Source organism: Musca autumnalis, unplaced genomic scaffold (genome assembly GCF_047663935.1).
Source record: "Musca autumnalis isolate F117 unplaced genomic scaffold, ASM4766393v1 scaffold_1, whole genome shotgun sequence".
In the NCBI taxonomy this organism is placed as follows: Eukaryota; Metazoa; Arthropoda; class Insecta; order Diptera; family Muscidae; genus Musca; species Musca autumnalis.
In genome coordinates this window covers 2,894,553-3,179,579 of record NW_027411644.1, presented here as the reverse complement: position 1 = coordinate 3,179,579, position 285,027 = coordinate 2,894,553, and the positions used below count along the sequence as shown (strand labels likewise).

Here is a 285,027-nt window from a genome sequence, read left to right as displayed (position 1 = left end):
GCCCAAAGAAAGACTCAAAGAATACTTCATGGGCAATATGATACTAGTGTATCAGTTTTCGATATATCCACTGCATCCACCTAAAATTGATGCTGACATTTTGAAGCCGGAATTTCGGGGTTTTTTGAATTGATTTAATAATTCGGACGCGCAACAAGATAATATTCAAAACTCACATTAGGATTATAAAACTCGTGATTCTACGTCGTTTAATGCATATCTCATGAGTGTGCTCCTTACAGCATCCTAGTAATTGGAGTCTAAAGGCCAATATTTGATGCGTGATTTTTTTTTAAAAACCTATTTTTTTGCTTTTAAAATTTACAAGTGCCATTCACTTTCCTTTGTACCCCGCGTGAATTTAGTTTTTTTACGCGACGGATTTAATGAGACCTTCCGCGATCGAATCCATCCACTAAAACCGCGGATATAGATACCCTGAAAATAGGAAAAGCAGCAAAAAATTATTTCGACAAATCCGCGTACTAAACCGCGATTTTCTTGAAATTTTTTTAAGTAAATGGAATCCTTTATACGCGATTATAATATTTGCGAAAACGCGTGTCATAAATTACAGAGATTCGCGTGTAATATGGGTTTTTCACCAAAAATAGAATGTGGAGGCACATCCGCGGTTCTTGAAGAATCTAATTAAAATTGGTATATTTGGACGTATTTTTGATAGGCGCTGACGAAACCGGATGCACATCAAAATCGTATGCACATTGCGCGACTTTTATCAACTTTAAGGTTTTTTGCAGTGTATGATGCAACTGGTGGCACACAATGGCCCCTGAGTGAAACATCAAAATATGCATAAATTTTGACAGAGATTGATTCGCTGTATCCAAAAACGGATGCGCTTAATTTCCTACCCTTATAAGTTATCACAGTAATCAGTTAAACTCTCGCGATGGTAAACCATATGTTTTGATGAAGTTTTAACTGTATACATTCATTATTCTATGGGATTTTAGCAAAATAGTTGGAGAACTCCCAAATATTTTTTTCTAATTTTTAGAATCCAACCAAAAAGATATTTGCAACAATATTTTCCAACAATAAGTTTTTCTCTTTTGTTGTTGCTATAATATGCAATTTATGTACCCAATCTCTATAAATTTGGTATCATATTTTTCTACACATTGTCTAGATTCCGCATATATTCTTTAATTTATTTTTTGAGGGTTTGTACGGTTCTGGGACAGGATAATTTGGATTTACTTCAAAATTGTTTAATTATTTGTTGTCTTTCCGCGAAAATAATAATAAATTTAATAACTATTTAAACATCTACGAATAGATATGGACTGCTGTTAACGATTTATGTACACATTTTCTCATAACAACAAAAAAGATATTTTAAAATATTTTTTCTTTATATGAGAATAAAAACCGCTATAACTTTTGCGCGCATTGGCCAATTTCGTGAACGCGAGCAGATTTGAAACCGGATTTTTTTCCTTTACCTCTGTACTAAAAATCGTAGATGTGCTCGTAAAAAAAATTTTTAATTTTTTTCAAATGGAATTGTAAAGGAATTTTGTTATTCGCCATATACATATTTTATTCACGTAAAATAAATGCCTACAATATAGCAATTTGGCAAACATTGTATATTAAACCCATGCCAATTGTCCGATATTGAAGATTATATTAAAGTTCAATAAAAATAGTTTATTTAAGAACAATTTTCAGCCGAAATAGAAAAATAAGGAAATAAGTGCAGGAACTTTTTTGGCGGTAGGGGAAAAGTGACACCGGTTTTTTTATGTTCTATACGGCTATTTGATGGTATTTTGCAAAAAAGTTATAACCCCAGTGTACACATTTGCATTTCTTAATTGCACGCTAAAGATTGCAACGCCAAAGCCACGTCATGTTTTTTTTTTTTAATTTTGAATATATAGAAATATTTTACTATTTATTTCTTTGTTCTACAAGTAACATCTTGGTAAAATATTTGCATTAAACATTATGAAAAATAAACATCAATACGTCGTCTGTCTGGAAAGTTGTTTATTGAAACCTTACGTACACTTTTTATACCCTCAGCATTTATGCTAACGAGGGTATATACACTTTCATACGGGCAAATGTGCCTCATCGAAATAATGGTTTTAGACCCCATGTTTGTTTGGACGAAATCCGTCCGTCTGTCTGGCTAGAGCGCACGATAACACTACGATACACCGATTAGTTTAGTTTAAGTTCGAAGATGGGTTATATTGGTCCACTCCTTTCGGTACCTCCCCCACCAAAATTCGAAAATGTTCGGAAATTTTGGTGCGCACTACAACTCTTGAAGGGAGTAACCGATTTCGTCCATACTTTGCACATCGTGAAATTTCTACCAGACTTAGATGTGGTTCCAATATGGAATCAATCTGTCCACTCCTTCGGGTACCTCCTACACACAATTTCGGAAAAGTTCAGTTTAGGATCTGCTCTCGAATCGCTTTGATTTTTGTTTTAACAACTTGTATTCACTGCCCCCCATACGACGGTGCTAGTTTCATCAGGGGCAGGTCCATACTTCCTGAGAAAATAGCCTGAAAGTTGCCAAAAATCTATATGACACCGTGTGGCGTGGTTGGAGCGCAAGATAACTCTCAAACGGATCTGCCGATTTGGTCTAAAATTTGACATTCGTTATATTTTGTCCAAACTTAGTTTAAGTTCGAAGATGGGTTATATTGGTCCACTCCTTTCGGTACCTCCCCCACCAAAATTCGAAAATGTTCAGAAAATTTGTGCGCACTACAACTCTTGAAGGGAGTTTCGGATTTGGTCCATACTTTACACAACCTAATATATCTACCAGATATATATCAGGTTCGAATATGGACTATATTTGTCTATTACTTCTGGTACCTCCCACACAAAATTTCGGATAAGTTCCCTTTAAGACCTGCTCGAATCACTTTGATTTTTGTTGAAGCAACGTGCTTTCGCTTTTGAAGTTCATTCCTAATCCACATTTTTGTCGGCAAGTTCAAATGACCAAAAAAGGCCCACAAAATTCTGAAAATACCCTAAATACATTCGATCTTTCCGTAGATGAACGTTTCAATTCACATAGGCTGAGGGTACATCTCTGATCATTCTAACATCAAGTACTCAAGCATTTGGGGCATGGTAGAACAAACCAGGTAAAGTAAATACTACAACAAATACAACTCAACAACAACCACATAGAAATTTGTTTTTGTTTGTTAACGTTACCCCCCGTTTACACATGCAAGTGGCAGTTCGAAAAACACAAATACACTCATACATATTCATTGCCACACCAACTAACCCCCCGTTTACACATGCAAGTGGCAGTTCGAAAAATACCAATACACTCACACATATTCACTGCCACACCAACTAACAACCTCACTGCCGACAAAATTTCCTTGCCAGTAATCAATGTAAGTGCTTTGAAAGTAACTTCAATTTTTTACCGAACGTTTACACATGCAAGTGTCAGTTCGAAAAAATTGAAGTTTCGACTATAATATGTATACACAACTCTCTGCAAGTTACTTGCATGTGTAATCCTTTGGTTACGACCTCACTGCCGACAAAATTTTCTTGTCAGTAATCAATGTAAGTGCTTTGAAAGTAACTTCAATTTTTTTCCGAACGTCTACACATGCAAGTGTCAGTTCGAAAAAATTGAAGTTTCGACTATAATATGTATACACAACTGTCTGTAAGTTACTTGCATGTGTAATCATTGGGTAAGTGTCATCGTAAATGTAAACAAAATATAATAAATTATTGGAATTTAAAAAACTAATCATTTTTCACATTTGATTGAATATTTTGAAAAACATGAATGAAAATTCGTTATATTTTCAATTTGAATGTTTCCATATCATTCCACTAAATGCATAATTTCTCGCAGAAAGTAGAATTCTTGCAAAAATGTTTGGGGTCGCTGGTAATTCATTGAAAAAAGAAGCTGTTGCTTTTGAAAACAAAAAAGCACATGTTTATTAGGGCTTTATTCTTTTCAAGTTTAACAAAATACCACACATATTTACAAACATTGTACCGCCTCTATAAGCGGTGTTTTCGTGTGAGGCATGTCGTTCGGACATGGAGGAGGTTACATGTCAATGATATGAAGGTGTCTATGGGAAATAGTTTTTTTCCTGATGAATATATTTTTCTTCAAAAAATATATATCCCTAATATACAACGAACATAGAAATAAATATATAAAATGTCGTATGGTATTTGACGCTAACATTACACCCCAGTTCAGTCAGCTGATGGATCATAACCTCGAAAGTGAAAGTGATGGAACAAAATTTGTTTGACACAAACCGGGTTTTCTAAAATTACATCAAATTTCAAGAAGCTCTATACTCACCAAACTGAACATTTTCGCTTAAGTGCAGTTTAAGGGCTGCTTGAAGATCGTCTAACGGTTAATGGTTTACCGCGATTAATAATCAATAATAATAGTCGAATCAATTTTTCGAAAGCCGATTAAGAATAATCGATTATACGGTTTTCGCACTATTTTGACATTTTATGACTAATAATCGATTAATCGGTTAACCAAAAGCTCTGAAAATCCTACAGAGACCAACAGAAATTCGCGGTGGATACGATAACTATCGAAAGGAGTTATTGAAATTTGCCAATTGAAAAATTTCGGGTGCCTCCCACAAAACATTTAAAAAAATTTTCAGGACGGTTGGGGATTTATATTTGGGATGACGACTTTTATTTTGCTTTTCAAAATAGTCAGGCTTATTAGAACAGCTTTAATTTATTGGTTGAAAAAAGTGGCGATGTTTACCAAGGTGTAAAGCAGGGAAGACTATAGTTTCGGAAATTTTCAGAGAAGGTAGCCCTCGCGACTGATATTACGACTGTATAGTTATTTTGAGGTAAGACCATATTTCCTGAAATAATTAACCTGTAAAAAACTAGACCACGACTGGCGACTTACACTAATTTTAAGGAAATTTTACGATTTTGCACAGAAAACATTTAAAAATCCCCAATTTCCCACCATCGTTGTAGATAAGAAAATACTTATGAAAATTCAGTCCTACGATTCCCATGATAAATTAGTTAGCTAAAAATCGCTAATCACATTTAACGAATGGAAAGAAAGAATGTTGTAGCATTGTGTAATTTACATATAAAATATCGCTTTTACATTTGTTGATGTAAATAATGCAAACAACATCATGTTTGGGGTATTCAAACATTCACATTTGCGATAACACAAACAAATCTTAATGTTTGTATGTGTTTCAATAAAATAGAGTTCAGTTCATTGTTTGAAAATCATTTGTTTTTATTGCATTTTCCCTTTTCATTTGTCACAATGCCGCAAATGCTTTGTTTTTATGGTTTTGTTTGGTTTAAATGACAAATAATTATGAGCTTAGGTGTTGTGAAGGTAAATAAAAAAGTCCTTTTTCATTTGGGACAGCGCTGCTTTAGAATGTTAGTGTTTAAAAAAAGGTTTAAGATTTTCAGTAATTATCAATACAAGTTTCCAGTATTTATTCGAGATACATATGTAATTGTTTGTAGTTTTAAGTTCTTAAAGTCACTTTACAAATATATTTCGACACATTATTGTTGTATTTCTTATCTTGGCTCTCTACCACCCTGGCATGCTTTTTTCCGAAATGGGCTAAGTGAAAAAAGTGCCTGGCCACTTATAGGATTCACTTAAAGGATTCACGCATCATGTCCCATGAATTTCGATAACTGACAAGAGGTCGAATCGTAAAAAAGGGTTTACGACCAGAAGTGGCGTTGCGTGTCATCTCTGAACATAAAGGAGTTTGGTCAAACTTTATTAGACACTTTTGTGGTGGTTCACTTATTTCTACACACAAAAACACACACACGCACACATGAAGTATTCAATTGTTTATGGGGTGTGTGTTTGTGTGGGTATCGTGTGCCCATTTGCCTTGGGGCATTATAAATTTTGAACGTTGAACACTTACAACAGAGGAGAAAAAAAAGGAATAGAAGAAACCACAAGACAGTACAGGACAAAGATATAAATACAAAAGGGCTAAAACAATTCGGGGTCATTTGATTTATTGCGCCACCGGGTATTGTGTCTAGAAATTAATTTATATTTAATAAACGCCCGGTTATTATTGCAATTTCCATCTATCTTTCACTTTGGAATTTACGACTTTCACCAATGTGTTGATGTCCACTCACATAACGCTGCCAGCTATGGACATGGAGTGATGTCAAGAAATTTAAATTACATTTTCCTATTACACGCTTACAGCTGACAAAGATGGCAGTAAAACAACACACGAACACACAGACACAAGGCGGGACATTGAATCAAATGTAACGACCTTCGTGTTCTCAATGTAAGGGCAGTGCAACAGCAAAAAATTGGAAACAATAGAAAGCTTCAAGTGTTGCAAATGAGATATGCATCACTTGATCGCAATTTCCTCCAACAGTGGTATCTAAAGCAAATAAATAAATTAATCCGAAAACAAGCATCATCTCCAGATGTATTATTATTACATACATTACACATATGTATGTATATATATGTCTATTACTTTCCATGAACATGTCCGAAGATAGATTTTATATTTTAGTTTATTTGTATGCTAATGGCACAATGACCTTTACAAAGAAGCTGTGCCTAGCATGTTGTCTCCGCCGAATAATGTAATATTTTCGTTGGGGATTGGACCACAGACCTTCTTGGCGTAAGGCGCCATAGTGGCTCTTACAAAAATGTGGGAAAACTTGGGTGGGGGCTATATCAAAATGTCGCTCTATACCGACAAATTTCTGGCATAAAGTTTTTAGACTTAAAGAAAACTAAATACTAAATTTCCGATATTTCAGTAAGATAATTTCAGTAAGTTAAAACCTAAAAAATACCGTAAATCAAGAGGTACGCTTCTATGGGGGATATAGGAAGACGTGAACCTTTACTGATAATTCTTTTCTGGAAAATTTTATAACCCCATGAAAGACTAAATAACAAATTTCAGTCATTTCGGTGGGATATTGACGTCACATCTTTCACAATGGCGAAAATCGGTAGGTACCGTTCTATGGGGGCTATATCGAAAAGTGGACCTATACGGACGAAATACAATCGGAAAGCGTTTTACTTCCATCGTAGACTAAATACCAAATCTCAGCCATTTCGGTGGGTTGTTGTGGCCACAACCTTAAAAATAGCGAAAATCGGGAGGTACCGTTCTATGGGGGCTATATCAAAATGTCGCTCCATACCGACAAATTTCTGGCGTAAAGTTTTTAGACTTAAAGAAGACTAAATACTAAATTTCCGATATTTCAGTAAGATAATGTAGTAAAACCTAAAAAATACCGTAAATCAAGAGGTACGCTTCTATGGGGGCTATATGAAGGCTTAGACCCATAACAACAAAAAAAATTCTGGGGGGAATTTTATACCCCCAACGAAGGCTAAGTACCAAATTTCAGCTATTTCTGTGTGATAATGAAGCTAAATCCTTCAAAATACCGAAAATCGGGTGGTACCGTTTTATGGGAGCTCTATTAAGGCGTGGTCCTGTACCAACAAATTTCTGGGAGAAGTATTATACCCCAATGAAGACTAAATACCAAATTTCAGCCGTTTCGAAGGAATATCGTGGCCATAACCTTCAGAATACCGAAAATCGGGAGGTACCGTTCTATGGGGGCTATATGAAGGCGTGGACCTATAACGACAATTTTAAAGCGGAAAGTTGAATACCCCCAACGAAGACTAAATACCAAGTTTCAGCCATTTCAATGGATTATTGTGGACATAACCTTCAGAATACCGAAAATCGGAAGGTACCGTTCTATGGGGGCTATGTGAAGGCCTGGACCTGTACCTACAAATTTGATACAGACACAACAAGGAAGTTGGACATCGGTAAGCTGCAAACACAACAGATATCCACAGCATATTCCACTCAACTGGCCCAATTGCTCCACCAAGGAACCCATGGTATGACCAGGAGTGTCGTGCTGCTACAGAAGAGAAAAATGCGGCATATAGGGCTACTCTACACTCTGTAGCAACGCGTAGCGCACGAGAGATACAGGGAGAAAAGGAGAGAGGAGACACGCCTTTTCCGCAGGAAAAAGAGATAAATGGAGAAGCGGGAGGTTGAAAAAATTGAGATGTACAAGAGTCAGAATGAAGTCCGAAAATTCTACCAAAGTCTGAAGCATCAAACTGATGGCTTTGGAACAGGCACATCCTCCTGTAGAGACCAGCAAGGTAATTTGATAACTGATACAGATAGTGTGCTCGGGATATGGAAAGAACATTTTTCCAAATTGCTGGTATCCAATACTAACGAAGACAACGAAGATACCACAGATCCAATCCCAGAAGATGGAATTGAATGTATACCGTCCGGCCAATATGAGGTAAGAACAGCAATAAACCGGCAACAGGAGCCGATGGCCTCCCAGCCGAGCTGTTCAAATCCGGAGGCGACACGCTGAAAAGGTGTATGCATCAGCTAGTTAGCACCATCTGGCATAAAGAACGCGTACCTGACGATTGGAACGTGAGTATGCTCCCTATTGCATATAAGATAGTATCTGGTATATTATGTGAGTGACTAAAGCCTATGGTTAATGAAATAATTGGACCCTATCAGTGCGGCTTTAGACAGGATAAATCCACCATTGACCAAATATTTACCTTGAGACAAATCGTGGAAAAGACCCGAGAAATGCAGATCGACACCTTCCATCTTTTTGTTGATTATAAAGCAGCCTTCGACAGCCCTATACGTTCAAAGGTGTTCCAAGCCATGTCTGATTTTGTTATTCCCGCAAAGCTCATTAGGCTTTGTATGATAACATTAACTGATATTCGGTCCTCAGTTTAAATAGAAAATAACATCTCCGAAGAGTTTAATACCAAAAGAGGTTTCAGACAAGGGGAGGGCCTGTCGTGTGATATCTTCAACATCATGCTGGAAAAGGTCATATGAGACGCGAAGGTCAAAAGAAGTGGAACAATATACACAAACAGCCATATGTTAGATCAGTATACCGACGACATTGACATCATGGGTTGATCAGTAAAGGAAATGAGTGACACCTTTGCAAAAGTCGAAAGGGAATCTGCTAAAGGCGGTCTGGCAGTAAACGGCGATAAAACCAAGTTAATGGTATCGACGCGTAATACGCCCACAGATCTCGCACCAGCTGTGAATGTTGGTACCTACAATTTTGAGGTTGTAAAGGACTTCGTCTACCTCGGCACCGCCATAAACACAACAAACAACATCAGTTGTGAAATACGAAGAAGAATAGTAGAATAGAATGGCTAACAGATGCTACTTTGGGCTGAGTAAGCAGCTTAGGAATAAAGTCACATCTCGTCAAACAAAAATAATACTTTACAAAACACTGATACTGCCCGTGCTAATGTATGGCTCTGAAGCATGGGTATTTGCACAAGTAGTACCGAAAGATCTCCGGGCCAATCTGCGTTGACGGCGAATATCGACGTCGTATGCGCAACGAGCTGTATCAACTATGCAACGACATCAATATAGTTGAATCGAGACACAACGACTGCGATGGCTATGCCATGTCATAAAAATGAGTGATGGTGAACCCGCTAAAAAGACCTATAAATACGGGTCGCATGGAGGTTCACGCAGATCTGGAAGGCCAAAGCTTCGTTGGAGCGAACAAGTTAAACGAGACACCAGAAAGCTACATATCCCAGATTGGGAAAATACAGCAGCAAGCAGAGACGATTGGAGATCTTTTCTTAGTTCGGCTTATGGAACAAATGTTCTGTAAAAATCCAGCTAAATAATAATAGTGTTAGAAATGGTAATTATAGCCAAAACTTCTCCTGGGCAAATTTTAAGACCAGAAAAGATTTGAAAATTTGCATTCTTCACCTTTTAACACCTACTGTAGTCAAGTAGTATGTGCAGAAAACACACACAGTCACATCTACAAGTACAATTGCAATTTTCAAATGAAGGAAGAAGGAATAAAAGTAATAATAAAAACTCATTAGAGATTGAATTAATTTCAATTTGGTTGTTGAAAAGCAAACAGCATGAAGCTCAACACAACATTGACTGAGTTCACTGCCTGCTTGCCTCTCATGTCACAGTGCCGAGTTTTGAATGAAAGTTGGTGACAGCTTGGTGTTAACCTAGAGGTCGAGGTAAAGAATGCACGCGGCAAACGACATAAAACAATTAAAAGTTTCTGCATTATTCTCAGCTTAATTGGAAAGTTACAAATTGTGTATTTTTAAATTTCATACATGGAAATCAAATTAACTAAGCCAACTAAGAGATTGGTCAGTCAGTCAGTCAGGCAGATTTGTCACTCCATTAACATTTGAAAGTAAAAGCATGTTCATATCATTAGTGTCATTCTGTAACTAGTTAACGACAAAATTACCGACAATAGTTGTTAATTGGTAATTTTGTTTGTATATAATTTTGGTAATTAAAGAAAAAAAAAAAAAAAAACAGAAATGTAGATGGTCCTAATAAATATTCAAATTTTATAATTGCTTTTTCGTTTTTCTTCGACCTTTCTCTATTTTATGGATGAATAAAATTGTTCAAGCTTGAGGTCAGTAAAATATGTTTATTTATTTATATAATTTCTCCGATATTTCGAAATTCCATGAATTTTATCTAGTGTGACTAAAAACATTCGACGGTAGTAGTCATACTACACTAGTTTTAAGTCAGGTTATTATTATTATTATTTACGTGTAAGCGATCGTCTCCTTTTTTATGTGTTTTATTTATTTATTATTTAACAATGCTGTGATATAGATTTTAATACGTACTTTTATTTTTCTTGTAGATTAAAAAGAACTCACTGAAGATGAAATTCACGGAATTTCGAAATATCGGAGAAATTATATAAATAAATAAACATATTTTACTGACCTCTAGCTCGAACAATTATATTCATCCATATTCAAATTTTGTATATTTTGCATCACATATTATTCTACATTACTGTCAAATGTACATATCAGGAAAAATGTCTAAAATTGTCTTTTCCATTTCAAAAAAATTAAAAAATTTTTTTGATACTACATCAATGATTTTTGGTACATAGATTAAGAAAAAAATCAGCATTCCAAATCTGTTTTCGTTATTAACTTTGATCGTTGCGCGCAAAAGATATGACCGTTTTAATTATCTTAATTAGAAAAAATTCTAAAAAAAAAACCCAGCTTAATATAGTTAACTTGTTTATCCTATTATCGTTAACTGAATTCATAACCTTTGCGATGATGCAAAAAATAATTGCAAAGTCTCAATGGATTCGCGAAAAATCAAATTTGTTAAATAATTTCACGTATTTACAAACATATTTTTGAAAAAATAGCGCTCATACTTACGAAAAATATATAAAAAAATTATAACAGCATCCAGACATTTTGAGGAATAAAATGAAACCTAAGTTGTGAAGGTTGGAGCTATAGTATTTAAGTTATTTGCAAAAATACGAAGAAAATATTACGAAAAAATTAAAATCATATTATTCTAATTTTATTTTTTTATGGTTTTATAGGAAAAGTTGGAGAACAAATGTTTGAGTTCTACGGCATTTTCGTCAAAATTTCACGCAATAATGAAGATATTCCGTTGTAACAAATAGTTCGCTTATAGTTTTCTTATTGGATAATATCATTAGAACCTTATGTTAAATCACAATCCGATTTTCCAATCAATCCCTCTTTTTTAATGTACAGTCTGTGAAATTCTATTTGGCGGCCACGATGTAGCATCTGCTGCATATTAGGGTGCATAATACAGTAAAATGGTCATAATTTCCGCGAAGTTCATTTACATTTTATGCGCATCCGATTTTAATAATCACCATTAAAACATACATCATTCTATGCCGTTTCAATGCGATCCATCAAGAACCGTGGATGTAGCATCGCACTCGATTTTTAGAAAAAATCTATTATATCTCTGGATTTACGAGAGTTTTTAAATATCTGTTTTCGCGCAGTTTAAACACGCGTATCGATCTATTTATTTAAGTAGAACTGACACATCCAAAACGCGTATTAATATGCGATATTTTCAAAATAATTTTTTGCAAATTTTCGAAATTTGAGGGGTATCATATCCGCCGATCTAGTGGGTGGATTTTTACGCGTCGTGGCTTGTTAGATTCAGAACGTAAAAAACTAAATTTACGCGGGTTTCCACGGAAATCGAATGACGTTTGTTAATTTTAAACCAAAAAAATAGGTTTTTGAGAAAAATTTACGCACAAAAATTTCGTGTTTGGGCGCAGATTACTGTGATCCTGTGAGGCAAATTCCGCCCATTTTTAATTTCTTCGAAATATTCGAATTAAGATATCTTGGAATACTTGCATTTCAGGTATATAGTGTCTTTGGCAACTTTACTAAGAAGGGTGTGGGGAATATTTTTGTTAAAAATTTTAACCCTCATGCGGTTCATCAAAGGGGTCGTTTTGTCCCTTTTTCGAAAATCTTTCAAAAATTCCTTAAAATTGTGATCGTATCAAATCCATATATACTACAAATTTGTTCGCCATAAAATTTTACTATAGCTCTCAGAATACACCAAATCTGTAACTCTTGTCTAATCGCCAGGAATCTCTAAAAATGAAAAACACTTTTTAGGGTTAAAGTCGTACTGTATCTGAGTTTATTCAAAACTGTCCCAAAAACATAAATTTAGAGAGATGATGTCAGAGACAAAAATATTCTCCGTCAATGAAATGTCTATTTACATTCTATAGCATGAAAATATCAGTGCAATTTGCTGAAAACCATGAAAATATTTCCCAATTTTTTTATGAAATGTTTTTTCCTTCCTTTATCTAGTAATAAATTTGGTTATAGGTGAAAAGTGTCAAAGGATGAAAAATTCTACACAAAATTTCAATATGAGTTTCAAACTAAACCATAAATCTATGTACACTATTTCCTTAAAAAAATTAGATTACAAATTTATTATATTAGGATGAAATTATATGTTTTAATTTTTGGACTGTTAATTTTACACAATTCCATACTGGATCAAAATATAGCAAAATCCTTTACTTTTTGGGAATATTGTTAAAGAAAGAAATGTTCCAAAAGAAATTTCATTGTGAGTCTCTGAATAAATGCAATCTGTAACCATAACGTATAACATTTTTAGCAGCCCTTGTTTTTGGTGTAGGGTTTAGGGCCGTATTTTACAAGTTTCAACCAGATTGTCGTTGTGATTAAAAAATATAAATATCTTATTTATGGTTTTTCGTTATAAACTCATACAAAATATGTTGTGTGTTCAACTTAAATAGCTTTAAAAACATTTGTGGTGAATATATATTTAAACAAGTGAAAACGTATCAGTCGGCTTTGCCGACAGAGATATACCCGCAGCCTGTGTATATTGAAACAATTTTTTCCCAAAAAACGTATGTATTTAGGTGGTTTTAAAACTTTTGGGCGTTTGAACCGACATAAATGTTGATTAGGATTAAAGATCAAAAGTTTTGCGGAGGATATACTAAAAGGAATGGATCGACATTGACCGTTATGGAAGTGGATCTCCAGCCACAACATATGGTGCCATAGAGTGTTTTTACACTATTCGGGCTGTTTGCTCAAGAAGTATGGACTTGCCCCTAAAAAAACTTTTACCATCGTAATTGAGGCAGCGAATGCAAGTTGTTTCAACAAAAATCAAAGTGATTCGAGAGCAGGTCTTAAAGTGAACTTATCCGAAATTTTGTGTGGGAGGTACCGGATGGAGTTGACAAATATAATCCATATTTGAACCTGATCTATATCTGGTAGATATATTAGGATGTGTAAAGTGTAGACCAATTCGGCCACTCCCTTCAAGAGTTACCGTACGAACAATTTTTCCGAACATTTTTGAACTTTTGTGGGGGAGGTACCTGAAGGTGTGGACCGATATGGCTTATCTTCAAACTTAAACTATGTTTGGACAAAATATTACTAAGGTCATATTTTGGACCGAATCGGCAGATCCGTTCAGGAGTTATCTTGCGCTCCAACCACCTCACACGGTGTCATAGGGGTTTTTTGCAACTTTCGTGCTATTTTCTCAGGAAGTACGAACTTGCCCTTGATGAAACTTGTACCTTTGTATAGAGGGCAGTGAATACAAGTTGTTAAAACAAAAATCAAAGCGATTCGAGAGATGGCCCTAAACTGAACTTCTGCGAAATTTTGTGTGGCAGGTACCCGACGGAGTGGACCTATTGAGACCATATTGGAACCTCATATTACTCTGGTAGAAAGTTTACGCTATACAATGTATGGACCAAATCGGTCACTCACTTCAAGAGTAATCGTGCGCACAAACTTTCCGAACATTTTCGAACTTTTGTGGGGGAGGTACCGGAAGGAGTGGACCGATGTAGCTCATCTTCGAACTTAAACTAAGTTTGGGCAAAATATTACGAAAGCCAAAATTTGAACCGAATCGGTTCATCCGTTCGAGAGTTATCGTGCGCTCCAGCCAGCAGGACAGACAGACAGACAGACAGACAGACAGACGGACGGACATGGCTAGATCGACTCCAAATTGTCTGAAACACATTTCGTCCAAACATACTTGGGGTCTAAAACCATTATTTCGATGAGGCACATTTTCGTCGTATCAAAGTGTATATACCCTTCATAGCCTAAAGGCTGAGGGTATAAAAATATAGAAAACCCAGATCGGACCTGCCAAAATTGCGTATTTTTAATAATTTTAACTTAAATTACGTATTTAGGATAAGCCATTGGTTGCTTATATTGTATGTAAAAATACATTAGAGGTCTACGGCTATGGTCCAGTGAAAATATAGGTGTAATATGGGCTCTCACATGTACAATTTGGTGTGGTCCAAAAAACTACAATGATGGGACTCACTCCTACTTTGGTGGCATTTACGTAATTAACTATAGCAATTGACATAAATGAATATATCCTAACTGAGTTCGTTATGTTCATTCTTGATACATCCATTTACGTCAATTGCTAGGGTTAATTCCGTAAATGCCACCAAAGTAGGAGTGAGTCCCATCATTGTAGTTTTTTCATTGGATTTGATACGATCACAATTTTAAGGAGTTTTTGAAAGATTTTCGAAAAAGGGACGAAAAAGACCCCATTGATGAACCGCATGAGGGTTAAAATTTTTAACAAAAATATTCCCCACACCCTTCTTAGTAAAGTTGCCAAAGACACTATATACCTGAAATGCATGTATTCCAAGATATCTTAATTCGAATATTTCGAAGAAATTAAAAATGGGCGGAATTTGGCCCGCCTATTTTGGTTACTTTCCGACGTAAACTTTAAAAACGCAGACACGTCTCATATTTTTAGCTCTACTTTCATAATCTACTCGATTTTCCTTGTCATTTTTTTGTTGTCGCACAGTGTAATGAAACTCGTTTGCTTCAACGATTTTTTCCGATTTTGTTACATTAGTACGACCACAGCTTCCGCTCAAATTATTATTTTAAGAAACCCCTCGGTGAATGGGGCTAAAACAGTTTATTTTGCCGAAATGCGGTCAAAAGTTATGGTATATAGTAAAACTAATTGCGAGTTGCAATTCCCCATACCTCAGTTTCAACATAAGTTAATTTTCTACAAAAAGCTTGATATGTACACTCTGTTTCATGTCAATAGCACATTTCAAATTGCTTTTTGTTACTTCAGTTTAGTCGATATCCGTGGAATAACCTCGGGAAAGTTTATATATCTTGGTTTGTAATTTTATGAAGTATTTTTCAACTGAAAGTTTGGCTTCGATAACGTACCGTTATAATTTTGTTTAATTTTCTTTCAAAAATCCCAAAAGTTGTACGGTTTAAATCGTTTCATCGGAATAGCACATTTTTAATAACATGAGTAAAAATGTAAATTTTGAATGCTACTGTTACGATTCTTTAAAATTGGAATAAATAAAAGCTATTTCAAGTTTAAAACGCTAAAATTGGTCGAACAATGACTTTAATCCCTGGGAAATAAGACCTTATGAAAGCTGTGGACTTTAATTGTCTATAATACGTTAACAATTTGGCATAAATTGACAGTTTCTTCTTAGTTTTATAAAAAACTAAAGAAAAACGAAGGAATGAAGAGAGATGGTGCAAAATAAACTTAAAATTCTACTGAAAATTGGGTATTTTTGATCGAGAAACTTCAAATTCCTACGACTTCTATTCCATAATACGGGTCAATGATGGCATTGAGATAAGTTAATCATTTAAATATCAGGTGATTGTTATTGCTCTGAGTCTGAACCAACCTACTATCAAGAAAAAACGAAGTCCTTCCTATACACAGAAAGAAACAAGGTGGAATTTCTGTAACAGGTATAATGAATATTATAAGGAAAAACCAGAAGACATTTCCCGAGGCAAAATAATCATTATTTGCAGGTTCTCGATGGCAGAAACTTTCACTTCTTGATTCTCCTGGAAGAGAAGAACTTAATAGACCATCTGCATTGCCGACGAGACCGCCTCATGGAATCGGAAAGTACAATATATTGCGGTACAAAATTTAAGGTTATCTACAGTTTATGTCTGTGTAAGAAATCTAACCTATTTTCTTTCGGTGTATGGGAAGGATCTCGTTTTTTATCGATAGTATGTTGGCTCAGACTCAGAGCAATAACAATCACCTGATATTTTAATGATTAACTTATATTAATGCCATCATTGACCCGTATTATGGTATAGAAGTCGTAGGAATTTGAAGTTTCTCGATCAAAAATACCCAATTTTCAGTAGAATTTCAAGTTTATTTTGCACCATCTCTCTTCATTCCTTCGTTTTTCTTTAGTTTTTTATAAAACTAAGAAGAAACTGTCAATCTATGCCAAATTTTTAACGTATAATAGACAATAAAAGTCCACAGCTTTCATAAGGTCTTATTTCCCCCGGTATTAAAGTCATATTTTGACCAATTTTAGCGTTTTAAACATGAAAAAGCTTTTATTTATTCCAATTTTAAAGAATCGTAACAGTAGCATTTAAAATTTAGATTTTTACTCACGTTATTAAAAAATGTGCTATTCCGACGAAACAATTTAAACCGTACAAATTTGGGATTTTTGAAATAAATAAAAAAAATAATAACGGTACGTTATCGAAGCCAAACTTTCTGTTGAAAGCTTCTTCATAAAATTACAAACCAAGATATATAAGCTTTCCCGAGGTTATTCCACGGATATCGACAAAACTGATGAAACAAATAGCAATTTGAAATGTGCTATTGACATGAAACAGAGTGTATGTATGAACAATTGTATAAGTATGCGAAGACCAACACAAGACCTCCAATATAGCTGTGAGTATCGATTTGCAAGTACTTTGTGGAGGGCAATGTTTACATATTTAGTTAACTGTAAATTTCTTAGCGTACCGTAGCGGAGAATTCAAATTCCGATAAAAATTCAATACCAAATCGTAAAAGTTAAATGTATGTTTGATCCCAATGACGGATACATTCGGTTATCTTTCTATTTGATTTCATTATTTTAAGCGTAGTTGCCAGGATTTATTTTTGTGGTACAATTCCAAAAGTAAAAGTTTGTTTCTTTATGGCATAGTTTTGCAGTTTACTGAATAATGATTACTGCCAACATAACATTAAGTATATAAACAAATAGACATACATACATACATACAGCATTTTTGTTTTGGTTTTGTTGTGTGCTACGACGATGAAAACCATCATCAACTCTTTGCTATTCAAGGAAACTCTCTGAAAATAAGTTTTTTTGTCGTTTGTCGTAACTTACGAGTATGTACATGTTCGTTCGTGTGTTTATGTATTCGTCTGTGGAAGTACATCGCATGAACCCAATAGAAAGTGTCTGTAAGACAACATTGATGAATCGTGCACGACATTTCCAATTCGTTCACGACTCTTTGCAGACAGCCCTTTGGGATCGTTGACGACTTTTTCACACAAGTGTCCCAGTATTCATACACGACAACATGGGCGACAATGTAAGCGAAGCTGTCGTCGACGACGACTTCGAAGACAAAAAACCCGTTATTTCGTTGACGACTGCCTTGGAGACACTGTCTTGCTATTTGTCATTGACGACCTTACTGAAGACAATTTGTTTTGTTGTCGTGTGTCAAATTTTATTTTTATTACATTATAAAAATACATAATTTTACAAATTTTATCTTACATTACCAATTAGTTGTTGAATATTCTCTGATCAACCTTTTTTGAACTTATCCGCGCCTCATTTTCTCCTCACAACCTATAGAGGGGGGGGGGCGACCTCCCTAATTTATGGATTCTGTAAAAAAACATAATGAATAAATACAATAACCACTAATATAATCTATAATCTTACCATATATCACTGACGCATCTGTTAAAACCGCTGGAATTTACAGCATTCTCCATAACATCAACCTACATATGTATATGTATTAAAAGAATAACTTAAATTATTTTTAAAGTTCCTTAATATAATTATTCTTACTTTACTTACCGTTTTTTGGTAAAAGCAAAATCTTTAATCATTGACGCGATTTCAGAATATGATGATTTTATTATCTTACATTTATTACAAAATAAAATTTTGTATTCGAATCAAAATGTGAACAATCATTTCATAGCACGCTTTTTTGAAATTTTTTTGGGTTTGTTGGCACGACACATTGCAAGACATGGTCATGCTCCTTGTCGTGCATGATAATTTATAATATTTCGACAATGATTCGTCGACGAAAATGTCATCAACGATTCCATTTTCTATTGGGTATGTATGTATGTATGTATGTTTGTATGTATGTATCCAATAGAAAGTGTCTTTAAGACAACATTGATGAATCGTACACGACATTCCCAATCCGTTGACGACTATTTGCAGACAGCCCTTTGGGATCGTTTTAACACAAGTGTCCCAGTATTCATGCACGACAACTTGTGCGACAGGGTAAGCGAAGTAGTCGTCGACGACGATCTAGATGACTAAAATCCCCGTATTTCGTCGACGACTGTTTCACCGATCCTGCTTGCTACTAGTCACCAATGACCCAATTAAAGACAATTTCGTTTATATTGTCGTGTGTCAAATTTTTATTTTTATTTAATTATAAAATATATAACTTTTACAAAATAAATTAGTTAAACAAGTAATAATACTTAGCTCCCGTATGTCATGCAATCCACCATTTTCTTCCAGCTTTACCACGCCTTACACTTCTTGCCCAAGCCGACCGAAAGGCGACTTCATTTTATTTTTGGATTCTGCAAAAAGAAATGATTTTAAATGAATATTGTGAATTTCTCCTAAATATTCTAAAATCTTACCATATACAACAGGCGTTGTATTTTATAGTCGCTGGAATTTTCAATGTTCTTCAACCTAAATGCACCTATTAAAAAATAACTACAATTAATTTTTATTTTTTGAAATTTTGCCTTTTAGGGCGAAGATCATTTTAACTTTTTTAATTCTATTTATTCTAACTTACCGTTCTCTACATAATTCAGGTTGTATAAATAAAAATTGTTTAATCAGTAACGCGGTTTCCGACATGTGTGACTTTACTTTACATTTATTACAAATCAAAAATTGTATATCTGAATAAATATGTATATATACAATTGTTTCAAAGCAGACTTTAGAACATTTTTAGGATTTTTGCCAAGACAAAATGCAAGACATGGTCATGCAAGTTGTCGTACATGACAATTTCGGAACATTCCTCAACGAATCGTCGACGAAAATGTCATTGAAGACTCGATTTTCTATTGGGAAGTTGCCAACCAATCAATGTCCCCGTAATGTCTTTGTGGTGTGACTTTGGTAACAGTTACGAGTTTTACAAGTTCTCTCTGCTTTCCTGCTCCTCCACCTCCTTCAACTGCTGCTAATAAAGCCGCTTGAAAAGTCCTTTTCAAAGAGATATGAAGGTAGAGCACCTCAGATGGAATAGTAAGTGATGCTGTCTCTAATTACTTGGAACTGCCAAACGTTTAAAGGAAATGGGTTCCTAGCAAAGTTTTTTGCTGTTTCGAAGCCAACATCTACTTACGGCATCGCCATTTGGATTATAGCTTCGAATAACAACTATTTTCAAGGTAAGCCAAGGGCCATAATGAGAAACACACTTTGCCTGCTAATGATGGGAAAAAACTTTATTTTAATTCCTGCTCGTAAGACTTTTCGAGGTTTTCACACTCCGCCGTTTAGTCAGATGTGTTGGAGTGTGGGCGGCAATGAAGAATGCTGTCAGTGAATTACAACAGCATAAACATTTCAAAACACCTATAAAATATCACAATCAAATATTTAAAATTTGGTGGTTGAAATTATGATTGTTCTGTACTGCATTTTACGTTAGATTGGAAAATGTTTAATCAAAAGTAGAATAACACTGTGCAACATTTTTAAGGTGATCTTGTGCAAACAATTCGAACTGAGGATTTTTTGAAAGTACAGACCCAAACGACAAGAAACCGTAGTTGGGTTTTGTTGTGTCAGATCCAGCTCGGATTTTATGGCCCCATCTAAACATGTTTAAATATTGAGTTTTCAAAGAAAATCGGGGCTATATCTCGAAACTAATGCGAATCTTCTTTTGACCTCTGAAGCAAATTTGTAGATAAGGCCAAGAATAAAATATTTGGAGAAATAATGAACTCAAAAAACTACATTTTTTGCCTCGAATTTCAAAATATATGCAAAAATGACACAATTTTTATACATTTTGCACCGTATCTCCAAAACCGTTAATTTTTTCTGAATATTTTCTTTTGGAAAAATATTCCCTGGAATGGAATACACAACTCTTCAGAACTCTTCATTGTTGTAAAATGCCTCTATCACGTCGTTAGGTTACTTGGTTCAACTCCCAATAGTTTAGCCGATACTGACCAGAATTTCAGCAATTATGTACCATTTTCTATATTTTATAGATTTTGATGCCCTAGATGGAGTTTTTCTTATGTGGTTTTTTCAAAAGATAAGTTCTACTAGTTTTGGGCTACAATATTGCTAAAGACAGCAAGGCCATTTCCTATTCGTTTATGAGATAAAGGCCTGATAAATGCAAAAAAGTGTAAATTTAGCCCGGTTTAGATGATGCCATAAAATCCGAACTGGATCTGACAGGCAAAACCCTACTAGGGTTTTTGTAGTCTAACTATGTACTTTCAAAAAATGCATACTAGAAGTTGTTTGCATTTTCAGTGTTGCATAGTGTAATACACCATGTGTACTTATTGAAGTTGAAAGCTTAAGAGGAAGCTTGTTGATATGCCAAAGGACGCACTAGGCAGATTCGAATTGTATCCATTAATTAAAGACATCTTAAAAAATAAGATGTAATGATAATTAATGAAGGTCTTTGGCTGTAATCTTTAATTTAGCAACACATGTCCGTTGACATTACGAATGAATTCGAAATAGGTAGATATTTAAGAGATAACTCTAACATTTTCAGGTATATTTTCCATTTATGCATGATAGACTAAATTGTTCACTTTATAGTAATTGCTTATAATTACAATGGCAAACACTCCGGGTTCGATTTCCAGGGCTGGTAACAACACCCTTTCACCGGTGGAAAAATACCGCTCAGCGTAACGTTTGCGACATTTCCTTAGTATTTTAGCCATAAAAAAACTTCATTGCAAGTGGTGTCTTAAAAAATCCCCTTCAGTATAACATAAAGATAGCGTGATATTTGGCGTAAACACGAGCTAAGCACTGTAAACATTTGGATTTTTATACCCTCAGCATTTATGCTAACAAGGGTATATACACGTTCATACGGGCAAAATGTGCCTCATCGAAATAATGGTTTTAGACCCCAAGTATGTCTGGACGAAATGTGTTTCAGACAATTTGGAGTCGATTTAGCCGTCTGTCTGGCTGGTGCGCACGATAACTCTCGAACGGATGAACCGATTTGGTCCAAAATTTGACTTTCGCAATATTTTGTCCAAACTTCGGGTACCTCCACCACAAAAGTTCGAAAATGGTTCGGAAAATTTGTGCGCACGATTACTCTTGAAGGGAGTAATCAATTTAGTCCATACTTTGCACATCGTGAAATTTCTACCAGACTTAGATGAGGATCCAATAAGCACTTAATCGGTCCACTCCTTGGGTACCTCCCACATAAAATTTCTGAAAAGTTCAGTTTAGGACCAGCTCACGAACTGCTTTGATTTTTGTTGTAGCAACTTGTATTCACCGCCCCATACGACGGTACAAGTTTCATCAGGGGCAAGCCCATACTTCCTGTCAAAATAGTCTGAAAATTACAAAACAACCCCTATGACACCAGTGTAGTTGTTGGAGCGCAAATAACCCTCAAACGGATCTGCCGATTCGGTCCAACATTTGGCCTTCGTAATATTTTGTTCAAACTTTGTTTAAGTTGGAAGATAAGCCATATTGGTCCACTCCTTCAGGTACCTCCCTCACAAAAGTTCAAAAATGTTCGGAAAAATTATGCGGACACCCACACAAAATTTCGGATAAGTTCACTTTAAGACCTGCTCGCGAGTCGCTTTGATTTTTGTGGAAGCAAATTGCATTCGCTGACTCCCTTTACGATGGAACAAGTTTTTTCAGGGGCAAGTAAAGACTTTTTGATGAAATAGCCCGAAAGTTGTAAAAATCCTTATGTCACTGAAACGGCATGCACGATACATTTTCTTTAACAGGTTAACCAATTTGGTCCAAATTTTGAATTTTCAAATATTTTGTCCAAATTTAGTTTAACTTCAACATTTTTGTTTAAGTGCAGTTTGGGGTCTGTTCGAGGATCCTTTGGAAATGTATACCGATGCTATTGGCTGTAGTCCTGTTTACAGTGATATTATGTTTTCCGTGGACAAGTCATGCTTCCTGGCATACTGGTCCAAATGTTATACGATGACCCACTGAAATGACTATCGAAAAGATACGAATCCTAAAATAAGATCCACTTTCATAATGGACTATGTCGGTCCATTCCTTCAAGTACAACCTAATCCACATTTTTGTCTGTAAGTTCAAATGTTCAAAACGGGCGACAAAATTCTGGAAAGATCCTAAATACAGTTGATCTGCCCGTATATGAAAGTTTCAATTCACATAGGCTGAGGGTATATCTCTGTCGGCAAAGCCGACTGATACTTTTTTACTTGTTATTATTTCATTGCATTTTAATTATGTTCTACATTCCGAACTGGGCACACATATTTTATGCTGCTTTTCCAGAGTTTATGATTTAATCTCAAAGCGCGGTATATCATATTTCACTTGGTCCCTCCTTCTTTCGGAGATTCGGGCTTTTGGCTTCATTGTTAGTGTTAGTTTTCTGTCTTCTTTGGTTTCTCTATATCCTGGGACTACAAGTTTTTGATATATTATATACTTCCATTCGAGATAGTAAACTGATCGGTAGTAACCCTGTAGCCTCCTCTTACTTTCGAGCTGAGTTCTTAATTGACAATCCTTGCAATTTCAAATGTTCCCTTTGGGGAATACAATTCAACAGCTCAAGTCTGTATAAGTTTCACATGTTCTTAGAAAGTATTTGTTCTTCCAGTTTGGTATTATCTTACATACCTGTACACACCTACCTACCTACCTACATATGCATATGTCTGTTTGTATACATGTTGATTGCGGTTTACAGCTAAATTCAGTTTATAAACCATGTGTGTTTGTCTGTCGGCGAAAATATATCCGGCTGAAGTATCGTTTAACGCTAAGTGACAATTTACATAAATATGTGAGTGTTTCTTCAGAGAGAAAAAAGTAATTTTTCTGTTTTTTATGGTGGTAGTTAGGGGAAAGGATGATGGGAAAAATAAAACGATTTAATCGTTATCTAAATGTGAGCCTATTAAGCTGGAAGAGACGTTGTCATCAACGAGTAGAAACATCGAAATTGTTACAACACTCTGCCAGACGGCACTGAAAGGAAAGTCGTATTTCGTCTCTCATGTCTCTAGAGGGCGTTGGTGGATGTCTCTGATAATCTTCAATTAATTTAATAGAATGCCTAGGAAGGCCTAAAACAAGTCAATTTTTAAAAGTTGTTTCCTTTATTTGCCTACAAACAAAAGAAATTACCAGCTGCCCATTTCTCTTTCGAACACACACAGCATGAACAACGCCACAAACATACACGCACACACAAACATACCAGAAGGAAGGAAGTTCATTATGGGAACGTTTTGTATTGTTTCATTTCTCATTGTGTGCGTTTTTCTTCTTCTTATTTTCTGCGGAGGAAATCCCATTCTCCATAATTTACTTAAGATGTCTTGTGTTTATGCGGAATACTAAACCACCGTGACCATAACCAAGTTTATTTCCTGAGGCTTATAATAGGGAAGACGAATTTTTAATAAAAAAATTATGCTGTAAATGGTGTGACTTTTCTTTTTGAGAATTTAAAGGGTGAAAATACACCAAAAATTTAATGGAAATTTTCGACTAATTAGACATGGTGTTCATGCCCCAACCTAATATTCCATGGCTGTGTTAAATTTTACGTTACCAGAAACTGTCATTTGTAATAGAATTTTTATGAAGCCACTTTGAAATCACAACTAAATCCTTATTGTGAACAGCGGCATTGAATAGGGAAACGAGAAAAATGTTTGCTGCTGCCATTTGGAGGAAAGAATGTCGGTGACTGTCTGCTGTCATTGTGCCATAAGTCCGCTTTATGCAAGTACCACGTACATGGACCATTAATAACAATAAATTGCCCTATATTCCTTATTTTTGAGTATAACATATTCCAGTGGTTCTCATAACTGACAGATAGACCCAAACACAGAGGGGACTTGGATAAATAAACAACAACTATCGCAAATACAACAACACAACACTGGGACACTCACACACACTCTCGATAACATAGCCAAATGGGTTCCATCCAATGCTTGCTGCAAATAATGCGCGCATCATTTATTTTGTTTGTATTTTTTGTTTCTTTAGTTTACTTGAGAATTTGTTTCGGCATTAACATCCACGTAAAGTCAGTTCTTAAATATTAGAAATGGATTACTAATTTTATGTTTAAGGTTATTGGTTGCGCCACGTTTAGGCCAGCTGTTGTAAATGTTAATTGAAAAGGATCGTCCATTGGTTAGTGACCATAACCTACATCGTCACTAAGAATGCCTTATAATGTGTACAACAAATATCAAAGCAAAGCATGGAGTTGACTTTGAATCAAAGCTTGATTTGTTCTATTTACTATATTTATTACGCACCGTACACATTACGTGTACGAAAATTATTATTTATTTAACAACAATAAAATCCCCATCTAAATAAGCAACGGCTGACTTTTTCCATACCCCAAATTCATCTTTCGATTCGGAAGGTTGCAAACAAATTATTTATCGTAGTCGTACATCTCCAAATTATAGGTATTAACCAGACTAAGTATCTCTATTAAAAGTTATAAATGTCCCACATTTATTTTTTCAATTCAAATGTTTCATATCTCGAGGATGAGGAAAGGATAAATACATGTGTGCCCACCCGTCTGTCCATTATAAATTTGCGGAATGATCCGGTAATATTTAGCGACTGAAATGTATATATTTTTATACCATTAATGAGGGTATATACACCTTTTTAGAGAACACATATTTTTGGACGAAATCCGTTTCAGACAATTTGAAGTCGATTCAGCCATTTCTGTTCGTCAGCCTGTCTGGGTTCCGAACGGAACAATCAATTCAGTACAAAATTTTGTCTCTGTAGTATAGTACGTTGATATATAACGAGATTTAACAAAACCACTGGGTTTCAAATGTCAATTCCAGCTTATATTTCAAATAAATCCTCATAAAGAAGGTTAACCCTGCAAAATACTGTAATAGATCGGCTACCAAACCCATAAAGTTCTAAATGTTTCGCTAAAATTGCGCACACGATAACTCTCTAACGTATCAACCTATTTGGTCCAACATGTGGTTCTCTTATTACACTGTGAACACAAATTTTGGGGCAGAGATAATTCCTTTTGGAGATGAAAGTCCTTGGTGAGTATATTAAGACTCCCGAAGGACAGATCTGCCGTGAGTCGAACTTCCGCGTATGGCGTGATGTAGTTTTTGCTAGAGACCCTGTAAGCCATCAGAATTAGCGTTATATCTTTGTTTTTTGTTGCTTTAGTTGTCAATCAGAGCCGTACCTAACATTTTCTGAGCGACATTTTTGCAGAACATTTTGAAGCTGAAAAACGTCATCATGTGGTACTTTTATAGCGGTTCTTAAAATAAAGGGCGCAAAGGACATTGAAGGAAGTGAGTTAGAAGGTCGAAGTGCTCTACGAAAATAATCCTCATTCGATTTGATTGCAGATATGTCATCTCAAAAATAAGCTAAAACAACGGTGAACAAAGATATAACGCAAATTCCTGATGGTTTACAGGGTCTCTAGCAAAAACTTCACCACGCCATAATGCGGAAGTTCGACTCACGGCGGCAGGGACGTACGCAGGGGGGGGGGGGGGGTATCAGATGTAGCTTTTTCGATTTAACATATTTTGCCAGGACTTTGCTAAAATTTTTTGCAAATCCCAAATAGGGATTTCGTAGTCTCAAACAGTACTGTGAGTAGGATTCGGAGGCTATGAGTCGAAGTTTCAATCTCCAGACTCCTGATGAAAATGTTTTCTTTTTTGTTTTTTTTTAATGTCATTTTCAGATTTTTAGTTGGCTTAAACGGACTCTACCACTCCAGGCAAAGTAGTAAAGTTTTGGTGTTTTTATATTTTTCTTACAATAGCTGGATATACAATCAATTTGGAAAAAAGGCGCCGTGGAGAATTTTTGATTGGAAATATACGATAAAAGTCTAATCAGCAGTCGCTTATTCGAGGTATTCTTCTTTTTGGATTTTTTTTTTCAATTTAATTATGTTCGGGCCGAACTGTTTATATCCTCAAACATTGTCTCTATCTCTATTCGATATATTCGCGAATGCAATCCCCGCATTCAAACGTGGATCTATTTTAACCACTTTCTGCATGGAGGTTCTCCCACCAAAAGGATTTCCAAAATTCATATTACAGACAGATAGATATTTTTAAAAGTTAGGATAATAGGTTCAAAATATCGATCATCTTTCGATAGCAAAAAGTAGACCTATATTAGCAAATCTGGAAGAATTGGAACCCAAATTGCCAAATAAGAGCTAATGTGCTTGAAAATTCTGGGATATACCAAACCGTAACCATGTATGGGTAGTATTCATTTGATAGATTTTTTTGTTGTTGTTGGAGAATTTCAATGCTTTTGGGGAATTTGGTTTAAATCTTGAAAATACTGGGCGGAACCTTTGTATACCGAACCTATATACGGAACCTATATACGGAACCTATACCGAACGTTGTTTGATATGGTTCATTTTCAATTCTAAACATCAAAGGACTAATATAGTACACTCTGTTCCAAATTTCAAACTTGTATCTAAAATATTGTAAACTCTCTCTATTGAATTTATATAATTTGTGTCAATATTGCATATAAAATTACCTAAAAACCTTTTAAATAGCTTTACGTAACGATACACAACGTTTTTAAATTTCACGATTGTTGGTCAAGGTGGCCCCTCCCCCCCGAAATGAAATCCTGCGTACGTCCCTGCACGGCGGATCTGTCCCTAGGGGTTCTCAATATACTCACAAAGGCCTTTCTTCCCCAAGAGGAATTTACCGTGCCCCAGACTTTCACCTCCCTTTTGTTGCATAGTGTTATTACTTCCAGGTATAGACCCGGTTCGAATATGGACTATTTCGGGGAAGACCATTTCTCGGATTGCTTCGGATACCTGATACCATAGTGGGATTATGTTCGATTATTTTGAAAAAAAAAGTAAGAAAGTATCAGTCAGCTGTGCCGACATCAGGCTTGGACCTAAAGAAAGGAAGTAAACACAATACTTTTGGCGTATTTGAGTTGTTGGACCAATTTCTCAGGAAGTATGGGCTTGCCCCCGAAAAAAAATTGTACCGTTGTAACTTGAGTCGCATAAACAACATGACCCAAAAAAATTGCGCCAATGTAACAGAGTTCGCAAGAAGAAATTTTTGCAAAAAAGTTCAAAACGATTCAAGACGAGCTGAATGAGTATATCGATTTATTCCATATTCACACCTGATCTATGCATATGCAAAATTATGATCAATACGGTTACTGTCTTAGAGAGTTATCGTGCGCACCATTTTAGAGAACATTGTTTAAACTTTTGTGGAAAGGTACCGGAAAGAGTGGACGGGTATGGCATATCTTCGGACTTTATCTAATGTTCCGTTTTTCTAAGACGATTCGAATTCAATTTCGTTCGAATTACTACCAAACATCTGTTGTTGTAGACAATTTTTGTTCGATTGAAAACAAAAAAGTATCAAATATTTTTCAAAAAACAGAAGTTTGGTAGTAGTTCGAGCGAATTTGTATTCGAACAGCCTTATAGCCCGTTTCCACGGTACGTCGTTCGTTCTCTATTCGTTGTTCGACCCATAACTACGAATAAATTACTTATTTCCCCACACAAAATTCTATGATCGAACGACGATTTTTCTACGTTGTTCTATTAGAAATACTCTCTGAACGACGAATAAGTATGTCCCATCCCTAAAGTATAGTACACATTGACAAGCAAAACTGACAGTCATCGAGGTCTATTTCGTGAATATCAAATCTCTAAATAATACCGTATATATTGTATTTCAAAAGTTTTTAGCTAAATAAAAGTTGTTATTTGCAGGAAAATTGTCCTAAAAGTACGTTGACTGTCAGTTTTGAATTATTAAGGCTCCCACTCATTAGTCAGTCTGACTGCCAGCATTTATGGTAGTATGTGTAAATTTTTGAAATTTTGAGAATGTATGTGTGAGTTTTCCAAGACTGATGAAAATCAAAATAGTTTTGATTTCAAAATGAACCCCCATCAGTCTGGGTGAATTGTGTTTATTTTCAAATTGTCAATAAATAATTTTGAAAAACAGAAAATAATGTTGGTGTTGGAACACAAAAAACGTAGAATTCATTCATTTTTGGAGGAGAAATTCAAGATTTTTAGACTTGACTGATGGTTCGTGCTACACACTTGTCAGTCACACATACAGAAAAGGTTCATCGGACTGACGGCACAGACTGATAAATGAGTGGGGGCCTTTAGTCAGTCTGACTGCCAGCATTTATGGTAGTATGTGTACATTTTTGAAATTTTGAGAATGTATGTGTGAGTTTTCCAAGACTGATGAAAATCAAAATAGTTTTGATTTCAAAATGAAACCCCATCAGTCTGGGTGAATTGTGTTTATTTTCAAATTGTCAATAAACAATTTTAAAAACAGAAAATAATGTTGGTGTAGGAACACAAAAAAGTAGAATTCATTCATTTTTGGAGGAGAAATTATAGATTTTTAGACTTGACGTATGGTTCGTGCTACACACTTGTCAGTCACACATACAGAAAGGGTTCATCGGACTGACGGCACAGACTGATAAATGAGTGGGGGCCTTAATGTGTACTCCCCTTAACAAATGAGAGAATTTATCGAAAAAATAATTATGACATGTCTAAATTCAAAATTGAAAAATTTGTTGAAAACACAAACATTTTTAGAAAAAAGGAAAAATATGAATGAAAATTAATGAACTAAACATTTTATACAGATGCAGAAGGAAGATGGTTGTGTTTCCTTCTTAATTCCACACACATTTCTTGTCCATTAGTTCAAAATCGCGTAAAAAATCAGAAACAAAAGGAAACAAATAACTGAAAGTCTGTATACAAACATTGTTTTGACATGTATCCATCTCTTTAATTTTGAAAATAGAAACATATAAAAATATATTGAAAATACAAAATTATTCAGAATTTATGGAAAAAATGAATGAAATGTGTGTTGTTAAATATAGAGGATACATTTGAAGGAAAGTCCATTGCTTTTCCTATTCATTTAATGTATATTTTATGTGTTTTCGGTTCAAATTTTCGTGAAAGCAAGGAAACAAAAATGAATGAAATTTTATTTATGTTTCTGTTAATTACGAATGGTGTCGTGGGAACGGGTTAATTCGTGTACGTCGTTCGACAGGCGAACAACGTAATTGAAACACTCGTGTGAACATGACATTAGTGAAAAAGACTCTAACCTTCAATTTTTGTAACTAATTTTTGTTCGTTCGTCTATATTCGTAATAATTTAGGCATCCATAGCTCTGCCCCCACATGACATACCAACCTAATTTTTCGTAGACACGTTTCATATTTAGTAAAGAATTCCTCATTTAAAAATCAGCGCTCTACATTTGCGCTTAGGCGAGCAAATCGATCTACAAAATTTGACAATTCGTGTGAGAAGAAAACATTTTTTTAGAAAACCAGGGGGGTAAGTTTCGACGAAATATTACGATACCCAACATTTGAACCAAATTGGTTGATCCCTTCGAGAGTTATCGTACGTACCAGACAGCCAGCCAGACAGACAAACAGATGACGGCTAAATACATTCTAAATTGTCTGAAACGGATTTTGTCCAAACATACTTATAGTACGTTTATATATAACCGGATTTAACAAACCCACTGGATTTCAAATGTCAATTCCATTGCGTTTACTTCAAATAAATCCTCATAAGGAAGGTTAACCCGACAAAAATCTGTAATATAAACAGCCTATTAGGATATAAAACCAAATTAAAACCATTTAAACATACATACATATATTTTAATTTTAAAATATTAAAACACCAGAAATGTGAAATGCGTGTTCTGGTCAATTTTGGTTGGATATCCCATTGCTCACAAGAATGTCTGATGTGGGGATCTAGAATACCTTAGTTTCAAGGACATTTTCATGATACCATGGGTTAGTCAATAACTTCCAAAGAATTTCACAATCAACAGACCTATGTCATTGGTTTTGCTTTAATGTCTTTGTGAATTATTTTCACAGCACAATGATGAAGCTATAGAGCGTATACGTACATATGTATGTATGTATCTACAGCCTAACTTCTCTACATCATACCTATTGGGAACAAACAATTAATATCTTATATAAAATAGACGTTATAAAGAGACAATTTTGAGTTGTGGGGACGTTCGCTGTTGAGATGTTCGACTGTACATGCATATTTGTACTTGGTTTCAAGTCTATCAATATTTGTTCTATTTCTATGTCTCATTTTCTGTGTGTTTGTGTGTGTGGACATTCACAAAGCTTTCTAAACGATGCTGTTAAAGCGGTAATGGTGTACAAATAATCACAGCGTTTAGACGAGTGAATGCTGCAGCTTCCAAATACGTATAATTATATGTCTACCAATTATTCTTTTGGACAAACCCTCGTATATTTGCCGTGTATTATTGAATGAAGTCCTTGTTAAATTCCTTCCACACTCACCCGTATTTATGTAAATGCAGCCATGAAACCGCCTAAAGATATGCAACAAAAAGTTTGGTTTCCACTACGGCCGTGCATATGCAATGAATCACTTGAATCCGATTTATTATTATTGTCGCCACCATGAATCTTTGACAACAACAAAAATGTGAAAATCTTGAATGTGTATCGGTGTGAGACAAATGGGAATGTCCTTATCGCTGTACTGAAGGACATATTCATGAGGCAAGACAATTAAAGACCGCATGTTTTGGGTGGGAGCGATAAATCTTTAACCACGCCATAAAGAAAAGTGCTTCGTGTGACGGCTGAGAACGATATTTAAAGGAGTTGCAATTCATTCGTTCGTTCGCTCGCTGGTTCATTCGGCCCATGTAGAAAATGTTATTTTAATTACTGAAATCAATTGGCATGTTATGTGGCATTTTTATGGGACTTTTAAAGTACTGCTTTTATGGTTTAATGGAGGGATATGACGGATGATTTATTTACGAGAAAAAGAATTAAAAAATCTGATTGCAATTGTTGAAGAATGAATAAATGTTTATTATGTTGTGCTGCAACAAGGGGTTTGGGTTTTCCCGGTTTTTATCATTGGCGGGAAACGGGAATCATAAAATCGTCATTCCCGGGAATCCCGGGAAATTTTTAAATACGAAGGTAGGTCAATATTTCCGTGATTTTTCCATTTTTCCATAGTTACGTATATGAAATACAATACCGGTTCCATTTGTTAGAGACCCAGAGCAAATTTTCCAGAGAGTTCCTTTCCGAAAAATGGCTGGCAAGTTTTGGCTCTATCGAGTAAAAATGAAAAAATTATGGACAAAATGCATGGATTGGAATGTATTAGGAATTTGCGCCTCAGCCACCATGTTGTCCGGATTTTGCCCATACTGACCATTTCAAAACTAAGAAAATCGCTCGAAGGGAACAGATTGGGCCCAAACAATGAAATTAGTGATCAGAAATTCCTATTTTATGGACCTCGAGAATCGTATGTTTAGGAAAATATGTTCTAATGCTTTAAAAAAATGGGACTTTAAAATAGAAAATATTCTGTTCCACTTATATGGACCAAATGCGTCGTTGCAGCCTATGTTTCTGGTGCGGCTTTTATAACTTTAAACCTGAAAAAAAAAAACTTTCGTGAATTAAAATTATGTCCAAATGTTTTGTAATTCTCTAATTCTGTAAAACCTAATCCAATTCTGATTCTATTGCATAAAAGGGACCGGCATATAATTCCTCATCATAGGTTCTTAACTTATTACATAGTTTATACATTCATTCAATATCAAATGTGCTAAATAGATTTCCCGGGAAATATGATTTTGTTTCCCGGGAAAATCCCGGAAATTTCCGGTGCGGGATTTCCCTACCCAAAACCCTAGTTGTAACTCTGAATAAATGAATATACCTGTTTCCCTTTAAATACCTACGAAGATCAAACTGAAACCTCTACCATGCGGCTACAAATATTAACTGATATGATACCTCGAAGCTATGCACCCAGTAGAGGGTGTTTCTTTAGCCAATTGAATTGTAAATTCACTCATATGAGTTGACAGACTTTACACAAATGTGTATCGGGAATTCTCGCTTTCGCTGTTTGACTGGAGCCTTTCCTTAATTAGTTCGGTCACATATCAGTCGGTCTGTGTATTCTCTCTATGTTAATGATATCAGTCAAACTGATTTATTTTTAACGACTCGCATAACCTTAACCGACATTCTTTTACAAACTATGCATTCACATTTGTCGCACATTTGAATGTAGGTATGTATGTGTTTGTACTGATTATGGTGGTAAAATGGTGTATGTGCCTCGTGCTGCAGTTCATCAGCATTGTAAAAACACCATAAAGCAGATAAGAAGACTTTTGGCTTTGAATGACAAACAAAAAGACAAACATGTCGCACTTTGTAACCAGGTCTCATATGAAGTTAACATCAGAGAGAAACACTGTCATACACGCAAAACATATGCATGTATGTTGGTATGTATGAATACATACAAATTGAGGCAGAACTGAGTGTGGGGCCGACTGACTAGTTGTGTCAGTATAAACAATTATACTTTGATACAGCATAGCGTTGAAAAATAGGTCATTGGAGGTACCAAATGAATTTTGTAATTTTTACTTTGTAAAAGTACTTCTCATAAATGTGGAAGTGGTATCGATCAAGTGTCACATCAGCATGTTACATACACTCGACATAATGGAAGTAATAATTTTATTGGAATAATTGGTTGTAGTTGCTCGAAGGACACATGCACCACCAAATTTAGTTTTCTGTGAAAACCACAGTTGTATTGAACTTATATTAGTGATATTTTATAGAATGCTACTTAACATAATGTTGACAAATTAACTATTAATAACTTTAGAAACTTCGAAGTCACCATCTTATTATGTGCGAATTCCTCTACTTGTCTCCAATAATAATTTGTCACTGAAAGTCAGTTATCTTGAGTTGCTGCCCACAGTGAAACGTACATACATATGTATGTCTCCATATATAGAAAACACTCCCATTCCACACTGGCATAATCATATATATGATTGACAAGTCATCTTTTCGACAAATTTTCTTGGATTCAATTGATGGTAGAAACAAAAAATTGTGCAAATTTAATTTCGACATTTAATAAGAAATGAGCTCTTTCAGCACCATCTCAAATTTACAGCTTGAATCTACAAAAAGAAAGGACTTACATACATATGATGCCTACAATGGCAAGGATAGAAGAACATCAGTAGTTTCTAGAAAAAATCATCCTTCGTATCCAAGTAGTGAATAGTCTTGTCAATATTGTCCCCTGGGCATTGTTGTTAGAGGAATATTTAAATTTTTACTCGGCTCGGTATAAGAACGACAACACTAAGGTTAGATTTTTTCCTTGATTTGTTTGCCTAAGCCTAGTACACAAAGGCATTGTCATGCAAGTTGGCTGCAAATGTTGTAAAATATTTAACATTGCGAAAAATATGTACGTATATGTGTGAGTGTGCTTCTTGATATTATTAAACTATGTACAGCCATGCCGTAATGAATTGTCTCGATTTCTGAGCTTTTCTTTATTGTGTATCATAGAGTTCTCCCAAACCTGAGGCTGTCAAAACTTTTGTTCCATAGAGTGCTAAGAATGAGGGTGGAAAATAGTATTTATTTGTTGTTGTTTTTGTTAAAAACTTGTTGTTTGCTTTGTTGTGTATTTTTAAATTTGAACTACCAACCTGCCTACGAACATGCCGAGCCATTTACATCCACACATATGTATATATTTGCATGTTCATAGAAACAGTTACCAGTCTATTGCCATAGAGTAGCAAGTGAAGAACGCCATCGGCTCATAGAGCGTAAGCAGAACTTCATTTTGGTTGACGTTCGCCGCTCTCCAAGTTCACAAGTTCTGCTGCGAAATTTTCTTATGATTAACTACGGTAGTCGCCACAATGACATTCACTCAACCGCTCACTGCATAAGCGAGGAAGAGTTTCTCCAAGGAAATGCTTCTTCTTTAACAAAGTGGACGTTAAATGAAAATTGTGTAACGAGGGAAAAACGATGCCATTGAAGTGTTAATTTAATTGGCATAAAATGTAAAAGGACTTCAAGGTCTACAATTAACTCGTATCTATTTGACAAGAAAGTATGTAACAACAACATTTTCAGCAGTAAATCAGAAAATACCATTTGTAATTCAGAAATTCCTTTTGAAATTCAGATAAGGATAACTAAAAAAATCGGAATATTTACTTCAAGTTTAGATGTTCCATTTCAAATACCGAAATTATGTCGTTAAATAAAATTTAGATGTTTCAGAATTCCCAGTCGATTTTCGTTTTTTTTTTTTAAAACTTGTAAGAAAGTATCAAAAGGAATGCATCCTTTATTTTAAAAAGCAAGACATTTTGAAAAATTTGAGAGTTATCTACGATAGCTATTTTGGTATAGGGTGGCGCATTATCTCAGAAGTTATGGACTTACTCTGGAAAAAATTTGTATTGTTGTAATAGGGACCTTGTAAACAAACAACAAAAATTCTTAAATAGATACGAGACGAATCCTTAAACTGCACCTTTACAAATTTTGTGTGGGTGATACCCGAAGGACCTAACTGCGGTAGAAAATGCGATGTTATCTGGCGTGGAAACCCGGTCATCCAGTTGAAAACAAGACGGAAATTTTTAGAAGAAAACTTAAATTTTATTCAATTGTCTCATAATAATTCTATTTAATATCTTCACATAAATAAATACTTCATTTACATTACACAAGGATCCTTTAATAGGGAATTTGCTGATATATTTCTCCAGCTGCTGCGAATCTTTACTTTCATAGGCGGACGTTGTCTTTCTTTAGGTAAAACCGATTGAAATTAACCTGATTTGTTGACTATATGTAAAATCTTCCACCGAAAATTTAAATACACACATTTATTTTTTATTATATACTAGCAGACCCGGGTCCGCGTTGCTGACCCGTCGTATTGCGTTTTAATGATAACTTTTTATGGAGTTTATGCTTTACAACTAATAGATATTTTCTACCTCATTTCTTCGGATGCATTGTCAAACATATTTATTCATTGAGGATTTTGAATTTATCAACATATTTTATCTGCAACCTTTCTTTTCTCTTACGGACTTTGGTGGATTTTTTCGCCCATGTAAAGCACATTGAAATGTATGCTCAGTTGTTCTCAATAAGCGCTTACTGGATATCTCTAACATATACACACATTTATAAATAATGGTGGTTGTTTATTGAAACGCATGGAAATAAGCAACAACACACACATAGGTACATAAACAATTCCAAAGAAATATATAACAGACTTTAATAAAAGAAAAACGGAATGAAATAATTTTTAAAAAGTTACACTTTTAAAAAGAAATAAATATATAGAAACATCGATGAACGCTTCTCCTTAGCTTGCGAAATAAAACACATTTTCTTCAAAGAAGAAATCATCAGCGGGAAATCGGCATCTGGAATTAAATGATTACACTGTCCGACAGCCAAAATTACACTTGAAACGGACTATATAGGTTTGAAAATATAGGCAAAATGGAGTAAAATGGCATTTTTAATTTTTTGTTTTCTCATCGTTTTGACCTTTTAGAGGTCAAACAAATTTCAAAGGTCAACATTTTTAAAAAAAAAATATTTTAAATACTTGTAATCGTCATACGATGCTGGTATTGGTGTCATATTAAAGAGGAGAGCATAGACTTTATATAATAATTATAAATAATTATTTTCCAGGATAAAAAGGACATCAAAAATATCCTTGAAAAAATAAGTCAAAAGTGAGCATTTTGCCAGGCGCATATCTTCTAAACCGCGAAGAATTTTAATTTGTTCATGGAGGCAAAGTTGTAGCTCTTGTTATAAATAATATCTTCATCTTCATCATTTTCTATAACTTTTTCTAGGGGTTTGACCTTGGCGATTTTGACCTTGGAAATGACGTTTGGTGGATTTCATTTGTCCAGAATTGATGTTCTTTATGACAAGAGCTACAACTTTGCTTCCATGATCAAATTAAAATTCTTCGCGGTTTAGGAGATATGCGTCTGGCAAAATGCTCACTTTTGATTTAATTTTTCAAGGATATTTTTGATGTCCTTTTTATCCTTGAATACAATAATTTATAATTATTATATAAAGCCTATAATCTCCTCTTTAATATGACACCAATACAAGCATCGTACGACGATTACAAGTATTTAACATATTTTTATAAAAAATGTTGACCTTTGACATTTGTTTGACCTCTAAAAGGTCAAAACGATGAGAAAACGAAAAATTAAAAATACCATTATACTCCATTTTGCCTATATTTTCAAACGTATTTAGTCCGGTTCAAGTGTAATTTCAAGTGTATAATTTCAAGTATAACAAAATTTTTTGAAAATTGTCGGATGGTGTTATATAATGTAATAAATAGGTAAATCCATATTTCAAACGTACATATGTATGTATGTAAATGAAAAATGTGTTGATGTAATTACCAATATTAAATGCGATTTCTTCCTTGTCCAATAAAATATTTCCATTCACCTTTTTGATTCAATTATAAAATGTATTGGGCATTTAATTTACTAAAAAGCACCATTTCTTTAAGAAAACACAAAACAGTGATTTATTCACTCAATTTACCGTCTTTACTGAACGATTTTATTTTGACAACTGGAAAAAAGAACAACATAATTAATTTTTTTCTTTTCCTCTTCGCTTGCTACATTGGTTAACAACAACAAAGCACGAAACACACGTGTTTGGCCAGAGCTTCTGCGTCTTCTATTACACCATATACACAGCTCTTTGTTACTCTCTTTGACAAAAATCCTCTCCCCACCCATAAAAAATATGTTCTAACATAAAAAATATGTTGGTACCCAAACAAATAAAATTGAGATATGTTACAAAATGTCACAAACATATATTTGTTTGGACACAAACAAATTATGTTTGGATCCAAACATATATTTGTTTGCAAACAGTCCCAAACAAATGTTTGTTTGGATCCAAACATATTTCTAACATATATTTTTCTGCGTGTATGTTTTAAGTTTGTCATGGTGATGGACCGTTGAACTTCACCATTTAAGGAAATTTGTAAATATGTAGTTTTTATACCCTCAGCATTTATGCTAACGAGGGTATATACACTTTCATACGGGCAATATGTGCCTCATCGAAATAATGGTTTTAGATCCCAAGTATGTTTGGACGAAATGTGTTTCAGACAATTTGGAGTCGATTGAGCAATGTCCGTCCGTCTGTCTGTCCGTCTGTCTGGCTGGTGCGCACGATAACTCTCGAACGGATGAACCGATTCGATGCAAAATTTGGTTTTCGTAATATTTTGTCAAAACTTAGTTTAAGTTCGAAGATGGGTTATATCGGTCCACTCCTTCCGGTACCTCCCCCACAAAAGTTCGAAAATGTTCGGAAAATATGTGCGCCCGATAACTCTTGAAGGGAGTAATCGATTTGGTCCATACTTTGCCCATCGTAAAATGTGTACCAGACTTAGATAATGTTTCAATACATACTCAATCGGCGGGAAAAGTTCAGTTTAGGGTCATCACTCGAAAAGGTCTGATTTTTGTTTAAGCAACTTGTATTCACTGCCCTCCATACGACGGTACCAGTTTCGCTAGGGGCAAGTCCATACTTCCTGAGAAAATAGACTGAAAGTTGCAAAAAAACACCTATGACACCGTGTGAGGTGGTTGGAGCGCAAGATAACTCTAGAACGGATCTGCCGATTCGGTCCAAAATTTGACGTTAGTAATATTTTGTATAAACATAGTTGACATTTGAAGATAAGCCATATCGGTCCACTCCTTCAGGTACCTCCCTCACAAAAGTTCAAAAATGTTCAGAAAATTTATTCATACGGTAACTCTTGAAGAGAGTGGCCGAATTGGTTCATGCTTTACACATCCTAATATATCTACTAGATATAGACCAGGTTCAAATATGGACTATATTTGTCCACTCCATCCTGTACCACCCACACAAAATTTCGGATAAGTTCACTTTAAGACCTGCTATCACTTTTGATTTTTGTTGAAGCAACTTGCATTCGCTGCCTCAATTACGATGGTAAACGTTTTTTCAGGGGCAAGTCCATACTTCTTGAGCAAACATCCCGAAGGGTTTAAAAACTCCCTATGGCACCATATGTAGTGGCTGGAGATTCACTTAATGGTCAATGTAAATCCATTCCTTTTAGTATCTCCTCCGCAAAAACTTTTGATCTCTAATCCCAATGAAGATTTTTGCCGGTTCAAATTCCCAAAATTTTTAAAACCCCCTAAATACATAGGTTTTTTGGTAAAAAATATTTCAATATATACAGGCTGAGGGTATATCTCTGTCGGCAAAGCCGACTGATACTTTTTACTTGTTCTTAATATGGAATATACCGTGCCACCTTCGAAATTCATGCCAAATTTCGTGAAAATCGGATATAACATACTTAAAAACTGGCCGTGGTCGGGACTTCGGGCACCAAGAAAGAACATTTGATCGGGGTCGCAACCACCGTTGTCTCGAAAATTAATTTGCAAGCCGATGCATTCATAAGTTTAGCAAATATAGCGATTATAAAACAACAGGCCCCCAAAATTCATCAACAAATATATAGCATTTTGAACCACAGGCCATTCCTGAACATTTTCTGAAAATTTCATGAAATTATGTTCAATAGTTTTGAAAAAATGTTTTGAAAAGAATGGGCGTGGTCATCAGTTTTCAGTTTTATTTTGGCTCCAAATATGTATCTAAGGTCGGAGACACAACCCCATTGTCTGCCAAAATTAATGCTGTAACCGATATAATCATAAGTTTGGTACAGTACACCTTGCCACGGCGGACCTTGAGCATTTGCTGCATATTTCATGGAAATCGGTTCAGGATTTTGGAGATATAACATATTTGAAAAAGTAGACGTGGTCGTGTCTTTAGGCTCAAAAGAAGTACATAGATTTTAGATTATTTCGTAAATTTTCAAATCGATACATTCGTTATTATTTAAAATTAAGCGTTTTTTAATATCAAAGCCTATTCAACATTTTTAAAGAAATAGGGTGTAAGGGAAGTACCCCGCCCCTTCCGAAATTCAACTAAACTTGTAGCCTATTTTAACCGGGGCCATCCCTGTACATTCCATGGCAATTTCAGACAAATCGGTTCAGTAGTTTTTGTAGAAAAGATAAAAATTTAAAATTGAAAAAGGTGGGCGTAAAAGTGGGTGTGGTAAAATTTTCTTTGCCTATGTCGGGTTATGGCGAACATTTTACAGAAAGAGTTCTCCAAATCGGTGCCATTACCAACGAACGACATTTGATTTTTATTTATATAGATATATCATTTTTAAAGAAATAGGGTATAGGGGAAGTACCCCGTCCCCTCCGAAATTCATCAAAATTTGTACCCCCTTTTTTCCGGGGGCCATCTACGTACATTCCCAGACAATTTCAGAAAAATCGGTTCAGTAGTCTTTGTAGTAAAGATAAAAATTGAAAATTGAAATAAGTGGGCGTGGTCAATTTTTTCCAATCTGTCCAGCCGTTCATAACTGATGTCATTACCAACGAACGACATTTGTTTTTTATTTGTAAAGATTTTATTCAGTTTTTATTATTATTAAAACAACATTAACATTTTCAATAGTAGGGATAGTAAGGATTGTAACCATAGGGACTGTAGGCATAGGGATTATAGGCATACGGATTGTAATAGTAGTTATATCCATAGGGATAATAGGGTGTAGCTGCGTAATAATAGGCGGGAGCTGGGGCTGCCACAGTTATATTACCTGCCGTGCTGCCAGATCCAATGGTCAAATTGTAAGACAGTGAATAATTGCTGCCCAGCAATCCGAATAAACGTGATTTCCTGAAATTTATGAATTGTTTTGTTGGTTGTTTCGTTTCCTCGTGACTGTTGTGAATGCCGTTGTCCTCTGGTTGTGGCAGCAGAAAAACAATTTGTTGTAGTATCTTATTATTTTGATTCACTGCGTTCTTGTTGTCGTTTTCGCTATTCATTAGGATGGCGGCGCGACTTGTGGTACTGGCACTGTCGCTTACGCTCTCGCCTTTGCCACCTATGTTGTTAAAGTTGATATTCGTAGTCGACACTCCATTCACACCGACTGGCCCAGCTGACATCTGTTCGGTGTTTACACCATAACTTACAATTAGCAGAGTCATGCCAACGAACATAATTAAGCTGTGACGTCGACTACAAAAACACAAATTTCCGTTTGTCTTTGCAATTCTTATTACAGTCGTACCTCCCCCTCTTTCCCCTTCTCCTCCTCCTCCTCCGGCTGTGGCTGAAATGGTTAGAGTTCTTTCAACAACCAGAATGAAATTGCAATAATTACAACAACTTTACTTGGACTTTTAAATAAATGAGCGTGAGATGAACGTTGTTTACCCACTTGTATTCGAAGACCCAGCATTGTTGACAAATGCAGCTGATATTTCCACTTTCCGTGCAGTGCTGGTTTTCTTTACGAAGAATTGGCTCGTCGCTGTGTATATACTGGCCAATTTATAGCAAACTTTTTGTTTTTCAAGGAATGCAGCTAAAGTTTTGCCTTATCTCTTCGGATGGGAGGGGCAGTGCGAAAGGCCAACACGCAAAGACATCAATCATATTTCAAATACGTTTGAATGGAGAGACCTTGAAGGGCTGTTCAACAAAATTACTCAAGTGTCATTAGGTTTTTGTGATGCTTTTAATTAGACAAATTCAAACTTACTCCGCTCCATTCGTTTGGTGGTGTCGCTGCCAGTGCCAGTCACTAACAAGTGGCGTTGTTAATAAAGAAAAACAATTTCATTTTAACTGGCGAAATGAAATCTCAAAAGGCTAGGACCTGCTGCTAATAATTTCAAAAGTAATGATGTCCTTTAGCGAATAGATACAGACACATCAGACATTTGTCTGTCCATGTATGTTTGGGCGTGTGACTGTGTATGTGTGGTAGGGTGATTTATTTCTGTGTCATTCTAAGATAAGACGTTGTCCATGATTTGCCATAATCATTATCCATTGGGATGTGATTAATGGGACACAATGTTGACAAAGCACCTTTGAGAATCGAAGACAATGTCGTGGCTGGTGTGAAATATTGTAATTGTTGATAACAACTCGTAAATCGTTCATTTGGTTTTTATCGATGACAATCTTTAAATTTGCAAATATAGGATACGGAGGGAAAGAAGTTTGTTTAATTGATACATATTAACATGGGGGCAAAGGAAGTGGGGATACAATTGCAGGATATGACCACTTACTCTTGCTTCCTGCATATGAGTCTGTTGTTTTTTAAATGTTACATTGAGTTGTTTTCTTTTATATTTAGGGCTACTCTGCTGTCAGGAGCATCACGTATTGCATGGGAGATATATCGGGGGAAATGCGGAGGAAAATGATTATGGGTACTAGAGTATCCTACTATACGTCCACAATAAATGATAATGATATTGTAAACGACTGAAGCCTGTCAATCAATTAAACGTTGGAAGATTAGCAAATCCTATCTTTTATACGATCAAATTTGTTCATTGACAAATTCTTTGACATACACTTACCAAAACCGTTAGAATTTCAAAAATTAAATTTAAAACATTGTTCTCTCAGACAGGGAGAAGATCCAAAAGAATCTAATGGACACATTCGTCTTTTTGTCGACTATAAGGTTGCCGTCTACAACTGTCTTCTACGTTCAAAGGCATTCCAAGTCCTGCCAGAATTAAGTATTCACGTAAATCTCTGGCCAACAAATGCGATTGTGGACCAAGTAAGCAGTTTAAAAACAAAGCGGCATTTATAGTTTGTTTTTGTTCACGTACACCTTAGATGAGCAAAAAATGCAAATGCAAAAACAACTCAGTGGGATCGCTCAAAATGCTGTCTTTGTAAAGAAGAGCTTCCCTGATCTATGGACTAATCTGCGTTGACATCCACATCGGTGCCGTAAGAACCACGAATTACTACTATTAAGAGAGAACGGATGTATACGACCTTTATGTTGACTGTGCATACAAAGCGGTATGATGGGGAATATACTCTTGATCGATGAATATAAATGAAGTTTTAGTTTTCTATAAGAGATTTAAAGTTTTTAAAATATAAATAGGGGCCATATACATGGTCATGGTATACGGATATGAAGACTTAAAATTTAAATATAACATAAGAATAAATATATAGTAAGATAGGACATTTATAGAAGCCCGGTCATAACTCCCAAAATGATTTTGGGAAGAAAAGCGGACAGGACTCGAAGAAAAACCGGACATAACTCCCAACGATTTTTTTTCTTAATTTTACTTTTTGCTTAATTATGAAATTTTTAATTAATTTATATTGTTCTGGCTAAGAATGGTTATAAATTGTAGAGAAGAAGTTATAATTTAAGCGGATTTGTACATTTGAGAACGCTTAAGCACCAAACAATGCCGAAACATTCACAAAATTCTCCTGATATCATAAAATTAATTAAGTCCGAATTTGTCAGTAGCAGTTTTGAGAAGTTCTATCAGACTATGGTATTCGACGAAGACTTTTCGTATACATACTAATTGTTTAAATTTCTCAATAGAGAAATGTAAATATATATTTGGGTATGTGCATTTGTTGAAAAATCAACGACACATACGAGTGGAAGAAGGTTTGCTTTGTTTCGTAAACACTTTCGTCGGAGTTGTGTTAGGTTACCAAAGAAAAACTTCTCATTGAAGGGTTTTCTTTGTTTACGTTTATACTTCGAGCTGACGATTGATGTTTGGGTATAAAAAGTTCCTTGTTGAAGAAGTTATTGAAAAATAACTTCGGTGGAGAATATCCACAAACAAGAAACAAAGGGAACTGATGAGATCCAGTGGCGTGGATCGAAACTAGTCTTCCTTGCCTTACCCCCTGGCGAACAATGCCAAACCTTCTCCACTAATAAACTTGTTGTTTTAAATATTAAAACAACAAACGGGATTAAGCCAGACTATTTTGAAAAATCAAAATTGTAACAGCTATCCCAATTAAATAAACGCCACCAATGTTCTATATATTTTTTTCTTAATTAATAAAAATCGTTTTTTAAACGAGTGATTTTTAAAGTATTTTTACAAAAATGTTGTATTTTCTTAAATAGTGAACATATTTTTTGTAAAAATTCTCGTGATTTTTTTAACATATTTTCGCCTGCGGCGTTTTTTCGATTTTCACAAAGGGTTTGCATATTTTTACAAAAACTTTTTATTTCCTTAAATAGTGAAAATATTTTTGTAAAAAATCGAACGATTTTTTGGTATTTTTATATCTTTTTATGTCATTTTAATCTAGTGTGCGTATACTTTGTGTAATTTCTGCAAATATTGTTACTCATACCCAACGATGGTCATCGATGGTGTGTGGGGGTAAATTGACGTTGGCGACAACACCATCAATGATAAATTAAATGTTAATTTTTGTCTCTCGAATGTCAACCGAATATGACCCATTCAATGCTAATACTGTTATCGCATTCTACCAAAAGGAACCCTTCTTCATATCCGAAGCATAAAATGACAAGACCACTAACACAGACACACTGCTGCTGCTATGCTCTGTGTGTTTGCTGAGAATTTGCCAAGAGACAAACATGTATCTTGACCATACAAACATTTGTGTGCGGAAATTATTGTGGTTGCCGTAGGACATGACAGACCCTCACATTCAAAACATACCTTGAGTCTTGTCTTTATGCTAGACCAAAAATAGCAAGTCAAGTTTAAGCACTTCGGCCACAACATTTTCCGATTTTGGTACGAAAGGCATTCACACAGTCAGTCTTTGTGATCAACCCCATTTGTACATGGAAATATTTGATGAAGGCCAAGTCTTACCTTATAGAGTCATTTAGATATGTATGTCCACCCTGAATGTGTGTGTGTGTGTAGATTCGAGTGCAAATGAATATTTCTCTTAATGGTTTAACCACATCGATGGTCTGCATGCATTAACACACACACTGAATACATGTGTATGATGGTCTGCATGCGGAAACACACACACACCATCAAAGTGCCTGGTATCAGCAGACGACAAATAGCCTAAGGAGAGCGAATCCTTTATGTTTGGGTCAACTGAATATCATCAACATCAGCAACGGCATCTTCATTATCGTGATGCTACTTAATGTCATTATAGCTCATATGTTGTTGGCATGTTGCTGTTGTTGGTGTCAGACGTATTTGTCACTGTCCCAATAAAGTTGATAATTCTGATAATTCATATAATCTATGAATGCAATAATGTCGGGAATTTGAATGCTCTGAAAACGGCCATCCATCCATCATCCATCCATCCCAAGATATACATACACTTTTATGATGAGGGGAATGCCTTGCCTATAAGTTAAGAAACTTTTAGGTTATGTTGTTTCTTTTTTATTCCTCTCTTTTTTTAAGAAGACAAGAATCAAAACATATTCTTCAATTATTTTTTTGGAATTGATTTATTTATTTAATTTATTTTATTTTATGAAAACATATTTTTTAATTTTTTTTGAAATTGAATTATTTTCTTTATTGTTGTTGCATTAGGCCTTAAACTAAAAAATATCGCATTAATACTAACATTAATATTATTGATTTAGTCAAAGCATTTAGTTAGATTTGACGTGGTTAACATTCGAGGTTGATTTTGTGTTGGAATTGTAGTTTTTCGGGTACATAAGGTGTGGGAGTATCCAACTTCAGTGCCATTAGGTTTAACTTTTTTCGGTGTTGTGAGGGAGTGCGGTTTCTTACGACTTCTTTTCTGTCAGGTTGTAAATTTGCTGAGCAATTACAGACAGTTCCACATCGATGGGCTTTGTATCGTCATACAGCGATGGGGCTTCGCCCAAAATCATGAATGTTCCCACCAGCGAAGCAATTGCAAAGATCCATAAAAATAAACGATCCAACACCATGGCCACAAAGCCCCAATCTTGATCTTCCTGAAATGTGTTAAGAACAGAAAAAGGACAAGATGGAAATGTTGGGGAGGATGGGGAGGTTAAAATGCATGTGTTAATATTGATGTAGCTATAAAGAGTAAACATTGTGCTAAACTTTAATTCAATTTAAAGTTGATCCCCGAAAATTTCAGCAGCAGCTTCTTAAAAGAACTTAAAATTGAAATTGAACAAATCAAATAACAGCATCCGTTCGATGTTTACATATCCGACGGTGTAATGAAATTATGCTTTAAATGTATTCTAGTGAAGAAAACCGAAATGGACTTTCAGGCCAACCACCCGCTCGCTACCCACGATTTGAACATTTCTATTTATTCAATTCGAGGTTATGTTTTTTGTTTGTCGAATGGCATGTTTAAGGCTTAAATTGAATTGGCCATGAGAGATCAAAGCGAAACGAACTGCTAGTCAACCGGTCAGTCCTGTTCACTCAATTGAGAATGCTGCTGCATTTGCATGAATCGATGATTGACACATGGCTTTCAATGTCGTCCACATTCATATAGGCCAAATCGTGTGTATTTAACGCTTGTGCTTGGCTAGGCTAAATACTTGCAAGGGGGCGGTACGGAGGGGGTGGACATTGTTGCTGTGGGTGTGTGTGTAATTGTTGCTTGGACACACATGAAATACGCCCTCCCTATTGCACCCTGTTAGTGCGGTTATGTGCCAGAATGCAAACAAATTGTTGACCAGTCAAGCGAAACAAAAGCAATTAAAAGCGAATTTTTGCAAGGACGCAATGTTGAGAGTGGCCAGCATATTGTCGGGAAATGTCTTGTGTTTCCACTGTGAAGATGGTGGCCATCATCATATCATAGGACCATTAAGTGGAATTGCCTAACCATCAGTATAGACATATGGCTGCCACATGGCTGACCGAAAATGTGTACTTTAAGACGTACAAAAGTTCAGAGCAAATCGCAACTAATCGTTAATAGTTTGACGTAAATATGCAAATAGTTGACAGATGACATTTATTTTAATTTAATGAAAGGTTATGGATTTTTTACTTTGTCACAAAAACATGTAAAACGCTAACATTTTAGAGAACAATGTGAAAATAGTGGATTCCTGCAGGTTTTGGAACACAGCAAGTAGTGTCGGTTCCCTCAATTGAACTTTAATAACTCCCAACTCCCAATTATGACTTTCCCATTTCTGTTGTGCAGCATAACTGTAGTGCCGCCACTCATTGACAATGCCTGTCTGCGTCAGTTTTAAAATTTCGTTTTGGTATCGTTGTTGTTGTTGGTTCTATTGTCGTGTTAAAGTTAACAAATACGGTGGTCTAGCTTTACTAACGAACTTGTGTCTAAACAACATATTTTTGGAACGGAGTTTACTTACGGCATTGAATTCGTCCTGACGCTGCATGTGGTTTTGTATGAACATGACATTGTGAATGGCCTTTTCCAATTCGAAAGGATATTTTTTACGTGGTGCCACATCACTCAGTGAATCGTCCAACCCAGAGAGTACAGATGGTAAGCCATTGTAGCCGCTTAAGGTGCTGAGACCGCCGCCCAAAACCCCCATCATGCCACTAAATCTGTAAGAAATTCAAAAAGAAGAAGAAGAAAAGTATATAAATACGTGAACGTCAAACCAGAGAATGCTTTATTGTGGACTATTGGTATGTTGTTGATATACTAACCTATTTGTGGCCGAGGCACTGTGTAAACCATTACCCACACGACCCTGCATACGGCGTATGGAGTCGGGACTGGAATCACCCGAACTTATGTTCATTTCATCCATCAATGCCTTGCCGAACTTAGTCTTGTTAAAGTTCATGTTATAGTTCACTTTATTGGCAGCCAAATCCCTCAACAGATCCTTTGGCACTCTCATCAGCAGTAGTTTGGGCAGCCGTTTTATGAAGAATGATCTCACCCAAGGCGCCATGCGATGGGTGCTCGGTTTGCGATAATGAATATTCAATATGATGATGGTAATGACAACACTTAGCCCGACCAGCAACATAGTAAAGAGCAAGTATTTGCCCAACAGCGGCAGGGCCAGTGAGGTGGAGGGTATAATTTCTGATATGAGCAAAAAGAACATGGTTTGCGACAAGAGAATACTAATGCAAAGGGCGATTTTTTCGCCTGAATCAGCAGGCAAATAGAAAACCAGTACCGACAGATACGATATGCCGACTGTGGGAATGATTAGATTGACGGTGTAAAAGAGGGTTTTGCGGCGCAAGGTTATATTGAAGAAAATATCTGTAATAAAAATGAAAATTGGCTTTGTCTGGTTTTACACGGCGTGTTATTCCCTCCTCTTCTTACCTGGATATGGTTCAGCGCAACAAGGATAATATTTTTCGTGGCGTTCTGCAGGCACTCCCAAAATATCCCATTCCACACTGGGATAATATTCTCGTAAATCAATGCCAATTTCAACCTTATTATCCTTGTCATTCTTCTGGTTAATGTGCTTCAGGTCAATCTGAGCCGAAGGGAAAATAAAAGTCACTGATCAAAGTCAGAAGTTTGTAAGAATATTACCTGATCTCCGTCATAGGTCCAAGATCCGAATTTCATAAAGCATGTCTGTTGATCGAATGGAAAATAGCGGACGTCAATTTCACACGAGGACTTGAAAATAGCCGGTGGTGTCCACACCACTTTTCCTGTGTAGTGTAGGATGGCTTTGGTCATTGTTGTCACCACGTATTCACCATCAGCACTGAAAGAAATCGTGGAGAGTAGGTAAATCGTGGATCATTCATTATCATTTAGCCTTGGACAAATATTTACTTGTTGTAGAGCACTATGTCGGGTAGCCAAATGTGTTCTGAAGGTACGTAGAGTTCGGTAACGCCACCATATTCCGACGGATCCCATTTAAATTTGTGATCCTGCCACTCATGTTCCAACCATACATTAGTAGTCAAAATTTGATCCTTTAAATTCTGCAAAAATAGTGGAAATGGGGATATATGTTTTTTTCGAAAGAACAAAAAATAATTTCATGGCTTGGGGTACAAATTGCTTTCCGAGAGTAATAGTACGTTTATATATAACCGGATTTAGCAAACCCACTGGGTTTTAAATGTCAATTACATTGGTTATATGTCAAATAAATCCTCGCAAAGAAGGTTAACCCGGCAAAAAGGCTCTAATGTGTACGGCGTTTAAGGGTAAATAGAAATGCCTATTTATGAATAACTTCTAAATTCACAAAATATTGTTGGCCAAAAAAAAATTTAATTGTTGCCAATTTTGCTCATCACTACAGTTTCTTAATTCTCCACAATGTTATGACGCAAACTACTCGATCTCTCAGTGTTTACTCTGTTAAAGTGATGACGTCTTCAGATTTGAAGGGTTGTGCGCCTGTGCAAATCCATTCAACAATTTTCATTTCAACAAATTTAAAAAATAAAATAAACCTAGAATTTTTAAGTGTTTTATGTTAAGGATATTCAGAATAACCCAGCCATCACAACAGGATATATCTTTTTCGCCCTGCTTTCCGTTCTCTACAAAAGAATTAAATTGGATTTCAATTTCCACATGAATTTGAGTGTTTCAATTGAGAAACCACTACGTCTCCGCCCTTAACTACCTACCTACAAATGCCATTTGTTATTTTGTCCTAATGTAATTGCAGTTACGGAAAAGGGTCTAGATTTCTACTGAGCCCTCAAGTCTGACTGATGTCGCCTTCTGTTTTCCTATGTGCCATGCTTCTTAAATGGAATTTGCAATTTTCAGTTTAATAGCAATATAATCAGCGCCATGACTTTGTTGGTTTTTGGATTGTCAGGCTTTTACTGTTGACAGGGCCCGGTGGCTGAGTGACTGGTAGGAGGAGGGCAAACAACATCACAAAGCCATTACGAATATGGTGAAGAAGTGAAAATGTATGCGACTTGTTCAAATATTAGTAGAGTGGGGTTGGTGGCGAGTGAATGCGTGCTGTTGCTAGAATTGATGACTCTTTGACTGACACCCTGGCTGCTGCCTGTGTTGGAGGGACACATAAAACCAATCCACAACTCTTGTGACTCACTTAAAACAAATTGAATTCACAATACTTCGATTTTACAATTTGTCGTTGTTTGGCAAATCGATTTTCATTTTGTTGTGCTTCCCCAACTTCCCTCCCCTTCTCCCGCCAACACGATACATAAGAACAAACAAGCCAATAAAAAAGTCGAGCAATAAAATATCAGCGATTGAACAGCACGACAAATTCATTTCTACTTCCTCAAAACTTTGTTTTACGAAACAGATGTGTTTTGCAAATGGTCCTGTTTATGAACAAAACTATATTGGCCTGGCTGGCATGTTTCTATTTCTATTCCACACATTTCCATTTATGCTGACTTTGTTTTGTTTTGCAGACCATTCACTATTCGGAAATGTGTCCTGGTGCGTGTTGTTTGTAAATAAGAAGTGCCGATGTTATAGACGATAACCAAGTAAGAGAACGGCTATAATAAATATTTATATCTTATAATGGTGACAGCGGTCTGCTTCAACTTTGATCGAGAAAATTAATTTGTGTTGGATTTTGATAAGTTTCAGTTCGAACCTGATAAATAAAATTGTCGCTTACAATTATAATCCTCAGTAGATGAAAAATTCGAATTGACTTTCAAACCTCTCCACGCAATTTTAAATTAGATACATATTTAAAAGGTTATTTGTGGATCTCGACTAAATTTTTTATCTACGACTACATGTTTATACCCTCAGCATTTATGCTAACTAGGGTATATAAACTTTCATACGGGCAAAATGTGCCTCATCGAAATAATGATTTTAGACCCCAAGTATGTTTGGACGAAATGTGTTTCAGACAATTTGCAGTTGATTTTGCCATGTCCGTCCGTCTGTCTGTCTGGCTGGTGCGCACGATAACTCTCGAACGGAGCAACCGATTCTGTTCAAAATTTGGCTTTCGTAATATTTTGCCCAAACTTAGTTTAAGTTCGAAGATGCGTTATATTGGTCCACTCCTTCCGGTACATCCCCCACAAAAGTTCGAAAATGTTCGGAAAATTTGTGCGTACGATAACTCTTGAAGGGAGTAACCGATGAGACTTAGATGAGGTTCCAATATGGACTCAATCGGTCCATTCATTCGGGTATTTCCCACACAAAATTTCGGAAAAGTTCAGTTTAGGACCTGTTCACGAAATCGCTTTGATTTTTGTTGTAGCAACTTGCATTCACTGTCCCCCATATAAAGGTATAAGCTTCATCAGGGACAAGTCCATACTTCCTAAGAAAATAGTCTGAAAGGTACAAAAAAGCCCTATGACACCTTGTGTAGTGGTTGGAGTGCAAGATAACTCTCGAACGGATCTGCCGATTCGGTCCACAATTTGGTCTTTGTAATATTTTGTGCAAAGTTAATTAAAGTTGGAAGATAAGTCATATCGGTCCACCCCTTCAGGTACCTGCTCCACAAAAGTTAAAAAATGTTCGGAAAAATTGTGCACACGATATCTCTTGATGGGAGTGACCGATTTGGTCCATACTTTACACATACTAAAATATCTACCAGATATAGATCAGGTTCGAATATGGACAATATTTGTCCACTCCTTTGGGTACCTCCCACACAAAATGTTGGATAAATTCACTTAGAGACCTGCTCTCGAATCACTTTGATTTTTGTTGAAGCAACTTGCATTCGCTGCAGCAACTTGCATTTACGGCAGTAAAAGTCTTTTCAGAGGCAAGTCCATACTTCTTAAGAAAACAGCCCAAAAGTTGTAAAAAACCCATATGTAGTGGCTGGAGATCTCGAACCGAATATAGCTACATTATGTTTTTCGCAGGATAGTGTGATAAAAAAGCCCTATCTATCGATATCCCCGCAAATAGTTGAGCTTTAATGCTATCTATACTTTTGTCGGTGCATACTTCCAAAATTTTGAAAACCCCCTAAATACATAAGTTTTTTTTTTTTTTTTGGAAAAAAAATATTTCATTCCACACAGGCTGAGGGTATATCTCTGTCGGCATAGCCGACTGATACTTTTTTACTTGTTTATTTATTATTATACCCTCAGCCTATAGGCTAACTAGCGTATATTCTCTTTGATACGACCAAAATGTGCCTCATCTAAATAACGGTTTTAGACCCAAGTATGATTGGTCGAAATCTTTTAGACAGTTTGGAGTCGACTTTGCTATGCTCGTCCGTCTGTCTGGCTGGTGCGCACGATAACTCTCGAATGGAACAGCCGATTCGATCCAAAATTTGGCCTTCGCAATATTTTGTCCAAACTTAGTTTATGTTCGAAGATGGTACTACCGGTGCGCACCTTTTATTCACACATGCTGAGGGTGTATCTCTGTCGACAAAGCTGACTGATACTTTTACACCTGTTTTTTTTTGTAATTTAATTTAAATTATAAATGAGTAGTGATGGGTGACTGCTTGACATATCAAACAACGTCCATGCGATGCGCCTGAAGCTATATTTTTTTAAAATTAGCTTGAAGTGTACTAAGAGGTACTCAAAGTTGTAATAGTATATGGCCAACCAGCTGAGGAAGAATTCTGATATTTTGTATGAAGGTCACTGGTAGAGAGTAGTTGACATGAAGCAAATGGTAGTAACAGTGATAGAATTTTAAAATTTGTATAACGATTCCGGGGTATTAGGATCTTTGTTGGTGGTTTCGGAAGTTCTCTGTTTACTAAAAGAATTTGATTTGCATATTGAGAATAATCACCTCATATCCCTGACTTATACGTCTTACATATAAGGTGATTCCATAAAAAACCTCACCACAAAAAGATTTTAATTTTTTTTTATTTATCAACATTTTGGGGAATTTTTGAAGTCACTGTTAGCAGATATCTAATTGAACATAACCTTTAAGTTCAAAAGAAAGTTACATATTCAATGAATATCAGTGAGACCTGTTCCGCGTTTCAGGCATCAAAATAAACGCAAGAAAACCCATAGTGGCACGAGAGTTTCAGCGTACATTGCAAATTTTTGGGATCAGGTCAAACTTTACAAAATATTTCTATCCACTCTCAGTGAAATGACGAAATAAAAACTTCACGTCGTCTCTGCAGTTGAAGACTGCTTTCAATTGAGCATAATTCCTCATAATTTCGCAACGGATGAACTTGACTGTATGTTAACATTTCTCAACGAACATTTGCTGCAGTCGAACTATACCGGGAATTATTTAGCTGGTATTCACGCTAGCTGTATCGGCAAATTTATCACAATTGATTCTCACAGGTTGAACACATGTAACACATTGTGGAGTCTTTCTCCGATTGTTAGAGCTTCCCCATCGTTCAATTTGAGCGCAGCCAATTTAATTTCTATACATTCATTCTTGAGAACCTTCAGCGGTACTACTAATACTGTCACTCTAATTGTAAATATAAGCAATAAACTCACATAAACGAAGAGGATGTGTGAGGTCCCGTTTTCCCCCAAGTAATTAAATTGGCCATGACACGCATTAAAAGAATTGTTCTGACGTTTTCGACAGAACATCTCTGATCTCAGCAATCTAATCTTTAGAATAATAAATGTTTCAACTTACCAAATCGATTAGCTGCGATAATCGCAGACCCAATTTTACCAAGACGGTATCGGTATTATTGCTAACCGGTCGGATTAGACGATTGTAGTTACTGAGCAAGTCGTCGTAGAGTCGTTTGGCATCTGGATTAGCTTGGACGCTTTGACACAGCAATATTAGTAGCCATAGAAGGCACAACCATTTGAAGTGTGACCATAGCGTACATTTGTAATGTAGTGCAGACATGACGTTGCCCCTTTTGCTAACGGTGGAAGGGTGCAACACTGCTTTCGTTGACGATTGATGTTGATGCGTTTATTCGAATGTTAATAACCGTGGGCACATTTCATATGTTGACGTCAGAACGACCATCCTCCGAAGGATGATGGATAGGTGAGTGCGGGTGTGTGTGCGTAACCGTTTCTTGTTATGATGTGACGTCGTAACTGATTTGAAATCACTTGAAGGCGTGGCGGACGTAAATAGTTTTTGGATTGACGATTGGGCGACAGTTCGTAACTATTTTGACCTTGTCTTAGCCGGGTTTATTTACAAACAAACATAGTTTACGCGAATCTTCTTCTTCTTCTTCCTCGTTGAGGTCCCATCTTAAAAGCGATGGCAATGACGTCTATAAAAATTTAGTACCAGCATTGTTTTTAGTACACACTGAAGTTGACGCTGATGTTTGCTATTCACAACAAACAAACAAAGTCTCCACACTCTGGCGAAATGTCAAATGTTGCAACTGTCAAAGGCAATCTGACATTTCCACCCCTTTTGCTTGTTGTATGAATAAGGACATATGGATGCTAGTGTGTGTGTGCAGTTAACGTAACTAGGAATATTTATTTACCAACAAAAGTAATTTAAAACCAACCACAAAAAGAACACAAATTACAAAACAATTACAAAATTAACGTTCACTTGGATATTTTTTATTATTTTTTTTCTCATCCAACTTTATCACATTCAACAATTTACACAACACACCATCGAGAAGATTTCACCGATTTTCCGTTTGATTTGCTACATAGGATATCCGTGACGTTGTTTTCAGGCTCTCCGCTGTCCTGTGCACAAAATCACAAGAGCAATACTGATTTGGTCCAAAGGCTTCTGTCTATTCCGTAAAAATGTTACTACCCACAGAATTGTGTGGAGAGTTTCTGTAATGAAATGAGTTCACATCTCTCACGGTGTCCATAGAATGTAGTTTTGTAGCGCCCAGCATCCGATTCTGGAGCAAAGCATGCGCACTTATTACTTCTGTTCTCTACGAGATAAGAGAGACGTATACCAAAGCATTACTGAGCATTACAAGAAGAGAAGTCAATTCCATGGAGTTTGTTAGGACTAACCGAATCCGAGTTTGTTATGGATTATTTTTCTTTCTTGTTTTTTTTTTTTTTTTCAAAAATTGTATTCATTTCAATTCGATTTCCTGTCAGTATTAGATTTCCTTTTCTTTTGCTGGCTTATTACACACACAACAATTTCATTATTCCAATATGACTATTATTTGAGTAGTCTGTCTTCTGATATCCTTTGTAAAGAGGCACTACCGGACTCATCAAAACATATCCCTAGATGTGACAGCCAAAAAAAAAAAAACTACTCTACTCTCGGGCCACAGCCCAAATTTTTTCAGTCGATTGTTAAATAAATGTGTACATCCTTGGTGTATCTCCCATGTCGCCTGCTTAACAGCTGAAAAGTATTTTTATGTATGTACTATATGTACTCAGCAGTATATTGTTAACTTCTTGTTTTCTCGTCGTAACAACAATAACAAAAACAATATAGAAAACGAGGAGAGGAGCGAAATAGAGAAGTGCATAGGGAAAGAAAAACGGGGAACCTCTGTCATCACCAGTTTGTGTCTCAGGTGACACTTTTCAACTTCATTTAATATTTTGCACGAAACAGCAATAATAACAACAATCTATGTTTTTGTAAGAGCAACAACAATTGTATTAGTAAACACCCTTACATACATAAGTACATACATACATACATCAGGCCGTTTGCTGGATGATGATAGTTTGGACATCATTCATCAGATATCATTTTCAAAATTATGCCTTAAATTTAGTCACAGCACTCATTACCAGACAATGCCAGTAACTGTCAAATATTTTTTCCACCTTTCGCGCGGTTAACGGCATTCAACATGTTGACTATTCGCCATGGCTAGTATGGCTTGGCTATGTAGAAGGCCTACTAAAAACATTAGGAAGGTTATTGCTTCTACTCGCCATTGTTCGTTCACAAATTCATTTTTCTGTGTGCGGTCGATTTTAATGTTGGTGGTCGTTTTGCCGCCATCTGGATGAATTGTCATTCCCACCTGTCAACATGTTGCAACCGTCAGGGGTTCTTGGGAGAATGAATCCCACCAGGTTTTTCATTGTCCCAGTAATATTTGCACAAAATGTTAACCAGACGAACAGACTGCTATACGAGTATAGACGAACCGACAACAATTCAAACAAATGTACACAGTCGTACACATACATGCGTGTGTCTGTGTGTATCTACATATTTATATGTTGTCCTGGCCTGGCATGGCTCGCTGATTTGGTTTTTCATTACTACTGACAAATAAACGCAATTTGGTTTGTGTCTTGTTGTTGTCCAGACATTTCTGTCTGTTATGTTTTTGTTTACAAATCAGTTGACTTGATTGGTGTGACACATCAATTGTTCGACAAAATGTGGAACGGAAATACTTTGCAAAGATTCATTCAGAAGAAGTTCTGAAAAGAAGAATGGAAAAATGTAGCATCTTAAAAATATTTAACTTTGTGTAAAGTAAATTATCAATTGATTGCAATAAATGCCTTTAAATAATAAATAAAAAATAAGGCGTTTTGAATTTATCTGTTATAAATGTTGAAACTTAAAAGCGAAATAGCAATGCTGGGCGTATATGTATGCACGTTTTAAAAGTAAAATGTATATTTTAGTAACTTAGCCGTATAGTAACGTTTCTGAGGTGAGCGTATATATTGCTGATAATTAAAATTTCCTGGGTCTAGAGCGACTAAATGTAACTTCTTTAGCCAGTAATATATAAAGCCGTCCGTTTAAACGGACGCTTTTATTTCTTACGTCAATTCTTTATTTTGTCGATGCATTGTATAAAACTGTTTGGGATGATTGACAACATATCACAATTTATAATTATGAAGTGATTTCCTTCAAATTTCAAGTCTATAATGTTTGTTTATTGCAAAAAATGAGAAATATATTAAAAAATCGAACCAATTAGTTGACAGGTTAGTTGAAGTACATTACATTTTATAAAAGTCATAACATTTTTGTTTTGCGCACGTTATTATTTCGTATCCTCCCCAAGTTAAAGATTTCTGCTTTTGTTTGATACGGACGCTATGAAGCCAGGTTACTCAATCTATTCTTTAACTTTTACATTGACTGTATCAATAATGTTAGACGATCTTGCATAGAATGGTAATATAAACACGACCAATATTTTTGTGATTCCTCCCATTGCACTATAGGTAATTTGGCCTATTTTTGAGGCAAAAACTAATAGCGGTGGACTTATGGGCTTTTTATAGATTTTTAATGCTTTATATGCAAAAGTAAACTAAAACAAAGAATTACACAGTAGAATTCGGATATAGCGAAAATCGGTTATAAGAAACTACGTTTATAACGAACAAAGTTTTGTGTTCCCAAAGATTTTTTCTTAACATTTGTACAGACATTCAGCTTCTTAAAATGACCACGATTATAACGAACAAAAATTGTCACCCCGCGAGTAGAATTTTTTACAATTTGTTAGGAGTTACAGCCCAGTTTTTAAGTACAAGCGGATAGCGACGAATTTAGGCACCGTTTTAAATATTTTAATATATAATATTTAAAAGTAAGCTTTAATAAGAATATTACAGACGAAAACGGTTTTAGCGAACGGCGGATATAACGAACAAATTTTGTTGCTCCTACCCCCTATTTTAATTTTACCTATTTTATTTATTCCAACCCAATGAACGCGGTTAAAACCATAAAAAGTTTATAATGAACTAAAATATTGATCCGCCAAAACATTTTTATAAACATTGATATGTTTAAAATGTTGATTCGCGGATAGATCTTTATAAATATTATTTCTTTAAAAGGACCAGATAAACCGCGCAATCATGATTTCTACGTAGAACGTATTACAGATATAATTAACAAAAATGTTGACCACGACACCTCTGTACATTTTTCCAACACATGGTGAATATATCTTTAAAGAAAATGTATTTTTAGTTCAAATCGGATGCTTTTTTGTGTTTAATATTTTCTTCACCAAATCAAAAATTAAAAAAAAAAAATATTTTTTCTGCCAGGAAGGCACCTTCAAAAAAGTCATATAACTCAAAAAACGCAAAAATCGCACCTTGGTATATTATGTAGTTGATTCAGAACCCTTTTCTGAAGACATAAGTCTATAATAAAAAAACTATAATTTTGTTTTCTTAGGTTGTATCCTATATAACGTTTTTTTTCCGCTGTAACAAACATTTTGAAGAAAATTATTTTATAAAACAGAAAGTACACACCGCCACCATTCCACTGAATATCATATCTATGTATTTGATTAATATCAAGCTCTTAGAAATTGCGTTTAAATTCTGCTCTGAGTTTTAATATTTTTTTTTTTGTTTTCGTAATTTTGATTTTAACTTCGAATAACATCGCGAGTTTTGCATATTTTTGAAAACAAATTGCACATCCATATAATTTGACATTTTCTTTCTTCGAATCAAATTAGAAAACTCGCGTTGTTAAAAGTGCACAAATCGACTTTTTGCCTAAAAACCTGTCTAAATTACCTATAGTGCATTGAGGGGAATGAAACTGACGCAGATTCCGATGCCAGTGAATATGAACATGAAGCCACTTCTCTGCTGAACTATAGCTGAGTAGTTCCGGAATTAACTAGTTCCAAGGAAATATTCCGGACGAGGAACTATTGGAACTATATCCAGCTCTTGCGTTTATATAGCTCCTTTAGTTCATATAGTTCCTTTCGTTCTTCTCGTTCCTTTAATTTAAAACCTATGATATTTCTTCTTTGCTGTTTATACACTGCAAACTATTTTTCTTTATGTCAATTCATCCAACAAACCATGAAAACATTTCGGTCTCGGAACTATTTGGACTTTGTTCTAAAGAAATATCCGTTGAACTATATCAATCTCGGAACTATTTGGAACTATGTAACTATATTAAGGAACTAGTTCCTTTTGGGAAAAGGAACTAGAAATATCGAGCCGCTCCGGGAACTAGATTGCCCAACTCTATGCTGAAAACAGATATAGAAGTCGAATATAAAGATGATATGTTGTATATAGATGACAGTGAACCTGCTTCAAAACGTTTACGGAATAATAAAGCGAATACTGAAAGTCGAAGAGAAAACAATTGACGTAGAGTATATCCATGTTACCGAATTTAAAGAGGATGGAAATTGGCCCCAACTAGTAAGCGCAGTCGACAAAAAACCAACAACATTCTTTGAACTATTTTTACGGAAATGTCGTATTATTGTAAAGTCGAATGTATATGCTCTTCAGAAATATGATGAATTAAAGGTGTGGGCGTGGCGTGACATTCATATCTTGATGCAAAATATGAAAAGAACCTTGAATTCCTCTGCAATTACTAGACCGAATTCGAATATTTTTAGTGCATCGGAAAGCTGATTTTGTTCGTCAGATAGAACAAAAAAAGGAAAAAACGATTCTGAACCACTGTGCGACGAATTGTTAATGAGGAGATTGACGGTCGGGTTTTGCGATGATCGGGAACAAAGAAGCTTATTGACAATCGGATTCTATGATTTAACGGTGCTGGGGAACATGTTGATTGAAGATAACACGGTTGAAAACGATATGGTGAAGTTCGGGCACTCGACCGATGGATATCGATAACTCCGCTGTTGATGATCTGGAACGACGATATGATTCATAAGGTTGAATGAGGTGGAAAATACATATTTTTAAATTGTAAAACATAAAGTCCATAAAAAGTTGTCATTAAAACTCAATACGACGTGTCAGCAACGGGGACCCGGGTCTGGTGTTGTGAATAAAAACGATCGTTGTGCTTCAAACGACGTTTATAAGATCGTCACAGACGACGAATTTTGGATCTATGCTTAGGAGCCCAAAACAAAGCAGGAATCGACCGTTTAGGTCTTCGGAAGCGAGCCAAATCCAACGAAAATTGCCCATGTTAGAAGCATTTCGAAGCAAATGGGTGCCTGTTTCTTCGGCAAATCTGACCATGTAGTACTTGTACGTCTTCAGAAATGTAAGACAGTTAATTCTGAGTGGTACACTACGATTTGTTTGCCTGAAGTCACCTGAGAAATTCGAAAAACAAACAAGAAAAGACGAATCATTCTGCATCACGACAATGCGAGCTCTCACACATCGATTCAAACCAGGGTCTGTTGAACGGACAAAACGTGGAACTAATGGGTCATCCGCTGTACCGCCGCGACAGTGGATCCAATGACTTCATTTGATTCCAGCATTCCAAGAAAAAAGGCGTAGTTCAACGATTTTCATCGCTAGAAAATGCTGTTGAAGAGTTCAAAAACCATGTCTGGAGGTGTCTAAATTGGAGTGGAAAAAGTGATTCAACAATTGGTTTGAGCGCATGAAAAAGGGTATAAATTTTGCAGGATAATACTTAAGAAGACAATAAAACTATTTTTGATACTAAATATTCGCGTTTTCATTGCTAGGCCAGATAGTTATCGTGTGGCCCTAATATTATTTCAGGATAGCCGAATCTTTATAGACTTTCTACGAGTTGTTCTGCTAAGGTAGACACGTTAGAAGTCGTTTTGAAATGGAATATAAATACTATAAGGCATTCGTTTAGCTATGGGTTGTAAGGGTGAAAAACAGTTTCCAACAATCGATGATCCTAAATAAATGAATTGGTCCGTTAAACCGATAAGTATTGCATTAAATCATTTAAGACCCTATTTTTTCGTCATATAGGAGCTGACAATATTCGTTCAACTTCGTAAAATAGTAAAGGATCTTCTTGATAGTTCCTTAGCTCCGATACCGACTGAAATCGGTATTAAGTTTATATGTTGACATTAAGTAGATTATATGTTGACATAAAATTTCAGAGCATTCACCACTCTTAGGCCTAAACTAATGTAGGTGAATGTATGTATGTATATATCTTGAATTATATTTATGTATTAAGTGCAATAAGTCATTTCAACATATCTATCTATAGCAACAGGGCACACTTCCTTCCCCTCACTTTGTAGTTCTTCGGCGATTTTGTCACATTATCTACAACACGACGTTGATTAGTTTTTCACTGCATTTGTCCACTTCGTCAAAATTTCAAAGATTTTGATTTCTGGGTTTGCTTGTAAAGGTCTAACGGAGCCATATAATTGATTGCCACATTGAAAATTAATTTCAACATACATATGTATGTACAATGTACATACATAAGTACAGGCATCTGTGGCATCGTTGGCATTTAGCTCAGCGTTGAATGTAAATGAATGGATGCTGCATGATGAAGCTCATTATTCATGATTTCAAATATCATCTAATCAGCAACGTGGTGACCAATTTATACAATAGGGTTTGCGCTTAAGAATAACAAAAAATATGTACTTCGGCGTATGGCTCACTAGAACTGTAGGAAAAATTTCAAGTATAAAGGAAGATGTTTTGGCATAAAGCTCAAAGTATTTCTATGCGAATTGTAATATGCATATGCATGTATGCAAACAAAAACCTGAACCCTTTTAAATCTTGATGCTATGAATTAATTTTCGTTTTGAAAAATGTTTACATTTCTAATTTGCGAAAGGAAAAATGTAAAAGTAATAAGACGGTCCTTCGCTTCGCCTATCAGAAAAGACGGGGATGGGGGTGTTTGAATGCACATTAACAGGAAATTCAATTTGATGAATTGTAAAGTAACCTTTCCTTTCCTTTTTCATCAGATCCATGTTAGTTCAACGTCAGCTGTGGAGGGCGCTGAGGATGGCATAGAGATTTGAAAGATTTTATTTCGATTATAATGTGATTTCCGTTTCCTCTTTAACAAAAAAATAACCATTCTACATATGTATGTTTGTGTGTGTGTGTTATTCTGTTTGCTTTATTGATAGGGGCGGATATATGTATGCATGCATGGTTGTGTGTATTTTAGTTTGAATAAAATCAGCGAACTCTTGATAAATGAATGGCTTGCTATGAGTAGATTTTGGTTTCACTTCTATTTGATTTGCCGTCATGTTTGTATTTAATTTAATTTGGAAATATTGAAGACAGTGTAGAGAAATTACCATTCAGGCAATATCATTAAACGGTACGAAGTGGTGAAGACGGTTATTGCATTTAGAAATATTTGGAAATATGTTATAAATGTATTGTTTCGTTTTTCGATGTTGGTTTATCTGCACAAAGTGATTAATAACTGAGTTTTGTTCGATTGGAGAACATTTTCTAATTTATTTCTTATATATAATTTTTTTTTATAAATATTGCTTATTGAGAACGGGTCCGTCTATTGCCTTTGTAAAAAAGAAAATTAGCTGAACTTTAGAATCTGAGGACTTTATTGACAATTCTTCTCTGGAATGTTTTATACCCCCGTCGAAGAGTAAATACCAAATGTCTTTTTTTCCGTTTGATAGTGACGTTGAAACCTTAAAATACCCAAAATCGGTTGGTACCATTCTATGGGGGCTGTATCAATACGTGGACCGATAAAACTCATTTTCATTACAAAACATCATTGGAACAAGTAAAAAAGTATCAGTCGGCTTTGCCGATAGAGATATACCCTCAGCCTGTGCAAATTGAAACTCTTTTTTTCACAAAAAACTTATGTATTTAGGGGGTTTCAAAATGTTGGTCTCGTATGAACCGACAAAAATATTGATTAGGATTAAAGTTCAAAAATTTTGCTGAAAAGGTACTTAAAGGAATGAACCGACATAGACCATGGGAGTGCCATAGGGGGTTTTTACACCCTTCGGGCTGTTTTCTCAAGAAGTATGGACTTTCCCCCTGAAACAACTTTTACCATCGTAATTGAGGCAGCGAATGTAAGTTGCTTCAACAAGTGATCTTATCCAACATTTTGTGTGGGAGGTACGGGATGGAGTGGACAAATATAGTCCATATTCGAACCTGATCTATATCTGGTAGATATTATGAGAATGTGAAAAGTATGGACCAAATCGGTCACTGCCATCAAGAGTTATCGTGCCCACAATTTTTCCGAATATTTTTGAACTTTTGTGGGGTAGGTACCTGAAGGAGTGGACCGATATGGTTTATCTACGAACTTAAACTAAGTTTGGACACAATATTACGAAGGCCAAATTTTGGCCGGAACCGGCATTTCCGTTCGAGAATTATCTTGCGCTTCCACCCATAAACGTGGTGTCATAGGGTTTGTTTTTCAACTTTCAGGCTATTTTTTCAGGAAGTATGGACTTGCCCCTGAGGAAGCTTGTACCTTCGTATAGGGGACAGTGAATACAAGATGGTACAACAAAAACCAAGGCGATTCGAGAGCAGGTCCTAAACTGAACTATTCCGAAATTTTTTGTGGGAGGTACTCGAAGGAGTTTACCGATTGAGTCCATATTGCAACCTCATCTAAGTCTGGTAGAAATTTCATAATGTGCAAAGTATGGACCAAATCGGTTACTCCCTTCAAGAGTTATCGTACGCACAAATTTTCCGAACATTTTCGAACTTCGGTGGGGGAGGTACCGGAAGGAGTGGACCGATATAATCCATCTTTGAACTTGAACTAAGTTTGGACAAAATATTACGAAAGCCAAATTTTGGACCGAATCGGCAGATCCGTTCGAGAGTTATCTTGCGCTCCAACCACTACGCACGGTGTCATAGGGTTATTTGTAACTTTCAGGCTATTTTCTCAGCAAGTATGGACTTGCTCCTAATGAAACTTACAGCGTCGTATAGAGGACAGCGAATACAACTTGCGTAAACAAAAATCAAAGCGATTCGAGACCTGGTCCTAAACTGAACTTTTCCGAAATTTTGTGTGGGAGGTACCCGAAGGAGTTGACCGATTGAGTCCATATTGGAACCTAATCTAAGTTTGGTAGAAATTACACGACATGCAAAGTATGGACCAAATCGGTTATTCCCTACAAGAGTTATCGCGCGCACAAGTTTTGCGACAATTTTTGAACATTTGTGGGAGAGGTACCTGAAGGAGTGGACCTATATGGCCCATCTTCGAACTTAAATCGAATCTGGACAAAATATTTCGATACCCAAAATTTGAACCGAATCGATTGATCCGTTCGAGAGTTATCGTGCGCACCAGCCAGCCAGACAGACCGACAGACAGACAGACAGACAGACAGACGGACGGACATTGCTAGATCTACTCAAAATTGTCTGAAACGGATATCGTACAAACATACTTGGGGTCTAAAACCATTATTTCGATGAGGCACATTTTTGGTCGTATCAAAGTGTAAATACCCTCTTTAGCCTAAAGGCTGAGGGTATAATAAAAGAGTCTTCTATACTAAACGATAGAGCTCAATCTCAAATATTGCGAGCTGTATCTTGATTTCAACAGACAGATTTGTGAGGATTAACGGGGTGGTATTCAACCCCGGACGGAAACAATGCGTCCATCAGCGCTCCCAATATCGAAGTGTAAGTACCAATTTGTTAATACGCATTTTGGCATATTCAACCCCTTGGTTTCGGGTGAAACCTATCTAACAACCCTGCCTGTCTGTGGTTCAATGCAACTTCACATTCGAGACGAAACTCTACCCACGATTTGTGTTTAAATCACAGCCACAGCTCCCAACAGGGGCCTGCACCAAATTGCCAGGCCAGATCTTACGGACCTGGGAGCTCCTGACAGACTCCGTTGCATAAAAACTACTACAATTTTAACTCCAAATAGTTTGGGACTGTTAACCCACGATTTCAACGGACGGACGGATAAACAAATATGGTAATGTCGACTTTAGAGAATCTCCGACGAATATTTGGATGTGTTACAAACGGAATGACAAATTTAATTATACCCTCCATATTATGGCGGAGAGTATAAAAATATCCACATTAACCTCTGGTTAGTACAACTGTCAACAAATTAGAGTAAAAAGACAACATCCAGTAAAATTTTTGGAAAAATTATTACAAAATATCGAATACTGAGGAACATTTACTGTGTGTTCCCGCACATTCACGTAAATTTGTAAAAATTGTAAATATGTATTTCTAAAATAGTAGATTTATTTATTTATTTATTCTTATTTGATGTTAAGAGATACCTTAAATTTTAATCATAATTATGAACATTTAAAAAAAGAAAACGAAGTGTGATATTCTGCTTTATTTCGTTCTTTGATAATAAAATAACGTATATTCAATTACGTTCTTTATTTGACTACAGTTTTGACTACTGCTTCAACAATGAGTGGCAGCGAGTTGCAGATAACAGGCAATTGTCATTTGAAATAGCTTGGCCTTTTTAGCACTCTGAATAGTATTGCTTTGGTGTATTTGTTGTATTGTTACTTAAGCGTAATAAATGCAAATTTATTTGAAGCTCAAGTAAGGCTGCTGTTTTTTGTGTGTTGATTCTGAATGGGAATTTGTTTTGTGTTTATTTTGAGTGATATTCTTTGGCTGTCCTTTGGATCTGTTTCTCTGCCTCAATGGGTGTGTGTGCAGGATTGTGTGCGGATGATTTAAAAAAAGTGCTTAGTGAAATCTAAGGGATTCTTAACGTAATTATATGATAAAGAACAATAATAAATGTAATTTCTAATTGAATAAGGCCAATTTTAGAGAAAGAAATAGAAAGAGAAGTATAATAAAATGAACTGAATTTGGATAATATATCTTGGCGTAATTGATAATAATAAATCAATGGCATTTGAACTGCTTTAACAAAAAGTAAAAGGTAATATGTTCATTGCCAGGAGATCGTTTCGTTTCATTTTTTTCTACTGCAGGAAAATGCAAAGTAGCAACCCTTGGCGAGACAAACATAGAAAGCCCCACATGTTGGGATATTCCCCATTAAAGGGTAACAACCTCTTTAAGGAATTTCGAAAAACATTTAATTAGTTCCTTAGGTTAGTAGTTCCTTAGGAAGTACTTCTAGATTCTATAGTGTACAATTTTATATTATCAATTTTCTTGGCATTTTGAGTTTTTAGTTACTTCCTAGTTTTTATATGTTTCCATTTACTTTACGAGATATAACCCATCTCTTTAATTGAAAAAAATTGTCCAATAGATATTTTGGAAGAACTAATATTGTTAACGTAAAATGACAAATAAAAATTACGTGACCACTTATTGATGATTCGATATTGAGAATTAAACAAGTAAAAAAAGTATCAGTAGGCTTTGCAGACAGAGATATACCCTCAGCCTGTGTATATTGAAACAATGTTTTCCCACAAAAAAGGTATGTATTTAGGGGGTTTTAACAATTTTGGGCGTTTGAACCGACAAAAGTGTTGATTAGGATTAAATATCAAACGTTTTGCGGAGGAGATACTAAAAGGAATGGATCGACATTTACCGTTATCGAAGTGGATCTCCAGCCACAACATATGGTGCCATAGGGGGTTTTTACATTCTTCGGGTTGTTTGCTCAAGAAGTATGGACTTGCCCCTAAAAAAACTTTTACCATCGTAGTTGAGGCAGCGAATGCAAGTTGCTTCAACAAAAATCAAAGTGATTCGATATCAGGTCTTAAAGTGAAATTTGTGTAGGAGGTACCAGATGGAGTGAACAAATATAGTCCATATTTGAACCCGATCTATATCTAGTGGATATCTTAGGATGTGTAAAGTATGGACCAATTCGGCCACTCCCTTCAAGAGTTACCGTATGAACAAATTTTCCGAACATTTTTGAACTTTTGTGGGGGAGGTACATGAAGGAGTGGACCGACATGGCTTATCTTCAAACTTAAACTATGTTTGGACCAAATATTACTAAGGCCAAATTTTGGGCCGAAACGGCAGATCCGTTCGAGAGTTATCTTGCGCTCCAACCACCTCACACGGTGTCATAGGGGTTTTCGCAACTTTCCGGCTATTTTCTCAGGAAGTATTTACTTGCCCCTGATGAAACTTATACCGTCGTATGGAGGGCAGTGAATATATGTTGCTAAAACAAAAATCAAAGTGATTCGAGTGATGGCCCTAAACTGAACTTTTCCGAAATTTTGTGTGGGAGGTACCCGAAGGAGTAGACCGATTGAGTCCATATTGAAACCATATTTAAGTCTGGTACACATTTCACGATGGGCAAAGTATGGACCACATCGGTTACTCCCTTCAAGAGTTATCGTGCGCACAAATTTTTCGAACATTTTCGAACTTTTGTGGGGGAGGTAACGGAAGGAGTGGACCGATTTAGCCCATCTTCGAACTTAAACTAAGTTTGGGCAAAATATTACGAAAGCCAAAATTTGAACCGAATTGGTTTATCTGTTCGAGAGTTATCCTGCGCTCCAGCCAGCCAGACGGACGGACATTGCTCAATCGACTCCAAATTGTCTGAAACACATTTCGTCCAAACATACTTGGGGTCTAAAACCATTATTTCGATGAGCCACATTTTGCCCGTATGAAAGTGTATATACCCTCGTTAGCATAAATGCTGAGGGTATAAAAAATAATAAAATTAAAAAACGCTTATTTTTTCTAAAATATGGACTGACCAAAAACAACCGTAAGCTTAGTGGAAATTTAAAATTAAATTTATAATATATTTTATTAAATAACGTTTAAGATATAATTCAACTTTTGCTTCAATTCCAAGCTTCTAGGATGTCGCAAAATAATATAAAACATTTAAATAATAATATTTTTTTAATCTCGTACAGTACCATTGCACGAGCTAAGGTGAAGTGAATTATTATGAACGTTTTTTTTTTTTTGTAATAACACAACGATAGTAATTCTTACTCGTAAAATTAATTTGAGTAAATGCTCCTTTGCTTTGTAAAAACTGTTACAGCTCTTTAAGTTTTTGATTTAAATACCTTGAAATGAAGGTTTGAACTGTAATTTCAATGTTTTATTCCTTCCCCAATCAACTTTAGCTAGAAGGAAAAACTCATAAACACACTTCTAAACGCCTGCACTTGCAACAACTGCCACAGCTCCCTGCATACATATCGTACATACCTACATACATATATCCACTTTAACCAGTCTTAACGAAGCTTCGGCATACACATTTATTTTACATGAAGCAATTCGAACAAACACAACTATTTTTCACCCGCATCCCGGTTCGCAACTAAAAGCTGAGCGTTTGCATGAATGTGTTAACTAACAACATCACTACTATCTCTCTCTTCTATCCGTTTTCCAGATCTGTTTTGCTCATTCGTTGTTAAAAATGCAAAAGACTTTCTATTTCACAGTCGGTATTGGTGGCAGTGGTGGTGATGGCATTGGGATGGCCTCTCGTAAAACCTCCGAAAATGTTTTGGTTGAATAGTTTTCAACTAAATTGAATGTGGGCATCAAACTAATTGATGGTGAAAACGGAGCTTCTTCATACGCTGGAGCTGGGTTGTTTATGTGAATGAAAGAATTGGAGAGTTAGTGAGCGAACGAATGGAGGCATGCAATCATTTTATGCATGCTGTCGAATTGCCGAATCCAATATGTATTTCGTTAATATAAATGCGGTTTCAGTAAATGTTGTTTTTATTGTAATAGAGCGCACAATTACCGCTATGCATATACGGTGGCATTGGCATACATATGTATATTGATATTGAGAAGGGAACGTAATGTGGTCAACACAAATCCTGTTGCCACAATCGGAAAAAATTAGGAATGGTTAGCCTTTATTATTTGCAAATGATTTTATTTGTGTTTTTTGTTTAGGCAAGTATTGGGTATTGGACTTGTGTTTATATACATATGGCATTTCCAGATTAAATTACACCTTTGTTTTTATTAAAAGTAACATGAAACAAATATTGTTTCTTGTTGTTATAAATTAAAATGTTAAATCTTAGTTATGTAATGGTAGCAAACATAGTTATATGATAAAAACCAAATTTCCTTTATAATTCCATTTGAAAAAAAATTAAAAAACAAAATTGTTGGGAGCACATCCGTGCAAACCTCTACAAAATAAAATAAAAATACGTACAGAATCTAGACAACGCGTAGAAAATATGAAAACAAAATTATAAACATGCAGGCTTTATAAATTACATATTATAGCAACAACAAAAGAGAAAAAAAAACTTATTGTTAAAATATTATTTCAAATATATATTTTGGTTCAATTAGAAAAATTAGAAAAAAATATTTGGGAGTTCTCCGACTATTTCGCTAAAATCCCATACAATAATTAATTTATACTGCTAAAACTTCATCAAGAAATATGGTTTACCATCGAGAAAGCTTATTTGCTTACTGTGATAACTTATAACGATATGAAATTAAGAGTAATATTGAAATTACAATCATTCGAAAAATATGTAAATTAAAAAGCCTGTCATTCGCGAATTAGTCAAAATCAGTTATTGCGCATCCTAGTTTGGATACAGCGAATCAATCTCTGTCAATATCTATGCATAGTTCGATGTTTCACTCAGCCATCAGTTGCATCTCACAATGCCAAAAACCTTAAAGTGGGTAAAAGTCGCGCAATCCGGTTTCATTAGCGCACTTAAAAAATACGTCAATATACACTTATTTCAAATAGATTTTTCAAGGACCGCGTATGTGCCTCAACATTCTATTTTGCGTAAAAGACCCATATTACTCGCGTATCTCTGTAATTTTTGACACGCTTTTTCACAAATATTATAATCGCCTATAAAGGATTCCATCTGAAAGTTTTAAAGAAAATCGTGGTTTAATACGCGGATTTGTCAAAATATATTTTTGCTGATTTTCCTATTTCCAAGGTATCTATATCCGCGGTTTTAGTGGATGGATTCGATCGCTGAAGGGCTCATTAGATCAGTCACATAAAAAACCCAAATCCACGCGGGGTTCAAAGGAAATTGGATGACACTTATAAATTTTAAACGCAAAAAATAGGTTTTTTAAGAAAATTCACGAATCAAATTTTGGCCTTTAGACTCCAATTACAAGGATGCTGTAAGAAGCACACTCATGTGATATACATTCAACGATGTAAAATCACGAGATCCATAATCCTATTATTTGGAATATTATATTGTTTGAAATGTTATCTCGTTGCGCTTCCGAATTATTAAAAAATTCAAAAAAAAAACCCGAAATTCCGGCTTCAAAATGTCAGAATCAATTTTAGGTGGGTGCAGTGGATATATCGAAAAATCATACACTAACATCATGTTGCCCATGAAGTATTCTTTGACTCTTTTTTTGGGCATAGGTCTATAAAATGTGAGGTTAAGCCAGAAATCGGAAGGGAACATATAAAAACTTATTGGCTTCAACCCATTTTTACCCATTTTTCTACATTGATGCCAACACAGCTTCCACGAAAAATAATTTTAATGGTCGACATTATGGGATCCCTCCTAAAACACTTCATTTTAAAGACTTTCAGTCATACTATATGGAGTATGTTAACAGTTCGCCAATTCTGGCGAGGCGAATTTACAATCGATTCGGTTGAAAAACTTAAATTATTCAAATACCTTAAACCGGGCTGTATCGTTATATGAAGGCTATACAAATATATTAGCGTATAATGGCATATTTTCATACTCAACACCCTCATCATGGGCTTTTTGGCTATTACGATCTATCTGAGAAAGCCTCAATTTGCCCTAACTAGGCGTTTACACTAGAAAATTTTTCTTAAAATACAACCCTGATTTACCAACCAATACATACATTTGTCGTTTATCTCCCAGCTGTCCATCATTATTTTTACAGAGAGTAGGGGTAAAAAATGTTTGAAATTTTTGTAAAAATAAGTGAAATAATAATAACAACTGTTCTGTCATGTGTAACCGTAGAGTAAAAGTCAATATTTAGCCATGTTTACATGGGACCAAAAAATTCAAACCCGATCTGAAAAAACAAAAGCAACCAAGGTTTTTTTTATCAATGGGGTCGATATTTTGATAAAATTTTCAGTAAAAGTAGTTTACACACCAAATGTTGCACATTGTTATTTGTGTTGTATTAGGTATTGGACTTGTGATAATATATAAAGGTGATGTCTATTTAAGAACCTGCAAGAATCTAAAAATGTTTATAACGATAATAATTTTCCACTTATTATATCAAAATAAATAAATAACAATATTGAAGATCATTATAGGGATGTAATTAAAAAATAACTCTCTATAATAAAACAACACTATAGTTGAAATTAAACAAGTAAAAAAGCATTAAGTTCGGCCGGGCCGAACTTTTCATACCATCCACCATAAAATATTCATTCCTGTCCCCAACTTTAAGTGAGTACGTTAAAATTTCAGATAATGTACATAAAATGCTTCATTCGGGAGGCCCTTTTATATGGTGCCTATATCTAACTGTTGACAATTTTTGGTGGGCTAGAAATTGGGAGGTACTGTTATATAGTGGTTATAATAAAACATGGGCCTATGTTGACAGTTTTTGATGGGAGCCTTTAATGTCAAATAACTCCTAATTCGGTTAAAAATCCTCAAAATATCGAAAATCGGTACATAACGTGGGAACTTCATATGTCATTAACAGCTAGTTCGGAGGTATCTGGGCTATACGAAAATATGAACTTAAATGAACAATTTTTGTTGCAGAATTTTTGTTGACTTTTAAATTTCAAATTACAGAAAGTTCGTCCAAAAAATAAAGCTAAGGTACGGAAAATCGGGAGGTTTGTTTTGGGGCTATACAAAAACATGGACCTACGTTCGGTTAAACATTTTAAGAAAAATCCTCAAAGTACCGAAAATTGGGAAGTATCGTTATATTGGGGCTATGTTGAAAATTGTTGATGCAGATGTGTGGTGACCACTACAACCTTCAAATGTCAAATTACAGTTAGTTCTGTTAAAAATTGTAGCTAAAATTGACAAATTACTGAAAATTGGGAGGCACCGTTACATGGGAGCTATATCCGAACATGGACCTATGTTGACAATTTTTGATGGAGAGGTGTTGTGACCACTAAGAACTTCAAATGTCAAATTACTGCTACTTCGGTTTAATATTGAAGCTAAAATCATCAAATTACTGAAAATCAGGAGGTACCGTTATATGGGGGCTTTCTTGACAATTTTTGGTGGAGAGGTGTGGTGACCACTAAGAATTTCAAATGTCAAATGTTCAAATTACAGATAATTCGGTTAAAACTTGTTGGTAAAATTCTCAAAATACCTGAAATCGGGCGGTAACTTTATATGGGGGCTATTTCAAAACATGGACCTATGTCCACTAGTTATATAAGTTTAATAACATTTAAGAACCCTAAATGTCAATTGATAGCTAAATCGGTCTGAAAATGTAGATAAAAACGTCAAAATGCCGTAAATCGGGGCTACCGTTATATGGGGGCTGTACCAAAACGTGGACCTAGGTCCACAACTTTTGTTATATAAGTTTAGTTACACTTAAGAACCCTAAATGTCAAATTATAGCTAAATCGGTCTGAGAACGTAGCTAAAACCGTCAAAATACCGTAAATCGGGGGGTACCGTTATATGGGGCTATACCAAACCGTGCACCTATGTCCACAACTTTTCTTATATATGTTTATTAACACTTAAGAACCCTAAATGTCAAATTATAGCTACATCGGTCTGAAAATGTAGCTAAAAACGTCAAAATACCGCAAATCGGAGGGTACCGTTATATGGGGGCTATACCAAAACGTGGACCTATGTCCACAACTTTTGTTATATATGTTTATTGACACTTAGGAACCCTAAATGTCAAATTATAGCTAAATCGGTCTAAAAATTTAGCTAAAAACGTCAAAATACCGCAAATCGGGGGGTACCGTTATATGGGGGCTACACTAAAACGTGAACCGATATGGCCCATCATCGAACTTGACCTGCCTGCAAACAAAAGACGCATTTTCCCAAAATTTTAGCGTCCTATCTCCATTTTTGTGGATGCTAGAGTGATTACCACAGACGGACGGACGGACGGACGGACGTGCTCAGATCGACTTAGAATTTTACCCTGATCAAGAATATATATACTTTATAGGGTCGCAAATGAGTATTTCAATGCGTTACAAACGGAAAAACAAACTTAATATACCCTCCATACTATGGTGGAGGGTATAAAAAAAATTGATTAATTTTTGAGAAGCGGGTAATGAGCATTTCTACCATAAACTATTATTTTGCGATCACATTTTTCATAATATGATAAGAAACATTTAATGTGTGCTTGTGATATTTTTTTTTGTTATTTTTGTTGAAGAATTTAAATAAAAAGCCTCTCCAAATTATCAAATATGATACGAATCTACTGTGCCCTAATTACTCTTTAATGCAATAATAACTACTTATTATAAAATACAATATATCAATTGGATATACAAAACTATGTTCTAAGTCAGTTTTGGTTTCTTTCTGATCTGTTGGTATCTGGAAATCCTTTTAAACTAAGAAGATAATATAAGCCAAGCCCATAATATTTTAAAAGTCACTATAGTTTTTTTCTTCTTGTTTATTTTGAAATATTCTCTTGTTTAATTTTTGTAGGAATATTTATGATATATATGTATGTATATGTTTATGTAGTTGTGCGCATTTTATAGTAATACAAACCTACATACATTAGCCATAGCAGTACATGCATGTGTACTGTAATGGTATGTGAATGTTAGTAAGAGTTTATCAAACGACAAAAAAGAAAACACTGTGGAAAGTCAAAGTTACTTGAAACATTCCGTACATACAATGTTCCTGGAAATTATGTCCTTGCTTAAGAGTTTCTTTGTAGAGTGTGTCTGTGTAATGCGTATAATGAATTTTAACTTGCAGTGTAGTTGTGGTTGTTCGTACAACGCTTGGTGTTCATGTGAATGTGCCACACTTTCGGTAGCATTAATAATAGTGTGTGCGTGTGTGTGTGTGTGAATGCTAGCTAACTGAGGACCAGGGGAGTGACACGTTGTGCTTGAGAAGGAGCTCTGTTATAAATAAAAACGAAAGAAAATACAAATAAATGGCGGCATAAGACTGATGACACTTAACAGATAAAATCCGGCAAAAGTGTACTTGAGAAAAGGCGTTTGTAGCAAGATTTACTTGGGAATTCCTTTCATGCTTCTCAAAGCGCACCAACGTAAGGGGGTGGTCGCACTGTATACAATTCGCGTAGCGCTTGTCTGGGTCTATGTGTGTTTTTATAGATTGTGTCTGTATGTGTGTGTGTATTCGTGTAAGTTTTATATATGTTTACAGGGAAAATATTTTTGGAAAATATGACAGAGTCAAGAAATTGAATTTTCCGTTGTTTTCGTTCTCATTTTTATGTAACAACACCAGCATCCACAACAACCAACATCAAGTACATACATACAACAAACAGAATAAAAAAGAAGCATCGAGTGACAGAGACAATAACAAAAGCAACTACGACTACAACAACAACAAAGAATAAAACCACCAAAGTGACAGTAGTATCGCAAGTATAAACACTTTCTTTTATGACACCCAGAAAATCTTTTAACTGAAAAATCTTGGCATAACAATTTCAGGAATGTGATATTTTTAGATGGCAAGAAAAGAAGAGGACCAAAAGAAGAAAAAAAATAATAATGAAATATGACTATGCGAATGAATACCAAAGATCCATGGGAAATAAAAAACATCATATGGTTGAGGAGGCAGAAAGTTGAGGTGTGTGTGTGTTTATGGGAAAATGTCAATTATAATATGGTGAAGTTGAGCTAAGCAGAGGGTCACTTAGTATTATCTTTTGAAATACCCTAACGCGAAATCAAAGAAATACATGTTTATCTTTAAAAGGTGGGGGATTATCCTTCCTTTTGCACCAGTCTGTTCAATACAGACCTATCTCGCTTGAGCCTACCTCTAATGACCCGTACATGGAATGTATGGGGGTAGCAGTCAGGTGTGGAACTGCCAAGGTAGAGTTGCTGAACGTATACATCCCGACGAGAAATAGCTGTATCTCAGATTATAAGCCTGACATTAGCCTGCTTTTGGAAGGTCATAATCGTCTGGTCCTGGGGGACTTTAATGTGCATCATGAGATGTGGCATTCGGCCCTCGGAAACGACCAGAGAGGCTGAGAGGCACAGGCTGAGCAGATTGATAGCTCTACGTTTTGCTCGGTCAATGAGGATGCCCCTACCAGAATTAGAGGAGCGTGTCACAGTTCGCAAGACATAACCATCGTGTCACCTGGTCTGACAAATGACGTCACCTGGCAACCCGTCATTTCCCTTGGATCAGACCATCTCCCCATAAATGTCTCCATCAGCAGACCACCCGATTTCATCACCTCTGAACGCCGTCAATCATGGGAAAGCTGATTGGCCGAGTTTCAGAGAGCTCACCAATCCTTCTGATGTTCGGGTAGCGGAAAGAACGTTCCGAGACATCATCAATGCTACAGCCGCTCGCCTTATATCTGCTGGTCGAATAACCGAGATAATACCAAATTTCCCAGCAGAGGCGACGGGATTAGCAAATGAGCGTTATGAGCTTCGTCGAACCAAACCCGACGACCCCAGAGTCAGGGAGCTGACACTGGCAGTTAACAGGCTGGTCGGCGAACATAAGCGGAACAAGTGGTTAAATCATCTGAAGAGTTGCAACATTGGGCGAAGAGAAGAGTGTTACGTCGCATTAGATCTCTTCCTGCAGAGGATGAACCACGTTGGGCGTTGGGCCCTGACGGAATTTCCATAGTAATGTTGAAACAGCTGGATGAGCCGGGAGTGGAGTATTTCACTAAAGTTCTCAACCTGTCGTTAGCCACCCTTATTGTTCCCGAAGTCTAGAAAATGGGCCGGGTGGTTCCGCTACTGAAGCCAGGCAAGGATGCCAGCAAAGGTGAATCGTACAGGCCGATTTCGCTTTTGTCACCTGTAGCGAAGACCCTTGAGCCCTTAGTCCTCCCCAGCATTAGAAATAGCTATCAAGTTGCCGATCATCAGCATGGATTCCGTAAGCAGCACAACACGACAACAGCGCTGCACGCCATCTCCACACATATCTGTCGAGGACTCAACCAGGAGCGGCCGTGTGATAGAACAGTGATGGTGGCGCTTGACTTATCAAAAGCCTTTGATACTGTCAAGCACTCCACGCTGTTCGTGGACATCGAGCAGACAACCCTCCGGCCAAGTCTGAAACGTTGGATAATCAACTATATGTGTGGTCGCCAGTCTTATGTGGAATTCAGGAACAAGAAATCGAAGCCCGGTAGAGTGAAACAGGGAGTTCCCCAAGGAGGGGTGATATCTCCGGAACTGTTTAACCTCTATCCTTCCTGTATTCCGTCCCCTCCAGACGCCATTGAGATCGTAACGTATGCGGATGATTGCACGATCCTGGTGTCTGGTACCTACCCTGATGACATCTGTGAGAGACTGAACTCCTATTTAACCGATCTTACCACCTTTTTCCACGCAGATATCCGCCACTAAATCGACGGCCACTCTGTTCACCACATGGACGGCGCAGTATAGAAGAGAGTTGAATATCAGGGTCGATGGTAGCAGAATTCCGACCACAAACTGCCCCAAAATTCTAGGGGTCACATTCGACACCACTTTCACGCCGTCCGCGCATGCCACAGCTATCTGCGATAAACTGAAATGTAGGAACAAGGTCCTCAAGTCCCTAGCCGGCAGCACTTGGGGTGCAGATAAAGAAACCTTGTTGACCACGTATAAAGCGATAGGTCGGTCTGTGGTAAGCTATGCGTCGCCAGTTTGGTCGCCGAATTTATGTGACACGCAGTGGGATAAGATTCAAATTTGTCAGAACGCCGCCCTAAGAAGAGCAACAGGGTGCCTCCTCAAATCTACAGTGCACCATCTACATGAGGAGCAAAGATTCTTCCAGTACGACAACATAATCGGATGCTATCGTTGCAGTACTTGCTCGGGTGTTAACGTGAGAGCCAACCCAATCACCATCTGCTGCCACCGATACACCCAGGCATATCAAGAAGGATATTCATGCTCTAGAGACGACGGTCCAACAATATAGGAGAGAACCTCTAGATCAACAGGCATATCAGGCAGGTTTGAACAGCATTCACACGGACACAGTTGCTAAGACCACAAGCAACTATTGTGTGAATGCAGTCATCGGAGCACATCCCCCATCTATCGCAGCTGAAGAGCGTCAGGTGCCACGACAAATCAGAGTAGTTTTGGCTCAATTACGCTCGGGATATTGCAGTCGCCTAAATTCCTATTGGGCGGGAATCGATCGCACCGTGCAAGACATGTGCCCAGTATGCGGCATGGGCCCGCACGATACTAAGCACCTATTCAACCGCCCCGCCAAGCCTACTCATCTGACTCCAGTGGATCTGTGGTTACATCCCATCGAAGTAGCCAACTTCCTGGAACTGGAGATAGGCCTAGAGCCAGATTGAACAGGAGAACGAACGTACAAACATAATAATAAAATACTGTTACAACAACAACAACCGGTATCCACTGAACTATATAGTGAACTAGGTCGTTCAAACGAAATAGATTTTAACAACTCCAATGTTTAGAGGAGGCAATAAAAAAACCAAACTGAGGCTCAATGATTAACAATCATACGCCACCGTAATGCAGTATGAACCCAGCAAAGGGTTTGTTGCGAAGGAAGTAGTAGTAGAAATCACATTTCTACAATGGGGATTTTAATTTGTTGGAGTTATTATTCTTAATTCTAAATTAGTTCAATTTTATTTTGCTGGGAAAGTGTTAGAAATTGCTCTGCATTAGATATGGGTTATATAAGTAATACTTGTAAAGAGCAATAAGAAAAATGTACCGAGATTTTAATGTTTTCTAAATACACTTTTATTTATATACATATATGTATGTATATGTTACATTGAGTTATATATATGTGTGTGTATAGTTTCACTAGCAGGTTTGTTTTTATGGATTTCATTCATTTGTAACTGGTCGACCGAACAGCTTTTAAGCTGGTCTCTGATGAGTTGATAACAATTTTGATCAGACCATCAGTGCCACTACAAGTTTATTTCAATGTGTCTTCATTTGGGTAGATGTGTGTGTTAAATGGATTTTCTATCACGTGAAGGGAGTTTCCATTAAATCGTCCTTCACTCTCATTTTCAAGTTCGTTTCGGTGTTATGTCAAATGGGATATTTTGTTAAAGTATTTTCTGAAGATCTATTCGATGGGAATCATACACACACAGATAGCGTTTTTCTTTTTGTTTATTGAGACGAAATAAACACACACATACAAATATACACATGTACGTGTGTCTGTTGGTATTCATCTATAGCAAGCCATGTATGACCTCCTTGTATTGCATAATGTCCCTTAGATTGGTTTATTTTTCATAGTCGAGTTGAGGGAGAAAAGGTCGTTGCGCTTGGCATCATCTGATTTGATGTTAATTTTTGCAAATGTTTTTTGTTATATCTTGGAGGCCCCGATAAATATTAATAGAAAACTTGCCACAACAAACAAACACAAACACTTATATAAGTTTGTATAAACTAGGTACATATAATGCAATGGAGATTTTGTTTGAAGGACATTTACTACCCAATTTAAACGCTCCATATTTAAAACAATGGAAATCATTTCATTGAAGAATTTCCAATTTTGTTTTCTTTCAGACTCTTCCCTTAATACATGTGTAGTAGCAATTATTAATAGATGTTGTTGTAGAATAGATAAGTTTTGCTTCGACTTACTTCAAAAGCAAACGGCCAGTGAGTGTAATTGGAATCGATTAATATAATGGCATCACATTTGTTTTCGAAATTGCCGTTTCGACCCACACTGACGTGTGGGCCATTCTTATCAAGCTATTTGTTGACTCTGGGAATCCACTACAAAATAAATTTAGAAGAGAAGAGAAAAAAAACTCTGAAAGAGGAAATGACTCCTTTCGTTTGTATTCAACTTTCAACTAATTCTTGCTTCAATGTTATTAGCTGCGGAGAATTTAGATGTTACGTGATGCTGTCACAAAACGCCCTCTGGCATTTGTCACACTCGCAAACAAACACATGCTTCGTTTGCTTTTAAACACACACGCACACACATACATATGTACGAGTATATACATTCGCTGATATGCGTTATATTGTGAATAGATACGTGAGTTGTAAGTGAGCGCTTATATGCCATTCACACACACACACACACAGATAGATACAATCACATGAACGTGGACTCATGTGCAAGCAAATGCGTGTTACGAGTATTACTGGTGATCATTTACTACTAGCCATTAGGCAAGACCATCTCGAAACATACCGTAATGCGTCGCATAAAAGCCTACAACAAGAATTGGCACTTTTTATGTCTTGCCTGTTTTCCCTCCTCATAGAAATTGCAAAGTGTTATTATAGTTCCTCGAAAGGAAGCCAAGAATATATTACTATACATTTCATCATAGTTGACATATGGAAGACGTTAGTGCTAAATCATAATACACAAATACATACACACATTCAATGATGCACATATGAAAACATTTTTGAAATTTTTTTGAAAATCTGAATATTACTTTGCGACATCCGATTAATTGGATATAAGGGCTTCCGGAGATAATTTGAGCATATTTATTTCTTTCATTACTTTATTAATTATTAATAGATAGGTGAGTGTGAAGCATGTCGGGGTTTACCTCTTATAATATCGTTGTATCTTTAATATGTTAAAATCAGAATATTGTGATTTCCAAAAATAATGACATTATAAATCGTTATTTTGTTTTGAATTTTAATTTGATCTCTCTAATAATGCATCACTTAGCGTAGTTTTGATTTTGGACAGTTCTTATTTTAGGAATAACAAGAGAGAATCGAACTCAGCATAGGTTGTTTTTCCAAAACATTATTTTTATAATGAGTACTGCGAGAACTATCCGAAATAAAGTTGAAGAAGTGGACAGAAAAGTCCATCTTCAAATTTGACATATATTTGGAGGAACGATTTCGATGTGCAAAGATTGGACGAAATCCATTTTATCCATTTAACCAAAATCATCCCGAGACAGATTTTTTATTTATTTTTTAAGAAAAAATACTTTTTAGGGTTATTTCCGATTTTCCGGGAAAACGCATGGTAGAACAAATACAAGGTAAAGTTAATACTACAACAAATACAACTCGAACAACAACCACAAAGGAATTTGTTTTTGTTTGTAAACCTTAGTGTCAACGTAAATGTAAACAAAACAAGGAAATGTCTATAAATTATTGGAATTTAAAAAACTAATATTTTTTCACATTTGATTGAATATTTTGGAAAACATGAATGAAAACTCGTTAGATTTTCAATTTGAATGTTTCCATATCATTCCACTAAATGCATAATTTCTCGCAGAAAGTAGAATACTTGCAAAAATGTTTCGGGTCGCTGGTAATTCATTGAAAAAAGAGAAGATGTTTCAATCATTTGCTTTTGAAAACAAAAAAGCACATGTTTATTAGGGCTTTATTCTTTGCAAGTTTAACAAAATACCACACATATTAACAAATATTGTACCGCCTCTATAAGCGATGTTTTAGTGTGCGGCATGTCGTTCGGACTTGGAGGAGGTTACATGTCAATGATATGAAGCCGTCTTTATGGGAAATAGTTTTTTTTTTCTGATGAATAAATTTGTTCTTCAAAAAATATATATCCCTAATACACATCGAACATAGAAATAAATACATAAAATGTCGAATGGAATTTGACACTAACACTACAACCCAGTTCAGTCAGCTGGGTATTGCTGCTACCTTTTCTTGTTCTACCATGGGGAAAACGTATATATATGTATTATACGTATAGAAGTAAAAAATTGATTTATTTGCTGTTTTATTGATTTATTTTTATCATTTTTGAATGAAAAAATGGTTGAAGATTGGTATTGAGTCTTCTTTGGGCCTACAAAACTTTTCTCTGAAATGTGTCAGTGCTCCTCCACGTTTTGGATTACCCTCCATAGAATAGTACCGCCCGATTTTCGGTTTTTTTTTAGGGATTTAGCTGCATCAGTCTTATTTGTCTTATTTGTTACTAAACTTTCCTCCGGAAATTTGTCTGTACAATTCCACGTTTCATATATCCTCCGCAGTAGAATGATATCCCAGCAAAATAAATTGGAAGTAGTGCAATGTAGACTACTTCTTTCACGGCATGTTTTTATGCAGTTCAAACGGAGTCGTGAAAATGGCACTCCATTCCTCACATTTTAACCGCATTTGGATGCAATCCAAAGAATCACATCCATTTGTCACATTTTAACAACATCCGGAGGCATTTCAACGGAGTCGTGAAAAAGGCACTCCAATTCCTCACAATTTAACAGCATCCGGATGCAGTGCAAACGGAGTCGTGAAAAAGGCACTCCATTCACTACATTTTATTAGCAGTTGTTAGAGATCCCTACATGTACATAAATCAGTTTGTACATCTCTACATTTCCAAAAAGAGATAATCGTGTTAACATTTCCAAACATTTGTTAATACAAACTAAATAATATTTAATTTGTGAACATTTTTCCGGTAACTCACGAGAAGAAAATTTCCCAATGGAGTGCTGTTGGAGTACATGTCGAAATCTTAACTAGTGATGGGAAGACAATATCAAACCCATTTAGCAGATGAAGCAAAAGCAATTAAGCTTGGATTTAATGAAGAGCGGAGGAAACACACATGTTTGCGATTGAATTCAATAGAGAATTCTCATAATTTGTGTGAATTTACGTAATAAAGTTATTAATATGTTTGTTTTACACAAATAATAAATGCATTTGATTTTGTTATTCGAAACACGTGCTCTGGACTGCCTCCTATTCTACCCCAAAGGGTCAGTTAAAATGCAATGCCAAAGGGTCAATTAAAATGCAGTGCCAAAGGGTCAGTTAAAATGCAATGCCAAAGGGTCAGTTAAAATGCAGTGCCAAAGGTTCAGTTAAAATGCAATGCCAAAGGGTCAGTTAAAATGCGGTGCAATGGAGTGCCTCTTTCCGGGGTCACTCCCTTGTAAAAATCATGAGTGAAAATGCATAATTTGATGCACTTCCAGATCACTTGTACATATCATTTAACTGCCTCTTTGGAGGCAAACTTTTTGCTGGGATACGAACGATATAATCTATGTTCGAACATTCCTGTAGGAAATGTCAATAGAGAATCTATACTGACTTAACAAAGTGTAGACAAATCATGCAAATTCCTGCAGACATTTTGTATGAACGTGTCATTCGAAAGTCACTAGTGGCATTGGAACTAGTACGTCAGTAGTTGCCGAAGGACCATGATTTGACATTGGAGGTAGTAAGTCAGTATAGACAATAGAAACATTTAATGTAGTCAGTCAATAGTTCATGAAGGGCCATATGGAGACATTGGTACCCGAGTTTCACTAGTACATTTTTTAGTCTATTTTAAACTTTTTGGTAGATTTAAAAGCTAGATGCATAATAGTACATTTAGATTACCGAAAACCACTGAATTCCAAATGTCAGTTCCATAGCGCATACGTCAAATAAAGTTCACTGGATTTATTTCGAGTATATGTACGTAATAAAATTGACTTTAGAAATTCAGTGGATTTCGTAAATCTAAACGTACTATAATATAATGAACTTTGTTCAAACACTACACTTGTATTTAAATTGTATATTTTATTAAGTAAAGATTGTTGACAAAATGTGGACAAAGTCACCAAATAGTAGACAAAGGGGGGACATGTCGACACTTGACCCCAGGCTTCCTACAGGGATGATTTAAATATGAATGAAATAATACGATGTGCAAGGGTTAAAGCAACGTCAATTACTCCTTTCGATAGTTATGAAGCTGATCAGGCACTTTGGATAGTTTTAACGCTTTTTGGAATTATGGACTTGCCCACCAAAAACTTTATGTCGCCGTAAACAGACCGTAAGAAGTATTTTAAAGGAAGATGCAGGCACAATATATTGCAAAAAAATCATTAAAATTCTAGAAGTGTTCCTAAACTGTACTTGTGCCAAAAGTTTTGAAATATTGTCTAGGAGGTACCCAAAGGAGTCTATCTAGATATCCATATTCGAAGCTCATCTATGCGTGGAAGATATATAATGATGTTGAAATCGGGTTCTCCCTTTTAACTTTTGTGGGGAAGATATCCTGTGTATACGTATTTTCTAATTTTTAATATCTTATCGAAAATCAATATGTAGGTGCAGTTGATTTATACTTTAATTTTGTTTTCATACATTTGTCCGATAGTCTTATTGTTTCTCCTTCATTACACATAACATTTAGCCGTATCTAAAAAAACAACAAATCGCTGCCATCACTTGGAATGCAGTAATAGATGACACTAAAGACAATTCAATTTTTTTGTTTTAAATTTTACTTTTGTACCTAAAATTGTTTTTTTTCGCTAGTGATTCCAATTTGGCACTTCTTAAAATTATTCAGGATAAGTGTTCTTATTCAGGATACGTGTTCTTTTGATTCCGTCTGTTTACAGATGATGAGACACGCAGTGTCTTTAATTTAATAACATTTCACATTTCAAACGATACATTTTGGAGGTACATAAATTAAATATGGCTACACATTTATCCCTTTTTAATGTACATATTTATTTATTCCTACAATCAAATGCACTTAGAAGTTCATAATTGTTGTTGTCTTCCATCCCTTCAATTGCTACAATTTTTTTTTAATTTGAATTACAAGAGCTTTCTATTTCTTTAGTGCAGCGTTTAAAGTGTTCCTTCATGTTTGATTTGCCTACAGTGGTGGCCTTATTCGAACTGGGACTACGGTGAAAAATCCCCGCCGAGTGTTTTTGTTCCACCCAAAGAATCTTATGTTTCACATAAATCACAACATCTTTCTTTCAGTTTGAATTTCTTCGTTGTCTTGCTGCATTAACTAGCCGTAAAGGACCCGCTGGCACAAGAGACAGTTTGTTCTTTTTTAAATGCCCCCAAAATGGGGCCGGCAAATGGTACTAGTTGGGCTGCCATGTTTATCGTCCGTAATGACGGAGAACAAAAAAAAAAAAAAAATATTTGAATAAATTCCTCTAAAGCTATGCAAGGCACCGTAAATGTGAGACAGACAAATGACACACAATTCTACATTTACTTTTCTTCGGATATTCGATATTCAGCTAAAATTGAACATAACAACGAAGACACGGGCAAGGGCTGACTAGTCAAAAAAAAGCACAAACAATGACAATAATGGGTGCGATGATAAAAAATAGAGAAGAATAAATATTTCATGTCCGTTCAACAATTCAGGGTGAGTGTCTACAGTTCATAATTGAAAATGGTATAAAAGTGCCCAAAAAGTTCCAAAAGGACAATGCGTAAAATGTTATGGATGCAATCACCAAAAAAGAAGACGACAAAAACTATACGATGGACTAATGGTGAATATGTTTTTCTATACGAACATTCATTCACACACGCTCAACAAATCCATACCCGATAATGTCTGTTGCACATACAAAACACGATGGGTCCAAATGAAGTCACGTTTGGGTGATTTTTCTTTTGGCTCTATATTAAAGAACGTGTATCATGCCAACTACATATTTGCTGACGTACCGTTCGACATACGGCCTCACACTTGCACATACATGTGTACAAAGTACATTTTGCTCATTTACTCAAAAAGTATCCTAACTCAAAAATGCTTGCAGCGGATTTAACAGCTTATCTTCATGCTGTGTGAAAGTTTCAAGTTGATATTCTATTTTTCGAATTTTATGATTTCGAGCTCATTTACATGAAGTTTCGCATAATTCAACAATCTTTCTTTGGTATTCTTAATATTGCAATAAGTTTAGCACTGATATCTGATAGGATTTAAGGAAAATATGGCCTGTGCAGTTTCTTGTGTACAAGTCTTTTCCATAGTCAATAGTGAAGTTAAAAATTCGCCATCAAAGTAGTGGTCAAAAAGTGGAATATTTGTATGTAGTATGTTTATGGATAGTTTAAAATGTATATTGCCTTTTACATATTTTTTGAGAAAATTACATTTTTGTTACAAGCTAAAGATTTGTTGGAGATTATCACATTTTACAACCGTTTCGGCACCAATTTCACCATCTTGCGACATGTTTTCGAGGATTTTTTCTCTAATTTTCCTACATAAATTTCTTCGACAATATGTTACGTTAATTTCGGTCATTACCGACATTAATCTCGAAGAAAATCAGTGAAAAATGATTCGCCGCTACATTCAAATCATAACAAATGCGTAAAAATAAATAAAAAGCTAAGATGCATCGCAACTAGTGAAAGAAATTACAGTTTGGAACTATGAAAATCAAGAACAGAGGCATACAATTATTTAAAAAATTGCGAATATCCGTCCTGTATGCCTATTCTGTAACTTTTATCGATTGAAAAGTTGTTAAAATTTCTTTTGTTTTTGTAACAACTACAAAACAAACAAATGAAATTGTTGTAAAATAAACAATGAGTAAAGTTGTTAAAAAGTTACTGAATAGGGGGGCTGGCCGCTTCCAAAAATTAATCGGGTCTTCAATATAAATCTCGGAACTAATGTCTTGGATGAAGTGTCCACAAGGTTCCAAAATAGTTTATGTTGTTATATATTTGTTTCAATATCTAGAAGACCATTAAGCAATTCGCAGCGGTCCTTGCATATTAAACTATCCACAAACATACTATATTCAAATATTCGACTTTTTGACCACTAATTTGATGGTTTAAAATGAATTTATTGACATTTTTTCAATTTTCTAAAGAGGCAAAATACTTAAATGACTCACTGTATTTTAGTTAGGTCACTCTTTAAGTAAATTAGCAATACTGTAGCAAATAATGAATATGAAAATTTACAAAACGTCCCTACAACTTATTCACATACAAACAAGCAATCACTCTTGTTTTCGTCCTTAACATAAAATACTTTCGGTTTGAATGCACGGCAATAATGACCAACAAATAAAAAAGGAATAAGCCTACAAAGATAAGTAAGAGAAGCTTCCAATGTGGACATTTTGTTTATTTTTCCACCGGAAATGATTGTATAATTCATTTTCATTCATTCAATTGATCCCAACTTCTCTCCCATTGTACTTCGTTCTGTTTTCGCAGTAAAGCAACTACAAAGCGAGGAAGCTAATCGGGAGAACGATGCATTGTGTTTCTTACCTTTAGAAGCAAATGCGTTTGCATATGTATTTCTATGTTCGAATGAAAACTTTTATTGCGGTTAGTGTCACCTCGTTAAGTATTTCTCATACTTTGGAATAATGCCAATATTTTCAAGTCATTTGCATTTAACCAACGGTCACCGCAGGGAATGAGTCCGGCACATTGTTTTTTTTCGAAAGATCGCAACCTTTTTAAAGAAAGAGAAGAAAATCATATGGTAAAAAATATGCAATTATTAACCAACATTGGCAATATTTATTTTGTTTGTACTTTATTTTGACCTACAAAGTAAAGGTAAGAGGTCATGAAGTGTAAGACAGATGCAGGTGGAACACACATATGTAAGTATATGGGGATTTCTGAGTGAAATCGGACACGTTTTCACAATGAGGTTTTTGATTTCCAGATTAACTTTGGCAGTTTTGTTGAGATAACGGAAATATCGCAGTAGTCGGTATTTTGAAATCACGCTTCAGGTCGCAATTTTGATCGGATCGTCACGAAATGTTGGTGGTTAATGGGGGTCCCGGAGGGGAAGAAGACTACTGATATTGGTGATTGGCGGATACTATTCAGGGGTCGGAATGGGCAAAATACTTATGTGGAGAACATCCAACGGTCTATTCATATGCGAATATCTCCATTTCTAGTAGGCGTATTCCAAAAGGAAGGCCTGTCAATGGAAGATATTCTTTACGTTGGCGTAATGGATCTCATTTTTAAATTTTTTGCAATCACGTTACAGGTTGCAATTTTGATAAGATCGACACGACACGAAATTTTGGTTAATAGGGCTCCCAAAACTGTCAGAATGGGCAAAAAACTTGTGTGGACGAAAATTCAAAGTTTTATTCTTATGCGAAGATCTCCGCTTTTAGTAGTCGTATTCCAAAAAGAAAACCCGTCAATGGATGAGGAAAATATCACCTATATTATGATGCAAAATAGGTTGGCGCACATCCCACTTTCACATTGTTTTTTTTTGAATTGTACTGACGAGCATATCAGCTTCGGGTGGATGCCTTTAAACAATGAAGAAATTCTGAGCTTTAACATCTTCCCAATTGCGTTACCAAAATTGTTGAAATGCTTGTTATGTTGAAAAAGACGCTGGGATATCCCAATTTCCAATTTATGGAAATTGATTTTCGTGTCAGATATTGCTGCTTCTGTTGGACATATTCCACGGAGAGAGAGCTTAATAATTAAACTAAATCATCTGAGCTTTAAGTTAATACAAAATGTGTCATTTATGGTAAATATCAGAGTTATTGCAAAAGGCGCTAAGCTATCATTATTTTAATATTTTGAAGTTTTTACTTTAATGACAAATACCTCTGTATCTATTTAGTGTATTAAAGATATGTAAAATGCTAATTAAGAAGACCAGCAAAGCTTTCAATCAGTACCAAGTAGATGTGGACAGTGGTCAAATATTATTAATTAATTATTTTGCTTCAGTTCGCCCTAAGTCATTTGGTATAAAATATAGGTGAAAACGGGCTAATGTGTAAAATAAGCCTTTAAGAGAGAAATCGATTTAGCTCAAACTTTGTAAATTGAAAAGTAAAATTGTAATATATTTAAATTCAGAAAATTAAGTACAACATTTTAATTATATAGTCTGTAACGAAATATCCATAGACTAATAAAGAAAAAAAATATTTCCTACAGATTTGTATTAGGCCAGAATATGTACTACATCGGATCACTCCTACGGGTACACCCTACCCAAAGTTTGGAAAAAATGCACTCGTCTTGGATCATTCTGAATTTTGTTGCAACATGTAGTTTCTCGCGGCCCTTTCCATCCTGGAAAATTTTCCCAACAGCTAAAAAACCCACAGAAGTATTATGTTAATTTTTTCTTCGGGTACATGGCTGAGGGTATATCTCTGTCGGCTCAGCTGACTGATACTTTCTTACTTGTTATACCCTCAGCCTTTAGGCTAAAGAGGGTATTTACACTTTGATACGACCAAAAATGTGCCTCATCGAAATAATGGTTTTAGACCCCAAGTATGTTTGTACGATATCCGTTTCAGACAATTTTGAGTAGATCTAGCAATGTCCGTCCGTCTGTCTGTCTGTCTGGCAGGCTGGTGCGCACGATAACTCTCGAACGGATCAATCGATTCGGTTCAAATTTTGGGTATCGAAATATTCGATTTAAGTTCGAAGATGGGCCATATAGGTCCACTCCTTCAGGTACCTCCCCCACAAATGTTCAAAAATTGTCGCAAAACTTGTGCGCACGATAGCTCTTGTAGGGAATAACCAATTTGGTCCATACTTCGCACATCGTGTAATTTCTACCAAACTTAGATGAGGTTCCAATATGGACTCAATCGGTCCACTCCTTCGGGTACCTCCCACACAAAATGTCGGAAAAGTTCAGTTTAGGACCTGGTCTCGAATGGCTTTGATTTTTGTTTACGCAGGTTGTATTCGCTGTCCTCTATACGACGCTGTAAGTTTCATTAGGGGCAAGTCCATACTTCCTGAGAAAATAGCCTGAAAGTTACAAAAACCCTATACGGTGTCATAGGGTTTTTGTAACTTTCAGGCTATTTTGTACTGGTTGGAGCGCAAGATAACTCTCGAACGGATCTGCCGATTCGGTCCAAAATTTGGCTTTCGTAATATTTTGTCCAAACTTACTTTAAGTTCGTAGATAAGCCATATCGGTCCACTCCTTCAGGTACCTACGCCACAAAAGTTCAAAAATATTCGGAAAAATTGTGCTCACGATAACTATTGATGGGAGTGACCGATTTGGTCCATACTTTACACATTCTCATAATATCTACCAGACATAGATCAGGTTCGAATATGGACTATATTTGTCCACTCCATGCCGTACCTCCCACACAAAATTTTGGATAAGTTCACTTTAAGACCTGCTATTGAGTCACTTTGATTTTTGTTGGAGCAACTTACAATGCCTCAATTACGATGGTAAATGTTGTTTCAGGGGCAAGTCCATACTTCTTGAAAAAAAAACAGCCCGAAGGGTGTAAAAACCCCCTATGGCACCCCCATGGTCTATGTCGGTCCATTCCTTTAAGTACCTTTTCCGCAAAATTTTTGAACTTTAATCCTAATCAACATTTTTGTCGGTTCATACGACCAAAATTTTGAAACCCCCTAAATACATAAGTTTTTTGTGAAAAAAGTGTTTCAATTTGCACAGGCTGAGGGTATATCTCTGTCGGCAAAGCCGACTGATACTTTTTTACTTGTTTTATTTGAATTGTACTAACGAGTATCTCAGCTTTGGTTGCTTTGGTTGGATGCGCTTCAACAATGAAGACATTCTGAGCTTTAAAATTTGCCCAATTGCGTTACCAAAATTGTTCAAATGCTTGTGATGTTGAAAAAGACGCTGGTATATCCCAATCTCCAATTTATGGAATTTCATGACCATGTCATTTCGACTACTAAAAGCGGAGATATTCGCATAAGAATAAAACTTTGAATTTTTGTCCACATAAGTTTTTTTGGCCATTCCGACACCTTTTTATTATCCGAACTTCGCCAAAATCAATAGGCTTCCTCCTCTATGAGACCCCCAATAACCCTCAAAATTTCGACGATCCGATAAAAGTTGCGACCTGTAGCGTGATTTCAATAAAATGGAAAAATGGGATGTATTGCGATATCTCCGTTATTTGGTCATTTACTCCAACCTACTTCGCATCATTGTAAAGATGGGAGTTTCTATTTTCATAGACAGTCTTTGCTTTTGAAAGGTACCGAACCAAAGCTCTGATACATTACATCGTTAGAGAGGTGATATTTTCTACTTTCATTGTTTTTGATTTTGGTATACCCCTTATAGATGCTGAGATATTTGCTTTGGAATAAAACGTTTTTTACTCATTCCGGCCCCTGAATATTATCCGACCATCACCAAAATTTCTTGACGATCCGATCAAAATTGCGACCAGTAGCGTGATTAAAAAAATTTTTGAAAAATGGGATGTATTACCGACTATTGTGATATTTGCGATAATTTTTCATCTACGCGAAACTGCTTTTCATCATTGTAAAGATGGTATTTTATACTTTCATAGTCAGACTTTGCTTTGAGGGAAAGTCCCCAACCAAAGCTGTGATATTCGTCATTATAATTAAAGTAAATTAAATATTATCCGACCATCACCAAAACCAATAGGCTTCTTCCCCTCCGCGACCCTCATCAACACCCAAAATTTGGTATATAAGTATGGATCTACGACCATTATTTCGATGCGTTTCAAACTTTTTGGCCAAAACCAACTTATAATACCCTCCCCACATAGTGGTGTAAGGTATATAAATGGAATTTACTTGTGAAAATTTTTGTCCGATCATTTTCCACAACTTTCGACGTGGATAATCACAGCAAGAGTGCATCGGTTAAATTAAATCTTTATATTTCGATAAAGGACCATCCCTTAGGACTATAAAAAACTGGTTTATGAAGTCATTTAATCGTAGCCGACACTCGCTAAAAAAGAAGGTCGTGAGGGTCCTCCAAAAACGGCCGTTGTGAAAAACAATAAATAATAAATAAGCCGTGCGAGAACGGATAATGCAAGATCGACATGTTATATACCGTCGGATAGAGGCGTCCTTGGGCATTTATCCCACCAACTAACATTTGATATTGGCAAAGAAAATTTGGGTTTTCTCGTTGGATCCCGTGTCGATCGGTGCAAGAAATTTCGAAAAAACCGACCGCGATGTTTTAAAGACTTTTATAAAATGGATCCAGGTGAAGAATCATGAAACTATGCGTATGAGCACGAAAAATACCAGCAATCACCAGAAGATTCTGTAAAAGTGTTTAGAAACCATGTATTGTCTCAATCGGAGTGAAAAAAGTGATTCAACACTTGGTTCGAGCACATGGAAACTTATTTATATCACGCTGGAGACTACTTAAGAAAACAATAAAACTATTTTTGATGGTATATATCTGCGTTTTCATTATTGAGTCGCAAACTTATTAAGTCCATCTCCTATATTGGCCATTTTTTACAAGGAAATCGTTTGGAAAATGTGGCTAAAACTATTGGGGTTTTGGAATTGTCGACACCCAGACCTGAATTTCTTTTGCTCCGTGTTGTTAGTTGGCGTAGAGGCTAAATACGGCTTTGTTGTACAGAGTACAAAATTTTTAATTTTCAATGGAACGTGAGAAAATAAAATTACTGATTGTTGAGCAGAATCGATATTATTCAAGTAACACCTTACAATTCAAGAACCAAAATAAAGGAGAAAAAAACAACTACTTTTAGTCAATGCCATTGAAAGTTAGGTGGTTACTGACACATGAACTCAAGGACTAAGGTGAATCTGTAAGTAGTCTGCTACAAATGTTATACGTAGTGTTAGATTTCTTTATGGGGAGCTAAATGTGTACAAAAGTTTCTATCACATCAATTCACCGAAATATCCTACTAAACCAACAAACAACGCTCCCGGGTTAATTATCAGAAATATGATTGTTTTTATTTTTATTTCCTTTCGTTGGTGTATTTTTATGGCGTTACTAACCCCATTTTGTGTGGCAGGTTGGATAAGCTAAGGTAACTTAGCATAACAAAATAGGGAACCACGACTGAATATGGTGTATTTTCTGTGTGAGTATGTATGTATGTGTCTTTTTTGTTAGATGTCTCTATCAATCCTTTGTGTTGTTGCGGTTGTTAAAAATTTGTAGTCGTTGCTCTCAGTCATCGTCGTAAATATAAAAATTTAAAGTAGCGCATTATCGTAAAGTAACACCTTTTGTTTTTTGTCTTTGGTTCACTTCCTTCCCGGCTGTTTTGAGAAAATGAGCAAACAATGCAGATGCAAAGCTATAAGCATTAAGCTCAATATCTATCCTGTGGTATGTTTTAGATTTTATTGTTTCTATTCAAATCTTTACCTGGAGCGACACATAGCACACATTAACACATATATACATACATATGTATATACGTACATATGTGCGTGCTTGCCAATGTTTTTAGGTAATTTGTAATCATGGAACAATACATAACAAAACGTTTACTTGAAATGCAATCAACAATAGTAAAAAGGGAAAAAATATCGCACCAAGAGACAAGTTGAGAGAGCCAGCCTCCAATAACGAAAGAAACTATCCAAGTAGCTCCGAACACACATCCCTTAAAGTTGAAGATTCGATAACTATATAAAAAGAAGTCCATGCAGAATTGCCAAAAACTACAGGGCAACCCTGGTAAAGACTTAAATGTACATATGTATGCGCGACTACCAAAGTAGAATAACAAATACGTATGTAGGTAGGTATTATCTCCTACAATCAAACACAATCACACACATACACAGTCATACCCCTGCTGCTAGATATTCGCATAGGTTTGGGTTCCTGTATTCTGTAGATGTTGAAAAGATAAGCCGCCACAATAAAAGGGAAAATATGCGTGTTGTATGTATGTGCATGAGTGTGTGTTATTGCCTGCGGGTATGTACAAATGTATGTTTGATTACAAATTCCGCAACTTTTTTGTTGTTCGTGTTATTTGAATTTTATTTATTTTCCTGCTTTCCTTTCTAACCAGAGACTGCAGAAGGCATCAACAAAAAGCTTCTCGTCATCTTGATAAGTCGACGTTTAAACGAGTGCTAACATTTATTTATCATTCACCCATGGTAGACATGCCCTGCCCGTCATGATGGCAGAGGAAAGGGGAAAAGGCTAACGAATGCAATTAATTTGATAAACTTTATTATTTGTCTATTTGAGTTTGCTGAATATCAAAGAGTATTAATCTGCATCTTACCTGGCGACTGAGGGAATACGACGACAAACACAAGAGGAAACATTAGTTGAAGAATGCAGAGGAAGGGGGCGATTGGTGTGGTAAAAGATAAAGGTAAATTGAATGTAGTAGTGCGTACACACGATGATAACACACTTTGTCTCTGTCACCTCAGTCAGTGTCATAGTCTTCTGGTCAGAGTAATTCACTTTCTACTGATGCTGGATTCCTTTATTCGATAACATTGCCGCGATTAAACTTTCTAATGCTTTATTTGTATATTGCTGTTGTTGTTGTTTAAGAGCTATTGTTTGCCAAAGGTCTTGTCTATTTGTAAGAATTCTGCGCGTTTTTTCCCAACATTGAAAAATTACATTCAACACTCAAGGTATAACCAAAAAAAACGACAAAGTAACAAACGCCATTAATCGCCGCAGCGTGACGCAATGTAAACAAGTGTGTAAATGATTGAAGTTGTTGTTGCATAAAGAGTTTTGTAAAATTTGTGAGCATACCTAAATTATGGGATACAACAGGGCAGCTGCTACTTTCTCCAACTGTAGATATCAATGGGGGCTTCCTTTGAATGGTACGATATATACCACGATACAATGGGGACGCTGTGAGCGTGTAGCTTTGAGTATGAAGAGTCAAAAATCATTGTTAATTACAAACGAAAAGTATTTTTTGTCATCACCGTGTCATTAGTTTTGAATCGAGTCGTCTATGTGCATTAGTCGTGTATTATTTTGGATTGAATATTCATCAATAGATTTTAATAAAATTCACGGGCTTTGAAATAATTTTGCCATTTAGTCATTATATGTACTTTAGGGTTATAGCTTTTTTGCCTGAACAAATTAGGAAACAAATTTTAGTTTTTTTCCCTCCCTCTAAAAAAGTTTCTCTTATATTTTCATTACGATAGAAAATGTTTCTCAATTGGTAACACCGACTTGTAAATTTCAGAAAATCGAAAAAGGTTTTATTGACGTATTTCCAAGTATAAATAAATTTTCAAGTTAGTCGGAATAATATTGACTGGGATATGAACGATGGAAAGGAAAAATGTATAGTGTTTTGTATGTAGCACAGAAACTAAAAGCGTGTTTTTCTCTAAATTACATTTTGAAATCTAGCGTGAAAACTAATGAACCATATATTTTTGTGGGCTTATCGAGGAAATTAAAATCTAGTCCAAAAATTTAATTTTTTAATTTTTTTTCAATCGGTTGATGAAGTACTAGATCTTTATGTTCTAAATAAGCTCAAAGGAAAAATTACATTAGTTACATTAGAGTCGGTGTATTATTTTTCGAGCTAGAGTTGGCACCGCAAAACGCTTTAATAAAATAAATAAATAAAAATAAATAAAAAAAACTACTAATATTTTTTTAAAATAAAACTTCGGAAAGTAGATTAAGATATGCTCTTTCAAATGAAAAAATCTAGCAAAAAAGCATCGTACCCTAAAAATAGATTATTATTTTTATTGAAATTCAATATAATCTTCAATATCGGACCATTCAACAGAAGTCTAATACACAATTTTAACAAACTCGCAACAGCTTAACTTAAATAAAGCTTATGTGTACCATAAATATGACTACTAAAAGTGGAGATATTCGCATAAGTATAAAACTTTGAATTTTTGTCCACATAGGTTTTTTTCCCATTCCGACTCTTGAATATTATCCGACCATCACCAAACTCAATATGCTTCTTCCTCTCTGTGAGCCCTATATCAAAATTGCGACCCGTAGCGTTATTACAACAAATGGAAATATGGAATGCATTACCGTCTTTTGCGATGTATCCGTTGTTTAATATTTGTTCATTGTGACACGCAGATTCGTCTTAAACTAAACAGTACGTTCAATAGTATTATTCGGTATGTCTATGGACTGAGTAGAACACGGCATATAACTCATCTCACCAATTCTCAATATCGGACCATTCAACAGAAGTCTAATACACAATTTTAACAAACTCGCAACAGCTTAACTTAAATAAAGCTTATGTGTACGAGGGCTACAATATAAGTTTGTGGTCTAGGCAACACTACCATTTGACATTTCCATTGAAAAGTATGACAGTTTATAGCATAAACGTGCTCAGTATGGTTTGACGTAGTACCATGTGTTGCGTTCTTTACAATGACTTGAAAAAAATCAATTTGGCAAAAAATGGAAATGTGAACATTTTTGTCCGATTATTTTTCACAACTTTTGATGTGGATTATCACGGCAAGAGTGCACCGATGAACTTCAATCTTTATATGGCGACGGAACATACTGTCATATACATATGTATGCTGATGACGTACAACTGTTTTTGAGTAGTCATATTAATAATATCAACCACTGTGTCGAAAAAAAATCAACGACGACCTACGTCAGGTACACGAGTGGGCCGAAACTAATGTAATTTTCCTCAATCCCAATAAGGCTATGTGATACCCCACATCACTACCACAATGCATAAGCACATTTTACTAAAGTTTTCACCTATCTGGCTTTTATACCAAATGACTTAAGGCGAACTGAACCAAAATAATTAATATTTAATTATACCCTCAGCCTTTAGGCTAAAGAGGGTATTTTCACTTTGATACGACCAAAAATGTGCCTCATCGAAATAATGGTTTTAGACCCAAAGTATGTTTGTACGATATCCGTTTCAGACAAGTTTGAGTAGATCTAGCAATGTCCGTCCGTCTGTCTGTCTGGCAGGCTGGTGCGCACGATAACTCTCGAATGCATCAAGCGATTTGGTTCAAATTTTGGGTATCGAAATATGATATTGTCCAGATACGATTTAAGTTCGAAGATGGGCCATATAGGTCCACTCCTTCAGGTACCTCCCCCACAAATGTTCAAAAATTGTCGCAAAATTTGTGCGCACGATAAATCTTGTAGGGAATAACCGATTTGGTCCATACTTTGCACATCGTGTAATTTCTACCAAACTTAGATGAGGTTCCAATATGGACTCAATCGGTCCACTCCTTTGGGTACCTCCCACACAAAATTTCGGAAAAGTTCAGTTTAGGACCTGGTCTCGAATCGCCTTGGTTTTTGTTGTAGCATCTTGTGTTCACTGTCCCCTATACGATGGTATAAGTTTCCATACTTCCTGAAAAAATAGCCTGAAAGTTGAAAAACAAACCCTATGTTTATGGGTGCAAGCGCAAGATAATTCTCGAACGGAAATGCCGATTCCGGCCAAAATTTGGCCTTCGTAATATTGTTTCCAAACTTACTTTAAGTTCATAGATAAGCCATATCGGTCCACTCCTTCAGGTACCTACCCCACAAAAGTTCAAAAATATTCGGAAAAATTGTGCGCACGATAACTCTTGATGGGAGTGACCGATTTGGTCCATACTTTACACATTCTCATTATATCTACCAGATATAGATCAGGTTCGAATATGGACTATATTTGTCCACTCCATCCCGTACCTCCCACACAAAGTTTTGGATAAGTTCACTTTAAGACCTGCTATTGAATCACTTTGATTTTTGTTGAAGCAACTTACATTCGCTGCCACAATTATGATGGTAAAAGTTGTTTCCGGGGCAAGTCCATACTTCTTGAGAAAACAGCCCGAAGGGTGTAAAAACCCCCTATGGCACCCCCATGGTCTATGTCGGCCCATTCCCTTAAGTACCTTTTCCGCAAACATTTTGAACGATAATCCTAATCAACATTTTTGTCGGTTCATACGACCAAAATTTTGAAACCCCCTAAATACATAAGTTTTTTTGTAAAAAAGTGTTTCAATTTGCACAGGCTGAGGGTGTATCTCTGTCGGCAAAGCCGACTGATACTTTTTTACTTGTTTTATATTTGTCGACATTTACTTGGTACAGATTGAAAGCTTTGATGTTCTTCTTGATTAGCATTTAACATGTCTTTAATACACCAAATAGAAGCAGAGGCATTTGTCATTAAAGTAACAACTTCAAAATATTAAAATTGTGATAGCTTAGCGCCTTTTGCAATAGCTCTGATATTTTACCATAAATATGACTACTAAAAGCGGAGATATTCGCATAAGTATAAAACTTTGAATTTTTGTCCACATAGGTTTTTTTCCCATTCCGACTCTTGAATATTATCCGACCATCACCAAACTCAATATGCTTCTTCCTCTCTGTGAGCCCTATATCAAAATTGCGACCCGTAGCGTTATTACAAAAAATGGAAATATGGAATGCATTACCGTCTTTTGCGATGTATCCGTTGTTTAATATTTGTTCATTGTGACTCGCAGATTCGTCTTAATCTAAACAGTACTTTCAATATATATATCTCATACGCATATACCTCATCTCACCAATTCTCTTGACGGAATCAGTTTCAACACTATCCTTAACATAAAAGCTTTGCATTTTCTGCACAAGATTATTATTACCAACAACCCAAACCATATATCAAAAAATTACTTTTGCTAGATCCAGTAGAGGAAGGAAGATCAAACCTTTTCGCCGTAGAAGCCTCGTATCAGAATGGCAATGGCAATTTTTCATTGGCACAATTCGATTTTGGAATACCACACCACCTACAATATATCAACAACGCATCCCACTTTAAACGTAAACGCGCAAAAAAAAGCGTTTGTCATGAAGAAATACAATTTAACGGCCAAATATCCGTGAATGTATAAAAACACATTTGCATTTGAAAAACCAAAATTTCTAGGACAGAGAAGCCATCCCACAGTCGATACGTCTGAAGAGCTGCTCAACTAATAGCGAAACCAGGTCACGTAATTTGGTGACTGTGTGGGTTCGAGTCCTTGGCTTTTCTTTTTCACATGCAAAAAATTTTTGATCATCAAGCTTAACTCTAATCGAGAAAATTAATAAAAAATCAAAATTGTTATGAAGACAAATTTGTCAAAAGGCCTTTAGAAACCAATTTCGGGGCGGGAACTTTTGTCGACCAATAAAACGCGTTTTCTTATTAAGAAGAGGGTCATTATTTATGAGAGTTTTTAATTAATTGAAGTATTACCTAAGGACTTTGTATTAAAAAAAAAAAACAAAGAGTACTAGCGAAGTCCCACATACCCAACCACTACGCTTCGAACGTTTCACTGGGAGTTAGTCAGCTCATCAGACATATCAGATGTGAATAATGGCTAGAAGACAAAGGTAGAGTTTTGAGAAATTCTGTTTATACCGACATTATTGCAAATTAGCAGATATGAAGTATTATTGAAACCTTTTTCTATCAAAGTTCGCCTTATGTCTTGTCTACAGTCAGTTTTCGTTATCAGAACAATATTCCCCATACAGTACTGGAGTGGTATTTTTTTGTTCTTGCCCTAATGTATATATTCTGCTCGTCATGTATACCTTGGTGGAATAGGCAAGGTATCTATAGTGGCAACAAAGACCTTTAAGGATGGCAAAATGCTACCTCATGTGTTAGGCGACAGTCACATTCTACAAAGCCTTCGATGAAACTAGGCTATCGATAAAACACCTTCGAAAGACAGTGACTGACTAATAAAGAAATGTTCCGTTAGTGGCTGTTACACTCAACACATACTCATACACTACGATTTGTTTTTTTTTATGTGTCACACTCACCTTGAATATGAACAATCCCTCTGATTATGGCCCAAGATTTTTGCAGTTTTAAATACTTCAACGGAAATTGCTTTCAAAGAAGCTGTGGGTTCCAATGTTTGCACCAAAGGGTATAAAACAAAAGGAGAACAACAACTAAAGAAATGAACTGAGCTGAGCTAAAAAGAAGACGTGCGTATGACGGTTGATAGTGGTACAAAACGCATACATACAAACACAAGTTTTTAATGGAAATTTATGTAAGCGTAACGGGCTCATGAACAACCAACCAACCTACCAACAACCATTCACGACGACGACACATTTATCCACTTGAATCTGACGTCTGTTGTTTGTGTTGGCATTGCGGACAAGTGGTAAATGTTTCATAATTGTCGTTGTGGTTGAAGTTCTTCGGATAAAGTTGAAAGAGAATAAGCGACTAAAAAGAGTGTTAGACCTTAACCATTTAACTGGCCTACAAAACTATTTCGTCCTGAAAACATATGTACATAGAAAATTATCACCCAATGATGCAAATATTTTAAAGTAATCTGAGATTCTGAATATGGAAATATGGAATAAATTATATCCATCAGGGATTGGAACAGTTGATACGCGTGGCAATGCCAAACTCTGCAACTTGATGTCATATTGCCAAAGGTAAAGGAAATACTTCGGTTCATCTGGGAATTGATGTGAAGTTGATCTAAGCTTTCCTTTATTAACATTGGCCGGTGAATGCTTGTCCTGGTATGAAATGGTTGATGACAGAAATGTAATTCATATTATCAATTATTTTGAAAGTCGTTTATTGTGTATTAAAATGTTACTCCTTCATTGTGACCTATTACAGCAGGGAGCAAACTTAAGCTCAAGGTCTGTTGTGAAAAATTATTGTTGGGTATGAAAGATATAGATCAAACTTATGACTTATAAGGCTATTAGTATCAAGTTTTCTCGTAGAACAATTTGACATTCCAACTTGATTCCTTAAATATTCTTCTCGGCTTTAGTCTCTTGATTCAAAATAAAAGTACCACAAGATGAGATTGACATTCAAATATTAAAAATATGCACCTCAGACGATTTTCAACAGTTCAAATACAAGATATCGATATTGTCAGGTTTAATAGTGCTTTTCACTTTTACCTGGTTCTTGCTCCGAAATCACTTAGCCTATATTTTTCATTATTTTCCGTATCAGAAAGTTACTAAGTATAAATCTCGGGATATTGGTGAATTACGTTTTTCGTAGACTAGTGTGATAAAAAATCCTATCTATCGATATCCCCGCAAATTTTTGAGCTTTAATCCTATCCATACTTTTGTCGGTTCATACGTCCAACATACTTGGATACCAGAGATCTCCACCAAGGAATGCATTGTATGATCAGGAGTGTCGTGCTGCCACCGAAGAGAAGGCATATAGGGCTACTTTACAATCCGTAGCAACGCGTAGCGCACGAGAGAGATACAGGGAGAAAAGGAGAGAGGAGAAACGTCTTTTCCGCAGGAAAAAGAGAGAGATGGAAAAGCGGGAGTGTGAAAAAATCGAGATGTACAGGAGCACGAATGAAGTCAGAAAATTCTACCAAAGAGTCAAGCATCAAACTGATGGCTTTGGTACGGGCACATCCTCCTGTAGAGACCAGCAAAGTAATCTGGTAACTGATACAGATTGTGTACTCAGGATATGGAAAGAACACACCACAGATCCAATCCTAGAAGATGGTATAGAATGTATACCGCCCGACTAAGATGAGGTAAAAACAGCAATCAACCGGTTGAAGAATAATAAAGCAGCAGGAGCCGATGGCTTACCAGCCGAGCTGTTTAAAACCGGAGGCGACGCGCTGATAAGGTGTATGCATCAGCTAGTTAGCACCATCTTGCAGGAAGAACGCGTAACCGACGATTGGAACCTGAGCATCCTATGTCCCGTCCACAAGAAAGGAGATAAGACTGTATGCTCCAACTATAGGGGCATAAGTCTTCTCCCTATTGCCTACAAGATCGTGTCAGGGATATTGTGCGAACGACTAAAGCCTATGGTCAACGATATAATTGGACCATACCAATGCGGCTTTAGACCTGACAAGTCCACCATTGACCAGATATTTACCCTGCGGCAAATCCTGGAGAAGACATCATGGGCCGTTCAGTAAAAGAAGTAACTGATACCTTTATAAAGGTCGAAGGAGAATCTGCTAAAGTGGGTCTGGCGGCAAACGGTGAGAAGACCAAGTTCATGGTGTCGATGCGCAATGCGTCCATTTAGCTCGGACCGACTGTGGAAGTTGCTTCCTATAATATTGAGGTAGTAAAAGACTTTGTCTACCTCGGCACCTCCGTAAACACAACAAAAGACATCAGTTGTGAAATAAAAACAAGAATTGTATTGGCTAACAGATGCTACTTTGGTTTAAGTAGGCAGTTCAAAAACAAAGCCACATCTCGTCAAACAAAAATAACGCTCTACAAAACACTGATACTACCCGTGCTGATGTATGGCTCCGAAGCCTGGGTACTTGCGCAAGCAGACATGGCTTTGCTTGGTGTGTTTGAGAGAAAAATTCTTCGAAAGATCTACGGACCAATTTGCGTTGACGGTGAATATCGACGTCGCATGAATCACGAACTGTATCTGCTATACAACGGCATCAATATTGCTAAACGTATCGAGATGCATCGATTGCGTTGGCTAGGCCATATCATAAGAATGGGCGATGATGAACCCGCTAAAAAGGCGTATAAATACGGACCGCTTGGCGGTGCAGGCAGAATTGGCAGGCCAAGGAATAGATGGCTCAAACAAGTGGATGATGAGATGAAAAGGCGCGGTATTCCAGAGTGCGAAGCAACAAATAGAGAGAAATGGAGATCTTTTCTTAGTTCGGCTTATGGAATAAATATTCTGTAATGGGCCAGCTAAGTAAGTAAGTAAGTACAGCTCTATTAAATCCACGGTAAATAAATCTCAATTTTGACAACTTCTCGTTTAACGATAACTGCAAATTTAGTACGAACAAACCATGTTTTTGCTGGTTTGGAGTGTTTACTATCTTATTATGAAAAAAACGCAAAAAAGGAGAATGTCAAAAAATTGACTTTTTGCCAAAGAATTTGCATTTCGAACCAAAGTGCATTAGTTGGCTGAGGCATGTACAAGGAAGGGATGGGAGAATGGTTCCAAAATTTTGCAAAACAATTTGCATTAGTAGCACCGTAGCAGTGATCCCACTTAATCCTTCTTTGTACATAATCCTAATTTAGAAGAAATATTACAAAATCAAAGCTTGGACTATGTGCTTTACTCAATTAAATTACTGGCAGTAGGATTTTGTGATCTCTCGAACCAATACTTTAGGATGTATACGATTCCCCAAGTTAGCCATTATATTGTTTTTGTTTCTACCACAAGGACTATATGCTAAAACTTCAGAATGATTCGCAAAAAGACATTAAACTGCATTCAAATTCCAAGGGAGAGGTACACGAAAAAGTTGCCATCTTCGAACATGATCTAATATTACGATATGCAAAGTTTGGACGAACAGAGTGTTCGGTTCGAAAGCGGTCGTTCCACTACACTTGATGTCGGCAGGGGTTTTTACAGCTTTAGGGACATTTTCTCAGGATGTTTGGATTTGTAACGCCGTAGTAGCGAACGCGAGGACAAACTCTTACAAAAAAATCAAAACTGTTCGAGATATGGTCTTAAACTGCACTTTTCTTAAAAATTAAAAAAAGTTATGCGGGAGTTATCCGAAGGATCGGACTGATATAGTCCATATCTATTTAAGTCGAAGGTCACACTAGAGTGGTTTCATTGAAACTTTTAGGTATTTATAGATCGAGTTCCCCACTACAGCAACTTTATGATATCACTCTACTGTGAAACTCGACCTAGGAACCCTTGTTTTCATGAAATTGTTTCAATGAAACACTCTAGTGTGACCTTCGACTTACATAGCATCTGATATACATATGTCTGGTAGAAATATTATGATGTGCGAAATATGGATCACTTTAGTAAACATATCTGAACTTTTGTTGGGAAAGTACCCGAAGGAGTGGACCTATAATTGCCATATTGATGAACACTTCAAACTTGTTCAAAAATTAGCCGTCGTACTTTAATACTTCAGTTACACGTATGTAGTTACGTGCTTTAGAATTGCCATTATATCACATACAAAAACTGAAGTTTCTGGTCAAAGATGAAGTGTAAATCGTTTAGTGAGTTAATTTCACCCAATACCACCTCCTAGTCATCTATGAACAACAGAAATTGCAACAAAAATAACGAAAATTACATCAACAACAAACAATGGCTCCCACTATCGTACATTGCGAAGGTGTTAAATGTTTTTCTGCTGTCCTAAGCTTGTGCCAGGCAGGCAAAGTCAAGCCAAGTGCTTTAAGCATTTTGGGTCAGCTCCTGGGGGAGCCATACATTAAAATCAGTGTCATCACACTGAGATAGAGTAGAAGGATAAGAACAGTAGCAGGAACAACGACAACGACAACAACTCTCAAATAAAGGACATCTTAAATAATTAATGCTTTCTCCGATCCGTTTGTTTTTCGTTGTGTGTCTGTGTGAGTGTTTGTATGTGTGTGTGTCGTACTAAAAGTGTTTCGAATTTTTAATGGCCTCCACAGTAATAGAGAGGGACACTGAAAGTTTTCCCAACTCCCAGAGATGTAAGCCCGAGTTAAGGCGCAATTAAATAATGTATATATGTATGTAAGCTAGTTGGTGTGTATGTGTTCTAGTACCCACATATACACACATATCTGTTTCTTCATCTTCTGTTTTAATCTGAATTACATCATCTTGTCTTTCTTTTAACCAGGAAAGCGAAAGAGTGCCATAAAATAAGAAACTTTCTGTTGAGGAAATACCGTTGAATGAGATGCAGCTGAAAAAAATTTGTAAGCTGTTCCATCCGTTGATGTGTCATTTCGGTTGCTGATAGTTGTCATTGGGTTTGCGAATGGTCCTGAAGCCTTTGATGTTAGTGGTGGTGTGTGGTGATGTTAGCACACATGAAACCTGCCCTCTTTCATGGCAACATTTTGAGACCCATTCCCCATTCCGTGCCAGTCACTTCTCCTTCCTCCAACAAATTTTTCTAAATGGAAGCCTAGTGGTGCTGTAAAAATTATGGTCTGCTTTAATGCAAGTTGCCTAAATATGGGATTACTTGTGTAAGGATGTTGGCATAGGTTCCTGTACCAGCATTAACTGGTGACAAGCGACAAACGACTCATTCTTGATGTCATTGTGACGCTGAATTTAATGCAAGGCGATGCCAACATTACATATTCGTTTATGAGTAGAATTTTACGTCGTAAAAAATGACTCGGGTGAATTTTTAAGCTTTCGGTGCTGTCACAAAATATATGCATTTATAAATGTATCTACATTCAGTATGGGTATATTACTATATGTAAACATATATGTATCACTAGAATATCCCTATTCTTTCTAGGCATTAAAATACTAAGCTTTTTGAACAGCTTAACGTTTTTTTTTTTGTATTTCATAGAAACACTATTTCAAAGAGAAGAACACCAAGTGAGTGCAAGGCGATAATAACATAAGAAATGAGGATTATATGTAGAGGTGGTTTCGTTTATTCTTCCTTCATGAGTGTTGTTTGTAGAACAATCTTAACATTTTAACGAAAAATATGATTATTCGTTCACCTTATTGTTAAGATGCAGTTTCAAATAGAAACCTCAAAATACCAATGATATTCCCAATGGAACAATGTAAAAACGCCAGAGAGGTGTATGTATGTGTGTATGAAAGTCAACATATACAGAATGATACCACGTTTGATTTGTGTTAATTATTCAGGTTGTGAAACGATTTATGATTTGTTACTACTTTTTATGACGCACACCGACACCAACATACGGATGTTCAGTTCTTTTTTTGGGAAACAGCCACTCTACATCTGGTGTTACATACAAATTCCACAAAAACAAGAACCTGTGTAACACATTTTAACATTTCCGGAAAACTTTATTCAGCTTCGAGTGTGTGTGGGTGTGTTCGTTTGTCTGTTGATGTTTCTATCTGTTTTAAAACGTGATTCAGGAGAAATAAACAAAACTTTATTCCGGGCTATGTTTCTTTGTCTTTCATTTTGGCCAAAAGGAGATCAGAATAAGAACAGAGAAAACGTAAACGAGCTGTTGTTAGAAGATACAAAAAACAAACGCTTTGTATTCGAATAGATGTGCTCGTGTCCATGGCATTGCCATGGTTTTATTCAGTGTTTGTGTGAGTGTGCCGCATGAAAAGTTTGTTTGTGCTATAGAATACCTGAGGCAGGAATGATATGGATTTTTGTTCGACAAACAGTACCCTGAATGAGATGCCGTTGATATAAACAAAAGGAACAGCATTTCTCAGTATGACGCGTACAAAACAACGACAACAATAACACTTCACCTTACCTGCATCTTAATTCCGGATTTAATCATTTCAAGGTAAATTTCATGTCATTTTCGTCATAAGTCTTTGAATCGTGCCCTACTCGCCATTTGAATAGGGTAAATTGTTTATGTGAAAAAAAAACTTTGGCATTTTTTGCATTGCATAAGTTCAATCTCGGATTTAATCCATTGTTATGAATTTGTATTTCTTTCGATTTTTGTGAATATTCATATGAAGGGTTTTAGTCCTGCATTGTATCTTTGTAATTCTTGAAATGAAATGATACGAATATTTTTGTTCCGAAAACGAGAGAATTCATTTGGCCATTTAGAGGAATGGAACTTTCATGTCTGTTCTCGGACTTAAAATGGCCACAACATAGATTTTCGAAATTTTAATATGATTCCGATTATATTTGTACGAATTTCTATGATTTCTTGTAAATTCCCGTTTTTCTTCTGCGTTTAGAAATTTCTTCTTACTTACATAGCTGGCCCATTACAGAACATTTGTTCCATAGGCCGAACTAAGAAAAGATCTCCATTTTTCTCTATTTGTTGCTTTGCCCTCTGGAATACCGCGCCTTTTCATCTTATCATCCACTTGTTTGCGCCATCTATTCCTTGGCCTGCCAATTCTGCGTTCACCGCCAAGCGGTCCGTATTTATACGCCTTTTTAGCGGGTTCATAATCGCTCATTCTTATGATATGGCCTAGCCAACGCTCGATACGTTTAACAATATTGATGTCGTTGTATAGCAGATACAGCTCGTGGTTCCTACGACGTCGATATTCACCGTCAACGCAGATTGGTCCGTAGATCTTTCGATTAATTTTTCTCTCAAACACACCAAGCACTGCCATGTCTGCTTGCGCAAGTACCCAGGCTTCGGAGCCATACATCAGCACGGGTAGTATCAGTGTTTTGTAGAGCGTTATTTTTGTTTGACGAGATGTGGTTTTGTTTTTAAACTGCTTACTTAAACCAAAGTAGCATCTGTTGGCCAATACAATTCTTCTTTTTATTTCACAACTGATGTCGTTTGTTGTGTTTACGGAGGTGCCGAGGTAGACGAAGTCTTTTACTACCTCAATATTATAGGAACCAACTTCCACAGTCGGTCCGAGCTCAATGGACGCATTGTGCGTCGACACCATCAACTTGGTCTTCTCACCGTTTACCGCCAGACCCACTTTAGCATATTCTCTTTCGACCTTCATAAAGGTATCAGTTACTTCTTTTACTGATCGGCCCATGATGTCTATATCATCAGCATAAGCAAATAACATGTGACTATTGGTGTAGATTGTGCTACTTCTTTTGACGTTTGCCTCTCGTATAACCTTTTCCAGCAGGATGTTAAAGAGATCAGACGAAAGGCTGTCTCCTTGTCTGAAACCTCTTTTGGTACCAAACTCTTCGGAGAGGTTCTTTCCTATTTTAACTGAGGACCTCGTGTCAGTTAAAGTCATTTTGCAAAGCCGGATGAGCTTTGCGGGGATACCAAATTCAGACATGGCTTGGAATACCTTTGATCGCAGCGGGCTGTCGAAGGCTGCTTTATAATCGACAAAAGGTGGTAGGTGTCGATCTGCATCTCTTGGGTCTTCTCCAGGATTTGCCGCAGGGTAAATATCTGGTCAATGGTGGACTTGCCAGGTCTAAAGCCGCATTGGTATGGTTCAATTATCTCGTTGACCATAGGCTTTAGTCGTTCGCACAATATCCCTGACACGATCTTGTAGGCAATAGGGAGTAGACTTATGCCCCTATAGTTAGAGCATACAGTCTTATCTCCCTTCTTGTGGACGGGGCACAGGATACTCAGGTTCCAATCGTCGGGTACTCGTTCTTCATGCCAGGTGCTAACTAGCTGATGAATACACCTTATCAGCGTGTCGCCTCCGGTTTTGAACAGCTCGGCTGGTAGGCCATCAGCTCCTGCTGCCTTATTATTATTCAGCCGATTTATTGCTGTCTTTACCTCATCTTGGCTGGGCGGTATGCATTCAATACGATCTTCTGGGATTGGGACTGAGGTATCTTCGTCGTCTTCGCTGCTATTGGATACCAACAGTTTTGAAAAATGTTCTTTCCATATCCTGAGTACACTACCTGTATCAGTTACCAAGTTACCTTGCTGGTCTCTCCAGGAGGATGTGCCTGTACCAAAGCAATCAGTTTGATGCTTGACTCTTTGGTAGAATTTTCGGACTTGATTCTGGCTCCTGTACATCTCGATTTTTTCACACACCATGTGATGTGGCTGGAGATCCACTTCCATAACCGTCAATGTTGATCCACTCCTTTTAGTATCTCCTCCGCAAAACTTTTGATCTTTAATCCTAATCAACATACTTGTCGGTTCAAAGTCCAACATTTTTAAAACCCCCTAAATACATACGTATTTTGGGAAAAAAATTGTTCAGTATACACAGCCTGAGGGTATATCTCTGTCGGCAAAGCCAACTGATACTTTTTTACTCGTTTTATTATTTTTTTTTTTTTTGTATTTTTTATCAAACTCAGAATTTAATAAAAAACTTAAAATTCAAAGACCATTTTAGGTCGCAAATATAAGCGGGCAAACCCCGATTTAATGTACCCAAAAAATTGTTGAAATCAATATTTCGTTATGTATCATTCATTCTAGATAACACACGCACATCTTGTACGTAAAGAGGATATTAAATTATTAATTATTTCCTGAGATATTCCATGACAATCTATTTTTTGTGGCTTCAAATAAATCTTCTTTGGTTTTGAATTTCATCGGTTGATTTTTATACCCTCCACCATAGTATGGGGGTATATTAAGTTTGTCACTACGTTTGTAACTACTCGAAATAATCATTGTAGGCCCCACAAAGTATATATATTCTTGATCAGCGTGCAATTCTACATCGATATAGCCATGTCCGTCCGTCTGTCCGTCTGTGGAAATCACTCTAGCGTCCGAACGGATTGCCGTAGGTTGATTAAATTTTGGAAAAATATGTTATTTTTACGTAGGACTTTTGGTATTGAAAGCGGGCTATGTAGGTCCACGCTTTCGTATAGCCCCCATACAAAATGACGCGTGACGCGTCGTCGTTTTAAGGAATTTTTAAGATATTTGGCCCATTTTACCACCGAATTGGTTGTAATTTGGTACTTTGTGTCTCCAGAGGCCAAAAAATATTCCTACCAAAGTTGGGTTATATAGGTCCACGTTTTGGTATAGCCCCCATATAAGGCCTCATATAAAGTACGCGTCATTTTAATATATTTTGAATGTATTAGACCCATTTGACCACAGAATTGGTTGTAATTTGGTATTTTGTGTCTTCAGAGGCCAGAAAACATTCCTACCAAAGTTGGGTTATATAGGTCCACGTTTTGGTATAGCCCCCACATAAGGCCCCTTATAAAGTACGCGTCATTTGAATATATTTTGAATGTATTAGACCCATTTGACCGAAGAATCGGTTGTAACTTTGTATTTTGTGTTTCCAGAGGCTAAGAAACATTTCTACCATAAAATATTTATATAGGTCCACGTGTTGATATAGCCCCCCATAATACAATATCTCCCGATTTTCGATATTTTGAAAGTTTTAGCATCACTATCACACCGAGATGGCTGAAATTTGATATTTAGTCTTCTTTAGGCGTATAAAACTTTCCCCCAGAAATTTTTAGGTATAGGTCCACGCCATCATATAGCCCCATAGAACGGTACCTTCCGCATTTCGGTATTTTGAAGGTTGTGGCCACATTAATCCACCGAAATGGCTGAAATTTGTGGTGGAGGGTATAAAAAGTTCGGCACGACCGAACTTAACGCTTTTCTTACTTGTTTGAGTTAACGATGTCTCAGAAGTTCTCGATTGGTTTAAGATCACCGATTGAGTGCAAAATATTCGATCAACATATAAATTATTTTTATTTATAAATAAATACATATAATGAAAAATAAAAAATAAATTTATAATTTGGTTTTCTTAAAAACATTGTCATTAAAAAAGAATGTACTAAGGTGTGCTTGGGTATTGGCCGATACTGCAAATATGATCTATTCGATTTGAGCACAGTGTATATTAACAAAGCGTAACTTGCATATTATTTCAATACGCTTGGAAGAAGAACGGTTACCAAGGAATTAAGAGTAATACATAGTATCATTACTTAAACACGTTTTCGATTATACAGTCATTAGTTAAGAACCGAACAGGTGTTTAAATTATGTCAAATGTTGTCGGTCAAATATGACCGACAGGTAATAAAAATGCAAAGAGGCAAAGAATTTGTTAAATATAAATTGTATTTTTATATCCTCTGCCTTATGGGCAAAATGTGTCCCATAAAAATTATGGTGTATAACCTCTACACATGATTGGACAAAATATATTTCAGGCAATTTAATATCGATTTGCCTTAGTTTCATAGGTGAGTCCGATTTGCTCTAAACTTGATGCCACCACTTCATTTTTGTTATAAATGAGAAATCCAAATTCGCAGGTAACAGACCGAAACTACCGAAAACGCCAATTAAACTTTTATACCTTTTTTAATGTATCGAAAAGGGAGGTTTTTATTACTGCTATTGCATGAGTGCGTGGGATATTTACATAGGTCCACTCCTTCCCTCCTTAAGGTTGTTAAACTAAGGATTTTTTAAAAAAATAATTTTGTAGATACTCGAAGCAATTATTTTGCCAAATAAATAAAGTATATTTGGGACATAACTAACTGTTTACTTCACCGTTAAATATTCTTAGTTTTGACAGGAATATTTTCCAGTAATTCCTAATGGCCAAATCGCTGTAACAAAATTTGAAATTCTAATTCACATAACCAATTATCCTGGATCAGTAGTGATGTGAAGGGTAATGAAATATCCCAACACAAACACTCGTGCCCACCACACGTATATCTGGTTGATAGTTAGGCGTGGCCATTACCACCAAACGTTTGATGCGGCAAGTGTTCACATGTGGGTTGTGTAATGTTCCTGTAACACATTTCAGTTGTATTTGACTACGGCCGTTGTCATTACCAGTGCCTTTGGCATTGTTAACCTCTAAATCATGTGTTAATATTTGCTGAAACTCACGTACCTAATGTTTAGAACTTGGCTTAAATACGTGAGATTTGGACACACACTGGCACATCCGATACACAGCGAAGTGGAATAAAATGAAAGTGACTTGGTGCGTACGCCCATCTAGCAAATGTGTCACACACATTTTTTACCATCATTATTATCTTTGTTGCTGTTGTTGTTGTCGCTATATTCCTAAGTTAAGGAAAAGACAAAAGTGCTCAGCAACGTTACCAGGCGAAGGAGGAAATTTGGTTGAACCCCTAAACCGCAGTATCTGAATCTCAAGGGCAGAAATTTAATGATAATTCGCTTCTAATAGAGTTTTTGTTTTTCTTTGTGGCACTGCTAGACCGACTGTTGTTGGCTTGTTTTTATTTGTCGTTGGCTTGTCGGCGTGTCGTATTGTGACTCGCGCGCTCATAGGCACAACATTAACTTAATCCATCATTAATTTAGAAAGTCATTAATTTTAAAATAGAACACACCACCGTACAATATTTTAAGAACAAACACAGGCTGACTACCACATTTCCATTGGAGGGACATCCTTTACCACTGGGAGGAATGTTGGGCAAATGTTGTTTACTTGAAATGTTTGTCCCAAGGAAACAGATCAATAAATGGCTAACAACTGGAACAATTCCAACAACAAAAAATTGATTTCCTAATGGTATTCCAAGTGTCACAAGTGGACACTTGAAAGGCGACATCGACGACGACGACGATGCTCAACAGCATTAATAACATTAGTCCAAATCGGCTCTAAGCCTTGGGAATTATAAGGATAACTTGTAAGGCAATGAAATCAAATTTGTATTTGAATTGGCGCATAGATATGACCATTTCAAAGCTTATCACCTAATTTTTGAAACGAGCACAAATTTCATCTGTGCTAATTTATGGCGTCAAAAGCAAAAACAGATACAAACTGATTATGAAGTCAATCAACAGACCATTAGAAGGATTTCCGTTTGTTCTTGCTCCAATTCGTGGGGGGATATTTTAAAGGTTCATTGTTCATGTGCAAACTGTACATTTGGTTTATAACCGAGAAAATGTCTATGAAAAACAAAACGATTTCTAAATCTCTTTTGAAAAATTACTTTAATTTGTTTGATTTGAATTTTAGGTTAAAATATCACGATTTGGTGAATATTATGTATTGAATGAATACACAATGCATGGCACAATAATAGAGGTAGAGTCATGTAAACATACGATAAGTTTTTTTTAGCCTAAAGGATGGCAGCTGGTCCTTTAGTACCTTTGGCGGGCAGAAGCTGTATCAGCTGGTATGGCCACCACTGGAGATCGGCCGGCGTGACAGAAATTGAAAACGGCGTCTGAACAGCGGAGAGCGGATGACGGTCTTGTAGCAAGCGGTTCGCTATACAAACGTGTCTTTAAACCTAGACGGGATGGCGTCTAAAAGCTGGCAGCCCCAGCACCATCATAGGATACGGCAGGCCAATCACTTGCTTATCCGAAACCACAACCGATTAACGAAACATCTACAAGAAATCAAAATAACAACAATATCCCCACGTTGACGACTATTGGCACACGAAATCGGATTAGAATTGGACAATGGAACGTAAGAACGCTTAGGGAGACAACGCGCCTGGCACAACTTGAATCTCAAATAGAAAGGTTTAATATAACCATTCTAGGCATTAGCGAGATGAAATGGTGCAATAGTAATAAGACAATATCCTCAAAGTGTAATACTATTCTACATAGCGGCAAGGAGAATCGCAGTGAAAGTGGTGTAGGGTTCTTGATATCAAAAAAGGTGGCCAATTCGCTTAAATCATGGACTCCTGTCTTGGATCGCATCATAACCGCTCGTTTCCATACAACAATAAAAAAATGCGTCACTATAGTACAATGCTACTCACCAACCGAAGAAGCTGACGATGTAGTCAAAGACGAGTTCTACAATCAACTTACGGCAACACTACATAGTATTCCGAAGAGGGATATACCTATCCTTATGGGGGATCTAAATGCCAAAATAGGTAACAACAACGACGGTTTGAGCCATATAATGGGCAAACATGCAATGGGGTCAAAAAACAACAACGGTGAACGCTTTATTGAAGTCTGTCAAACCTTCGACTTGGTCATCGGTGGCTCATTGTTTCCCCATAAGAACATACACAAATATACATGGACATCGCCAAATCGCACAACCAGGAACCAAATAGACCATATATGCATTGGCCGAAAATGGAGAAGCTCATTGCAAGACGTTCGCTCCAAACGAGGAGCTGACATCGATAGCGACCATGAGCTTGTTGTCGCCTCAATAAAAATCAAATTAAAAACCATAAAATACAAAAACATGACAAAAATGAATAAACGCTTTAATACAACTAGGCTAAAATGCGATGAAGTAAAGGAAGAAATAGGAAACACGTTAAGAAATTGCCTACCAGTAACCGACGACACGTGGGAGCACACATGCAACATGCTACGGGAGATAGGAAACAATAAAATTGGATACAGGCAACATGAACAGAGAAAACAATGGATATCAGATACAACATGGGACCTAATATTAAAAAGGAACCGTTTAAAGAGTTTACAAAATAACAACTCGGACTTCAGATCCCAATACAAAGAGACTGCGAAAGCTGTAAAGAGCTCAGCAAGAGCTGATAAAAGAAGGTATCTACGTAACTTGGCAAACGACGCGGAGACTGCAGCAGGAGCGAATAATATGAGAGAGCTCCACAAAATAATTGGTCAAATAGCAAACCAAAATATATACAAAAACCAGCTTATCAAAGACGAACAGGGGAGACTGTTAACAACAACAGAAGAGCAAACCCGCAGGTGGAGACAACACTTCGAAGCGATAAGCAACGTAAACGATGTTGAAGACGAAAACATAACTACGAACAGCTACGGAAGTGAATCAATAAACCACAACAACATAAACGTTGAAGAGCCCAGCATAACTGAAATAAAAAGCGCAATCGACAAATTAAAAGCAAACAAAGCTCCTGGAGAAGACGGCATTCCACCTGAACTCTTACAAACAAACACTCAAGCATCGGCAGAAATTCTAGCGCCGCATATACAAAAAGCATGGTTATTAGAGCAACTACCAGAAGCGTGGACAAAAGGGACCATAGTAAAACTCCCAAAGAAAAACGACCTCAAGGACTGCAATAACTGGAGAGGTATAACTCTTCTAAACACAATATACAAAATACTGGCTATAATAATCAATAATAGGTTACAGTGTATTGAGCAATCACTTCAAGAAGAGCAAGCAGGCTTCAGACCACATAGAAGCTGTTTAGACCAGACCAACACTCTCCGCATTGTAATCGAACAATCCATTGAATGGCGATCACCACTTTACCTCGTCTTTATTGACTTTAAAAAAGCTTTTGATTCCATAAAAAGAGGCGCTATATGGAAAGCTTTGAAAAACAAAGGAACGCCGATGAAGCTTATCCGCTTAATAAAAGCAATGTACGACAACACAGCCCTATACGTACTACACAACGGAACCATAAGTGACCCCTTTTACACCAATGTTGGGGTAAAACAGGGTTGCCCTCTTTCACCACTACTCTTCGCCGTAGTACTAGATGATATCATGTTGAAGCTGTCCCACAGGAAAAGGGGAATGATATGGGGCATGCATAAACACCTAGAATACCTAGCATATGCAGATGATATTTGCTTATTATCTCACAAATTTTCTGATATGCAACTAAAATTAAACGACTTAGCTGTAATGGCAAAACAAGCAGGGCTGGATATTACCATCCCATCGAGTTTGTCAAAAATTTTTGTTATCTGGGTAGCATGATGTCGACTGACAACGGTGTTGACGACGATATTGACAACCGGCTGAAAAAAGCCAGGTCAGCATTTGGCCGCTTAAACAAAATCTGGAGAGCATCACAAATATCCCAGAATACTAAATTAAAAATCTTCAACTCATGCGTGAAGTCAACACTTCTTTATGGCAGTGAAACATGGCTCATGTCAAAAACGTTAGCCCAAAAACTGCAAACCTTCATCAACAAATGTCTCCGAATAATCTGTGGCATATTTTGGCCAAACACTATTTCAAACACAGATTTACATACCAGGATGAGAGAAGAATCTATTACAAAGCAAATCGCTAGACGGAAGTGGAGATGGATTGGGCACACTTTAAGAAAGCCGGTCACCTGTATTTCTCGTGCGGCTCTTGAATGGAACCCTCAAGGATCTCGACGTCCAGGACGTCCCAAAAATACATGGCGCAGAACAATCCAAAATGAATTATCGAGAATTAATATATCAATCAATGACTTAAAAACAATATGTATCGATAAAATAAGATATAATTTTCTTGTAGAAGCCCTATGCTCCCAAGAGGAACAATAAAGGAAAAAAAAAAAAGTTTTTTTTATAAATTTACCATTGACAAAACTCAATTTTGAAAATTTAAAATGAAATTAAATTATTTTATTTGTACGTACTATTTGTGACAAAAATACAATATTTATATATTTTTGAATACAGTAAAATTGCGGAAATTATAGCGCCGATAAATCAAAAGCCTCAATAATTCGTAATAAATTGTCGCTCATAGAAGATGTTTCCTTCACATTTTAACCTTGTAGTGGAATTCTGTAATTTGTCACCGCCTCAAGTCCGTGAAATTAACACGTAAAATTATGAATGAAAAGTTAAAAATACTGTTGCTATCGGTAGGACTTTGCGACAATTGTATTCTGGTCGCTAACTTAGCAACATACTTCGTTAATTAACGAAATTATAATCATTTTTATTTTAACGATTTTAGTCTGTATCATAATAGATGAACATGAAAAAATGCGAATCCCACAACTGATAAATTGAAGTACCGAAAAGATATTCCCAGGTCAGACAACATTATTTTTTTTTTCAACGGTGATAACAATACACTTCCAAGGAAAGATTGGCGAAATTTCCTGAGTATTAATTAGTCCCGGTCCACACTAAGAGTAATTTCACTAAAATTTTTGACATGAAATTTTGCGTTTTTTGGGGAAAACAAGAAACTAGTGTACACGGTCTAATTGTTCGTCAATTTTGCTTTGTTCCAATATTCGTATAAAACAAACGGTCCGTTTTTTACATTTTCTTTTACTTTCGTGTCAAAATTTCAGTGAAATTACACATCCAGAATCGTTGAATTAATATGAATCTGGCACAATCTGTAATATGACAAAAGGCCCCTTGCCTTCCTTCAATCAACATTTGTAGGTGTACAGATGTTTCCCTAAAAACTTTTTTGCATTTTTTATCAGCTATCTAATAAAAAATAGAAACAAAATTAGGAGAAAATGTAATTATTCGAATCCCACTACCAAATTCGACTTAAAATGTTTGTAATTAAGCGTGGTTTAATTTGAAAAAATTCAAGAAAATCGAAGAGCACAATCGTCGATAAAAATTGATTTTAAATATTAAATCACGAAAATTGCATCCAAGTCCACTGTGCAAATTTGTTTCTATTTTTTATTAGATAGATAATAAAAAACAAGTAAAAAAGTATCAGTCGGCTTAGCCGACAGAGATATACCCTCAGCCAGTTTAATTTGAAACACTTTATTCCAAAAAATAATTCATACGCACAAAAATGTGGATTAGGATTAAAGTTCAAAAGGATTGCGGAGTAGGTACTTAAAGGAATGGACCGACATAGTCCATTATGGAAGTGGATCTTATTTTGGGAGTCATATCTTTTCGATAGATATCGCGCCTACTAGTCATTTCATTTGGTCATCGTATAACTTTTGCACCAGTATTCCAGAAAGCATGGACTAGACAAACTATTGGGATATTCAATTTGGTGCGTCGTTCATGAGATATCGTTCATACCGTTTTAGTGGCATTCTTAAAATATTGGGGGAAAGTACTGGAAGTTGTGGACCGGTATTTCCCATCCTCAAACTGAAACTAAGTTTGTACAAAATATGACAAAGGCCAAATTTTGGACCAACTTGGTTGATCAGTTCGAGAGTTATCGTGCTCTCCAGCCACTACTAATGGTGCAATAGGGGTTTTTTTACACCTTTCGGGCTGTTTTCTCAAGAACTATGGGCTTGTTCCTGAAAAAACTTTTACCGTCGTTATTGAGGCAGCGAATGCAAGTTGCTTCAACAAAAACCAAAGTGATTCGAGAGCAGGTCTTAAAGTGAACTTATCCGAAATTTTGTGTGGGAGGTACCCGAAGGAATGGACAAATACAGTCCATATTCGAACCTTATCTATATCTGGTAGATACATATATTAGGTTGTGTGTAATATCTGAAACTACAATGTTTATAGATGAGAAAAATCAAAAACAAAAAAAAAAACAAAAAAATCGCCGTAGCGCTTTTTAAATAAATCGCGATTTAAGTTGACATTTTTAGAGGTTGTTTAGGTTTTCACGAGTTTGCTTAGAAACCGCAAGCCCTATCAAAATGGGACTAAAGATAATGTTGTAGCTATGAAAATTCTCTACAAGAGTGACCTTTATGGTATTCTCGTCGGTTTTACCGTTTTTGAGATATAGAAGTTCAAATTGGGACAATTCAATTCTGTATCGCCCCCTTATAAAACAATGTCATGACTGCAAATTCCCAACTTAAACTTATATATCTAAAAAAATGTTACAACTTAGGATAGGTTAATTAAACCAGTCTTGTAGAGAATTTTCACAGCTTTAAGATTTTCTCAGGTGCTATAACAATAAGACTTACAGTATTCAAGCAAAATCGCGAAACCCTAACAAAAAAACCTAAAAATGTAAACTGAGCTTCTTTATCTCAAAAATGGTACAAGCTGGGAGCAAATGATAAACGTCAATCCTCTAGAGAATTTTCACTGCTACAACATTTTCTTTAGTCCCATTTTGATAGGACTTGCGGTTTCTAAGCAAACTCGTGAAAACCTAAAAACACCTAAAAAATGTGAATTTTGGCCGCGATTTATTCCAATTTCAATTTATTTCCATTTTATAATGCCCAGTCTTTCAACCTTAGGGCTGTATACTACATTTGAGTTTAAAATAACAAATTGCATGACTTAATATTGTAGCTTAAAATGAATAAGGAAAGGCTGTTAAACTACTCCAATCAAAACAAAATACTCATCATAATAAAGGGTAAAAAAACGTATAAATTTGCATCTCCTTACAGAAAACTTTTGATTTAAATGCATGAATTGAAACTACTCCAGGAAGGAGTGGGAGGGATGTTCAACTACTACAAACAAAACATAAACAAACACTGAAAAGTTATAACAATAATGTGGAGTCTTATACCACTATTTCTATGAGGCATTTTTTGATCGGATCAATATGAATATGTACAATATATTCCATTGAGATGAAACAACCTTTACTCTTGCTGGCGTATACATAACGACAGAAAGTATACGAGCTGTGACCAAAATAAAATACAACTTTTATTAATTTCTCGTGTGGAGTTGAGCTGAATTATCGAAGATGTTTTCGCAAATAAAAAAGGAAAGCCTAAACAATCAGCAATTTATGCGACCGGATTCGCTTTTAGTTACGCAGCACATCAGGCATATCGATCATGGGAGTGCCTTCTCTGGTAATGCTTCATCTTAATGGCAATATCACAATAACTTCGCTATAAGTATAAGATTCGAAGCATTGCCAGAGAAGCTACATAAGTTTTGTGTTTAAAAGATGTCGATTTTCAGGGGTAGTGCTTATTTGATTGAGAGAGAAAGGTGATGTTTACAAAGACATACCATTAAAAACATCAGAAAATTTAACAATTCTTAAGAAATATTTTTTTTCTATTGAAGGGCGATAGTGTGTGGGTCACAAGCACAACGATTTCTACTGAACTTCATATTTAATATTCTGAAGAAAAAAAACTGGATATTAGAAATCCAACAACAAATGGGGAAATAGTATCTTCATGTAACCCAATCATATTCTAATACTTGTTATTTTAATCAGCTTAAAATTCTATACAACCCATGAACTATGGCTTAAGCATGTATTACCTTTGGAGGGCAGTAATTCTAACTAAGGGCTGCATACAAGGAAGATCTATGTATCACTATTCTATTAAAAGTGATAAATTATTTGACAAACACTCTCGGCAGCGGTGACCGTAGCATTAGCAATGCCAAATCCTTACCTGCAGTCATCGTCATGGTCAAACATAGTTATTTTTAATAACTATGAAAATATAATAAAAAAGGCAGGTCTGGCTACTTTTCATGGTAAATGGAAAGCTATTCGAACGATGTCGCTTACATGCCAACCATTGTATGAAGAGGTGTGCGGAGTGTCGAGTGAGCGACAAGTACACAACCAGCTTGTGTATGCTGAGTGAGTGGTGCAGATGCTTTGTACAGCTCAGCAGGTAGTTGGTTTTCGTGTTAGTTGTAAGTTTAACTAAGAATTTTGCTTCGGGCCCAGTTTTTAGCCACGAACTTCATTGAAAAACCTAACCAGCCATGTAACCATTCAGTGGCGAGCGCCACCAACAACGGAAATACTGAAAATCCAAGGAGAAGCCCGGTTTGTTCAGGCAGTGGCGTTTTAAGGATAATTCATGTGGAAAACTGCATTTATGTGGCATTTTTTTCTATCCTCAGCAGCAATACAATATAAACCTACGTACGTTTGTATGTATATATGTCTGACGTACATTCCAACTACCAACATTGTTTCTTAGTTTCATTCTTGTTTTTTTGTGTACATTATTTTCTTGTGCATTTCACAAAGAATGAAAAGGATTTTACTGGGCCAAAAAGAAGCAGAATTGCTTGCAACAGCAGAAGTGAGGAGAAAATGTTGCAACCTTGAATAGTTTAGTGAATATTTCTTAAACTATTTTTCCAAAAAAAAACAGTATTCTACTCCAAGTATTCAAACACCTACAAGCACACATGTACACATTCCCATACACTTGCACTTGTAGAAATGCATTTGACAAAGTTGTTGCGAATAAATACAAAATAAATAACACTCAGGCTTTCCAAACAACGACAACACACATCGGGAATCAAAGTACCTTTGCCTGTGTTTGATTCATTACTATATAGTATATGTATATATGTATGTTCTTATGTATAAATATAAATATGTGTATATTTGTATAAGTTCTTATCTATATATAAATCCACTTTTATACTCGGGAATAGTGTTGCCGTATTGATTTGTTTAAAGTTTTCCGTTTAAAATGCTCAATATACATCTGAAGGTAGGTTTTACATGATTTGGTGGGAAAACCGGTTAATTAGGTATACATATGTATGTATGTATGTATGTATGTATGTACATATGTTTATACTTTTCCACTATTGTACAAATCTGAAACAAAGATTCAGTTTTCAGTGAATCTGATAAAATCAAATCTGAACTAAATTGTTGGATCATTTTTGGCCACAAAATGTCCAAATGCTGCATTGATCCATAGCCGTTTTTATACTACAGTAGAATCTCGAAAATTCATAATAGAAGGGACTACCTTCCCATTTTTACGAATTTTCGTGGCTGAAAGCGAAGATAACCACTTCAAGGAACTGTCAGTTTATAACGATTTATTGGGGTTTTCAATTTATGGAGAAGTACGAATTAATGCGTTACTACTGTATATGCGTAGAACAAACAAATCGTATTCGGCGTGTGTATGTTTGCATGTAAGTGTGAGTGAGTATTTGCAGTCACTTGTTATTATTTATGCTTAATGTTTTATTACCTATTTAACAATTGACACGTTAAGCCAACATCACGGCATGCACTTGTTCAGCATGATACTGGTGCAGCTGAAGCAAATGATGTTATTGTTGTTGCACTACTGCTGGTGTTGCCGTTGTCAATGTAAGTCGCTCCACTCTCGCTAGTGTAGTGAATATTTATGCACAAACTGAACAAAGTGAACAAGAGAGGCATATAGTACCTGGCTCAGAGAGAAATAGGAGTGAGTGCATCATAATATGTGTCAAAAACGCGCGAGAGGTTGAAAGTGGCAAGGGGTAAGTAAGGTGGAGGAATATTTTTTCGTTGTTTTGTTTTTGACTGGCCTTAACATATAAAAATATTAGTTGTAAAAGAACACGGTTGCTTTGTTTATATTCACCTACCTATACACAGTCTTACATATGTTTGCACTTATACATACAATGTACATATATGTACACACACATGCATACAATTAAAATAATGTTAAGTGTTGCTGCGGGCAATGCAAACCATATTTGAAAGCAACCGAATATATGGCATTCGCGTACTTTTTGAAGTAGAACAGCAGTAGCAGCAGTTGCCAGCCCTTGCCTCCTGCACCATCAGTTGCATTTAAAGTGCTGGTGTATATGAACTAATACAAATACATTTGTGACCCAAACAAAAACCATTCTCTATTATCGTCATAGTCACAAGACCAGCCTTATTCGAGTACGAGTGAGTATTACTTTTCATTTTGGCACCAAAGTCTAAATATTAGTGTTCTGTCATACATCCTAAGTTTGATGTTTCGTGGTGTCAACGTACGGCTGCAATTTGGAACCCAACAACAAAATCATAATAATGTATTTTTGATTTGCGGCCACTCAAATCCTTTGTTGAGAATTCATTACGTTGAATTTAATGGAAAGAAGACATTATTTTTCAGATAAATGGGAAAAGACCAAACGTATTTTTCACAACACAGAATGGAACAGGAAGCTGGTGGCTGGCTACCTCCGATAACGAATTATGATTAAATACGCTTCTATTTAAATGATAAGTCTTATAAAAATACTGATAATGCGCTGCATATTAAATTGTAATAATTTTCGAAGAATGACCGGGTATTAAACGATAGAACAAAGTTGGTGGTATCAACTGTTGTTTTAATGCATTTTGAAATAAGACGATGCTACTTTAATATATCGTCGGTGTCATGCTTTAGTGTTCCGTACGCCATTTTTTACTTTTTGAGATACAGGTGTTTTCTATGGTTTCCGGTAGCTCGTTCTGAGTTTTTGGTCGACTTTCTCCTATCTGCTGTAGTTTCCGAGATATCCACGCTTCGACACGAAATCGTATATTTTTTTCAGTAATGAAATTAATATTTTAAAAACTTACAAGTTTAAAAACACATTTAAAAATCAGAACTATAATATTTGATTTAAAAGCTTTTAAAATATAATGATACCCCCCGACAAGTAGATATAATCAAAAATATGTAAAATTGAGTTTACCATAAAAAAATTTTGATACTACAATGATGAATGAATGGATGAATATTCATGTTTAGCATTTCTTATCCAAGAAGTGCGTGGTCGTGCCGGTCTGCGGTGGCCTTGTGGATTCCATTGCTATGCAGATTTGGTAATGTCATCATCAGGCCTTGTTGTTGTTGTAACAGTGTTTGTTATTATGTTTGTAAGTTCGTTCTTTTGTTCAATCTGGCTCTGGGTCTATCTCCAGTTCCAGGAAAGTGGCTGCTTCGATGGGATGTAACCACAGATCCACTGGAGTTAGATGAGTATGGTTGGCTGGGCAGTTGAAAAGGTGTTTTGGTCGTGCGGGCCCATGCCACATACTGGGCAGATGTCTTGCACGGCGCGGTCGATTTCCGCCCAATAAGAATTTAGGCGACTGCAATATCCCGAGCGTAGTTGAGCCAAAACTACTCTAGTTTGTCGTGGCAGCTGACGCTCCTCAGCTACAATAGATGGGGGATGTATTTCGAGGACTTCATTCACACTATAACTGCCTAAGGCCTTGCATACGTGTGAATACTATTTAAACCTGCTTGATACGCTTGTTGATCTGGGGGTTCTCTCCTGTATCGTTTGACCTCTCCCTCTAGAGCATGGATATCCTTCCTGATCTGCCTGTATGTCCCGGGCCCACCCCCAAGATGGTGATTGGGATGGCTGTCACGGTAACATCCAAGCAGGTACTGCAACGAAAGCATCTCATTGTGTTGCTTTACTGGTAGAATCTTTCCCTCCTCATGTAGATGGTCCACTGAAGAATTGAGGAGGCACCCTGTTGTTGTTCTCAGGGCGGCATTCTGCCAAGTTTGAATCTTTTTCCAATTTGTATCACATAATCTCGGGGACAAGGCTGGCGCCGCATGGCTTACCACAGACCGACCTATCGCGTTATATGTGGTCAACAAGGTTTCTTTATCTGCACCCCAAGTGCTGCCGGCTAGGGACTTGAGGACCTTGTTTCTACTTTTCAGTTTGTCGCAGATAGCTGTGGCGTGCGCGCCCCACGTGAAAGTAGTCTCGACTGTGACCCCTAAAATGTTGGGGCAGTTTGTGGTCGGAATTCTGCTACCGTCGATCACGACATTCAATTCTCTTCCAAACTGCGCTGTCCATGTGGTGAACAGAGTGGCTGTTGATTTTGTGGCGGAAATCTGCATATTCCTCGAATGGAAAATGGCGGTAAGATTGGTTAAATAGTTGTTCAGTCTCTCACAGATGACATCAGGATAGGTACCCGACGCCAGGATCGTGCCATCATCCGCATACGTTACGATTTCGATGCCGTCTGGAGGGGGCGGAATACAGGAGAGGTAGAGGTTAAACGGTTCCTGAGATATCACCCCACCTTGGGGAACTCCCTGTTTCACTCTACGGGGGTTGGACTTCTTGTTCCTGAATTCCACGTACGACTGGCGTCCACACATATAATTGACTATCCAACGTTTCAAGCTTGGCCGGAGGTTTGTCTGCTCAATGTCCTCAAACAGCGTGGAGTGCCTGATTGTATCAATGGCGTTTGATAAGTCAAGCGCCACCATCACTGTTTTATCGCACGGCCGTCTCTGGTTGAGTCCTTGACAAATATGTGTGGTAATGGCGTGCAGAGCAGTTGCCGTGCTGTGCTGCTTACGGAATCCATGCTGATGATCGGCAACTTGATAGCTATTTCTGACACTGGGGAGGACTAAGGCCTCAAGGGTCTTTGCTACGGGCTACGGGAAATCGGCCTGTACGATTCACTTTTGCTGGCATCCTTGCCGGGCTTCCGTAGTGGGGGTCACCCTGCCCATTTTCCAGTCTTCGGGAACAATGAGGGTGGATAGCGACAAGTTGAGAGCTTTAGTGAGATACTCCACTCCCAGCTCATCCAGCTGCTTCAGCATTATCATGGAGATTCCATCAGGGTCCAATTATGGATGATTTAGCGTTCCTGATGGCATTGGCAACATCATCCATTGTAAACTGTGGTGGTTCCTCCTCGGCAGGCAGAGATCTGATGCGACGTAATACTCTTCTCTTCGCCCTGTCACTCTCGGGGTGCTCGACAAACTGTCGATTGAAATAACTTACCCACCTCTTCGGGTCAGTCAACGTCACGTCGCCAAACGTGACTGAGGTCTTATCTTCCCTTCTTCCAGGGTTCGAGAGTGACTTAACCGTTGCCCGCAATTCACCTATACCTGCTCCAGTGTTGCAACTCTTCAGATGATTTAACCACTTGTTCCGTTTTTGCTCGCCGACCAGCCTGTTAACTTCCAGTGTCAGCTCCCTGACTCTGGGGTCATTGGGGTTGGTTCGGCGAAGCTCATCACGCTCATTTGCTAATCCCGTCGCCTCTGCTGTGAAGTCTGGTCTTACTGCGGGTATTCGACCAGCAGGGATACGGCGAGCGGCTGCAGCAGGGATGATGTCTCGGAACGTCCTATCCGGTACCAGAACATCAGAAGGATTGGGCAGTTCTCTGAAGCGGTGATGGTTGAACTCTCTGAAACTCGGCCAATCAGCTTTCTTATGATTGACGTAATGAAATTGGGTGGTCTGCTAATGGAGCCATAATTGTCTCCATGATGGTCTGATCCAAGGGAAATGACGGGTTGCCACGTCATTTGTCAGACCAGGTGACACGATGGTTACGTCTGGCGAGCTGTGACACTCTACTCTAATTCTGGTAGAGGCGTCCTCATTGACCGTGCAAAACGTAGAGCTATCAATCTGCTCAGCCAGCGCTGTACCTCTCTGGTCGTTTCCGAGGGCCGAATGCCACGTCTCATGATGCGCATAAAAGTCCCCCAGGACCAGACGATTATGACCTTCCAAAAGCGGGCTAATGTTAGGCACGTAATCTGAGATACAGCTATTTCTCGGCGAGATGTATACGTTCAGCAACTCTATCTCGGCAGTTCCACACCTGACTGCTACCCCCATACATTCCATGTACGGGTCATTAGAGAAAGGCTCAAGCGAGATAGGTATGTATTGGACAGACTGGTGCAATCGGAAAGCTAATCCCCCACCTCCACTTCTGGTGCTATCTTTCCTTAGCACATTGTAACCATCACAATGTTGTAAGCTACAGTTGATGTTGAGCTTGGTTTCTTGCACCGCAGCGACCTTGATGTTCTTCCGACTCATGAAATCTACTATTTCCTCGATCTTACCTCGGAGTCCATTGCAATTAAATTGCAAAAAGCTAAAGGTGTCGACGTTTCAATGACAATGTCGTTTACAGTCAAAGGCGTCGTTACATTACTGCCAATTCGCACCATTTTTATCTTCCTGTTATTTATTTTAAGACCTATGTGTAATGCATTCACTACAGTCCTGTTTAAAATTGCTTGAATGTCCACAAAGCGGTGTGCCATTAGGCAGATGTCATCTGCGTAATCAATGTCATTTAGGCGGTTGTTGAGTTTCCATTGGATGCCACATGGTGCTTCGTTGTTTGTTTGGTGCACAACGTAGTAAAGCATTATGAGGAATAACTTTGGTGAGAGTATACATCCTTGTTTTACACCCGAAGTTGTTGCGTAGCTGGTTGCGTTACTGTATAACTCGCGGATCAGTTGGATAATTTTGTGGGGGATTGCATTTAGAGAGAGAATATCCCACAGTGCCTCACGGGTTACCGTGTCAAAAGCTCGTTCAAAATCGACGAACAATAAATATAGCGGTGAGTTATATTCTTTAGCCTGCCCAATAATGATTCGCAAAGTGTTAATATGTTCTGCACATGATCTGCCAGGACGGAAACCAGCTTCGAGCTTTCTCGCTTCGTAGCATTATCTCAAGGTGGCCATGAGTTTTACAACCGTTTAGTAAGGTAATGTCTCTCCAATTTTTGCACCCCTTCAAGTCGCCTTTTTTGGGGATCATTATTATGACACATTTTTTCCATGAATTTGGTATTTGTTCTGAGACCCATGCATTGCGTACTACAAGTGTTAGGGCTTCTGCTAATTTTTAAGAAGTTCAACCGGTACCGGAACCGTTGGTGGTTGCGTTGAAATGTCGCGTCTTTAGTTTCGTCTTGAAAGTGTTGAGCGTACAGTATGTTCGCTTTAGGGGAGTGTCGCTTGATTTTCCACAAAGAATTCGCGCCATCGATTTAGCTGCTCGGTTGGTGTAGTAAGCTCAGCTCCATTTTTGTCTTTGATTGTTGTTGTGCTCGTAATGTGATATCTACGTAGACTTGGCGCATGCTACCAACATTTGATGCATGCTCTGCTTCATCTGCGATGTTGTTGTAGTAAATTTTTCTGTCGATACGAGTGAGATACTTAAAGTTTGCTGCTGATCTTCTGTATTCCGCGTTCACTGCAGCCTTTTCAGTGGGAGTGCGAGCGACTTCCATTCTATTCTTCAGAATTTTGAGGTTTGTTATTTCTGACCATGTTGACTCTCTTATCCATGGTTTCCTGCGTTCTACACCTTGTCCAAGGATGGTTTGAGCACTTTGTTTACATGATTGTGCAATGGAATCCCATGATGTCGCTACGCTATTTACATCACCAATGTTTAATCTCATGGCTGAGTTGTATGCTTCCGGCCTGGCTTGGTTCTGCAATCTGACTATATTGTATTTGGAAGTTGCCTTTTTCCTTTTAATTGCAGCGGGTCGTAGTCTGAAAGTTCCAACTAGTAGCTGATGGTCGCTATCAATGTCAGCACCTCGCTTTGCCTTACCATCTATTAAGGAGCCCACGATGAGTTTACTGGTTATGATGTGATCAATTTGGTTTCGGGTTCTACCGTCCGGGGAATGCCACGTATATTTGTGTATATCTTTGTGAATAAAGCTTGTGCCTCCAATGAATAGACTATGTCTTGCACAGAAGTCATCGAGCCGGTCTCCGTTCTCGTTTCTGATGTTGCCTAGGCCATTTTGTCCCATGTCCGCTTCAATGTTGGTGTTATTGTTTCCAACCTTTGCATTGTAATCGCCAATGTAAATGTAATATATCTCCGTATTCGCGATAGTTTTTAAATCCCTGTTTTCGCACATTTTAAACAGGCGTATCGCTCTATTTTTTTTTTTTTTTGAAGATTTTCGATTTTTGAGGGGTATCATATCCGCCGATCTAGTGGATGGATTTATATACGCCGTGGCTTACTAGATTCGGAATGCAAAAACTAAATTCACGAGGGTTTCCACGGAAATCGTATGACAGTTGTAAAGTTTGAACCAAAAAATAGGCTTTTTTGAAAAATGTACGCACAAAATTTTCTACTTTGGGAGTGGATTGCGGCGATCCTACGAAGGTTACAGTCTCGAGCTATACATGCAAAAATGCTTAGTCGCAAGTACTACAATCACATATAAAGCTTTTATATAAATCCGGATGCGCGTCCCGATTAGAGCAACAATTCAAAAACCCAATTTTTCAGTCTTCAAAATGTCACCATCCGTTTGAGGTAGATACAGTGAATATATTAAAAAATAATACATTAGAAACCTCATATCTGAAGGGTATTCTTTAACTTCTTCTTTGAGCATTAAGTCCTACATTATGTTGTAAAGCCACTAATTGGAAATTAACACAGCAAAAATCGTTTTCCATATCCCACTCTAGTACAGTTAAATGTGACTACATGTGGGAAACAATTGCAGCTGTGTGGAAATAAAGTCCGACCTGAAAAAAAAAAAATCGTAAATGAATGCGATTGTTAGAGTTGGCATTGCCAACTAAAAAATCCGTTGCATTGAATTCCTAATTGCAATTTCGCAATAAATTCAGTATATATGGAACGGAAAATTTAGGGTAGAGACATAGTCAGATTGCCACACAAGATACACCTGATGAGCGCTTCTCACCAAAGTGATGAATCAGCTCGTCTCGAAAGAGAAAAATAACAAAAATCGTTTCCATTGATCCATTTTTCCTAATTTTTTACATTAATAAGGCCACAGCTCCGCTCAAAATATTTTTTTAAAAACTCCCTTGTGAATCGTGCTAAAACTCTTGATTTTACAGAACTTCGACTAGGCTTTGCCGAGTGGTTTCATTCACCACCGAAATAGAAAGAATTTTTGGGAAACATTTGCTGTGCGAAATGATCAATGCCACACTCACACACACACAACAACCCTATCAACATCAGCATACTTGGAAATACTACGGTTGATATTTTCAACCACCAAACGAATCATTCATTGAATCGTTCAAGTGTCATGCACTTTTTCGTTTTCTATCTGTTGTTGTGGAATTGAGAACTTTTCGCTGTTCGTTTTATTCGCACTTACGAATGTAAACAAAACGAAAAAAAACAACGAGTTCGGTCAACGTGGGTTATGTTTCGTTTTGTATGGTTCCTATGGAAAATACGAAACGAAACCATTGGAAATGTTTCATAAAGTATTTTTACGTTCGCTGGTTACTAGAGCTTTGTTCCTTTACTGTTTTAATGGTAAGAGTGTTAAAAGAGAAAAGTGTCAAAATTGCTCTAAATTGGTCTCTCGTGAACATTTTTAGCGGAAAAGTGGTAAATCTGGCAGCAATGTCAAAAAGAAACATAAAAAATCAATTTTCGTCTTTTATTTCACAGTTTTTTATTTAGTTTTGTCAGCGTTCGACTTTTTCTTCTGGGTTTTGTCTATTTCTTTCTTCATTGTGAAATAATCGTCAAACAAAAGTCGAAAAATCAGTTCTGCCATTTTTTACCTGCAGAAATTTGTCTGGTAGCCTGTGGTAGAAGAGAAAGGCATATGTGCTCTCTCTCCTATCTAACTCTCTTAAAAATTGCTGCCAGTTTTACCACTTTTTGGGGTTAAGGAACGCTTTGCAGGTTAAAAATGGTAGTAAATGGTAAAAATGGTAACCTCAGGTAAGTAAAGGAACACAGCTTAGTACTTTTGGTCGACTCTGAAAATTTATGGAGGCTTAACCATCTATTAAGTACCATTTAATGATAATCTGTATTCATTTCTTTGGTAAATATTTTTAATATTGTCAGTTAATCTGCTAATACATGTATAATTGGCCTTAAATAGCCTTCTTTGTACTGAATGTGAAATAAATTGAAAATAGCTTTCGGTGTACTAAAAAGTTGAAAAGCACTCCATTAGTCAGTGAATCAGAAATACAATATTTAACGTCGGTATCCTATTGGGATACTTCTACTTTACGGCTACCCGCGTTATCTTCTTCTAACACTGCACTGTAGGCAATTTGCACTGTTTTTGAGGCAAACATGAATAATGGCAGAGTAAAATGTTTTTCACTTTTTAAATTATTTATATTGGAAAGTAAGATAAAACAAAAATTTCTGCATTTATAACGGTATTAAGTAACTACGTAAGACTCTCAGGGCAGCAGCGATTTAAATAGAAAATATTTTGTATTAGCCGCTCAAGGAGAGAATTGTTTTGTTAACGGGTTGTGGCTAACATCTAGGAATTCGAAGTGGATGCATTTTGGGTTTGCCAAATTTAAAAGATCTACCTTACAGCTATATATTCATATCAACAGACAGACGGGCGGGGCAGAATGGGCATAGAGACATAAGAAGAAAAGGGAAATTACACTGCGCAACAAGGTTTTGGGGATGAAAGTATATTATAATTTATAATTATTCAACAAACATCCCAGATGGGACAAGGAGACTTCTCTCATATCAATGAGTGCACTCCGATTCATATTAGCTCAATTATATGGGACCTACTCTTTATTGCCGAGTCCAAACGGGGTGTCCTAAGATACCACTTGTAGAGAAGTTTTACATGGCTGAAATAGTCAGGAAATGTTGCCAACATCGCTGAGGGGTATTTTGCCACCGTTGAAAATTTGATGTTGCCTGGTCTGGGAATCGAACCCATGACCTTTAACGTGCAAGGCGGGTGTGCATACTATTGCACCACGGAGGCACCCAATGAGTACATTAAGAAACATATATTCTCTTTATGGACATTCATCCCCAAAAGAAATGGAGTTTGGGTTCAGACCAGAATAGACCCCTTTAGTTTTTGGCGATGATCGTGAAATATTTAGGGGGTGAAATGAATCAAAAACAATTTTGTAGCAGCTCTGTAGGATGCAATGGTAGTCTGATCGGTGCGAAATTGTATGTTACGACAGAGAAGTAGCTTGGAATTTAACGCGATGATCAGGTAATATTTAGCGAGTTAAATGGACCAGAACTTTTGTGTGTGAAAATTGGTGAAGTTTTTAGTGAAATGAGCATATCTTTAACGCTTGACCTTCCTATTGATGCTAATAATGTTGATGTACGTGGTCAGATAACAGAGTTACAGCCTAGTATATGCAGGGATCCCTCAGTTTTAATTGTGGGTAATGTAACCTTAATAACGCTACAGATCGCAGTTATAGTTCAATACTGACAAATGTTTATCCGAGATAATAGTTTTGGTCAAGGATAGTGCCAATAATTGTTGATAATGATCGGATAGTATTTAGCGTGTAAAATTGTCCATAACTTTTGTGGGAAAATATCCAAATTTAATTTTCAATCAGTAATTTAAATTCTGGGGGCATATTCGGACAACTTACAAAACTAAACTTGAAAACCAACTCTTAACCTCTCACTTGATGCAAACTATATCAATGTAGCAGTTAAATGAAGGAATTACTGTCCAACATCACGGTGCGCCTGAACCAACTTTATATGGAAGGTGCTTACACTTGAGAGGTTTTTTACAGACTCTGAATCTACAATGTTCATAGATGAAAAAAAAACAAAAAAAAAACGACGAATGGATTTTTGAATAAATCGCGTTCAAAGTTCAAATTTGTATGTTGTTTTTAGGTTTTCACGATTTTGCTTGGAAACCGCAAGTCCTATTGAAATGGGTTGTAGCTGTGAAAATTCTCTACAAGATTGACCACGATATTTTCGTAGGTTTTACCATTATTGATATAGGAGTTCAAATTGGGACAATGCACTGACTGTATCACATCCTTATAAAACAATGTCATGTACGCTGCGCCCTAACTAACTTTAAATGAAAACCGCTTACATCTGTGGAAGTTTTTGAAGATTCTGAAACAGCAAGAAAAATCCAAAAACAAAATAAATCGCTGGAGGAATTTTTAAATAAATCGCGGTGAAAGTTCTGTCAAAAATCTTGTTTGTTTGGCTAGGTTTACGACCTTTAAGACGTTTGTAATATACGTAAGAAATGTATGTCAGATACGTCATAATTGCAGACAGACCCTCTCTGGGTGGGCCTTAACTAACTTTAAGTGGAAGGTGCTTACACCTGGGACGTTTTTGTAGATTCTGAATCTACAATGATCATAGATGAGAAAAATCAAAAAAATCAAAAAATCAACAAAGGGATTTTGAAATAAATCGCGGTCAAAGGTCACATTTTAAGGGTTTTTTAGGTTTTTAGGATTTTGCATGGAATCCGCAAGCCCAATTGAAATGGGATTAAACAAATGTTGTAGAGAATTTTCACTGCTACAACATTTTCTTTAGCCCCATTTCGATTGGACTTGCGGTTTCCAAGCAAAATCCTGAAACCCTAAAAACCGTTGTGTGTGAACTTTGATCGCGATTAATTTAAAAAAGCGCTCCGGCGATTGGTATGAATCAACCACTATAATTTAGCCATTTAGCCATAACAATAGCTTATTCGGAAGATATTATTCACCTCTTTAATAGGAAAAGGGATCAATAGAAATCCGTAGCGAAAAAAGAAGATATGCCCGTTTAAATTTGAAAATGTAAGAAACCCAGATTTTCACTACTTTTACCATTATAAAATAATAAAACGAAGTGTCCCAACCGAACCAAAAGTATTTTCGTTGTCCATGGACGCCAACACGATAGAATTTTGTAACAGAACGCTTGAATATTTTTCTGGTCAACTTTTGTAGCACAATGACATTTATCGATATTTGCCGACAAACGTACACTTTATCAAGGCCGAAACTGCCTGAAGGAGCATTCCAATAATTTCGATGTACTAGAGAGTTCTTAATTATTGTGTTGGCTACAATTTTGGTCTTTATGTTGGGTCGCAAATCTCAATGGTTTGGCTGTTATACGCCAAAATATCCAAAAAACGCCAATAAAAAACTTGAAGTCAAAATCGGGAGGCTCGATTTTCGCGGTAGACATATGGTCCAGTAGACTTTTTTGCTCAGTTCAATCCCAGGAATCAGAAACGCGAAGGGCCCATTAAGGTTTTTTTCCTTTTTTTTCCTTAATGAAAATAATGTGTAACGTGTCGCAATCATACATACACATACATACATATATTCCCACAACATCCCCGAAGGAACAAGGGAAACTTCGCAATCATATAAATAAATTCCGCGGAAACTAGTGCCCAGGGGAAGTGGTGTAGGGTATCACATGGTCGGCCCCGTCCGACTATAGCCTTCTTTTACTTGTTCGTTATAAATAGGGATCATACTTACACGATTTATTTGGTCCTTTTAAACAAATAATGTTTATAAAGACCTATTCTTGAATCAACATTTTTAACATGTCAATGTTTATACAAATCTTTTCGCGGATCAAAATTTTAGTTCGTTATAACCGTTTTTTCGTTTTAATCGCGTTGATTGGGTTCAAATGAATAAAATAAGTAAAATAAGAATAAGGGGTAGAAACAACAAAATTTGTTCGTTATTTCTGGCGTTCGTTATAAACGTGTTCGTCTGTAAAATTCTTATTTCAGCTTACTTGTAAATATTAAAATATGTTAATATGTTGTGCTCAGAAGCAGGCCTGTAAATACTAACAAATTATAAGAAATTCTACTAGCGGGTTGAACTTTTTTGTTCCTTATAATCGTGGTCGTTTTGGGAAGTTGGATGTGTGTGCAAATCTTAAGTAAAATTCTATGCGAACAAAAAAGTTTGTTCGTTATAAACGTAGTTTCTTTTATCCGATGTTCGCTTTAACCGAATTTTACTACAGATTTCTTTGTTTTAGTCCACTTTTGTACATAAAAAAAAATGTATAAAAAGCCCATACATGCCAAATTACCTATAGTGCTGTGTTGTACTTTTTGTGTAGTTTGTATTGTAGTTTAAATGTTTTTGGAATAAAACTCTCGGTGGACAAATATCCACAACTGTAAAAAACAAATTGAATTTGAAAAAATTTGAAAAGGAAAAGGTTCGATGACAGAGCATATATGTCTGATGAACCGCTACCAACAACGGCGAAACCGGTCACAAAATGGTGGTTGTGTCGGTTCGAATCTTTGGCTTTCGTTTTTCACTTGCAAATCATCGGTCATTATGCTCGACTGCAACGAGAAGTTAATTAAAATTAATATTAGAAAATGATATTCGCCCTAATAGGCAAATTTTCAATAAATGAAATTTGTATATCAAAGCAGATATTTTCATCTTTTATGTCTGATTACGTTATTGTTCGTAGTGGAAATGGTAACTGTGGCTAAATCCGCAGAACATATAACCCAAATCAATTTTTATTTTTTTTCGGTTTTTGATCGATAGAACGATATCGGGTCAGCTATTGTTCGGAACGAAACTCTCTGAAAATTTGGCCATGGGTCTCTAAGAAATGTTGCTATGTGGAACCGATATTATATTTTATATAACCATGTGGAAAGGTGGAAAAATTACGGAAACATTGATTCACTTTCGATCAATCGCAATTTTGCGGGAAACTCCAAAACCCTAACTTTTATCCAAATATCGTCTTTTCAAAAAATTAATAATTTGTATTTAGTTTTTTGTTTTTAGTTTTTTTTAAGATACGAAATTGAGGTAGTAACTCATCGACATGTTTGTTACTTAAAATGTTCGTTACAGTGTTGTCCTAAAAATTAGATCAACTAACAATTGAAAAAGTGCTATTTTTTGTGTGTACAAATTAATGCACATATTCCATATATTTAAGATAATATTTAATGAAACACTACAACGACAACCAAATTATTAAAGTTTTGTTTTTTATTTTAAGATCAATGTGATGTGGATTGGATATGACACTTGACAACCTGCGAATGGAATGACAATAATTAAAGTGTGGATAAACGAACTGGCCACTGAAAGCAATGCAAATGAAAAATGTGGATTTTCATTTGTTTCACGTGTGCATGTCAGTGTATGTGTGTGTGTGTGGTTGTAAGTGTTTGTTTTCAACATGGAATTGTGGTTTTCCTATCAGACATTCAAATGTTTTGTCGTTGTTAGCCGTTGTGTTTATTAATAACACATGCATACCACACACATATTTACAAGTATGTGCAAATGTACAAGTAACATACATTCATATGTACCTAGATACATACATACCTTCGTAGAAATAATATTCATTCATTCGTTCATTCACAAAGTCAGTAAACGGACGGACAAACGAAGAACGCACGAACATGGTAACCAAAAACAAACAAAAACAACATTCCATAACCTGAACTGAACAACACATCGAGTCGAAAAAGTCAGCGGCGGTCTCTTGTCTTTGTACCACGCAAAAGTTTACTAAAAACCATAATTATCTATACACACACACATACAGACATATACTGTCGTCCTTTGTTGTTTAGATGTTGAATCTGTTTGTACGTCTGTGTGTATCCTCATTGGCCGCTCCAAAGTCTTGAAATGACGTACATACACACATACATAACTACGACCAAAACAAGAATTAAAAAACGATACGGGGGGTGATAGTTTTATCGATGGCATTCATGTCTGCTGAGGAATTCGCAATGTTCTTCATTGACTTCGTGCGCTTTACTGCTCGTCAAGTGAGCGAATGAGTTCTAACTCACATGTACAGCATCCACGCCCAGTATGTAAATTATTAGCTGGGCTAACAAAAGCAGAACAAGCGACAGCAGAGTGTGGCTGTGCATGTTACTAATTTTGTTGGTAATGATGTCGTCTCTGCTCTGTAATCACCCGGAGTAATACAGACCACCAGAAAGAAAGATGGAGTAGAGAAGTGAAAGCAATGTGTAACTACTCCAAACAAAGGAAACTATGGGATCAAAAGCACAAAAAGAGTCAAACGAATTCGGAGCATAGCGCACTCCAAAGAGCGAGGCAAATCCGTGAGAAAAGTCTCCAACATTGGCCAGCAAGTGTGTCGTTGAATCCGAACAAAACAAAGGGATATTCGACTTTTGTATATATGAGGAAAAACGCCCTAATTCACTGACTTACATATTTTGGGATTTGACAGAATCATTCTCTTCGTAATTCGAGTTGGCGAAGATAGATCAGGATCACTGTGGAAGATTTCACCCAAATGTAGACCGATTAAGTGATGGATACACTAACGGGGAAACCAATTAATTGGTTGAACTGTCTATTTGGCTGCTGTAAGTAAAATACCGTAAACAAACAGAGAACCCCACAGGACAGTTGTCGACACGACAAAGAGAAGGCGCATCAGAGCATCCTGGTAAAAGTGTGCGCACAGCTTCCATTTGGGTGCGTTTCCATCTTCTGCGGAGAGAGAGATACATCCGTTCAGAGAGTGTTATGCTCTCTTGTAGCTGGTGTAGAGTGTAGTTTGTAGTCGAATGATTTTCACTGAAGTGTTTTGTCGTGAAGCCGTTTGTGCTCCATACGCAAGCTGGCAGTAGTTGCCTCAGAGCCCGCGGGTTGAAGAAATCGTTTTGGTTAAACTTTGCGTGTACCAAGTGTGTCGTTGAAGTAGATTTTTATAATTGTAATTGATGAAGAAGAAAAAATAAATATACAAATTTATATACACATAAATATATGTATAAAACGAGTTTCAAGTCTTACAACAACAACAACACGCTATTTTCTATAACAACAAATTAAAAAAAATATATACATATATAATCCCGACTTGAAAAATCGAATTAAAAATAAATTGTAACGAATGAAAAGAGAAAAAATTAAATGTAAAACGGAATCCTTTTCGAGTGAATTGAATAGAAAGAAAACCCATGCAAAGAAGAAGTGTACAATCAAAGCTGTCAGTTAGTCAGACAGACAGTCAGTCAATCCGTGTGTTAAATGTGTGCATAGCCCAAGTGAAATAAGTGGAAGACGAGAAAAACGAAATATACATACGACGATTTTGTGAAAGTCCTCGTTTTGGGGTGTGAAACATTCAGTATTAACTGAAACGAACCACAACAGCAGCAGAACCAGAGTCAGAGTCAGCATCACCACCAGCAGCAACAACAACAACAACATCATAGAAAATTTTGACAATTACTGCCGTTGGATTACTAAAAATCTATACAAATTAATACACTACAAAATCTACCAATCTACTAACAATAACAACAACAACAAATATTAAATAGCAACAGAAAAATAAAACACAAAATCAAATTCCACCACTCGCCGAACCAATGTATGTACACACATGATACCCCCAGTGATTCTCATAATTTTTCCATTTGGTTTCCATTCCTTTTATTTTCGTTTTTCTTCCAAAAGAGGTCCAAGAAAGACAAAGAAAAAATACAACATACACTGTGAAGGATAAATGTGTAAGAAACAAAAAATAAGTGGAAATTGTAATGGGTTGGGTAATATGACGCACGTTAGCCATAGCCATAGCCTTTGGAGAATTGTTGCTTTTTCGCCGTCCACAGACACGACGAAGAGCTAAACAACAAAGTACAGACCAGACCTTTTCGCAAAATTTAGAAATTCCATTTATAAAAACACATTTCTTTTGGCAATTTTCATTCTTTGAAGCAGGGAAGCAGGTAATTTTCGATTTTTTTTTCTGGAGCTTTGGCAAGACATGAACTTTAACGACTAGTCTTGACCCCATCATTTCCACTTCCCGACACCAGGATTTTTTCGTTTTTTTTTTCTACGGGTATTTCCATGGTCCCAGTGGTATGTGGTGATTCCGAAACTCTGTTGAAGTTGTTATTTTTCGTTTTCCTTCTTTTGTATTTCGTTTATTGACTGTTTTGTTTTCGTGTTGTCCATTCAATACGTCAGACAGTCAGGCATCCATTTCGTTAGGCACGCAGCACTTGGTTGGTAATAATAGTGTCGATTTCCATTGTTAGCTATTCGCATGGCCAAAGGTATTCACACAACATCCCAAAACAATTGTAAGCATCCGTTCAGCCCTACCCTCCCCACTCCACCCCATCACAATGTATCGATTGTTGTTTGTGACTGAAAATGTGGCTAGTTCTTCGTTGTTCTTATTTGTTTGTGTGTGTGTGTATTAATGTGTATATGCACACACATATAAGGTAATGTGTATGTGGCTAAGGGTCTATGTGTGTGTACACTTATCCTTACAACGGCGGCAGCTGTGACGACGACGACGATAACAACAATATAAACGTCATAAAGAGTATGCTTTTGTTTTGGCCACCATGCCCACCATGTCGGTATGCGTGTGTTCGTGCGTCTCCGATGCCTGTTGTTTCTATACTCGATTCGTTTTGTATTTTGTGTTGATTGTTTACAGTTTCTCTTCATTTTTAAGAATACATTCGGCTGTTGAAACTCACAAAAAGGAGCTCTTGAAGCGTTCCTTTTGCTTTTGTTCCACGATGATGAAAAGGCCACCGAATGTCACATGTTTCCTCGGGAACTATTCAAAGTGTAGCAATCTGTGTGTAGATATTTTAACTCTTTTTCGAATAAAGCCCACTCTGTTTCTGGCTCAAAAGGTTAACATCGAAAACACTTGTGAAAGTCGTAACACAATCGTCAGTCGATTAAAATCGTAATCATTCCCCAGTTTGGGTCAATCACACAACAATGCGTACCGTTTGGACTTGCTCAACCGAAAAAAAAATGTCTCTGCTTTCTGGCCATGGTATTGAATTATGTTTTTGAATGGAATTTTCCTTTGTACGCAAAGGTTATTATATCACCTTTTTCTCTAATTATTCTCGAATTGGTATACGCCAATGGATGTTAGCTAAGATTCTCACAGAATCTTTGATTTGCAAATGCATTAAGAAAATTTAAACAGCAAATAATAATTTATCCGGAGTGATTGAAAAGAAAATCTCTTTTTTTGTTGTTTTGTGGTACGAACTCTGATAAAATGAGAACGAATTTTTTTATATGTATGTATATACATACATACATATGTTCCACGGTAACATATCTACTAGTATATGTCTAAAGGGTCGTCATAACACGATATGTCAATCTTTAAGGAAATCGAATGATGCGTAAGCAAACCGACAAAACAAAAAATAAAGAACCGCTAATAGATATATTTCGAAAAAAAAATATATCGCGGCTAAAACACTGTGATTCGTGTTTGCTTTTTTCTATAACGTTTAGTTTTGATTAACTGGAGAAACCTAAATGAAATTTATACAAGAAATTATAAATTTATACCTGAAATATCTCCCCATATGGTATACCATTTTCCACATCTCGACGAGATAAAGCGGTTTAGCGGCATTTGTCCGTCCATCCATTAATAATTGAAATAAAACTCCAGGCCACAACTATGAACCGGCATTCACGGAGTTTCAAATTTTTATACCCTCCATCATAGTATGGAGGGTAACACATCGAACTAATCATTTGCGACCATGTAAAGTATAAAATTCTAAGACGATGTAGCCATGTCCGTCTGTTGTAGTCACTCTAGCGTTCGCCATAATTGAGCTAGAACGCTATATTTCGTTTATAGGCAGGTCAAGTTCGAATATGGGCTATATCGGAACACTTTTTGGTATAGCCTCCATATAAGGGAACCTTCCGATTTTCGGTATTTTGTGGGTTTTAACTACATTTTTTGACCAAACTACCTGTAATTTCTCGTTTAAAAACCATTAGCATAGGTCCATGTTTAGGTATTGCTTCCCGATTTTCACTTTGATATAGCCCCATATAAGGTTCCCTACCGATTGAATACATTTTGTATGCTATTTTAACTTATTTAGGTATCAGTGGTCACAACATCCGCATAAAATTGCGCACAGGAAAGAAAATAATTATTCCGTTTTAGTTCAGAATATTTTATGGTGAGGGTATTAAAAGTTCGGCCCGGCCGCTTTTTTACTTGTTACTATCTATTCTCCTCCTCCTCGTATAATATATACGAGTATAAAAATTCTTCAAGAATGTAATGGTGTTCGAAATTAAACTCCTTCTGTAGATTCTTTAATTTGAGAATATGTCGTAGGCTATTTTTAATTCAGAAAACTAAAGGGGAGGGAGACCTCCCCCACACAGGGTTTTAACAAAACGCTAAATGTCAGTGAACAATGGACGTATTGACATTAATGGGTGTTTTGGAAGAAGATTATTGCGATCGCATCCAATTTTTGAAAAATTTGTACTTGGATATAAGATTTGTAAATTTAGTTCGAAGTATAATTATTTTTTAAGTTTTTGCCTTTTTAGGGGCGAAGACCATTATTTGTGAGATTTTAATTAATTTAATTAATCGAGCTTTATGGCCTAAGGAGATTACATTGAAAAATTGATATCTAGCGAAGTCCTACACACACATCAACCACTATGCGACGATCGTTTCGTTAGCTGGTTAGGCTAACATCCTCAGGCATATTAGATGTTGTTGTTGCTAGACAATTTTCGCCATTTGGAGCCCCTATTTATACATCCAACAAAGATGTAAATACATTAAGATTGGAAAACTCAATTGTTAACATTTGTCAATAGATGGAGTTAAGATCTGTTGTTACGATATCATAACAACATTATGTTAAGTAGTTAATGTTTAAGGCCATACAGGATAAAAATGGTGCAATAATCCAATACTTTAAGAGCTCAGTTCTACTTAACTAAACTCATAGAATATATCAGTATTTTATTTTAGTCAGATATATGTGATAGTCTTGAAGTTATGGCCAATTGTAATAATTGCAAAAAGTTGCTGAATTGTTCCATGAAAATTTTTTTCATGTTTTTGGCAGTTTGTGTCACATGGAACACGTTTCGTCACATTTCAACCAAAACACTTTTTATCAATCGTGTTCCACCTCCCTTATATGAATAGCTACTGTGGATTTGAAAAATCAGGATTTTAAATGAAACATTTATTTTTCTCATATAAATACAGTAAGGAACATTATTATAGGTTTCCTTAACATTTATTTAAGGCATTGCCTCCACTTGTCACTATTTTTTTGTGGTAAACATTTTGATCGGACAAAACGGATTGTTTTTTTTGCATATCTAAGGTAACATAAAACATTTAAACGCGTTTTTCTTATAATACCATTTTTGTAGTCGGTGTCCACACTAGCTTCAAGTCGAATGAATGTTTTTGTGGTATATTTTGTGGACTTACATCAAAATTTTGTCTTTAAACTAGGGGTTTTTTGTTTAAATGATTGATACATTTTAGTTTTCATATAACAATACAATAATACAATACACGTGATAGCGACAAACGCCGCAAAAATCCCAGACGGGACAAGGGAGACTTCTCTCATATCAATGAGTGCACCCCGATTCATATAAGCTCAATGATATGGGATCTACTGTTTATCGCCGAGTCCGAAATTTTCAGTCTAATGTCGGCTTGTATTTTCTCAGTATTTCAGCCATGAAAAACTTCACTAAAAAGTGGTATCGTAAAAGACGCCGTTCGGGCACGGCGGTAAGAAGTAGTAGGAGAGAAGTCCCTCTTTTCCTTTCTTGGGGGGTGGTGTATGTATTCAACTTTTATCCGTTTACTCAATGCCAAATAGTACTAAATGTAGTACCATTTAATACTTTTCGTGTATATTTGTACACATTTCCAAATCACCTCATTACATAAACAAAATATCTCAACCGATGTTAGCGTAACAATTTTGAAGATTTTAACTTTATTCGTTCTCATAATACCAAAGGTACACTCTTAGTACATTTTAGTACTTGTCGTAAACTTATTGTTCCATTTTTCAAAAACGTTTTAATACATCTATCTGGCACTTCGTCCGTGTCCAATTTTTCGATCAGAATTCGAGCTCTACTCGTTCACCAAATACGAAAGGTACAATTTTAATACTTTTCTCTTACGAACACACCTACACTTCAATAGGAACCTTCACTCAGAATTTCAAGATTCTGGATTTAGCCGTTTCGCCACGACGTTGATAACCAGTAAGTCACTCAAATGGTACAAATTTTAGTACATTTATGTACTTTTCCTAACCTTTCTACTATGGATTTTGAAAAACCCATCCAAATCGACCACCTACGTCTGACTAAAAAAGTGAAAATTACATTAGTTTATAAAATTTATTGTTTTCTTAAAATGTCAAGAAAAGTATTATAAAAATATTTTGATTGCTTGTAACCATATTTTATTTATCTTTTATATTTTATGCGAATTGTCGTAGTTTGGTGTGTGAAAAATAATAAGGACACTTCATGGCATCTTTTAATAAGGACCAAACTTGAAAGAAATTAATGCAGGTTTTTACTAAAGAATGGTAGATAAAGTGTTTCAGTATCATTTGTAGACGATCCTTTGTTTTCTGAAACGGAAGCGCATCGTCTGGGCATCGAGCCGACCAAATTTTGGCACTTCCCTACTGGTATCGCGCCCTACGCAACCTGTATAAGTTGCCAAAGGTCGCCATAATTTGATGAACACTTTCCCCTGCTTGATTTTTTAACTTCATTCCACAACATTTTTCAATCGGGTTCAAATCAAGGGATTGTATGGGCCATTTTAACAACTTAACTTAATTATCCTGGAACACCTTTTTTCATTTTGCCGTCATTTTTGGGTCATTAACCTAGCTGAAGACTCATTTGAGAGGCACACCCCCTTCAGCATACGGAAGAATTATATTTTTCAAAATTTCAATGTAATCTGGTGATTTCAAAAACACTTTGAATACTGTATAGAGACCCCACAACATAGTAAGAAAATGAGCCCCACACCGTGCTGTTACCTCTGCCATATTTAGCCACCTTCAGAGTATATTTTGGGTTATATTATTGATTTTTAGGTCTTCACCCCTGATAAACTCCTCTATCGGAACAAAAAAATATATTTGGTTTCATCAGACCAAAGAATGGTAAGCAATTTTTCTTGGACCAAGCGATGTGATTTCTAGCAAACTGTATTATTTGCTGAATATTTTTATACCCTACACTACTACGTGGGAAGTGTATAATTTTTCGCTTAAAATGATACTTTTCTGACACTGTGGGCTCTAATGTGGCCACAACAGAGGGTTTTAGGAGTTGCTGATGCGTCAAAATTAATATTTAATTAGTTTTTTATTTGTAAAGATGTGGTAAAAGGATCTTTTTTAATCATCGAATAACGCATTTATTATTACATCTGCAATTTTTGGATTTCTGCTACGACTTTTATCTTTGAGGTTCACTTAGCTGCATCCTCCACCATTGTTTTTAAAGATTCTAAGCTTTTTCTGTAATTTTTCTGTATGCATTTCCTTGTTTATGTAAACATTTAATGATTTCTCGAGTAGCGTGATAACAATGCGTATTTTTACCCATATTTGCAAAGAAAAACTAAAAAATACCGGTAGATTTAACATATAATTAATAGAAATTAATTCATTTTAAACTTTTACTTACAGGAAAGAATCACAAAAAATAATATCCATTTATTTTTACTAAAACGAAAAGCTGTCCTCATTATTTTTCACAGCAGAAATCACGGATTTTACGAAAAATATTTGTTTTGTATAAAAACTAAACAGAAAGAAACCAAAATCGTAACGGGATTTCTTATTGGAATACATGTACATTTTCAAAAACAAATTTCCATCGCAAATTCTTCCATTTTACACATTCACGACCAAAAGTTGTGAATGTCACTGTCCTTATTATTTTTCACACCACTGTATTACTTACCCTACACAAAAAAAATCGGCTACGAAATTTTGACTTTATACAGTAATTTTTGACAACAATGGCACTGTGTTATACCAAAATTATGCAGGGTTCTGATGTACAATTCGACATTGTTAACAAATGGCAAAGTTATAGTGGTTGAAAAATCAAATATTATTGTATTGCACAGAATTGTGAAATCCTGGCTGCATTGCGGTTTCCGAAAATCGTACCAGCCGGAATTATTCTGAACATCGAATATATACACATAACCAACATATATAGAATGTTTCCAATATTAACTTCTAAACATAAATCTTAGTTACCGATAATTTAATTTTGGATAAATGTTAGGTATTTATTGATGTACTGCACCTGATTTATACCACATATGTTTTATTGCTTTTTGGAAATGTTTATCAGTGATTCGTTTAAGTCAACAAAACTTTTACTTTTTTCTTTCAATTCTACAACTACAACAATTAAGCGTACGTTACTGTATGCTATAATTCTGCAAAACTTTGTAGAGAATCAATTAAAATGGAATAAACCTACACCTCTTTTGCATTCCATAACTACAAACGAATTGCAAATAAACAAAACAACAACGGAATAGCACAAATCACTGAGATCATCCATCCACCACTTTAACCGAAACTGTTTCAATTTTTTATTGGCAATTTCAAAGAGACACGTTTTACCTTCCCCAAATTGAAATCAGCTGCAATGCAACAGAATGACATTTCACATCCTTGGCTTTTCCAATAAAAGCGTCATTATGTCGGCATGCTTCACATTTTATAGCGACTTGTGTCTGACAGAGCAATGCAAGACATTATAGTGCGACAATAGCCCGGCCATTGTGAGAACAGGATAAGTTAATAACGGTCATTCCTGAAAAAAAGCTAAGAGACCCACCAGACAATGCCTTTTGTCTTCACAATTTATTTGTAAAACAAAACTAAAATCGTCTAAAAACAAATAAAAGTACCTCCTCCTCCCTCTCCCCTTCCTGCCTAGGTAGTATAAACGACAATCATCTGAGATGCCTTTTTAAATCTTTAAATTACTCGAAGAATATTCTCTTTCCAAGTGTGTGTGTGTGTGTGAGTTGTTGTTGGACATCAAATGATTTCCATTTCCATTATTTTGTTATCATAAGAAAACGAGATGTATGAATGTTTTTAGTGGTGGTAGTGCATTGGTCGGTGTGTTGGTTGCTCTTGTGGCTACTGCCAACGAACTTTACAGGCTGACTGTCAACGTCAACCTCTCTGCTTAGACATTGTAGAGACTTTGCATGCGACAGGCAACTACTGCTGCATATTTTACAAAGTTGCAATGCATCAATGGTTGGCAGACTTAGAATGGGTTGGGGTTTGGCCGCCATCAGTTGTGCAAACAACGTCGGAATGGAAAAGGAGGGACGGCGTCAAAGAATAATGGCGTCTACAGTCTGCACATACAAATGGGATATGGCAAAGCCACATTAAAAAAGCCCGTCAGTACACATGTAATTGTATGAAACATTGTTTGTGTACACATGTTCAAGTCAACCGGCTCACATGTGTGTACGATGGTGACTACGTCCATCATAAGTTGACGCACCCTGGCACTCAATCATTGGAGGGGAGCACATTTAATATGCACCCAAGTCATAGTGGGTAATGTGGAGTCAACTATTGTGCGGATTCTATGCAACGACAATTTGATGGCTATGACCACAACGGCTCCTCTCAACTCCATAATGTTTTGGTTGTGCATATTTGACAGAAATAAGGTTAAGCCCAATACCAACTTTGAAGGAAATGGAAACATCCCAGCAAAATTTGAAGGAGGGGGTTCCATGCGATGACGTGATTTCATGGCATATTTTGCATTGGTTCAAACGAAGTCGTGAAAGATCCGATCTTTTCATTAGCCTTTGAAGCAATGCAAAGGAAGTCGTGAAAGATCCGATCTTTCATAAGCATTTGAAGCTATGCAAAGGAAGTCGTGAAAGATCCGATCTTTTAATCAGCATTTGAACCCATTCCATCGATCCAATATAGACGAATTTTGTGTTTTTATTTATACACATTTTTCTTAATATTTAAGATTAATTATTTACAATAGGTTTGATGTTGTCGGAGACTCGAAATGACAAACAACTTTGTTAAAACTTTCGTCGTAATGATAATGTCATTGCAAAGGGTTGGTGAAAATGACATGCCAAAGTATTGGTGAAAATGACGTGTCAAAGCATTTGTGTAAATGACACACTTTGGGTCCAAAAATGAATAGCATCTTTTGGGGTCCACGCTCATATAAAATTATACATATTTGTAAAAAGCACCAATTTCCCATACAAATTTACGGTAGTGGATTTTGCAACTGTCCCTTTTAACGGACACCCGGTTCCGGAAAATCTATAAGTTTTAAGAAAAAAAGTTATTTATCAAAAAATGCTTAAAATTGGGATACAATGGTCTATGTTTTGGTGAATTGATTCATAGAAACGGAGAATGAAAATATGATAGACAATAACGAAATACGCTAACGAAAGATTTGCTGTAGCACCGACAACAGCCTATTATATAAGTTCGGAATGATGTTTTATAATCCCCTTAGGTTGCAGGTGAGGAGACAACGACCTCTCATTAGAGGACAACGGTAGAAATTATATTTGAAGTCAATATCTATATAAATTAAAATTCAAATTTCGTTCGTTGGTAATGACATCAGTTGGGAAAGGCTGGACCTATTTGGATAATTCTTCCTGTAAAATGTGCGCCATATGCAAAGAAAATTTGACCACGCCCACTTTTACTCCCACTTTTTCAATTCTAAATTTTTATCATTTCTACAAAAACTACTGAACCGATTTTCCAGAAATTGCCAGGGAATGTACAGGGATGGCCCCCGGTCAAAATAGGCTACAAATTTAGTAGAATTTCGGAAGGCGTGGGGTACTTCCCCTATACCCCATTTCTTCAAAAATGCTATATCTTTGTAAATAAAAATCAAATGTCGTTCGTTGGTAATGGCATCGGTTGAGAACGGCTGGACCTTTTCGAGAATTCTTTCTGTAAAATGTGCGCCATAACCTGACTTGGATTTTTATGCAAAGCAAATTTGACCACGCCCACTTTTTTCAATTTTCCATTTTTATCATTTCTACTGAACCGATTTTCCTGAAATTGTCAGGGAATGTACAGGGATGGCCCCCGGTTAAAATAGGCTACAAATTCAGTTGAATTTCGGAAGGGGCGGGGTACTTCTCCTATACCCTATTTTTTAAACGTGTTATATTTACAATAATTACGAATGTATCTATTTGGAAGTTAATTTGCGAGACAACCGAACCGATTTTCCTGGAAATTTCAGGGAATGTGCAGGGTTGGCCCCCGGTGAAAATAGTATGCTTATTTTCTTGAATTTTGAAGGGGGCATATTCAAAAAAACGCCTTATCTTTATGAATAAAAATCAAGTGCTGTCATAACCCAACTTAGGTTCTTATGGAAAGAAAAGCTTACCACGCCCACTTTTTCCGATTTTCAATTTAAATCTTGTCTGCAAAAACTACTGAAATTTTCAGGGAATGTATAGGGATGGCCCCCCGAAACATTATATTTGCAAAAAATATGCATGTATCGGTTTAAAAATTTACGGATTAATCTACAATGTATTTACTTCTTTAGAGCCTAAAGATCCAACCACGCCGGTTTTTTTTAATATGTCATAACTCCAATACTACTGAAGCGATATTCATGGGGGGTGGCGGGGTACCTTCCCCATGTCTTTCTTTTAAACGCTATATGTATAAGCCAAACTTATGATTATATCGGGTTCAGCATACATTTTGGTAAGCAATGAAGTTGTGTGTACCCTAGGCACATATTTTGAGCCAAAATACCGGACCACGCCCACTTTTTTAATATGTTTTATCTTGAAAACTGATGACCACGCCCACTCTTTTCAAAAAATTATTTTTACAAAACTACTGAACCTGAATTTTAGAAAATGTTCAGGAATGTCCCGTAATCCAAAATGCTATGCTATATATTTGTAGACGAATTTCGGAGCCTATTGTTTTATAATCGCTATATTTGATAAACTGATGAGTACATCGGGTTGCAAATTAATTTTCGAGACAGTGGTGGTTGCGTCCCCGATCAAGAACAACTATATATTTACAAATTTCCTTAAATGGTGAGGTTCAACTGTCCATTGGCCATGAAAAACTAAAACATATAAGTCTCAATAAGCGGGAGAATTCGACTTAACCATTTTTTAACTTTTATAATTAGATCGCTTTAGGATAATAACAGGGACATGGACGATAATAAGTCCTAAAAAGCATAAATTGGCGAAAAATCCGACAAAGTCCGCAAGAGAAAAGAAAGGTTAAGGATCAAATCTGTTGATAAATTTAAAATTCTCCTCAGTTTGACAATGGACCGAAGAAGTGGGTAGAAAATACCTGTTTTTGAATTGTCAAGCATACAGTCGATAAAAAGTTGTCATTAAAACTCATTACGACGGGCCAGCAACGCTGACCGGGGTCTGCTAGTTTTACATAAAATTGTGTTCAAGATTTTCAAGACCACAACAAAATTACAAAGAAGTAACATTTGATAGGTTTATAAGTTTCCTGTTGACAAGAAGCGTTCAGCGGTGGAATTTTTGTATTTTTCAGAGCTGTAGATGAACACAGACAACGAAAGTTTGTGGTTTCAATCGATTTGCATTCATTTTCCTCAGATAGAATATTAATTTTTGAATTGGAAAGACAGAAATTGAAATTATCTTCACCATATTTTGAACTCGAAAATTTTGAACACAATTTTGTGTAGAATTTTTTTCTTCATATGAATATTTTTAGAAGTCTAAGCATCCATTTTCTTCATATACCAAGACCCTAATACACATTTTTTGCCCAATAGTTTTTGGCAATGGAGACTCTCTGCTTTTATTTTTAATTATACGTAGTTTTTGTAAACGTTTACCACATCTGACAAATGATTTGTGTACATTTTTAGGCTGATTCTATCCTGGTGAACCATTAAGTGGGTATAACCACTTATTGAGCACCAAAAAAAACATTTTTCATAAATTGTTTACACGAAATCTACAAAACTTTTTTAGAAAATTTTGTTTTCATCTGAAAGCTCACACCTTGACCTACATTCAGATTTTTTTTTGTTGAAAATATTGCACAATGTTCTGACAAATGGCCGCCTACGAAACACTGTTTTGACCAAAAAGTTTGTTACGCATCGAAATAATGGTCGTAGACCCATACCAAAATGAATGTCTCGACGAGCTGAGTCGATCTGAGGCTATGAGTGACTGTCCGTCCGTCTGTCCATCTAAACCTTGTAATCACGTCACAGGTGAAAATTTTGTTCGGATCGTTACCAAATTTTGGGTATTGATGGGGGTCCCGGATGGGGAAGAATCCTATTGATTTTGATGATGGTCGGATATTATTTAGAGGTCGGAATGGGCAAAAAACTTATTTGGAGAAAATGTCAACGTTTTTTTTTTCAAAGCTTATATAAGGGTATGCCAAAAGCAAAACCTGACAATGAAAGTAGAAAATATCACCTGTCGTAGGTCATGTTATTTTTACGATTTTAGATATAATCGCGAATATCACAGCTTTGGTTGGGGACTTTTCAAAAGCAAAGCCTGACTATGTGGCCAAATAACGGAAATAGCGCAGTAGTCGGTAATACATCCCATTTTTCCATTTTTTGAAATCACGCTTCATGTCTCAATTTTGATTGGATCGTCACGAAATTTTGGTGGTTAATGGGTGTCCCAGAGGGGAAGTAGACTACTTATTGGTGATGGCCGGATAATATTCAGGGGTCGGAATGGGAAAATGCTTATGTGGAGAACATCCAACGTTCTATTCACATGCGAATATCTCCGCTTCTAGAAGGCGTATTCCAAAAGGAAAGCCTGTCAATCGAAGAAGATAAGATTTCCTTTACGTTGTTGCAAAGAAGGTTGGCGTAATGGATCCCATTTCTCATTTTTTGTAATCACGTTACAGGTCGCAATTTTGATAAGATCGACACGAAATTTTGGTTAATAGGGCTCCCAAATGGGTAAAAAGCTTGTGTGGACAAAAATTCAAAGTTTTATTCTTATGCGAATATCTCCGCTTTTAGTAGTCGCATTCGAAAAAGAAAGCCCGTCAGTGGATGAGGAAAATATCACCTCTATTATGAGGCAAAATAGGTTGGCGCAGATCCAACTTTCACATTTTTTCATTCAGCAATGAAGACATTCTGAGCTTTAAAATGTGCCCAATTGCGTTACCAAAATTGGTGAAATGCTCTGAGCTTTAAATGCCAGTTATTGCAATGAGAGTTATTGCAATTTTAATATTTTGGTATTTTAAAAACATGTAAAATGCTAATCAAGAAGACCAGCAAAGCTTTTAATCAGTACCAAGTAAATGTCGACAGTAGTCAAATATAAAATTAAATATTAATTATTTAAACAGACAAAAACATAAAAATTTTGGATTTTAACTTGGTTCGTCGCCAACCATCAGAAAATGTTGCTGACGTCTTAGCGTTCTGAACCACAATCCAAATAAAATCTTTCGATATGAAATACATACTACAATCTAAGAATATTGAAAAATTGTATTCAAGAAAAGAAGGGGGCAAACGCCTCGTCTTTGGAAATAAAATTTAAAATTTACAAATGCAAGTTTGCAATATTGTACGTATAAATAGGAGTCATCGATTGGACAATAAATGTGGTCTGTAGGGCGATTTCTTTAAAATTTGTATGGGGCCAAAGGCGAACTTGTGTGGGACCAAAAGCGAATTTTCACAAAATCACTCTACAGACCACATTTATTGTCCAATCGATGAAAACAGTTTACCAGTTCTTTGTAGTGCCTAAACAAGTAATCCTACAAAAAATTTTGAAAATCGCCATGAAAGGGACCATGAAAACTTTGAGACCCCAGTGGCACGTGTTAACATATTCTGATTTAGCTCAAACTTTGGCAATCTTAATTTTTAACAAAACTAAACATTTTAGAAGGGTGCCGCAAAAAAAATCCGACATCGATTTTTTCCCTTTGAGTTAAGACCAGTCTAGTGAAAAGCTTATGCACAGGGGTAGTGGTGTAGGGTATCACATAGTCGGCCCGTCCCGACTATAGGCTTTGTTCACTTGTTTTGTTAAAGCAATTTGCGGTGCCAACTGTAGTTCGAAAAGGAATAAACCGGTCAGTATATGTTTTTGTGGGATGATTAAGAACTTAATAATCTTGTCCTTAACTGAAAAGGAATTCAAAAAAATCAATTTAAAAAAATGGGTTTCAACTAAAAATTGGATAGATTTTTCGCCATAAATTCGTCATTTTTTTAAAGTCTCTGCCTTAAGGATAAACTTTCAAAAATGCAATTTCGAGAAAACCTCGTTTAAAACTTCGATGCTACGATCACGATGATTTTTTATTTTCTAACGTAACATATTCTATTCTACTGTACTTTAAAATGAGCCAATAAAAAATGTTCCATTTTGTAAAATTCGCAGTGGTTACAACACCTTAACACACTAAATTTAATTTAAAAAAAAATCCTTTATAACGCATAAGTGAAAATGTTAGTTATTGAAAATATCGGCTACTATATACTTTACATGTCCACAAAAATATAATTTACAATTCCTCTCCTATCGTTAGATATAACGGTATTAGTCGGACAAATTGGTTGGTTCTATTAAGATTAACCGGAGTTCATGCACAAACATATATACATATGTATGTAGGTATGCAAGTTGTTGTTCTCTGTATAATTTGTGTCTCCGTGTCCTTTACAAGATCTTGCAGAAAAACATACCTTTAAACACTTTTTGTACTACTCTAATAGTGTAGTATATCAAATATACTTCATCTACAAAAGAAAAGTATAACAACAACACAAATTTCATTCACCCAACAACGATTTACATTTTGCATATTTATTTCAAATAACCCGCATCTAAGCTCCGAAAAACACGGTCATGGAGACAATTTCCACCAGTGTAAAAGTACGATGGATTAAAGAGGGTGTCAGAAATGGTACCACAATCTGTGTTCTAAAATGCATCCCAAGTATTATATTGCAGTTTTTTGTTAGGTTGGAAAAAAATCATTGCAAATGCACAAACATATTCATGTATGTATAAATGTGCGCATATGCATATTGACTATACATGTACGAATATGTATACATTTATTTGTTATGCATTTACATATGTACATAAGTAGGTTTATGTATGTTTAATATACGAATGTGAAATTCATTTGTCAGACTCAACATTGTCAGTCTACTTTTTTGGCAATATATCGAGTGTCAACACTGAGCAACAAGGCGACAAACAAACGAACGTACATGCGAACAAAGCAAGCATTTGCCAAAAATCCCATTGACGGAATTGACTACGAAAATAAGGACATTTTTACAATGCAAAATTAATTAAAGCTCATTATCGAATTGCTTAGATTGTCCAAACAACTCGAACACAAAACCAAAACAAACTAGGGATTTCTGTTGTTACTTCATGGGGCATTGTTCGGTATTAAATGCGGCAGAAAGTCTGACAGGATGTCAGAAATAATGCACATACAAACGGGTAAGAGAAAATGGAGGGGAATGCGCCTGACAAAGGGATTTATTGTTATGGCATCATCATGGATTTGTTGCAGAAATTTTATTGTTTCTGTTCTAAATTCCGTATTCCTGTTTATTTCTTTTCCAGCCTAGTTCTTGCAGCTGGTGTGTGTATTTATTTATATGTTTAATATGTGCATGTATGTATATAAATATACATATGTATGTGGATGGAAACCATTCCTCATACTTGGACCAGTGCACTGGTTTTTCTTGTACTATTACTAGTTGAGCAACCGTGGTGCAGTGGTAATCACGACCACCTTGCACTCAGAAGGTTTGCAGTTCACTCGCTGATCAGAACATCTAAATTTTTAGCGGTGGAAAGATACCCCTCAGTGTAATTAGGTTTTTATATGAACGTAATTTAAAAAAGTATATGCGAATTATAAAACACTTTCTACTGTATCAGAAGAAATGTATATTCGTTTTCGATTTTGCTTTGTTTTTTTTTTCAAAATAGTCTGGCTTGAGATCGTTGTTGTTGTTGTTTTAATATTTTAAAACAACGATTTTTTTAGTGGAGAAAATTTGCCATTTTTCGCCAAGGGGTAAAGCAGGGAACACTATAGTTTCGATTCTCGCCACAGAACTGTTCCAACTGTTTGGCGAACATTCGAAAAACGTTAACAATTGTAGTAGAATTCTGTAACTCTTTTTTGGGTTACCGACTAAAATCGGTAAAATTAAATCGAAAAATTGTGAATGAAAAGTACGAAGAAAAGTTGACAACACGATTGCTATCTGTAAAATTTAGTGACATTATTTTGGTCCCTATGGGTGCCACCGTGGTGCAATGGTATGCACACCCGCCTTGCACACAGAAGGTCGTGGGTTCGATTCCCCGGCCAGGCAACATCAAACACTTTTCAACGGTGGCAAAATACCCCTCAGTAATGTTGGCGACATTTCCTGAGTATTTCAGCTATGTAAAACTTCTCTACAAAAGTGGTGTCTTAGACACGCCGTTCGGACTCGGCGATAAACTGTAGGTCCCATATCATTGAACTAATATGAATCGGGGTGCACTCATTGATATGAGAGAAGTCTCCCTTGTCCCTTATGGGATGTTTATGGAACAATTATTATGACCTACCTTGCTTGCATGTACTATACGTGAACCCATTATACAAATACTAGCATATCGTCACCATAAATGCCGGAAGACGTAACCGACATGAAAATCGAAATTCGTTTTTTGGTAGAATCTGATACATTAAGCTAAAATGCATGCTCTGGCAAAATTTCAAGCTTCTACGTTCAAAAACAACGATCCTATTCAAGAAATGGCATTTCGGAAAATGGGATAATATTGCAGATTTTGTTGTAATGACGGATCCCAAAACCAAGCGTTTCCGCTGTTTTGGTTTCATTTATTACTCCCATTCGTATAGGATTGATAATATCCCGAATACTCGCCCTGATAAGAATTATATTCCATAAAACAGTTGTTCATTTTATAACGTTTTTTGCTTATCCTGTAAAATTTTATTTTTGTGGGTTACGTCTTCCGGCATTTATGGTGACGATATGCCCCGTTCGTGTTTAGTTCGAACAAATTTGAATTCGAATTTGAATTCGAGTGAAACCTATTACACTTGGCGTTAGGGTCACTGGTATTTATCCAATAATTTAGTACTTTTTTACACATCCTTCGCTCGTCAACCCCGCACACTAACGTTAATCCTAAATTCAATTTTCAAAATTCCTACCTACGGATTACAACATTCTATACGAAATGTAAAACAATTTAATACTTTATTATATTTATGAAGCGTATTTCCAAAACCCAATCAATTTTCAAGCCTATCAGACCCATTTCTATACAACCAATAACAAATTTAGTACCATTTAGTACATTTCGTGCACTTAAGTACGAAATTTCAAAACAACTTCCATATCGCAAATTTATACTCCAACAGTTATCTCAAATCCAAATTGTATCAAATTTAGTACTATTTAGTACAAATAAGTTCGATTTTCCAAAACTATCTCCATATCACAATCCTTCACTCCAACAGTAATATTAATTCCAAATTTCAGAATTCCAACTGTCACCCAAATCCAAATTGTATCAAGTTTAGTGCCATTTAGTACTTTCCTTAAACATTTCCAAAACCACCTCCTTAATCAACTCTATTTCTCAACCTTGAATCTTATTCCAAATTTCAAGGTTTTAGCTCTATCCCTTCACATAATACCAAATAGTACCAAATTTAGTACATTTTTATACTTTTCGTGCACTTTTAGGTCGAATTTCCAAAAACCATTAAGTACATATATTCTACTCTCCATCAGTGTCCCTCATTCCAAATTTGCGAATACATGATCTTACGGCTTGCCAAATACAAATGGTACCATATTTCGTGCCTTTTAATACTTTTCGTACCATTCCACAGTGGCCAATTTTCCGAAAAACCTGGCCAAACATCCGAAAAAAATTATAAACTTACTCTAAATGGTGTCAAATATTGTGTAATAATAGTTGTTCCACAAACATCCCAGAAGGGACAAGGGAGACTTCTCTCATATCAATGAGTGCACTCGGATTCATATTAGAAAGGCGTGTCTTAAGACGCCTCTATTTTGCCACCATTGAGTTTTGATGTTACCTCGAACCCACGACCTTCAGCGTGCACGTGGCACACTGGTCGAAACCCCTGATCTAGCGGCGCAAAAGTCAAAAAATCTAACTATAAAATTGCGAAATATTTTCCATTGTATCGATTACAGACACTTCGCAGACAAAGATTTTGTTTTTTAATTTTTGTTGTTGTAAATATTCACTCAGTTATTCACTATCAAATGCAAAAGTTTTTGTTGCATCAGATTTTAAAAAATTGTTGCAAAAAAATTAACTTCATTCGTAATGAAACTGGACAAGATTTATATTCAATTAATAGCAGAGGGTGAGATTTAAATTATAAAAATTAGTTTGGGGTCTGGAGGTATTTAGTTATATGTATAGCAATAAATTTTCAAAAAATTCAAATTTTCAAAATAATTCCATAGAGTGCATCTTGTAAACTTAGCCGAACTTAGGTTCGATTATTTTTCGGGGAAAGAAATTGGACTCTCTGGATACGGAATAACCACATTTGGGCTGGAAATATTTGCAAATCTTTTGATGACTGCAATATGGATCATCAAAATATGGACATATCTTGGGAAATGTTTGCAAAGAGGATTTCTACCCCCGGAGACACTATAATACCATATTATAGCTAAATATGTTATTAAATATGGGATAACAAGTAAAAATTCAACGAATCGGGGGTACAATAAAAGGGGCTACATCGAAACATAAATCCGTGTTGAAAATGTTTTGTAAGAAGATTTTATACGCAGTGAGAACACGGAATGCAAAATTACAGCCAAGTTGGTTTAAAAATGTGTGTTACATGGGGGCTTTATCAAAACGTGCACCTATGTCCATAATTTTTGGTGAAATTATTTTTTGACCACTAGGAACCCTAAGTATCAAATTACAGGTAATTTGCTACGAAATTGTGGCTTAAATCCTCAAAATACCGAAAATCTTAAGGCACCGTTATATGGGGGCTATACCAAAACATCAGTCGATATTGTTCATATTTGGCCCATTATTACCCACAGGTACAAGCTGAGTTTGTGCCAAATTTCAGTGACGTATCTCAATACGTTTGCAAGTTATTAATTTCGCGCCGCTAGATCAGTGCTTTGATCCATTATTTAAGTTGTTTATAAAACTACTAGCAAAATACCCGCTACCTTGTACGCGGAAAAGGAATAATATACACGGTGCTCTTGAAACAATTTTAAATGGAAGGTGCTTACACCTCGGAAGTTTTTGCGGATTCTGAAACTACAATGTTTATAGATGAAAAAAATCAAAAAACAAAAAAAATCGCCGGAGCGCTTTTTGCATAAATCGCGATTTAATTTGACATTTTTAGGGCTTGTTTAGGTTTTCACGATTTTTCTTACAAACCGCAATTCCTATCAAAATGGGACTAAAAAAAATGTTGTAGCTACGAAAATTCTCTATAAAACTGACCTGTATGGTGTTCTCGTCGGTTTTACCGTTTTTGAGATATAGAAGTTCAAATTGGGACAATTCAAATTCAATTTAATTCTGTATCGCCCCCTTATAAAACAATGTCATGGCTGCAAATCCCCTACTTAAACTTATATATCTAAAAAAATGTTACAACTTAGGATAATTTACTTAAGCCAGTCTTGTAGAGAATTTTCACAGCTTTAAGATTTTCTCAGGTCCCATATCGATAAGACTTACCGTATTCAAGCAAAATCGCGAAACCCTAACAAAAAAACCTAAAAATGTAAACTGAGCTTCTTTATCTCAAAAATGGTACAGACTGGGAACAAACGTCAATCCTCTAGAGAATTTTCACAGCTACAACATTTTCTTTAGCCCCATTTCGATTGGACTTGCGGTTTCCAAGCAAAATCGTGAAAACCAAAAAAACGCCTAAAAATGTGTATTTTGACCGCGATTTATTTAAAAATCCCTACAGCGATTTTTTCTTGTTTTTGGATTTTTCTCATCTATGAACACTGCTGTTTCAGAATTCACAAAAACTTTCGCTGTGTAAGCGGTTTTCATCAAAAGTTAGTTAAGGCGCACCCTTCATGACATTGTTTTATAAGGGGGCGATACAAAATTGAATTGAATTTGAATTGTCCCAATTTGAACTTCTATATCTCAAAAACGGTAAAACCGACGAGAACACCATAAAGGTCGGTTTTGTAGAGAATTTTCGTAGCTACAACATTTGTAAGAAAAATCGTGAAAACCTAAACAAGCCCTAAAAATGTCAAATTAAATCGCGATTTATGCAAAAAGCGCTCCGGCGATTTTTTTTGTTTTTTGATTTTTCTCATTTATGAACATTGTAGTTTCAGAATCCGCAAAAACTTCCAAGGTGTAAGCACCTTCCATTTAAAATTGTTTCAAGAGCACAGTGTATACGAATAAACAATATATAATATGGTGAACAGTGAAAATTTTGATGTACTAATACCTTTTTGAATTGATATTTAATTTCATTTAAGTACTGTTGTAAACGTTTTGTTCGAATTTCAACAAAGACCTCTACACTTCAACAGCGACCTACATTTTAAATTCCATTCCATGTTTTATTAGAACGGAACGGATTAGATTTTTATCCACATTTTCCAACCGAACTTTGGAATTTGTGATATCAAAATGTAGAAAACCTTTATTCAAAAGATGTTACCCTATATAACAGTTAATTTTTGAGACATTTCATTTTAGGCCATTTTGTTCTCAGGGTGTAAAAACCTTCTTGTAAAACATTAGCCGCATAGATTTTCCTTTTTCAAATGAACTTACTATAACGTTCAGAATAGACAACAAAAATAAAAACAATTTTGTTGAATAGATACGTTTCACTTCTTGATTTCAGTACATTAGTTACGAACCGAGTTCATGTTAACATAAAAACAATAGTACACTATTCAGTACAATTTTTAAAATTCAGGACCTTATAAATAATAAATCGGAATTCCACTTCTATTCCTTAGCCTAATACCAAACTTATTGCAATTTTCTACTTTTCACACACTAATTATATAATTCCAGCTTCAATGCTACGAGTACACCCAACGTCAACACAACGTAAAATTTAATAACATTAATACATTTCCTATTTCTCAATAAATCAGCCAGACCTCAGCCTAATTTCAGAATTTGTATGCATTTCAAAAAATCCTTATCTAAACACCAACACAAACCCCCATACAACAATTCGAAAATCCATTTATATCCCTTCATGCAACACCAAACTGGTACCAAATTTAGTACTTGTAATATGTATAAGTTTCAAAAATTACTTCCTTATATCCAAGGAAGGTATATATACCTTCCAAAACTTCCTCTCTATCTCCACTATAAACGCCAACTGCTATACTAATACCGAATTTCAAAATGACAGCTCTACCCCTTTGCACAAAAATAATTTGAACCAAATTTTGTGCCAGTTTCATATAATTCATAATTTTCGTACACTTATTGTACGTATATCCACAACTACATTCATATCTCAGCCTTACACACAAACAGCGGTTATAATACCAAATTTCCGAATTCCTCTATTCATAATACAATTAATACTTTTCGTATGAAAGTACGAATTTCAGTTACTATCTCCAACAGTAATTCCGAATTTTTAAGGATTCCAAATCTATCCGTTACCCAATTCTAAATTTTACCAAATTTAGTACCATTTCGTAACCACAACTACGAACTTCCAAAACTATTCTAGTCCTACACTCCAACAGTAATCTAACTTCCAAAATTCAGGATTCCAGCTATCTCCGTTGACCCAAATCCAAATTATACCATATTTAGTACCATTTATAACTTTTCGCACACATAGGTACGAATTTCCAAAACCACCTCAAACCTTCACTCCAACAGTAATCAGTAAAATATTAGAATTCCAGCTCTATCCGTTCACCCAAATCCAAATTGAACCAAATATAGCTCCATTTAGTACTTTTTGTACCCATAAGTACGAATTTCCAAAATACCTCAATCCTACACTCCATAAGTAATCTTAATTATAAATTTCAGGATTCCAGCTCTATCTGTTCACCCAAATCCAAATCGTACCTAACTTAGTACCATTTACTACTTTCCGCACACATAAGAACGAATTTCCAAAACTTCCTTAAACCTTCACTCCATAAGTAATCTTAATTCCAAATTTCAGGATTCCACCTCTATTCGTTCACCCAAATCCAATTTGTACCAAATTTAGTACTTTCCGTACTTATAACTACGAATTTCCAAAACTACCTCAATCCTACACATCAAAAGCAAACTTAATTCCAAATTTCAGGATTCCAGCTCTATCCGGTCACCCAAATCCAAATTGTACCAAATTTAGTACCATTTAGTACTTTTCGTACACTTAAGTATGAATTTCCAAAACTATCCCCATATCTCAATCCTACACTTCAACGGTAATCTAAATTCCAAATTTCAGGATTTCAGCTCTATCCGTTCACCCAAATCCAATTTGTACCATTTAGTAATTTTCGTACCCTACGAATTTCCAAAACGACCTCAATCATACACTTCTAAGGTAAACTTAATTCCAAATTTCAAGATTCCAGCCCTATACTGTCAACCAAATCCAAATTGTACCAAATTTAGTACCATTTAGTACTTTTCGTACACATAAGTATGAATTTCCAAAACTACACCCATACCTCAATCCTACACTTCAACGGTAATCTAAATTCCAAATTTCAGGATTCCAGCTCTATCCGTTCACCCAAATCCAATTTGTACCAAATTTAATACCATATAGTACTTTTCGTACACATAAGTATGTATTTGCAAAACTACCCCCATATCTCAATCCTACACTTCAACGGCAATCTAAATTCCAAATTTCAGGTTTCCAGCTCTATCCGTTCACCCAAATCCAAATTGTACCAAATTTAATACCATTAATTACTTCTCGTACACATAAGTACGAACTTCAAAAACCATTTCCTTATCATAACACCTCTTCCCAAACTTGATTCCCATACCAAATTTCAAGATTCTAGCTGTAACCGTCCAAAATATACAATTGGTACAAAATTTAGTAACTTTTAGTACACTTATAGGTCGAATTTCCAAAAACCCTTTTGTACATCTTTCTAACTCTCTATCAGTGATCTTTATTCCAAATTTCAGAGTTCTAGCTCTTTCCGTTTGCCTAATACAAAGGGTACCATATTTAGTACCTTTTAGTACTTTTCGTACTCTTCTAGGTCGAATTTCCAAAAACCCAGCCTTATCTCACCCCTACACACCGACAGCAACCCACAGTCAAAATTTCAGCTTTCTAGCTTTAGCGGTTTCGTCTGTGCGATGATATGTCAGTCACTCACTCAGTCACTCACTAAGCTCTTTTATATATATAGATTGTAATATCCAAAATAAGCAACGGGTTTTAAATTTTATTTTTTTTATAATTGTAGTGAAAGGTATGTCAAACGTATTTAAAATGTTCAGTTTCGCCAATGAAGTGTGCATTTTATAACAATTGATGACAAACATAACAGTACTTGTTGATTTTTTTCAAATTGAAATTCCGCAATTTTATCGAAACATCCTGCACAAATTTGCACTTTTTGTTTTTCTATGATATTTTGTTTTGCAGTTATGATTTTTGTTGATTCAGAATATCAGAATATAGTAAAGGGTTACTTTCTGACGTTTAGGTAAAATGTGGAGTTTTGATGTATTTTGGGACCTATTGTAAAATTGTATGGCGAAAAAATTTGTAGAATATTTTGATCTGATATGATCACATTTTAAAGGAGATATTTAACGATTTTTGAAAAAAGGACAACATTAACCACAAAGGCGTCTCAAAGACCTTTTTAATGACCCGCACAAGGGTAAATTTTTTAATAAAAGTATTCCTCGCATTCTAGTCAGTAAAGTTGTTAAATATAGCATATATCTAATATGCTAGGATTCCAAGGAATCTTAACACAAATATTTCCAAAAATGTAGAAATGGTCGATTCCACCCAATTTAAGTTTCGTTGTTATACCCTCAGCCTTTAGGCTAAAGAATGTGCTAAAGAATGTGCTAAAGAATGTGCTAAAGAATGTGCCTCATCGAAATAATGGTTTTAGACCCCAAGTATGTTTGTACGATATCCGTTTCAGACAATTTTGAGTATGTCCGTCCGTCTGTCTGTCTGTCTGGCTGGCTGGTGCGCACGATAACTCTCGAACGGAACAATCGATTCGGTTCAAATTTTGGGTATCGAAATATTTTGTGCAGATTCGATTTAAGTTCGAAGATGGGCCATATAGGTCCACTCCTTCAGGTACCTCCCCCACAAATGTTCAAAAATTGTCGCAAAACTTGTGCGCACGATAACTCTTGTAGGGAATTACCGATTTGGTCCATACTTTGCACATCGTGTAATTTCTACCAAACTTAGATGAGGTTCCAATATGGACTCAATCGGTCCACTGCTTCGGGTACCTCCCACACAAAATTTCGGAAAAGTTCAGTTTAGGACCTGGTCTCGAATCGCTTTGATTTTTGTTTACGCAAGTTGTATTCGCTGTCCTCTATACGACGCTGTAAGTTTCATTAGGGGCAAGTCCATACTTCCTGAGAAAATAGCCCTAAAAGTTACAAATAACCCTATGACACCGTGTGTAGTGGTTGGAGCGCAAGATAACTGTCGAACGGATCTGCCGATTCGGTCCAAAATTTGGCTTTCGTAATATTTTGTCCAAACTTAGTTCAAGTTCAAAGATGGATTATATCGGTCCACTCCTTCCGGTACTTGCCCCACAAAAGTTCGAAAATGTTCGGAAAATTTGGTCCATACTTTGCACATTATGAAATTTCTACCAGACTTAGATGAGGTTCCAATATGGACTCAATCGGTAAACTCCTTCCAGTACCTCCCACACAAAATTTCGGAAAAGTTCAGTTTAGTACCTGCTCTCGAATCGCCTTGGTTTTTGTTGCAACATCTTGTATTCACTGTCCCCTATACGAAGGTACAAGTTTCCTCAGGTGCAAGTCCATACTTTCTGAAAAAATAGCCTGAAAGTTGAAAAACAAACCCTATGACACCATGTTTATGGGTAGAAGCGCAAGATAATTCTCGAACGGAAATGCCGATTCCGGCCAAAATTTGGCCCTCGTAACATTGTTTCCAAACTTAGTTTAAGTTCGTTAATAAGCCATATCGGTGCACTACTTCAGGTACCTACCCCCCAAAAGTTCAAAAATATTCGGAAAAAATGTGCGCACGATAAATCTTGATGGGAGTGACCGATTTGGTCCATACTTTACACATTCTCATAATATATACCAGATATAGATCAGGTTCGAATATGGACTATATTTTTCCACTCCATCCCGTACCTCTCACACAAAATTTTGGATAAGTTCACTTTAAGACCTGCTATTGAATCACTTTGATTTTTGTTGAAGCAACCTACATTCGCTGTCTCAATTACGATGGTAAAAGTTGTTTCAGGGGCAAGTCCATACTTCTTGAGAAAACAGCCCGGAGGGTGTAAAACCCCCTATGGCACCCCCATGGTCTATGTCGGTCCATTCCTTTAAGTACCTTCTCCGCAAAACTTTTGAACTTTAATCCTAATCAACAATTTTGTCGGTTCATACGACCAAAATTTTGAAACCCCCTAAATACATTAGTTTTTTGTGAAAAAAGTGTTTCAATTTGCACAGGCTGAGGGTATATCTCTGTCGGCAAAGCCGACTGATACTTTTTTACTTGTTTTTTGGCAAAATTGATACGGATATTTCCTTGGTATGTTATGCGAATTTTTCTTTGGTGACTTATAGTCAAATTAAATTCTTTTAAAATAATGGTTTTTGAGACAAGTTTGCATTAACTCAGAAGAAGTACGACTTTAACCCTAAAATGTGTTTTTGATTTTTACATATTTTTGAGTTTAAATAATATATAGAGGTTTGATGTATATTTTATAGGATAAAGGACCAAAAAGACCCCTTTAAGGACACACATGAGGGTTAATAATATGAAAAATGAAATCAGTGACCCCAAAAACATAAGTACCCAAAGGTCAAAATCCATTCACTTTTAAAGTTTTGGCCATGTTTTTCGGAGAATTGGCCAGTGTGCATTCTAGCACGAATTTCCAGCCTTATCTGAAACATTCGGGCCAAGAGTGACACTCACCCCAAATTCTTTGATTATTAGATTCTAGATTGTGGAAGAAGGATTTGAAAATTTCCAAGTAAAGGATTTGCTCTGTCATTGGTAGAATGGTTTGGTAGAATGTTTTTATTTCATTAGGATCGGATACATAAAAGGAAGAAAGCAATCACAGTAGCGCCATGTAAATATATTTATTCTCGTTTACATATGTATATCGCATATCAGTTTTATTTAGTTGTTATTCAGGTATCCATTTTAGTTTTCAAATATCAATGTTTATTATATAAGACATTATTTTTAGTTCATTGGGCCGAGCATATTTTAATTGAATCCAAACTTATTTATTATTATATTATTTCAACATTTCTTTCAGATCAGCATATTGTGAGGCCGTGGATAATTTACTTTTCAAAATTACGACCGAATTACTCCAGGAAATTATGAAAACAGTTGAGGAAGTGGTAAGCGGTTGTACGAAAGGACTGCTTGAAATACCCCACGAAGTAGGGAAAACGATTTCGACTGTACGGTGTTCTAACTGATACATAACTAGGATATCAGGGAAAGGGCATAACAGAGCCTAGCTTCATTATTCTTTCCAATCCAGCGAACAAAGGGAGTCCAGTCCTATAGTACCGATGCCAAACTCATAAGCACTGCAATAGCACTACCACAACTACTACTGCAACTGCCAATAAAGTAAAAAACAAAAACATGTCCTTCAAGGTACTGCAATCATAAAAGTGTTAATAAGTCTACATTTATCAAGAAGAAGATCATTTGACAGACGCTCGGTCAAAGGACCAAGTTATTCCTTTTGGAACTGGGACCACATTGTATGAAGTCACAGTATATGCCCTCCTGCCAAGAAAATTCACAAACAAGCCTAATCAACAAAGTGCTGCAACAAAATACTAAAACTATGAAAATTTTATAAATTAACGGCGAAGATTAAGCGATCTGCAATTACAAATCGTGCGGTCTGACGACTGTAAAACGAGTAATTCAGTTGCGGTCCGTGGAAGCGAAACGATCGTTGCGCTGATTGCCTGTGTCCGCTTCGTGTCATTCTGTGTGCATAAGTGTCATTTCGGTAGACGCAATAGTAGACGGGCGCCTAAAATCGTGTGTCGCCCGAGTAGAGCCAAGATCGCGCTATATTTACGTTTGTTATTCGATTTTATTCAACTCCAGGATTGTGCAGAATTTTATACGATACCGCTTATCAGCAAACGCTTACCTACTTCATGTGGCAGAGGTAGGCGGCGTTGGAGGCGGCGTGGCGACTTGCGGTGTCGATTGTTGGACAAGCGGGGGAGCAGAAGGCATATTGGCGCAAGGCTGCCCTTTGTAGGCGATGCACCGATTTGCGGAAAGAGTGTAAGTACAAAATACCTGATGATGTTTATTATAAAACTATAACAATGATAATAATAACAACAACAATGAACAAAAAAGCCGCCAAACAAATTTGAAAACACAAAAGAAAGAAACGATTTTTCTGTCATTTCTCCGTAATTTTCTTGTTGGTGGTATAAATTTTAAAATATAAACTAATCAGACAGGTTTTCACAGCTTTGTTATTTTTGTATTTCAAATGGGTAACCAAGCCTATCAGGTCATCTTTATAACAAAAGACAAACTTATATTATTATTTTATAGCTACCTTGAATACACCTATTGGACGATTACTCGAAGTTTAAATTTAAAATATTATTAAAAATTTAATATTACTTGGTCCTGCTTAAAAAAAAAACAAAAGAACAATATGATTTCTCCCATACCATTGAGTGCAGCCCTAGTCTATGTTTAGATAAATGATATAGTAGCTCCAGTTTTTGTCGTGACGGACATAGTACGACAACACTTTTAGATACTCGTAAGTTCTAGATGACTGAAATACTCAGGAAATGTAAGCCACTATTTCGATGAGGGGCTATATGAGGGCTGCACGATAACTATCTGGCCTAACAAGGAAAAAGCGAATATTTTTCCATTAAAAATAGTTTTATTGTTTTATTAAGTAGTCTCCAGCATGATTTACACACTTTTTCATGCGTTCCAACCAATTGTTGAATCACTTTTTCCACTCCATGTTTTTAAACGCTTTATCAACGTCTTCTGGCGACGAAACCCGTTGACCACGATTTTTTTCTTGATGTGCTGGAATCAAGTAAAGTCATTTGGATCCCCGATCAGGGCTGTTCAGCGGATGACCCATCAATTGCACGTTTTGTCCGTTCAAACAGGCGCTGGTTTGAATCGATGTGTGAGAGCTCATGATGCAGGATGATTCGTCTTCTCTTGTTCGTTTTTCGAATTACTGAGGGGACTTCAGGCAAATAAATTTTAGTGTACCACTCAGAATTAGCCGTCCTACATTTAACAAGCCATATAGTCACCAAACGGTCAGTTTTTCCGGAGAAACAGACGATCATTTGCTTCGAAGGGCTGCTTACATGAACAACTTTCATTGGATTTGGCTCGCTTTCGAAGATCTAAACGGTCGATTCCTGTCTTGTTTCGGGCTCCTAAGTAAACATCCAAGATTCGTCGTATGTGACGATTTTATAGATGTCGTTTGAAGCCCCGCGATCGTTTTTATTCACAATTTCTTTACACCAATCCACAAGAGCTTTTTCGAGCGATTGTCCAATTTTGCTGAATCTGACGAGAAAAATCCATTTTGGCGGCCAGGTGTTCATGCGGTAGCAAATGTTAGTTGGTGAAAAAAATGCCCAAGGATGCCTCTATCTCACGGCTGGGAATCGAACCCCCGACCTTCAGCGTGCAAGGCGGGCGTGCATATCATCGCACCACGGTGTCCTGAGTACGTTTAGGCTAAAAACTGTCAAACTTTCCAAAAAAAATCAAATGGCGCCTGCCAATACGCTGTGTTACCTAGGCCAGAAAGTTTTCGTGCAGCCCTCGTACAGCCGTAGAAAAATGTGATGTAATTTTGCCTTGGTCAAAAATTGAGACATACCTTGTGCAAGGCGGGCATGCCATTACACCGTGGATAAAATTATCGAATATATATTGGCGTACCCGAAGGTACGGAAACAATCACCGAAGTTTAAAAAACGTCATCATTGACCTTCAACCCCGACTTGAAGTTTCTAACACAGTCTGTGTGTTGCGGGGTGTAAGGTATGAACCAATGCAGTTCTACTATACTGGGTGGAATGATTAATGTTCCCGTTTTTTTCTTTTTTTCAGAATATTCCTTCCCTGGTTGAAGGAAAATTCCCATAGAAAATTTACAGCAAACTCCCTGGTATGCTGTGCCTTTTCATGTTCAATATACATACATATTCATAAATGGCACCCCAGTCAAATTCTCATCATTCGCATACACATACAAAGAAAAGCTAAAATACATTAATATGGGCGGGGTATATGTCACAAAATTGCGTTATTTTATCTTTGCGAAGCAATGAAAATAGAAGAAACGGAACAAAGCCACATCACACATCAGCCAGTGACAGCATTACCAAAAAAGCAGAAAAATATGCAAATTCCATCTCGTCAAAGAAATATTCCCGTTTGAAGATGGCGTAATGACCTTTCAACTTCATGCTAACCGCACTGTTACACAAATCGATAGACGTTTACCATAATTTCGCCATAGTCATTTAAAGTTTCCACATCCTTCAGTATCAGGATGTCAGCACACCAACACACATGTGTTGGCTTATGCATGCTCTCACATCGATTACCCCGAAACGCTTATCCAATGACTGAGTGAATGTGGCAACACAAAGTGTGGTTATGAAAAGTTTTTTTTGTTCTTTTCGGGGTATAGCGGGAGAAAGGGGGATTTGGAGACGGAAAACATTGATAGCCTCAAAGAATAAATCCTTGTTATGGAAAGACGAGGCAAATCTTCAAAAACATGTTAAGACTTTGTTGTACCAATTGTCTGACTGCCTTTCATTCTTGTGGTATTACTTTGCAAACGCCACAATGTTGTGCCGAGGGGATGGGATGCCAAGAAATATACTGACTACTTTGAGGCATAAACGCAAAAGTCCACAGATGAATGAAATGACTGTCAGTCGAACTGGGAAACGAAATAAGGCAGGGAATCATCATATATATTTTATGACAGATTGTGTTTTTGCTGTAGTTGTTTTTTATATGTATTTCGAGCAAAAAAAAAACAAGTTTGTTTTCCCGTTTTTTTTTTCTTTCTTTTTTTTTGCAAAATCGACAGCCATCAGTATGAACGACAATAAAAGGGATATTTGTTATTGTATTACTTTTTCATTTATGCTAAGGCAGCATTTTGCAAAATGTTCCCATAGCTATATAGCTACATTCACATGTACATAGCTTGTGTGTGTACGTGTGACTGACTGTGTAGTCCTGTGCGAATGAATGGGGGAAATAGTCAGCGTATATAACATTTCCAACGAATGTGAAATGTTTCAACATGTCATCACTAAAAATGAAATTGCAATCCCACGAAACGAGGATCATTTCTAAGAAATCTTCCAATGTTCAATCAATGGTGGAGTTTTTAGTTGACCTCCATCCATCTCAGTATTTCATTTCTCATATATTATAAATTAAATTAAATACAGATTATCCTTAGGAGTCAAGCTTTTCCACTGTAATTTTAGAAATTACATATACATTTATGTTCATATGTACATACATACGTAAATACCGTAAATACCAACATGGACGTTAACCTACCAAACGTTAAAACACAGCACTGAGTAGCCATGTGTGAGAAGTGCAGAGACTTCATAGTAATCCATCGTACGCTGAGCTGCCAGAAAGGATTGAAAGTAATGGATCTTACTGTATGTGTGGTGTATATGGGGTGATAGCTATTTTACCACTAACAAACAAACTGTGCACATACACACGCATGCCTTTCTTTCTCCCGTCTGAGCCTGCACTTACATTAAAAATATCGTATAATTTTTATTACCAAGTTTGTAGAGTGTATTTGTGTATGCGTTTACGTATCCCTTTTAACGTCCTGACATGTTGTGTATGTGTGCAAAGATTGAAACATATTCACCCGAACAGAACTCATCGCCATCTTCAACAGTCGTTTCGATACTACGCACACACATACATACATACATTACAAGGAATTCGTATTTCCCTTCACAGGGCAGAGTCATGGCTCGACCATTGGAACTTTGCCTTGACATGGGTATGCATGCGAGATACGAAGCTTTTTTCTCATTTAATTTAACGTTGATGTAATGAAACTCTTAATGGATTCCATCAAAATCTAACGAAAGGATTAACAAATAACATCAAGCGCAAACAGAAAGAGAAGCAAATTCCGTAATGATTGTTGTGGACGTGGTGGCGATGGTGATGTGGTGTTCACGGTTTTCTATAGCATTTCGATAGAAAATATCTTAAATAGTTGGTGTGTTTGTTAATATGTGGAAGACTGAATTATTTGACCATTAATTTGCTTCTTGTTGCCTTCAGGCATCTCAATATAAATACGTGCTTTTAATAAGTATGTATGTATGTGTGGATTATGCGAACGGCGAACTTTTTAAAATTTCAAGAATGCTCTTTTGTAGTTTTGGCCTCTTATACAATGTCGACTGATAAGACTAATTTTTACAACAAACAAATATATCGTCGGTGCTTAAGTGTTCTTCTATCTGCTCTAGTTTCCGAGATATCCACGCTTCGACACGAAAGCATACATTTTTCAGTAATGAAATTAATCACGGTGCTCTTGAAGCAACTTTAAATGGAAGGTGCTTACACCTGGGAAGTTTTTGCGGATTCTGAAATTACAATGTTCATAGATGAGAAAAATCAAGAAACAAAAAAAAAAAACGGCGGAGCGCTTTTTAAATAAATCGCGATTCAAATTTACATTTTTAGAGTTTTTTTAGGTTTTCACGATTTTGCTTGGAAACCGCAAGTCCTATCGAAATGGTAGAAAAGAAAATGTTGTGGCTATGAACATTGTCTACAAGATTGACCTTCATCACAATTTCGTACGTTTTACCGTTATTGAGATATAGTAGTTCAAATTGGGACAATGCATTGACTGTAAAACAATGCCATGACTGCAATTTCCCAACTTAAATTTATATATCTCAAAAATGGGAAAATCTAGGAAAAAATTACGAAAGCCAATCTTGTAGAGAATTTTCACAGCTAAAAGATCCTCTCTAGTCCTATTTCGATAAAACTTGCCGTTTTCAAGCAAATCGTAAAAACCTAACAAAAAAGCTAAAAATGTGACCTGAACATCTATATATCTCAAAAATGGTAAAGCATAGGAACAAATCGTAACGGTCAATCCTCTAGAGAATTTTCACAGCTACAACATTTTCTTTAGCCCCATTTCCAAACCTAAAATAAACCTAAAAATATGAATTTTGACCGAGATTTATTTAAAAATCCCTCCTACGATTTTTTCTTGTTTTTGAATTTTTCTCATCTATGGTTTTTTAATTAAAGTTAGTTAAGGTGCACCCTGCATGACATTGTTTTATAAGGAGGAGACACAGTCAGTACATTGTCTCAATTTGAACTTCTATATCTGAAAAATGGTAAAACCTACGAAAATACCATTAAGGCCAATCTTGTAGAGAATTTTCACTGCTACTACATTTGCTCCAATCCGATAGGACTTGCGGTTTCCAATCAAAATCGCGAAAATCTAAAAAAACCCTTAAAATGTCAACTTGAATCGCGATTTATTTAATAAGCGGTACGGCTATTTTTTTGTTTCTTGATTTTTCTCATCTATGAACATTGTAGTTTCATAATCCGCAAAAACTTCCCAGGTGTAAGCACCTTCCATTTTAGCAAGAGCACCGTTAATATTAATATTATAAAAACTTACAAGTTTAAAAACACATTGAAAAAATCAGAACTTTAGTTTTCGATTTAGACGTTTTTAATTTATTAAGGCAAAGATGGAAACAATTTTTGTCACTTTGTTCCATATGGTGTACAATATTTCACATTTGTGTAATGGAAACAAATCGTCAAAAATTCTATTTTTAAAAAATGTTCTATAACGTTTATATTTCAATACATATTCTTTGCCCCCTTTTGAAAATATATTCTGTATACTATTATTAATAATTCAAGTCAAAAATATAAATATTTTCTTTAGTCAGAGTTTAAATCATTAAGATACCTGAAGGTAGGTGAAAACTGTATATAGGTATATTTGTTTCGGAATAGAAGTATAGGGGAAACTTTTTTATACGGGACAATGTAAAGAACCCCAGGCAATTTCGTTTGAAAAATTGCTAAAACCTTTAAATTACATCAAAACGTATAACACAATATATGGGTTCGCGGTGTCTGGATATCTCCGTATTATAGTTGTTTTTGTTTTTTTCCAACGGTGCCTCAAATGTAATAGAATACAAGGTCACTTGTGGAGAAATTTTTCATAGCAGGTATAGGGCTCAGACTGAAACCAACGATTTTTTCGTTCTACTTTGTTCAACATTTAAATCACATTTTAAAAAACAGAAAGTTGCCAGCACTCTTCTTCCTTTTATTGCATAAGGGAAATAAATTGGTAACTAAAGATGCATGTATGTATATACATACATATATACTCGTAAACGTACATACATGTAGTTGTGTATATTAACACACTTCCACCAAACAAATTGCTAAACACCTTAGGAAAAGTTTGAAGCCATGGCATTGTGAACTCACATTTCACAATAACACACCACAATGCAACTGTGGATGAATACAAATATGGGAAAAAAATGAAAACGATACAAGAAATCCAACAAAGGATGCCAGTACAAAGAGACCGAGGCAGCAATGGACCGACATTTGAAATTTGTACTAAGAATAAACTTAAACGACCGAGAGTCGATGCATTCTTATTCAACTTGCCACACTGGCAGCAACTCACAGAAGCAAAAGCAAGAAGCACGACATGGAAGAGTTCTGCTATGCATTCTAGCCGGGGGCAGCTACAAACGCTAGACTAAATTGGACATCCGGTGGCATAATTTGCATGCCATATATTTTGCAACAAAGGCACACAAAACTACTCGAATACAATTCGAGTTGTAGGAAAAGAGGAGGAGAAACTGAGGGCCTAAACAAAAGGCCGCTAGCTGCTTGAGGAAAAATGAAGTGACATCGACAACAAGACGACAATCATTTAGACAAGATATACGCAGCCGTGAGCAATCACAACACAGGCGGGCGTGCACTTCATAGCCGTAGGCATGCAACTGTTTACTAATAGTTGTATTTATCATTTTATCCGTTTTAAGTGAAACCGTTATGATATTCAAATAATCGGTCCAAGATGAGAAGTAGGAGCAAAAAGAGCGTTAAATATTATATGTTGGTAACTAGCAAGTGCCCGCAATTTGGAGAATTGCAAACATAATAGATTTTTCATTTTATAAATATATTAAAAAGAAAACAAGTAACAAAGTGTCAGTGGTGATATTCCGATAGAGATATACCCTCAGACTATAATTTAAAGAAAAGAGGCAAATCCAATATATGGGTTGTATATGTTTTCCAAGGTCTAAAAAGATCGGATAGTAGCCCAGCTAACTATACCGTTTGCTGTCCAAATAGATACATTTTCGTGATTTGAGCACACAAAAAAGTAGTAATTGACGGACCTCGTGTAGCCCTTTGGGGGTTTTTCCCGCATGTTCCTTATTTAAATACGTTTTATCAAAATTCAGCATTTTCGGTGGGTGCCACCGTGGTGCAATGGTATGCACACCCGCCTTGCACGCAGAAGGTCGTGGGTTCGATTCCCCGGCCAGGCAACATCAAAATTTTCAACGGTGGCAAAATACCCCTCAGTAATGTTGGCGACATTTCCTGAGTATTTCAGCCATGAAAAACTTCTCTATAAAGTGGTGTCATAAGACACGCCGTTCGGACTCGGCGATAAACAGTAGGTCCCATATCATTGAGCTAATATGAGTCGGGGTGCACTCACTGATATGAGAGAAGTCTCCTCTGTCCCGTCTGAGGTGTTTGTAGAACAATTATTATAATAAAAAGTCACCAATAAGATGCGTGTGCTAATTTAATCTGAAATTCTAATTTGCGCAAATATTAAAGGCTTTATCTTCTATTTAAAAGACTGGATGATTTGGCTTTTATTATCAGTCATATGGTCATATTGAACAATCCTTAATTTACACATTGAGTGATAGAAAGAAAATAAATTCTGGTGTTAAGAGGGTATTATCTCTTTGATCAAATCAAGTCGAGTCATAGAGGTTGACTTTATTTGGACTTACGAAATTTGCCAATTATATTTACATATATTTTTACTGTGACTTACAACAATTCCCTATATAGAACCATAAACTAAAGAAAGTATGAACGAAGAAAAGCTCTCAGTGAGTGTGTTCGAGTTGAGTCGCCGACAATGCACTCAATTTCTACTCATTTTTTAAAATGATAATAACTATAAATTATAAGCAATTTATTCTGATAAAAGACAATATCTATATAGTCTTTGGCCCGATCTACATCCACATATAAATATATGCACAAAAAGTTTGCAATTTACCCCCTGACTTCCAAAAATGCAGTTATAGTTTCTTAAGGGTGACACCTACAAGAAAATAACCACCTTAAATTTGTGAGTCTATGCTTTGTCTCAATCCACAATAGGCAAGTTTACTTGCGGCAAATCTCAGTTTGTAGGAGAGACACGTAAAGGGAATGGAAGTGGAAAAAAATTGCTCGTACCGACAATTTTCAGGCAAAACCTTTTAAGTTTTGTTTTCGTTTTTGACATTATTTCCAATGTTTTGAAAACAAAACTTGCCGAAACAGAATTGCCTGCATTCATGCAAGAGGCAAGTTTAAAAGAGAACGAGAAAAATTGCAGCAAAGAAAATCGCCTAATGTAAATCGGGACTTTTATTAGTCTATGATAAAACTTTGATGAATTTTGGGAATTAGTTTTGTGCCAGACTATGAAAGTTTTCATGAAAATTATGGTTTTTTTTGTCTTTCGAGACGAGCTAAATGATCAAAAGGTTTTTGTAAATAAAAATGAATATCAGGGAAAATTTCATATTTTGTACGGCAATCTAACCCTGAGTTTATGGGTAAGAAGCGAGAAAGGGGGCTCCTTCAACTCCGCTCTTCCCAGTAAGCTAAAAAATGTTCATGTGATATTCTCAATGTCATGGAAAATGACTTCGAAGCAAATATACACGCATACATTTATGTGTCGGATTGTAATATCAAATAATTTCGAATTTCCTTTTAGTTTGGTAAATTGTTCTCCATAAATTTTATTGAATTTTGGCATCATTCAAACCATTAACCACACCTAAGATCCGCAGTGAGAATACTTTCCCATTGGGTTATTTTGTAAGATTACATCCATTACTATTGGCTGGCTACCTAAAATCAGCTTGGATATCATTAAAAACCTTATACAAGTATTGTGTATTCTGTTAAAAAAAAACACAAAACTCAGCAGAAATACGGAATTCACTGTAATTTATTGTCAATGCCATGTCACACTACCATGGTCAAATGTGTGCCGTAACCAAGTAAAAAACATGTTGTCCTATTCTTAGCCATATTCTAGTTACACAAACATAACAAAACCTGCCCCTGAAGCATTTGATGTCCACACATGTTTGTATTTCTTAGAAAATCGCACACAGAGACACGTAAGTACACATTTTTTTACATCCGAGGTAGGGTAACAGATTTAGAAGTTTTGTTTTTAACAACTGCCAGGGTTATCACACACAACAGTTCTTACCGTGAATCTAGAAAGTCTTCTCTTACTGATATTTATCGGAATAGATGCTTCTTTTCCATAACGGATCAAAGTCCTTTTTTGTCCCAAATATTACAATCGCCAAGTATCCAACTTTAGAACAATTATTTGTTTTAGGCACATTGTTGTAGCATGCTTATGTCTTCTTACTGAAGGCAGGTATGTCATATAGAACCATGGAGAACAAGTAATCTGTATAAATATGTAAAAGAGTATAGTGATTGAACCCGAACATTTTTCGTATGAAGCAAACCTTCGGCAAGAAATTTGGACTTTCATCTATGGAAACACAGAATACAGACTGCACAACCGAAACCATTTCAAAAAAGTGTTTTTTGTCTCTTTTTTGGAAAGCATACAGAAAACTAAAAATTTGAATTACAACGGGCTTGTTTGAAAATTTGCCAAAACCACGATATTGTCTATGGAAAACGTCACTGAAACCTTTGAAGTACGCGAAATCCCAAGATACCAATGTGAGGGAGTTATCCCAAAACGTGACCCAATATGGTCTATTTTAACGAACTTAAATTTGGAATATATATTAGACTGTACACAGTTTTGACCAAATCTTCTACACCGTTCGAGAGTTATCATGCGTTCTAGGCAGCCAGACAGACTGTCGAAATCAAAATTATCTTAAACGGATGGGGCTTTACGTATATGTAGTATTATTTCTTTTAGGCACCCTTTTTTATACCCTCAGCATTTATGCTAACGAGGGTATATACACTTTCATACGGGCAAAATGTGTCTCATCATTATTTCGATGACCCCAAGTATGTTTGGACAAAATGTGTTTCAGACAATTTGGAGTCGATTAAGCAATGTCCTTCCGTCTGTCTGTCTGGCTGGCTGGAGCGCACGATAACTCTCGAACGGATGAACCGATTCGGTTCGGCTTTTGTAATATTTTGCCCAAACTTAGTTTAAGTTTGTAGATGGGTTATATCGGTCCACTCCATCCGGTACCTGCCCCACAAAAGTTCGGAAAATTTGTGCGCACGATAACTCTTGAAGGGAGTAACCGATTTGGTCCATACTTTGCCCATCGTGAAACAGTACCAGACTTAGATAAGGTTCCAAAATGGACTCAATCGGTCCACTCCTTCGGGTACCTCCCACACAAAATTTCGGAAAAGTTCAGTTTAGGGCCATCTCTCGAATCGCTTTGATTGTTGCTTTAGCAACTTGTATTCACTGCCCCCCATACGACGGTATACGTTTCATCAGGGGCAAGTCCATACTTCTTGAGAAAATAACCTGAAAGTTGCAAAAAACCCCTACGGGCCTGCCGATTCGGTCCAAAATGTTGTCTTAGGAATATTTTGTCCAAACATAGTTCAAGTTCGATGATAAGCCATATCGGCCCACTCCTTCAGGTGCCTTCCCCCAAAATTAAAAAAATGTTCGGTAAATTGTTCGTACGGTAACTCTTGAAGGGAGTGGCCGAATTGGTCCATACTTTACACATCTTAATATATCTACCAGATATAGATCAGGTTCAAATATGGACAATATTTGTCCACTCCATCCGGTACCTCCCACACAAAATTTCGGATAAGTTCACTTTAAGACCTGATATGGAATCACTTTGATTTTTGTTGAATCAACTTGCATTCGCTGTCTCAATTGCGATGGTAAAAGTTTTTTCAGGGGCAAGTCCATACTTCTTGGGCAAACAGCCCGATGGTTGTAAAAACCCGCTATGGTACCATATGTTGTGGCTGGAGATCTACTTCCATAACGGTCAATGTCGATCCATTCCTTTTAGTATCTCCTCCGCAAAACTTTTGGTCTTTAATCCTAATCAACATTCTTGTCGGTTCAAACGCCTAACATTTTTAAAACCCCCTAAATACATACGTATTTTGGGAAAAAATTGTTTCCATATACACAGGCTGAGGGTATATCTCTGTCGGCAAAGCCGACTGATACTTTTTTACTTGTTAAGCCTAAAGTTCACCAATAATGATTTTAGATTATCTTCCAGTATGTTGAAACGTCGACTGTAGATCATTCTTCTATCTATCAAAACAAATTTCCTAACCCACATTATCTTGTAACGCCAAAAATCTTAACTGCATCTTCATTACTCTATGATACAAAACCATACAAGTAAGAAAGTATCAGTCAGCTGTGCTAACGGAGATATACCATCAGCCACCGACAAAAAAAAAACAACAAAACCAAACCAAATACAAGAATTATGCCATATATAAACTATATTGATTTTGTATCACGAGTTTGTTTTAAAATCTTTGCGTACCGTAATGTGGGGCTATACCAAATCATTGACATATACCAAACATTTTTAGTAACTAAACTTCTTCATAAAGGACACGAAATATTAAATTACGTTCAACTAAGTTTGGAACAAATTTTTGAAAAAGTTTTAGAGTTATCTTGCACAATTGCCATTTTAGTATGTTTCGGCAGGGTTCTGGAGATTTTAGTTTTAGGCCATTATTTTAGGAAGTCTTGACGTACTTCGAAAAAATAATCAAAACAATGCGAGCGAAGGAGTGGACCGATATAGACCTTATGAAATAATACAATGTGCAAAGTTTGGACCAATCAGAAACTCCCTGCGAGAATTATCTTGCTGATTTGCCATTTTAGTTGGTGCGTCAGAGTTTCTTGGAGCTTTTAGACAAATATCCATGGAAGTATGGACTTGCGCAAGAAAAAAGTTGTACCATTGTAAAGGGAACAGCATGGACAACCTACTGAAAAAAATTCCAAAATGATCCGAAAGGAGCTCTTAAACTTCACTTTATCCGAGGTACCCGAATGTGTGGACCGATATAGTCCATATTCGATCCCGATCTAAATCTGAAAGGAATAATGCAATGTGCAAAGTTTGGACCAAATCGACCGAGAGTTATCGTTCACACCATTTTAGAGAAAAAGGTACGCGAAGGAGCCAACCGAAATGACCCATCTTCGTACTTAACCTTATTTGGTGAAAATATTACGATACCCGAAATTTGGTTCGAATCGGTTGAACCGTTCGAGAGTTATCGTGGGCACCAGCCAGCCAGCCGGACAGACGGACGGACATGGCTAAATCGACTCCAAATTGTCTGAAACTAATTTTGTCCAAATATACTTGGGGTCTTAAACCGTTATTTCGATAAGGCACATTTTTGGTCCCTTTTTAACTAAAAAGGCTGAGGGTATACAAATATTCAATTCAATATTCAATTTGATTTTTAGGTCACTTCACTGGTCACTTCACTGGTCACAGGTCACTGTTATAACGGTAAATGTATAGAAAAATAGGATTTCTTATATTTTTAAACTTAAACGGCAAAACTAAAAAAACGGATTTATATATTTTTTCTTTCAAATAAATGTCTTTCAAACAGTCCATATATGTACGAGTATAAAATTAGTTAACAAATGGCTAAGGTACAGTGGTTAAGGTATGAAAAAACACATTAAAAGCAAAAAAAAATGTTTTCACCGGGTCTAAGCTGCGAAAAAGGAAAGTATGCTTTCGAAAAAATAGATGAGTTATGCCTTTTTTGGTTAAAGTTTTGGTTTTTAACGTGTTTCCACCCGAGCATATTATGTATATTATAATTTTTCTAAGTTATATGGCTAATACGCTCGGGTGGAAAAATTGCATAACTCATATATTTTTTCTACCGATTTTGTTTATTTTTTCCCAACTTCGAAAACTTTCTTAATTTCCTTTTCAATAATAGAGTATACCTATATTGTTTGGTACCTTCAAAGCAGCTTAGAGCCCGAGGAAAAACCTTGTTTCTTTTTATGCGTTTTTTATACTTTCAGGTTCGCCGAAATATTGACTTTAGACTCCCATGATTGTGCACCATAACTTTCCAAGGAAATAACCGATTTGATTCATACTTTTCACATGTTAATATTTCTTCCACACATATATCAGGATCGACTATGGTTGGTCCACTCTTTCGGGTAATCCCACGGCAGCGGGTTCTTTCGTACCGGATTAACCCGGAACCATAGTGTTTCGACCAGCGGCTGCCAACCTAGCATTTAATCTATGCTTCTACGTAGGTTTAAATGCTGCTACAACAACAACTCTTTCGGGTACTTCCCACACAAAAAAGTGAAGTTTAAAACCTTCTCTCCAACCACTTTTTATATTTTTTGCAACAACTTGTATTCGCTGCACCCCTTTAATGACACTGTGTGCGGTGGCTGGTACGCACGACAACTTTACAACCGGATACTGCCTTGGTCCAAGCTTTGCATATTGTAATATTTCTGGGAATTCTAGATAATATGGTGCTTATCGATCCACTACCCCAAAGAGTTCAGAATGTTTCGCTAATATGGTTCACGCGATATCTCTAGAAATGATCAACCGATTTTCTCCAAACTTTGAATCTCGCAATATTTTGTCCAAACTTAGTTTAAGTTCGAAAATGGGTCATATCGGTCCACTCTTTCGGGTAACTCCCTCACAGAAGTTAAACGAGGATCTTTTAGAAATGTTTACCAAAAGCACACCTTGTGGTCCTGTTTACAGTGTTATTCGTTGGCAAGTCCGTGCTCTCTGATATAATGGTTCAAAAGCTTTAAAATGTATTTTTCTTTTTTGTCGCAAGTTCATACGTCCGAAAAGGTCACAGAATGTTGAAAACTGAAAAATACAAAATTTTTGGGGAAAAGCATTTTGGTTGTTTTTCAATTGACACATGGTATATCTGTGTCGGCATAGCCGACTAATACTTTTTTTATTTGTTTTCACACTTCAACCACTATAACATAAACATTTTTTAACCAATTTTAAAAATATTTTGCTTGTTTGAAAGATAATATTTAACTATTCTAAAGAAATAAAATATTACAGAAATCCGTTGTGAAAGAAGGAAGTTATACCCGTTCAAAATTGAAAATCTAAGAAAACCCGTTTTTCTCTACATTAACAGCCTGTTCATGTATGTCGACCGAAAGGTTTCTTGCGCTTCGGAAGTGGAAAAAAATCATTTTCTGTTCATGTAAACACATTCGAAACGAAAATCTATGCGACCGACAAGCCATACGAAATAACACGTAAACGTACACTTTTCCATTAAACTTGGGTTTATGTATTTCGAAAGGACTGTCTCTTATAGAAAGAGAATGTCAAAATCACTCACTTGCTTTGTAGCTGCCGTTTAGAACGTAAACTCGCGAAAAACACCGAAAATCTTAAAACTAATTTATGCAACACATTCTTGAAACAAAATAAGAATTTTACAGACACGTTTCAATGGCGATTTTATTCATTATTTTGAAGAAATCAATTATACAATTATTACAATAATTCAAAATACCGACACATTTTATTTTTCAAACAAAACAAATCACACATATTCCAATACTTGTATGTATATGTATGTGGATTTTGTTTTCATTTCTCTTTTGGCTCTCATTTATGGAACATAGTTGTACAAATGTACATTCAAATTAGTAGTATTTCGCATAGGATACGTAACAGCAGTCGCACGATAGTTTGCGAAATACATGAACGCATTTTTAGACGGAAGCGAGTGACTGCTTTCCTTTCGTACAGGTTTCCGTGCGACATACATGAACAGGCGGTAAATGTTATAAAACCATAGACACAAACAAAATCGAACTTTACATCAGAACCCCTGAATAATTTTGGTATAGCACAGTGTATTTTTTATTTCCTAACACTAGTACCGCTGTGCGTATGAATTTTATAAATATTTATTAAAAATATTATAATAATATTCATACGTACTGGGGTTCCATTGTTTTTCCCATTTTCAAAAGCTTACATAATACGTTTTTTAAAATAATAAAATATATACAGATTTGTTGTTGCGAAAAGTCTTCGAGTGGAAGGCAAAAACAGGTTAATTTCCTCACTTTACATTTGTTGAGGTCTTAAAACCGAATCGATGTTACTTAAAACCGAATTAATAGGTAGGAGAATACGTCCAAAGCATTTCTTGTAAGAAACATTTTTGATATAAAAATAGAACACGATTTACATGAATCTTGTCACTAAGTAAATACATAAATAAAAAAACGCTTCTATATGGCGACCGTAAAATATTTAATATGGAATCAAAATGAAAATTATGCATGAATTTGATATGTTAAGGACCTTCAAACTAAATTTTGTCGAAGAAAAAAAATTAAAGATTATGGACGATTCTGAAGCAAAGAAAGTAATATAATGGGGGTATGAATATATGGGCATTCAACATTTAATGACAGACAGATTCGTCAAACTATCTCTATCGTCGATTTTAATGTGATTTTTCATTAGCACAGGAACCCACCCACCAACAACACGAATAGTTTTCACATTACATATTTCAAATTACTAAAGCTGTATATTTAACATAAAACGAGCCATTTCGTCTAATAGCATTTAAGGCGAATTCATATTTGATTCATTTTATGGCTAGAACTGGAAATTGCGAATTTATTTGCACAGCTTTTACTCATTTTGAGAATTATGGACAATGAAAATGACATTAATGTACGATTAGTTTCATTCATTTTCGCTGAGATTTACAGATACAGGAACATAAATAGTATAAGTATGTGTATGTGCGGGATGCAATTTATAAACCTACTTGAAACAGCAGTAAGTACTCGTACACTGCCTGTGCTCTCCACACATGGCAATCTCCACAAAAGAGAACCTTGAGAGTTAATGAATTTTTCATTGATGGGGAAAGAGGTCAATTATGTGGTAACATGTGAATCCTTAAAAAGTTTATTGGCAGGCTACCTTGTGGTGAGTGTGTGTGTTTGTTCGTTTGTTTGGACTGGTGTATAAGTTTTTGAACTATAGTATAATTTAAGATAGGTCACCCTTCTGTTACGGCCCGTAATTCTCTTTTTGCAAACACTAGAAACTTAATTATGCGTTAACTTCTTTGTGTTCTTTACTGTCAGCTTGCTAACAATGCGTGGAAACACACGATCATGCACACAGGGACAAACACATCTAAGCGTGTGTAAAAACTAACATTTTACATTGAATAAATCTAAAAACTCACATCCTAACAACACGGGCTGAGAAAGTCAAAAGGAATAGGCTAGATGTGCCCCCGGCTACATCACACTACACTCTCAAATGTACTCTTTCATGTACTTCCCGCCTCATGCGTTACATACAAACATACATAAACATGTAAGTATGTGCATTGTGTAAACGTACATACATATGTGTGTATGTATGTGCCAGCTGCGATGTGGCGTTATGGATTTTAATGTCTTTTTTGCTTCTGCCTAATACTGCTGTCATTGTCGATATGTTGCTAAAGTTCATTGTATGTTATAGTTGTAGTTAATGTTGTTGTTATATTGTTATTCCCTGTGTTCGGTTTATAATGATGTAACTTTGTCGTTCTTAACAAACTTATGTCATAAAGTTTGGCACATATTCGACTTGGTTATGTAGTACACACATGGATATGTACTTAGTTATGTATGAAATGATGTACAGATTTATAGACACTCTACTAGTTTATACACACACCAACTATGTATGTATGTATGTAAGTTATGGCGTTTGGTTGGGCGTTCTTCACAAGTGAATGAAAATTCTTTGAGCTCTAACAAAAATGCCTTTGCAAATTGTAAAAACCAAAATTAATAAAACATTACGCATGTGGAGGTTAGGTAATGTCTCAACATAAGCTAGCGGCGACATTCTCTAATAAACTACAAATTAGATTGATACCAGTATGAACATTAATTTCACAAATGCTTTTACCTGATGTGAAATGAGCTTATTAAATCGCTTCTCGGGATTGCGAATTGACTATGTAAATACATATGCATATATGATTTATAATTCTGCGGCTTTCTTTTAAAACAATATAATTTGATTTACGTCAATTTTGTTTTATTGAATTTTTGGAAGACTTTCTCAAGAAAAACTTCCTTTTTGAAAAAAAATTAAGGAGTATACGGTGAAACCATATACGTATATTTACTTAACGATTTTCATAACTTAAAAGGCATCATGTGAGTTAAATATTTCTATTTTTCTGCGCATTCTACTTCACAGTGCGTAAAACTTTCATGTTGAGGACTTTCGTATAAACGGACAAACAAGGACTGTGTAGTTATTTTATTTTTGTATTCAAAAACAAAAGAATGAAATGTAGACACATTTTCGAACAGTGTAAAGAAAAAATATTTATCTTTTGAAGTCATTTAAGGGGTTACCCCTACTTGTCACTTTCAATAAATCGAAAAAAAAATATTGGTTTATTTTGAAGAGATATGAGCATTGTTTCCAACAATTTATTGTGAGTTGTATGTAGCATAGACATTTAACGGCATTTTTGAAGTCAGTGCAAACGATAGCTACAAAACGAATTGACCGATCTTTATATGATTTGGTGAGCTTATTAAATACATAAAAAGCGTGTTTTTAAGCGAAACAGATTTTTCTTAATTTTTTTTTTTTTTGCCCGATATTTTGACAATATCAGTCAATTTTTGTTCGTTAAAAACGAAATTTAGATTTTGACAGTCCAAAATTTTTTCAATATAGATTTTCTAAAATTTTGTTTCGCTTAAAGACAAGATTATTAGGTTCTTAAAACGATTACAAAAATATACGATGATCGGCCTATCCGTTTTCGAGTTATCATTGGTACCGCAAAACGCTTTTACAAATAAAGGGTTTCGCATATTGCCATTTATGACAAGACTATACAATATTTGTCAAAAAAAAAATCCAAAAGTGGTATAAGATACGCTCTTTCAGATGAAAGAAGTAACTTTAAAAAAATTGTAGTTTCTTTGAAAAAAAAAATCATGAAAAATAAGTTTTTTTGGTCAACACAACTAGGGATAACCCTTTAAGATTTTACCCCCAGAATATACCAATGGAATTTCTATATACCTTTGCTCTGTACGGTCGTTGGACTGACAAAAATTACATCTTCTACCCCCTAATTTTTTTCATTTGATCCAAAAACGTTCTATATGAAATTTTGTGGCGATCGGTTAACGTTAACCCGTGCCAGCAGAGGCATCTATGTTTCCATAGTAATTTGTATGGGGCCAAAGGTGAATTTTTACGAAAATTCTCTAAAATTAAATATGCATACAATAGGCATATCGGAGCTATACCAAAATCAGAGCATATTTTTAAAATTTTTTGTAGGATTCGTTTTTTTACCGCACCATGAACTCGTAAAAATTATCATCGATTGGAACTATATGTGGATTTAAGAAATTTTTTGTGAAAATGTACCTGTAGCCAGAAAGCGAGCAGTAAGTTATGGGGCCAATCTCTTCATACCTAAATAATACATACCTAAATAATTATTGAGCTGAAATAATCAATACATGTGGTAGTTATCCCATGAATAATTTACGATACCGAAATAGCTTGATATAAGCACTTGGAAAACTTGGAAAATGATAAAAATAAAAAATTATAATTATCTTTAAAGTTAAATTCTTTCCTACAAAGTAGACCCTGGTGACACATTCCTCCAATCTGACAAAATATTATAAGTCCATATCTACATTAGGCAATTTTCCTTGCGGCAATTGTCAATTTGTCGGTGAGACAAGGAAAATTGCCTAATGTAGATATGGAATAAGAGTCTTAGAACATGAAAAATGTGACCAACTTACACTGCTGTGAATAGAAAGCACTACTTACTGAAAGTACTTCGTTATCACTATGGAGGGAATACACTGTGTGTAATTTTTTGAGTCATGTTTTATTAACCATATTCTGACTCCACAGTATGATAGAACACCAAAAATGAGAAGACACGTGTCTCGAAGTTTTTCCTTATCTCATCAACTTTAGCGGTTATAGGCCTCCAAAGGTTTGAGGCTTTGATGTAAAAAGGGTAATTTAGTCAGGACTATATCTTCCAAACCGTTAGGAAATTTGAATTTATCTCAGAGGCAAAGTTGTAACACTTGTCTTAAAGAACAAAAATTGTGAACACATATAACCCATCAAACTTCATCTGCAAGTTCAAAATCGCCATTGTCAAATTTCTTTTAAAAATTTTCTTAAGTTTTGTTATACAGCTATCAAACCGATCAAATTTGAAACAAACAACGAACTACAAAAATGTACCTCAGATCTCGATAAACATCTTTCTAGAATATACGAACCCTGAAGGAACAGGTCTTAATGGTCAAAATAGCAAAACAATTGCGATTTTTATCCTCTTTTCTCGGCTTCTGCTCCATAGATATTAAACCGTTCAATATTCAAGAAAACAATCAACCACAATATTGTAGCAAAGGCATCAATAAACAACTTTCTGGAACATACGAAATGTCTATGAACGGTTCTTAATGGTAAAAATAGCAAAAATCTTTTGAAAATATCCAATTTTTATACTTTTTTTCTCCGACTCTGGTCCAAAGATACGCACCCGCCCAAAAATTAAGGATACAGTCAACCACAAAAATGTACCTAAGATTTCAATAAACAACTTTTTAGATCATATGAAGATTCTAGGAATGATTCTTAGGGCGAACAATTCAATTATTTTTAACATTCCCCCTGCTCAGGTTTGGAAATAACAAACTGTTAAAAACTCAAGGAAATTTGAAAGGTTTTTATTTACGGACCTGAACAGGAAAGAATAATCTAAAATAACCGAATTTTGAGCTTGAAGAATCGTTCCTAGAATCTGCATTTGTTCTAGAAACTTGCTTGTTAAAATCTAAGGTATATGTTTGTAGTTGATTGTAGCTTTAATTTTTAGGCGGTTGTGTATCTTTAGACCAGTAGGAGAAAAAAGTATAAAAATTGTATATTTTCAAAAGATTTTTGCTATTTTTACCATTAAGAACCGTTCATAGACATTTCGTATGTTCCAGAAAATTGTTTATTGACGCCTTTGCTACAATATTGTCGTTGATTGTTTTCTTGAATTTTGAACGGTTTAGTTTCTATGGAGCAGAAGCCGAGAAAAGAGGATTAAAATCAATATTGTTTTGCTATTTTGGCCATTAAGATCCGTTTCTACAGAGTTCGTATATTCTAGAAAGATGTTTATTGAGGTCTGAGGTATATTTTTGTAGTTGGTTGTTTGCTTCAAATTTGATCGGTTTAAAAGCTGTATAACAAAACTTGAGAAAAATTGTAAAAGAAATTTGACCATGGCGATTTTGACCTTGCAGATGAAGCTTGATGGATTATATGTGTTTACAATTTTTGTTCTTTAAGACAAGAGCTACAACTTTGCCTCCAAGATAAATTCAAATTTCCTAACGGTTTGAAAGATATAGTCATGTCTAAATGACCCTTTCTTCATCAAAGCCCCTCAAACCTTTGGAGGTCTATAACCGCGAAAGTTGATGAGATAGGGAAAAACGGCGAGACACGTGTCTTCTCATTTTTGGTGTTCTATCACACTGCGGTGTCAGAATATGGTTAATAATTTTCGTGTTGCACAGTGATATACATACATCGATATTCGAATCACGGTGCTCTTGAACCAACTTTAAATGAAAGGAGCTCATACATGGGTAGTTTTTGTGGATTCTGAAACTACATGTTCATAGATAAGAAAAATAAAAAAAAAAACAAAAAAACTCCGGATCGCTTTTAAAATAAATCGCGGTTAAAGTTCACATTTTCAGAGTTTTTTAGGTTTCCACGATTTTGTTGGGAAACCGCAAGCCCTAACAAAATGGAGCTAAGGAGAATTTTAACAGCTACAACATTTTCTTTAGCCCCTTTTCGATAGGACTAGTGGTTTCCAAGCAAAATCGTGAAAACCTAAAAAAAAATTCTAAAAATGTGAACTTTGGTCGCAATTGATTTGAAAAGCGCTCCGGCGATATTTTTGTTTTTTATTCTTTTCATCTACCAACATTTTGGTTTCAGAATCTGCAAAAAATAGTTCAAGAGCACCGTGTAATACAATCTTTCTGTGTACCCAAGTTTCAAAGGGGGGTTCTACTCAAATGAGCCAAATTTTTTACTTGAATTTTTTACGATTGCTTAAGTCTGGAGTATTCCCCCATTGGTTTAACTTCATCATTACCTTTGAGAGTAATGTTTACAAAGGTAATGATGAAGTTAAGCCAATGGGGGAATTCTCCAGACTTAAGCAATCATATGATTGAATCTTCAACTGAAACATAACAAACAAAAAACAGCAAAGGCACGAGCAGAAGGGATTTTTATAAATTCCAACAACATACTCACAGGTAACTTTGTTGATATTACTTCAACTCAAAGAAATCGATGATTTCTTAGTTGAATCGTGCTGTCAGCTTGCAAATATTTTGTTCTGGGGTTTTTTTGGGAAGCCGAAAAGTGGGCATCATTCTCATTAACATGACAATACTCGATGCTTAAAGAGTTCAGGTTTTCACTAGAACAATCATCATTTCAAAAACTGAAAAGTCAATTGATAATTCCCTTCGCCGGAATATAATCATGATATTGGTAGCGATCAGTAAATTTTGCTGGCTGTCAGTGCGTTTTGTAAACATTACTCTCAAATGTAATGATGAAGTTAAGTCAACGGGGTAATACTCCAGACTTAAGCAATCATATGATTGAATCTTCAACTAAAACAAAACAACCATTAATTTTTTACTTTATTTTGCTTTCTTTGTATAATTCTTGTATAAATCGGATTTAAATACAAGTGAATCACTAAGTTTACTCCAAATACATGAAAAAGTATAAAAAACTTCAACACATCAGATCAAGTATAAACGGGAAAAAATGGAGGTTGAAAAAAATTGGTAGGGGGTTCTATTCAAGTGAGCGGCAGTGTATTTTCTTCCGTAGACCACGTTCATACCATACCTAAGCTACACCAGAAATACTTAATGAGAGGAAAATGAATTTATCTCTCCTATATTTATGGACTAATATCCAAAATAAGTGGTCACCATATTTTAAGCTATTTCTGAAATTATCTATATCCTCAAGCACTTAACCACAATTTGAAGACCAGCAAAGTTCCTTTAATTAGACGTTAAACGCCATTCAAGATGGCCAATTGTTGTCACGATGAGCAAAAGCAGTGAAATACGCCGGAAGAAATTAAACAACTGATGTTGATAAATTACCACTTTTGCCATTTTACACTTGCTTGAAGTTGGTGTGAAATGACTTAGCGTATATTAGTGTTGACACACAACCACTTAGGTACTCAAACAACTTTAGTTCGAAAAACTAAAAGTCTCCCAACTGCCAAATATATGCCATATTTTGCTGTGTAAGGTGTTAAATTCAGTACAACAATTTTTGGAAATAATTAATAAGTTCATTAATTGCTCCTAATTAAGTATTATTGAGAAAGTAACAATCGATGGATAATAGTCGAATTCTGTTCGGCAATATTCATTTTAACCACCTTCAAAAGTAATGTCTAGTCGTTAAACCTTGATGGGGACACTTAACCCACATGGAGAACACGAAGAATTCGACCTATTTCACTTCCTTCCATAAAGTTTGCTCATTTATTTTTATTTGTTTATTATTAAAATTCAGCTTGTTTGCCTAGATTTACGGCGACTTTTGTTGGATAATTTTATTTTTAACATTAATTGAACTTATGGAAAAACTTTACACAGATTTCCCCCACACCATCGACATTGTTGAGGAACATGCCGAATTTTACAACCGTAAAGAAAACTTTTTAAACTCGTAAATGATTTATTGATTGTGTGCTGTTTGTAAGTGTGTATCCCTACCGCTTGAATATGTCGATACTTTGTCCACTGTATTGTTGAGTGTGTGTCAGTCAGTTAGTCAGTCAGAAGGACGTTCGTTCGGCTTTCCTAGGGGACGATGATGTTGGTTGGTCGTTAAAACACTACAATTTTGTTTACGGTTGTTTAATGTCTACCAAAGTATTTTGGTTTTATGGGGAGGTGTGTATGTGTGGGTGTGTGTGTGTTTGTGGGTGGGGCTGTTTACTGTGATTTTCTCTCTTAAACATTTTAATTTAATAAACGTTCACAGTTTATGGTCGATCGGACACGACATAAACAAGACCAAGCAAGACCAGGAAGTGCTTAAAGGAAGAGAAGATGCCAGACAGATGAAATAAGCGAAAATACAACAATGATTGTTGATCCTGGGGTGCTTCATTCATCTATTTAAGTGCTCATTGTATTCAGTGGTGACAGAGTATTGTTATGTTTCTTGTTTACATCCGGACAATACATATTTTAACTTCCGTTCCTTGTGGTGTATGTGCGAGCAGAAATAACACTCAATAGCCACCCAACCCGCATCATCAGAAAGTTCAGATGCTGTGATTGTTTCATGTTATAATCATGAATAATAATCTATACCTTCTTGGAGGCACTAAATATGCCAAATTAAAATCGAAAACAAAAGTGGAAGCCCACAAACAACTAAATCAAATTTGATTTATGATCAACCGCATCTATTGATTTTAAGAGAAGAATCGAATTTTGACTATTCATTTAATATGTGTCCTAACTAGGATGGGTATACAAATGAAGTAGTTATTTAGTCTTGCAAAGGACCCTATGTTATTCTTTCATAAAGAACAGGTGAACATTGATTTGTGAAGGGTTGTTTACAAAAGGAAGAAGACATGAGTATGGTACATGGGTGAACAATTTCCGGTACACGGAAAGATAAAGGAAACATTCCAAACTCGGCTGGATAATGTTGTACAGCTTATGTTGATTTTGCTACATCTTTGTCGTTTCCACCTGCTTTCTTTGTAGTTTACATTATTTTCGGTACAATATGAGAAACATAACATGTTCGTTCCTAAGTGACAACCATTCATCCAGTTAGCCTCATTAATTATTTTCAGCTATCGTAAGACTTTTGTATTTATAGTCCTCGTCCTGTGCATAAATCAGGTAATAACGCATTGTTTGATGCGTGTGTGTGTGCGCCGTCAACCTTAGCGTTGCTATAAACTCGCGAGATAGCAGTTCCTTGTATAAACATGCATGGCATGAATAGCAAATAAAATTATAATATTTATGAATATTTTTTTTAAATACTGACGTTTTGCCTTTGAATGGAAAAGTTTTCACTAAAATTTATGTTAATTTGGAGGAAACGGAATTGTGTACAAAGTTAATTTGCTTTTTCTTTTACAGAATTAACTTTTTCAAACAATAACAAGAAAAATAAGTGAATCTGCGCAAATTTGATCATACTCTGTCGTTTAAAGCATAATAACAAGTTTTAAGAATGTGACACAAATTATTTCATAGTTACTAAATAAATTACACTGTGCTACACGAAAAATATGCATGGGTTCTGATGCAAAAATTCCATCGGATTGGGGTCCATGTATAACGAAAATACCTTTGGTTCCCTTGGGTCACTTCGTTTTTTGTTTTTTGTTTTTTAACAGTAAATGTAGTGAAAAACAGGCTTTCTAAATGTTTCAATTTTAAACGGGCATAACTTCAATTTCTCACGACGGATTTCTACTGGTTTTTCTTTTTCTTTAAAGGGACAAATAATATCTTTTGAACAAGCCATTAAGTTTTGAAATGGGTTAACAAATGGCTAAGTTATAGTGGGTGAAGTGCCAAAAAATCGTACCAAAAAAACGGGAAAATGGTGTTCTTTGTGCTCCAGGCTGCTTAGAAGATACCAAACAGTGTATTTAAATATGCCAAATTACTAAAAAAAGTAATAAAGTTGGCTTTCGAAAACTGAAAAAAACTAATGAAATCGGTTGAAAACTAGATAAGTTATGCAATTTTTTGTGTTATTACTTTTTGGTTTTTTATGCAATTCCGTCCCTCCGTCCGTCTTTGGTAATTACTCTAGCATCCACAAAACTTGATATAGGGAGCTGAAGGTTTGCAAAGATGGGTCTTTGGTTTCGGGGCAGGTCATGTTCGAAGATGGACTACATCGGTCCACGTTTTGGAATAGTCCCCATATAACGGTACCGTCAGGCATTTTGACGATTATTGATACATTTTCCGAAAGAATTAGCTATATTTTGGCATTTAAGGTTCGAAGGGGCCAAGAATCTTCTCAACCAAAAACTATGGACATAGGTCCACGTTTTAATATAGCCCCCATATAAAGGTACCCCCAATTTCAGATATTTTGATATTTTTAGCTACATTTGCGGACCAAATTAGCCAAAATTTGGCTATAAGGATTGATGTTGCCAAGAAACTTCTCCACCAAAAATTATGGACATAGGTCTATGTTTTGCTATAGCCCCCATATTCCGGTACCTTCCGATTTCAGGTATTTTGACGTTTTTACATAAGTTTTTCGACCAAATTATGTATAATTTGACACTTATGGTTTTCCATGATCAAGAAACGTCTCCACAAAAAATTATGGACAAGGGTCCACGTTTTGTCCAAAAAACGTCGAATACCTGAAATAGGACGGTACCGTTATATGGGGGCTAGAACAAAACGCGGACGTATGTCCATAAGTTTTGGTAGAGAAGTTTCTTGATCATTGGAAACCCCAAATGCCAAATTACAGCAAATTGGTCCGAAAATGTAGCTACAATTGCCGAAATAGCTGATATCGAGCGGAACGGTTATATGGGGGCTATAACAAAACGTGGACCGATATAGTCCATCTTCAAACAAACAAAATACATGCAAACAAAATACCCTTCTTTTCAAATCAGCGTTCTATCTCTATTCTATCTTTGTGGATGCTAGAGTGATTAGCACAGACAGATGAAGGGACGGACTTGCATAAAAAAGCCAAAAGTAAAAAACACAAAAAATTGCATAACCTATCTATTCTTCAACCGATTTCATTAGTTTTTCCGGTTTTTGAAAGCTAAGTTACTTACTTTTTTGGTAAAAATAAATAATTATATTGTTTGGTATCTTCTGAACTGCCTGAAGCACAAGGAAAAGCATTTTCCCGTTTTTTGATGCGATTTTTTCGCACTTCAACCACTAAACCTTAGTTATTTGTTAACCGATTTCAAAACAGAAATAATTAATAAGTTCATTACTGGCTCCTAATTATGTTTTATTGGGAAAGTAACAATCGATGGAAAATAGTCGAATTCTATTCGGCAATATTCATTTTAACCACCTTCAAATGTAATGCCTAATCGTTAAACCTAACCATATGGAGAAGATAAAGAATTCGAACCTTCAGTGCCTTTGTTAATCGATTTCAAAACATAATGGTTTGTTCGAAAAATATTATTTGCACCTTTAAAAGAAAAGAAACCCAATAGAAATCCGTTGTGAAAAATAGAAGTTATGCCCGTTTAATGTTGAAAATCTTAGAAACCCCGTTGCTCACTACATTTACTGTTACAAAACAAAAAAAAACAAGTAAAAAAGCATTAAGTTCGGCCGGGCCGAACTTTTCATACCCTCCACCATAAAATATTCATTCCTGTCCCCAACTTTAAGTGAGTACGTTAAAATGTCAGATAATGTACATAAAATGCTTCATTCGGGAGGCCCTTTTTTATGGTGCCTATATCTAACTGTTGACAATTTTTGGTGGGCTAGAAATTGGTAGGTACTGTTATATAGGGGTTATAATAAAACATGGGTCTATGTTGAGAGTTTTTGATGGGAGCCTTTAATGTCAAATAACTCCTAATTCGGTTAAAAAATTTAGCTAGAATCCTCAAAATATCGAAAATCGGTACATAACGTGGGAACTTCAAATGTCATTAGCAGCTAGTTCGGAGGTATCTGGGCTATACGAAAATATGAACTTAAATGAACAATTTTTGTTGGCTTTTAAATTTCAAATTACAGAAAGTTCGTCCAAAAATAAAGCTAAGGTACGGAAAATCAAGAGGTTTGTTTTGGGGCTATACAAAAACATGGACCTACGTTCGGTTAAACATTTTAAGTAAAATCCTCAAAGTACCGAAAATCGGGAAGTATCGTTATATTGGGGCTATGTTGAAAATTGTTGATGCAGATGCGTGGCGACCACTACAACCTTCAAATGTCAAATTACAGTTAGTTTTGTTAAAAATTGTAGCTAAAATGGCCAAATTACGGAAAATTGGGAGGTACCGTTACATGGGAGCTATATCCGAACATGGACCTATGTTGACAATTTTTGATGGAGAGGTGTTGTGACCACTAAGAACTTCAAATGTCAAATTACTGCTAGTTCGGTTTAGTATTGTAGCTAAAATCATCAAATTACTGAAAATCGGGAGGTACCTTTATATGGGGGCTTTCTTGACAATTTTTAGTGGAGAGGTGTGGTGACCACTAAGAATTTCAAATGTCAAATGTTCAAATTACAGATAATTCGGTTAAAACTTGTTGGTAAAATTCTCAAAATTCCTGAAATCGGGCGGTAACGTTATATGGGGGCTATTCCAAAACATGGACCTATGTCCACTAGTTATCTAAGTTTATTGACATTTAAGAACCCTAAATGTCAATTGATAGCTAAATCGGTCTGAAAATGTAGATAAAAACGTCAAAATACCGCAAATCGGGGGGTACCGTTATATGGGGGCTATACCAAAACGTGGACCTATGTCCACAACTTTTGCTATATAAGTTTACTAACACTTAAGAACCCTAAATGTCAAATTATATCTACATCTGTCTGATAATGTAGCTAAAAACGTCAAAATACCGTATATCGGGGGGTACCGTTATATGGGGGCTATACCAAAACGTGGACTTATGTCCACAACTTTTGTTATATATGTTTATTGATATTTAAGAACCATAAATGTCAAATTATAGCTACATCGGTCTGAAAATGTAGCTACAAACGTCAAAACACAGCAAAACGGGGGTAACGTTATATGGGGGCTATACCAAAACGTGGACCTATGTCCACAAGTTTTGTTATATAAGTTTATTAACACTTAAGAACCCTAAATGTCAAATTATAGCTACATCGGTCTGATAATGTAGCTAAAAACGTCAAAATACCGTATATCGGGGGGTACCGTTATATGGGGGCTATACCAAAACGTGGACCTATGTCCACAACTTTTGCTATATAAGTTTATTAACCCTCCGTCATGCACATGTTCCGATAGTCACGTACGTAGCGCATGTATCTGGCCAGATACAGTATGTATTTCAATACATTTATACGAAAAATATGCTATTTTAGTGATAATATTATATCCTTGTATTGTTATCACGCCAGGCAGATATATATTTTCACTTTTTTGTTCTTAGTACATGCTTAAAAAATATGAGAAATAAAACAAGAAAAATTGTATGTTTGTGTTTACTCGTAATGTCAAAAAAATAACAAGAATTGGTATAAAGTTCATTTCAATTAAATTTAGTAGTTATAAAGTAAGTTTTAATTAATTCTTGATTAAAAAAGTCTCACAAAGCTTCAGGTAAGCACCTAAAACATGTATAATCTGATTTCGAATGTTGTAGGCATACCGGATTGGAGCAAAATGTGTGTGTATCTGGTCAGATACATGCGCTACGTATACGATGTATAGATGGAAAACCCTACATAAATTTAGATTGTTGTTGTTTTTTTAAAGTGTTTTTTCATAAAACGATACCTTACAATATTTGTAGAGGGTACCTGGAGACTCAAGCCCCTAGCTAAATCAGAAATATATTTAAATCGCAGTTGAATTTGTAAAATATCTGGCCAGATACATGTGCATGACGGAGGGTTAACACTTAAGAACCCTAAATGTCAAATTATAGCTAAATCGGTCTAAAAATGTTGCTAAAAACGTCAAAATACCGCAAATCGGGGGGTACCGTTATATGGGGGCTATACCAAAACGTGGACCTATGTCCACAAGTTTCTTTATATATGTTTATTGACACTTAAGAACCCTAAATGTCAAATTATAGCCAAATCGGTCTGAAAATGTAGCTAAAACCGTCAAAATACCGTAAATCGGGGGGTACCGTTATATGGGGGCTATACCAAAACGTGGACCTATGTCCACAACTTTTGTTGTATAAGTTAACTGACACTTAAAAACCCTAAATGTCAAATTATAGCTACATCGGTCTGAAAATGTAGCTAAAAACGTCAAAATACCGCAAATCGGGGGGTACCGTTATATGGGGGCTATACCAAAACGTGGACCGATATAGCCCATCATCGAACTTGACCTGCCTGCAAACAAAAGACGCATTTTCCCAAAATTTCAGCGTCCTATCTCCATTTTTGTGGATGCTAGAGTGATTACCACAGACGGACGGACGGACGTGCTCAGATCGACTTAGAAATTTACCCTGATCAAGAATATATATACTTTATAGGGTCGCAAATGAGTATTTCAATGCGTTACAAACGGAAAAACAAACTTAATATACCCTCCATACTATGGTGGAGGGTATAAAAATGGCCCAAAGGACCAAAATTATCTTCGTTATCCATGGACCCCAATACAACTTTTGTACCACAGTCTAATTGAACTCATTGGAGAAATTTTCCATTAACCTTGATTTGTTTTTAAATCGATGAAAATATTCTAATGTCTTTTTGGGGTATTTTGTTTATAAGTTTATCAAATGCTTTAACTTCGAGACGTTTGTTTTAATTTTTTGTTTGCCTTCCTTCTCCATGTGGCGTCATAAAGTCTCTTCAAAGATGTGTTTATGGAGTTTATATGTACATACATATGTATATCGTCTCCCCCCGCTTACTTCCGAAGTCATTTGTCTCTTTGAACAAAAAGATTTTGCAAGTTTGCCAGACCATGAATACCCAGTTATAAACAATGACTTCCAATTGAATCATTTTCACAATGTCAAATAACAAGCCAAATTTGGCAGTCGAACTTAACGAACCATAACAGACTATTACAATAACAACAGCAGCAATTGCAGAAGCAGTTTACGAAAAGGAAAAGAATCTCAACTCCAACCGACAAAAGCAAACAGACAGTAAGACGGGCAAATGAAAAAAGAAAACGCACACACATTCACGTACCGTGATTTACATGTAGTCCACAACAAATAGTGGAGCCCTTTCAAATTTTTATTAGACGAAGAAAGTAATAAAAGACCACGCCCATATGTGTATAAGGTGCTTTAACGTTGTTAACAAATTCAAACGATTTAAAAGGAATTGTTGGATTTCTGCTTTGCAAAATTGCCAATCTGAGGAGAAGTGAAATGTGCGATTGTATAAATTCACCCGCGCACATACACACAGAGACCCACTTTCGAACCAATCTTTCGGAACACAAACACAGGCTCAGTATTTGTCAGATCATATAACACATTCATTGTATTTACATAGTTCTTCAAACTTTTGCAACTCCAAAACAATTCCCTGTTTTGCAGAAACTAAATATTACTTCTGGTAAAAAATCACAACTACGAGTGTAGAACAGTGGTACGAACTAATACCACAGCCACTAGCCACAGCAACTTCTCTATAAAGCAAAAACTTTTTCTATTTAATTTTGTCATATTTGCCTGAAGCGTTTTTTGGGCACCAACCGACCATACACGACCCTCCCTAGTCACATCCAACATCACCAGCATCTCCAGTCGTTTCAAACAAAGAGCAAGGAAACAAAAACGAAAACAAAACATACAATACATTAAACGCCCAGCAAAAGCAGTCAATGGATACCCAAAAGCAGGGCATGGAGGACGCTGAAAAATAAAATGGAATATGGTCATATCTGTTTGTACACACAGTACCCACATTTGTTCATTCACTCATCCGCTTGCCCATGTTAGGAGAAAGATCTTGAAATTACATTTGCAAAACTTTTGTAATTACTCGCCGAGGCAAGAACAAGCCGAACAAGTGGAATGTGTAAACCACATAACCGCATGACCCATCCCTGACTTCTAGTAGATCTCGATGCAAAAATATGTGGTACTTGGGGGGAGTCATAACATCGAAATGCAAACTCACCTACAAACGTTGTATTCTCCTCGCTTGCATTCCATAAACCATTAAGGCAACACTAGATTGGGGTCTCAATCTTCCCACCCAGACACAATACAAAATAAAAAAATCGATGCAATACAAGTCACCTATGTAGAAAGGCAGTAGTGGCTATCAATTCCATGTGCCAACTGTAATTGAAAATCAATACTGCTGGATGGGCGTAGGTGTTGTGAATGCCGTGCATTTACTGCAAATGACCCGATAGCCGACTTAACCTTCGTTTCATTTCAATGAAATTTCTAGGCAATGCAATCTCTGCCACTCGAACAATAACCTGAGGAAATTGAATGAAATGAAAATTGAAAGAACAAATTATACTAACACGGGTGTTAATATCCTACATACATACATATGTATGTGCTGTTGCTGTTTGTGCTGTGGAATACACCATTGTGTAATTCCAGTAACACTGTACAATCTTAAATTTAACATTTACCGAAATTACCAAATATATAATACTCGTATATAATATCAAACAACATATACATATACGTATGTATTTGTTTATTATGGAGAAAATGCTATGATAACTTCACATTGTGAAGTAAATGCGGAGGGATGCTATTATTTTCCAAGATATTAACGAATTTGACCGAAGCCAATCCTGTATGGAAAACCATTATTTGGATGATCACATTTTCACAATACTTAAAGATGTGAATAAGGCTGAGAATATAAACATTACTTCAGATTCAAGTGAACTTTATACCTTTTTGGGAAAGTCGAAGTATTTATTAAGGGAAATTTAGACATTCCGGAATGAAATTGTATGGCTGTAATAGTGGCTAACCCTCGTATTAGATAATTTGAACACCCTATGAAACGAATTTGTTTGAATGTGAAAACTCCAATGGCGCTTTCATTATTTCGATAGATTTAATTTATATCGTATATTTATACGATAGATTTAATTTTACCGAAAAAATCGGAAAACTAAAATTCCAATAATTTCCATAATTAACGACTTTTTTGGTATGTTAGTAAATTGTAGTCGTAACGCCTTACCGAAAAAAACAGAATTAAGGTACTTTCTTAATTCACTATTAACATTCGCTATTAATATCTTACTTCACGACGTGTTACAGGGTATTATGATTCCAGATAAACCGATAGTTACTTTGGATGATATACATAGAATAACTTTCTGAAACTACCTACGTACGCATGATCTTGCGTATGTCCAACGGACTTTGTCCATGTAATCTTTTGATTGTGTGACACGTTGCAATTATTAGGTCTGTTCGATAACTTCGCAAGTAAAATGTACTTGTTCTCAGTAACTTTCACCAATTAATTTTGCTCTCTCGAAGCTAAAAACTTGCAGAATGTCATCGAACAACAACTTTCCAACACTTGCAGGAAGTCAGCTGATTTGATAAAATTGAAGTTTGGCGGAAAAGATTTAATTCAGCAACTGAATTTTTTTTTTTAATTTTTTTAATCGAGCTTTATGATCTATTATGCAAGTGAAAAAGGAAAGCCGACGATTCGAACCCACACACCCACCACCATGTGACATGCATGTTTCGTCTTCGGTAAAGACTCTTCAGACATATCGGATGTGGAGCGGCTTCGATGTCCTCGAACTTTTCTTCTTTCAAATGCATTTTTGTTTTGTATTTTACAACAACAATGATGATTTTCCCATGATCTTCGCCTAAAAAGGCAAAAATTTTCAAATAAATAAAATCAGCTGAGCCAGGCTGGGGTTTGAACCCACGTCCTTGAAAAACACAGGAAAAAAGTGTTGTCACGGCGTGTTAGCGTTCAGAGCCAAACTCATAACTTTCAAAGCAGCGCTAAGCGTTAGTCATGAAAGCACAACTAAATGGGAAAATCCTCATTGTTGTTGTAAAATACAAAACAAAAATGCATTTGAAAGAAGAAAAGTTCGAGGACATCGAAGCCGCTCCACATCCGATATGTCTGAAGAGTCTTTACCGAAGACGAAACATGCATGTCACATAGTGGTGGGTGTGTGGGTTCGAATCGTCGGCTTTCCTTTTTCACTTGCACAATAGATCATAAAGCTCGATTAAAAAAATTAAAAAATTAATCTTAAAAAATGATCTTCGCCTAAAAAGGCAAAAATTTTCAAATAAATGAATTTTTTTTTTTATTTTCCATTGCTACAACAACATTCCCTTTCCATGCCATAAACTAATGCACAAATATAAAACATCCTGGAATTCAATGTGATGATTGGCATACATATTTATTGATATCGTTTGTATGTTCGTATGTATGTTGGGAATACCTGGCCGTTTACATGGTGTTCCTCCATGATTGCACCGCTTTTTGCAGGAATTTTATACCTTAAAAATAAAAAAATAATCACCACAAACTACTAAATAAGATTATTCACATACATTCTCGTTATTATTTAGTAATTTCTTCTATTTTAAATTTGAATTTATTTTAACAACTTGTTTTAGTTTTTGCCAAGAAGTACAAATCCCGTCACAAAACATTTGAATTTAAATCAGCTGCTCGAACTTGCAAATGCTTACAAGAAAAATTTTGCTTGTAGAAACTTGTAAGAACTCCGTCGCAGAATTCTCAAAATTTCTCTCTCAATTCGCTCTCTTTTACTTTACAAGTTTGTTATCGAACAGCATTTTGTAAAAGTTTGTACAAACATCTGGGTTATGGTACAAACCCATTATCTAATATTTATACCCTCAGCCTTTAGGCTAAGGAGGGTATTTACACTTTGATACGACCAAAAATGTGCCTCATCGAAATAATGGTTTTAGACCCCAAGTATGTTTGTACGATATCCGTTTCAGACAATTTTGAGTAGATCTAGCAATGTCCGTCCGTCTGTCTGTCTGTCTGTCTGTCTGGCAGGCTGGTGCGCACGATAACTCTCGAACGGATCAATCCATTCTGTTCAAATTTTGGGTATCGAAATATTTTGTCCAGATTCGATTTAAGTTCGAAGATGGGCCATATAGGTCTACTCCCTCAGGTACCTCCCCCACAAATGTTCAAAAATTGCCGCAAAACTTGTGCGCACGATAACTCTCGAAGGGAATAATCGATTTGGTCCATACTTTGCACATCGTGTAATTTCAACCAAACTTAGATGAGGTTCCAATATGGACTCAATCGGTCTACTCCTTCGGGTACCTCCCACACAAAATTTCGGAAAAGTTCAGTTTAGGACCTGGTCTCGAATCGCTTTGATTTTTGTTTACGCAAGTTGTGTTCGCTGTCCTCTATACGACGCTGTAAGTTTCATTAGGGGCAAGTCCACACTTCCTGAGAAAATAGCCTGAAAGTCACAAAAAACCCTATGACACCGTGTGTAGTGGTTGGAGCGCAAGATAACTCTCGAACGGATCTGCCGATTCGGTCCAAAATTTGGCATTCGTAATATTTTGTCCAAACTTAGTTCAAGTCCAAAGATGGAATATATCGGTCCACTCCTTCCGGTACCTCCCCCACAAAAGTTCAAAAATTGTCGCAAAACTTGTGCGCACGATAACTCTTGAAGGGAGTAACCGATTTGGTCCATACTTTGCACATTATGAAATTTCTACCAGACTTAAATGAGATTCCAATATGGACTCAATCGGCCCACTCCTTCAAGTACCTCCCACACAAAATTTCGGATAAGTTCAGTTTAGGACCTGCTCTCGAATAGCTTTGATTTTTGATGCAACAACTTGTATTCACTTCCCCCTATACGACGGTACAAGTTTCATCAGAGGCAAGTCCATACTTCCTGAGAAAATGGCCTGAAAGGTGCAAAAAGCCCCTATGACACCTTGTGTAGTGGTTGGAGCGCAAAATAACTCTCGAACGGATATGTCGATTCGGTCCAGAATTTGGCCTTCGGAATATTTTATCGAAACATAGTTTAAATTCGAAGATGGGCTATATCGGTCCACTCCTTCAGGTACCTCCCCCACAAACCTGCAAAAATGTTCGGAAAAATTTGGCGCAAGATAACTCTTAAAGGGAGTGACCGATGTAATCCATACTTTGCACATGCTAATATATCTACCAGATATAAATCAGGTTCGAATAAGGACTATATTTGTCCACTCCTTCTGGTACCTCTCACACAAAATTTTGGATAAGTTCACTATAAGACCTGCTCTCGAATCACTTTAATTTTTGTTGAAGCGATTTGCATTCGCTACCTCCATTAAGACGGTATGTGGCGGTCGGAGAACACGATAACCCTCGAACTGTTCAACCGCTTTGGTTCAACATTTGGTCTTCGTCATATTATATCCAAACTTAGTTTCATGGGGCAATACCGGTCTACAACTTTCGGTATTTCTCCCCAATATTTTAGAAATGTCACTAAAATGCAAGGACGATATCACTTGAATGGGGCAACCAATTTGGTCCAAACTTTGGATCTCCTAATATTTTATCAAAATTTAGTTTTACTACTAAAATGGCCCAAATCGGTCCTCCGTAAGGGTACCTGCCCTACAAAAGTTCAACATTTGTGTCTTAGTGCAGTTAATTCCTAATCCACATTTTTGTCGGCAAGTTAAAATGTCCAAAAAGGGCCACAAAATTCTGAAGAGACCTTAAATACATTCGATCTGTCTGGAGGTAAAAGTTTCGCTTCACATTGGCTGAGGGTATATATCTGTCGGCAAAGCCGACTGACACTTTTTTACTTGTTTGCATTTATTTGCACGTTGGAACCCCTTTAATTAATAGCAAGTATTGGGGTTCCAATATTAAGAATTTTCCCCATTTTTAAGAGCATATTTAATTTACTTTTTTATTATAAAATAAAAGAATACTTCAAAGGTAGTTATGACCCGTTTTTCTCTACATGTGCCGTTATGAAGTAATCACTCTACGAGTGATCTTGGTATTTTTGTACAAAATATTTGGCAAAAATTCTTTGTATACCATTGCTGCTTAGACTCTTCATTTATTTTATCTGCCAAAGAGTTGTCGCACAGAATCCCCTTGATGGCATCCATATTCCCCTGTGAGGTTATAACACAGATGAAAATATGAATTTATTTAAAATAATGTTCTCAACATTTACCACATTTTCAGTAAATTGCTTAACATGGAAGCGATTTTTTCTGGTTCACTGAGTTCGCAAGTGCACTTAGAGTTATGTGTTACCAAACTGTTAATAATTTAGTTTGTGTGAGTTTGTGTGTATGCGAGCTGGTAAGTGTCGAAAGCGTTCTTCCCCCCAACACAAAGCCATTAAAAACAAATGAACTTTCACAACCCCAAACCGATACGACCTCAAGCAAAGGCCTAGGCAGTGACAACTTGAATATCGAAATGTATGGTTTTTTTCTTCAGCTTTACCGAGCATGTTGGATTTATCGAGTAACATGGAAAAATCATAATTAATGTGTGTATGTGTGGGTGGGTGCGTATGCCATTGGTAACACCAAGGATAATAAAATTACAATAATTTAATTTAACTGATTTTGGAAACATGCAGACAAATGACATCCAACCAGAAGTTAACGGTTCATTCCATTAACAAGTTTCCTTATAGAATGGCTAAACTAATTAGAAGTTCCGCTTCGGCGCAAAGAAAAAATCTTAATCGATGGTGGCGGTTGTAAAGTAGATATTAAACGTTTTTATTATAAACGCTTCTAATGGGAGTGTGTTTTATGCCCTGTCACATGAAGTGATGTTAATGTATACCGTACGCCGTAGATCGAGCAATGGATACGACAGCGAGGAGTTGTGAGCTAATGTGAGACTTTTAGCCTGTTTCTGTATGTCGAAAGAAGATTGTGTGCCAAAGAAACACGTCCAAACTCTTGTGTGTTTTTCAAATTTGTTTTTTGTTTTGAAGCAAAAGCAAAGGTAAAATTATTTCGAAAACTAAAGTCCGGGCGTGTTTCATTCGCACACATTCTTCTTTCGACATACAGAAACTGGCTGTTTATATTTTAAAAATCAGTATTGCCATGTCATATTTAAAAACAAGTTGAAATTTAAATCGGCCCACACAGACCGAATAGGCGACCTGTAATGCGATTATGTTACTACTTAACCATAGAGTTACCGACAATCGTTGTTAAGTCGAAAATTTCACGTGACAATAGCTTGTATTATTACTGAATATTTTCTGTGAGTTATCGACCAAAATATAGCTGTAACTACACTTACCGATAGCAGCAATGTTCCTAACTTATATTAAAAATTTTCAATAACAATTTTGTATTTGAATTTTTGCGATTTTTTCGTTAAATTTAAAACAAGGTTTGCAGAAATTAGCAACATGCGAACAAAACCTTTTACGGGAAATTTTAACGTATATTGAAAACGCTGCCTAGCAAAACGAAAGCCTTACATTTATAAAGATGAATTATCTTTTCCCTACAAATTTACTGAAAATATCTGTTTTCATTGGTAAAATTCGGAAACTGCTGCGATTTTTCGTGACAATATACGGCCCAAGACTTTCGAATAATTTTGCTTATTTGAGTTCTCATTGAAATAAATTAACTAATCATACTTATTCTTAAACTCGTGTCAATAAAAATATAAATATAAAATTATGATTGCTTAAGTCTGGAATATTCTCCCAATGGCTTAACTTCATTATTACTCTCTATTACACAGAGTAATGTGCTGACATGTTGCAAAATTTTTTGTTTTGGTGTTTTTTGGGAAAGTCGAAAAGTGAGTGTCATTCCCATTAACTTGAGAATACTCGATACATCAAGAGAGTAAAAAAATCATCATTTCAAAAACTGAAAAGCCAATTGATAATTCCTTTCGCCGGGATGAAATCATGATATTAGTAGCGATCAGTAAAATTTTGCAACACTATCAGTTCGTTTTGAAAAACATTACTCTCTGTAGTAGAGAGTAATAATGAAGTTTAGCCATTGGGAGAATACTCCAGACTTAAGCAATCACATGCGATTGCATTTTCAAACAATAAACAAAACAAACAATATAAAATTATAGTATCACTGCATGTGCCAAAATCAAATAATTTTAAAATCTAAAACTACAAGAAAGAGATTAAGCAGAATGTGTTTGCAAATAAACATCAACAAAAAAAGGTTATGTGGCAATAGCTACCCATGAGCTATGAAGCGTTGACTCATAAAAATCAAAATAGGCGTACAAGTCGATGTCAACATGAATAAGTTTTATTCATATTCGGGGAAACTCCTAAATCAAAGTCACGATACCAGCCGCTAAGCTTAATCAAATGAGATTGGAAAACTATGACGTAACTTTTTAGTACCTCCTTTCTGCTGTTTACACATGTATCCAATCTTTTTTGACTTCATATGTCACATTCACATACATACACATGTATGTGTGCCTGAACAAAGATATTGGATTATGAGTTGAATCTCATTATATAACATTATCATTCTTGACTGCGTCTATCACATTTTACATGCTCGCATCGCATCCTACCCCCGTGTGTAGTACTCTTACTTAGCGAAGTAACCGAGTTGAAGAATTTAATTATACGCTTACATCTCAAATGAAATGTCTCTCATTAAATGTCACAGACAAACTGTTGAAAACAAACTCACAAAAAAGGAACATCCTGCTATGCCGAAGCTGTCTGCTGCAGTATGGTAGCTTCTCACCCCCTAAACGCATCGGCTAAACCAACTAGTTGGCCATTTTTTATTCATTATTACTTCGTTTACTGACATATTTTGTGTGCAATGAACAAAACAGATCAGATGCGAACAGAGCAAAAGGGAGACAGGAAGCCGAATAAATGGGCGAATGCTGGCACCAGGCCGGGCAGTGGGGCAACATCGCATCGTTGCAACGACAATGGTCGTGGATGTAACTAAAACTGGTACTGATGATGTTGAAATGATGCAACGATTCGAACAAAGGCGTTTCTATTAAAAGGAACAACGAAAACAAAAACAGACCAAACAAAAAAACATTAAAACAAAATCGGAACACCCAAATGAAAAGAAGATGAACCCGGATGCATTTTCTATTCGAGCGGCTTCACACACACACATATGTGATTATTACATACAGCACTGCCACGCTCACTCACTCATACAGATGAACATTTAAGTTGACATCTGACATTTAATTTACTGCTGTTCATTTGTATGCTAACACACATCACATAAAACATAAGGGCTTGTCTCTCGCTCCACATCTCGCTCTTACCGCCCCGGCACCGTATACAGTTTCGTGTACAAAAAATACAGACACTGGCAGACACGCCTATAGAAAAGATGCATTCACAGAACCACATTTTGTTGGTATGCTTGCGTGAACGATTCCTGCTCCATGTTCAAACACTGTCTGCTGTGTTTTGTATTTCAAATTTCGTAGTTGCTCTTTCGACTCGATGGGTTTTCATTTGGTTGGGCTTTTGCCAAAATGGCCATTGAGCAAAGTTGGATAGAGAATATTGTACATGGGTGCACCGCACTCTTCTCTACTCCGACCAATTCGTGTGCGTCTATCTGGGCTTGTATTAGAGAATGTGACTCAAGGACTCATTTTAACTACTTATTCGGCAGCAGAGGCTCTGTTATGTTGCAACAACATTTATTAATGGGAACAGCTCCTCACATTGCTCTGCTCATTATTTGGCCGTACATGCAACGACGATTCCTTCAGACAAAATGGTTGTCTGCAAAACTGCTAGTGTTCATTACTCCTTGTGTCTGATTGCGAAAGATATGCCGCTGCAGCTACTGTGGTTGCGAACATTAACAACAAAACTGTTCCAAATTGCTTTTCACCAAAAGCCAAACAAATGTTTGGCAGTAGTACTGTCGGTTTTCTCATATCGACCATAATGAGCACTACTCTAAATGGAATAAACGAAGAGCGTTTTTGTTAATCTCGAGTTGTTTTTGTTTTTCGTAAATTTCGAATGCCTTGTACGAGGGTGACTTGATATTAAGCGATCGCTAAGAGCTAAAACTGGTATGAACATCACTTGTAATGTGTAGGGAGATATAAGAAAACGTTTTGTTTTGTGTACGAAAAGTAGACTTGTTAGTCAATAAATAAAAGACTTAAATATACATAGATATAAACTAAATTAGATTGCAACATAAGTTGCTTTCCTATACAAATTTCTTCAAAAACTCAATCAGAAGTGTCAAAATCAACGTATCCAAATATGTTGATTGATAGTTGTCTGGCAGACAAACAAATGAGCTAGACATTAGGGCTAAGAAAATATTGAATATTACATAAAATCTTTCATATCCCAGCTAGCATTTGGAAGATTGTTTTTTCAAAAATCACATTGCGGAGTCATTTTAGAGTCCCTTTGGTGATCAAAAATTGATTAAGTCGCTTGTATGTTTAGGAAAGGACTCGAAAGTGACTCCCTGTAATGATTAAAAAGAGTTCAATTTAAAATACAACAACAAATGTGTAGCAACCACAAATGAATCATTGAGGCGTTTAAAATGTGACTATTTTTTCGTTATTTATTGTCACATTTTGATCTTCATGAAGATTGAAAAATGCTTAATCAAAAAAGGGTCATACAGGTGTTTGAAAAGTGATTATAATTATGTATATTCTGATCATATTTTGAAGAGATAGGTGACTAAAAACTGATAGTTTTGTTTTATTTTTGTTTGGTTGTAAATAATTCTCTATACACTTTGATATAAATGTAACGTATAATATTAAGCGTATAGACAAACACAAAACATGTTCAGGTTTTGCCAAGCGAAATGAAGAAGCAGTATACTAACCACCGCGCAACATAAAGGATAACACTGTGCAACACTGAAAATGCAAACAACTTCTAGTATGGATTTTTTGAAAGTACATATTTAGACTACAAAAACCCTAGTTGGGTTTTGTCCTGTCAGATCCAGTTCGGATTTTATGGCCTCATCTAAACCGGGCTAAATCTAAACTTTTTTGCATTTATCAGGCCTTTATCTCAGAAACGAATAGGAATTTGGCCTTGCCGTCTTTAGCAATATTGTAGCCCTAAACTAGTAGAACTTATCTTTTGAAGAAACCACATAAGAAAAACTCCATCTAGGGCTTGAAAATCTATAAAATATAGAAAATTTTACATAATTGCTGAAATTCTGGTCAGTATCGGCTAAACTATTGGGAGTTGAACCAAGCAACCTTTTGCAAAAATCTTCCAAATAAAGTTCTTAACAATTCTTCAGAACATTCTGAAACTCTAAAATGCTTACTTCATATTGTTTCAGCGGTATTTTGCATCATATCTTTTACAACACGTATTTCAAACACAGTTCACACCAACAGTTTATTTTCGCATTTCGGATTTCACTACATTTTTGACATTTTTATTAAATCGTCGTTGAAAAATGTACTGAAAACAACGGGATAGAGGCATTTTACAACAATGACATGTTCTGAAGAGTTGTGTATTACATTCCAGGGAATATTTTTCCAAAAGAAAATATTCAGAAAAAATTAACGGTTTTGGAGATACGGTGCGAAATGTATAAAAATTGTGGTATTTTTGCATATATTTTGAAATTTGAGGCAATAAATGTAGTTTTTCGAGTTCATTATTTCTCCAAATATTGTATCCTTGTTCTTATCTACAAATTTGCTTCAGAGGTCAGAAGAAGATTCGCACTGGTTTCAGAGATATAACACCGAATTTCTTTAAAAACTCAATATTTAACCATGTTTAGATGGGGCCATAAAATCCGAGCTGGATCTGACACAACAAAACCCAACTAGGGTTTCTTGTCGTTTGGGTCTGTACTTTCAAAAAATCCTCAGTTCGAATTGTTTGCACAAGATCACCTTAAAAATGTTGCACAGTGTAATTAAAAGACATAACAAAGCAGAAAAGACAATAAAACAAAGGAAAGAAACAAAAAATAATAAAAAGAAATTTCTTTTAATTTATTTCGTCTAATAAAAAGACTCATAAAAAATGACTCCCTAAAGACTCATAAACGATTATAAATATGAATCAAAAAAGACTCGAAAAAGAGACCCAAATTAATCAACAAATCACCAATAAATGATTGAAATACGACTCGAAAAAGACATTATATACCATCAGAAAATGGGCAAAAATGACTCGAAACTAATGCAGAGGAAGACTCATTTGTGATTTGTTTAGAAGAGTCATTTGTGATCAGAAAATGAGCTCACATTCCAGCTTTTTAATCGTGCAGTCGGATCAAAAAATACTCGAATTTGATTAAAATTTTCAAAAAAATTCTGGCTGGGATTTTACTAAAAACATATACAGGGCAAGCATGAATAATTCCCTCGGAATTTTCCGCACGGAAAATAATTTTAAAAAGTGAAATTCTTTTAAAATCAATATTTTTAAAACGTTGAGAACTACTAGATTCCCTTAGTTATGGCGTATTCTACACCTTTTTCAGATGTAATTCGAATTATTTTAATTGTAATTCGAGAATTCTATTTGCAAGTCGTAACATTTCATTTGTAATTCGAGAATTCCATTTGTAATTCGAATTATTCCATTTGTAATTCGAAATATTCCATTTTTAATGCGAATTATTCCATTTGTTATTCGAATTATTCCATTTGTAAATAAATATGGAAATAAAAAATTGTGAAATTGTGGGAAGGGAACAAATTCCAAACGGAATTTTTATCCATGATTTCAGTGATAACCATATACCCTAAGGGTATTATAGTGAATGAGTTTGTAACTTGCATAAAAATTGTAGAAGATTTTTTTCGCGAGCCTTATTTTGGTAAGAATCGATTCAGATTTGGATATTGCTCCCATATCGATAATCCGTAAACCACAATTTTCGGCTGCGTCCGAATTATCAAATCGAATCGAATTATCAAATTTTCCGGATTAACGAATATTAAAGAAAATAAATTATTTTCTATGATTAAATCACTCGTGTTAGTTATATAATAATAATTTTTTAAAATTGTAATTGCTAATTCCGAACACTTAAATGAAATATAGAAGTAACAAGTAAAAAAGTATCAGTCGGCTTTGCCGACAGAGATATACCCTCAGCCTGTGTATATTGAAACAATTTTTTTCCAAAAAACGCATGTATTTAGGGAGTTTTAAAAATTTTGTGCGTTTGAACTGACAAAAATGTTGATTAGGATTTAATATCAAAAGTTTTGCGGAGGAGATACTAAAAATAATGGATCTCCATCCACTACATATGGTACCATAGGGGTTTTTTAGACCTTCAGGGATGTTTGCTCAAGAAGTATGAACTTGCCCCTGAAACAACTTTTACCATCGCAATTGAGGCAGCAATGCAAGTTGCTTCAACAAAAATCAAAGTGATTCGAAAGCAGGTCTTAAAGTGAACATGTATCCGAAATTTTGAGTGGGAGGTACCGGATGGAGTGGACAAATATAGTCCATATTTGAACCTGATCTATATCTGGTAGATATATTAGGATGTGTAAAGTATGGACCAATTCGGCCACTCTCTTCAAGGGTTATCGTACGCACAATTTTTCCGAACATTTTTGAACTTTTGTGGGGGAGGTACCTGAAGGAGTGGACCGATATGGCTTATCTTCGAACTTAAACTATGTTTGGACAAAATATTACTAAGGCAAACTTTGGACCGAATCGGCAGACCTGTACGAGAGTTATTTTGCACTCCAACCTCCTCACACGGTGTCATAGGGGTTTTTTGCAACTTTCAGGCTATTTTCTCAGGAAGTATGGACTTGCCCCTGATGAAACTTATACCGTCGTATGGAGGGCAATGAATACAAGTTGCTAAAGCAAAAATCAAAGCGATTCGAGAGATGTTCCTAAACTGAACTTTTCCAAAATTTTGTGTGGGAGGTACCCGACGGAGTGGACCGATTGAGTCCATATTAAAACCTGATCTAAGTCTGGTACACGCTCCACGATGGGCAAAGTATGGACCAAATCGGTTACACCCTTCAAGAGTTATCGTGCGTACAAATTTTCCGAACATTTTCGAACTTTTGTGGGGGAGGTACCGGAAGGAGTGGACCGATATAGCTCATCTTCGAACTTAAACTAAGTTTGGACAAAATATTACGAAAGCCAAAATTTGAACCGAATTGGTTCATCCCTTCGAGAGTTATCGTGCGCTCCAGCCAGCCAGACAGACAGACGGACGGACATTGCTCAATCGACTCCAAATTGTCTGAAACACATTTCGTCCAAACATACTTGGGGTCTAAAACCATTATTTCGATGAGGCACATTTTGCCCGTATGAAAGTGTATATACCCTTCATAGCCTAAAGGCTGAGGTTATAAAAAATGCTCTACGTGTACAAAATAGTGAGATTTTTCTACACGACAATCCGGACATTTTTATTGACATTGCCCGTATTCGTTCCTTTCCTTACTTTTAACAATTTACTATGCAACAGGCTCAATTTTCCCAAATTACAGAAAAAGCCAATCGGATTGTGAAAGTAGAGCTAGAAATATGGCGTTTTTAAAGTTTGCATTAGGATGTAAGCAAAACACGAGACAGATGTGAAATTTCATATTTTTGGAAATTAAGATTCCTTGAAATCTTTGCCTTTTAGAAGTACTCGTATAGTGCCTTTAGCAACCTTAATGAGAATATTGCGACGAATATTTTTCTTAATACATTTATTTATATAAAAGGTTTGTCCTTGTACTCAATAATTTTTACTAAATATTGCTAAAACAATTTTTTTCAGCAACTTCTTCAATACACCACTGTCAAAATTCGAAGCATTCGTAATAATTAGTACAAGATATCGAGTACACGGACATGTACAAATTAATTAATTGTGTATACAAAAGGGTTATGACTTTTCGACTGTGTTATCAAAATTATTTTCCTGTAGCAGGAATACACGGTGCGCCGTAAATAACTTTAATTGAATGGTGCTTACACCTGGGAAGTTTTTGCGGATTCTGAAACTAAAATGTTCATAGAAGAGAAAACTCGAAAAACAAAAAAATCGCCGGAGGGATTTTCAAAAAAAGCGAGGTCAAAGTTCACATTTTTAGAGCTTTTTTAGGTCTTTACAATTTTGTTTGGAAATGTGTGAGTGGTTTTGCCATGTTAAAGACAATTCTAAGGTTTTTGACTTATTTTACCACTACCACGCTATTCTGTGATTTTTCTAAGTGATGTCATTTTGCACTAATCATTGTGTGTTCTTCATTTTGCTTATTATTCATCGTGGAAGGGTGTAACAATAATCCATTACTTTTCGCTGAGGAGTGAACATTTACCAATTCTGCATTAAGTGGTTGTATGCGTACAATATAGATCGATATTATAAAATTATGTATTTCTAATGAATTAAACTAAAACCATGTTATCAATATTAAAGCTACAGTTAGAGCTTTTTGACCACAAAGAACAAAAATTGCCAATTTATATCTGTATATATTGAAAAAAGGACTAAAAACAATAAAATATATTCAAATATAATATGTATGTGGACACGTTGATTTTGACATTTCTGATTGAGTTTTGGAAATTTTTTTAAATTTTCCATTATCGACATTTGTAATAGGAAGACTGGGCTATTTGACATTTTCTAACCTTGTGAAAACTGATTTAAGTCTTATTAGTCCAGATTTGTTCCTGTGGCGGAATATCTGGATAGTCTCAATAACATAATAATCTGCAAAATACGACGTTAAAGGACAAAAAACTTAATTTAGAACGCTTTTTGATGATTTTCCAAACTTAATTGACGATTTTCGTAAAAAAAAACACTTGCTTATTTAGCATATCGTCTGCTCCGTCGGAAAAGGTCGTAAGTCCCTCTCAATAAATTTTTCAGGAGGAAGAAAAAACATTCCAGCGCTTTCTGTATTAAAGATTTTATTATGGTGGTAAAGGCAGTATTTTTCGCTTATTTATTCCGCTTCAATACCTGTACTTTGTTTGATAAAATTCCGTCGCGTTTGGGAGATAATTGGGTGTCTTTGGACTTACGACCTTTTCCTTGTACAGTTTTGAATTTTTGTAGGGACTTACGACCTTTTCCTACAATTTACGGACGTTTTTAAAACAAAATATTTATACTTTACGAAACAATGTGGAAAGGGTATTATAAGTTTGTTTTGTTCAATATTCGCGTAACATCGCGAAGTATTCGTCGTAGACCCCCTCCCCTTGCCATTTTTTCATATCTTGACGAGATAAAGCGATCTAGCTATGTGTGTCCGTCCATCCATTAACAATTGTAATAAAACTCCAGGGCTCAATTTTGGACGTATATAACGAAATTTTGTGGAGAGGTCGGGTTCCGACCAGAAGTGACCCCATTAGATGTTAGTTATGATCGAAAGGTGTGAAATGGACCAAACCACAATTTTACCCGACTTTGTAGCTGTCCTGTAGATCGCAGTAATATTCCGATCGGAGCGAAATTTTAAGAATGATTTGAGTTTGAGACAAAGAATAAGCTTGCAATTTAATTATTCGCGGGTTTAATGGACCAAAACTTTTGGGTGAAATCTTATATATAAAAGACAATGTGTGTATGTTTGTATGTTTCGCATTGACTCAAAAACGTCTGAACCGATTTTTTTGAAAATTTCAGAGAATATACAAGGAACAACCGAGATGAAAATAGGCTTTATATTTTTTGAATTTCGGAGGGGCGGGAGCAGGCCCTATTTTTTAAAAAACGCTTTTTTGCAAAAATTATGAAAGTATCGGTCAGAAAATTAATTTTCGAGGAAACGGTTGTTGAATCTCCGACCCTAAGTACTTATTCCATGTAATTTTCAGATTATGCACAGGGATGTCCCTTGGTGAAAGTAGGCTATATATTTTGTTGAATTTCGGAGGAGCGGGTTACACCTGTGCACTATTTTTTAAATGCGCTATATATATAAATCTTACGAACGATTTCGTTTCCCCAATCCTGGGTACATATTTTAGCAATAAGACCCGACCAGAGTAAAATTCTAAGCCGGTATAAACATGACGTCTGTCCGTCTTTTGAAATTAAGATACAGCTCGCAATTTTTAAGATAGATCTTCGTGATTCGGTATAGAAGTTTCTATTACTTCTAGGATGTTTGGTATTGACGCCTGTATATAGCCCCCATAGAACGGTACCTCCCGTATTGGTATTTAGTCTTCGTTTCGGGTATAAATTTGTCTTTATAGGTCCATAAATTTGTCTAAATAGGTCCACGCCTTCAGATAGCCCCATAGAACGGTGTCTCCCGAATTTCGGTATTTTGAAGGTTAGCCACATTGTTTTACCGAATTTGCTGAAATTTAGTATTTAGTCTACTTCATAAACGAAAAGAAACTAATTGAAGTAAAATTTAATACAACTCATGGTGGAGTTCGGCCTGGCCGAATTTAACGACGTTCTTACTTGTTATTGATATTCACTTGCATATCCCAACTAATTTGCGATGCAAAACTGTTTCAAGGGCCAGCAACGTGGACGGTTAGGCTAATATTTAATATAAAACAAGGCATGTTGTACTTACGACCTTGTATTTTTGCCTTACGACCTTTTCCCTCAATTAAATTTTATGATTAATTCCGTTAATGTACGTGGTTTCTTAGCTACATTGTAATCCCAAATAGTGTCCTTTTTTGTCTTTCCAAGTATTTCTGCCCCAACTCACTGCATCTTTTATTTTTGTCTGCAAACCATGTATAATCTTCAGCATGTAATGTCTTCCTGCGTTTAGGAAGTTTATCATCAGAGCTTTCAGAATCACCGTGAAAACCATAGGGAACTAGACCCATGACACCATCGTCTAATTCCATTCCAAATTAATACTGTTGTTCGCAAAAACCATGATGTCTTCTTAGTTTAATAACATTTCAATCAATTATTATTTCAGAATCATTTAATAATATAAACATTGCATTTACCCGTCCGTTAGAAGGGATTACTTTATTGGATTCAGAATACAAACTAATCTCGTTATGTGAATAAATGTCCCAAGAGAAACCACAAATTACCAGTTAATAAAGTTTAGTAAGATATATGACAGAAAAAACAGTAAAAATGTTGTTTTTTTTACAAATTTTTCAATACATGAGGTATTTGAACACATACAGCATCCCAATTTGTATCAATGAAAAGGCCAGAAGTCCATCTTTCATAATCAGTTCGCTTATAGGGGAAAATAGATTTCAAATGTAAATTGTCGTTGCAATATAGAAATTATCACATTTTTGTTCAAAAGTTTGGTCCACAGGCTCCGCCAAATATCATCCGATTATCATCGAAAGGTGCAGGCTAGTTCTTTACATTGTACCCCAACCATGGATGACGTTAAACATTATATCTGAACTACATTAGCTGTAGTATTCTTTTAAAGTATAAATTTTCCTGTGGACTTACGACCTTTTCGTACTCAAATTTGTACGTTTTGTGGACTTACGACCTTTTCCGACAAGGGCAAAACGTATAGAAAAACGCGACATACTACCATTTTCTTTGTATCATACGACGTGTTTTGACTTGTACTATCATCCTGTAACAAAAACACGATTTCCAAAAAAAGTGGACTTACGACCTTTTCCGACGGAGCAGACGATATTTTTTTTATATATTTTTCATATTTTTTGCATGTTTTTGATATGACCCCAAATATCGAAAATTTTACCCTCAAAACGCCTAGATCTAAATTTTGAATCAAATCGGATAAGAAATAAAAAACATGCTAAAATCCGATGTCTAGTTATCAGTGTGCAGCCTAGACAACATCTAGCAATCTAACTCAGACATACCACATGTGGCAATGGAAATTCTAATTTCATTTTATACTATCGACATTCACGTGTTTATCTTCTTCAAGTGGACTGTATTAACAATAGATCCCTGTTTAAGAAGGAATCTCTCTCCTCTACACACAACCCTCACCAAAACATCCACTATCTTTATTAGAAAATCAGCCTGTTCACTACGTAAACAATGCATATTGGATATTTACGGTCACTGTTTATGTGATTGCACATAATACTCTATATTATTTTATTTCGTCAGTATAAATATGAGACTTTGAGACATGCCTTAGAAAATCCAGTTTTCATTAATTTGCAGGATTTCTTAAAATGCCCAAAATTCTGCCCGACTTCTGTTAAGTACACACATCCTTTTAATGCGAAAATGTTGGTTCTTTTGGTGGAACCCTGTGGCCTACTTTCTCCCAATAAATTTGTTTTAATTGCTTTTAAATTAAACAATATTTTTGGGGCCATAAATCATTCACACGATACTCTTCGAATGCACCATTAAAAGAAGTGACGATTTAAATACCAAAAACTTGTATAGATTCATATGTTGAACCATATCCGCAGTTATTTGCAAGAGGAAGTTCCATTTATCTGAATGATGACATTCTCGTTGTCAAAGTTTAACTTACACCTAAATGTAATTGAAAAAGCTGATTTTATATAAATCCAAGCTTTTGTCAACTACCATTAAAATACATTCCAGATAAAATTAGTTTGTTCGTGTTAACTTCCTCATTCAATATTGATGTTTACTTTCCAAAAGTCTTGGCATGGTGTCATGAATGAGTTTGCATATTATTCTTAAATAAAATACATATCGTTCATTTACTCAAAGAGTGTCACATCTCAAAAAATCAAGTTTCAAGAAAAACGCGTTCTAAGTTTCCTATTGAATTTTCACTTCCCAACATAAAAATATAATAATTATTCCACAAACATTCCAGACGGGACAAGGAAGTCTTCTCTGATATCAATGAGTGCATTCCGATTCATACTAGGTCAATGATTATTACACAAAAAATTAAATATCTATTTTTTGTAAAAAGCTAGCCAGAAATCAGTGTTCAATTTCTGGGCAAAATCAAGCATGATCTGAAGTAGTGCCTAATAAACTCAAAAAAGTTGTTTGTTCATTTATGCCAAACTCCTAGAAAATATACTGTAACAGTGTTTTAGAGATATCAACATGAAAATTTGACATAAGATATGGTAAAAGTCGTAGAAATTGTTAACTCGAAAAACTCAATTTTTGATTTATGACACACTTTCAGTAAATGAGCGATATTTACATAGACATGTATGTATGTGTTTTTTTTTTAGTTAAATAAAAATATGTATCTTATCTTGAGTGTCCTTATTCTTGATTGTATTTTTATTTGTTTTGGCAAGCCTTCCTTCAATGGTATCCCAATCAAAGTACAATCGATAAAAGTAATACATTAGACACTCTACAAATGACCACCGGCACTCACTCGCCCTCATATTATCCAAATACATTCACAAGAGTAATGTACATAAATGTGTAGATATTCATACATACATACAAATTGATGTATGTTTGTCTCTAGGTAAATGCGGTTGTTTGCCCTAGACGTCTTGTCACAGTCAAGTGCAATATTTGTTCGGTTTTAAGCTACTGATGCAGATACCAGCAGTACATGTCTGTCTGTTAGTTTTTCCTTTTAAAAGTCACCAAAATTGTTTGCTCTATGTCTTGCCCGACGACATGCAGAATTTGTTCATGCCTCATCTTGCCGCCCATAATTTGATGCAGTAATAATTTTATTTTTTTAAATATTTTTTTGGCAAGCAGGCCGTAAGTTTGTGTTTTTTATTACCTTTTTAAAGAGTGAATTTGTTTTTGATTGCAAGCAGTTTATGTCGACGCTGTGTTTGTGTGCGTGTGTCAATCACTTTTATTTATCGTTTTCAATTTAATTTCTTTTTCAGTTGAGGCCCTAATGTCAGTGTGGATGGGGGTAGACTGAAACGAAGATAAATTGTACTGTGTTTGGGGTTACCATTATAATACGAAAAAACGAGAAGGGGCGGGAGAAGAATGGCATACACAGCACAGTTTGTATATTTGTGGTTTACAAGTCATATTTGTGATATTTCATAAGACTGGCAGGTACGTCGGCATGGAAGCGGAAACAAGCCTAAAAAATAAACTACCGACAAGCATCCACAAACACCGATACGAAGCAAATACCCAAAGACATTGAAATGGCCTTGTGGTCAATGGTTTTGGTACTTCGTGCCAAAAATCACCAAAAGGGACAACTGAGCAGATGATTAATAGTTTAGTGCGATTGGCTTAGAGTGGAGGTTAGTTGTCATTCGAGAAGGTGAACAATTTAAATCTAAAGCGATTAGTCAAGCAATTTTAAGTCAACATTAATCTGTTCCTTTATTGGCAAGGGAAAAGCCACAAACCGTTACTTTGCATATATTAACCTGGCATTTAAAATAAAAACCCAATAAGAAAAACAAAAGCAGGCTATTATAAGGATTCCCGGTAATTGTGTTTTTAAGCCTTGGTTTGCTGAAAGGTCTACACACAAATTGTAAGTTTTTAAGTGAAAAATGTTTAATAGTGTGTGTGTGTGTTTCCGTACACAAGAACTTGCATAACTTTACGAATATATTTCCAAGCAGGTTCTGGAACATTCGAAGTAGTTTTCGATTTGAAGAACACATTTAGCACACAGAACGATTGTTTTTAATTTCTTATTTTAATCTCATTCTACTTTACTCTCACCATTTTTCCACAGGGGATTTAAAAATGATGTTCTATGTGACAAAATTTTCAATTCTTCACAAATCGTCGTTAATTATTTATGCTTTTGTCTGTTCACGTAAGTCGGAGAGTTGCATGTCCCATTCCAAATATGTATACTATTATCCATATTATGCAATGCATTATCCCAATAGCTAAGATATATAGGCCATATAGCAAAAGTTTTCCTTTTAGAAAATCCACTAGCAGTAAAAATATAACAGAAATCAAATGCACAAACAAACACCAAATGGAACAGCAGTACTCATTATTTTGTGTATGTGTATGTTTGTAAGCCAAACGGACGTGGCAAAGAAGTATCTTTGACTGCTGAGACTCCATAAAGGTGTACTTCACTTGAAAGCAAACAACAAAGCCCACAATTCGAAAAAAGCCCGCGACCTGAACTAACTACAAGTGGACGTACATAACTCGTAGCACAAGTGAATGCTTAGTCGAATGATACAACATTATTTCTCATTTGCTGAAGTGAGATGATGTTAATCTTCTTGAAAAATTTCCAAGAAAACGTGTAGTGTTAGTGTCCAAAGCTGACATCTTAACAGCATGTAATGTGCTAGTTAACACCCTCTATCCGATTACATTGGGGTAAAGGAAAAAAAGTTGGGGAAAAAGTTTCATTCCATTGATTTAGGAATTACGTTCCAAGTAAACAATGGAGAATTTTCGTATAAAATATATAAATGTTCCCAAAAACAAAGAGAGAGTGGCAAGAGAGACTTCAATCATATCAATAAGTGCACCCCGATATTAGCTCAATGAACCCACTTTTTATAGACGAGTCCGAACAATGTGAAATACTCAGTTTGTCAGTATCGGTAGCACATCGGCCTCGCTTGAACAAAACTTTTTTAATTTCAAATTAATCAGAAATTTGACTAGTTTTACCAAGTGACTGAAGACAATATGAGCTGAACTCATGACCGTCTGTACACTTTACGCGAAGTCCTGGATATTACTATGCTATTTCAGAATCAAGGTGGTTCACGGACAAAATTTCCACGGATGTATTCTTGTTTGGATTTTAACACACAAAATGTACATGATTTTGAATTTCTCCAAACTCTTAAGCAACAAAACGCGACCAAAGTTCGACACCCGAACTTTTTTTAATCTTCAAAATAATTGTTCATCAAAAGATTTTTAAATTTGAATGAAAAAATATGGGAAGTTAGAAGACAGAATAAATTAATTTTGTAAGATAGGCGAGCCATCATCAAATATCAATTATTGTTATCAGCGTTCTCATGGTTATCATCCTTAACTGTCAGTTTCCATTTCGAAATTACTTCTGACTGACGGTCTTACCGAGTGTCAGAATTATCTCGTAAGTAACGTGACATTTACACTGAGAATTCTAATTTTGTACATATGAACGGATGTTGGCATATTAGCGCACGCCCTTATTCGCACTTATCTAATAACGACATTCAACATAAATGCATTTCCCAAACGATGCACTGGACTGGCAAATCAAGCTGAGAACTTGTAACACTTTTCATGAGAAGGAAAGATTTTATGTATGTGTATGTTACGTAAATCATCTTCATTTGTATTTGTCGCACACATGCCAAACAGAACTGTTTCAAATATCCCGGATGATAGCTTCCACTTGCTAGACTGTAATAACTGTGCTGTTTCATACATTTCCCCAAACAGCTAATGGAGTGCAGTGCAGTGTATCGTCTCCACACAAACTGAAGACATGCGAGAGCCAAGCCATTTATTCGGCTATACATATCAGCGTTGTTGCGACCAGACGGCAAGATTTCCTTTCAAAACATGCATACGAGATGCTTACGTACGTACTTCTAACACTGATTCCATTCAAATAAAACCGTAACCTCAGTAGAAGATTCCCACAGAAGGTTTTCTAACCTTCCTTTGCCTTTATTGAGCTGTGTTACAGTTTGGGAAATTGGGCTACTGGCACATGGTATTCTCCGTAGACTGTCAATGTGACCTTGAAACTAGATACGTTGGTTGCACTTATGTGAATTTGGGTATACCACAGAATACTCGTAGAGTGTATTTTCATAGTCTTCTGCAAGAGCATACATATGTACATAATTAACATATTTGAAGTTCATAAGGTTAACTAAATGCGCCATTTATGATAGCTTTAATGGTATAAATGATTCAACCTTTTTAATACGAATCTATGACGATTTCCTTTTAATTTATCCAAGTAGATTCATATTCGGATACTACTGAAACAGTCATTATTGCATTGCATTATGGCCGATAAATAGGGTGATTTTTCTTACGAACTTCTCCGAATGTACCAAATTTACTCTCTGACTGAGCGTACAATTTAGAAGATTTGTTTTTCATTGACCTTCAGATCTTCAGAACAAAGAAGCCATGTAAAAAAAAACAAAACAAAAAATAAATTTATAGTTTGAATTTATTACATGTAGCTTTTGCTAGTGCTTTTTAATTGTTTTAAATATGTGACATTTGTGAACAAACTTTCGCATATTCTTTAAATATATTTTACATGATGCACTTTATACAACAAATTATAAATCTTTTTTTACTAAACTTGGAATATTATTGGCAGATCCTAAGAAATTCTGACAATTCCATTTACAAATGCTCCGTTTCAAAACCTACAATAATCTACCATTTTTGAAATTTATAAATGAAAATGATTGCAAAAATTTCGATTCTACAGGTAAAAAAAGTTGCAAACTTGCACCTTATTAATTACATCGTGAAATTTATTTAATTGATTTATACCTCCGACACAAAAACGGATATGAAGAAAGTATTAACGCAGCTTTTTACTCCATTTAGACGACAATTTAAAAACACGAAATACGAAAATAATCAACCCCGTTTACATTGTTAAAAAAATTAAATTAGCTTAAATACCAAGAATTTTAGCAATTATAAAGGCAAAATATTTGTTAATATAATTAATCCTAGTAAATGTTTTTATTTTTTATTAAATCCTACGATCGATTTAGAATTAACATCGGTACTTCTTTACAATCGATAGGTTCAATTCAGGAAACTTAAATCAGATTAAATGGGACAGAAGCGTTAAAAATTATTTTTATGAAACCAAATGACGAAATAACACTGTGCAACACGAAAATTATTAACCATACTCTGACACCGCAGCGTGATAGTGATTTTTCCATATCACTTCAACTTTCGCGGTTATGGGCCCCAAAGACCTGAGGCCTTGATGTCAATAGGGATCATTTTGTCAGGCACATATCTACTTAACCGCTAAGACTTTGGGTTTACTCGTAGAGGAAAAGTTGTAGCTCTCGCCTTAAAGAATAATAATTGCGAACACATAAAATCCATTCAACCTCACCTTCAAGGTCAAAATAGTCAAAGTCAAATTTCCCTTTTAATTTTTTTCTCGGATTTTAGTCTGCAGATATTAAGTCAATCAAAATTGAAGCAAACAACCAACTAGAAAAATGTACCTTAGATTTTAGTAAACAACTTTCTAGAACATACGAACTTTGTAGAAACGGTTCTTAATGCTCAAAATAGCAAATCAAATGCAATTTTTATCCTCTTTGCTCGGTTCCTGCTCCATAGATACTAAACCGTTCAAAATTCAAGAAATCAATGGACCACAATAATGTGGCATAGATATCAGCAAACAATTTTCTGAAACATACGAAATGTCTATGACTGGTTCTTAAATGTGAAAATAGCCAAAAACTTTTGAAAATATTCGATTTTTATACTTTTTTCTCCGATTCCGGTCCACAGATACCGAACCGCCAAAAATGAAGGATACAGTTAACTACAAAAATGTACCTAAGATTTCAATAAACAACTTTCTATAACATAAAAAGATTCTAGGAACGGTCCTCCACTCTGAAATTCACAAAAAAATTAATGGCCTGTTTCTCTAAGACGATTCGAATTCAAATTCTTTCGATTTACTACCAAGTTCCTGTTTTTGTAGAAAATTTTTGTTTGATTGAAAACACATATAAGGGCCTGTTTATGTATGTCGATAAGAAAACGAATGCGGAAGAAAAACTACCAAATTTGAGTGTGTATTTCAAATTTGTTTTTTGTTTTGAAGCAAAAGCAAATGAAATAATATTTCAAAAACTAAAGTTTGGGTGTCTTTCATGCGCACACATATTCGTTTCGAAATACATAAACTGGGGGTAAATCACAACAAACAGAAATTTGGTAGTAGTTCGAACGAATTTATATTCGAATCGTCTTAGTGAAACAGGCAATTAATTATTTTTAACATTTCCCCCAGCTCAGGTCTGGAAATAACATACTGTTCAAAACTCAAGGAAATTTAAAAGGTTTGTTATTTACGGACCTGAACAGGAAAGAATGATCTAAAATAATCGAATCTTGAGCATGAAGAACCGTTCCTAGAATCTTTTTATGTTCTAGAAAGTTGATTATTAAAATCTTAGGTACATTTTTGTAGTTGACTGTATACTTAATTTTTGGACGGTTCGGTATCTGTGGACCGGAATCGGAGAAAAAAGTATAAAAATCGAATATTTTCAAAACTTTTTGACTATTTTCACATTTAAAAACCGGTCATAGACATTTCGTATGTTCCAGAAGTTGTTTGCTGATATCTTTGTCACATTATTGTTAACGTCGTTTTAGTATCTATGGAACATAAACCGAGAAAAGAGGATAAAAATGATTTGATTTGCTATTTTGACCATTAAGAACCGTTTCTACAAAGTTCGTATGTATTGGTCAAGGTAAGCACTGTTCTTTATGTCAAAACTCTGACTACAAGCATAAAATCTTAATATTTGCGGTCAATACTATTTATTAATGGTTTCAATAAAATTGGTTCGCTAGATCGTAGTCCAATCATTAGTTGGTGTTTTTAAATTATCGATCGATTGGACTCAAAAGCTGCGTAAATACTTTCTTCATATCCTTTTTGGTGTCGAAGATATAAGTCAATTAAATAATATTCATTAGGTGTACGACTTTCGCTTGGATCCACTGTATGTACTGAAATACAAACAACCCTTTCTGCATTTTCTATTTGAAAGAACACTGTGGCGTATGTAGTATACCGAACGATGTGGCTGAACGTATGCGCCACTATGTACGGTAAATAGTTAAAAAAAGTGGCGTTGGAGGAAACTAGTCTTCTCTGCCATCCCCAAAACTAATCAATTTTAACTACATCCCACTTTAAACTTGTTGTTTTTAAATTTGAAAACAACAAATATAAGATTAAGCTTGAGTTACATACAAATAATAAGTTAAACACACATCTCAACAAAACTGCCAAAGTGAATTTGAAATTATAATTCGAAAAATCGATCTTCAAATAAATACAGTCGAACTTCTCTATAACGAACATCCCTATAACGAATTTTTCTCTATAACGAACAAAAATTGAAAACACAGTTTTTTCCAGTTCTATTTTAACCTCTCTATAACGAACTTTTATTGCACAAGTGGGAATTCTCACACAAAATAACCTCTTTATAACGAAATTTTTGTCAAACTTTTTCTCTCACGTTTACACTATAAATGAAAAACAAAACGCATTCATGATGTTCTTTTTATTGTGGTGCACATTAAAAAAGAGAAGCAAAACTCACTTATCTGCGCTTTCAAAACGAAAATTGATTTCCAAATAAGTGCCTTGTTGCTCGAAAATCAGACGACTGAAAGGAAACAACTGACCATTGTTTTAAAAAGGCTTGTTATTAAAAGGCTTCTTAGTACAGCAATAGACGATGCCGAAATTGAAATACAAAAATAGGGTTTCAATACGTATTGAAGATGTCACGATTGAGGACCATGTCGATTTCGTTACTTTAACTAAGAATTATCCCTTTTTGGAGTCTCGAGTTGAGTCTGTCTTGGAAATTGAGAAGACTTTGATAAATCAAAGTGGCAAAATCAAAAACAAATACAAATTACATCATTTTTCAATCCTAAATAAAAACTTCAATTTATGTTTATTCATAATGTTTCTTTCTTACTCACACGTATATAGGGCTAATCAACCATTTTGCCTTGGTTTCTCTATAACTAATTTTCTCTATAACGTAGTAATTCTTCGACTGTATACAAAATTTTTATATCGACATTTTACGAGGGCGGTTCGGAAACTTCTTAGCCCATCAATGAAAGAGAATAGTTAGTTTTTCAAAAATATTTTTATTTTTCAATATAATCTCCTGAAACTTCAATACACTTAGTCTAACGCTTTTCTAGCAATTCTATCCCTTGATTAAAATAGTTTTCCTCAAGGTATTCAAAATAGTGGTTTACAACTGTAATTGTATCTTCATTTGAGGTAAAACGCTTGCCAGCAAGGAATTTTTTTAAATTTGGGAACAAGTAAAAGTCACTGGGAGCTAAATCAGGAGAATAAGGTGGGTGGTCAAGCAAATTGTACTTTAATTCGTTGATTTTAGCCATTGTTAAAAGACTCTTGTGCGCTGGTGCGTTGTCTTGAAGAAACAAATTTTTTTGTGTTGTAAGCCAGGACGTTTTTCTCGAATTTGTACATTTAATTGATCCAAAAGGTTGCAATAGTACTCTGAATTTATTGTTTTACTCTTTTGCAGATAGTCAATCAATAAAATACCTTTGAACCCGTTGCCATAACCTTACCAGCTGATTGAATTGTTTTTGCCTTCTTTGGGGCACTTCCTCCAGCTTCAGTCCATTGTTCGGATTGTTCTTTTGTCTCTGGAGTATAGTATAGTTATGAAACGACGCTTAAAATCCATTTTATTTCTCTTAAAACGATCCAAACAAGCTTGAGAAATGTTCATTCTTATGCGTTTTTGATCGACTGTTAACAAATGCGGCACCCATCTTGCAGAAAGCTTTTTCATCTGTAGTTCTTCATGCAAAATTAAATGGACTCGATCATTTGAGATCCCCATGATATTAGCAATTTCAGGCACCTTTATTCGTCAATCATTTAATACCATATCATGCACTTTGGCTACAATTTCTGTTGTTGTTGCTGTTTTTGGACGTCCACTACGTGGTTCATTTTCAATGCTTGTACGACCACGTTTAAATTCAGCAGCCCAATATTTTACTGTTGCATATGAAGGAGCACTTTCACCTAACACATTCACCATATCATTATGAATTTCTTGTCCCGATAAACCTGTTTTGTGTAAATATTTAATGACAGCACGCATTTCTAATTTTTCCATTGTAAAAAAATTGCGGTTGCGTCTTTTTTGAACACCTGTTTCTATATGAAGGAGTTGCCAGATTGAAACAAAATTTAACATGTGTTCATAACAGAGATGGAAGTTTCCAAAACACTTAACATTTTTCTGTTTCTTTTTGTGCTAGGTTTAATATAAAAATATGTTCGGAAGAGTAGAGTTTTTCTCCTCCTAAGCTCCAAATCGATCGAAATCTAAGACCAATTTTAGAAAATAGAGACAGATAGAACTACATGTATCGTTAAATAACTTCCTCTACTTTAATCAAATTTATGGCATAGTTATCTAAGAATAGGTATACTCTCCCATTTCTTTTTCCAAATTTACTCCACATAATTCGGTAGCATTACGAATTGGACCATTTTTATAGCTGTCGTCACTTCAACATGTTTAATTATCTCCTTAAGCTATAAAATTGAAATTAATTTAGTTGATCATATAAATTGTGTTTTTGTATGTATGCATACAATGCATTATGAAATATTGACTTAAATTAATGTAAAACTTATTTGTTGCCTATAATTAATTCATGTTATATTCTGAGTTCTAACCGTAAGGCTACAAAGTACCCAGCTTAACACTGCACCACAATTTAACACTACATCACTCGGTATTGATACTAATAATGAAATTTACATTATGCAAATGTCAAGAAGTTACTCCGTAAATCCCTGATAATCCAACACGAAATACACCCTTCAATATAACAACAAGAACAACAAGTGAGATGTATGTACATTCTTATTTAATGGCAACATGAAGAATGCATTTCATTGAATTAATGCCACTCGTTTGTGCATCGTCATCTCCTTTCCCTTATTCGGTTATCGACCAGTGTCCGTCCATCCACCGATCCATCCATACATGTCACACCACCACCATGCCGTAAAGTTGAATGTTATTGCTTCCCTCTGATTGTGTTGGCAATGGCAAGCAACATGTTTGGGTTATTACCTCTTTGTATACCCGTAAAGTTGGAAAATTGCGGTAAATTTCTTGTCTTCCGTGCGAATGTCAATGGGAATGGTATTGTGTTTATGGTGTCAATATCATTGAGATCATTGAGTCTATAATCCAATTTAAAGTAAGGGAATTTAAGAGAAATTATTTCACTGATGTGCCCTTTTATGGTTTGACAAGAGTTGTTTTTATTGTATAGAGTTAATATTGGGGATATAATACGGCACGAAGCGAGGTTTTATAATTAGACTATATAAAAATTGCAGTGTATATCTATGGGCTTGGAAATCTGGTCTGTAACAGTTCACCCAAATAAGTAATTCAATCCATTTCACCATATATTTGTAATTTAAATTGTATCCTTCATTCTGATAATTTCGAATTTCTTCTCTACTCTTTATATTTTAGGGGTGGACCTGGCCTAAGATGGGGAGCGTGCTGTTTGCAGCTGTGTTCATAGCGTTACATTTTGCCACCGGCGGCCTGGCCAACCCAGATGCAAAACGTTTATACGACGACCTCTTGAGCAACTACAATCGCTTGATACGGCCTGTTGGCAATAATTCCGATCGTCTAACGGTCAAAATGGGTTTACGTTTGTCACAACTAATTGATGTGGTAAGTATTCAACCGTGCCCCGAAGATTTCTCCTTACTATGCACTCCTTTCACTGCCTAACTTTGCTGCGAACGTCACATTGTCTCTTTAATCCTTGTCAAAAGTTATAAATGTAGCAATGTGCCAAACGAAGAACAACGGAGGGACGAAAAATCATTAATTATGAAAGCAAGTAAAAACTTTTCCTAATAACACTTCATCATCCGTCATAAATCATTTCAGTCATCGTAAAAATGAAGCGTGAACGCATTCAACAAATGCCAATACTTATTGCTATCGTATGAAGGATACTACGACACACGCACACCCACAAACATCCTTTGAAGAAACCAACGAGAAACAGAAAAGTACCAACTACAAAAACATCCGATGACATGGAATACTTGCCCACACTAACGACAATCAAGAATTGTTATGCCTGAACTCGATGGCGGCAATCATAGAAATTCTGATAATGCAAAGCGTCAAAGACTAAAACTATGACCTGTCAGACCAAGTTTTAGGCTTTACTTAACTGAGTCTAATTAAAGTTAAAAGGAAATCGCAGTGAAGACATGAGGAATTTACAAAAAAAAAATCACATTAGGACTGGAAATTCATTTCATCGGCCGGGCATAATTTTTGTCCATCTGCCAGAAATTAAAATTGAGTTGTGTTTTAAACATCCACCCTATCCGCCACCTTCAAATACCCCAACATAATTAAATGAAATTTTCATATGCATTTGGTCTAATGATCCCCAATAGCAATCAATCGCAATTGAATTTCTAATCCACTTTTTAACCAACTTGTAATTACTTTGCACAATTATGTGCTCAATCACCACACAAATGAACGACATTGGAACTGTTGATTTGATGAAATGTTTTGTGGCTGGAATTCAACCACAGCCACTGTCACGCAGGCACGCGCAATCCAACATGCCAATACATCAATAATTTATGGCCATTTCAACCGGTCGGCTCACAGAGTGGCTGGGTGGATCAAACTTTATTTGGAATGTCATAAATTTTGCAACGGCATTACACATTCAATTCCGATACAAACCACAAAGACAGGGCCGATGATTTCAAACGATTTATGACCGAAAACTCACTTCGTCCCTACCAACGTACTTTCAAAAATTGGTCGCCTCTTTGGTTTGGTCGGCATTTATATTTTGATAAGGGGCAACCGTGATAATGTTTTAAAAGCCTTTCAAGGTAAGCTGCCGAGTGCCGAAATGAGTTAATGACTTAAAAGCTTTAGTTTTCGTTTTGGTCCTAATTGAATTGCCACAGTTTTCCATTATTACTAAATCTGTCTGTCCTCGTGAAGAAATCGAATTAACACTTCATACCGGGGCAACATTTAAACTCACAGCTAGTTAGGCAAAGTGTGAAAATAATGCCGGCAGCAACTGCCATGTTCGGCACTAACGTCCTCTCGAAATATCCATAACTTAATGCGATAATCTGCAAAGTCAAATATCAATTTAGTAGACAGCTTGCCAAAGGGTATATGAAGATGGGCGGGCCAGGCAGGGCCGTTTGCTTGCTGCACAAGTATGTGTGCCTATGTCAGATTGCAAAATTTGAAAGGCAAAATCATTCTTTGTCAAAGAGGAAAATAATAGTTCCAATGTATTGTTATATGCTAATTGATTGAAAAACAATCCTCTTCATATTCTTGCTTCTGACATTTAAATCAATTGTTTGAAGCCTGTATGCATTTGTCATAGGAGATGGGCACATTGCAAAGATTGACACACATATACATATATATATATATTCCTAAAACAATGGTGAATTCGATATTTATTTAAGAGGAAAAAAATTCTTCACAACTGGTTTTATATTGAGATAACAACAATATTTGTTTTTGTTGGCAAATTTTCGAAACTTTTTGACCACAAATTACCGCTGAGGGAATTATGTACACGAACATAAAGGTACATTGTTATGTCCGTTTTTTAATGCAATAAAGACATTATATCCTACACCACTTTTAGCATTTGAAATGATGCTCTTGTATATTTTACACAACAAGTAAAAAGTATCAATCGGCTTGCCCGGAGATATCTTTCCCCTCAGTCGGTGACATAAACAAATGAAAAACCCCCAAATGTGAACAGTTTTTCCCAAAATAAATATTTTATTCTCTATGTCTAAAAAGTTATAAATTTTTAATAAATGTTTTTCTGCCATTTCTGAAGCAGTCCATATTTTCTTTTGCATAATTTCTTTTCGAAGATTTTCCAAATTAGCATTCCATGGTTTTTTATAGAAATCGTGCGAGAAAAAACATTCATGAGTTCTTCACCATAATATATTTCGCCGAAATTTGTCCCTAAAATCCCTGTTTTCGAATAGGGCGCTATCAACTTCCGTTCTTCCCAAATATTTATTTGGAATTTTGGGTCTTTTTTAGGAAGTATGAACATCCGAAAAATTATAGAGTGTTTTTGCAATTTTGTGACCTTAGTCATGACAATTGTGGACGTTCCGAATAAATGTGCACCTTCGCATATTCGCCGAATAAATGTGCACCATCGCCTATACATTTGAGAGACATATTATTTCTTTATTAAAGCAGTATTACTGCTGATTCCGCTAAAAATTTACCAAAAACCTCCAAAATACGTCAGATTTGTTGTTACAGTTATGTGAGAGCTAGTCAAAACATTGACCTCTGTCTGTAATTATCGAAAGGGAGATTTCAGGTTGATTGAGAACTCAAAATGTCAATTTATAGCTAATGCGGATCTTCGAATTTAAACAACATTTGGAAGAAATATTAGGCTGTACAAAAGTTTGGCCGAATCTTTTGATCAGTTCGAGAATTTAATCGAGGCCTTGCTTATTGCGGAAAACTGTTATTTCGATAGAGCTCATTTTTGATCGTACGAGGGCTGCACGATAATTATCTTGCCTAACAATGAAAACGCGAATATTTACCATCAAAAATAGTTTTATTGTTTTCTTAAATAGTCTCCAGCATGATTTATACACTTTTTCATGCGCTCAAACCAATTGTTGAATCACTTTTTCCACTCCGATTGTGACACCTCCAAATCATGGTTTTTGAACGCTGTACTGCGGATGTCCCATCAATTCCACGTTTTGTCCGTTCAAACAGGCGCTGGTTTGAACTGATGTGTAAGAGCTCATGATGCAGGATAAATCGTCTTCTCTTGTTCCTTTTTCGAATTACTGAGGAGACTTCAGGCAAATAAATTGTAGTGTACCACTCAGAATTAGCCGTCCTACATTTCACAAGCCATATATCTAACACACGGTCAGTTTTGCCGAAGAAACAGGCGACCATTTGCTTCGAAGTGCTTCTTACATGAACAACTTTCGTTGGATTTGGCTCGCTTTCGAAGATCTAAACGGTCGATTTCTGTTTTGTTTCGGGCTTCTAAGTATAGATCCAAGATTCGTCGTATGTGACAATCTTAAAGATGTCGTTTGAATCACCGCGGTCGTTTTTATTTACAATTTCTTTACACCAACCTACAAGAGCTTGTTTGACGAGAAAAATCCATTTTGGCGGCCAGATATTCATGCGGTATCAAATGTTTGTTGGCGAAAAAATGAACAAGTATTCCTCTATCTCACGGTGTATAACATGGCGATCTTGCATTATCCATCCACGCATTATCCGTTTACGACCTTAGTTTTTAGCGAGTGTCGGCCACGATTGAATTCATTTAACCAGTTTTTTATAGAGCTAAAGAGAGCCCTCATATCAAAGGATAACAAATAGGAAAACATGAGCAACAGTAAAATACAATCTATATATATAAAAGAGCTTGGTGATAAGTGAGTGAGTGAGTGAGTGACTGACAGATCATCGCCCAGACGAAACGGCTGAAGCTAGAAGCTTGAAATTTTGGGGGTGGCTTGCTGTTGGTGTGTAGGGGTGAGATAAGGCTGGGTTTTTGAAAATTCGAACTGGAAGGGTACGAAAAGTACTAAAAGGTACTAAATATGGTACCCTTTGTATGTGGCAAACGGGAAGAGCTAGAATTGTGAAATTTGGAATGAGGGTCACTGATGGAAAGTTAGAAAGATGTACTAAAGGTTTTTTGAAAATTCGACATCTAAGTGTACTAAAAGTTACCAAATTTAGTACCAATTTTATATTTTGATCGGGTGCAGCTGAAATCTTGAAATTTGGTATGGAAAACAAGGTTGGAAAGTGTTGTTTAAAAACGGAAATTGTTTGGGGAATACGCACTCGTACGAAAAGTACTAAATGGTACTAAATTTAGTACAATTTGTATTTGGGTGAACGGATAGAGCTGGAAACCTGAAATTTGGAATTCAGATTACTGTTGAAAACGAAATGAGGTTCCAAGACGAGTGTTTTTCACCGGGCTGATTCGGTCAGAGTTGTTAATAAAATAAAACTAATTTATTTCATGTTTTAACTCAACGTTTCGTTGGTCTGTTTCCAACTTCTTCAGGAGTTCTTTATTATGAAAATCCTAACGACAAAATACAATTGGTTACTTATACAACATTGTGTGCAAACAGATTTTTCGTATACTTACAATTAGTCTTAGTTACATTCTTATTAGATATTGTCATCAAAAATATAAAAAACTGGACGTCACAACACAGAATTTGTATAATTTAATAAAATAAATAATAATAATGTAAATAAAAATATTGCAGCACTTAAATCTAAATCACAGAACTGTTTAATTTAAAAGATGGCAACTGAATATTGGAGCTTAGTGTTGGAGGTTCGTTTTGGAAAATCGTACTTATGTGTACGAAAAGTACTAAATGGTACTAAATTTGGTACAATTTGGATTTTGGTGAAAGGATAGAGCTGGAAATCTGAAATTTGGATTTAAGATGACTGGCGGAGTATAGGATTTAGATATAGGGGTAGTTTTTGGAAATTCGTACTTATGTTTACGAAAAGTACTAAATTTAGTACAACTTAGATTTGGATGAACGGATAAAGCTAGAAACCTTAATTCCATATTATTAAGATTACTGACGGAGTATAGGATTGCGATATGGGGGTAGTTTTCGAAATTTGTGCTTATGTGTAGGACAAGTTCTAAATGGTACTAAATTTTGTACAACTTGGATTTGGGTGAACGGATAGAGCTGGAAACTTGAAATTTCGAATTAAGATAACTGTTGAAGTGTACGATTGACATGTGGGGTAGTTTTAGTACTTTAGATTTGGGTGAACGAATAGCAATTTCGTACTTATTTCGTACTAAATATGGTATCCATGGTATTAGGCAAACGGGAAGAGATAGAATTCTGAAATTTGGAACAAGGGTCACTGATGGAGAGTTATAGAGAGAACCCTTTGGTATGGTTTTTGGAAATTCCACCTATAAGTTTACGAAAAGTACTGAAAGTTACTAAATTTGGTACCAATTATATATTTTGAGCGGATATAGCTACAATCTTCAAATTTGGTATGGGAATCAAGGTTGGGAAGTGGTGTTGACATAAGGAAATGATTTTGGAAGTTCGTACTTATGTGTCCGAGAAGTAATAAATGGTACTAAATTTGGTACAATTTGGATTTGGGTGAACGGATAGAGCTGAAAACCTGAAATTTGGAATTTAGATTACAGTCGAAGTGAAATATGGGGGTAGTTTTGGAAACTCATACTTATGTGTACGAAAAGTACTTAATGGTACTAAATTTGGTAAAATTTAGATAGACTTGGAAAACTGAGATTTGGAATTAAGATTACTGACGGAGTGAAGGACTGAGGTAGTTTTGGAAATTCGTACTTATGGGTACGAAAAGTGCTAAACGATACTAAATTTGGTACAAATTGGATTTGGGTGAACGGATAGAGCTGGAAATCTGAAATTTTGAATTTATTTACTTTTGGAGTGTAGGATTGAGGTAATTTTGGAAATTCGTACTTATGTGTACGAAAAGGTGTAAATGGTACTAAATTTGGTACAATTTGGATTTGGGCTGGAATCCTGAAATTTGGAATTAAGATTACTTTTGGAGTGTAGTTTTTTAAATTCGTACTTATGGGTACGGAAAGTACCAAATGGTACTCAATTTGGATTTGGGTGCACGGATAGAGCTGGAATCCTGAAATCTGGAATTAAGGTTACTGATGGAGTGAAGGATTGAGGTAGTTTTGGAAATTCATACTTATGGATACGGAAAGTACTAAATGTAAATTTGGTACAATTTGGGTGATCAGATAGAGCTGGAATCCTGAAATTTTGAATTAAGATTACTTATGGAGTGTAGGATTGAGGTAGTTTCGGAAGTTCGTACTTATGGGTACGGGAAGTACTAAATGGTACTCAGTTTGGTACATTTTGGATTTGGGTGAACGGATAGAGCAGGAATCCTGAAATTTCGAGTTGAGGTTATTGTTGGAGTGTCGGGTTAAGGAAGTTCTGGAAATTCGTACTTATGGGTACGAAAAGTACTAAATGGTACTAAATTTGGTTCAATTTGGATTTGGGTGAACGGAGAGAGCTGGAATCCTGAAATTTAGATTACTGTTGGAGTGTAGGACTGAGATAGTTTTGGAAGTTCGTACTTATGGTTACTAAATGGTACTAAATTTGGTACAATTTAGGTTTGGGTGGACGGATAGGGTGGAATCCTGAAATTAAGAATTACTGTTGGAGAAAGTTATTGAAATTCGTACGTTCATACGAAAAGTATTAATGGTATTATTGAATAGAGATGCAATTCGGAAATTTGGTATTAGAGACCCTCTTGATGTGTAGGGTTGAGATATGGATATGATTGTGGATATACGTATAATAAGTGTACGAAAATTACATATTATAAGTACTGAATTTGGTACCAATTTGGCGTTACTTGAAGGGATAAAGGTGGAATTTCGAATTGTTGTATGAGGGATGGTGTTGGTGTTTAGATAAGGATTTTTTTGAAATGAATTTAGGCTGAGGGCTGGCTGACATATTTAGAAATACGAAATGTACTAAATGCTATTAAATTTGACGTGTAGCAATGAAGCTGGGTAATTAGTGTGTGAAAAGTACAAAATTGCAATAAATTTGGTATTGGGCTAAGGAATAGAAGTGGAATTTGGGTATATTTTTTATTTGTCAGGTTCATTGTTAGAAGTGTTCGTACAATAAATGTACTAGAAGTATTAAGTAATACTAAATATTGAAGCACTGGTATTGAGTGAATCGATAAATGAAATTTGTTGTGAGGATCACTGTTGAGATTGGATCAGAATGTTTATTAAAATCCACCTTTAAATATATGAAATGTTTCTACATGTAATACCATTGGCATTGGATGAACAAGTAGAGCTAAAACTGTAACATATGAGCTAAGGTTGTGGATTCTAAAAATAATGTACTATTGTTTCTATGTTAACACGAATTCGGTTTCTAAATAATGTAATAATTGTTCCACAAACATCCCAGACGGGACAAGGGAGACTTCTCTCATATCAATGAGTGCACCCCGATTCATATTAGCTCAATGATATGGGACTTACTGTTTATCGCCGAGTCTGAACGCCGTGCCTTACGACGCCACTTGTACAGAAGTTTTACATGGCTGAAATACTCAGGAAATATCGCCAACATGGTATTTTGCCGCCGTTGAAAATTTGATGTTGCCTGACCGGGGAATCGATCGGGTTTCTACATTTTGATATCATAAATTCCAAAATTCGGTTGGAAAATGTGGATAAAAGTTTTAAAATACGCATACCGTTCTAATAAAACATGGACTGAAATTTTAAATATAGGCCGCTGTTGAAGTGTAGATGTCTTTTTTTGAGAATCGAACAAAACGTGTACGAACAGTACTTGAAAGAAATTTAATATCAATTCAAATAGGTATTAGTACATAAAAATTTTCAGTGTTCACCATATTAAATATTTTTTATTTGAATATTATCCCTTTTCCGCATACGAAGTAGCGGGCATTTTGCTAGTTATACAAATAAACTACTTCCAATTAATCTTATCCTGGAGGCCTGTTAGCACATTCTTCAAGAAATGTTAACTCTGTTTTGGTTATCCGTGCATTTTACCACAAATCTTTTTCCTATTTAAGCATTTTGAAAAGCTTATTTTCATCGCTTCATTACATGTTTCCCACGATGGAATTTTTCGTCTTCATTTGGGAATACATCAAATATATAAAATAAAATATTCGCGATCCACCGACTTCTATGGTAAAAGATGCCCAGGTATTAAATGTCCGATGTCGGAATAACATCCATATCCTGTGATCATTCAAAGTACTTCAAATGTTTCGTTGTATATCGCCGTCAACTTGGAATAAAGAAACACAACTGAAAAAACTACTTCTTATCATGTTTCCAGGCCATTTACAATTTTGTTTGTGACTTCAGGACAATCCATTTCACATTTCCCTAGAACGAATCAACATTTTATTTAGTTGTTACGTTTTATATCAAACTTCTTCTCAAAGCAAATGGAATTTCCATTTTGTTTCCATTAATGGTCAAATATATGTACTTTGAATAGCTCTGAAAACCAAACAAAATACTTTGCTCAGAATACTTTAGCCAAATACACAAATAGCCAATATATGTGAATGAACAATCTGCCACTTCGTTCGGCAATAGAATACTTGGCAGTTAGTACAACAGGGATAACTAACAAGCAACACAAGAAGTATTGATCCATGGAAAGTTTAAGTGGCCTACTTTTTGAAACAAAAAAAATGTGAGACAGCATTATGAGGTTTATAGAATAGAAATAATTTACAAAATTAAATATATCGAATTAAAAAATCTGATTCTGACGATAGTCGTTGTTAAATGACAACTTTTTAATGGGCATAACTTTCATCAATATCATATGTATTTTTTATCGAATACATTTTATAAAGATCCCACAATTTCCGCCATAATGCAAACGCCATTTTATTAGCCGACCATAGATCCTTTTTATTAGTTTTTCTCTATTAAATTAGTCTTTTCATTCCCATACCCTCTCATATCACTTCTTAGCTTGTGGTTGTGCGCGATTGTAGTTCCGATACCAATTACAATTTGCCTTGTCTCCACAACTTGAACGTCTTTTCTTATGGTCTTATGCAACGTAACATGAATGGAAGCCCTGATCTCATATCGACTTACCAATTATAACCAATTCAGTAATTCTGCTGAGTCTGTATCTCCCACATGGCATCTTGCCTCCTTAATATAATTTTATTTAAGTAATTAATTCATTCATTAACGTCGACAAGCATCCTTAATCGCAGCAACAATCTCCTCTCTATTCTGCGTCAAGAGGAAACATTCAATTCGGGATATTCCCTCGTAGATTACAGTTAAGATGAAACGGCAGTTTTCCCACCACAAAAGGCTGAATGAAGAATAATGTGGCGATGAATGTGAATGTTTACGGCTTTGAAAATAGGTTTGCATTACGAGTATGTTTTTATTTCGCTTTTGTTCCATATCCCTCTGTGTATTTGTTTATAATTCAATGAGCCTCTCATGATTTTCTTGTCTTTACTTTCTCTTTCTCTTTTCAGAATTTAAAAAATCAAATCATGACTACGAATGTATGGGTAGAACAGGTAATTGCATTGATCCTTTGATATGTGAAAAATGTGTGGCGTTCAATTGTCATTGCTCTTGTTGTTGTTCTTGGCAAAACAGAAAGAGCGAGAGAGAGAAAGAGGTGTCAGAACACAACTACCGCTTTGTTTGTTGTTTTACCACCAGAACGAATGTTTAATATTTGTCCGCAATAAAAAACCCACATCGGCAAGCGAGTAATTTATGTATATTTGCATTTGAGGGCCCACCACCATGCCATCCAAAAACAAATAAAAGTGTTTGTAATGAGAACATCCAGGTCAAGCAGAAAAAAACTGCATATTTTAATATGGACAGACAATGCGTGGTCACGTTTGAACAGAACAAATAATGTGACATTGCACTTAGCATAAATCATTGGTGTTCCATCCACAACATTCATACACACATACATACAACACCAACACCGCCTCTCGGGGAGTTAATCATTTACATTTGAATGCAAATACGCCCAAATGTCCACTTCAACATCTCTCTGTGAGCAAACATTTGCCACATGAGGACATTTGACTGGAATCATATGGCCATCATATCATGCAGTTGCCATTAGCTGTGACCTTTTATACGGGCATTGTGGATTATAATTTATTAGTTAACTCGAATTGAATCCTCAGCTCAAAATTATGTACTTAACGAAATGAAATTGCACAAAAGCTTAATTTCTATGGAAATTTGTATAAGCATAATTTTATTTGGCCATGTATAAATTAATGTTTGTTCACGTTTGTACATTAGGGTTATAACCGAAGAAAAATGTCACGGCAGAAAAAGTTTAAAGTGTTTGAACAAACGTGTAGAGGAGGTATATACAGTTAGACAACAAATGTATTGCAAAGGCTAAAATTGTAAAAAAATTCATATAAACTGTTCGCTTATGGCAACAAATTATGTAAAAACTATTCGGTTTTTTATTCAAAACTCTTGCTATTGGTCTTCAAAACAATATTCTTTGAAAATATACAAAGATTATTTGCAATTTATTACAAATACGGACTAAAGTAAGAATTACCTACTACTTTGAGGTGACAATAAATGTATTGCAACGAGAAAAGCAGTACTATAAAACTAATCATTTTTGCAAATTTTTGTGGTCATTATGCATTTTTACAACTTTTGCGGCTAATAATGGCCGAACAGCTTTGATTGTGATAAAGTTCAGTGATAATAAAAGCCGTCATGGAGGGCCTTCAGACAGGTAAAAAACGCGTGCGACCACATTAACAATAAACAATGACGAATCGGTCACAAACAAGTATGTAAAGAATGCATATTTAACTCAATATGTATTGTCGGATAATGGACCAATGCAAAGCAGTCCGATTTTGGCTTTGAAAACATCAAAATACCTCTGGAAACTATAGGGAAAAAATAGACCCTCAGTGTAGTATTTTGAAACGACCTACAACAGGACTATATTCCCTCTCTAAATATTATTGGAATGAATTCATTTTTACTAAATGGATAGATATTGTACTCTGCTATCGCGATAAATCTCAAAAAGTGCACCAAATCTAATAAAACCCACCAAATATGGAAATTAAACCCGTTCTGGAAAAGCTGGAGTACCGAATTTTTTGGTAATATACTCGTATTCTTTACCAAAGTAAAAAGTATGCGGAATCGAATTCGCGGGCATAATAATAATTGGCAAGACATCCCCACTGGCATCATTAGGAAATATTTAATAATCATTATTCTGAAAGTCAGTAAAAAAGATCCAAAAAGCTCAAACATGTTCAACTACCACCATTCAAAAGGCCAGATAATGACATATTAATCTTATTTGTGTAAGTTGCTGATGTAATATAACAACACTTAACTGATAAATACCTTGGGCCAAAATCCTCATATCAACCCTTATAGTTTTTTTTTGTTGGCTCAGTTTACAAAAAAATCGACAAAGGTCCTCCAACGATAGATCAAGATTTTATAAAAATTGGGGAACCAATACCCTTAGAGTGTAACATGCCGAGCCATAATTTTTGGTTTAACTAAGCTCATTAATGCTCCAATGAATGTCCAAGGTGCATAGACAACTCATTAAGGAACATAACTTTGGTAATTCTCCAAAAACCGTAGATTTGGTAATTTTTGCAATACATTTATTATCACCCCTAAATAGTAGTTAATTCTTGTTCTTTTTGAACATATTTTTATAAATAAAATAATAAACTTTGCATATTTTGACGGGGACCAACAGTAAGAGACCGTATAATTTTTACAATGTTGGCCTTTGTTGCCTAACTGTATGTACATATATTCCTTAATTATAAACGCGGTGTATATCTCGCTATTGAAGATTTATATGTAAAACAATTTATAAAAAACGTATATTTTTAATAAGAGAAAAAATATACAATACAAATTTAATTCATTCGATGCAGGACATTTTCAATCTTTGGTCATTGGTAACTTGACGGTACAGTGTTACAGGTATAAGAAGTAATCGTGAATATGATCGTCGAACAAGTAAAAAAAGTATCAGTCGGCTTTGCCGACAGAGATATACCCTCAGCCTATGTGAATTTCATCTACGGACAGATCGAATGTATTTAGGATCTTTTCAGAATTTTGTGGGCCTTTTTGGAGATTTGAACTTGCCGACAAAAATGGGGATTAGGATTAAAGTTCAAAAGTGTTGCGGAGAAGGTACTAGAAGGAATGAACCGACATAGTCCATTACGAAAGTGGATCTTATTTTGGGAGTCATATCTTTTTGATAGATATCGCGCCCACTAGTCATTTTAGTGGGTCATCGTATAACTTTTGGACCAGTATGCCAGGAAGCATGGACTTGTCCACGGAAAACATAATATCGCTGTAAACAGGACCACAACGAACAGCGAACAGACCCTAACCGGCACTTAGACACAAATGTTGAATTTTAATGAGGGAGGTACCCTAAGGAGAGGACAGATGTAGGCCATTTTAGAAGTAAAACTAAATTTGGACAAAATATTAGGATATCCAAAGTTTGGACCACATTGGTTGCTCCGTTCAGCAGATATCGTGCATACCATTTTAGTGACATTTTTTAAGTACCGGAAGTTTGGACAAAATATGAAAAATTTTTTACCATATCGGTTCGAGTTCGAGAGTTATCGTGCTCTCAAGCCTCCACATTCGGTGTCATAGGTTTTTTACACCTTTCGCGCTGTTTTGTCAGGAAGTATGGACTTGCCACCGAAAAAACGATTACCGTCTTACTGGAGGCAGCGAATGCTAGTTGCTTCAACACCAATTAAAGTGATTCGAGAGCAGTAGTTGAATTCTATAACTAATTTTTCGAGTTACAGACAAAAATCGATCAAATTAAAAAGCTTATAATTTTAGTAATCAGCGAACTTTTTCGGTAAGTAAACAACCAAAATAAAGTTGTCGCTAACTCCTACCGATGGCAACAGTGTTGTTAACTTTTATTGATATTTCTAATTCATAATTTTGCGTTTTAATTTTACCGATTTTTGTCGGTAACTCAAAAAATGAGTTACAGAATTCCACTACAAGTCTTAATGTAAATATATCCAAAATTTTGTGTGGGAGGTATCCGAAGGAGTGAACAAATATAGTCCATATTCTTACCTGATCTATATCTGGTAGATGTATTAGGATGTGTAAAGTATGGATCAAATCGGTTACTCCCTTCAAGAGTTATCGTGCGCACAATTTTTCCCAACATTTTTAAACTTTTGTGGGAGAGGTACCTGAAGGAGTGAAGCGATATGGCTTATCTTCGAACTTAAACTAAGTTTGGACAAAATATTATGGACCGAATCGGCAGATCCGTTCGAGAGTTAAGTTGCGCTCCAACCACTACACACGGTGTCATAGGGTTGTTTGCAACTTTCAAGCTATTTTCTCAGGAAGTATGGACTTACCCCTGACGAAACTTTTACCGTCCTAGGGGGGCAGCAAATACAAGTGCTACAACAAACATCAAAGTGATTCGAGAGCAGGTTCTAAACTGAACTTTTCCGAAATTGTGTGTGGGAGGTACCCAAAGGAGTGGACCGATAGAGTCCATATTGGAAACTCATCTAATTCTGGTAAAAATTTCACGATGTTCAAGTATGGACAAAATCAGTTACTTCCTTTAAGAGTTATAGTTCGCACAATTTTTCCGAACATTTTCGAACTTTTGTGGGGGAGGTACATGAAGGAGTGGACAGATATAACCCATCTTCGAACTTAAACTAAGTTTGGACAAAATATTACGAAGGCCAAATTGTTTACCAAATCGGTTCATCCGTTCGAGAGTTATCGTGGGCACCAGCCAGACAGACAGACGGACGGACATTGCTAAATCTACTCCAAATTGTCTGAAACGGATTTCCCAAACATACTTGGAGTCTTAAACCATTATTTCGATGAGGCACATTTTGCCCGTATGAGAGTGTATATACCCTCGTTAGCATAAATACTGAGGGTATAAAAAGTATAGGTACATAGTTTTAGTTTTATTACTTTCTGGTCCAAATGTAGGAAGAAAACGGATGTTCGAGAGATGAGCTTCTTTGCAAAGAAGTACAGTCGAAATCGCTTATAACGTCGTCGTTTATAACGTCATATCGCTTATAGCGACGAAATCCAAAAGTCCCGAATTTCTGCCCTTTATATTCCACACAAATAAATATCGCTTATAACGTCATCGCTTATAGCGTCATATCGGTTGTAACGTCGGTTTTTTGTGAAATATTTGAATTTTGCTATCGGTTATAACGTCGAATCATACGAAGAAGGAAATTGTCTCTTAATAATTTGTTGTATGTATATTTTTTCAAACTCAAACAACAACAAAATACCAAACTTATGCACAACATGTTCGAAGATGGCGGTCTCAAGTTAATTATGCTTGAATGTTTGTCACCCAATGTAACATCTGTTTTACAACCCATGGACCAAGGTGGAATATAATCATTAAAATAGCATTGCCGGATAAGCAAATATCCACTATCCTGTCAAGAATAGAAAAGGATCAAAGTACGAAATTAAATGTGTTGGATGCCGTGTTAGTGTTAGATGAATCATGGAAAATTGTAACGGCTTCTGTCATTGATAATTTTCTTCATCTTGCGGGATTGTTAATGGACCTTTAAAAGTTTCTGAAGACATTTATCTTCGTTCTAATTTCTCCCAACACGTAGAAGATATTCATGAATTATTTGCCATCGATGACAAAGTTTTCACATCTGCCTTATGTAATGACGACGACATAATTGGAAGTTTTAGATGGAGACAATTCTAATGAACAGGGTTTCAAATGCTGTAAGTGACAGAGGCGTGTCTAGCTGTAGAAACTCTTCAAAAATTTATTTACTCAGAACATGTTACAAACAAAAATGTGTTTTGGAAACCCCTTCAAAACTCAGATCTGAGTTAAATTTAAAACTTATGTCGGAATTCAAAAGCACAAACTAAAATAACAGACTCTTAGAAATAGAACCATATCCTATTTAAAGGTGATATATTGAAGGCGATCTGCTGAAGAATGAATTTAATATCGTTATTTTTTATTATTTTGTCATTTATAGAATGAAAAAGTAAAAAATTGAATTGATTTTATTTATTTACTTAATAAAACAACGTATTTATACCCAAATGTCACTATACATAATATTATATTACCTCTTTTATAAATATCGTTTATAACGACTATCGGTTATAGCGTCCGATTTTGGCCGGTCCCTTGACCGACGTTATAAGCGATTTCGTCTGTATAGTGAGGGCGCCCACTGAGTTGGTTTTGCATTTGCTTCTCTCTCTCTCACTTAGTGTGTACGTGAATAAAAAAAACAAATGATAAACATCATGTGGTTGTTGTTTTCTTCACACATAAACACATAGTAAAACATTGATGGAAATTCTTGGGCGACGCTGCTCTAAACCTAGAATGAAACATCAAGTGATTTGTGTGAACGTTCAGAACATTCATATATATGAACATGACATTTGCCAAATACATTTTTTCTAAAATCTTAAAAATTATAAGCTGTCTGCAATAAATACCGTTATGCTTCTATTTGTTTTATTACTGCAGGAGTGGAATGACTACAAATTAAAATGGAATCCTGATGATTACGGCGGTGTCGATACCTTACACGTACCTTCTGAGCATATATGGCTGCCGGACATAGTTCTGTACAATAAGTAAGTATGACATCAATAAAATTCTAAAAAAATAACACTTTTTATGTCGTTCCTGATCTAATCCCCACCTAATATAGCCTCAATTTGATATTAATTTCTTCAGAGTAGAGAACAACTATTTCCGAGATAACAACCTTGGTGTTGTTTATATTTTTCTCGCCATTATCCTGTTTACTTTTTAAAGTCTTTTGCTAATCTGATGGGGGTATGGGTTTGTGTACATCCATCTGCTGCGGTCTGACTAGCTGGGTAATGAATGAATGTTTGCTGGAGATGGTGGCTGGAGGGAAAGCTAAATGAATTATTCTAATTAATTTAGTGAGCGTCCGACTCACATTTCAATGTTTTCCTAAGAATGGATAATTTATGTTAAAACTTAAGAAAGCCAATTATTATGATACAGCCGTCCAAACAAATTGCGACTAATTATCTCCATGGCAGGAAATGCCAATTCGTTGGCCCAATCCCCGTCCCATCGATGACACAAACTATCAACTCGACAGGGGATCTAGTTGCCGGGCAATGAAATATTCAAAATATTGGCAGCTGTTTGGGACAAACAGAATATTTTCTATCATCCGACGCTTTTTATATGTTTCATTTTCTGCTCTTGCATAGATAAAGATAATGAAAGCGTTAACGTCCGAAAGTATGCGGTACACATGCTAACGCTGCAATAAATTCTGCATTATTGTCAAGGCTACAAACAGAAGCTTAGCAAAACACTGTAGCATTTATTAAACAATGAGAAAGCACCAGCATGGCTGGTATGCCGGCATAGAGAGGCATTTGTGGGCGGCGTTGATGTTGCGATTTGTAAACACTTTACTCTTCCAGATGAGCTAGATGTACCCGTATGCAAATGACGGTGGGTAGCAAGTGGTAGCAACATTTTATGCCACATAATGGGTAATGACAGCAACAATGCCTTGCTATTTGCGCTAGTGGCTGTTAAATGTTTTACATTTCAAATATTTCAGCTAAGGGAGAAGAGGAGGGACACAAGGGGTACAGTGGGTTATATTCCTGGGCCTAGGAATACTTTGATAACCTCAGATGATGACACATGTGATGTTATGAAAAAGTATATTTCCGAAGCAGATTTAGCACATGTAGATAAAAGGGAGGAAAATCCGATCAACCACCTTCGGAATATATAATTAATTACCGTTTAATCTAATGTAATGTTGGCGAAATTTCCTGAGTGTTCCAGCCATGTAATACTTCTCTGCAATTAGTGTCGTAAGACACGCCGTTCGGACTCGGCGATAAACAGTAGTTCTCATATCATTGAACTTATATGAACAGTCACCCTTTTCCCATCTGGGATGATTGTGGAACAATTATTATTATATAGACGTTTAGTTACATTATATCACTCCTCAACCTCAACTGGCTTACAAAAGGTTACTACTCAAAATTTAATTCGCTAGAAATAAAAGCCCACTGTGTTCCACGTATTAACATGCAAATAAATTGTATATTTTTACCAGCAAAAGTATGCAAATTTGCGCACATACATAATTCTTGTTGTGTCAACCAGCCTGCAGGCCTCGCCCACTACACTGCCCATGATGCCCATTTCAGTTGTGTATTTACTTTTTTTCAAATAAAACAAGATAACATTGAAAGCTGTTAAATACTTCCATTCGGTCTTTTTGCTAATTCCAAACTTTTCCTCCCGATATTTGCTCCTCAATCGACAAAATTTGTTTACTTTTTTCATGCTGTGGGCCGAGGACAAACGCCGCATCAAAACATTTAAAAGCACAAACAACACAACATGCCACTAACAACAATAAAAACAAAATGCTTCCTCCCTGTGTGGTTTGTGCTCTCCACCGATTTGGCTATTGCGATCTCAAAGGAATGCAGAGCGATATAATTTATTGGTTGGATGGCACTGTCACGCACTGTTTACTTTGTGCTCCCGGCTTTAACACAAATGAAAACATCCAAATGCCATTCTAGATTTTAGTGAAGCAACATAAAGCGCCGGTTTTGATAAATGCAACAAAGCATTTCGTGGCTGAATGTAGTCCTCATCAAATGGCAACTAATAATTGCCAAAAAAAAACAAAGGAAGCTTTTGTGGGATGTGAACACAAATATTATGCTGCAATTTTCGATCATTTATAAATTTTTACACAGACTAATATTTGGAATGACATCCTTTGTAAGTGGAACAAACACTTCGACCCATTTTCACTAAATCATTTGTGACAACAACAATATATGTTTGGAATAATTGATGAAAATTTATTTTCGATTAGAAATCGCATATTAAATACCGAAAATATGGACAAAGAATTGTTTAACCCACAACAAGTAAAAACGGCGTTAAGTTCCACCGGGCCGAAATTTGTATACCCTCCATCATAAGTTATATTGGAACCAGATTTCAGTCGGGCGGTACAATTCTACAGGGGATATAATACACTACTAGACCTATACCGATAATTCTGTGCGGATCATTCTCTGCGGGAATGTTTTAATCTGCCAACGAAGACTTTTTAACAAATTTGGGCTATTTTGGTTGGATAATGTGGCTAAGACCTTAAAATTTCCCTGAATCGGGAAGTACACACAATGGAGGCTATATCAAAACGTTGACATTTACCGACAAATTTCTGGAAAACATTTTTGCAGCCCAAGCGAAACTAAATACCAAATTTTAACCATTTTAACCGAAAATCAGAAGATACCATTCTATTGAGGTTGTATCAAAACATGAGAGAACTGAGAACCATAAATGCCAAATTACAGTTAATTTAAGTTTGATATGATATGGGACCTACTGTTTATCGCCGAGTCCGAACGGCGTGTCTTACGACACCACTTTATAGAGAAGTTTTACATGGCTGAAATACTCAGGAAATGTCGCCAACATTACTGAGGGGTATTTTCCCACCGTAGAAAATGGCTTGATGTTGCTTGGCCGGGGAATCGAACCCACGACCTTCAGCGTGCAAGGCGGGTGTGCATACCATTGCATCACGGTGGCACCCATTTTTTGCGTAATAATCTCTTTAAATTGGGAAGTCAAATTTCAATAGCTAATTTAAAAAGCGTTTTTCTCGAAAATGGATTTATTGAGATGTGCCAGTCTTTGAGTAAATGAGAGATATGTACTTTATAGGTTCGCAAATGAACAATGGACGACGAACAAGATCTTTTGCGCACATGGTATCGATGGAAATTTTTTTGGAAAATTCATATAATGGCCAACTATAGTTCATTCCCGAAATTCAGCTTTATGGAATTTTTTGCTATTTTCCCCTAGGACGACTTCACATTGCATCACTTTACGCGTTTCATTCCGGCAAAGTATTAATGTAAACAAACGCAATATTAAAAGAAAATCCTTTCACTTTTCATTACCAAAAAAGAACCATATCTCGTCAATGGTTGATAATAGAAACCCATTTAGATTCTTGATCCTGTCCTAAACGAAAGGACCAGTAAGGTTTGTTAACCATTTTGTCTCTTTGAGATGACTTGGAATAAACACACTGAACGCTCATTGAAACTAGCTGCGACGGATTATTTCATTGAAATGGATTTTCTCTCCTCTCATCATCCTTGTCCTTGTCTACGTCGGTAGAGTTCAACCGAATCCCAGCCATCCCATAGACACTGCCTTCTGTAATAACTTGGTTCCACGCACTTACTTGCCGCCTGCCAACGTTGAGACCGACCATGACCATTTCAAATGAAATGAAATAATATGCTTTGTTATTTCATTTTCTCTTGGAGTGAATTTTAATTTCTGGGATCATCATAAAAATTAATTGCTGGAATTAAACAGGACATAAAAGCTTTCCAAGATGTATTTCGTGGCTTATGGGCGAAGAATTGTTTACTGTTCATCACTGGTGAAATAGTGGTTGGGAAAAAGGGCAGGGAGAATATTGTTGAACATTTAACATTTTCGAATAAAGCTTGTGGTACGGTCAAGCAATATCTGGTCGTAATTTCCAAAATAACAACAATAATGATAAAAAAATACGAAAAGAAAGACTTAAGACCGACCGGAATACAATGGCTTATCTATGAATATTTCTCTTAATTTAAATTTTAAATTTACATTTTTCATGGTTTTGTCTTTATTTTTGTTTTCCCTCATGCTTTCAGTGCTGATGGTAATTACGAAGTGACAATAATGACAAAAGCAATCCTCCATCATACTGGGAAAGTGGTGTGGAAGCCACCTGCCATCTACAAGTCATTCTGTGAAATCGATGTTGAGTATTTTCCCTTCGACGAACAGACATGCTTCATGAAGTTCGGCTCATGGACGTATGACGGTTATATGGTAAGTCATCAGCATATGTGTCACTGTTTATTAACAGAGAATAAAAGTTATAAATTTGAATTGGTTTTCCTTTTGTTACTTTTTTGTAAAAATTTAATTTAAAAGGTTTGGGAAAAGAGTCATAAGTGTGTGTTTAAGTCCAAAAAAAAAACTTGTAAAAAAAAGAAAAAATTTAAAAATTAAAAAAAAAACAATTTTTGCAGGTTCTAGAACAGAATAATACATAAATTTATTTAAATATTTATCTGACAGTTTTCTTTAAATGTCGAAGCTACGCTTTGTTGTACTTTCGTATCACATGTTTCGTCTAGCTGCTACAATTGCTGGCTAAACCACGCAATTCACAGTCCTGCACTTTAAAAATACAATTAGTTATTGATGGGAACTATATTCTCAGATAAAAATATCCAAGAAAATATTGTCATTATCCCCAAAAATCGTTTTCGCACTTTTTTGAGTTTTTGGGTGTGAGTGAGTTTACCGCGTAAAAATTGAGTAATCCTTCATCTACATCTTTATTAGTCTATGATATAATAAGATGGGCTATATTTTGTTTTTCAAAATAGTCAGGCTTAATCCCATAGTCGTTGTTTTAATATTTTATTAAAACAAATTTAATTTATTAGTGGAAAAAAATGGCGATGTTTACCAAGGGGTAAGGCAGATCTCGCCACAGACCTTGATCAGTTCCCTTGTTTCTTGTTTTTCAACAAGAAACTTTTTATACCCAAGTGTCAATTGCTCGCTCAAATAGATACGTGTGCAAAGAAACAATCTGATCGAGAATTTCTTCGGCACACCAAATTTTTTCCAAAACATTATTTATTTAAAAAGAAATCTATAAGAAAACATACATATAAGCGAACGGTAGTTAGAGGACGATTCACAGTACATTTACTGTCCTTTGAAGTCTAGACTTTTTCAACTCTATTTTGATTACAAAATTCATGTGGAAAATATTGTTTGTCCAATTGATCCTTTAATTTTTTGCAAGCAAAAGTAAAGTTCTATAACAATCGAGTTATAATTGCAAATTTTAGGTCTTCTATATAAGTCTTCTGTCAGAAGACCTACTGGTCATCTCACAAATTCCCTTTGGGAATGAAAGCCAATATTGAGTATATTAAGTAACCCAAAGGATCCCATAGCTGATATTTGAAACTGAAAAAGAAAAGAAGTAAAAAAGTATTCGTCGGCTTAGACGACAGAGATATACCCTCAGCCTGTGTGAATTAAAATACTTTTTTTTGAAAAAACGTATGTATTTAGGGGGGTTTCAAAATGCTGGGCGTATGAACTTCCCGACAAAAATATGGGCTAGGATAAAAGCTCAAAGCTTGCCCATGATAAAGATTTTACTGCCGTAATGGAGACAGCGAATGCAAGTTGCTTCAACAAAAATCAAAGTGATTCGAGAGCAGGTATTAAAGTGAATTTATCCAAAATTGTGTGTGGGAGGTACCCGAAGGAGTGGAAAACTACAGTCCATATTCGAACCTAATCTATATCTGGTAGATATATTACGATGTGTAAAGTATGGACCAAATCGGTCACTCCCTTCAAGAGTTATCGAGCGCACAACTTTTCCGAACATTTTTGAAGTTTTGTGGGGGAGGTAGCTGAAGGAGTGGACCGATATGGCTTATCTTTGAACTTAAACTCTATTTTCACAAAATATTACGAATGCCAAATTATGGACCAAATCGGCAGATCCTTTCGAGATTTATCTTGAGCTTCAACAACTACACGCAGCGTCACAGGGGTTGTTTTGTACCTTTCAGGCTATTTTCTCAGGAAGTATGAACCTGCCCCTGATGAAACTTGTACCGTCGTATGGGGGGAAGTGAATACAAGTTGCTAAAACAAAAAACGAAGCGATTCAAGAACAGGTCCAAAACTGAACTTCTCCGAAATTTTGTGTGGGAGGTACCCGAAGAAGTGAACCGATTGAGTCCATATTGGAACCTCATCTAAGCCTAGTAGAAATTTCACGATGTGCAAAGTATGGACCAAATCGGTTGCTCCTTTCAAGAATAATCGGGCGCACAAATTTTCCGAACATTTTCACTTCTGTGGGGGAGGTACCGGAAGGAGTGGACATGATTTTCTACATGAAAAAATTCTACAAAAATGTTCCTTCGAGAATTTTATGTAGGTTCAAAAAAATCGTTATTGTCACGTTTTAATTGTCCTTCATCAGTTGTTTTCTTTCTCAAAAAATCCGTATGTTTATGTATTTCGGTACATTTCGTATAAGTTATTACCTATGTATGAAATTCGGATGGTTATTATGATTTGTTTACAATCTGATATTCCAGTATCATATTTTGAAGAGCTTTTACATAAGATTAGATAAAATCATTATTATAAGATGATTCCATAAAATCAAGTAAGGACATCAACATCTAGAAACTCGTCGATCGAGTTTATTTTTGAAATTTTTTTTGACCGTTTTATGATCAAAAACGTCCAAACAATATATTTTCAACAAAAAATTCAGAAAGCAAAGTTATACTCATTCAAATGAAGAAAAAATCTACCAAAAAAGTTTCGTAAGTTTCACGAAAATTGGCTTTTCAACTAAGGGTCATCATTAAGGCTCTAGAAGCACTGTAACATTTTGGCTTATATCCATTTTAAAACCTGGTCATGAATTGCTTATAATTGTGACGGCATGCAGTTTTTTTTTATTTGTATTGTTCTTCATTTTCACATATTTTGAAGGCGTAAAGATATTCGCACAGGAAAAAGCTCCTTTCAGAATATGCTTGGGAAAAAAGGTAAAACTGACAAAAACTTTCTAAGTTGCATTTTGTTGCTATTTTTCAATATAAGATTCAGTAGAAATAATATAAATATGAATGTTACTTCATATTTATGTTCTGTATTTGAGTATTAACAGACAGATTAACCTATATGACCCAATATTAAAGTTAAACATTTGTCCACATTTTATTCATTTTTGTGGTATAGGAATTTACCCTCGGAGTGGGTGTCGGAGCCGGAGTCGTGAAAAAAACTGGCCTTAAGTTGGAGTCGATCCAAAAATACCTCGACTCCGAAACCCTGAACCTTCCATAAGATGGGATATTAATATTTTACATAATGTTTGTTTTGTTTTAGTTGAAGATTCAATCATATGATTACTTAAGTCTGGAGTATTCCCCCATTGTCTTCACTTCATCATTACTTTCTTTGCAGAGAGTAATGTTTACAAAACGAACTGACAGTGTTGCAAAATTTACTGATCGCTACCAATATCGTGATTTCATCCCGGCGAAGGGAATTATCAATTGGCTTTTCAGTTTTTGAAATCATGATTTTTTAGTGAAAACCTGAACCCTTAAAGCATGGCGTATTCTCATGTAAATGAGAATGATGCTTACTTTTCGGTTTTCCAAAAAAAAAAACACCAGAACAAAATATTTGCAAGCTGACAGCACGATTCAACGAAGAAATCATCGATTTCTGTTAAGTTGAAATAACATCAGCACAGTTACCTGTGAATATGTTGTTGGCATTTTATTTAAAAAAATTCCCTTTTGCAAAGTGATCATCATTCTCATTAACATGAGAATAGAAGGGGGGCAGAGAATACAAGTTGTTACAACAAAAATCAAAGCGATTCGAAAGCAGGACCTAAACTGAACTATTCCGAAATTTTATGTGGGAGGTACCCAAAGGTGCCGATTGAGTCTATATTGGAACCTCGTCTAAGTCTTGTAGAATTTTTACGATATATAAAGTATGGACCAAATCGGTTACTCGCTTCAAGAGTTCTCGGGCAGACAAATTTTCCCAACTTTTGTGGGGAAAGCACCGGAAGGAGTGAACCGATATAACCCATCTACGAACTTAAACTAAGTTTGGACAAAATATTACGAAAACCAAATTTTGGACCGAATCGGTTAATCCGTAGGAAAGTTATCATGCGATCCAGCCTGACAGACAGACGGACGGACATGGCTAAATCAACTCCAAATTGGGGTTCGTCCAATTCTTATAAACATGAATGTTTGTAAGAAAAATCATGCTAAATAAATATTAAGGGAAATTTTGTTAAAAGTCGAACTACATACTATGTATGTACATATATTTATGTAAAATGTGGTTTGCATAATCACTGACTTTCCACTGTTAAACATTTCGTATTGGAGGCCTCCATGAATACAATGTCATACTTAGGTGAAAACACATCTGTTCCAAATCTCAAAGAACTCATCCATCCAGAAGTCTTCAAATCATAAAATTCCCATGATTTCGACATTTTTTGAGACATGCGCACACATCATACCATTTGCAGGGATTTCTGGCAGATAAATTTCTTCCAATTTTATAATTTACAACAAATAAACATGACATTAATCTCAATTTTATAAACATTAAATCAAAGTGCCTTAGTGTGTGCATGGGGGGGGGGGGGGGGAGTGGGTATGCTGCTTTTATTAAGTTCTACCTCCACCATTTAAGTCCACATTTGTGTGTGCGTATGTGTGGGGTGGAGGGGGTGGGTGTGTTCAGCTGTCAGATTTATTTGTTAAAATTACTTTTTAACAAAGTTCTCCTACAGTGAGAAATGTTGAGCTGAATGATATTGTATTGTCCCTATTTGTCTTGTTGCCTATTGGCGAAGGTGGTGGTATGACTCCAATCCAACAGCAACCCAACACAAATCATGAAGACGATTCTTATGAGGGAATTGAAGAAACCCAAAACAAACTCAGCAAAAACAAGAGAAACAGAAAAGAACAGATGTCTAAATTGACAATAAAATATATATGCCATATTGACATAATGTTATCTGGTGATTCCCAGATACAAGCAATCCCCCACCACATAAGCACCATTTGGCTATGAAGTTTTATGTGTGAGGACAGAACTGATTGTGCAGGTTTTCGATAACAATCAGCCAAACGTTGACTTTTCATTGCCACTGCCGTCATTTATAGCAGCAGGATCATGTAACACTCACATAACAAAGCATCTGATTGCGAATTCAATGTATGTGTTAGGGTGAAGTGTTAGGGTGGAGTGATAGGGTGTGTCTTATGAACTTTATTGGATCGAATGTTTTTTTTTTTTTTTAAATAACCAAACTGTCAAATAAAATTCAGCAGCAACACTATCTAGGACAAAGGTGCAAATTGAAGGTCATTCAGTTGGACCTATTCTTACTGTCAAAAAATATTACTGTAATTTGAAATAGAACATAACTCACCATAGCTCGATGTAAAATATCGAGAAAATAATAATAATTTGCAACATAACTAATAGGAATTTGCATAAATAAAAATTATGGCGAAATATTTTATATTTTCGCAGCAACAATTACTTTTGACAATGGAGATCAGAGTAGTACATACATACATACATATCTGGGGAATTCGTCCAGTGGATGACATACAAACAGGACAAAATTTGCATTTTTTATATTTGCCTGAGAATGATAACACTGTGCTACACGAACAACTTGCAGAGTTTTTGATGCATAAATTTGGTTTTGTGGGAGTCACTGGAAGACGAAAATACCTTTGGATTCTTTGGGTCACTTCGTTTTTTGGTTTTATAATGAAAAAAAGCAGTGAAAAACGGGGTTCCTTGGAATTTCAACTTACAGCCTATTTCTTTCCTTAAAAAGGGGAATATTATCTTTCGAACAAGCCATAGATTTTTAAAATCGGTTAACAAATATCTATTTGTGGTGATTAGAAAACGCATTAAAAACTGGAAAATGATTTTGCTCGTACTCTAGGCTTTAATCACTTACTTTTAGCAAGAAGGAAATTTAGTTAGTTTTCCAAAATGCGAAAAATCAATGAAATCGTTTGAAAAACATATGAGTTATGGAATTTTTTGTGTTTTAACTTTTTGGTTTTTTTGTACACTTTCCCTTATAAAATATTGGTACCGTAGTGCGTATGATTGTAACTTGAATTTTACTACTTAATAATTACGTACAAGGTACCAATCTTTTATAAGGGAAAGTATACAAAAAAACAAAAAGTTAAAACACGAAAAATGCCATAACTCATTGATTTTCAACCGATTTCATTGGTTTTTTCGAATTTTGGAAAGCTAACTAAATTTCCTTCCTGCTAAAAGTAAGTGATTACACTGTTTGGTATCTTCTATGCAGCCTAGAGCACGAGCAAAATCATTTTCCAGTTTTTTACGCTGCCTAGCGCACGAGGAAAGGTATTTTCCTGTTTTTAATGCATTTTCGTCACACTTAAACCACTATAACTTAGCCATTTGTTTAAGACAATATTCTGCCCTTTCAAGGAAAAAATAGACTGTAGAAATCCGTTGTGGAAAAATTAAGTTGAAAATCCAAGAAACCCCGTTTTTTCACTACATTTTCCGTTATAAAATCTAAAAACGAACACACACAAAACCCGATTTTTTGCATCAGAACCCCAGCAAAATTTTTTTGTCAACTTTTTTATCACAGTGTATTTAATGATTTTACATTTGATTGGAAATACAGATAACTGCACAATTTTGTTTCTTTGACAATTCAGTCGATTTTTATGGTCTGAGGATTGACGTTTTATGACAATGTGAAATGGAAAACCGTTTCCTTACACATGAAGTACCACCATGATATTCATTGTTACATCATCTGCTTCTTTTCTAGGTGGATTTACGACATCTAAAACAAACACCCGACTCGGACAATATTGAAGTCGGTATTGACCTTCAGGATTATTATATTTCGGTGGAATGGGATATTATGCGGGTGCCGGCGGTCAGAAATGAAAAGTTCTACAGCTGTTGCGAAGAGCCCTACTTGGACATTGTCTTCAATTTGACGTTGCGCCGAAAGACACTCTTTTATACGGTTAACCTAATCATACCCTGCGTGGGCATATCGTTCTTATCCGTCTTGGTCTTCTATTTACCCAGTGATTCGGGCGAAAAGATCTCATTGTGTATAAGCATTTTACTCTCGCTGACTGTGTTTTTTCTACTGCTTGCGGAAATTATTCCGCCCACCTCATTGACGGTGCCTCTATTGGGCAAATATTTATTGTTCACCATGATGTTGGTTACGTTATCGGTTGTCGTAACCATTGCGGTGCTAAACGTAAACTTCAGGTATGTTTTTATATCCAATGTTAATTTGTTATGTTATTTATTTATAACTCAGATGACATTCGATCTCTCACTCTCTTTTTCCTCTCTATTTTTATACTTATTGCTGTATCCCAGGTCACCAGTGACGCATCGAATGGCGCCTTGGGTTCAAAGAGTTTTTATTGAAATCCTACCCAAACTCTTGTGCATAGAACGTCCGAAGAAAGATGATCCAAATGACGAAGATGACGATCAACCTCAAGAAGTTTTGACAGATGTCTTCCATCTGCCACCTGATATCGATAAATTCGTTAATTATGATACAAAGCGATTCAGTGGCGATTACGGAATACCAGGTAAGTTGACATCTCGGATGTCGAATAATCACAATAGCGCAGTTCTAGCTAGCATTGAAAAAAATTATATTTTTATCATCATCATAAAATTCATAAAATTACTATCCTCTGTCCACTTTAATACCCCCAAAAATGTGTCATGCCGATATAATTGTTTTAGAACAGATATAGGAGGGGAACTATTAAAGTATCTGGCCTAACAATGAAAACGCGAATATTTACCATCCAAAATAATTTTATTGTTTACATAAGTAGTCTCCAGGATGACTTATACACTTTTTCATGTGCTCAAACCAATTGTTGAAGCGCTTTTTCCACTCCGACTGAGACACTTCCAAAACATGATTTTTGAACGCTTCAACAGCATTTTCTGGCGACAAAAAATTTACGTTCAGGAATCATGTGAAGTCATTGGGTGCCAAGGTAGGACTGTACGGCGGATGACCCATCAATTCCACTTTTTGTCAGGTCAAAAAGGCGCTGCACACTGATCGAAACCACTGATCTAGCGGCGAGAGTAAAAAAATCAAACTATAAAACTGAGAACAAACAAAAAACAGCGGATGGCACGCGCCGGGGAATTTGAAACAAATTCCAACAACAATTATTCACAGGCAACTGTGGTGATGTTCTTTTCAACTTACAGAACTCGATGAGTTCTTAGTTGATACGTGCTGATAGTTGTTTGCAAATATTTTTCTTCTAATGTTTTTTGGGAAAGCCGAAAAGTGAGTGTGATTCTCATTTATTTAAGAATACTAGACACTTAAAGAGTTCGTTTTTTCGCTAAAAAAGACATAATTTCAAAAAGCTGAAAAGCCAATTGATAATTCCCCTCGTCAGGATGAAATCATGATATTGGTAGCGATCAGTAAAATTTTGCAACACTGTCAGTTCGTTTTGAAAAACATTACTTTCTGTAACAGAAAGTAATGATGAAGTTTAAGCCTTACTTACTTACTTAGCTGGTCCATTACAGAACATTTGTTCCATAGACCGAACTAAGAAAAGATCTCCATACCTCTCTGTTTTTCGCTTGACTTTTTGGAATACCGCGCCTTTTCATTTCTTCATCCACTTGTATGCTCCATCAAAGCTTAGGCCTGCCGATTCTGCGTGCACCGCCATGTGGCATGTATTCATACGCCTTTTAGCGGGTTCATCATCGCTTATTCTTATGATATGGCCTAGCCAACACAATCGTTGCATCTTGAGGCGTTTAACTATATTCATGTCGTTGTATAGCTGATATAGCTCGTGGTTCATACGACGTCGATATTCACCGTCAACGCAAATCGGCCCATAGATCTTTCGAAGAATTTTCCTCTCATACACACCAAGCATTGCCTTATCTGCTTGCGCAAGTACCGATGCTTCGGAGCCATACATTAGCACGGGTAGTATCAGCGTTTTGTATAGTGTTATTTTTGTTTGACGAGATGTGGCTTTGTTTTTAAATTGCTTACTTAATCCATAGTAGCATCTGTTGGTCAATACAATTCTTCTTCTTATTTCACAACTGATGTTGTTTGTTTAGACGAAGTCTTTAACTACCTCAAAATTGTAGGTACCAACTTCCACAGTTGGTCCGAGCTCCATGGACGCTTTGCGCGTCGACACCATCAATTTGGTCTTTTCGCCGTTTACAGCCAGACCCACTTTCGCAGATTCTGCTTCGACCTTCCTAAAGGTATCAGTTACTTCCTTTACTGATCGTCCCATGATGTCTATGTCATCAGCATAAGCAAGTAGCATGTGGCTATTGATGTAAATTGTGTCATTTCGTTTGACATTTGCATCTCGTATCACCTTTTCCAGCAAAATGTTGAATAGGTCACACGAAAGGCTGTCTCCTTGTCTGAAACCTCTTTTGGTACAAAATTCTTCGGAGAGGTTCTTTCCAATTTTAACTGAGGACCTAGTATCAGTTAAAGTCATCTTACAAAGCCGGATGAGCTTTGCGGGGATAACAAAATTCAGACATTGCATGGAATACCTTTGATCGTAGGGGACTGTCGAATGCTGCTTTATAATCGACAAAAGGTGATATGTGTCGATCTGCACCTCTTGGGTCTTCTCTTGGATTTGCCGCAGGGTAAATATCTGGTCAATGGTGGACTTGCCAGGTCTAAAGCCACATTGGTATGGTCCAATTATTTCGTTAACCATTGGCTTTAGTCGTTCGCACAATATCCCTGACACTATCTTACAGGCAAGAGGGAGAAGACTTATGCTCCTATAATTGGAGCATACAATCATATCTCCTTTCTTGTGGACGGGACATGGGATCCTCAGGTTCCAATCGTCGGGTACGCGTTCTGCCTGCCAGATGGTGCTAACTAGCTGATGCATACACCTTATCAGCGCGTCGCCTCCGGTTTTAAACAGCTCGGCTGGTAAGCCATCGGCTCCTGCTGCTTTATTATTCTTCAGCCGGTTGATTGCTGTTTTTACCTCATCTTGGCCGGGCGGTATACATTCTATACCATCTTCTGGGATTGGATCTGTGGTATCATCGTCTTCGCTACTATTGGATACCAGCAGATTGGAGAAATGTTCCTTCCATATCCTGAGCACGCTATCTGTATCTGTTAAAGGATTACCTTGCTGGTGTCTACAGGAGGATGTGTCTGTACCAAAGCCATATGTTTGATGTTTCGCTCTTTGGTAGAATTTTCGGACTTCATTCTGGCTCCTGTACATCTCGATTTTTTCACACTCCCGCTTTTCCATTTCTCTCTTTTTCTTGCGGAAAAGGCGTTTCTCTTCTCTCCTTTTCTCCCGATATCTCTCTCGTGCGCTACGCGTTGCTACTGATTGTAAAGTAGCTCTATATGCCGCATTTTTCTCTTCGGTAGCAGTACGGCACTCCTAGTCATACCATGAATTCCTTTGTGGAGGTCTCTGGAATCCAAATATGGATTTTGCGGCTGTTTGCATGGTGTGGCAATATTTTGCCATTGTGTTGTTATGCTATCGGGACAAGGAGTGCCCGCGTTAAGCAATTGGGCTAGTTGAGTGGAATATGCTGTGGCTATCTGTTGTGTTTGCAGCCTATCGATGTCCAACTTCCGCGTTCTGTTTGTTCGTGCTTTATTTGCAACGTTTAGACGGTACGTACCTTTGCTGAAACAAGGTAGTGGTCCGAATCAATGTTTGCGCCTCGGAACGATCGTACATCCAACACGCTGGATGAATGTCTTCCATCTATCACAACATGATCAATGGTCATATGTTTCTTCTAAGCGCTCGTAAAATATATCTTTGGTCTGTTCGTCCTTTTCTTCAGTAGGAGCATGAGCACAAATAAAGCTGATGTTGAAGAATTTAGCTTTTATTCGAATTGCAGCAAGTCTTTCATTCACTGGGGTGAAGCTTGATACCAGATGTTTTAGCCTCCGACTAGGTACGAATCCGCAAACAATATCAAAAGCCACGTATTTCTGGGGCGGTCCGGTCTTCTGGAGCCTTAAGGGTTCCAATCAAGGGCGATTTTGGCAATGCTTTCTGGACCTATTCGTAGCATGTGTCCGATCCATTTCCATTTTCTCCTGGTGATTTGACGCCTAATGGATTCTTCATTTGTTTTATTCCGCAGCTCTGTATTTGATATTTTATTCGGCCAGAATACACGGCAGATTATGCGCAGACATTTAGTTATGAAAACTTGGAGTCTTTGTGTTACTGCGTTTGAAAGTAGCCAAGTTTCACTTCCGTATAGTAATATTGTTTTAACACATGCGTTGAATATGCTAAGCTTTGTTCGAAGTGATATTTGGGACGATTTCCATGTTTTATTCAGTCGACCAAATGCCTATAGTTTACATCGTCTTCTATTCCTCCTTCCGTTTCCATAAAACACCCAAGATGACAAGATGAATTGACGTACTCTAATGGCAGATTATATATTTTTAGTTGGTTGTCCGATGTGTTATTAATACGCATTGCTTGTGTCTTTTTATATTAATTTCTAGACCAACTTCTTTAGCGTGAAGAACGAGGTCATTTCATTTGTCTTGCATGTCGTTCAATTTGTGCGACATGGGACAAAAGTCGTCACGTAACGATTTTTCAATGCTCTGCAACCTATCGTTTATTATAGTCGCTATGATTTTATAAGCAGTGTTAAGCAAAGTTATCCCACGCCAGTTATCGCAAATCTTTAGGTCGTATTTTTTGGGTAACTTTATTATAGTATCTTGCGTGATTATGCACGTCAAAAGATGAGTAAGAAAAAATCATAGATTCTCAAGCACGTTGAGACATCGGCCATCTACTAAATAATTCTTGTTTGAAGCTGTTTTTACTGTAAGTTTAAACTCAGACAGTCTTCAATAAACCATATTCATACGCTGAAAAATTAATTATTTTTTTATTTTGTTTGTTTTGTTTATTGTTGAAGTTCAATCTCATTTTCGATTGTTTGAGTGGAGTATTCCCCCATTGGCTCAAGAGAGAGAGAGAGTAATGTTTTTCAAAACGAACTGACAGTGTTGCAAAATTTTACTGATCGCTACCAATATCATGATTTCATCCCGGCGAAGGGAATTATCAATTGGCTTCTCAGTTTTTGAAATTATGCCTTTTTAGCGAAAACCCGAACTCTTTAAGTGTCTAGTATTCTCATATGAATGATTTTTTCATCCAATTTTTTGTCAAGTTTGCCCCTAAGTAATGCCATATCATCACCGAAATATTTGTTTGTTTCTTCGTCCCTTAGAAAAATCGAATAATTTATCACAAGGATTTCGAAACTTTTTCATCGGTGCATGGAAGACATGAGAACCACGATTCTATTTAGAATTTCTTGTAGTCGTTTTTTGTCCATTTCACCCGCTGTTTTTACGATCAGCACCAAAAACTATAACTGTCTATTATGTTTCGAATTCAAACTTTTATCGATTCTTAAATGCGGCCTGGAGTTTGATTACAATTTATAATGGTGTTAGATTCGTTAGATCGCTGAATCCTTTTTGAAACTTTATTGTTTTAATCTATTTTGAATAGAGCTGCTTACTTTCCACAATTCGAATTTTTATGTGTAAATTATTTTAACGCTAACAACTTATTACCATGGCTTAATCATAATCTTGATGACCGACATTGTAGATGCCCCAAATTTTTTGAAGCGGATACAAAATTAAAACTTTGTTAATGCGTGAAAGAATTATTGCTATAGAGATTTGGCAAAATTTATGAAGATTTCACAACGCACAATGACAAACGAAGCAGAAGGCCATTAGAGAATTGTGGGTGTTCGGGGCTTAGGACGTCGTTTATATGAATGTATACGAAATCATAAATACACGAGGCAACAACACTCAACCGATTCGTTGCAAAAGTGTAGACCAAAGAGGAAACTCGAGCATTATTCGTATAGCCTTATCCTAATAGAACTCCAAACTGAAGCGAGCATTTATCATTTCAAATTTGAAAATGGTGCACGCATTAGATTGTTGCTGTTGTTATTCAGCCTGCGGTGAAGAACAAACGAATGTTTCTGAAGTCGTTTCTTCCTTTCACTTTCACATAAACACTGTAAGTGGTTGTGAGTTTTATTTGACATTATTGCAAGTGAATGGACAAACCTGTGTATGTTTCGGGGTGAGCTCGGCTAATACTAGTTGTTCGTACATTCCCATGAATGTCCTGCACAATTCACACGTATGTAGTTATGTACGCATCCACGCACATTCACCAGCAACTGACGAGAAGTGTTCGTGCTCAGTACGTTTTCGCAAGACAATCAAAGGAACGAAACTGTCGATAAGAATAGAAACGAGTAACAAAAACACATACACTTTTTCAATTTTCTCCCGTAATCTTGGCTGGATGATTGTAAAGGCTTTGTAATTGAAATTGCGAGTACACATGCATACATACCTATGTACAGGCACATGACGTAAACGCACATCTACTTAGAATGACGAGACATAAATTCAAAACAAGCGGTAGTCGTTTTTTTTTTTTTGTTTCATTCGGTCTATGTGAGACGCTGTGCAGTTGTCACAGTTGAATGCAACTGCCAGTAGCACAATGTCTTGGCGTAATGAACTCGCATTTCCGTTTCCTTTTCCGTAATTCAAGTCCAGACACGTATTGTATCCATGCGGAAAGTCTTACAATACTTAGTGACTTTTCCATTTCCGTATCAGTTTGCTACCTCAATTGCAGTTGTTAGTGTTACTCTTCATCTATGTACGCATTTACTAAGCTTAGACAAATTTGAGATGGTAAAGGGTGGTTAAATTGTAAGGGCCGATGTTGATTTTGAATAAAACACAAACTATTTAGGAAATTATTGTAATTTTATTTTATTATGATATATTGGTATTACTCAATTATGTATGGAACAAAATATCGGCCAAATGGGCGCCGCGACCACGGCGGCACACCTCCATCCGATGGTCCAAATTTTCGATGACCCTGAGGCATAATAGAGGTTCTATGCCGTTAATGTGCCGAATTATCTCATCCTTTAGCTCTTGAATTGTTGCTGGCTTATCGACATACACCTTTTCTTTCAAATAACCCCAAAGAAAAAAGTCCAACGGTGTCAAATCACATGATCTTGGCGGCCAATTGACATCGCCATAACGTGAGATAACACGGCCATTGAATTTGTTGCGCAAAAGAGCCATTGTTTCGTTAGCTGTGTGGCAAGTGGCACCGTCCTGCTGAAACCACATATCGTCCACATCCATATCTTCCAATTCGGGCCATAAAAAGTTCGTTATCATCTCACGATAGCGAACACCATTCACAGTAACTGTCTGACCGGCCTCATTTTGGAAAAAATACGGCCCGATGATGCCGCCAGCCCATAAACCGCACCAAACAGTCACTCTTTGTGGGTGCATTGGTTTTTCGACAATCACTCTTGGATTCTCATTCGCCCAAATGCGGCAATTCTGTTTATTGACGAATCAACAGAGGTGAAAATGTGCCTCATCACTGAAGATGATTTTCTTCGAAAATTGATCATCCACTGTTGCCATTTCTTGCCACCATTCTGCCCATTCACGACGTTTGCAATGGTCAAAAGGCTTTAGTTCTTGAGCCAATTGCACCTTGTAAGCATGTAAATGCAAGTCTTTATGCATAATGTTCATCAACGACGAGCGTGAGAGGTGCAATTGTTGGGCACGACGACGAGTTGAGGTGCACGGCTCTTCAGCCACACTATCGCGAACAGCAGCAATATTTTCTGCAGTACGAGCTGTACGGGCATGCATTGGTGTTCTCCCATCTTCTAGAGACCCGGTTTGCTCGAATTTTTCACGATTTTTGCGATTGTACGCACATTTGGACGATCAAAGTGACCAAAAAAATCACGAAGTGCACGATATGCATTTTGATTTGAACGCCCATTTTCATAATAAGTCTGGATAACTTTAACACGTTGTTGGATTGTGTATCTCTCCATGGTTCAAATTGAGTAAGTCTGAAATAGAGAAATGTCAAATAAAACTCGGAAAAAACTTGGCGTTTAGGTGTGGTTCACATTCAACATCGGCCCTTACAATTTAACCACCCTTTAGATAAACATGACAACCGCTTTTAAAATGTTTTTTTGTGTTTCCATTTGCAGCAATACCGGCACAACGATTCGGTGAGTTTGTCGGCAACGCTGGTATATCTCCTTGTTTCGGAGATCCACCCCTGCCTTCTGCACTGCCATTGCCGGGTGCCGACGATGATCTCTTCAGTCCGACCACTGTTAATGGCGATCTAAGTCCTAGCTGCTGCCCGGCCGATCTTAGTCCTACATTTGACAAACCATACATGGGTGAAATGGAAAAGACTATCGAGGGATCCCGCTTCATAGCGCAACACATGAAGAATAAAGATAAATTCGAAAGTGTAAGTATAACCGGCAACTTAGTAATAAAAGTATTGATACCAGGTTATCCAGTGCATACTGTCTTAAAGAAAATGTTCCTTTTATTGACTAGAAATGAGCACTGGTTACGAAAATATATGTATCTATTCATTTTTACTTTGGTTATTACAACAACTTAATTACTCAAAGATAGACAAGTGCATCGATCTCAATACGTATCATTATGTTCTACCATTTCAGGTTGAGGAGGATTGGAAATATGTGGCCATGGTTTTAGATCGATTGTTCCTTTGGATATTCGCCATATCTTGTGTGGTGGGCACTGCCTGGATTATACTGCAGGCGCCCAGTCTATACGATCAGTCCCAGCCAATTGATATTCTGTATTCGAAAATCGCTAAGAAGAAATTCGAACTGCTTAAAATGGGCAGCGAAAACAGCTTATAGCGTCCAGTTGGGTTCGCAGAGGGCTGGTGGAATATTCTCATCAGGTCTCTGCGAACCCTGTTCGCCGCTCGCGATGACGATCGCGGATAATATCCAGCTGTCATTGTGGAGGTGAACGCGGAGTCACTAAATACAACATTCGCATTCGACATAGGAGAGCAAGTGATCAAAATAGAATTTGATAATGAAGATTAGGAAATAGTTTTAATCACAACTACAACAGCAGTAACAGCAACAACAAACATTGTATGTATAGCTCAGTACCGGAGCTAGGGGTTTGCAACATGTACACATACAAAACGGCAAAGCATCTCGTTCTTAAATTCCGCTAATCGCATTGCATCCAAAACACACCCATACACACATCCCAGCACCAACACCGGCCAAAACTCGTGGTTACACAAAAGTCCATCAATCAAAAAGCACACCACGAACAAATGAAAACATGACAAATTCCTTCCCAATATTCACAAAGCAGCCACCCAGAATAACAAGAAAACAAAAAAGAACACACCAGCAACTGCCACAAAGCAATGCAGCAGCACCCACTCCCAGGCCCAATTCCTCCTTTGAGACTGCTGTTCCAAATGCAATTTCAACCCGGTGTAATGACTACATACTTACACCCGGAAAAAAATCTGCAAAAAAAGAGTGAAATCCAAATAAGATTGCGCGTATATTTGTGCATGCATGTGTACTGTATCTGGATGGGAAACAACAATGCAAAACACAGAAAAAGAAAACAAAAGAAAAACGAGTTCCTTTACCACAACAAACAGCATCAAGCAACCGACAAACAAAAAAATAGCACCGAGGACGTATTGAGTCTCAGTTAGAGCAAAATAACACAAAACAAACACTCTAATCAGAACACAACCACATTCACTCACATCCCACCCATCCACCTGACACACACACACACAAACACCCACACACACACAATTAGTTAAGTATTATTATTGAAACAAACAAAAGCTTAAGCACATCAACGAATTCTCTAGATATGTATGTATGTCAATAAATTACTGAGACTCGAATAACCCTCGCAAAAGAAACAATTATCTCTCACAGAGATACAGAGATACACCTTCATCCGTCTCTTTTCTTTTCACTCTCACTTTGTTTTCCTCCTTCTTGGTCACTGTTAGCCCTTAATTTCCTCTTGGTCGAATCTCATAGAAATGCGTGAAAAGAAAATGTGATCATGATCTCAAGAGTGGGAGTGACCGAAACGAAGAAGAAAAAGTGTCAACCCCCAAATATGAAAAAAAGACTTGGCCCACTGTGGCGTATGGGCACTATAAAGGAATTGAATATTACTCATTCGTAGCCTAAGGCAAAGCCATAAGAAATGAGCAAACTACACACACAATGCAAACGAACTAGCCGTAAAGCTCCTTCATGATCTTCTCACAGCGGTTTGTAGAATTCCATTTGAATTAATTAAAACTGTGTTCAGCCTCATTAGTAATACTAAAGGGCATGGTGACATAAAAAGCTAGGTTCCTCGAAAGAATGGAACCATTGCGATGCAACGCAACATGCAGCGGGACTTTGGGGAAAGCAAACTGGTGGGTTTTAGAAACCGACATGGAGGTCATTCGTTTTTATTGAAATTCAGTGAATAATGAGACCATGTGTCCAACTGGAAGACATTCTCATTCACCGTTCTACCCGTGTGCACTTTTACCGTTCTATGACAAGTTTGTGTGTTTTTTTTTAATTGATTTCATGATTGAATCTATGACAACCAACATGAAAAACAACAACAAAGCAACTACTGAAAAGCCATCAAACAAAAACATCATAACAACAACACAAAACAAAAAAGATAAGTAATTAAATTACCTTCTAAGTGTAAAAATGCAAAAGTAAAGTGGACAAAAAGTTAACATTTTTTTAATAAACAATTAGATTTTAATGAACTTAAATTTAACTCAAAATAAATTAAAAAATAAAACAAAAAAATAAAAAAATTAGTGTAAAATAAATGTAAAAAATACAAAAAAAAAACTAAACAAATTTTTTGAAATAAAATTCCAATTAAAAAATAATATTTAATTATAAAGTAACAACAAAACCAAATAACACGAACAACGTGAATAGAAAGAAATGGAAAACAAGTACATTGAGTCAAAATTAACCAAATTGAAAAGCACACACACACACACCCCCCAAAAACTAGTGGATCTCTCTGTTCGAAATGTTTTCCTTCGGGTTGTTTTTAACGACGGCAAGCAAATAGCAAACTTCAGATCCATATAAAACTGAGCTTAACAAAAACATACTATTTATAGCCGTTAATAACAAAGCGAGCGAATAGTAGGAACTTTTTAACGCCAATTATACAGCCACTCATATAAAAACACACACCCACACACTCATCGAAGGCATGGAATTGCTTAGATACACACATCTAATTGATATACACGAATAGAGAGAAGTTTCCTCTTGTCACTAGCTAAGGAACAAACAAAGCAACAAAGTCTGATCTGGAAATCGATGGTATTGAATAAAGAAACCCGATAACATCGGCTGCACCGTAGTAAAAGTTTGAATCGACTTACTTCCTGCCGCTCACACAGACATCAATTCGCCCTTTCTATACACAAATGACACACATACACACACACCTCTACGAAATACACAGTGTTACCAATTCCAACAAATTGATATCCTCCAAAGTGGACAAGCTTACTGCAACCCCATCTGATGGCGTTATGAATACTCCCATTTAGAAATACCAAATATCACATCGAGAACTTAGAATTGTGATCTATTCCGATGGTGAATCATTAATGGGGATGTTGTTGAAAGCATTCTTCGATTACAAAATTTATATAAGAAGTTTGGCATTATAGATCGGAAAATCATTTCATTAATAGTTTGAAAACTTTTTCCAACATTCAGTGCTGTCGCATGCAAGACGAGTCCATTTTGGAAGATCGATCTGGTTGTAGCACGGTGTTCTGCTAAGAAATAGAAAGAAAATCGAAACTAAAATCTTTTGTAAATAATTCATTATAGCTACGAAGAGTAATACAAAAGAAACAAAACAAGACGTAAAATACAAACGTAAAACGACAACATTTTGTTAGGCTTTTTCACAAATCCGTTTTCTATTGACTTTTTCCTTTTGGGTTTTTAACTTTAGACAATCAGCGGAAATAATAATGCAAATAAATAGGAAACAAAAACAAAACATTGTAAAAATAATATCATAATGCTTCCCAAATACCTCCCCACCCCCAATTCACCCCACTCCCCCTTCACTGCTCGCACCCCAGACAGCATTACAAGGCATTTTGGTTCACACTTTCCATTTGTAGGCTCTTCCTATTTGAACGCTCGCTTGACTAAGAAGATGCAAATGGAAAGCACACGCCACTACAAATAAAATGTTGAAAGAAAACAATGAAAATCATTATAAAGTCATTTCGCAACAACATCAACAAACAAACAAACAAAAAAAAAAGAAAACAAAAAACGTATAACAAAAGAACTTTACAATAATATGCTCTCATTGGTTGTGTTTTTAGATAAATAAAAAAGACAAAGAAGAAATGTTTAATGAAAATTAGACTCTATTAATTTACTTACGTTTTTACGTTTAATAATGAAGCTCCAAACATTATGCTGATTATATGTACTTATTCCCCGGTCCACCCTTTATTTGTCCCTCCCCCCTCTATTCCCATTCTCATGTAGACTTAAAAAAAATAAATAAACAAAACAAAAAGACAACAGTGACAAACTTAAAGTTGCACTTAAAAGCAAGCAAAACCGAAAAAAGAATATATTAAAAAGTTATAAAAAAAGAAACAATAAACTTAAACTTTTGTAAAATGAATTTCCTAAATGACATTTGTTGAGTCATGATTCATTATATTTTTATTAGTGTTTTTTGTATATTTTTTATTCGTTGATTCTTTGTTATTTCGCTAAAAATAAAAAAAAAATTAAATAAAAACGAAAAGTAAATGCCACAAATTGTGTTTATTTGTAAAATAATTAGTAATAAAAAAGAAAACACAAACACACACATACACATAAAATTAAATAAATATAAACTAAATTACAAAAGAAAAAAGGATTCAAAACAATTATTTGTACATTTAGGATTATTATAATGATAACAATAATAATAATAATAATAAAGACAGCAACAACAACACTAATACAAAGCAGCAACTATATATAAATGTTAATTAAACATCAAAAAACAAAAGAACAAACTGCCACAAAAAAGACAAGGAAAAAATGTAGTCAACGTAATGTGAAACTAAATAAATTCTCTGTCCCTCTCGCTCTCATCAACCTTCGCAGACATACACACACACACACACACATCCCTACTCCCACAAACACTCCCATATATACACACATACAAAGTAATTGAATTAATTATTAACAAATTATAAACGGGGTTCGAAGTTAACATTGTGGGTAAGATTGTAATTAATAGTAAATGTATGTATAAGCCATATTTTCTCAAACAAAAAAAAAACCAAAAACAACAACAAACAACAACACATCTGGACACACACACACACTGTCATTTGTAAATACGTACATACCACACACACAAACAAAACAAAATAAACTACAAAAACAATTGATTATATCTCAACAAGGTTTAGCGTTATCAATTCTAAATGTTTTAACAAAATATCAACATAACAACAAAAACACCCACTTACCAACAACAATGACGTAAACAACAACAACATGAAAACCAATTTTACTTAACGTAGTTAGTTATGCCAACAAAGTCCTTGCTTTTAAAACCATACCAGAAACAGGTATCAACAGCGTGGAAAACTCGTTATTTTCATTTACTTTTTGCCTCCAAAATTTTATTTTCTGAAATGAAATGGTGTTACAAACAACTTTTACAACGATTCACTAACTAAAAACTTGTAGTTGTTGTTTTAATTGTCCACAATTTTTTACATTGATTTTGCTGATAAGTCCAACAACAAGTCCACATATCCAACTGCCATCTCATCATGCTTGGATGCATGTGGATGGCACAGTTAAGCCCATCATCAAGCTAGCCGACAACGCAACACACGTCAGGGATGGAACTTTTAATAGATACATATATGGAGTAATTGTTTAATGCTTCCATAAATCCGTGGAGATCAGATTTAAACTTTCAATATATCTACTTAACTAAATTTCGCCCTACTAGATATGTTTGAAAAGGTCTGATTTTTTGACTGAAGAAAATATAGAAAATCAGCTTCGTGTTTGTGTTCCTTATTTGAGGATGTATTCAACTGAGACGATTAGATTTTCCATCTCTGACCTATTGCGAATTAAATATCCCTCTCCCTTGCTTTTGGATTCATTCTCGCTTTTTTTTTTGTGATAAAAACAAATTGTGTTCTCATTTTATGTTTACAATAGACTCCCACACAACACTCACACGCACGCACCTACACAACAGCACATTTTGGTAAATAACAAAGCAATTTGTTCAACATGCTTTGTTGTCTCTGCGACAACAACAATAAATACAAAATGAATTTACTACAGTTATAAAATATGCACCACTGAGAAGAACAACGAATATATAAATTTACTGTTACTGTTTCCAATTTCCTGGCCCATTTGTATTTCGTTTTTGTGTTGCACTTTTAATTTCCACAACCTTTTTGTTTGTTTAATTTTACCAACGAACGAACCATCATCACATGAGTAACAGAGCTAGTTAAATTACAGAAAACAAAAGAAAACCAAACAAGAAATGCGGCATGACCCTGAGTTATGAACAAACATGAAAAACAAAAACACAAAATAAAATTAAAGAAAAAAATCAAAAGTCTTCCAAATGAAAGGTCGTCTTTGCCTATGAAGAGCACAGCAAACGAAAGTTGGAGGAAACCACCATCCAGCGTCCTTCGCCTTCAATCCATTCGCACCAACACTAATTGCATATTTTGTACTTTCATCTAATGCTTCAAACGCTTCGAAGATCTGTTGACCACCATCAACGGGAGAAACAACCATGTCTGTCCACAATTCGCCATTATGTTCATTTGCTTCGCCTAGTACTGTTTCGAGTAGTAGCCCTGTTTGCCATTACTTTTGCTCCCATTTTAAGAAGTTGATTGATTAAAGTACCTGACAACAAAAGCAATAGAAATATGTATTCCTCGCCTTCGATCTCTCATTATTTGCGCTGCAATGAACGTTTTTAATCACAAATTTGGGCATTTCATGTGTTAAATGGACAAAGCATTAACCTGAAAGATTGGCATGTGAGTTCACACCATCAGCTTCATAATCAATTACTGATCACAAACATGTCTATTCGGTATTTACGATTTTCGTGTTTGCATTCCTTAATTGAAATATGTCCGAATATTAACGAATTCTATGAAATAGAAATTTTGAAAGTACGTTTCACTAATATTTCAGTTTTGGCGATTAACACTTGTAGAATAATCTGGAAGCAGTTGGTGGAGTAGATTCACTAAGCTATTCATCCAGTCTTTAAGCGTAATTTAATAAGCAAACTTACATTAGTTTCTCCGATTGAGCTCCCAAATTATTGTGGTTTTATTTTTACATACAGCTAAAAGTTAATATTATGATGCTCATTTTTGTGATATATTTTTTTGTAATGAAACAAACAAATCCATTACCAACACAACCACCCCCTCAACAACACCAGCAATAAACATGCAGCACTGGATTGTATCGGTTTCAATCATTAAGCGAACATCACAACACAAACACACACATGAAATATCATCGCTTTGAAAAAAAGAGTAAAAATCAGCACGCACACATATTCATTTATGCTACAAACACACACACATCAAATTGCATTAGTTTAAGTACATAGTGTATATGTATGTATTTTGTAATTATAATTCAACACCAATAGATGCAGCAGAAATGAATAAAACAACAACATTTAAATAAAACCAAAAACGGGTACTTTTAAAAGATGAAGAAGACGAAGAAAAACATAAAAAGTAAAAAAAAGAAAAACAAAAACAAACAAATCAATGTTATTTCTTCCGCAAGGGTTGTGATTGAAGAAATCATCTTTACGATCCACATTACTCACCATCAACCCCTTGTCCATGCAGCCCATCACGACCTAGCCATTCCTCTGTTCACAAAGCTCAAGAATCCATTGAATCCATATTAACAATTGTTGTTTCTAATGCATTTTCACAGCCCATCCATTATTGCCATTATTGTATTATAATTCATTTTCTCACACACATACACACACCCACATTCATTTAGACTCTCAGTCAAGGCATAACTTTGAACTAAGCGATTTTCGTGAGTGTACATACGAAAGAAAACAAAAAGAAGAACATTATTAACAATGGACATTAGGTTAATAAAGTAACTTTTTTAAAGAAAACTAATAGAAACCAACAACAACAACAACAACCACAAGAACGAAAAACCACTAACAACACTACTTCGTATGAATGTACATTTGATTTAAGTGAAATTTATAGGTAAATAAATAAAATATAAGTCTATATATTTTTTGTATGCATTCATTAAATTAACAAACAAATAAACTGTAATTGATGATTAGCAAAAACAACAACAGCAACAACAACAATAATAATAACATCAGCAAATAGAAAACCAAAGAAGAAGAACAACAACATTCACATTGACAAACACCCCGACAGGGCAAAATTTCAATTTAAAATTCTTTTCATTTTTCAATGTGCGATAATGAGGCCATCCAGAGAAACTGATAATCTATTCATACGAAGCCTGGCATTGTTCACAAAACAAAGAATTCAAATTATTAATTCAAACTTATGTTTGGTATTATGAACGTATAAAGTTTATTAATATTTTATATCGACATGACCTAATTAGTTCGCTCAGCATTAGTAATGCAAATTGAGTGTGAGGCCAATCCTAAAAATATTTTTTTAGTACGCAAAGATATTGTTTGTACCTGCATCTGCATGATGTAATATCTTTGAAAAAACATTAATAGAATATCCTTTATCGATTTTGCAACATATTGGAAAGTTCCAAAGTATAGAAGGCCAAGAGCTTAGGCTACACAGGAGCAAGAGACATGTAAAATTAGGAATTTCTGTAAATCCCACTTCGCAATGGCACAATTGATGATTTTTCAAAGTGTAGCTTAATACGGATTGTAAGGCGAGGAATAATCCGCATCCTCATTGCTTGGAACTAATTTCAATATGATTTCAAATACATATACATTTAAATATCAAAATTTTTAAGTTATGCGGATATTTCAATGGAAAATTGCCGACTTTTACACATGGGTGGATGTGGTTTTAAGTTCATTGTATTTTTATATTCTAGTCAATTTTTGAATAAAAGCTAGTGCAAGACATTGCTGCCCCTTCAAATTCCCCCACTTTAATTACTTCGTCATGCCTTCGGCACATTGAAAGCGAACAGACAAAACAAAAAAGAAACATGGGTAATTTGTTAACTAAAACAGTCAACATTAAACATTAATGGCATCACAAACAACTATTTAATAAACTTAAGAATAAATGTTTAATGTATTTTAACAAAGCAAAACAAGAAACACATTGAAAACAAACACAACTAATTATTAGGACAAACGAAAATAAAAACAAACAAAAACTTAGTAAACAAAATAATGCATTTACATTCACATATGAATTACAATTTAAAACAAACAAACAATTAACAAATTTTACAGAAAAGGCAAAAGCAAAAAAAAAAAACAAAACTCTCTTTCTCTCCTCTCTCTCTATCTAAACGTGGTAAACAAGGCGTAAAAAATGTCAAACATGAATAAATAAAGCACCAACACCAATGCATACAGCCATAATTCCACTATTCCACACACACATATACATCCACCCACTTAACTACCATTTACAGGTCAGGTCATTACAACACAACCACACATACATACACTAATACACATTACGATGATGAAAGCCCATTTATAAAAAAACAATTAGAAGAAGAGAAAACAAAACAAAAAAAAACAACAATAACTACAAAAACATGTGTATAAACATTTTATAGACTAATTAAAAAATAAATAATAAAAAAATACTTATAAAAATAAAATGATGATTTATTATTTAAAAATAATAAATTTCAACATTTCTGAACTTATTCAACACAAAACCAAAAAAAAAAAAAAATACACCAAAACAACAAAGGGAATGAGAGGTGGACAAGAATAACAACAAAAATTGCAAATCAATGATAGGCTAATTGTAAGAAATTATGGCATTATTAAGTATTAAAAACAACAACAACAACAATTTCATCACAATTCGAATAACAAATAAAAAACAACAAAATGTGAACTTCTAAAAAGTAAAAAAACAACAACAAAAAACACAAAACAATTAAGAAAATTTAAACTAATGACAAAGGCAAAAAATATATAAAAACAACAAATAACAACAATAATAATACAAAAAGAAAAACAAAAAATGATATAACAAAAAAAGACAAACAACAACAACAACAAAAAACTAATTATTATATAAATGTTACGCGTTATTATTAAATAAAAAAACAACAACAAAGTAAAATGAAAATAATTTGTTTTAAAAAAAAATGTGACCACAGTCTTTTATTTCAAATATCTCAGAATCAAGGTAGGACAGTGGATCGAATGAACGAAAGAACTTGTCATTTGTCACGTATATCTTTAGAAACAAAAACTATTTCGTAAACGAACGAACGAACGAACTGCAATTCACTGGAATTTCTGCATCTTTTGCTGTAATTTTCTTCTTCATTCTTCCAACATTTTGATAGGATATATTGGGGTTTGCGATATTATACAATATATTTTCAAAACTTTAGACACACTTCCCATCTGATTTTATTACACATGCATTCCGTTACCGATTCGTATTTCATGACTTTAGCCATTTTCGTAGTTTTTTTTTCGTTTGAAAGAACATATTTTAATTTACTTTCTGAATTTTTATTGTTGGAAAATATTACGTAGTTTTGTGGCAAACGACCGACTTCGAAGCACTGTTTTTATTAAAGCGTTTTGCCGTGCCACCTCAAGCTCGAAAATCAATGAATCGATCGTCACATATTTTTTTGAGCTTATTTAGAACATAAAGATCTAGTCATTCATCGATCGAAAGTATTAGGTTTTGCGGAAATTGTGGCCCCAAAAATTCAAAATTTAAATTTTTGACTTAAAAAACTGAAGTTTTTGGTCATAAATCGTGCAACATGTTATTTGGAGAAAAACAATTTTTTAGTTTTCATGTTACACAAAGAACACAATACATTTTTCCCTTCCAACGTTCATATCTCAGGCAATATTGTTCTGATCAACTTGAAAATTTTACCACATATTCTATGCTGTTTATACTTTGACACTTTTGGAATTTTTTCGACTTTTTGAAATTTCCCTTTAGTCACATTTCCCAATCGATTTTATGTTATTGCATCATTTGTTATATTCTCTGGGTGACGTAGGGGATGGAAGATACCAAGCAACGGTCCTGACCGGCTTTAACATGGCAAAGCCCAGGATTTATCTTGGTCCCTCTTTCATCTCAAGTGGACACTGACCTCCCCGTTGTGTCACCTGGGGAACTGCCTTGAACACCCGTTAAAGGTAGTGAGCTAACATGTGCCGCGCGTTCACCATAAGAACGTTAAAAACATGGGTTTGGAGTCGGGTTAGTAACCCTCCCCTAGAAAAAACAGCCTTCTATGAAAAAACGAAAGAAAAGAAAAACAAACCCCTCTAAAGTTGACGAACCCCGCAAACGTTTTAAGGACCATGATCTGCAAATCTGCACCTGGAATGTTCGCACTCTTTATAGAGAAGGTGCAGTCTTCGCATTGGCAGACGTACTTGAAAAGTACAAGGCCGATATTACTGCCATACAGGAAATACGACGGATTGGGAAAGGCGTCACAACAACACCTAAAAGTGACGCACTGTATTATAGCTGCCATGACGTAAAGCATGTGTTTGATTGCGGATTCGTAGTTAGTCGGAGACTAAAACATCTGGTATCCAGCTTCACCCCAGTGAATGAAAGACTTGCTGCAATTCGAATAAAAGCTAAATTCTTCAACATCAGCTTTAATTGCGCTCATGCACCCACTGAAGAAAAGAACGAACAGACCAAAGATATATTTTACGAGCGCTTAGAAGAAACATATGATCGTTGCCCTGCCCATGACATTAAAATCATTCTAGGCGATTTTAATGTCAAAATTGGAAAGGAGAATATCTTTGACCCAACAGTCGGGAAATTCAGTCTCCACAGTGAAACATCTGACAATGGTATGAGGCTGATAGACTTTGCAGCTGCAAAAACATGGTAGTTAGCAGTACCAGATTTAATTATCTCGATATTTATAAGGGCACCTGGCCGTCTCCAGATCAGAAAACAAGAAATCAAATTGATCACGTTGTGATAGATGGAAGACATTCATCGAGCGTGTTGAATGTACGATCGTTCCGAGGCGCAAATATTGATTCGGACCACTACCTTGTTGCAGCAAAGGTACGCACCCCCTTAAACGTAGCAAAAAAAGTACGAACAGACACAACACGAAAGTTAGACATCGGTAAGCTGCAATCACAACAGATAGCCACAGCATATTCCACTCAACTAGCCCAATTGCTTAATTGCCCACTCCATGCAAACAGCAGCAAAATCCATACTTGGATACCAGAGACGTCCACCAAGGAATCCATGGTATGATCAGGAGTGTCGTGCTGCCATCGAAGAGAAAAATGCGGCATATAGGGCTACTTTACAATCCGTAAAAACGCTTAGCGCACGAGAGAGATACAGGGAGAAAAGGAGAGAAGAGAAACGTCTTTTCCGCAGGAAAAAGAGAGAGATGGAAAAGCGGGAGTGTGAAAAAATCGAGATGTACAGAAGCCAGAATGAAGTCCGAAAATTCTACCAAAGAGTCAAGCATCAAACTGATGGCTTTGGTACCGGGACATCCTCCTCAGGATATGGAAAGAACATTTTTTAAAACTGTTGGTATCCAATAGCAGCGAAGGCGACGAAGATACCACAGTCCCAATCCCAGAAGATGGTATTGAATGTATACCGCCCAGCCAAGATGAGGTAAAGTCAGCAATAAATCGACTGAAGAATAATAAGGCAGCAGGAGCCGATGGCTTACCAGCCGAGCTGTTCAAAACCGGAGGCGACACGCTGATAAGGTGTATTCATCAGCTAGTTAGCACCATCTGGCAGGAAGAACGAGTACCCGACGATTGGAACCTGAGTATCCTGTCCCCCGTCCACAAGAAGGGAGATAAGACTGTATGCTCTAACTATAGGGGCATAAGTCTAATCCCTATTGCCTACAAGGTCGTGTCAGGGATATTGTGCGAACGACTAAAACCTATCGTCAACGAGATAATTGGACCATACCAATGCGGCTTTAGATCTGGCAAGTCCACCATTGACCAGATATTTACTTTGCGGCAAATCCTGGAGAAGACCGAAGAGATGCAGATCGACACCTACCACCTTTTTGTCGATTATAAAGCAGCCTTCGACAGTCCGCTGCGTTCAAAGGTATTCCAAGCCATGTCTGAATTTGGTATCCCCGCAAAGATCATCCGGCATTGTTAAATGACTTTAACTGACACGAGGTCCTCAGTTAAAATAGGAAAGAATCTCTTCGAAGAGTTTGGTACCAAAAGAGGTTTTAGACAAGGAGACAGCCATTCGTGTGATCTCTTCAACATCCTGCTGGAAAAGGTTATACGAGAGGCAAACGTCAAAAGAAGTGGCACAATCTACACCAATAGTCACATGTTACTTGCTTATGCTGATGATATAGACATCATGGGCCGATCAGTAAACGAAGTAACTGATACCTTTATGAAGGTCGAAGGGGAATCTGCTAAAGTGGGTCTGGCGGTAAACGGTGAGAAGACCAAGTTGATGGTGTCGACGCGCAATGTGTCCATTGAGCTCGGACCGACTGTGGAAGTTGGTTCCTATAATATTGAGGTAGTAAAAGACTTCATCTACCTCGGCACCTCCGTAAACACAACAAACGACATCAGTTGTGAAATAAAAGTAAGAATTGTATTGGCCAACAGATGCTACTTTGGTTTAAGTAAGCAGTTTAAAAACAAAGCCACATCTCGTCAAACAAAAATAACGCTCTACAAAACTCTGATACTACCCGTGCTGATGTATGACTCCGAAGTCTGGGTACTTGCGCAAGCAGACATGGCAGTGCTTGGTGTGTTTGAGAATAAAAATTCTTCGACCACTCTGCGTTGACGGTGAATATCGACGTCGCATGAACCACGAGCTGTATCTGTTATACAACGACATCAGTATAGATAAACGTATCGAGATGCAACGATTGCGTTGGCTAGGCCATATCATAAGAATGAGCGATGATGAACCCGCTAAAAAGGCGTAGAAATACGGACCGTTTGGCGGTGCACACAGAATTAGCAGGCCAAGGAATAGACGGCGCAAACAAGTGGATGATGAGATGAAAAGGCGCGGTATTCCAGAGTGCGAAGCATCAAATAGAGAGAATTGGAGATCTTTTCTTAGTTCGGTCTATGGAACAAATGTTCTGTAATGGGCCAGCTAAGTAAGTAAGTTATATTCTCTGTTTATTGCCGCTCAATTCAGATTCAAACGTCGGTGTAATTCGGGAATCTTCAAAAGTTGATAGGCTCGTAATGCCTACTCACATATTTATTGCACTCGTATTGCGCGCGAATGTGGCTGTCATCGTATCGGTGCGTTCATAAGATTTTCTCCTTATCTTAACATTTTAGGTACTGTCGAATATTTTTTAAAATGTGTGACAAAAGTAAACCTCTGAGCTTATATATTTTCTCTGGGAGAAACTTCGCCACTGATGTACCTTCGATAAACTCGAAACATTCCCTTGGACGACCTTTATGTAGCCACAATAAAATCGGCGCTGGCTAAGGCACACCAGTGGTGAAGTTGTCGCATGTTACCCCACATTGATCAACAATTTTTGACAAGTTTATTCAATTTTTTTTTACAACAACTATCCCTAGAACAAAGAGAGATTTCATGTGTGAAATGAACGCATTTCTGCATCTGGTAAGGAACGATATCCATTAAACGTCGAATCAATTCATCATCGAAACATCAAGCGATTCATTTCTTTTATAACTTTTTTGGAAAAAGCACAAATTTACCTTTTGAGTTAGAGCTGGCAAACTATCGGTATTCCCAACATTAGATATTTTCGATATTTCACTTCAAAAAAATAAGGTTGCTATCGATATTATCGTAAATTTGTTATCACCATTAATTTGGAAATAAAAATGGCGGAAGTACTTCACAGAAATATAAAGGAGAAAAAACAATTGCTTTTATTTAATAAAAGGACACAAAAATACAATTTCCTTTTTTGAAAAATTTGTACGTGTGACTACGGACTTGCTTTCTCAAATCCACTGAACCGAAAACCTTCGAAATTTCTATTTTTTTCAATGAATTTTAGGTTAGGGGTTTTAATCCGAAAATATCAATAGACCAAACTATCTATCAATGTTGAATTTTTAAAAAATAACCGATATTATCGATAGTGCCATTGATTTTTTACCAGCTCTATTTTGAGTTCACCTCAAAAAATGTTACCTAAGGTTCAATTTGTGCTATTTCTCCCACAACACAGCACATGCATGAGCTTTATTATACCCTCAGCATTTATGCTAACGAGGGTATATACACTTTTATACGGGCAAAATGTGCCTCATCGAAATAATGGTTTTAGACCCCAAGTATGTTTGGACGAAATGTGTTTCAGACAATTTGGAGTCGATTTAGCAATGTCCGTCCGTCTGTCTGTCTGGCTGGATGGTGCGCACGATAACTCTCGAACGGATGAACCGATTTGGTCCAAAATTTGGTTTTCGCAATATTTTGTCCAAACTTAGTTTAAGATCGAAGATGGGTTATATCGGTCCACTCCTTCCGGTACCTCCCCCACAAAAGTTCCAAAATGTTCGGAAAATTTGTGCGCATTATAACTCTTGAAGGGAGTACCCGATTTGGCCCAAAGTTTGCACATCGTGACATTTGTAGCAAGCTTAGACGAGGTTCCGATATGGACTCAATCGGTCCACGCCTTCGGGTACATCAAACACAAAATTTTGAAAAAGTTCAGTTTAGGACCTGCTCTTGAATCGCTTTGATTTTTGTTGTAGCATCTTGTATTCACGGCCCCTTATACGGCGGTACAAGTTTCATCAGGCGCAAGACCCTACTTCCTGAGAAAATAGCCTGAAAGTTTCAAAAAAAACCCTATGACACCGTGTGTAGTATTTGGAGCGCAAGATAACTCTCGAACGGATATGCCGATTCGATGCAACATTTGTCCTTCATAATATTTTGTCCAAAGTTAGTTTAAGTTCCAAGATAAGCCATATCGGTTTACTCCTTCAGGTACCTCCCCCACAAGTGTTCAAAAATGTTCGGAAAAATTGTGCGCACGATAACTCTTGAAGGGACGGACCGATTTGGTCCATACTTTACGCGTCCTAATATATCAACCAGATATAGATCAGGTTTGAATATGGACTATATTTGTCCATTCCTTCGGGTACCTCCCACACAAAATTTCGGATATCACTTTAAGACCTGCTCTTGACTAACTTTGATTTCTGTTGAAGCCACTTGCAATCGCTGTCTCAGTTTAGGGTCTGTTCGGAGATCCTTTGGAAGTTTATACCGATGATGTACAGCCATATTATGCTTTCCGTGAACAAGTCCATGCTTCCTGGCATACTGGTCCAATAGGTGTACGATAACCCACTGAAATGACTAGTGGGCGCGATATCTATCGAAAAGATATGACTCTCAAAATTGGATGCACTTCCGTACTGCACTATGTCGGTCCATTCCCTCCTCCGCAAAACTTTTGGACTTTAATCCTAAGCCACATTTTTGTCGGCAAGTTCAAATGTCCAAAAAGTGCCACAAAATTCTGAAAAGACCCTAAATACATTCGATCTGTCCCCATATGAAAGTTCCAATTCACATAAGCTGAGGGTATATCTCTGTCGGCAAAGCCGACTGATACTTTTTTACTTGTTTTTTGTAGAAATCAATGTTAAATGTTGTAGAACCTACTTTTTACTGGATTGTAGCAGAATTTCAGATTTAACCATTTGTGGGGATATTTCGTAATATAGCAAAACGGCACACAACAGACTTATGATTCCAAGAAAAAAAAACTTCGCTTCAAATTTGCATTAGAAGTGGTGATTTAGTCCATGCTTACTCAGGTGTCATGCTATAAACTTAATTAAATTCATCGATCAAGATCGATCGTATATCTCCATAAAAATGACGGCCTAAGAAGCTTCTAATGCTATTCTTTCAATTTATCTGATATTGTATAAAATTAATTTTATAAATAAATAAATACATAATAACTTTTAGGTACGTTCTGCAACTTCACAATATACATAGGCGATTTTATATCCTCCAATCAATCAATCAATATACACACATACATATTCATATGACGTCTACATAAAATTTTTATTTTTTGGCAGTTCCATCAGAGATGTTGAATGACGTCCAAAAATTAAATCCAACAAAGAAATTTCACATTTTCCATATTCAATGCTACAATTAATCCGTGATCGTTTTGCTCTACGATAAACTCGGGCATAATGATGGTGCTCTTCTGATTCTTGTTGTGTCAGCATGTCGGATGGAAAACTAAAACAGAAAATAAAGAAATATGATAATTCGATAGTCATTTTTAAAATTTTTTATTTTATTTATCCTTGAGTTCGTTTATTTATCCTTGAGAGTTGTATCAATATCAGATGGGCCTCTTCGCGCACAATGAGACATGTTAAATGTGGAGACCAGTGCAAAGAAAATGAACATACAGTCGAAATCGCTTATAACGAAGGTCAAGGAACCGAAGAAATTCGGTTCTTATCAACGCTAAATTGTTGTACTTTTCTGTTTCAAGGACTTATGGTTTGTTTATATTATAGCTTCTTTAACCTTCCTTATGAGGATTTATTCCAAGTATACCCAATTGAGTTGGCATTTTATACCCAGTGGGTTTATTAAATCCGTCTATGTGTAAACGTACTCTCCAAGCCAAAATAAAAAAAAACATATCATATCTTGGAGTGAGAATGACCCAAAAAGATGCTACAGATTTTCGGATCTTAAGCCAATCTTTTGACACAGATTTACAACCGTGGTCGTGATTTCAAGTCTACGACAACATCAGACTAATTATAGATAACAAGCTAATATAGCTTTATAGATAAAAAGGTAAATAAAAGTAAATACGCGTACATTAATATGTATGTATGTCATATAATATGAATATGGATCGATAGAATTGGTTTAAATGCGGATGAAAAGATCTTTCACGACATCCTTTGAACCAATGCAAACTTATGAACTTGGTACCACTTCCTTCAACTTTTGTTGGGAACTCTCAATTCGCTGTATCTAATTCCGAAATGTAATTTAGCAACTGACTGACCCAAATAAAAAATATGGAACTCCTACCCCCCTAAATGTTTCCATTTGATCCAAAAACCATATATATATACAATTTTATGCCGATCTTTTTCATCTTTTTTATTTTATGCCGCTAACCCGTGCCACCCGGGCGATCTTTGTTTTCAAAGTAATCTGTATGGGGTCAAAGGTGGATTTTCACGAAAATTCTCTAAAAACCGCATTTATGGTCCAATCGATGACAAATTTTTACCAGTTCATTGTTGTGGCTAAAAAACGAATCCTACAAAAATAGGAAAAATGATTTACGTATAAATGGTTGTTACCAAGCTTAGCCTTCGTCTACCCACTAAAATAACATCCGAATATGCCTGAGGATCGGACTTAACCACCCTTAAAACGTAGCATAATGGTTGGATGTGTGGCGCTTCAGTAGACTTCAATGTACCTCTTAGGTCATTAAGCTCGACCCGAAAGAGAATTAATAAAAATATCACAATAAAATGACCTTCGATTTAATAAGCCAAAATATATTAATTTTATTTATGGCATTTAGCGATCATTAATCTGTGGTTTTCATTTTTTAGTTTTTTTGCATAAAAAATGGGAATTTCAAGAAAAATGGTTTATCTCACCGCTTTTAAAAATTTGTCTAAAATTTACCTATGTATGTGTTTTAAATAGGAAATCAAAAATTTTTCAAATTAATTTTTATATTCACATTTAAAAACTTTTTTCTCTTCTGAGAAATTCTTTTTAATTATTGTGATGGAACGCTTACCTAAATATTGTCTTTATTAGCTCCTCCACCATATTTCCCTTACGCTTACGAAGATTCCTTAAAAATTGAATACTTTCACATAAGGTCCTTGATACACAGTCGATACCGGAAAATCCCATACTAATCATACACAAGAAAAGAATTTTATATTCTTCAAAAAAAAATGAACATAACTTTTGACCTATACTCACTTATCAACGATCATTTCAAGTTTCTTGTATAGGTCTCTGCGAGATCTTCTCTGAACCAAAGCTTTTGGGTGTTTAGAAAAACCATTTGAATGCTGACGAGCCCAGGCATAACTAGGCAAATCATAGGCCACACCCCAATTCAATGATGAGGTAAGGAAATTGCCGGGACTTCCAACAACACTTGTAGTCATACAAATGGCAGCCTATAAATGATGGGTCAGAAAAGGGATAATCCACGCGATAAATAACAACCATAACGACATACCGATACTGATGAACCTTCAGGAAACGCTAGATATCGTCGACGTCTATTGACCAAAATCTGTGTTGTATTTCCTGTACTTAGTGCTTCAGTCGAGACAATGACAACGCTCAATAAAACTACAAGTTTGTGTATCTGCTGCATTTCGTTCTGTTCTAACTCCCAACTCTCCTGCTGAGTGTGTGTACTTGACGAGTAGTTAACGTAAATTGTGAAAAGTTCTTAAAGTTGAATGCCACTAACTTTCGTCTCGCTCCCACCTGCCTCCCTTTCTCACTCTGACCGACCCTTCATGGTCTTAGAGTGTTTTTATTTACCTGAGAAATTATCACTTTAATGGCTTTTTCAAAAATAATTGAAACTCTTTAGTGATTCAAAAATAAACTTTTCCCCATTTCCAAGCCATCACAAAGCAGCCACAGAACTAAATTATACAGGGTGTACCAAAACTTCTTATTTTTCCATAACTATTTATGCAATGTACGCCCGACTAACAACGCCCACCAGTGAAATGAACTTTTGTTTAAAGAAAAATGTTTTATTCTTCTTCTTTAATTTTCTTGTCTTTAATTTCAATAAGAAATTCCGTTTGATAGAACTTTGTACTCTGAACATACATACATATGTATACAAACACAATGACTCGTCCACAAATTCATGGACATTGTATGAAAACACATTTACATACACAGTGTATGTTATATGCCTGGATGTATGGATACCAGGATGCATGCATAAATAAATGAGTGAATAAATGAACCGGCGAATATGTGAAAAACTTTTTCATCCATCAGCATGGGCAACCAGCCAGCCACATCAACGGAGAAAAAGGTTTGGCTGTGCAGCAGACCAGACATAAGATGGGAATGCATGCCACCCATCACACTGAGCCCGGTGATTGTGGAATAGAATATTCAATTGAACCAACAAACAGCCCCTAGCGATGCAGAATAATTATAGCCAGTTAGATGATGAGGTGCGGAGACCGATGATGACATTGTCAACAATTGACTGCCACATGTGACAATCAATACTGATGAAACTCCATTTGCTCGAATATTCACTAGATGCCTGTCAGGCCACTGCAACAGATAACAATGCAATCAAGGCCGTATTCAGTGAATGGAATAATTTCTAAGAAATTATTCAACTCAACATTATTGCCCAAGAACAAAGGAAATTCTTATTCGGACAGTTGTTTGATTTGCCTATGTGAATCATACGTACATTTCAAAAATGGACAACCACTTCCAATTTTATAGAATTAGAGGTTAATTCTAGTGCTAAGCTTATCTTTTGTTATTTTGATATTGAAGCATAGAATACTAGAACATAATCCTATTGTACGAAGAAGAATCAGTTTAAACATCGGAAATAAAAGGTTAATTAACATATTCTGCAGGAAACCGTCTTTAAACTATGTAGTATGGCGGAGTCAAGCCACTTTTGTCAGACTCCGACTCCAATCAAATATTTTTTACGGCTCTTACGAAGTCGACTTGGAAGATGTATGACACACGAATTCAAAGTTAAACTTGTACTAAAATTATCGAACAATGTTCTGATTTTTAAAAATTCGCAGTATTATCAGTTATTGAAATATTCATGGATTCATTGACTGCCTACAACTGTAGGGTGATCAAGTGCGAACAACTTCTAGACAATTTTGATTGCTGTTATATTGACGTTTATGAACACGTTGGGATTTTGAAATGTGTAGATAAATCATTTTAGTATACATAACTTCAAATCGCTATGAGCTCAATTGATCTATCCATCAGTGGCCTTATTCCGCATTTATTATTCGATTGTCATTCATTTATTATATTGAAAAAGTCAAATTCTGTAAAAACTGTTTGCAAAGAAATACTCATAATTTCTTTAATATTGGTACAAAAAGAAAACATGTAAAGTATCAGTCAGCTTTGCCGACTGAGATATACCCTTAGCCTGTGTGAATTGAAACGTCCATCTATTGACAATATCGAATCTACGGATTACGGATTTTGTAGCCCTTTTTGAAATCTAACGACAAAAAATATATTTGGTTTGAAGCTCAAAAGTCTTGCGGAGGATATACTTTAAGGAATGGACCGACATAGTCCATTTTGGAAGTGGATCTTATTTTGGGATTCATTCCTTTTGATAGATCTTGTGCCCACCGTCATTTCTGTTGGTTACCGTATAGATTAGAGGTTTTGGGCCACGATGTGAGGAAGCATGGACCTGCCCACGAAAAACATAAACTCGCTTAAACAGGACCACAATGAAAAGCATCGGTATAAAGGTTCGTCGAACAGATCCCAAACTACGCTTTAACAAAAATGTTGAAATTTTTTGGGGGTAACCTAAGCAGAAGACCGATTTATGAAGTAAAACTACATTTGGACAAAATATTAGGAGATCCAAGGTTTGGACGGTTGCTCCATTCAGCAGATATAGCGCATATTATTTTAGTGACATTTTTTAAATTTTGGGGGTGGGGGGATGTACCGAAAGATGCGCACCGATAGTGTCAATCCCAAACTGCGCTTTAACAAAAATGTTGAAATTTTTTGGGGGTAACCTAAGCAGAAGACCGATTTATGAAGTAAAACTACATTTGGACAAAATATTAGGAGATCCAAGGTTTGGACGGTTGCTCCATTCAGCAGATATAGCGCATATTATTTTAGTGACATTTTTTAAATTTTGGGGGTGGGGGGATGTACCGAAAGATGCGCACCGATAGTGTCAATCTTCAAACTTAAACCTAGTTTGGACTAAATATTACGCAGGCCAAATTTTGGACCGAATTGGCTGATCCGTTCGAGAGTTATCGTACACATAGGGCCGTAGGGATTTTTGCAGCATTCGGGCTATTTTATCAGGAAGTATGGACTTGCCCCTAAAAAACCTGCACCGTCGTAATGGGGGCAGCGAATACAAGTTGTTACAACAAAGATAAAAGCGATTGGAAAGCAGGCCTTAAACTGCATTTTTCCGAAATTTTGTGTGGGAGGTAACGGAAGGTGTTGACATATACATATATAGTCCATATTCAAGCCTGATCTATGTCTCATAGAAATATTACGATGTGCAAACTACGGACCAAATCCGTTACTGCCTTCAGGTGTTATCGTGGGTACAAATTTTCCGAATATCTTAGAACTTTTGTGGGAGAGGTACCTAAAGGAATGGACCGATATGGCTCAACTTCGAACTTAAACTAAGTTCAGACAAAATATTACAATGGTCAAATTTTAGACCGAATCGGCAGATCAGTTCGAGAGTTATCGTGCACTCCAACCGCTACACATTGTGCCATAGGAGATTTTTAGAACATTCTGGCTATTTTCTCACCAAGTATAGACTTGCCCCATATAAAACTTGTACCTCTGTATTGGGGTCAGCGAATACAAGTTGCTACAACAAAAATCAAAACGGTCCGAGAGCAGGTCCAAAGCTGAACTTTTCCGAAATTTTGTGTGGGAGGTACCCGAAGGAGTGGACCGATATATTGGAACCTCATTTATGCCTGGTAGAAATTTTACGATGTGCAAAGTATGGACCAAACCGGTTACTCTCTTCAAGGGTTATCGTGCGCACAATTCTTTCGAACGTTTTCAAACTTTTAAAAACTGCTTCATTTTTCATTATTTTAATTAATCGAGCTTTATGACCTAAGGAGATTACATTGAAAAATTGATATCTAGCGAAGTCCTACGCACACATCAACCGCTATGCGACGATGGTTTCGTTAGCTGGTTAGGCTAACATCCTCAGGCATATTATATGTTGTTGCTAGACAATTAGCGCATTATGCTACTAATGCTAACTAATGAGCAAGTAAAGAATTATCTTATCGATTAGTCATCGTAAATATTTGTCTTGGTTGATTAAAATAAAAATTAAATTTGTTCGCCCTGTTTACAATTTTGACATTTTAAATTATTTTTGTTGTAGCAATTCACCGATGCATCTACCTTGTTTCTTGTGACAGCTTGCAACTTTTTGTATTTTCTAGCAACATGTTGCAAAAAACAGAGTTGTATACGAGGATTTATGTCGGATTTAAAACAAATCCACTCAATACGAGGATTTATTTTTGTATGGGAAATCTGGTAGATTGTCGCTGGATTTAGCAAATAAATCCTGATAATGCGCTAAATCTAAATATCTAAATGGCCTATAAGTCTGTCTAGACCCCTTTTGATAAACCAATCGTCATATCTCGATGAAATAAAACGTTCTAACTAAAAGGTCTATTGGCCAGACTCCATTCTTCTTTTATTGCAAAGAAACCACGCACTTTCTTATGCACATTAATATTATACACTTCTCAGTTATCTGTGACTTCTCAAAATCCTATTTTCGGCTATGTTTACGACGTTTTGGACGCATACAGCTCACTGCTTTTGCTGTTACACATTCATTTAAACAATGCCCGAATTGTACATTGAATTCTTTATTCCTTTATTCCTTCAGCGATTTTATAACATAAATTCACCAACTTCAGAACCATGGACCATTACGGTAACAACCTGCAACCAGCTCAAACGACAATGTGGACCATACAGCGCTGAGCACTCATGTATCGTCTGATGATCTCTGAGAACACGGCCAAATATTGCATGGTGTTGGGCCCAGGGAGTTGTGGAACTAAATATACAAAGTTGTTGAATAATACATAACTAATAGTATATAATCAACATACATGCGTGTGTATGTGTTACACATTACATACCTCAAGAAAATACGAATAACATCGTGCAACAAAGAATATCCAGGGGGTAGTAGAAAATGTCTTACCTCACAGAGGGTCCTCATAAAACAATACCGTGGCAAAAATCCGTGCCTATGAAAAGGAATATAAATATGTACAAAAGTATATACATGTATTTAAAATCTAACATACATGAGTGACCATTTCTCAATAATTTCGTAAAACATTCGCTTTGATGTTGTAAGTCGATGAACAGGAATAACACGTTTAGTTCTCCTTAGACATGTTCGAGACGGATGAATCTGCTTCAAATAAAACCGCTGCCATTTAGAACATTTTGAATATTTTCTATGAACACCTGGGGGTTCATCGATGTAATTGGGTATTATTGAATTCCAAGATTCTGATATAGGCCAGGGTTCTGGTTCTGGTTTTTCCGTAGTTGTAGTTGTAGTAGATGCCTTACGAGCCACAGATTTATGCTGTAATAAGTCCAAACCACTTGGCAAATCATATACCAGGGTATATTCGAAAATTTCATTTAATCCTCTCGGAGTTCCGGATATTATTGATTTGGCTGTGTTACCCTGCAGCTATATTATATGTATTTAATTAATATCCCTCTCAATACCTCTTAACCGTTGCATGCTTCCCTTACTTACTGTAAATGAAGATCCTTTTTCAAATACCAAAAAACGTTTTTGTCTTCTGACAACAACATCCAAATGCTGTGATGTTACATTTCCAAATAAATTGTCACCAAATGTCATACGACACAACAGAAGTGCGACAAATATTTGAATGCAAATCGCTAGCTTCATGGCACCATATGTCATCTAACAACTCTTGGCCAAGAACTGAAAGCTAAGCATTGAAATTTCTCCCTTAAAGGCATGTCGGTACACATGCCATTGTCAATGTTGCATTCAATTTCAAATATTTGTTTAACCGACTGCTGCATAGCTCAAATTGAGATGATAATTTCTGTCTAATGTCGTGAGTTGACAACATGCAGATGTATGTATGTGCATAGTTCTATGTTGTCCACATAAATGTCAACAACAATTATAAAATTCTAGTTATGTGGGCTATGTACAGAGTCTATGGTATTACCATTTTCTTCCATTCTGGTCAGGGCTCGGTTAACTTGGTTAAAAATTCAATGAATGTATGAATTATAACTTATTCCAAATTCACAGGATTTGCTTTCCAAACATATTTTCAATGTTAAGCAACGGTTACATTAGAGTTTTTTGCCGAGTTAACCCACTTCATGAGGATTTATTTGACGTTTACACTATGGAATTGACATTTGAAACCCAAATCCACTTGGTTTATCCGGTTAAGTGTAACCGGGGTATTAAGTATACGAATTTATACCCATTATGTTTTACATGGGAAACGTGTGTATGTAACATCGTTTATAAATAGGCATCGGATTTTGCATATTTCCATATTTTTTAATAATAAAGATACGAAGATTCTGATTGGACCAAAATTCGTTTCAAAGAAAACTGAATTCAATAACAGGGTCATTTTTTGTACTTTTGTTGCATATTTGCATACACACAAAATATGCAACAAATGTGCAGAATATGCAAACAGTTTTTGACCGAAAAGCGTCATAAAAGTCGTAAAATTGTCAATTAAAGTTGGAAAAATCATCTAAAATCTTCAAAAGTGTTCTAAATTACAATTGTTTGCCATCTAACGTAGATTTTTTAGCAGATTATTATGTTATTGAGACCCCTTACCACTGTCTGTCCGTCTGTCTGGCTGGTGTGCACGATAACTCTCGAACGGATTAACCGATGCCATCCAAATATTTGGTATGGTAATATTTTGTCCAAACTTAGTTTAAATTCGAAGATGGCCCATATCGGTCTACTCCTTCGGGTACCTCCCCCGCAAAAGTTCAAAATTTATCTGGAAAATGGTTTGAACGATAACTCTCGAAGGGAGCAATAGATATGGTCCAAACTTTGCACATCGTATTACTCCAGATGTAAATAGGGTTCAAATATGGACTATATTGATCCACACCTTCGGGTACCTCCCACACAAAATTCGGATAAAGTGAATTTTAAGAGCTCCTATCGTATCGTTTTGAAATTTTTTTCAGTAAGTTGTCCTTGCTGCTCCCTTTACGACGGTACAATTTTTTTCTTGTGCAAGTCCATACTTCCTGAGATGTTGGCCTAAAAGTTCCAAGAAACCATGACGGCACCAACCAAAATGGCAAATCCCAACAATAATTCTCGCAGGGGTTTTCTGATTGGTGCAGACTTTTCACATCATATTATTTCATCCAGTCATGTATCAGGTTGGAATGTGGGTTATATCGGTCCACTCCTTAGGATACCTCCCACACAAAATTCGGATAAAGTGAAGTTTAAGAGCTCCTCTCGGATCGTTTTGATTCTTTTTTCAGTAGGTTGTTCTAGCGGCCTCATTTACAACGGTACAATCTTTTTCCGGAGTAAGTCAATACTTCCTGAGATAATGGCCCAAGCTCCAAAACCCTCACGGCACATACTAAAATGGCTATTGTTCACGATAACTCTAAAACTTTTTCAAAAATTTCTTTCAAACTTGGTTCAACGTAATTTAATATTTCGATTCCTTTATGAAGAAGTTTGGTTACTAAAAATGTTTGGTATATGTCAATGATTTGGTATAGCCCCACATTATGGTACATACCCGTACAAACATTTTTTTTTTTTAAATTTTCAATCGCTTAACGATATTCTGGGATTCGCGGGGAAGATCAATTCAATCGCGGAAGAGCGCACCTAAAGATCTTCAGCGAATCCCCAACATAAAGTAACTGTGTGTAGGAAGTGAATCCCGAGGAAGAATCGTAGATTAATCATCTGGAAGATCTTTAGAAGATTAACATATAAAGTAAGCAGGAAA

General features: G+C 35.9%; 5 protein-coding genes across 7 annotated transcripts; 1 reads left to right on the top strand and 4 right to left on the bottom strand.

Moving 5' to 3' along the window:
• Nucleotides 1–40,557: 40,557 nt before the first annotated feature.
• Nucleotides 40,558–41,654, bottom strand: LOC141388651 (uncharacterized). Its single transcript, XM_073958750.1, has 2 exons — nt 41,357–41,654; nt 40,558–41,294 (listed from the first exon to the last, which is right to left on the bottom strand). Exons 1-2 carry the CDS (start codon nt 41,421–41,423, stop codon nt 40,621–40,623), a joined length of 741 nt encoding a protein of 246 aa, XP_073814851.1. The 5' UTR covers nt 41,424–41,654; the 3' UTR covers nt 40,558–40,620.
• A 3,794-nt stretch (nt 41,655–45,448) lies between these two features.
• On the bottom strand, nt 45,449–55,122 carry nAChRalpha2 (nicotinic acetylcholine receptor alpha2). Of its 3 annotated transcripts, none has more exons than XM_073958734.1 (8): nt 54,354–55,063; nt 53,519–54,128; nt 48,740–48,894; nt 48,488–48,668; nt 48,269–48,428; nt 47,629–48,202; nt 47,322–47,523; nt 45,449–45,950 (listed from the first exon to the last, which is right to left on the bottom strand). In XM_073958734.1, exons 2-8 carry the CDS (start codon nt 53,741–53,743, stop codon nt 45,756–45,758), a joined length of 1,692 nt encoding a protein of 563 aa, XP_073814835.1. In that variant the 5' UTR covers nt 53,744–54,128; nt 54,354–55,063; the 3' UTR covers nt 45,449–45,755. The 3 variants fall into 3 exon arrangements, with proteins under 3 accessions (XP_073814835.1, XP_073814844.1, XP_073814825.1); XM_073958743.1 differs by having other exon boundaries at nt 53,519–54,335; nt 54,460–55,063; XM_073958724.1 differs by having other exon boundaries at nt 53,519–55,122.
• Nucleotides 55,123–125,109: 69,987 nt separating this feature from the next.
• Nucleotides 125,110–125,895, bottom strand: LOC141391066 (uncharacterized). Its single transcript, XM_073963987.1, has one exon. It carries the CDS (start codon nt 125,893–125,895, stop codon nt 125,110–125,112), a length of 786 nt encoding a protein of 261 aa, XP_073820088.1.
• An 8,590-nt stretch (nt 125,896–134,485) lies between these two features.
• Nucleotides 134,486–260,650, top strand: nAChRalpha1 (nicotinic acetylcholine receptor alpha1). The gene is made up of 10 exons (XM_073958643.1): nt 134,486–135,290; nt 161,462–162,468; nt 222,712–222,921; nt 232,423–232,467; nt 238,527–238,636; nt 242,771–242,951; nt 249,589–250,049; nt 250,164–250,384; nt 257,976–258,247; nt 258,468–260,650. Exons 3-10 carry the CDS (start codon nt 222,730–222,732, stop codon nt 258,672–258,674), a joined length of 1,689 nt encoding a protein of 562 aa, XP_073814744.1. The 5' UTR covers nt 134,486–135,290; nt 161,462–162,468; nt 222,712–222,729; the 3' UTR covers nt 258,675–260,650.
• A 14,555-nt stretch (nt 260,651–275,205) lies between these two features.
• Nucleotides 275,206–277,550, bottom strand: LOC141391059 (uncharacterized). The gene is made up of 4 exons (XM_073963978.1): nt 277,410–277,550; nt 277,145–277,347; nt 276,954–277,073; nt 275,206–275,401 (listed from the first exon to the last, which is right to left on the bottom strand). The coding sequence occupies exons 1-4, from the start codon at nt 277,548–277,550 to the stop codon at nt 275,206–275,208; spliced, it is 660 nt and encodes a 219-aa protein (XP_073820079.1).
• Nucleotides 277,551–285,027: the final 7,477 nt, after the last annotated feature.

Excerpts from the sequence above, each read along its gene's own strand:
- LOC141388651 (XM_073958750.1), bottom strand. The coding sequence starts at position 41,423 with ATGCTGGGTCTTCGAATACAAGTGGGTAAACAACGTTCATCTCACGCT. Across the intron at positions 41,295-41,356 it reads TCATTTATTTAAAAGTCCAA|CCACAGCCGGAGGAGGAGGA; the intron begins GTAAAGTTGTTG and ends TAACCATTTCAG.
- LOC141391059 (XM_073963978.1), bottom strand. The coding sequence starts at position 277,550 with ATGCAGCAGATACACAAACTTGTAGTTTTATTGAGCGTTGTCATTGTC. Across the intron at positions 277,074-277,144 it reads CTTGAAATGATCGTTGATAA|TATGGGATTTTCCGGTATCG; the intron begins GTGAGTATAGGT and ends GTGTATGATTAG. Across the intron at positions 275,402-276,953 it reads CTAATAAAGACAATATTTAG|TTTTCCATCCGACATGCTGA; the intron begins GTAAGCGTTCCA and ends TTTCTGTTTTAG.
- nAChRalpha1 (XM_073958643.1), top strand. The coding sequence starts at position 222,730 with ATGGGGAGCGTGCTGTTTGCAGCTGTGTTCATAGCGTTACATTTTGCC. Across the intron at positions 238,637-242,770 it reads GACATAGTTCTGTACAATAA|TGCTGATGGTAATTACGAAG; the intron begins GTAAGTATGACA and ends TCATGCTTTCAG. Across the intron at positions 242,952-249,588 it reads GGACGTATGACGGTTATATG|GTGGATTTACGACATCTAAA; the intron begins GTAAGTCATCAG and ends CTTCTTTTCTAG.
- nAChRalpha2 (XM_073958724.1), bottom strand. The coding sequence starts at position 53,743 with ATGTCTGCACTACATTACAAATGTACGCTATGGTCACACTTCAAATGG. Across the intron at positions 48,429-48,487 it reads GGACCTATGACGGAGATCAG|ATTGACCTGAAGCACATTAA; the intron begins GTAATATTCTTA and ends CCTTCGGCTCAG. Across the intron at positions 45,951-47,321 it reads GTCAGGACGAATTCAATGCC|GAAGATCAAGATTGGGGCTT; the intron begins GTAAGTAAACTC and ends AACACATTTCAG.
- LOC141391066 (XM_073963987.1), bottom strand. The coding sequence starts at position 125,895 with ATGGGACAAAATGGCCTAGGCAACATCAGAAACGAGAACGGAGACCGG.